General features: G+C 37.1%; 3 protein-coding genes and 1 long non-coding RNA gene across 6 annotated transcripts; 3 read left to right on the top strand and 1 right to left on the bottom strand.

Annotated features, from left to right (window-relative positions):
• The first annotated feature begins 2,091 nt into the window (after positions 1–2,091).
• On the top strand, positions 2,092–22,375 carry CASP8AP2 (caspase 8 associated protein 2). Of its 2 annotated transcripts, none has more exons than XM_026666566.2 (10): positions 2,092–2,285; positions 4,690–4,768; positions 5,605–5,682; positions 8,352–8,449; positions 8,891–8,965; positions 9,387–9,502; positions 10,803–12,952; positions 14,785–18,004; positions 20,003–20,102; positions 20,961–22,375. In XM_026666566.2, the coding sequence occupies exons 2-10, from the start codon at positions 4,717–4,719 to the stop codon at positions 21,015–21,017; spliced, it is 5,946 nt and encodes a 1,981-aa protein (XP_026522351.2). In that variant the 5' UTR covers positions 2,092–2,285; positions 4,690–4,716; the 3' UTR covers positions 21,018–22,375. The 2 variants fall into 2 exon arrangements, with proteins under 2 accessions (XP_026522351.2, XP_087799524.1); XM_087943398.1 differs by lacking the exon at positions 2,092–2,285 and adding an exon at positions 2,760–2,850.
• Positions 22,376–26,439: 4,064 nt separating this feature from the next.
• Positions 26,440–29,161, top strand: GJA10 (gap junction protein alpha 10). Of its 2 annotated transcripts, none has more exons than XM_026666497.2 (2): positions 26,440–26,538; positions 27,537–29,161. In XM_026666497.2, exon 2 carries the CDS (start codon positions 27,555–27,557, stop codon positions 29,157–29,159), a length of 1,605 nt encoding a protein of 534 aa, XP_026522282.2. In that variant the 5' UTR covers positions 26,440–26,538; positions 27,537–27,554; the 3' UTR covers positions 29,160–29,161. The 2 variants fall into 2 exon arrangements, with proteins under 2 accessions (XP_026522282.2, XP_087799597.1); XM_087943471.1 differs by lacking the exon at positions 26,440–26,538 and adding an exon at positions 26,736–26,752.
• Positions 29,162–46,082: 16,921 nt separating this feature from the next.
• On the bottom strand, positions 46,083–212,081 carry BACH2 (BACH transcriptional regulator 2). The gene is made up of 6 exons (XM_026666567.2): positions 211,359–212,081; positions 120,289–120,431; positions 84,161–84,415; positions 60,321–61,868; positions 47,538–47,744; positions 46,083–46,872 (listed from the first exon to the last, which is right to left on the bottom strand). The coding sequence occupies exons 3-6, from the start codon at positions 84,401–84,403 to the stop codon at positions 46,393–46,395; spliced, it is 2,478 nt and encodes an 825-aa protein (XP_026522352.2). The 5' UTR covers positions 84,404–84,415; positions 120,289–120,431; positions 211,359–212,081; the 3' UTR covers positions 46,083–46,392.
• Positions 212,082–232,105: 20,024 nt separating this feature from the next.
• LOC148132944 (uncharacterized) lies at positions 232,106–238,540 on the top strand. The gene is made up of 3 exons (XR_015745325.1): positions 232,106–232,242; positions 233,706–233,906; positions 238,479–238,540. It is a non-coding gene; the product is annotated as an uncharacterized LOC148132944 (long non-coding RNA).
• The last annotated feature ends 3,794 nt before the right edge of the window (positions 238,541–242,334 follow it).

Raw genomic sequence — 242,334 nt, 5'->3', positions numbered from 1 at the left:
TCTCAAAAATTGCCCTTGATGGGTTTTCCAAGAGACCATGAAGGATTATCATATAAAAGTAAATCCGTTGAAATCAATGGGAAATTCTGAGAAAATACGTATTAAATTGAGATGTTCAGTAAGAATGTTCCTGTTTCCACTTCAGATCTACAATATTTTTTCTGAACAATTCAAATGAATACTTTATAATTCACCTGCACAGAATTCCAACACATTTCTGAATTCTACAATCCTTTTGTTAGGAGCAAGTTCCATTTAATTAACTGAAGACTTCTAGAACTGCACTTTGATACATTTGCCTTCTATAAGTCAGAAACATATCTTAAATATATGGTAATCTTTAAGAACATTATTAAAATAGTTCTTTTGAACTATTCTGATATTATTTAGATCTCATTTGCTAATACTTGTAAAAGTTCCTGAATAAACTTACTGTGAAAATTAGCAACCAATAACGCAAACAATAGTTAAAAAAGTATATGAACTTGAAGTCCAGGATAGAATATAGTAAAGAACAAGTAGTTTAAGGTGTCAAACAAACTACAGCACTCTAAATACTAAACCCTAAAGCACTGTCTATAGATCATAATGGCAAATAAAATAAAACAAGAACATATTCAGTGCAGCATATAAATCAAAGTGGGCCATAAAAATGCTATAAAAATGTAGTCTATTGTTCACAAGATACTTTGTTGCATTTGCTACAGCAGAATATATAGGTGCCTTAAAACTACTGTATGAAATTTTAAGTGTATTCTCATTGCATTCCCAATATTATATACTGCAGATAGTACATTTCAAACATTACATTCAGTAACCAATGTTTAAAATATTTTGTGACTCCTTAATAATCCTGAAGTGTCTATTACAGATTGGCAGCACATTAATTATCCATTCCTTTGGAAATGTGACTTACAAACACTGTTGTTAAAATTAGGCAGAGTAGTTGCGGTCCTAGTTATCTTACTAAAATATTGTTATAAAAACCTTCAAAATCATAGGTTAGTAGTATAAACAAATACAAAGGACAAATAACTTTAACTAGTTCTGAATATTTTGTCAGGAAAGTTATATTCAGACAAATCAAGTAATTACATGATTTACTGTTACATTCATTTATTGGAAGAGTATGTTTACTTGAATAAGGCTTTCAGAATCAACCTTTTATTATTTGCTTCATTTCTAAAAATCACACAAAGCAAACTCCCTGACTGCACAATGGAGAAGATTCCATTTCATTTTTGATTGAAAAAGTAGAAGAAACTCAGGATGTCAGATAGGTAAATATTAGTTATAATTTATACAAAAATAATTCTAATTCTATTGGCACCCTACAAATAAGCAATTCAATTTACAATAACCATTTGTTTGAAATGTATTGGGTTTCCTGCTTGAGCAGTGGTTTGGACATGAAGACCTCCAAGATCCTTTTTTAACTCTTCTTATTCTGTTGTAACAGACTCCAGACAGAGTATACAATGGATTGATTCCCTAAGGTATATCATTCTATACAACACAAGCAACTCAGCAATACTGTAATACATATATTAGTAACTGGTGCTTTTAAAGTTTTGTTTTAATTCAGTGGTTTTGAGTCTCACATGTATGCGATTGTTGTCTTCATCTGGAATATTTTTCTTCATTTTTACAGTTTAACCTATAACCCTGACATTTCTTGATACACTCCAATCCAAGCGCTAACCAGGCCAGACCCTCTTCTAGCTTTTTAAGATCAGCCAAGATCTTACTAACAATATTATCTGTTCGTTACAAAACGCTGCTACTTCTCCCGATTTTGACTTTAGATTGCCCTTACAAAAGCCAATCTCTTCCCATTAGCAAAAAATAAAATACGCGAACAGTGCAAGCTTTTTAAAACAACCCCTTAGGAAAATGCTCCCGTACAATTTACATGGCTCGTTTCAACAATGCTCTCCAGCCCAAACGTACACACGTATACACGCCCACTCTCGCGTAAGGGCGGGCTTAACATGACAGTGATGCTTTTTGGCGCCAAATCTTTTCCTGGCGGAGGTGGGACCTAGTGACGTAACGCCAGAGTACGTGCTCCAGCGTCTTAAGAGATTGGTTACGCTTTTCTGGCCCCGCCTATTCCCCCCCCGCCGGTTTGGCCTGTTACGGGTGGGGAATTGAGGGGGGGGTAATCTTGCGAGAAAAGCGAGAAGATGAAGTCCCGGCGGGTTTGAGGGTGGTGGTGGTGGGGTCGTCTCCGCCACGCCCGTTGAGCCTCGGAAAAGAACGGCAGGACTCGCCGCTTCACTCCGGTTCGTGAGAGGGATAGAGACTTGATGGCGGGGTCTTTGGGGGGAGCTGTGGCGGGCTGGCAGGGCTTCTTCTAAACCCCCCTATCTGCTCGGAGCTTCCGCTTTCGCCTTCCCCAACCTGCTTGCCTGCCTGCTTTGGCTGATGTGCCGGCCTCAGAACACCCGTCAGTCCAGCCAGTCTTAGGCTACTACCGGCATCCGGAGGGCACCAGCTTCCGCAAGGCAGACGTACCAACCCCACGGTTCGCCCCGTTTTCCGTCCGTTTGGCCCGGTCAACCCTGGGCCTGGCCGAGGAAGGAGAGGGATTTCTGAAGTGACAAAATGGGGTTTAGCCTTCCTCAGACTTGAATGGGGGCCCTCTTGCGCGACGTAAACAAATATTCACGGTCCGTGAGGAAACTGACACTTGAGGAGATCGGGTCGGGCCCATCATCATCTCCCCATTTTCCCTTCTTCTGTTTTCCATATTAGCTCGGAGAACAATTTGACGATATAGCTGCCTCTGCTTCGCTTCCAAAAAACAACCAGCCTCTTAAGGCTCGGCTTTACTTCATTCTGTTTCTGGTGCGATTTATTTATTATTATTTTCAAATCTAATCCTAGTCCCAAAGGTGTTTCTCCCCCTCCCCCCCCCAAAGAGAGTTTGTTTTTCCTTGAAGACATTTCGCTTTCCAAGAAAAGCTTATTCGGTTCCACTCTGTTCAGAACTGAAGAGGCTTCTTGGATGAGAAGCCAGAAGATCTTCAAGGAAAAACAGTTGTCTTTTGAGAGGGGGGGGGGGAACACTTGGGATAATAACCATGACCTGGATGACTGAGAATATCATAAGCAAACCAAGTTCTAGGTTCACAAGCAACATGTACAGAGTGCTGTGCTATTTAGGGGGGGGGGGGACTTCACAGCTGTCAAACTGCAGCTTTTTGGAAAGTGCTTTTCTTGGCATCTCTGGCAAATTAAGTGTGATAGGTAGGTATTAGAAAGGATTTGGGGAGTGAGAAGCAGAATTTTCAAAATGCTTATTTTCTACTTGAAAACTTTAATGGTCTTATGACTGGGTTTCCTCCCCCACCCACATACACTGATGTATCAGAGTCTACTTACTGATCTAGCTAATATTATTTGGATATTAGATTTCTATCACTGTACATTTTTCATTCAGGAGCTCAAAGCCACACAGTGCTTTCTCCTATTTTTTTTAACACCAACATATGGTTGATAGAGACAGAATCAAAGTTGCCCAGTGAGCTTCTGTGACTAATGGTGGACTAGAATCTGAGCCTTAATGCTCCTAGTCCAACACTACAATTGATAAACTTTTATGAAAGGATCTGATTTTTAAAAAAGATATTTATATAGTTTTCAGATTTATGTCCCATCTTTTGTTCAGGAGTTCAATATAGCATACATATTGCTGTGTTCTTTTTTCTTCTATAGCAATCCTGTGAGAAGTAGACAGTGACTAGCCCGAAATCAAACCAGTGAACTTCTGTAGTGGCCTTTCGTATGAAAGGATGGACAGTTTGCAGGTAACATGTAGCCCCTAATCATATGATGAATATAAGCCAATAGTGTGATATGGCTATCAAAAAAGCAAAACTGGAAGTTTAAGGCAACAACAGTAGAAAAACAGTTCTGAATCACAGGAAGTGATTGTTTCCCTCTGTTTTTCATTGATTCTTGAATGCTGTGTTCAATTCTGGATGTCATGTCATAAAAAAATTCAGATAAATAGAACAGATGTAGGGATAGAAAACATATAATGGAGGGAAACTATCATATAAGGAGAGATTGAAAAAATTGGACATTTTAGTTTTGAGAAAAGATATCTATGGAAAATTATAGCACAAGTTAAATTTGAGTCACACAGAAAATGCTATGACATGATGTATTCTCTATCAACCATAGAATAATGGTTCCAAATTATAAGAAGTCAGAGTCCAGTTAAAAGTTAAGGAGAACTTCCTGATGGGAAAAACAGATATAGTTCCAATCGTGAAACAATTGCCCAGGAAGTGGTTTGCTCTCTTTCATTTAAATAGCTATCTGTTGGGGATAATTCATTTTTTGGTTTCCAGCACTGTACCTGACTTAGATACGATGGCAAAAGCAAGTTTTTATTCTGCAATTCTCTATTGGTTGAATTGCTAACAAATTATTCTTTCTAAATCTGGGAAAAAACATTAGACAGCTTGATGTTACCAAGTGGCATTATTTTCTGAAAAATCAAGATTCATGGAGAGAAGATGAAAGTCCTCCCCTCACACAGCTGTTATTTAAAGTGTGGGATGGAGTTATGTGCATGTGTACAGGCATTTTCTTTCATGCTGGGCCAGGCTATCTGATGTCTGATATAAAATGTGTATTGTTTAGGCTGATGTCCTAATTTTTTTCTGTCAAACTTAGATGGGGAATACTTAGGAAGTTATTATAATGGGAACAGAGGAGGATGAGGATGGAATGACATTTTCTAATCTACATGGCAGTAAGTAAATCTGATTATTTTACTTTTTGGGGACATTAGAAAAATGCTCTATGGTATTATCTAGAAAATAGAAAATGGTGGAAAAGTCATATAACAGACATGTTTCAAAAAGTTCTATTTAAGTAGATTCTTGTGTATGTCTGTGTCAGGAGCTATTCCTTCCAATCATAACTTGTCTTCATGCTCTTTTGAAAGAGGCCAAGGAAAAGGAGTTTGCTGATAAGTTCTACAATATGTTATTTTAATATTTTTTATTCAAAAGCAAAATTGTGCTAATGTTTTGATTAATGGATCTGTCAGACTCCTTCTGACTTTGCATGCTTCAAACCCCAGAAATTTCCCTGTTTGACAGTTATTTTTACTTTACAAGATAAAATATATAGATACGTCTTTCTTTGGGGTTAATAATCAGAAAAAATGCATAGGTTAAAGTCTAGAAAGCTTCTTTTTCTTATGTCATTTATATTCCCTTTTAAATTGGTGCCAATAACTGAATTGAACTGATTAGAGATTTAATTATTAATCATATTTATGACCCTTTTCTGATCAAACAAGCCATAGTGATTCACAGTAACAATCAAAACATCAGTAAAATTATAGTTACAAAAACATAAAGCCACATGCAATATGAAATCAATAAAGAGAGTGAAGCAAAGCAGTTTCTGTTTCAGTATGTTTGGATATAACCTCTCCAAACTGATGATAGATTGGATAAAATGTTTTTTATTGTGTTGTAGATTTATTCTTTGTAAAACAACCTTTATATCTTCTATATTACAATTATTATAATACATGAACAGCTAACATCTTTTGTGGGGTGTTCTTTCTATTTGCAGTTTCTTATGAAAGAGAAGATGGCGACGAGAGTTCTATGGATATTTATGATGGCTTAGACAACACTCCAGTTGTTTCTAGTACGTTATTTACCTTGCTGTGAAGTTTCTTTTTTATTTTATTCACTTGAATTAAATGATACAGATATTTTCTTTCCTCACATCCCAGACAAGCTTAGTAAAAATGATGAAAACCTGTTGAAACAAGGTTTTATAAGCTTGATATCAGCTCTAATTTAGTAGTTGACTTCTCCAGGCTGTTATTGCTAGGGAATTTTAAGCTTTCTTGGGTGTGTTTTAACTCATAATTCATTCCTGTCAAGACAACTTGACAGGGTCCTGCTCATGGAATGGAGATGGATGGGCAACAGTGAATCTGGTATTTTAAGTAAATGTTAAATGTGATCTGGTAAGGGAGACATTACCAGCAGGTCCTTGTACTAATGTATTACTTTTGCGTAACTGTGAGAATCATGTATTAAAGAGAGACTTAGATGGTCTACCCCTTATGTTTTATGAATCTCTCTGATTTTAAGAAGCTTGGGGAATTTCCCAGAGATTTATTGGGCAGTTTGATCAGGCCTCTGGCATACAGATGCAATAAAAGCAGTAGATAGAATTACCTCACCTGTTATTAATCCTTGGGTTTTCTTTGCTTTAGTAGTAAGCTCCAGAATATGAAACAAAGAGGCAAGATGGTAGTGAAAAACAAATCGCAAATATTATAAAATATGGATATGAGCCCAGATTAGGCTATGTACCATGACAGTACGATCAGTGGAACATTGTTAAATTTCTCATACTGCATCCATGAAATGTCATTTAGACAATACTGTCATTCAGTATTTAAAGTGACCAGAATCTTTGGTGGAATCTTAAAGTGGAAAAACTCTTAATAGATCATTGTGATAATTTGTTAAATATTCTTTAGATAAAATTGTACATATTCACTGAGAGTTAGATGCTGCCTAGGCAGAGATCAGTCACTGGCAATTTACCCAACTATAAAAAGAAGCAAGAAATGCAGCACATCTCATTAAAAGTAGTTTTAGCTTTCATCTAACAAGTGATTTCTTATCTGGTCTAGTGGGATTATAATATATGTTGAAGTTTCAAAATGCCTGTTACATATTGCCACCTAGGGCTGAATAGGAGATAAGGTGGAAACTTGACCTAGTCCAAATGGGGAGGAAAAAGCTAAGATTTAAAACCAGCAAGACACAGTGAATATTGATTCAGAACTTTCCATTCTCAGAACAATTTCATCTTTAACTCCAGATGGGATTGCTCCTTCAAAGAAGTCGGGGTTCCCCTGGAGCCTCTTCTTTTGTTAAATTATTGGTATAACCCTTTAGTAGGTGAATCTTTGCCAATTTAGCTAATGTGGCACTACCTTGGGTTGGATTGCAGTTTGCTCTGTATGGAGCTTTCCCTGAAGACCATTCAAAAATTAATGTTCAAAATGATACGAAATGCCTGTTAATGCAGTCATTGTAATACCTTTGCTATAGAGTTGAGTTGGCTACTAGTCCCTTTCCAGGTGTAATCAAAGTGCTTATCACTTATAAAGCCTTATAAAGTTTGACTCCTTGTTGTTGCCTTTGAGATTGTCTACATACAGAAGACAGGATAGGTTGAAAACTCCTTCTCTTTAGGAAATGGGTAAATTGGGGGCTTAGACATTTCTGTTATGGCCCCACCCACTTTAATATTCTCCTGCCTAAAGTAATGATTGCTACTTTCTTATTAATACTCAGAATGGCATTTAAAACACACCTCTTCCACAAAGCGTTTGGGGAACAAATGTCATATGTTGTATCCAAACCGTTTTGTTATGTTCTTGTTAAAACAGTTTTAAAAACTTTTTGTAAAAAAATATCATTTTGCTTATTATTTGATATACCTACTTTTTTAATGTACTGGTTGTAAGACATTTAGAATATTGCACTGAAGCAGAATACAACTTTTATTAAATAAATAAGTATTTCAGTAGAGATTTTAACTTAAATCTGACCGTAATGCATTGCATTAGAAGTGGTTTGCCATCCAAAGGTGTGTACATACTGGATATATTAATATTTATAAGATTTGGCTTTCATATGTAACAAAGAGTAAACAAAATATAAATAATAATATTTGGCTAAAATTAGGATTCTGAAACTATGCCACCTAGTTTCATGTACAAAATAGGTTTCGGAGGTGTGGGGTATTTTGTGTACTTCTTGCTTGCAGTGCTTCTTTGTCTCCACAATGAATCCCCTTTGAAACTGAGGAAATGTTCAAAACCACTTTAATGAATTGAATGAGTCTCTTTATGATGGTCTTTGCTCAGGACACAAAACTATAAAACAGGAGGAATTATATGAAAACTAAGCTATACCTAGAAAATAGAAAGAGAATAATTTATGAAAGTGAATAGAGGTAATAACTCTCTGTTAGGTATTATGATACTACGCAGTGTCAGTGAAGATGTATCACTGTCCTTTATATTTCTGAAGCTTTCATGGAACAACTACAACATTTGGAGTGTTGTGGATGATGTAGGAGCTCATTTTGTTGAGGTTGCAGTATAGGGCTGGGACTGAACAAGTGTGGAGCCACACAGTTGAAGACATGAAGCTTCTCATATGATTTCCAGAGTGCATTGGCTAACCATTGCTACCAGCTCAATAAAGTCTGGTAGTCTTCTTTTAAAAAAAACAAAGGATTCTTTTTTAAAAAAAAATTACTCTTCATTTCTCTTGTTTTAGGCAATTGTGCTTCAAAAGTGCCGATCAAAAGTAATTTAAACCTATTTGATGAAATTCTGATTGAAGAAGAAACAGCCAAGGAAGCCACTTTCAATGAAGTATGTACTTTACATTGATAACACATCAGGGAAATAAATTTCAGTTAGATAACTCTAATAACTAACATTTAATTATATTTGTGCTTATACTAATTGAAAGTATCAAATTTCAAAATTCTCTGATTTAAAATTTTACTTTATGCAATTAAAGGGAAGTTGAAGTTTGGATCCTAAGGAGAAGGAACTTGATTTGTCATTTATTAATAATAAAATTTAATGTTATCAAAAACTGAAGTATAATTAACCATTGTAACTGGAGTTTGATTTCTTTTGCTTTACAGATAGTTCCATTTGTCCATGTTGCAGTTAAAATATGTATGTGTTTAGTAGGGGGTGAAAATACTTCCTTATAACTCAGAAAATATTTGTATGATTTAGTAAAACTATTTGCTGTATCCAAAGTATGTGTCTTTATATAAGAAGAAATTTTTGTCTTGACAGTTGCAGGCTGAACATGAGAAATGTAAGCAACAACTTCAAGAGTTGACGGAGAAGCTTCAGGAAATCCAAGAAAAGGTGATAAAGCAATAAGTATTAGGATCCAAGACATACATACAGGTAGCAGAAAGAGCAAATGGGAAGATATTACTGCATAAAAGTGGCTGTATTTTTGAAAATAGTAATAATGTAATAGTTATTATAAAGCAGTTACACTTGAAAACTAACCTAATCCTATACATGCTAACATATTCTGGTCAGTGATATTCATTTTCAGGAAAGTATCAGTAAGATTAATGGCTAAATATGCAATCCTTTATGCACTTAACCACGAAGCATTACATTAAATATGTTTTGAAGATAACATTTTTTTAGCTTAATACAAGTGAAAATGTAATAAATTTAAATACCTATTTCTTAAATTTTATCATGTTTTTGTTCATATGTTCAATTCCTTGTTTATAATATGTTAAATGTCTATGTGTTCTTTCTTACTTAGAACTCTCTTCTACAAAGTGAAAATCTGTCCCTTAAAAAAAATATTTCAGCACTTATCAAAACAGCCAGAGTGGAAATTAACCGCAAGGATGAAGAAATCAGTAATCTGCGGCGAAGGTACTGAAAGTTAACCTACACATTGTTTTTGAAAGAGTTTAATGATGAAAAGAAAGAAAGAAAGAAAGGAAACCTTAAATTAAAATAGAAGTGTTCTTTCCATGCAAACATTTCCAATCTCAGGTGAAAGTTTGCTATCTTAAAGATGAATATATGCTATTAGCATTTATGTATTTATATTTCTTTAGATAATTTTTTAGGATAAAAAACTTAATTTTATGCAGAGAAAATCCATTGAAATAAATTAATTGCAAAAGTATAGTGTGACTTCTAGTGGCATACTGTTACAGTCTTGTCAGCAAAGCAGCAGTTTGCTATTGCTTCTTGGCATTTTTTTTTTATTGCTTCCCAGCTTAGCTTGTAACTCTCATACTCCTTGGTGATCCTTCATCTAAGTATTAAGCAGGCTGTGTTCTTAATTTCCAAAGTCAAACAAGAAGGTTAGTTGCTGCTACTTACTAAGACAATCTATTCATAACTAGCATCAGCTTTTTATTTCTTTATTTCTGCTTTAAATATATAATTAAGTTTGGGTTTCATTCATCATTATTTAAAATATCTGGATAATTTTTTGGGAGTGTTTATCTGCAACAATTAGCAATAGCACTTAGGCTTATATACTGCTTCACAGTGCTTTATAACCCTCTCTAAGTGGTTAACAATGTCAGCATATTGCCCCCAACAATCCTCATTTTACCAATCTCGGAAAGATGGAACACTGGGTCAACCTTGAGCCAATGAAGATCAAACTCCTGGCAGTCAGCAGACTTAGCCCTCAATACTGCATTCTAACCATTGTACTACCATGGCTCCTTAATTCATCAAATAATTGATTGCTCTCCTAGTTTTATGTTTACTACACATGTCCCTGGGTATTTAATCAAAATCCCAATTTTAATGCCGTTCCTTGGTTTGTGTCTCCAGTTGCGTGGAAGGAAGAGTTACTGAGATACATGTATTGGCCTACATGTTTACTCACTACGTAGTTCAGCATTTTTGACAATTCAAATATGGGTAATAACTGGTACTAACTATTGAATCTGATATATGGCCTTAATTGTTACAAAATGAAATCAAAATTAAATTCTCTATCAAAATTATGTCAATATCATTGATATAATGATATTAATAATATCAAAATTAAAATATTATTTTAAAATAATTCTATTTATAAACATTTTGTATTTTTATTGATTGTGCTTGAGACTACATTGCCTTTTTGCCAGTCTAATCTATTGTACTCAAATTTTGGATAGTTATTGTATAATGTAGCATATTAAAGTAGTGTTTTTGTTAACAGGTTAACAGAAGCTCCAGTTCATCACAATCCCTACAGTAAAATATATACAAGGAATGTTGAAGGATCCAAACAAAAAAATAAATCCAGTGATTTCTTCCCAGATAATAATTCAAAAACAGATCCTAAAAATAAACAGGACACTCCCAGAGATGTATCTCATAACAGTCCATCTTGGGATACAGGAAATAAGAAAGTTCATTTGGAAAAAAAAGATACTTCTTATATATCTCAATCTCATCCTGAGCAGTTTCACAACGACGGCGTTCCAACAAAGCTGTCAAAACTTGATAGCTCCTGTGATAAAGAAAAGGAGAAAAGGGAGATAAAAAATAACGAACATTATAGTAAGGATAATGATTGCAGACACAAAACAAAAACACAGAGAAATGTTGGAAGTGTTGTGGATTGCAAATTGGATACTCCTGGAAAGTCACAAGTTAACCCAGAAAAACTAGTCAGAAATGAAGAGTGGAATGATAGAAAGGATTTAAAGATCAAAAGCAGTTGGTGTGCAGGAAACAAAACTGATAATATCTCTTCTACTAAGGAAAAACAATCAGTTCCTAAGAATAAATTAATGCTTAAAACTGAACACATTAATGAAGATAGGCTTGAAAAATTACAAATCATAAACCAGAAGGACTTTAAAAAAGAGAACAAAGAGGAAAGCAGTAGTAGACAAAAAAACAGACAACCTGATAAATATGTAGAACAACAAAGAGCTGGTAAAACTAATACCCCTGAAAATAATACAGTTGTCAGAAATCTTAAAGAATTCAGTAAAGGTTATCTAGAAGACAAGATAAAACATAATGATTGTAGGAAAACTAAAGGAACAGGTGATCCTGGGCTCCAAGGTGGGAAATCATCACTGCCACACAGTTCTAATAGAGAGCGAAAACTTAGTAACTCAAATAAAGATACCAGGAAATGTGAACCTGAATGCACCCATTTCAAATCAGACAAATATCGAACGGAAGCAAAAAGGAAAAGTGGAAGAGACAAACATAGAGAAAGCAGAAATTCTCAAACTGAAAGACGAAGTTCAAAAGAAACTCCCCCAAAGACAGTAAAGGAACACATTAAACTAAAAGACAGTGCAAAGAGAGAGAAAAAGAAACTTTTTCTACCAAAAGAAATTGCCATGATAGTTGAGGCTGCAGATGAGCCTGTGCCCATTAAGGTGGAAGGGCACGAAGAGCAATCAAAAAAAAGCAAAGACTTAAAATTGAGCTTCATGCAGAAGCTAAATTTAACTCTCTCTCCCGCTAAGAAACAAACAGACAAATCCAAAATAGTAGCACAGGCTACTAACGAAGGTGAGATGGAAGTTCCAAGTCAGGAAATAATGTTAGTCCCAAAAGAACCAATTAATACCACTAGCGAGGCAAAAATGCCATTGGGACCATGCCATAATGGTCCCCTTCAAACTAAATCAGAAAAAACTATATCTGTTTCTGAGATTAAAGCAAATATGCAGAACAAGACTCCAGTAGAAATTTTGGATAGTAAGCCATGTAAAGCATTTCCACAAAATGCGACACTACAGCATGAAATTGTTGGTAATGAGAAATTCCTTCCACTGACTGAGACTGAGATGCAAGATTCTGAGGAAGTGTATGTGACACCTAGCCCAGCAAATCCCATGGATCCAGAGATACTGTTAAATCATTCTTTCCATGACCTGGAGACTGGGAGTTCTGTAGATTCTGATACATTTAGAGTAATAGATGAAGTTAATGGGACTGATTCAGACTCCTCCATGGCAAAAGAAGAATCCAGTAATTGTGCAGATAAAAATATCTTGGAGTACTCTGAAAATGAAAGTCTACCTCTTCCCAAGACTAGTACAGAAGATGATAAAATACTGTGTGTAAATAGTTCAATAACTGACCCCAAAGCTGCAGATTTGAATCCAAGCTCTCCCAAGCATGGAAGCCAAATGGAATCATGCAATAAAGGATTAAATGCTGTGTCTCAGACAGACTCAAATCCAATTTCAGTTGATGATGATAATTCAATACTGAGCATTGATCTAAATCACATGAGGTACATTCCAATAGCAATCAGCCCTCTTAACAGTCCAATACGACCCTTGGGTAAAATCTTCAGAATGGAAACCTCTTTCAAAGTGACAAATTATAACACAGGTATATTTATTATATTTTTGTTGTATTGTTACAAAAATGTCCTTTTCTGGATGGATTGTATGCTTTTGGAGGAAATATCTTTATGCCAAAAACAAAAAAGTTCATAGTAGATTACAAGGTACAGTAGAACCTCTGGTCATGACCGTAATTCGTTCAGTAATTTCGGTTGCAACCCGATTTGGTCATGACCGGAAACGAGACTGACTGAGCATGCGCTTACCAAAAAATGGCATGGAAGGGGAAATTGGCCACGGCCGTGTTTGATACTCGATTTTTGAATTGTGACCAGATTCAAAAATGTTGTGAATTTTTTGGTCAGAACCCAATTTGGTCATAGTCAGAAGTGTTCATGACCAGAGGTTCTACTGTACAGCAGTAGCAAACTCATTGTTCCTTTTCTTTACTTCCAGCTGGTTGGAAGTTTGGACATGGGCCATGAGTTTGAGTATTGTACTTCTTACTGTTTAATGTAATAATTCCTCATCCAGTCAAATCGCAGTTTATCCCAGACCTGCATAATATAATTTGGTCAAGCCTCCAATAGGTTACCAATTATAGTTTTACTCTGATTTGCAATACTGATTTTATAAGATTTGTTCAAAATCTATTTTGGTGATCCAGATGTGAAATAACTGACATGTTTGTATTAAGCTGTGAAGCACGTAGGAGAAAGTCATCACAAGGATAAATAATCCGGTTTCCAACTTTTCAAAAGCTTGGTCGGGAAATTAGAATAATTATTAATCATTCTCATACTAAAATATATATATATTGTACACTGACATTAGAAACATGGCTTTATTTTTAAGTCTTCAAAAGCTAATTACAGAGGTTTTTATAGATGCTTCTTATAAAAAAGCAGTTTAGCTGAAGTGGGGGAACGTTACATTGCCTTTAATATCTGTTCAATCACCTTGATCATAAATTATTCAGTTCATGCAACATTTTCCATTGAGGTTTGGTGGGGAGATGCTAGTTTCAAATGTTTTATCTCAGAAGCCTTAAAGGATGGCTATTAGCAAATACTGGATCTGAGAGTGAATAAATAGTGCACTAATTACAGTAACGTGTTGATCCTTAGCATATTATTTTAATTCTAAATCTGGTTTCCAGCAAAATTAAATTGCAGATACTTCAATATAGTTGGAATCTGATTCCAAGTTAGATGGCAGCCATTGTTGTACATTCTTATACAGTAACTTTATCATACAGTAGGACCTCTGGTCACAAACAGTTCTGACCACGACTAAATTGGGTTCCAGCCAAAACATTCGCAAAAAGTTTTTTTTTCTCCGCAGCCGATTTCCCATTCTGTGCCATATTTTTTTTGTAAGCACCAAATTTCCAAAATTAGGTTTGGGTCATGACTAAATCAGGTTGCAACCAAATTATGGTCGTGACCAGAGGTTCTACTGTATTTGCTCAGGAGAGTTTAGTTTATTTTCACCCAGCTCTTCCAAAAAACTAAGAATGCATCTGTAATCACCCTTGAAGTTTGTCATCCTAACAATTCTGTAAAATAGATGCAGCAAAGCGAAAATGTGTCTAGGAAAGTTACGCATTCAGCTTTATGGCTGAGTAGGAATCTGTACAGTATATGAATATTTTTTATAATCTATTATATTAATCATACCACATGTGTCGTGAAAGCTGCCTCTTTAAAATGTAAAACACAAAATTATTAGCAATTATAAGTGGAAATATTTAGTGGTGAAATAAACAGTAATTGAATGGTACTGTAAAAGAAGTTTGCTTTGACATTTCCTTTTTAGAAATGATATTTGCTTTTTAGAGTGATATTTTTCACTTACTAATTGTTTTGTTGGTTGTAGATTTTGCACCAGATAGTGCAGTGGATTATCTGGGGAGCAACCATTCAAGTGAACTCAACAAAGAAAATCAAAAGCCACTTTGCAGCGATCACAAAATTTTAGAAGAGTCTCAGCTAAACATATCTCCAGATGAATTAGAAGAAGGAGAAATTGTAAGTGATGCTGATAATGAACCCAAAATAGAAAAAAAATCTGAAAATAGTAAAAAGTTGAAAAGAAAAATGTCTCCTGAGAGGTCTAATACATCCAAGAATACGTACAATCACAAAGTCAAATCTGTATCTCCCAATGAAGGTCCTGGAAAATTGGCTTCTGGGAAAAAAAGTAAAGAAAAGCCTAAAGATGGAACAATATTCTCAAAGGAAATGAAGAAAAATAAAATTGTGAGCATTGACTGTCTTGAAAAAATTGTTCAAATTACTGCTGAGCCTTCTACTTTACATGAGTTTATGCAGATGCTGAAAGCTGTAAGAAAACAAGTACGAAAAGACTATATGAAATTTAAGATACAGTTTCCAATACAGCAGTTTCATAAAATGATAGATTCATCAGTTCTGAATTTTACATCTTTAATAAAATATATTGACTTCTCTAAAATGTGCAAATCAAACGAGGCCATAAAGGTAAATCTCTGTGAAGTTATTGAATCTGAACTTAATCAGATTAAAAAAGATACTGCAATAGAGTATCTATTCGAGAAACAACAATCAGATATGAAGAAAAAATTATGGAAGCTTGTGGATGAACAACTTGATTATCTATTTGATAAAATAAAAAAAATCCTTCTAAAGTTGTGCAATTTAATAAGTTTAGGAACTGCGTATGATGATGGTAAACGTAAAAGAAAGAAAGGAAGCTCAAAATGCCTCGACAATAAATTTGTTAGACAGAAATCGAAGAAACCAAGCTTAAGTGCTAAAGTGAAAAGGTCTGAAGATCATGTCCTTCCAAAACCAGTAGTAGGTCGCCAACTGTCTAAGACAGATCACCAGGAAATAAATAAATTAGCTCGCCACAAAAATACAGTTACAAATTATAAACAGTCCCATACAGATAGCACAAGACCGTATCTCCCTGAAGTTGCACATTTTAAGCAGAATTCCACAGAGGATACTGCTTTGAAAACTGGAAAATATGAAAAGGAGGGATTGGATATGATTGGAGATCCTCACAAATCTGATATTAGCTGTGGACCTCTCACAGAACAACAAATGTCTGGGCTAACATTCAATTTAGTTAATGATGCTCAAATGGGTGAAATGTTCAAAAGTTTATTACAGGGCTCTGGTCTTTCAGAGAAGAACATTGATTTCATTGATGAGAATCAGTGGGAATTCAGAACACCAGAAAAGCAAATGCCAGAAGGTCAGAACGGTAGAAATAATCCTGCATATGAGACTGAAGAAACGTCAAGGGATATCCAGGTAGAATCGACAGTACTTGATGGTATTAAATGGCCCATAGTTTCACCTGAAAGAGATTCAACATTTTTAGCTAGATTACAAATGCCCATTGATCCAAATATTCTCGATGAAAACTGTATGTTTGAAATTCCGACTAGTCCTACCTTGAAGAAAGGTGAGGTATATGTTTTGGAAAAACAAAAATCTCTGGTTTCTTCTATTCTTTTGGAAGACCTAGCAGTATCATTGACTATTCCCTCTCCTTTGAAGTCAGATGCTCATCTTAGCTTCTTGAAACCTGATGTATTGGGATCAGTTCCTGAAGATGTTCTAAATGCACACTTCAGTGAAGATGCTCATCTAGAAGAGGAGGATGGTTCTGAGCAAGACATCCACTTGGCTTTGGAATCTGATAATTCAAGCAGTAAATCAAGCTGTTCCTCATGGGCAAATATCCCTGTTACTCCTGGATTTCAGTATTGTCCAAGCCTTCCAATGCAAGCAGTAATAATGGAAAAATCAAATGATCACTTTATTGTTAAAATAAGGCGTGCTGCACCGTCTATGTCACCCACTGATCAAACAGTCATACCAGATGAACCATTAATCTCTGTTATTGAAAAAGGGAAAAATGAAATTATATATGAAGAAAATTTTGCTACTTTAACTTCCCAAAGTATCCCTTCAGGAGAGATAGAAATATCTAAAGAAATTATAAATACTACTGACTCTGGAAAAAAAATGGATAACCATATTATGAAAAAGCAGATTTCTCACTCATTGGAGCCTTTGAAAGAGACACCTGTCTGTCTAGCGATTGATTCAATTCCTGGTCTTTTTGAACCTCAACAAGACCTTCACCCTGATACTCCTGGTGATGTTATTAATACCATGGAGTCCCTGCTTCATAAAAACAGACAAGAGCAATCTTGTGACATCAGTCTTGAAGTTCAGAGGCCATTTTGTAATACAAGCCAAACTCAAAACCCTCATTTAGTTGTTTCAAATCGAGCATCGCCTAATGATGCTGCCTCAGAAAAGCCGCCTGACTTGCAAGACTCTCCTGAAGAACTAAGGATATCTAAAGTGCCTTTGGAAGAATCCTCAAATAAAATAAATCAAAATGCAGCTGCATCTGAAGTTTTTAAGCTTCCTCAGACAATCCCCATGAAAGCGTTCCAAGAAAAAGATGCACCTTCTGCAAAAATAAAAGATTTCCCAGTAAGGTCAATAGTAAATCCCCCTGTGGAACAGCTACCATCTCAAAATCATTTTGATACACATATTGACTTGACTGATGTGATTCCTATGGAAAATAAACTGAATTCAACAGATCCCATAGAACAGTCTGGTTTAAATTATAGAGTGAGAAGTTTATGTAAAGATCAAGAGAAACCTAAAGCAGATAGTCACTGTGAAGTAGCTGATATATCAAAGACTGAAGTTGAAGAAAATGTAAATTGGCCAGACATGTCTACAGGAGATAGCAGTTTTGAAAAAAATACTACCTTTAATATTGATGGTCAAAAATGTCCAATTAAACTTAGCAAAGAAAGCAAAAAAAGGAAAAAGGAAACAGAAGAAGCATCTAGTGCAAAAAAGCAACGAAAGGAAAATAATGAATTGGATTTAAAAAAAACAGGCAAAAATAGCAAAAGCACTAAAGAGAGAACTTCTGTAGCTTCAAGCTTATCTAATACAAAGCCAGCATCAACTAGAGACAAAGATCTATTATCCTCAACATCTATGTCACCATCAAATCTATATGCCAAAAATATCATTAAGAAGAAAGGTGAAGTTGTCATTTCTTGGACAAGGTAAGAATACTGAAAATGGGCTAGAGTTTTGAATACATTAAAAGTTCAATAGATTGAGATTATGCTTTGTTTTCTAACACACCACATCATGGGCATTAGAGCTGCTTACTTCTAATTAAAGGATTTTGGAATGCCGCATAAGAATGTAGCCCTGTTGTATATCTCATTAAACATTATGGCATTTCTTATTAGTGCCTCACGAACGTTAGCCGCAAGCTCAACTTCTTTAATCTTTGTTCTGGCAGAGGTAGAGTAAGTGTGCAGTCTTCCATGACTTGCTATAAAAATTATAGCATAAGCTGAGAGGAGAATTTAGAAGCCACTCTGAGCAGATGGTACAAAATTGTTGCCTCATCTGAATAATAGGGTTCTGTAGTTTGTGTCTTGCATTGTGTGTATCTATAATAGCTAGTTTTGTCTGGAAATGTCAGTAATTGAGCATGGTAAAACAAGTCATTATCAAAGGATTTTGCAACATTTATGGTTCCTGCTTCAAAATACATTCTTGAATCAAGCCACAATGAAAATGAATGCGAAGGTTGTTGTTTTTAAACCACCCAAATGAATAAATGAAAAAGCCTTTGTCCAACAAAAGTTAAAAACGGGTAAACCAAAGCATGGATCTTTGAGCTGAGGACTTTGTGAATCTTTTGGTCCCAGCCATTGGTTCTACATCTGAAAAGGCAAAGGCATTCCAAGAAAGGATTCCGCAAAATTAATTTAGATGTATGAGGAAATAAACAGTCTTAATCATGCATGACTTTCCCAGAAGGTGAGCTGTTAGAGATAGTCCTTGATTTACGACCATAATTGAGCCCACAGTTTCAGTCATAAGCTGTAATGGTCATGAAGTGGCCAGGATCAATTTTATGACATTTTTTGCAGTCATGGCATTGTGAAGCAAATACACCATGGTTGTGACATGAACACATTGTTCACTATGTGGTGGTTTTTGTTGGAAATTGGAAGTAAATGCCAGTTTCCAGCAAAAACATCATAAATGGCAGGCACAAGAGCCATAAATGTGGGGCAGTTGCACAAGTGCCCAAAATGTGGTCAGGTCTCTGCGGGGTGTTTTTTGTGGAGGGATGGCAGATGTCAGAACTTCAAAATCAGACCATCAGTCACATTTTGGGGTCCATCATAACTTCGAACAATTGCTAAGTGATTGGTCATAAATCAAGGATCAAGTATATCTGTGATTGCTTTCTTAAACAGATCCTACAAATTATTGTTCTATAAATGGGTGGTAGAAACTTCTGACAGTTCTCTTGATTGCAAAAGAAGTTATCAGTGATCACTTTAAGAATTGAAGTATTTTACCTATGTAGCCTGGACATTGTTGGATAGTAAATGGAAAATACTTGAATAGAGAAAGTGAAACAGAATGGGCACAGGGACATTAGTGAAATAAAGGAGCAAAAATTGATTGCTTAGGTATTATTTATTTATTAAGTACATTTATATAGCCACCCAATTCATATACAGTGACTCTTGATAGCATGAGACAGATATCGAATAATAATAGATAATCTGTAGAGATGTATTTTGTAAATATTGTGATTGAAAATGTTTTCCTCTTGGTTACAGCTTTTCTATTGTGTATATGATTAACTCAGATGTTCCTGAGATTCAAATCTGCTAGCCAGTTTCTGCTGAGAGACCATTTTCTTAACTCTTCGCTAAACTTATTTTTGAATTTGATTTTCCATAAATATCTAATCCTTTTACATTAAGAAACTTGAATTCATAAGCACTCATTTCACTTTATTAATTTAATGTAATACAGTAACATCATTCATCATGGTGATCACTGTTCTCAGTGGTTTGAGAATACATTATCTGATGAAAGGACCAAATTTTCTTTTCAGAACCAGTTTTTTATCTCTTGTTTTTATTTTAAATCCTTAACATGGATGAAATAATAGTAATTGATTTATTGTCAAATAAGTAGAAGATATTCGGTGACTAAAAATTCACTTTGTATGTTTGTTATAGAAATGATGACAGGGTGATCCTTTTGGAATGTCAGAAAAATGGACCTTCAGGAAAAACTTACACTTTTGTTGCTGAGCAGTTAAAGAAAACTCCAGCTCAAGTATGTCTTTGGATAAGAATCTGTATTTAGTTGGTTTCACGCTCCATTTGTGTATTTCCCTCAATGAATAGTGTATGCCATATTCACCTAAAAGAAATTTTTTTCAAAAATTAAGATAAATTCTACCCCACTCCAAAGATTAGTCAGAAAAGCGGTTATAAACACAGGCAAAAATTCTGCATACTGTTCAACTTCTCTAATTCAGCAATAGAACTACCAACTTCAGTTTAAACAAAAGTTAGTGCTGTGCCAGATATAGATCTGTGAAGCTAACTTATTTCATGTTAGGATTCTGGAAATTGGGGAAGAGATCCTTGAAGAACAGCTATAATTTCTGTTCGCAAAGAAAAAAGAAAGAAAATAGTATTTATTCTAGTCTTCAAAACAAATGGAAATATGCAGTATTTGGGGTTGTGCTTGACTTCTTAGTGGGACTATGTTATGTAATAATGGCTTAGTTAATGGGATGAATGGCTGGTGGAAGTTGGCTCTGAATGCTGTGGGTCTCCATTTGAACAGATCTCACTCTTCAGTCAAGGAGAATGAATAAATTACAGAAACATGGGAGTTTTTAATCACAATTTTCTTTCTCCATAACAAAATAAAATCCTGCTAAAGCAAGAACCAGTAAGGACATATAAATAACCTAGAAATCTTTGATGAGGCAAGTAGACATTTCTGAGTCTGGTGGCATTTTTTTCCTAATTTTCCCTAATAAACAGAATTCTTATAACTACCTGGTTGCATGTCCATACAAATGGGGAGGGGGAATGGCTTGAGATACTCATGAATTCCCTGGGAAGAAAACCTACTCTATAAATTGTTTTAAAATTTAAATTTTATGTTTTCTCTCCATAGGTTGAAGAAAGATTCAAGCAGTTAGTGAAGCTATTCAAGATGTCAACTGGCAGTTAATAGCTACTACAAATGAAGGAATCTATGCACATCTTTGCCCTGTGTGCATGTGAGAAAAGAGTGCTTGCTTTCCAAGTCCAAATAGCAATTTGTTCCATATCTTTTTTACTCATAATTTAAATGTTTCATTTATTCTCATAGATCTAATGGGAAGACCCTGTTTTTTATTACGTTAGTAACTAGTACTTGTTAAATACAGCAAACAAATTGTAAAACTCTACTGCACATTTTGGAATACAGAGGAAAAATGTAGTATGAGCTGCTATAAATTTTCTATGACTTCTACCCACTGCAGGTGCCAAAGATCATTTGCAAAATTTAGTATATAGAACAAGGTATTTTATTGCTTCTTCTTCCTCTGTGTTGTACTCAGAACCCTTATTTTCATTGAAACTTTGGGTTAACACAAGACCAGTTCTTAACACATGAGTCATTGTTCTGAGTTGAACAATCTGACTATAGTTTGTTGATCAGAAATAAAAGGAGTGTGCTAGCACAAAATAAGTCTCCAATAATTATGAGAAAACTTAAGGAGCATTGAGCATATACTTTCCTTTTTTCCCTCTTTTATTAAGTGCGAATATGAATTTTAAAGTTTGTGGTATATTTTCCAAATCCTCATATATGGTTTGCTAGTTAGAATTTGTGAGGAACTAGTGTATATTGTTTATTTTACAAATAAAACACCAATATTAAGAGTTTCCTCTGCTAAAAGTGCTGTATTATTTTACAGACTAATATAACATTGTTTTTCATATCAAACTTTCACTTTTAAAGCAGATTTGCCACAAGTTAACAAAATACTATTTCTCTTTTAAATTATATCTATCTGCAAAAATACTAAGTATTTTTAATGGAGTGTGCAATTTGCAATTTAATTCCATACTTTAATTAAGAGCTTAATTAAGATTCAAATTCATGATAATCCAGTTAAATTGATCCTTGTTCCTGTCCTGATAAGACCTTATTTTGAAGGGCAAAGATTTTATTTCAGCATGGAAATATATAAGAGGCAGCACCCACATAATACCTCATTTTTTCAAAAAAATTGTCAATATTAAAATTTGTCAATTAAAACTAATTAAATGCCATACAGGCTTGAAAGAGGGAGAGGGAGAGAGGAGAAGTATAAATATGTGCATGTGTGTAAATTGTAAGTTTTATATGTTACCTTCCTGTAAATAATAGACTGTACAGAATTCTATATTGTGTAAAATATTGTGTTCAAATACATTTTACCTGTAAATTTTTGATTACACAGAACAAATTTTATTTTGTATACTTTAAATACTGCATTCTGTAATATGAATCTCAATTCTTGTAAAATGAATTAAACGTTGGTTTGGAGTTTTTTAAAATATACCCTACTTTGTCATCTTTTTGAATTGCTTATGGTTAGCTAGCAGATAATAATTTGCTTTCCTGGTAGCAAACAATCTTGATACTAAAAGTGCAAGGCTCAATACTTCAAATATATTCCAGTGAAGTTGTGGAGGTTAGTACATCAAAATATCCTGATTTAACAAGGGATCTCCTTCAAGATTGCCTTCTCTTCTTGGACTTTCTCCAATGACTTTTGCCTTTATATTTAATATTTGCATGTGCTATTATTACTGGATTTTATTGATATTCGTGATTACCTAAAATTTAAATGTATTAACACAGTACAGTACAGATAGCAATTAGATTTATTGATATTGAACTATCATCCTATATTGAACTATTCATTCTTGTAGTCCAAAATAGTCTTAATAATTGCATCCAGCCTCCCGGTTCAGATGCATTAATTTGTCTTCATTTCAATTTTTCCAAAGTTCCAATTTTCACAGCTGTCTGTTATAAGTGGAAAACCATAGTGTTGACAGTTGTAGGAGAACTTTTGAGTTCATATAAACCAGAGATCAGCACAAATAGTTTTTTTTGAAGTGCGAATAGTTTATTGATTGGTTCTAGAGGTAAAGACAAGCCAACAGAGGGGAGGGGATAAACTCCCTCTTTGTAGACTGACACAAATTATGATGTACATTTAATTAGTGTGGCAAACAATTTGATTGAGTTTAAAACTTATTAAGTCAGGATAATGGGGTGAATGCAATGCCTTACTTGTGCTAACAAAGGGGATCTTTGAATATGTTTTGTTGAAATTTCCCTGAGTGTCCTTGCTTCTCAGCACTGCTACTTCCTGAATCAGCATTTCTTGTGTCTGAGTTTTATTGCTGAACAAGGACTCTAATTCCCTTTGGACAAGGGCATGTTAAGAGGGTATGAGGACCTTTGAAGTTGTATGTTATTTGCTTGCCCTACTATCGTTTTCTCCTTTGAATTAGTGTTCTTCGTGTCAAATTCTTGTATAGCTTAGCACTTTAGTTCCACTGAAAGATGTAGTTTTAAGTTTGATCCCCAAATTCTACGTCACAATACATTATCAATATCCATCCGTCCAACTTTATCTGTCCAGGGCATACTAAAAATCCTTATAGACCAATAATTTACTCTTATATCAGTGCCTACCAAAGAAAGATGAAGGTAGGTTTCCAAGATGAATGGTTGTTCTAATGAGTTGCAGAAAACCTAACTGTTGATATATTAACTATAGGAAGGGTTGATATATTAGGCTGTGGTGTATTACCTACTAAACAGTCATGTTTAACATGACGGGCATATGAACGTAATTATTGCTTGTTTAGCCAATTCTTTTTTTCCTCACGCATCAGTGATTTTAGTTTAATTTTCAATAAAAAAGGAGACTTAAATGTGAAATTCCTAAAGTAAAATTTATCAACAATTTGATTAGGGTTTAATTATAACTGGCTTTCTTTCTAGCTCAGTGGTTCTTCAACTGTTTGACCCAATTACCCTTTTCTCCAGTCTTGTATGGCGTTAACTCAATTAAAAACCCCACAAGTGCTTGCTAGCAGCAATCCCAAACTGGATCCTTAACTCACAAAATAATTTATTACAAATCACACATTGCCCCCAGGATATACCAAAACATCCCCTTGTTTAAGAATTACTCTTCTCTCTCATGGTTTAGAACAGGGGTCTCCAACCTTGGCAACTTTAAGACTTTGCTGGCTGAGGAATTCTGGGAGTTGAAGTCCACAAGTCTTAAAGTTGCCAAGGTTGGAGACCCCTGGTTTAGAAGATAGTGTTACTGTACATTGATGATCATTTTGTACACATACTTGGGCTTTCCTAGCAAATGTCTTCAAATTATGTCCAGAGGCAGAAATAAAGAAACGGCAAAAGAAAAGATGTAGAAACTCCAAGTAATTTTGAAGAAAAGCAAACCATACTTTAATTGGTAGCAAGACACGGCAATCTATGATAACTCCCAAGGCAACTTCTGATGAACTGAAGAGAAAACCAGGTACTTTAGCTGATAGCAGCTAACTGCCAAGGGTAGTGTATTTCTTTAATCCTGTTTCTATTTAGTGCAAACACGAAGTTCCACACTGAAAGATGATCTTAACTTCCTCTTTTTCCCCACCGTCTGTATTGTTGCTGCCATATAATCCTGAGGACTGTCCACTGACAAACCATACTATTAACACTTTAGGTAACAATGAATAGGTTAATCTTCCAAGCATCAGACAGGTTTTAGTTTCCATTATCATAAAGGCTTTCTTTGGGAACAGGTATTTGGGTGGTTCATGTTAGTAAAGTTTGGTTTTATGATTGGTTTTATTGACTTTCTAGCTGGTTATGATCTCTGTTTATAATTTACTGGTTTGTTACGTGCCCAGTATGATTAAGAAGTTGGATGGCCTCAAAATTAGTAAATAATTACACTCCATGGGCAAGGTGATATTATGAATATCAGTTTTGGTCTTCAGCCTACTTATATGTAATAATCCCATGGAAGTCAGCAGGGACCTTCTCAGAAGCAAGCTTTTACATAATTATAGCTTGATTATCCCTTTTCTGTGTGATTTCTTAATCCCTATTTTATAGCAGGTCCTCAAAATATTCTCATTGTTGCAGACAGGCTTAAAGCAAATGAAGGGTTAATGGGATTCTATAACCACCACAAGGCCCCACTGAAAAGTACCTCAGGCTATAGTTAACACAAACAATTCCCTAAACTGAAGATTTTAATATGCTTCCTATCTGCTTCTTACTCAGCAGCTAAACAATTAACACTGTTGGCTTTGAAGCTCCTGTTCTTCTCTTTTAATTGCTATCTTTCCAAGCAGCCCAGAAAAGGGAATATAATTTATACGTGTTTATTCCTTTTTATGAATGTTGTGTCCATCCCTTGAAGTAGGTAAGGGTCTTGCCTACCGTCCCTGTCCTATTGTTTCTCTTATTCTTTTATTTTTCTTATATGTACCCATTTCATGTATTCACAACTATGTATACACTTATACTTATTATCTTGTAAACAATTGGCAAATCAAATAAATAAATAATAAAATAAATAAATAACCAAAGCCAATGAAAAATATGGGAAATTGGATTTCTCCTTTCAAAACTTGTTCTAGTTTGAGCTGCTGTTTCATGTATTTTTCTACCCAAGAATTTTAATCTGACCCATTTATGCTGATGTGCAATAGACTATGAAATCGGGCATGACCGATTGATCTCTGAGCATTGATTACCACGAAAACGAACAGAATGTGAAGAAAACATCCAGAGCTGTGAAAAGAGACCATTCGTTTCACATTACAAAATGAATTGCTTTACTTAGCATTTTGGCAAGAAGAACTAATGAAATCCTAATGAAATAAGCAGTAGCATTGCAAGGCAATGAGGTGGACAGGAAGGCTGAAAAGATAACTTGGTTGGTCTCCATTGCATGATCATTCCAACTAGTGGCTCTGACCTATCTGTCAGCTCATCAAATTGTTCATATTCTTTGGACTTACTGATCCCAGCAGCAAACGAATTATGATTTACAATCATCACGTCAGGTGTAAAAATAGATTTAAGTTGTTCAGAGGAAGACGAAGCAATTAACAGCGCTGGAAAGCATGTGGTAATTTCAAGGGACAAGTTTGATGTATTCCAAGAGATCATGAGCATGGTAAGAGGAATAATATCTGAAGTTATTTTAAATGTACAAAGAGGAAAACGTTCTTATTTCCAAGTTCAGTTGTTAGCATGAGTCCTGCATTCTGATATAAATTGCTCACAGTTTAGTCATATTTTCAGTCTGTCCATTATTCAAATCTATAAAGGCACCTTGAATAATATAGGTTCTAAAGCAGTGGAAACAATATAGTGAAAATAGTTATTACACAGATATTAGGGTAAATTTTAATAATTTTAAAACATTACTCTTGATGGCATTTTTTCCCAAAAAGGGGGAAAAAAACCTCTCTCTTACCCTTCCTAAATTTTCTATCTAGGTAAACTGGGAAGTTGGAAAATATTCTGGAAGATGGCAGTGGCACACCACTTCTGTAGTGTTGCCAAGAAAACTGTACTAATGTCCATGAGAAGAAATCAATTCTGATTTGAGATCATTCTTCATTGGTTGTGCTGGTAATTGCAGCCTTGGACAGAAATCAAGGAAAAGGTAAGAAAACTTATATATGTATCTTTGTCTGTGTCTGTGTGGTTACACACGTATCCATATAAAAATAAATGTCTTTTTGCAGGGCAATCTGTTCCCATCACAAGGGGATTCTCTTCACACACCATGTTGTCAGCTTGTGGAGTTAAATGCCGCAAAATGATTTGATAGTAACTGAAATGAAACCAAATACATCAGAATCTAACCATTGTGACAGGTAATAGAACACGCTGCAATGGAGAGGCGATAATTTTCAGAAATAGGGCTATGTACAAATTTAAATTAAATTGTTAATTTTTTTATGATCTCTTTGTGAGCCTTCGAGAAAAAAATGAAAAGGAATACAAAGTTATGGTTTTAATAGGACTCTTAACAGATTTCTAGATGGATGTGTGGAAGTGTTCCTCAGTAATTGTGATTAAATATGTTACATTTTTAAACTATTAGACAGGATACTTGCTTTTTTTTTTTTTACAAAGTTAGAAACAGGATCTTGTCCAATTTTTCCTTTTTAAATATTTTTGCAAGGAATTTTTTTTGTTCACCAAAGCCACTGGTTTTCATAGAATTCCATAGAAGTTATAGAGTAGGACATGTTCTGAAATACAGATTTTTAGTGATTGGCCACACCCTCATGGCAATCATGTTTTCAGTGTGATTATTCAGAAGTTGCTCAACCAACATGCAAAATTTGCATTGAACTAAGGAAAACTTGCCCTATTTAGATGTTTTCTCGAGTTATTTATCATGGCCCAGCTCAAGCTCCACTTATCTGACCATCTTCATGATAGCAGTTCTTCCTCCTGACCTTTAACGCCATTCCTTATGTCCACTACACTGCTTTAGGTGATGCTTCCTTTTTATAACAGTGGGTCCCTATTGTTTGCTCACTTATTTTAATCCATGTCAAGTCAATGAAACAGAATTGCAGGCAATTTAAATTGGTACTTACACAAATATATAAATGACTCTCTTAGTGACGCACTGCTGTTTTATTTTAGAGGGATGATCTCATAACTATGGGGGACTGGAATTTGCTGGGCAGTATCTTAGAGGAAGTTCATCTCCATTCCACCATAGTGGGCAAAATCTGGCTCACCATGCTTTTCATCTTTCGCATGTTGGTTCTCGGTGTGGCTGCTGAAGAAGTCTGGGACGATGAGCAAGAGGAGTTTGTTTGCAACACCGAGCAGCCGGGTTGTAACAACATCTGCTATGACAGAGCTTTCCCCATCTCCCTGATCCGCTACTGGGTGCTCCAGGTCATCTTTGTCTCATCCCCTTCGCTTGTTTATATGGGCCATGCCATTTATAGACTGCAAGTCCTTGAGAAAGAGAGGCAGCAGAAGAAAGCCCACCTTAAAGAGCAGCTCAAAGAGATTGAACCTATTATAGAAAATCACCGGAGAATAGAGAGGCAGCTGAAGAAGCTGGAAGAACAAAAGAAAGCAAGCAAGCCTCCCTTGCAAGGGGCTTTGCTATGGACCTATATCTTTCATATCTTGACTCGATCAGCCATAGAAGTGGGCTTCATGGTGGGCCAGTATCTTTTGTATGGGTTTCAAATGAATCCACTGTATAAGTGCACCTTTCCACCTTGCCCTAACACTGTGGATTGCTTTGTGTCCAGACCAACAGAAAAAACAATTTTCATGATCTTCATGAATAGCATTGCAGCTGTTTCCCTCCTTTTGAATATCTTGGAGATTGTTTATTTGGGGATCAAGAAGATTAGAAACACCCTTTGCAGGAAGTCCAAGAAGAAGCTAATGACCGCAGAGGAGGAGGCTATCTTTAATTTCCCTAAGAAACATTCAATGATGCAGCAGATTTGCAACATGAGTGATTCATCCCACCGGGATAGTTACAAATATAGGTCAGAGGAGCAAGGGAGGCTACCCGTCTCCTTGAATCTTGAAGAAGGATATATGCTTACTGAACAAAACCAGCACCAGGGCAATGGGGAGCAACAGTGGCGCAGAAACTACAGAAGCTGGCCCAATCAGTATCCAGATAGACTGCATCCTTCTTATGGTCATCTCGGATACCCCAATGGGAATGGAGAACATCAACACAGGCCGTTCCCCAGGCATACAAACTACATAAGTCAATGCCATAATGATGAGCATCTGATTGCGCCCTGCAGCACCGACAACATCCCAATGGAAGCAGGGCAGGCTGTCGATCTCTACAGAAAGAATGAATCCAATGCTTCAGATGAGTCGAAGAACCTTCCACATGCTTCTAAAATTTCCATAGTATCCAACCCCAGGGAGAGCCCTCAAGCAACGTTTCGGAAGTATAGCTGGGAACTTAGCAGCAAGGACTTAGGAGATGATAATGGCAGCTCTCCAAACACCATGCCTTACCAGAACCACAACTCCAGCCTTTTACCCAGAATGCTGTCAAAGAGTCAGCTGGATATCGACTCAGTTACCTCAGACTCACAGAATGGTTCGGTCTTGGAAGCTAAATGGCAAGATGACAGCAGCCCTCCTGTCACACCCTCATTTCCTTCCACAAGGGGACACAGAATGTCAATGGCAAGTAAACCCAAGCAATCTTTCTGCTACACTGCTATATTCTGCTATAGTGTGAATTATTGCTCTTTAGTATCCTTTTAGCCTAGGCCTCGGGCTTAGGGGTTTGTCTGTAAAAACATTCAAACATGAGAGGTGGAAAGGTTCTTTCAAATCAAGGCAAATGTTTGAAAAATGTAATTGTTTCAGTAGAAAGGCATTATTTATATAATACTGAATAAAATCAGCTGAGTGTTATTTGAAAAAATGGGTGGCGGAGAGAAGTAAGGCAAGAATAATTTATTTTTTAAAATATTATGACAGTTAAGTTGTTGGACGAACCTCTGAAATGTAGGGTTTCTGTAATGTCCACGTTGTGTCTTAAAAGGTATATAATAATTTAATTTAAATACTTTTTAAAGGATTTTTTTCTAATGGAATTTTATTACAAGTTTGAAATAGGCATAAATTATATCAAAAAATTGGCAAGTTTGTTTGCACACATTTCTTGATAAGGCTTTTAAACAATTCACTGCACAAACCTTTATAAACTATATGCAGGTAAGAAGAATTAGTTTCTATTTTGCATTGCCGAAGAGATTTCGGCATGGGTACTTTTTAAACTCTTCTTAATTTAAATTTATATCTTTATTTTCTTCTAATCTGATATTTACTTAGTTTCATACAGTAGAACCTCAGGTGACGACCGTAATCCGTTCTGAGAATTCAGTCATCACCCGATTTGGTCCTCACCGGAAGCGCATGCGTGTAAAAAAAAAAAATGGCGCAGTGCGGAAGGGGAAATCGGTGCGGAGGAGCAAATTGCCGTGGCTGTGTTTGGTCGCCAACTGAGCACCCGTTCACGACCAGAGGTAAAAAAATGTTGGTCGTCATCCAAATTGGTTGTGAACGGAAGCGTTTACTGAAGAATGTATACTTGGTTTCTCCATTCTGCCCAGACAACTTTTGTCGGAACTGAAAACTGTTCTTTCAAGATTATGGTTTAATTTGGATGGTGAGGCTCAGAGCCCAAGTTTGTAATGATATTCAGGCTCTTGAGCAAATCATGGATATTTCACAGTTTGCTCGTCTGTTATATTCAGGTAGTCCTCAACTTATGACCACAACTGAGTCCAAAATTTCTGTTGCTAAGCAAGACAGTTAAGTGAATTTTGTCCCATTTTACATCCTTTCTTGTCACGATTATAAAATGAATCACTGCAATTGTTTAGTTAGTAAAATAATCATTAAGTGAATCTGACTTCCCTGTTGACTTTGCTTGTCCAGGTTGCAAAAGGTGATCACATGATCCCAGGACACTGCAATCGTCATAAATATGAATCAGTTGTCAAGTGTCTGAATTTTGATCATGAGGATGCTGCAAAAGACATACATGTGAAAAATGATCATGTCACTTTTTTCAGTGCCGTTGTAACTTTGAATGGTCACTAAATGAACTGTTGTAAGTCCAGGACTACCTGCATTTGTGATTTACTGCATGCCTGAGGCAACCATACTGTGATTGTGCATCTTCAATGCCTAAAACTTGTTACCCCCTAGAGGAAGAGAGTGGATGCAAGCAAAGACTTGTCTGAGTTCATCCCTATAGCAATGCACTCTGGTTTGGCTACGTAGCTGAATTAGGCCTTAAAAATCGAGGAAAATAAGCCTTTCTAGACTATATGTGCTGTGTTTCGTTGGGAGTGGATTGTGAGGGGGGCATTTCAGCTGTTTAGCCTTTCCCAGAATAATCATATATAAATGCATCAAATGACATTAGCAAGCCAATTTGGGGTTGTGGGAGCAGAAAACATGATTCAGTCCTAGTTGAGGACTTCCCTTTTAATAACACATTGATTTTAGTGGGAGCAGCATATGCATTTACCTAATGCTCCCATTGAACTCAGCAGAGATGTGGAAGCATCTAGCTATGGATGAATTGTGGCCTTTTAATAATAGCCAGGAGCTATTTAAGATGGCCTCAATATAGAAGGCACTACTGATAATCCTCTATTTGTAACCATAATGGAGCCTGTCCATTATGGCCATAAGTCATGATGGTTGTAAAGCAGGTCACTCACCTGACTGACCCGATTTTATGACCCTTTTTGCAATGATTATTAAGAAAATGCCATACGGTTATTAAGCAAAAAATTGTTCAATTTGGTCCAATTTTGCGGAAAACTGAAAGCAAATGGCGGTTAGAAAAAAACGTTATAAAATCCAGTCATGTGACTGTGGAGTGTAAAAGTGGCTGACTGCAAATGCCTAATTATGTGACTGTGAGGGGGCAGTCATAAAACTTGGAAATCAGGCCATTAAATACTCCCCGGAGCAATCTGTTGTAACTCTGCTCGCTAAGCAACCAGTCATAAGTTGAGTACCTGTAATACCTTGATTAGTGTCCATTACTGAGAGTCACTTTTCATGAGGTGGGTGGCTAAATTTAATTAATAAATAAATAAATAAATAAATACTAATAAGCAGAAGGTTCAGTTTGCTTTTGGGTTAGCTGAGCATGATAACAAGAATGCCAATTTGCTTTCAGGTCCTGTAGGTTTATCAGCTCAATTTACTGGACTTATTTGATCAGCCAGTGAGCAAACTATTGACTAGCAATATTGCAACACTGCTTGGAGACTGGACCAGTGCAAAACTACTCAGAAATTCACTTTTATTTTTAACTATCATTATATTAGTAGTCTTTCATCCTTTCCACATAAATGCTAGAACTCAGGTTCATCCAAATAAATTCAGCTGATACATGATTCAATATTGATGGAAGATTGTGTTATTTTAATAACTGTACTGTAACAGTTATACAGTACCGACAAGGTAGCAAACGGTCTTTAGGTAGCTTCCAAGGGGAAGAAATCCATCAACATTATGGATCAATTGTGACTCAGTGGTGTCCACCAGGGAACTGTCATACCCAGTTGGGTATGAGTCCTGATTGTTGGGAAGCAAAATGGGTATGAGTCCTGATTGTTGGGAAGCAAAGAGCAGGAGAGTGCCAATACCTGTGTCCGGACACTATGAGGAATGGGAAACTGAGCTAGAGTAAACTTGATTTGATCAAGAAGGTTGGTTCACCTTCTGAAGAAGAACAAAGAAAGTCCAGGTTTTTTCAAATGAGTAACTGACTAAAACAGGGGTGTCAAACTCGTGGCCTCCAGGCCAGATGCATCATGCACTGGCCATGCCCACCCCTGGTTTAGCGAAGGGGGGGGGAGTCATAATATGTCACGTGATGACAACATGATGCTGCGACTTTGACACCCCTGGACTAAAATAAATAGATCAAAGCTATTTAGCTTTAATCCCTGATTGCACTGGAGTTTGTGTTTGTCCTAGAAGCTGACTCAACGTCTCCCTGTTTTCTCTTTCAGAGTGTCCTCTTAGAGCTTTCTTCTGTCATGAAAAAGTAATACTAGTTTAACTGCAATGTAATGGAACAGCAAGAATCTCCCTTGTCATTAGCACACCATTGCCAATACGAAGCTGAATTATTTCCTTTTTCTCGTCCGATCTGATGAGAAAGCAACTGAAGGCAGTTACTTAAGAATTCTACAACTTCTGTTTTCTGGGCAGTCCATGCTGGTAGTTGAGAATGAACCATAACTGTCTCTTTCAAGTTGCACTGTCTTCTATTTTGCATAAGTAAGAGAAGCTTCAGTGGGCATAAAACAGCTTTTTTTCATCAATGAGGACCATGGAAGGGGGGGATAGTTGATTTGTAGCACTGCCACCTTCTTATCCAGCTCAACATGCAAGTTCAAGGCTCTGCTAAGATACAAAACTTCAATAAAGATGGGTGAAGGAAGAGGAGACTGCTTCCTTTCTTCCCCTTGCTGGACTTGATGAATAAAAAATGAAAGCTCCTCACTAGAACTTTCCACCACTACATTGCACGTCAACAAAGATGTTTAAATCCAACCTGGATATGTGCAGCTGTGTTTCTCTTCCCAGACCCTTCAATGTGCTAATCTTATATTTTTCAAAGGGCAGTGTTAGTATTATTTTGTTTCTTGGCGGTTTCCAAATGTATAAATAGATATGGGCTGAGCAGTTTTAATTTTTTTAAGAGGGAATACTCCTACTTCAGAGGAGAGGGGTGTTGTTTACTCCACTTACAAGATTTCCAAAGGAACAATTTACATTTTCCCCCTACTTTGGTGGCTCCCAGCATAAGCACTTTCATAGCCTTTTTTTTTTTTTTTTTTGCTGCTGCTGCTTCCTAGATAATTGGGGGTTTCCATGCACATAAGGATTGTTCTGGGTTTTTCAACCCAGAGCTATTCCTATCCCCAGTAATATATGGGAAAACAAGGCAGGGGAGGTGGGGGGTAGACTTGAATTAAAAATAAATTATCAATAATGCACCACAAGGGAAGAAAACAGTTGCCTGGGCAGAGGGCTTCCTTATACAGTAAGTAATAAAACTGCATTCCAGATGAACAGAATTAGACGAGAAAAAAATGCAAAGATCTGTTACTGTATATATATCCTTTCTTATTGAAAATTCTGAACATCGCCAGCTAGAGGTAAACAGGAAGGCTGTTCTTAATAAGCTCAAATTACCTGAGGAGCATAACTTGGAAAGGGCCTCTATTGCAAGAAAGAAAATATTCATTACAAGCAGTCCTCGACTTATGAGCACAACTGAGCCCAAAATTTCTGTGGTTAAGTGACTTTTCCTCCATTTTATGACCTTTCTTGCCACATTTGTTAAGGGAATAGCTGCAGTTAATAAGTTAGTAACCCGGTTGTTAAGTGAATCTGGCTTCCCCATCGACTTTGCTTGTCAGAAGGTCACTGTCAGACTGTGCTCCTCTAAATACCAAGAAAGAAATACTCAGACTCCATGGTATAGAGCAGGATTATTCTTTTACTGGAAATTAAAGTGGAAGCGACAGAGCCAATTCGAAACTTAAGAAATTGGCGGGTAGAACACATATACAAATGAATAGAAATGCTCCCACCCTGCAAAGTTCAAATGATTCTTCCAATTAAAACTTCTGAATATGATCATGTGGTCATCTCCAGGTGATGATGAGGCTATTGTCAGTTGACCTTGACATATTTTGATAAAAGTTCGCAGTTGCGCAAAAAGGGACAGAGGCTAGCAAAGAAATGGAAAGTTAAAGAAAAGAATCCCCCCTCCCCTTGCTAGCCCAGCAAAGGAATGCAAAACACCTCCTGCCTTCTTCCTCCAAGATTCCCCTCCCACCGTTTCATGACAGCCGAAAGAAGTAAATTAGCATAGCAGCAGATATGCAATAGTTAGAAGACAGAATATATTAATAGGAAGATATCTTGAGCCTGACAGTCACAAAAGAGGATCATGTGACCCTGGAACGCGCAGGATAGTGGGAAATGGAAGGATTTATATTCCTTGTAGACAGTTGGTCAACTCTAAGGCAGTGGTCCCCAACCTTTTTATGCCACGGCCCGGTACCGGCATCAGCTGGGCGCCGCCATCTTGTTTTGATGAAAAAGTGCTTCCGGTGAGCTTTACCTGTATGAGCTAGCCTTTTCCTTTATCTTTCTGACTTTCTTTTCTATGCATCTCTTCTCCTTTTTCTGAATTCTCTTTCTTAGCGTTTGCTCCATTGCACTCTTCTCACTTCCCTCGGTATCTCATCTTTTCCCCCAAAGGTGGTTTTTTTTTTTTTTTGGAGGCAACTGGACTTTCTTTCTTTTTCTTTGAAGATGTTTCACTTCTCACCCAGGAAGCTTCTTCAGCTCTGACAGGATAGTGGGAAATGGAAGGATTTATATGCCTTGTAGACAGTTGGTCAACTCTAAGCTAAGGGATGCAAATGACCAGCTGTCTGCAAGGCATATAAATCCTTTCATTCCCCACTATCCTGTCAGACCTGAAGAAGCTTCTTGGATGAGAAGCGAAACGTCTTCAAAGGAAAAAAACCAAGAAGTCCAGTTGCCTCTCCCCACCCAAAAAGCACCTTTGGGACAACCATGACCTGGATAACTGAGAATCTCTACAGAATCTTTTCCCTCAGTTCTTCTGTATAGCTGGCCCTCAACCTACAACCGCAGTTGGGACTGGGTGTAAATCATTATGGTTGTAAGTTGACCTGGCCTGCAACAGTTGTTAGGTGAATTTACCACGGCCATTTAGCGAAGGCCATAATTGTAGGCGCGAATCCATTCTTCCAAATGGAAGAAACCACAGGACATTGCAAGGTGAGCAGTTGCCAAGTACCAAAATGCAGTCATGGGACCATGGGGAAATGGGCAGCATAACCTTTTACAATGACCAGAAGTGCTTTACCGGCCATAAAGCACCGTGGTTCCATGGCCCTTGTAATTTCAAATAGTCATTATGCAACCAGTTGTGAGTGAAGAACTACCTGTATCGTTCCTTCAGTATCTCTTACATTCATTTTCAGCCCCTAGCTCCTGACTCTATATGAAGTCTGATGCCTACAAAACCACCAGGTAGAATGAATAGCCATGGCCCAGAAGACAGATGGAACCTGCTATTGGGCACTTCTGAATCTGAGACCCTCACAAATATCATGGGCCTTTCAACAGTGTTCAAATATGATCACGGATAGACGGGGAAAGGCAGCAAACTCAGAATTTCCCACAGGGTTGGAATCAGAGAAGCCCAGAATTGAGCAGTTACCCTTCTATGCCTTGGCTGAAGAAGCTGCCTTGAAGAAGACTAAAACTTGAAAGTATCCTCCCTCTTGTAAATATGTACTCCTGACGACAATCACGACAACAATGCAACTAATTCCAAAGTGCAGGTCTTCATGCTGGCAGTCATACCGACAATTGGAATTCACGGTCAGGTATCCAAATTATTTAGAGTATCTTCTTGTGTTGTTTGTACACCTATTAATTACACGAAAGGCAGCTATTTCTCCAATTTTGACACCTGCATTTTGTAACAGTATTTTTAACACTAAAAAAAAAATTATTTCCTCCTCACAATTAAGTTTACAGGATTGCAATTTTATGCCTTGTTACCTGGGATTAAAGCTGATTTCCTGTAAACGAGAGCCATGGTGCAACCTTCAGCTTTTAATTAGAACATGCAAAGAAGTGTTACTTGTGAACCGATAAGTAAAGTAGGACACATATCCTTCTGATTCCCCCCCCCCCCCATTCTTTAAATAATGTGCTTAATGGGAAAAGCTGAATGCCTGGTTATTCTTACATACAGTTGTCAGGCAATTATTGTACATGCCAGCAGATACTGAAAAACAGGCCATAGAATTCTCATCCATTATAGTATTGAGAGGAATACATTATTTAAAAACAAAAAACAAAATAGGAACTTGATTTATAAAATCAAGTTTGTTGAACCTTTTTTTTTAAAAAATCAAGCAACTGCAATTCAAAAACCACAGCAAAATGTACTGTGTGATCATCCACTATGGAGAGATCAAGAGTTAAATAAAAAGCAACAGAAGTCCATTTTTGTTCAAACAATTTAGAAAGCAATACAGTATGCAGCTTTGGTCCCATCAATATTTGCTTAAAAATAGGTCAGTGGGAATTAACTTCCAAATGAAGTGTGCATAGAATTGCAGAGTATTTGTTCTGTTTGCTAAATTACTATTAGAAAATAATATAATTCTGTAACATCTTTAAAAAAAATAAAGTTTCCTTGGAAATGAACTCAACTCCTGAGCATGGAATTTTCTTGGCATTAACTGAAGTCTTTCGCCACTGTCTTCTTTCTGACTTCCCAGTCTAGTTATTCAACTCTTATTTTCCCAGGAGTTCTTACATCCAAGCCCCTAATCAGGGCCAACCCTAATTAGCTTCTCTGGTTGACTAAGTACAGCCACCAATTGTAGCACAGAGCCTGTTCAAAATGAGTAAGGTTAGCCTAATCTTGATACATAGCTACAAGCAGCATCTTTGGAGAAACAGCAGCAAAGTGTGAAAGGAGAAAATTATTTTTGGGTCCATCTGCCCTACCAATGAGGTAACTTGCTGGGTCCAGTATGGATAAGGATTCAGCAGTGGGCCTTTGGTGAAGACGGATATAACTAGCACCTCCTGGAGTGCTTTAGACCTGAAGTTGTGCTTATGGTCCCTCACCTGTGGAGTACCTCAGGGTTCCCTGTTTTGCTCCTCCTGCTTAACTTCTACAGGTAGTCCTCAGGCTAAAACCAGAGTCATTCAGTGACTGTTCAAAGTTATGATGGTGCTGATTGAGGGGCACCTATGTTGGTTCCTGCCACTGAAGCATCCCGGTGGTCACATGATTGCAATCCAATCACATGGTCCCTGGGTCATGATTACAACATTGCAGCAAACCATGGACATGCAATTGTGTTTTCTGACATTCCCTGCCACGAGACAAGTCAATTAGAAAGCTGGCAAGAAGTCAGAAGTCACTCCCACTTAAGCTGCTTTTTCACCAACCCATGCCCCATAGCAACTGTCCATGGCACCTCCATTCCCATGCCATCTGTGCGCCCACTCATGCTCTGTAGTGCCTGCCTATGGTACCCTTTCCCAAGTCACTCATGTAAACACCTGCACTTTGGAGCACATGTCTGTGGCACTCTCCCACTCCCCCCTGTAATCCTCATTTACAGTACTGACTCCCCCACCCCAGTCTATTTGCCCAGGACTTCTGCCTTTTCTCACTTAATGACCCACATGGTCCTGTGGTTATGACAGCAACCAGGATTGTGGGATTGCTTTAGCTAAGTGATGCTGTAATCATATGACATTGTGTTTTATGACCACTTTGCATAGTGATAGAAATCCGAAGTCCCAATTGTCATCAATACCTGGAGGTTGCCTATACAGGAAAGACCACTGAGTGAGGTCATTGGTCAATTCTTGTGATAACAAGAGATTGAAGGTAAAACTACAAAATAAATGAATTATCAGAAAATGTTTAAAAGAATAAATGGAAATATCACTGGGAGAAAAAATGTTACCTGGTTTCTATATTTGCCTGTAGGTTCTATACTAGGGTGTGTATGTGTGAGTTATAAATAAAACAAAATGGCAACTATAATTGGTTTTTTTTTTAACCAACTCCCCTCTGCAGAGGTCCTACATGTCAGAACAGCTACAGCTATCAAAGATCAGAGCTGTGGTGGTGCAGTGGTTGGAATGCAGTACTGCAGACTACTTCTGCTGATCATTGGCTGCCAGCAGTTTGGCAGTTCGGGTCTCACCGGCTCAGGGTTGACTCAGCCTTCCCTCCTTCCGAGGTCAGTTAAATGAGGAGCCAGGTTGTTGGGGAAAATATGCTGACTCTGTAAACCACTTGGAGGGCTATAAAGCACTGTGAAGCAGATATAAATCTAAGTGCTATTGCTATAGGCAATGTTTTCATATTATGCTACTTCTGAGACGGTGTTTTTTTTTAAAGACTACTTTACTTGCTCATCACACCATGGTTTCTAGCTTAACATGAAAATCTACTCACGTGGGCAGTTACACAAGTAACTAACTGGAGAACATCTGAACCCTATCTTCAGAATGTCAGGCAAGGAAAAAAAACATTGTCTGTTTCAAGTAGTCCTTTAAGCCAATTTAATACTGTTAAGTCTCAGCAGATGTCAGTACCTTGAATGGATTAAGGATGTTTTGACTTCAGGTACTGGGATGAGAAACTGCAATGGATAAAATACAAAAACTAATCAGAGATATTACAGTAAAAAGTACAATAATAGCAAGTCATTTCCACATTACCGCCAACTATGACTGCATAGTTTTGTCTATATAGCTACCAGATGACCTTGACTTGAGGCTGTTTTTAATTTTTTTTCCTAACATTAAATTCAGACGCCAGAGACATTGCTACAATACATATTGGTATGTCTTTATTTCATCAACAGAAATGGTGTCTAGACAAAATTCAGTTAACACTATCAATTCAAATGAATGGAAAAAAACTTTTTTTTGCACAATACTGTATTTACAATGAGTAACTGAAGTCTTTAAATTTATTAGTTCATAGATAGCAATGCTGTTTTTTCCCCCAAAAAGGTAAAAATTCTTAGTAACAAGGAATAAGCATCAACAGCCATTTCATTTATACAATAAAAATCACAAGAAACCACAGTCACCTAGAAAAAATAATAGACAAGCTTAAGAACTAGTACAATAAAATGATGCATTGAATTAAGTTCCATTAATCACATAGAATCTGTGTAAAAAGTATATAGAAAAACACCTGATGCAACTTGTTACAGTCATTGACCAGTTATGAGAGGTACAGAAGATTATACAGGTAGATATGTGTGAGAACTGTCCATACTGTCTGACCTGGGGAGGAAGAGGAGAGGGGTTGCATCCCCTTGCATACACTGATAAAACCCTGTTTTGAATATGGCCTCTGAAGTTTGTAAGGCATAGATAGTAGAGGTGCACTTGTATCCCACTGGTTCTGGAACAAACTCTCGGGGGATTTCTTCACCCTTGTAATTAAAGATGAGCCTTGAAACGAATGGCAAAAATCAGCATCCAGAGAGCTCCAAAGTACTGAGTGGAATTTTTGCTGATCGGAGGAGTCCATATATATATATAAATGGTATTCAGCTTTGTTCGGGTATTTTCCCACGTCATTATAGTTGTGCTTTTAAAGTTTTAGCAACGTTTCAGCAGAATCTCATCTGCCATCATCAGGCTTAGATTCTGTTGATGAGATTCTGCCAAAACGTTGCTACAACTTTAAAAGCACAACTATAATGACGTGGGAAAATACCTAACAAAGTTGAATACCATATATAAATACCAGCGAAAACTTATATATATATATAAAATATCAGTTTTTGAAGAATGCCTTATCCTTTTCATAACTGTAATGCACAAGAACTCATACTCATTATCAACAAAGCACTGAACTCTTAAATGTGTGGATAACCCAGAAATTCAGTCTGGCTCCTCAAATGTGAATTCACCTGTTAAAACAGAAAACAGGGAACTGGGAAGTTTCTAATCCTGACTGCCTTCAAAATTAAATGGATCACTGATTTCAAAATCGCTTGAACCATTCCAAGTTTTGAGTGATGACAGAAATGGATTTTCATCAAACTCCTTAAAGTTTTTTAAAAAAATTATTATTAATTATAAGGCTGCAATCCTATGCACACTTATCCGGGTAGAAGCTCTATTGAACTCAGTGAGACTTACTTTCGAGTAAACATGCATAGGGTCAAGCTGAACAAACTTTCATATAATTTATTTTATTACACTGCATAGGTGTTTAAACATTATGTAAACTGGACCTATATATAAAAGAGCTGATATTAGTGAGGCATTGATAATAAAAAGTTATCTATTTTTTTCAGTTTGAAGAAATTTGAATAATTACTCCCCACTAGAAAAAGTGGCTTTCATCACAATGGTAGAACCACATGAGCATTATAATTTAAAAACAAATACATATCACTAGTTTTATTCTGATATCTCTCTATCTATCTATATATAATATTGGTGGAGTGTAGGAAAATACTGTAATTCTTTTACACGGCAAGCAATGACATTCTAACTTCCAGAGAAAGTTATAATAATTTATTAGTAGTCTACAATCCACCAAACTATAGATTTTTTTAATATACATAAAAATTGTTTGAATGGATTTAACATATGTACAACTGTATTCTGCAGCATTATTTGATGCCTGTGTCACAAAATAATTCAATTATAAATATACATAATATAAACAAGCAAAATTACACATACTGATTTTATATTGTAGATAGAAATTAGCTACCACATTTTTAGCAGAGCTTTCCTAAGGCTACATCAAGTAACATCCTTTCTTATCTGTCTTCACTAACTCAAACTTTTTAAATGTACACATTTAAAGAGATGGCAGTGAAATAAGCGATCAAACAAACACAAATCCTGATCTTTTGTGTGCGTGTGAAAACTGCCTCTTGGAGTCATTGGTCTGAGCTAGATTGTTGAGAATTTCATGCTTGCATAGGCTTCACAAAACTACTTACTAGCCTGCTGCTCAAAGGATACTGTTATCTGTGTAGGCTAAACCTGTTACAAATTATAGAGAATATTCGTAGCTCGGGGAGAGGCTAAACCTGCCTGTTGGTTTGTTTTGAAATAGGAACATACAAGATGTATAGGTCACCAATAAAAGAAAAAGACTAACAGGCTTCAGAATTAGATTAACCTATACTAAAGGTCATAAAGATTGACTGGCACACCAAAGATAAAAAAATAAATTTAACCAGTTGCTGTGAGGTTAGTTATGCTCTATTTAGGGAAGAAGAAAAAGAGAGCTAAAAATGAAAAAAAAAATCACCTGAAATTCCACCCATGCGGCTTTTCACATCACAGTGATGTATAAATGGGAATAACTACAATTACTGAATGCAGTATTTTTGAGCATTCAAAAACACTTTTCTTTAAAACTCCCTATAATATTCTTTAAATTTTTGTGATATTGCAATAAGCTGAATGTAATATTCAGCTGCTACAGTCAGCAGCTGAATTGACCTTATTAAGTTTAGATAGCTCCTATTGTCTTTTTTCAAGAGACAAAAATTGGAATACTGATCACAGTGGCTTCTGTATTCCATTTTTTTCCTCCAATTTTTACTTCCTTGGGAATAAAAATAGATGGATTAGATCCAAAAAAAGTGCATCTTTAAAAAAGCAGCATATATTTCTTAGAAACACTTCAAATAATTTAACTGTGTAATATATAATAGTTTTATACTACAGCATCAAACTCTGATGCTTGAGTCATCGTATATTAGGCCTAGGACATAAATATCAGAATATTTGGGGAATCTGACTGAATCTTTAAAAAAAGTCTAGCCTTTTTGTTCCAGAATCAGGTTTTAATGAACTTCAACTTTATTCAAGGCACCCCCTAGCAAACGTAAATATTTATGTATGTGTAAATACTCACCTGACAAAAAGAAGATGCCTAAATAAAATAAGTTTTCTGGCAATAGAAAGCACAGCAAAGGCAAATTAAAAGGAGAGTATGCAGACTGGATAGGGCCAAATATATATTCTTTGCATATTCCTTGCTCAGTGCAGAAGCAGCCGCTGACTAGCATGGGAACATAAAAACAAGCCCTCACATTCATTCATTCCTTCATCACTTAACAGCCAATACCGTTCTTTGCCCCTTTACAATGCATGCTTACTTTTATCTAAAAATAAAATTTTTGGTCAGTTCTGTCCCGCCCACCCTAATGCAGTTCAAATGTCTCAATTTGGGTCCAGTTCTGAAAGTAATTCTCCTAAGAAGTTAACCCAAGAGTCATACGTGATTCTGAAAAACCATAAAACGATAGGGAGTCCAATGAAGCTAATATATACACCAGTCACTTCTAAATGAAGAGGCAAACATAACGAAAGCAAAAAGGTTGAAACAACAGGGCAGTGGATTTTTAAAAAAAAATCAGAAGGGGAGGTGGAGGTAGAGAAGGAGAAGTAGGAGAAAAAGGCTCTGAATCAGTGAGTGAGCCAGGTCAATACAATAACTGTAGAACATGTTTTGTCCATTACATGTAAACCAATAAAATGAGGTCAAAAGTACCATTTGCACGTGAGTTGGTATTAATAGTAAATCTCTAGATCAAATGGTTAGAATCTAGTGTGAGATGCTGCCAGATGAGACTTTTATTTTGCAACTACTTAGCCCTACTTATGAAATTTTATTTGAAATGAGGGAATCTCTATGTACAATCATGTTTTCTGTTTCTTTTTTATTTTCTCTTCCTACCATTTATTTCATTGTTCAGAAGAAAAAGGTAAAAAATAGCCAAATAGCGATGGATAGTAAAAAGGAGTTCTCCATCTGGAACATCCTGAATTGTATACCCACAAGAAATACAACTTAGAGGTCACTTAACAGATATTAAAACAAAAAAGTATTGAACAATGCTGCCAATAGGATAAAAAATGAAGTATTCTCAATTGCTGTGAAAAATTCACATGTTGCTTGAATTCTTAGCTTCCATCACTGACTATATCACTGAAATTAAGTTCTCTGAAAAGCAACCAAGGGTTCTGCAACATCAACTGAATTACAAAGCCTACCCTTCATATCTACATAATTCCTCACCCCAAATATTTTATTTGAAATCTTCTAGTATAAAGTTATATTTTCAAAGTAAGTCCCTATCTAAAACATTACTCTACAGTTTGAACTAGTATCCATATGCCATAGATAAATATATGGAGAGTTAGTTATATATGGAGAGTTAGTTATTCGTTTTATGCAAATGCTGAATATTTAAATAATATATGCTAAACATATAGTATCTCCATATGACATAGGGATGCCCCCCACTCTTTTCAGTCAATAAATGTGGAATATGCAGTATATCTACTTCCTAGTTGGCAGGAAGAGTACAATGAATGTGGAGTCTATTTCAGAAACAGGATCGGCTGTTTGTGTACCCCACATTTGGAAAAAGATGTGGATTCCTCTGCTGGAAAAATAATGCAGCTTTGCTGAGTGAGGGACTGTCACTCAATGTAAACAGTATCTTTGAGGAATGTGTTGTCCACGGTATACAGAAAAGCTGTCTGCATCGACACTGTGTGCAGTGATTCAGGACTAATACACAATAAACAGTACCAAACAGTAAGTGATCAAATGCCACTTTAGTATACAGCCCAGTGAAAGTAAAATGTAATCTTTAAAAACAGAAGGACGGAATCAATCAAAAACAAATATTTGGCATAAATCTTGTTGGTATGCATTGAAATTACATAAATGCTCCTTTCAGATGATTTCTGAAGTGCCATGGTGGTGCAGTGATTAGAGTGCAGTACTGCAGGCTATTTCTGCTGACTGCCGGCTGCCATTGATCACCAGGCTCAAAGTTGATTCAGCCTTCCATTCCTTCTGGGGTTGGTAAAATGAGGACCCAGATTGTTGGGGGCAATATGCTGACTCTGTAAATCACTTAGAGAGGGCTGCAAAGCATTGTGAAATGGTATATAAGTCTAAGTGATATTGCTATTTCCACTTACAGGTACTCCTTGACTTACGACAGTTGAGTCCAGAATTAAATTGTTGCTGTCCTTAAGCAAGGCACCCACTCTTCTCTTGGCTCTTCTCACTGCAGGCATTATGCGGAGCATGGGGTGCCTCAGGAGGTGGGGGAGGACCTGGTTTGCTGAACAAATCGTTGTAAGTTGAGGATTACCTGTACAATACTCCAATAGGAAAAATGTTTTCATGAGTGTGAGTAGTTATGTTTGGAAGCATAGAGTTGAGTGATTTTTTTTAATACAGGTTGTTCTCAATTTACAACCACAACTGGGGCCAGAATTTCCATTGCTAAGCGAAATGGCTGTGAAGTGAATCACCTCAGATGTTAAGCTCATGATACGATCATTAAGCAAATCTGGCTTCCCCAATTGACTTTGCTTGTCAGAGGTGCCTTGGGAAGGTTGGAAATGGCAAGCCATGTGACCTCAAGACCCTGCAGCCACTGTTAATACATGCTGGTTACCATGTGCCCAAATTTTGTTTATGTGATCCCGGGGATGTTGCCATGGTTATATGAGGACCAGTTGTAAGTCAAGGATTACCTAGGTTTCAATATTTTTGCAGCTATTCCTTCACTCACGTTTCATGTCTTCTGTGTTGCTCAGTATTCGATTGTTGCCAATAGATGATATTTTTCAACCTTTTAAGATTCATGATTGCTCTAAATATGGTTCTCTGTACCCTGCCATTCTGGTGAATGGATACTGTATTTCATTTCTCAGAGCAACTGAATCAGCAGTGTTGAGCTGATGCCAGTAACAGGCCTGAATAATAAATCCTAATATATCACTGCAATCGGCATCTGTGTTAAGGCAGCGTTAAGGGGGATTATACAGCGAAGCCAGTAGAACCATTGGCGAAAAAAATAAACACTAGTAACACAAGTTAAGATCTGAAGTGGAGGCCTTGATTTAAGCTTTGCTGATCGACATGAAGCCACTGAATCTAAGCAATTTTGCCTTACACCATCTTTCCACAGCCTGGTATCCTTCAGTTGCACTGCACAACTTTCACTATTTCCAGTCACTATATCCAACATGGGGAAAGCTGCCTTAGTTCTCAGCATTGGTAATATACACTCAACCTTTTCTTCACCACACATACCTTTTAAATACCTTTTGTGGCCATAGACTATGACCACAGACCACCAAGACTTAACTCATGATTTAAATCAGAAGATTTAACTCATTCTTCAAGCCTTCATAACCCCCTGTAATGACACAGAAGGCCCGCAGCGGTCCACAGACCACAGGTTTGAGAATCACTGCACTCTACCATTTGGCTTAATTGGGGGGCGGGGGGGGGAGATAAATGAAGATAAATACAAAAAATGCCCAATTCACACTATTAAAGAGGAATTCCATATTTGGCAAGACTAATAATTCATTACATAATCAACTCCTGAGGTTTGTTTTTCTTAGTTTGCTGAATTAAAAATAATAATAAAAAAGCAATGTATAAAATATGTGAAATATACCGAAGTTACAACTTCATTTATGAAATGAGGTTTGATCCAAAACTCAGTGCAAGTGGCAAAATTGACCATTGCTATACAGTATCTGTGAGAAAGATAAGAAGAAAATCCACTTTGCTCGGGCACAAAAAGTTAGGGGTGCCACAAACACTGTCCCAGATTAAAAATTCAAAAAAGTTTCCAACAGTGAAACTTTATAAATAAAGTACAAACTAGATGATATTGCTGAACAGTGGAGTGGTGGGGGAAAATATTAAAACATATACAAGCTACTTCTAGCATAGACCAAGAAAGGAATGTTGGAACTTTGTATACAATAGAAATTTAAAATTCCAGTTGTTTTCATGAGGAAATTCTGAGCCATGCAGGGTTTTTTTTTTTTTTTTTTGCATATGGATATATATTTTTATATATACTATATATGTATATATGTACAGTTTAGCTATAAAACTTTGATGTGTAAAGAAGCTGTCTTCAATGAAAAATTGAACATTCAGAGGAAATTCCTGAGTTAGGGTTTTGTGACATGGGCCACTGAGAAAAAGCTGCGTTTGGGTCCTCAGAGGTGTTATGTCCATCCCTGTTGAATATTGAAATTAAAATACAGTAACAATAACAACAACAACAATAAAAAAGAATCAGACAGTGTTGCCACTGCTTTGTTCCCCTGCCTGAGCATGGGATAGCACCATAGTGAAGAAGTTAACTCCCGCTTTGTAGAGAGGATGGAATACTTAAAAAACAGTATTGCTGCTAAGACCACTGTAGTGTGCACCAAGTATGTTGTTCAATATAGACAACAAATGATCGTGGCCACTGACTGACTGACTGAAGAGACCTTGCTAGGTGTGATGTAAAAGGTATACCAAACACTAGGTGTACTCCTTCCTAGGCTGCTCATCTGTTGTACACTTATCTGTCATTTCCTGACAGAAATCCATGGTCACCGCTTGGTTGTTCTGCTCCAGAGGGAGCTCCTGCTCAGAATAAGTAACTTGGTCAGCTCCATCCAGTCCTCTTGCAGCACATTTGTCAGAAATGTTGTTGGGTAGCCAGTGGGCTCCCAGCTGCTGTACTGGGCTTTGTTCTGAACAGCACTGCAAGCCTTCTCCAATGCACTGGGATGTCACTACATTTTGCTCCACTCCACCTGATGAAGGGTTGATACTAGCTGCTGTTGGAAGATCCATAGGCCTGAGCACAGGGCAGTATCGGTGAAGGTCTTGGATCTGTTCGGAGCTTTGCATATCTCGGCATACTTCTTGAGAAAGGCAGGAGAAATTATCTAATAATTCTCCCATGCATGCTTTCAGCTGATTCCTTTCTGACAGAAGCTTCTCTTTCTCACAAACCTGTCAAATACAGAACAACGATTGTTTTTTAAAGAGAGGTTTGGCACATCAGGCTTAAATCAGATCTTAATTGATTGGCACGTTATCCAGAATGAGATGCTGGAAGTCTGAAGTGTATCACTAGATAGTGGAAAAGCAAAGGCAGGAAATAAGATAATAGACCTTCAAATTAATAGGAGAACTGCGGATTGGAAGAACTAATCTCGAACAAAATAAAGAGCCATTCTTCTCTTGAGGCAACATTCAGCAACCAAAAACACACATATAATATGAACAGATGATGGACTAGAAAAAAGGACTAGGCTCAGGGAAAGAGAAGAAGCCAAGTCAATAAATACATGTTTGTGAACAGATATGACAGAATTGTCTTTAGAAAAGCTATGAATTATTAGGGGAACATTCGATCCATACAATCTTAAGCAGTTGACCTGGACTCAATCAACTCTAAATATGATCAGAAGGTACTTGATGCATTTTGTTCAAGTTTAAGAGAATCTGGAGTGTATTAAATAGAAGACAGAACATATTTAATAAGTCTCAATATTTTGTATGAATTATAAAGACAAGGCAAAATAGATTAAATGGATTTTATTAAATTGGGTTAATGATCAGTATAAGGTGAGATATTTGATAAATAATGGTATTTAATATTTCTTTAGGCTTACCAATTTGCGAATTTCACATTCTAAATTCTGAATACAGTCCAGTTTTCTCTTGCGACAGCGCTGGGCAGCAATTCGGTTTTTACTGCGCCGCCGAACATCATGGATAAATTCCAATTGCTCTGAGGTTAATTTGTGCATCTTTATCATCATCTGGAAATCATTTCTTGGAAGATCTGTGATTTGATCTACAGGAAATGGAAGTTTCACCTGAGGTAAAACAAAGCAAAAGGCAGACTGCTTATTTAACAAAGAATTTAACAGGTTCCTTGGAATAATTCTCTTTTATTCAAATAACATAGTTGAATATAGTTCAAATATTAACTTCTGCATTGTAGGCAACTTTAAGAAATAGCCATTCTAACTATTATTGTTTACTATTATACAATAAAACCAGCAAGACTATTAAGTACAAACAGCTTGGTGCAGATAAATGAGATTTTTCATGTTCTCCTCAAAGTACAGGCTCCAATTCAAAGAACGGATGCTAATTAAAAGTATAAAGAATAATACTTTATATTGTATACTAAAGAATAATCCTAAAATAAAAACCATTTTTCCTTAACTGACCTTATATATCTTGTTATGCTAATTGTTGAATTTAGTTGTACTTCTTTCTACATCAATGAAACCATACATCATCTAATTCGACAGCCAGCAAATAAATCATCAGATTAAGATGTAAAGCATTCCATGGCAGATTCAGATGCTGATACAAATCCTGAATATTTATTTTGTTCAAGCATTCATGCTCTTCTATGTTATGATAAAATGTATTTATTCAATTATTAACAATATTTTTTCTACCACTATAATCAGATGATCCTGGGTGGTAAGGAAAGTCAAGGCAGTTTCTCTAATAAAAGAATGATTCATACAAAATTAAATACCAACTCTAATAAAATATTAACATATTACTTTATTGCTATCATTGTTTTTCATAAAGAAAACACTTTCTGTCATTAGTAATACATGCTTTCATAAAGGAACTATGCTGCTATTATTCTGAAACAGCCTTATTGAAACTGGGTACCCTGATGCTTTAAAAAGTCTGATTTAGAGGAAAATTGAAAGCATTCCAAAGCAAAAATCTAAATACATGAAGGACATTCAGAAGATGGCAGAATAACACAATGGATATTTTACATCCTCTTAGAGACTACTCTGGAAAAAAATGTTGGGAATATAGATAGAAAGTTCATTAAAAATGTCAGCTGAATCTGCAGTATTGATTAACAAGTAAATGAAATAATAGAAAATTCTGAAAATGAATATGTAGGTGGCATTATATTTGAAATTGGGTTGCTCTGTATCACAAAAATATGCGCAGGGAGGGAGAAAAATGTAGAAGAGTCCAACTAGTATGATCAACAAAAGACTACATTCATTGTGCTAGCTTATATACCAACCTGAGACATGCAAAGGTCTTAAAATAAAGAGGTGGATCACCCTACAATGTCTGATCAATATGTGAACTGACTGACTGAGAACAATCAACCAATGGAACAGCTTGCCTTTGGAAGTTGTGGGAGCGTCATCACTTGAGACTTTCAAGAAGAGATTGAACTGCCATTTGTCAGAAATGGTGTAGGGTCTCCCGCTTGGGCGTGGGCTTGGACTATATGACCTACAAGATCCCTTCCAACTCTAATTATCTGTTATGTGATAGCTGAGGGTATAATTAAGTTTTATTACCATGTCATATAGTGACAGGTTCTTGTTTATATACTTAGATATTTTTTAAACAAAATACAACTACACAAATTCATGGCTAGGTTTTTTTTAATGGTTATCAATCATAACCATTGGTTTTGAATACCTAACAGTAGAAAGTTATGGGTACCTAACAGTAGAAAGTTATCTTAAAGCTTTATTTTGAGATTTACAGAGAAATTTACTTTGCAAATGTTGTACAATGGATATTAAATTGGTATGACTTCAGTTTCAACCTCTGTGGCTGTTATTCTTGCCTTTGATCCTATCACAAAGAATCAATTAATTTTCAAAATCTCAGTATATCATAGATACATGTTGTCTACATTGATATGCCCAGTAGATGGCACCATGTGTTTTAAGATTTACAATGACAGAAGACTATATTCATGCCTTCTCTAATTCAGACTTCCCAGAAGAAAACTCCTTTGATATACGAGAATAGATTTTAATACCTTGGATACAAGTCTGCCCCTTACACAGGCATGAAAATTGGGATATAAGCAACCAATAGAAATCTTTCTGCCTGGTTTTGTTTGATAAATATTGCACAAGGCTGTGTAGTTTGGCATTCGTTCATTCACTTTTCCACAAAGAAGAATACCACCCCCGCAACACACGTATCATGAGCAAACAATTATATTAATTTAACTATTCTTGTTTGTAGAGAAATGAATGAATGAATGCCAAACTGGCCTTGTCTATGGAGATTCTCAGTCATCCCATGGTTGTCCTAAAAGTGCTTTTTCAAGAGGCAACTGGACTTTCTGATTTTTCTTTGAAGAAACATTTCACTTCTCATCTAAGAAGCTTCTTCAGCTGTGACTGGATGGTGGGGAATGGAAGGATTTATACACCTTGCAGACAGCTGGTCATTTGCACACTTCCAGCTGTTTGCAAGGAGTATAAATCCTTCCATTTCCCACCATCCAGTCATTGTCTGTCTGTGAACCTTCACCTTCTTGTCCCACCCGTGGAACTATATAAACACAAAGACATAGCACACAGGTCACATTACTATGACATGAGTCACCAGAAATGGCTCACTGCCCCACAATTAAACAATGTTCTGTTTAAATATACAAAAACTGACCTTAGATATGGTGATGTGGACCATTATGCTTACAGACTGCTTTCTCTGATAGGAAGAGTGCCTATTTTCTCTCTTCATACATTTTAGTCTAAAACATTTAGATTTTGCCTAATTACGTGCGTGTTCAACATATGTTCCCTCCTAATTCTATGGGAGGTTAGTTACAGTAAACATATGCCATTCCAACTTGGCTTCCTTCACAGGATCTCTGATATTTAGAAAAAACAGTAGATGGGACACTAATTATTTTAAAAATCTCAGGGAGGGGATTTCTACTGTAACACCTCGAATTCTACAGATGCAAGACTACTTTTACTGTTTACTGATTTTACTTTTACCATGGCTTCTGCCCTCTGCAACGTTGTGCCTTTGAGGCCGAGCTCGGTCCCCATGTTCTTGGCCTTCTGAAAAGGCCTCAAAACCTGGCTTGGCTAATTGGCCTGGGGCCCCAACCGGAGCTTTAAAGCTGGAGTTGGATTAGTGGGTTAAGACGACAACCCCACATCCACCTGGTTTGTATACTGGTTCTTAATTTACCTAATTTTTGTTCATTCTTAATGTTTGCACATTTTAAGGTTCTTGTAGTTTTGTTCTTGTGATGTTGTAAGCTGCCTAGAGTTGCTTGACAGTGAGATGGATAGTATATATATTTAATAAATAAATAAATAAATAATATACAGACGGAATATATTTCTAAGCACTGGTGATTACACACCTCAAAGCCTGTCATCTATGCACAGGAAGCCTTGCTTTTCAATAGTACAGAAAATGAAAAAGAACTCTCACCCTGTGCCACAAAAGTCAAACCCTTTGTCAGTGTTAACAGGCCTTAGCTAAGCACAAATTTCAAAGTTTATGCAGTTTCTTATTACATACCAGGAACAGCTATGCTTGGGGTTAATTTCTGAACAGACCAGCCACATAGTTCAGTCTGGTTGGTCAGTCATAATATGGTTTATTTTGGCCTTATACTGGAGCAGCTCAGTTACGATGGCTGGTAAGTCATGGAATACTGTTTAGCACATTGTTTACACACAGTCAGTTGGGATTTAATCAACAAATCAAGGTTGCCCAAACCATGCAATATGTAGACAAGTTCACTAACTAGTGCAGGATTGGACATGTGGTTTACCACAATGTTCTGGCATTTTTAAGAGAAATTAGAGCCTTAGGCTGAACTGATATTAAATAGTTTTGGGGTAGCCCAAAGCACATGGATGTATTTTTATTTCTATACTGAAGCTTAGTTTTAAAAAGCAGTATACAACAATGCAGTGTTATTATTTCCCTCTTGTATTCTTGAGCTGGGATGGAGTCTCTTCTGTGACAGAGTAGTTTTCAATGTCTCTGTAGTTGCTGGTCCTGACAGGGGCACAGCACTGGGTCTGAGTTTCATTCCTTGAAAGTATTTCCTTACATCTACAATAAATTTCAGTTTCTGTAACTTGCCCCCTCAATCGTCTTTCCATATCAAATCCAGAAATCAGCTGATTGCAGAAGATTCAAGCTGTATTAATAGCTGGTTGCTCTTTTGAATACCTGAACATTATATTCAGATTTGCATACAAGGTAAGAATCAAGTAAGAGCATATAGGCCTTTCTTTTATGTTTTTCCAGTCCTATGAGCTCTGATAACACACGTAATTACCTATACACCAAGGTGGTGGGGGTGGTTGGGAAGGGGGGAGAGCACACTACAATATATGGGAGTCTGCTTAAGAAATCAGTTTCAATTATCCAGGATAATGTTAAATAATGCAAAGTGAATAAGAGAGCCAATTTAATGTAGTGGTTAAGGCCCCAGGCTAGAAAATGGGAAAATTCTAATCCTGCTTTAGACTCAAAGCCAGCTGGGTCACCTTGGTCAGTCACTTTCTCGCAGCCTTAGGAAGCCATTTCTGGACATCTTTGCCAAGAAAACTGCAGGGCCTAGTCCAGTGACAGGATCCAGCAATGACTTAGAGGCACCAAATAAATGAATAGAAGTCAGTCCAAATCACAAAATTGCAATTAAAAAAAGGAATATTTATTCCAAAGTTTGCATCTTTATGAGATTCTCTTAAAAAAAGGTTTTGTGCTTAGCTCAATTATGCTTCCACTGTTATCTTTTGATTAGCAGTAGATCAATTCCTCCTGTTTGTACATGTTATTTACATAATCTGGCCTACTTTTGTATTTTAAAAAAAGATGTCAAACATTTGAAAGACCTTGAAGTCAGGTGCCTGTAAACTAAATAAAGAACATGTTTGAAAAATAAAAATAAACTTTGGTCAATTTGAGCAAGAGTTTTGTGATGTGTCCAGCTGGAAAATAGTGAGGGCTGAAAAAATTAACAGGTCTTCATGGCATTGTAAGTACCACCACCAAGTCAGAGAAAACAGTTTGTAAATGTTAATGTTTTATATTTAAGTGTCTTAAAGTGTCTAAAGAAGAGATTGGACTCTTGTCAGAAATGGTGTAGGATCTCCCGCTTGGGCAGGGGGTTGGACTAGATGACCTACAAGGTCCCTTCCAACTCTGATTATCTGTTATCTTTGTATTCTTTTTATAGAAGACACAAAAATATTTTTCCGATACATTATCTTTTCAAATGCTCAGCTGCACATAACCTTGGGAGAATTTCCTTAATAAATACTTCAAATCATGGAAGCTTTGTATTTTATCTACATGCTTCCTGTATCACAGCTATTCTCAGCAGGTTGCATAGTAGGTGAAATACTACAATGATGAACAGACAGCTAAATCTTTTCAATCAATAAATTAAAAATGAAACTGAATAGATAAGATGATCTAGGGGTTTCCTCTCTTGGGAGACTGCTACACAAGAGGCAGTCCAGAACTTCCTGAAATATACAAGCAGTGTTTCCAAATAGTAATGAACATCGAGCAGCCATCATAGGTTATGCAGGTGTTTTCCCTTACCTAAATCAGGTAAGCTTTTGGCGGCATCTTATTATTATCTGTCTCATCTCTGACAAAGCATTGCTCATGTTCGTTTAAGGATGTGTTTAGGGATACTTTATTTACACGGTTCAAAAGGTTTTAAAGTTAAGATTAACTCTGTATTTGGAGAGAAGTTTTAACAACGGGGTGGGGGGAAGCATTTTAACCATAAGTTCTTCAAGTTTTACAATCTGAAGTTCTGAGTTGCCCTCAAAGACTAGGATCCTGGCAGTGGTCTAATTTGAATGTTGTGAGGCATGGAAAATGAATGAAAATCACGCAAGGAATATACAGAATTGAGCTACCTTCTAATCGAGCACACTGTGCCCCAAAAGAAACTTGACTTATTGGTTAGCTCAATTTGCATCCAAGGACAGCCATGTTTAAAAAGGATCACCAGTTTAACTCCTTCATAGCAAGGGAAATCGCCCATCCTTTGAAAATAGCAGTAAATAGGTCAATCTCATTTATAGATTTCAAAGCCAAGATGGAGGAATGAATAATTAAACTACAGCACAACCCTCATTCTGAGAGGTCCTTGGTTCTTTCTGAGCTTGGTTGTTTTCTTGCAGACATTTCATTACCCAAACTAGGTAACACCATCAGTGCTACTGACTAGCACTGATGTTACCTACTTTGGAGAAAGAAACATCTCCAAGAAAAAAACCAAGTTCAGAGAGCACCAAAGACCCCTCATTTCAACTCTTAGCTACAAATATTCTCCTTTATTGAAAATTCACTCTTTTTTTAAACTTCCACTTCAGGGTGCATGTATGATATCCTAAACTTAACTGTAGTTTGGGAGTTCAAAAAAAGTAGTGTTGTATTTCTTAACCTCCTATGTAAAAAAATAATAATTTCAGAAATAAACCTCCCCTCCATGCAGGTAATGACCTTACACTCTGGCCTAGAGACACACACTAATGTAAACCAGCTCACTCTGACAGAGTTAATGTACCATGTTGTTTGGCCCTTATTCTCAAACAATGCTAACAGGCATCTAAAGGACAGATATTTCTAAGGGGCTAAGGAAGGATTTCTTTGTGGTCTCCTGTGGGAAACAGCTACCTTGATAGATATGGCTAGTCACAGAATGGATACAGGGCTGATCTGAGGGGACAAGTAATTTATCCAAGAGACTAAAGGCAAAGCTGAAGATGGTTCTGATCTTGAAAAGCAAAAGTATATATTTTCTCTTCTAGATCATTCCAACACACTTACATAAACCATCTATACATCTAACCCAGGGGTGTCAAACTCACATCGTCATGGTGGTGTCACGTGATGTATCGGGACTTTTTCCTCCTTCACTAAACTGGGCATGGCCTTGGCTAGTGCATGACGCATCTGGCCCGCGGGTCCAGAGTTTGACAGTCCTGATTTAACCACAGCCCACAGTTTTACACACACACATTCCTTTTCTCTTCCTCCAATCTGTTCAGCTCTTTTCTTACTGATTCTCTGCTTACATTTCAAAGCTTGGAAAATTTCAGGAAGAGTCTCTATTCACCCCCGGTTATCCTGCAAAATGCACTGTTTCTCCAACTGTCCATCATCTTCATGTTATCAGTGTTTCCAACTCCTATGGGGATTCCTGTAAGTCTAGAAGTATTCTGGTAAAATTAGATTGATGGACAGCAGGAATCATTCCTCTGTAATAGTCTCAGCCTGGAGCTCATTTTTTAAGTTGCAAATGCAAACAGAACAAGTAAGTCTCATGACAGCCAAAGGAGAGACTCCATAAGCACCACACTGCTCATAGAGGAGGGAGCCATATTCACAAAATAAAAAACAGTTTGTTTGGAGAGCATCAGCTGTAAGAGTGAAAGGCTGAAGCTGGTCAGAGAGGAATTAGGGTTTCCAAGCCAGAAATAGCCGGGAGATGTAAACATATCTCAGTGCATCCCAAGGTGCATAAACTGTGGTGAAATTCAGAGAGTGAAAATGAGGCAGTCCAAACCAGAAGTGGGGATCATGGAAATATTTTTTTTTTAAATTGATCCCACTTTCATAGCTTAGTTAACAGTTTTGGCTAGGAACTTGCTTTCATAGTTTTCATGAATATGGTTTCATCTTGACTAGCATCAGTGATGCATTTTTGAAATCGGTGTAGTTCTCGTTTAAGTATGCCAGCTATGGGAGTTTTGATAAAAAGGCATCAAGCAGCCTGTTAAATATCCATTAATTTGGAAGATGAATAAAATCATATATATTATGTACAACTTTAGTTTTGTGCAAGTCTGCTGATGACCCTTCAGCTATTCTGTAAATAAACACTTCTGCCTTCAAATATTACAATATGCCCTTGTTTAGCAACTGCTTTGAAATTGTTTGAAATTACAAAGGACTCCCTAAAAGGTATTTATGACATGATTTCAAAGTTCCAATGGATATATACCCGGCTCTGTGGTTATGTGACTGCATTTTGGGCGCTTGGAATTTGGCTTGCATTAATGGATGTCTGCAGCATCTTGTGGTCCTGTGGACACAATTTTTGTGGGTGTTGGCAGTTTCTGGTATATTCTTCCAGGAAAAAGAAGGAGGAGGGGGGGGGACGACGACGACGGGAAGGTGAGAAAAAAAAGCCCATTGAATTCACTCAACAACCACTGCAAAAAGGTCATAAAATTGGGTCTGGTCACATAGCGACCCTCTTAATGACCACAACAACATACTGGTACAACTGTAATTCTGGGCTCAATTATGGTTGTAAATTGAGGATTATGTGTGTAGAGGTAGCTAATTATAATTCTAGCTAACCCAAATGCCTTTGGATTGTCATTCAAGAGATCTTCTTTCTCACAGGCTAACTGAATCCTTTTGTAGTAGCTCTTTGGATCTCTCATATAAAAGAAATTACCAACCTTAGAGATGAGATTCACTTGAATATTAACAGTTTTTGGATGGCAATCTGCTAATGCTTTTTGCCATTTCTTAACGTTCTCCATAAAGTCTTTGCTTTTACTGTAAACTGTCTGAAGTTTAGACTTCACTTATAAAAATCTACAGGGAATTTCATAAAAATACCACCTCTTCTTGTAGTTGCTTTAAAGTTACAAAAAAAAGGTATAGAAGAATTTTTTTTAAAAGTGGGTCAGCAAGAAAAAATGAATTCCCACTTTGCATTAATTTGTAACTAAACTTTTGTCTTCAAAGTATAAATTATTTCTATTATAAAAATTGGTTGAAGTATGTAAGAAGTTGGATCACTGAATTTGAAGCTTAAAGGGTATTTCTTCTTTTCTTTTTAATCTTTTATTCCTGCTTTTATAGAAAGAAATGCTTAATTCAGATGATAAAAGTATGTGCAACCCCTTTCCAAAATCTCTTGCTCTCTGAAGTTGAGGTTCTTATTTGACAATTGCATATATAATTAACACATTGTTTTAATTGTTTATCTTTACTTGTGTCCAAATTTTGCTAGGTTGATCTGTTTTAGAGAATAGTTGAGTCTACTCATATATCATTCTTTTGCTGGAGTTGGAGGCAAACATGGACTATACAACAACTCCAATTATACCAACATTTACTCTACTGTCAATAAAAAGCTACGCAGAAAAATAGTATTTCCATTTTGCAAATTTGTTTTATAACACAAAAATGTTAAGAATTCCATTTCAGTCTTTTGATATAGTTAATATGCACCAATTTTAGAACATGTTTCTGTAGTGTTGGTTCAGCATAAACTATGAGCAAAATTGAAACCTTTCACCTATTTCACAATGTGCCAAATTACACAGCACCGCTGAATTCAGAAATGGACAATGTTTTACTGACTATTACTAATATCTGGGACTCAATAAAAAAGGTGTTTTTTTTTAAAAAAAAGAACTATATCTATTTTGCACTTGTGGGTGATAGCTCTATGAGTACTAATGTTTACTTTATGCTCTCTCCTCACCTGCTGTTTTGCCACATCATGGATGATAGGATTTTCAGATTGGGTGGCACTTAACATGCGACTGAAGAAGAGGATCTCTCAAGAGAACTAATGGTGTTTATAACATGGCTAGATTAAAATCTTCAGGACATCTAGTCACTGATGTTGCCATACAAGAAAACAAATCCAAAACTGCAAACACAGAATTATAGTAGAAACATGGCATGTAGGAAGCATGGACACAATAAAACTCAACACAGTGAAAGATGAAATGAAGCAATTATGAATTGAATGGACTGGGATCAGACACTTTCAGTCACGCTGGTTATTACGGCAGGAAAGGTAAAAACGGTAAAGGAGTCCCTGTGGATTTTACTATGCTAGTTGTTGCAGAGTATGAGGCAGTTTCAAGGCCGTTAAGGCAGTGCTGTCAGAAGATATTTCTGCGGTCATGTGGCCAGTATGATGTCATGGAGTGCTGTTATTTTTCCACCAAAATGGTACCTATTTATCTACTCACATTTGCATGCTTGTGAACTGATAGGTTGGCAGGAGCTGGGGTGAAGATGGGAGCTCACTGTCATGTGGTGCTCAGGTCTCAAACTAGGTCTGCTGGCTTTCCAGCCAACAAGCCAGCATCTTAACAAGCCAGTCATTGTGCTGCCCATTAGGGTATGAAAAATAAAGAAGAAATGATGTTGCTTTTATAATTATGAAGGACATAACAAGAACAGTACTTGACTACAATACAATCAATGATCAACTAATATTGACTGATTTTACGGACAACCATTTGATATAATGATCACTCAAATTTAGGCTGCAACCACTGATGGTCAGAGGAAGAGAAGGTGGATGACTTGATTAAGTTCAATTTGAGATTGAAAGAACATGTCAACAAGATGTACTGCTTGTGATTGGAGACTGGAATGTCTAAGTGGAAAAATGAAAGACAAAAATGTAGTTGGATTATATAGCTTCAGGAATTAAAAAGAAGTAGGAGTATGACTTTATCAATTTCCGCCACTCCAATGATTTCTTCATAGCTGTTCTTCAGACAACCAAAACCAGGTCTCTATACATGGACATTACCAGATGTAATACAGTATATAGAAATACATTTTACTGTGTTATTGCTAAAAGAAGGTAAAAGAACTCAATTACAGCATCAAAGATATGGCCAGGTGCTGATTGTGGAACAGATCATGAACTGCTCATGTGCAAACTCCAAGTTATGCTAAAGAAAAAGAAGAAAGCCAGTCTGTTTCCGCAAGGTGATCTTGAATGTATACTCTCATTTCCAAGGAGAACATCATGAATTGCTTTGTAGCCGTGAACCCCGAACCTCACTGAAAAAAACTCAGAGGAATTATGGAATGAATTTAAAGAAGTAGTTAAGGATTCATATGGAAAGTGACTGACAAATATGATGAAAGAGAAGAAAGCAAGATGTCAGAACAAACTGTGGAAATTGCCAAGAGGAGAAGCCAAAGTTAGGTCATGAAGCCACAGTATGGACAGAACATGGTAAAGCAAATGGGCAAAGGTTGGGCAAAAGACTGTGTCAAGGCTGCTGCATACTCTCCTTATTTATTGAACCTGTACTCTATATGTATATTAAGGGAAGCTGGATTGGAAAAAGATGCACGTGATTTTAAACTGGAGAAAGGAGCATATATAACCTGCCCTATGCTGATGTTACTATCCTGATAGCCAAAATGCAAAGGATCTGCAAGCTCTCAGACTAAAAGTCAAAGAACACAATGAAAAAATAGGACTAAAATTAAATATAAAGCACAGACTAAGTTAATGACAGGAGGTAAAACTATCAGCCTTAGAACTGACAATGAAGATATTGAAGTAGTGGGTAGATTCAGTCTTTTAGGATCAACCACAGAGTTTTGTACACTGTGATGAAAATAAGATGATGGACCAATAGCTGTTTCCTCAATTGAGCCTGCAAAGCAGATAATGGTACCTTCTGGTAAATGTGTTCCATCGTATCAGCAGCGTAAGTTTTAAAATTTGCAATAATTCAAGCTTACTTGAGGCAGAGTCAGTGTTTCACAATGAACAAGCAGTAACTGCACATTTATTCCTCAGTGAATTGACTGAAGGAATGGATTTCATGCTGATAAGTATAATAGCAGGCTGGCTAACACATCTGTGCAGATATTATCAGTTTTGTATATGTCCCTTATGGCTTCTCTTGCTCACTCAATTTCTCTCTGGTTGCTTTTCTCTCTGGTTGCTTATTAACCCTTTTAAGAGGTTTTTCGCTGGTTGCAGTTATCAAAGACATTACAGATGAAAAGCTTAACTGGGTACCTATTAGAGAGTCAAATCACTTTAGGAAACCATAGAGATCAAGGATATGACTTAAGGTATATGATCAATTCTCGTTTTCCTTTCTCTGAACATACTATACAACAAGGTACACATAAGTAAAACAAAGATAATGATCATGTTATACCCAAAGCAGAAGACTGCTCTCTCTCTTCCCTACCTTGTTTTGCATGGACATTCTCTTCTACTGAAATTTTAGAGTTCACTCTGATCAGGATTATTTTTGCTCCAAAAGTCTGCAAATTACATCTAGTACCCAATTAGCATACTGAATTGGTAGATAAGCTGGTATGAATTAAATATTGTTAACAAGAAACGGAGTGCAATTACTAATACCAATGATCACTGGTCCAAATCTTAAAGGGGCAAGGACACTTTTATTCCTCAAGTGGGATGAATTAAATATTATTAACAAAAAACCAGAGTGCAATGATTAATGCTAATGACAATTGGCCCCAAACTTAAAGAAACAGGGACATTTTTATGCCTTAAAATGGGGTGGGGGTGGGGGGGTGGATGAGGGCAGGGAGAGAAGCAAACCTGCTATGAGGTATTCCCTATCTCTACAGTTTCCACTATAATTAAGAGATCAAGCAGCTTTAAGCCTTTATGGGACCTTTTTATATGATGGCTTCTTACTCTCTCAGACATATTTCCAGTAATCAATGAGCTTGACTCCATCATCAATAGAATATTGGACAAAAGTGACTATTCTCTGTATTTTGTATACAAAGAAGGCCATTAGGTTAATAATGACTTTCTGAATGGGTCACAAGAAGTGTTAGCAGGTGTACTTATCACATATCCCTACCTCATGTCCTCTGTCTTGCACAGGACATGACTCACTGTCTGCTTCAGAGAACGATCCAGACTCATCGCTAGAGTTTGTTCCATAGGATGGCTCACATTTTATCTGGGGTCTGACTTGGCTGTATATTCCATCTCCCATCATGCTCGGCTCCTGATGCTCAGTGGCCAGGAATCGAGCTCCTTGAGAACAGGGGGAAGATGAAAACTCACACAGAGGCAGGCTACAGGGAGAACCACCGCTGCCATCCTCTGCATAAGAGTAGGAGGAACATGAACTGGAGGTCCTTGTTCTGGTTTCCAGAGGAGGAGACCGAGGACAAACTTTAATTGGCACTGGGCAGCTGGTGTTGGGCCGCATCCGTCCTGGGAAGTGGTCAGCTGTTTGTCCAATATGAGCATAGGTCTGGCAACTGGGAAGAGATTGGCTGCTTCCTGCCCACAGACCTTTTGGCACAGTCTCGGTGAGGTCTTTATCCAAGCTGCTCATGCCAGAATATGAATGCACCGAAGTGTTTACTTGGTCACAAACATTTGAAGAGAATATAACGGTCCTCCTGTCCACCTCACCTTCCTGCTTACAGAGACCTTCAACAAAGCCAGGACCTCTTAAAGGTGATCCCACTGTAAAATTGGAAGCATCCTTCTGAACAGCTTGGGAGAGCCCATAACTGCCCACAAAAGGGACATAATCAGCTTTATGGTCACCCTGAGTTGTCCCCTTGTCAAAAGGGCATGCTGGATTTCTGGCAAAGTGCTGTTGGGAAGTACTTGGGAAGCCATCTAAGTCTATAGTTTTTGTTCGGTTGAAGAAAGATCTTAGGCAGGAAGGAGAGGAACTATTTTTAGACCTGCCAGCTCCATTGGGACTTGGTTGCTTTCGGTCCATTTCAACATCCCCTTCTTTATCCCTGACACCAGTCTCATCTCCAGAGAGGCAAAGTGTGATGTTTTCTTCATCATTTTCCTCATTCCTAGGCTCACTTTTAATTTGCCCGACAGCAAGTTCTGGTTTGAGGTCATCACCTGAACCTTTTTCATTGAATGTGCTTGTGAAACCTGAGGTACTAACATGTGATGCGTTGTAGACATTCTTGGTACAAGCTAGCTGGTATTTCTTATACCTGGGGTACCGTGTTACTACTTCTTTATCCAAACTATCCTTGCCATCATCCAGTATTTCCGGGTCTGGCAGCATCCCTTCTTCCTTACTGGCTCCAGACATGGCGGGTTCAAAGTCAAAGGGCTCCGAGTGCATTCTCTCTCTTGAGCAAGATATCTTTGAAGTCTCTGACTCCATAGTTTCTTCCTTTTCTCCCTCTGAGTTTTCATCTTCATGCATCCGCTGATAGGTGAGATCCTTTTTGCACAGGAACAGGCCATCTTCATTGTTCAGCAGCTGGGTCTGAAGGAAGCTGAAGCAGGAATCCTCCAGGTTGTGCATACGTAGAAATTCGGCACAATGGATGACCTCTTGTATGTTCTCTCTGCTGAGTAATAGCTTAGCAGTGTAGGCAAACTGCAACAACGGACCAAATCCCTTGGCAGTGACCTGCAATGAAAAACAAAACAAAACAAAAAATAGGGAAATTGCCAGCATTACCTTCAACATTGCTATTTTTCTAAGCCCGTCTAGTATATTAGTCAGCACTGGAAAACACCTCTGCTAATTAATTATTTTGTCTTTATATTTTCATGTAACAGAATGATCTAAACAATACATTCAACAAATGATTCAAGGTCAATGAGATTTCTAGCACATGCCAAATAGTATTTTGTCTAGGAACATCCTGGATGTCAAATGTTTCACAAGTGCATAACTGTCAATTTTACAATGTTTATCTAAAGCAGACTTTGCAATTAGAATAAAGTACATCAGCCATTACTAAATTTATTCTTTGAAAAACTATACTTTTCAACAGAAATTTAAATTTATTTACAATATTTAATTTTCTTATTCAGTTTAGCTGGGTCAAATTCTCTATTGCTGGAAAAACTTTAATTAAGTGTGCCCTTCAAAAAAAGTCAGGATCCTTGGGAAGCATGTGGAATTTAATCTGAGTTAAGTAACAAGAATAATTCTCACTTTGCCTGTGACATTTAATCATGTGTTTAGAAAGATAATTTGGAGGTCAATTTCTCCATCAGCAATATGCCTAGGCTGCCACAACCATTACTAAATTACTCTGGTGATGCAACCATTTGGCAGACTGAGTCAAATCAGCCAAGTTTCTAATTTAACCCCCCCCCCACCGCTTCCACACACACCCCCAAATAATTTTTTTTTTGATTCACGTTCCTTGTGGAGTTTTATTCCCTCCTGCGAATACAAAACACAGCCTTGCACTTACAAAGCATACCCACTAGGTGGAAGAACTGCAAAAGAAGTAAGATGTCCTCTTAATGTATTTTTAAACAGCACTTTCTCTTGATGAGGTCTAGGCAAAACATTTCATTGACTCAGAACATTCCACAGTGCATTTTTCACTCAAGCTGAGTCAAAGCTTTCAGGCCCCTAAAACTGCAGCATTCCAGACATCTGCTCCTTGTGTTTTGCTCCAGAGGGTTTTGCATGCAATCTCTTTTGGAGGAATTGCCACACCATCGTCTCAGACACAGCTGCTTGCTTTTATACATGAGGCAAAAATCTGAAGGGAGGCGGGAGTAGGGAGCTACAATAGGCACTAGGTGTTATTGTTGTTATTTTGAAGCACTACAGTAGGAGAATTTACAGATTCAAGAGAAGCCTTTAGCAAGGATTGTTGGAAACAGCAGAGATCAGTGCTAGTGGTTCAAAGATGTAACTTCCATAATTAAAGACAAGCAAGGCTTCCTGGGAGCTACAAATGTTCAAAGCTTTGCGAAAACTGATTTGGCTCTCACCAACGTGCTTGTATTTAGAATGCTAGAACAAGAAAACAGATATTTGAGGATTATAAAGTGGTTACAAGGGGGAAGTTTAAAACGGTACATATTACCAGTATATGTTTATAATATTACAGCTATACACTGGGTTGTTGCAAAAAGATCTCTACCTTACCAAGATAAGTTATAAGCAAACTAAGTTTTAAGAAGCATAATTAAAAGTATGGACAGCATATAAAAATGGCCTACGGTATTATTCATGATGCAAATAAAATCTATGGATTTTAAAAAAAATTAAAACAATGCATTAAAACCAATACTTCAAAGGCACTGAACTGTTAGGTCTTTTATTAAATAATTCAGCTTTTGATGTCCACACAGATTGGATGGTTCTATAATGTAAATTAAATCAAAATATGATTGGATGATTTTGGTTTAGAATGTTGGACGAACCCTACCATTATGGTTGAGAAAAAGAATTAGCTGTGGCTTGATTCATGTAATTATGTGTAAACACGGACATTCTAACTTGGCATCTGAACCTTGAAAAGTGTACATTCAGGACCAATATGTCAAAAAGCCTCCTGTCACATCTTTTTACTGTTAATCTATGAATTCTAGGACACTACTTCTTATCTGAGAAAAAGAGTTCTAAGAACATTGGAATCTCCATGAACCTAATTTATATTAGCTATGGAGTCATAAATGTCTACATGGAACCCATACAGTTCTTCCATCTAGCTAGATGCTCTTTCCCTCACCAAGACACAGAAAAGTAGGAGATCAAAGTTAAAATTCTTATTCAATTCAGTCAAGAAAGGTTTTTGCTGTCCTGAACAAACTGCTCATTTTTTGCTTACTTGCAAGGCAGCTGAGATGATTAAAATGAACAAATGATATAATGACATCCTAACACTAGAAGAGCTATAGAAATGCATACTTCTTGAGCAAAGCAAGTCTGATAACTCAAAGGGGTCTTTCTGCCAGATGTTACTCTGATTCAGTGAAAATTCCTGTCTCTAACTCCTATCTCAATGGATGTTCCTCTTTTTCAAACATATAACTCTTCAAATTGCTTGAGTCATCTTTTGTTAATATTTACACAAAATGTGGCATTGAAGTACAAGTCGCTTTCTGGTGCAGATACTTCACACCTTACTTCATTTTTATGCCTGCATTAAGCCCCAACTTTTATTTTATAGGATAGATTTTGTACCAATGACCTGACAGGCATTATCACAAAACTGTAATTTATTTAATAAAAGAAAATTCTAGAAGTACCAGATTTAGTTAGAATTAACTCTGCTACTTTTCACACACTTCATACTTAAGACTTTGAATGTCACTTGCTTTAAAAATTCTTTCTCTTCTTTATTAAAAGAACAAAATGTTGGTGTAAGCTTGACATATATACAAATATGCATATATCTTTGTATTTTGTATTCTTAGTTTTTGAAGTTGCCATGTACATTATCAGCTCTCTAGTAAAAAGTGACAGACAGATGTGTCTGGCACTTCCAAATGCAGAGCTGCTTAGATGCAAACTTTATCACATAATTTTTGCAGATTGCAGTTAAATTGTTTGTTTTTAACAAATACAGGACATTTGTATCCAGAGGGAAAGAATACATAAACTTTATGAGGATGAACAAGCTATTTAAAAAACAAAAACAAATATTCATTAGGCTAGAACAGTTTATGGTGACTTTTAAATTATGCATCTCAAACTAAATTACCATCAGTTCCAGTATCCTTTGGCAAAAGCAAAGTGTATGATCATACTTTTTGTATAGATATAGATCACTTTCCTGAACCCATGTTCAGGAAAGACATGTTGGAATTGCAATTCCCAGAATTCTCAGCAGCACTGGGCATGATGATTGCAAATTCTGAGTGTTGCAATGCCAATACTTCTGAACTAGGTTGGGCAAAGCAAATATATGGAAAATAATGAAGGAAAGCTTGTCAATACTACCAAATCAACAGCACTTCTTTCTCCTAAATTCAGAGGGTAGGGTAGTTAGGAAAGTCAGTAAGTCTTGATGCATCTCAAGGGCTTATATTTTGGAATAAACCAATAGTACTGTTTTTTCAACTTTTAAAGCCTAAACAGCAGGAGGTGTGCTGTCCAGACCGTATATAGTTAATGGGGAATTGGTATAGTTAGTTAGGAATTGGGAGCTGTCTCTTTAAGGGAATGCATCATGGTAAATGTAGTTAAGGTATCCTGGGAAATGTAGTCCATGTCATGTGGCCACATCTATAATCCTGATTGGTCAGTGAATTGACCCTTGGTGGGTTGGGGGAGGTTCCTTCATTCTTGCCTGAACCCAGCATCATGCCGCTGCTTCACCCCCTTGCTCCATCATTATTGGAATGAAAGGAAAACTATCCTTTTACAGCAGAAAGTCAGCTATGCAAAGAGTTGGACATTGAGATGAATCTCGAGGTAACCATGAGTTATCTTGAGGATGCCTGATGAACCAATAAAAAGACTTTGTATGGATGCTTTGTGGAGTGATCTGTCTGCTTTAAAATCAGTTTATGGTTGTAAGGTCCAGAACAGGAGGCTGTTTATCAGAGAAAACACATAATTTAACAAGAACCTTTCGGGATATTAATGATCTAAAATAACAGCCTCTTGGTTGGGGGACCAGTAGGAAGCCTTCTCCCCTGCTACCTTCAAGTGTCATCCCTTTTGAGCCCCATGCTTGCCTTTTTTCAGAAACCAAGGTCAAGACCTTCTTCAGCTATTGGTAATATATCCTGATGTCCTTATTGGATTTTAATGGTCTACATTTTAAATAGCCACATTACACTCTCAATAAGTAAAATGAAGGACAAAAAAAACCTGAAAGGCTAAATAAGTAAACAAATTATGGATTCTGCAGATTAATTTCTCATAATGTACTCCTGCTTCTCAAGTTTACTTCTTTTACTTTTCCTCCCACTTAATTTAAATCCTGAAGACAGGAGCCCTTCTGTAGTACAATCTAAATAATCTTCAAAGAAGCTAGTAATATTATATAGTTGGGGTAAGAATCAAAATAGGGGCCATAACGTGTATCATCTGCGGAGCTACAAAGGAATATCCAAAATAGGTAGTCCTTGACTTACAACCATTCATTTAGTGCTGTTAAAATTGGTTTTGTGTTTTATCAGCAAAGTTCATCTGAATTGTTTATGTAAATTATTTGACACTACATTGAAAAATGCTATTTTTTGTGAAATTAGGTCTTCCAATAAAGAGTTGTCTAATCAGAGTCTGCTGGTAAACGTTGCTTGAATAGTCAGGAAGATATAGATTTTTGTGCTGAGTTTTAGGGGAAAAATTACTCTTGTATCATCTCCATCATAATAAGCATATTAAGCTGGGAGGTAAAAGCTCAGTAATACAGAGATGATTAGGAAATATGCACCTATAAAAATACCATTGAGGATTTTAAAATAAGTGTATTCTTTTGAACTTGAGAATGTTATCAATCTCGATTTTAACATTTTAAACAGGGGCAATCATGCCCTGCTATTGTACTGCAACACACGGAAAATTGTTAAATAGCTTATAGCAGGGATCCCCAACCTTTTCGACGCGCGGCCGGTTCCGACATCAGCTGGGCGCGCGCCCGGTGGGCGTCAACTGGGCGCCGCCATCTTTTATGAGCGAAAGGCGCTTCCGGTGGCGTCACGGGCGCTGTTTCGTCATAAAAGATAAGCGGCGCCAGCTTTCTGGTGAGCTTTCGGGTAGAAATGGCTTTCTCCGGAAAAGCTCACGGGCTGGCGCCGCCATCTTTTATGTCGAAACAGCGCTTCCGGTGAGCTCTACCCGGAAAAGCTCACCAGAAGCGCTTTTTACCAAAAAAGATGGCGGCGCCCAGCAACCAGCGGCCCGGTAAGGCTTGTTCCGCGGCCCCGGTGCGGTCCGCGGACCGGCGGTTGGGACCCCTGGCTTATAGAACATAGCAACATTCCGAGCCTGAGAAAATCATCTGGACTACAGAATTAAGATATTGTCAGAAAACATTTCAATGTTTCACTTCAACAGATAACAAAAGTGTTCAAAATAATTACTTGGCTGCAGCCTTATATAAAAGTTCTGCCTTCCTTCAGATCCTTCTATCATCTAAAGCAGAAATTGTCAATAATTTCCAAATTCTATTTGGGTAAATGTGGAAAAAAATCAGATTTCTTAGCTAAAAATCCTCACTAGCCATGAATTGTACTGCCATGTACTGCCTTTTGTTCTTAGCTGTATTCATATTGTTAGCTGCATACACATTGCAGAGACAAACAGAAATACAACATCTGATTTTGATTTGATTGACTCTGACTTTGGAAGCGTTCAGGAAGGATATTTCCCCAGGCCAGAATGTTAGGTGAATTCATCCTGTGATGTTTTACATACTTGCAGTCCTAATTTATAAATAAAAATAAAATATAAAACATAATTATCACAATTGGGAGCAGTAACTCAGTTGTCAAGTGAAGCGGTGGCTAAGTGAAACCATAACTGTGCTTAGGATCTTACTGCTGCATTTCTTTCCTTTTCAGATCTTCATAAATGCAAGAACTTGAAGCAAAGTTATTTTTTCATCATCACCATAATGCAAATAGTCACTGTATGAGGCAATCGCTAAATGAGGACTACCTGTATTGTACTGTGGGATTTGGTTTTGTTGTAATATTGTGATTTGTTTTTATGGTCGTGTGCTGCCTTTATGAGTTGGATAGCTATATAAAACTTTATATAAATAAGTGTTCCTTGGAAAATCATTCGCCTTTCATCTTGCATGTCAGTGTAATTTTTTAATCTAATATTCATTAATCCTGACCTACTAGAAGGTGAACGGCCCAAAATAATAAAAATTACACAAACAAATAAAACCAAATCTAATGGCATTGCTACTAGATTTATCTCTTGCATGGAAATGTTCAGGAAGCTGAAGATCTCATATATTTATTTTATTTATATCCTCCCTCATCTCATTCGGAGAAGTGACTCTGGAATTCGAAGGTTGGTTAATACAACATGATAATTTTGTTCTGTATAATTCCATGATTGAATATTATGTACAGGATTAGCTAATTACTACTGGAAAGGGCATCATTTTAGCTGAGTTTGCTCAACCGAGTGAGACTATTGTTCGGATAAAGGACAGCAAGTGTAGATGACTGTAGATGTGTGCAAGGTCAGGTTTCATCTGCTTTGTGAAGATTGTGCTCACTCTGAATTTATACTTACAGTAGATTATTGCCATAGTACAGTGAATCTCAAACAACAGTTCTGGCAGCTAGTATCATTACAGCTGCTCATCTTATTAACAGCATAAACAAACTTTTTGAAACACTCAAGGAAAATAACTGCAATTAGTGCTGACTGAATGAAATATGAACAACAAAATGTTATTCTATTCATTTACTTCCATATGATGAAAAACATAACCTTTGGCACAACGAATCATCTAATGTTTAATAATTAGAAAATTAATATAATTTAGTACCTCTTAACTAAGAGAGATTCTCATTTGGCAAATTTAGTAGCTTCATAATTTACTTTCAAATACCCTTTATTTTCCAATATAAGAAGAGGACTATTCACCGAGTTATATGTACTGTGACACAGCAGGTGATGTCATGAAAGATGTTAAGTCATTTTCAGAAGTAAATTACTGCAAATCCAGTGAAAAAATATCACATCCATGTATATTTAGCTACATCTGCAAACTAGTTTAACCAGGCTACAAACACAGGGGAGCTAGGGAGAGAGAGAGAAAGATTCAAGTCCAACTATTTAGTTCTAATTCATATAGAGTACAGGCATTTTACTTGCTGAGTATCCTTCTCTATTTTCTATAATCAAAGCTTTTTTGGTTAATTTTCCCTGCTTTTTTGGCAGATAGCTAGCTCCTCTCTGAAGTGAGCATCTTTTTCCTACACAGCTCCAGGAAAAATTGGCTCTTGTTTTTATGAACATAATTTATTATATTGCTATTTATGTCTGAGAAAGCTTTATTCTTCTTGTTTCTGCCATTCAGAGATGAAAAAGAATCAGGAAAGGACTAAAAATTGAACACATGTGTTTTCAAGCAATCATTCTAAAGTAGCGCATGGAATCTGAACATATAAGCTGGAATAAATGTTAGGATAAGTTAATTTCATTTTTAAATACTTCGGAGGATTCTAGCAAGCCACACAAAACTCAGTAATTAGTTAAATTAAAAAGACAATACAAGGCGCTACAGAACAAAAGTTCTCTGTATCAGCAGGACTATTTGATCTGCACACTATTGAAAGCAGAAAATGTATGCGGAGCTGACTTAGTATTTTTCTTCTAGTTTCTTTTCTACCATTTGCTCTATTGTTTTCTCAGTTCCTTCAATTTCCTCTTATTTAAGCCAGTAAATTCTCCACTGCTCTATTTTTTTTTTGCCATTGTTTCTTTTTCTACAGTTTTTGTACCTTCCTGTCTAATCTCACTGCATGCTAATAAAAGATCATGACAAACATGATACAGTCTGAAATAAAACCAAAATAGACAGTTTCCTTTATCCAGGCTGATTATACAAATATTTTACTATGAATTAGGATGCAAGTCAACTTCTTCTAAAACCTCACTGCTGCATTTTCTGCACAGAAAACCACTGAATCTTCTACATTCTGTGTGGCTTTCTTTCTTTCTTTTTACTCCCCTTACTTCAATCTCTTTGACAGCATAAGTAAGTAGGTCAAATATAGCTCATTCTGAACAGTCATTGTTCCAGAGTCATACTGTACTTGGGTTCAGCTCCAGCTCCGTGGCTTGCAGTTTTATTCCATTTGGGAAGTAACTATGTCACCACTGTAGATATTTCTAATTTTAGAATGCTAAAGTGCATTGAAAGTATACTTCTATTTAGAAAAGCAATGTATTTTTTAATGCAAATACAGAAGAACTCTGAAATTATATATTTTTTCTAGCACAGTAATTTCACACGAGATCTGCTTGTGAAGTAGAAGCTTAGAATTTCCTTTAAAGCTAGGGAAATCTTTTTTTTTTTTTAAGGCCAAAATAGGCATAATTTTAGAAATAGCAAACATTTATTTCTATCATTCTTTCCTATATTTTTTGGCCTGTGATTTCATTATAACTTTTATCATTATGTGAAAGATGATACTATAACACCAAAATTTAAATATTTAAGAGTTCAGTGATAATTCTGTGTTCCAGTAAGGGCTGGTGTACCAATCTACATATTGCTCCTACATGTTTGAAAGCTACGCAAGCTACTTTTAATGGGATCTCCCACTCAATGGAATTGGGAAGGCCCAAGTGCACAAGGATAACCTCCCAGCAGAAGAAATACTTTTAGAAGTACTGCAAAAGAATTGCTTTCAATGGGAGCACATTGGTGGCAATTTAGTTTAGGTAATCCAATCTCAGCAAAACAGATCTATCAGAACTACCGAAGTTCCCAAGTTCAAGCAAAAATGTTTACATTTTCAGCAAGCCAGATCTAAGCATGTAACTCCCATTTCCCTGAAAGAAACAGTGTGTCCAGTTACTTTTAAAAGTATAACACATATTTACTCATAATCTCACCTGTACTGTATGCATTATCAAGGCAATGGAAGCAGTTAACACCACCACTTTCTAGTGTGCGGTGGAAAAAAATCCTATACATGAAAAAAGAAAAACAACGTGTACTTCCCTTCATGATTAAATAAGATGAGATGGGAAGTAGTCCAGCAGTTATTTCAAAAATTTAAAAGAGGGACAAGAGCAGGATGAAGGGGCGGGGAGAAAGAAATGGACGTGGCTATGGCACTGTACATTTCATCATAGCAATTAACATTCAGAGATTCTATATATGGAAAGCATTAATATACAAGATGAGACGTGGAGACACAGTGGTTAGAATGCAGTATTGCATGCTAATTCAGCTCACTGCTAGGAGTTCAATCCTGACCGGCTCAAGGTTGACTTAACCTTTCATTCTTCTGAGGTTGCCAAAATGAGGACCCAGATTGTTGGGGGCAATATGCTGACTCTGCAAACCACTTAAGAGAGGGCTATAAAGCACTATGGAGCACAATATAGTGCTATTGCTATCTGTAGATACCACCACAAAAAGCGATACTAGCAAGATCCTTATTTAAGAAAGGCTCTAGCCAACTTACTGCTACAGGAAAGTTGTTTACAAGGAAGGAAAGAAGACATGAATGCAGGCTTGGGCCAGATCATTTGATCAGGATAGTATTATAACTGTGCTAGTTGAAGCCACTCTTTTGGTACAAAACAAGAGCAATTAAAAAACACACACACACACATATACACACACACACACATCAGTAAATAGAGCAAAGTCACTGCTCTGAAAAAAAAAAATCTTACTAAATCCGAATCCAGGCTAACAACAAGACTGTTACTAATAAATAAAGACCTTTGGGAAGAGTGCTGAGTGTATACCAGATCTATTTTCAGCCTGCATCAGCAGCTGCTACCCCTGGATCACATCTTTATTCAACGCTATACGTAATCACTGGAGTGCTGAAACCAGTAAGATAATGGAAGAGCCCAGCATAAATCTGTTCTTGAGTGGAATGCTAAATGAGAAAAATAATACAAAAAGGGGAGGGGGAAATAAACCACATTTTCAAGTCATTAAGAAGAAAGACTTTGACATATGAAGTGTTGCAGCCATTAATAGCACTTATCATATAGAGTGGAGACAAAGAGACAGATTAATCAAACTGACAGAACCGGGACATTTTATGCTAATGTGGTCTCTTGGGTTTTCGTTTGTATTCCTCTGTGCCTGAAAAACTGATACTATTACAGGGGAAGAAACTGGAAAAACAACATGCAACAGATCATAAAAATTCATATGACACATAACTACACTAAAAATATTGAAAAAGCAAGTGTGGGACCAGGGCTGAGGAACTGTTTGTGATAAGGACACAAAGTCACAAACCTGTTTAGGAATGCTTTCTATTCATATCTAACAACAGTTTCTCTTATTCCATATATGAATCACTGAAATGACAAAGGAAGGCAAGGGATCTGTTGGTCAAAAAGACGTACTGGGGGGGAAAGCATAAGGGATAAGGCAGTTTTGCTTATATCAAATTATATCATATTCTATAATAAAGGAAAGTTGTTAAAGAGTTTTGCTATTGGTGAGTTTTGAGAGCTGAAGGAGGCCGTAAGTGAGAGATAATGTAACTGCTTTGCATATAAGTGCCAGGTTCCAGTCCCACTGTCTAGGAAACTAGTAAAGACTTCTGCCCATATATTTTTTTAAAAGTAGTGGTCAGAAAGAACCAGCAACACTGAACTAGTTGAATCAATCATTTAATTTTGCATAAAGCAGCACTCTCTATAATTTGTACTTCAAAAAGCAAGAAAGGAAGTGAAAGGCAGAGCCAATAACGATCTGATATCACAAAGTGATAGTATCTGGATTTGCTGTCTTCTAAAGCAGGGGTCCCAACCCCTGGGCCATTATTGGGCAGTGGCCTATTTAGAACCGGTCCGTGTGAGCTGTGTTGTTCGCACGTGTGTGTGTGTATGCATTGGCCTGCCGCTTGTGCAAGTTGAGCTGCACACACTGGCCTGCTGCTCACGTGGCCCAGCTCCCCTGTCTTCCCCCCACCTGAGGCTGCTAAGCCACAAAGGTTGGGTACTGCTGCTCAAAAGGTTTCGGACTGTGATACCCATAATCCCTTGTTATTGTCCAAGTTGCTGGAGAGGGGCACTGGGAATTAAATTCTAAAATATCTCAGGAGGAATAGATTGTGCCCAATTGATCACATGCGTGGGATTTCAGACCATTTAATCCATTTATTTTTGGGGTGTGTTTTTTTTTTTAAAAAAAGCTAAAGTTGAACTTTTTTGTGCAGCAAAATCCACAGTATTGTCAGTCATGAGCCCCTACTGATTTTCATTGTATGTCATACTTATTCAATCTTTGAACAAAACAAAATATACACATTCAGACAGGTGAGCTTTATTGCTTTCACTTTAAGTATTGATGGAGGCAAACTGCCATTCTCTAAAAGCAAAGGGAGAAGGCAAGTAAAAGTAAGAATGAGCACCTGTCAAGTTAGTAGTGGGTTAAACAAATGGTGAAGACCTCAGTGAGCAATTGCTGCAGGCGCATGTTGTATTATGTTACGTCTGTAATATCAGCATCTAGCTGTAGCTAGTAACTACAGTATACTATGAACAGTGGCCTCATGACTCATGTGGCTTTTGGCTCTCTGGAAATATCAAGTGTATTTGTTCTTCTGATCACTACTAGTAAAAATTGATGATACTATTCCCCACCACTGAGAGATGAAAAGCATACGAGATTTGTCCTATAAATCCTGTAATAATTTAACATACTTAAAAATAACCCCTCCCTAAACCAATTTCACTTTGCATCATGGCCCTCATATAGGTGTTTGGGAAAACATAGTTTGCAGTATTTATATTCTCAATCATGGTTTGCATGTTCAGGATTCAAGGCTGGAGTTAAAAAGATTTTAAAGAATACAGATGAATGAGACTCAAGAAAGTCACTGCAAATCAGAGTACATAATACTCTCCATGGAGAAAGAGAACGAGGTCCTTATAGCCTATTTAGCTCTACTCTGTGTGTGTGTGTGTGTGTGTGTGTGTGTGTGTGTGTGTGTGTGTGTTTGTTGTATGTAAGACTTCCTAATTTATATTTAGCCTTCTGCCTTCCCCTGCTTCCCAACACTTCCAGTCTTCCAGTGTATTTGTAATATCTTGAAATTAGGATTCGTAGCTGCCCTATGAACAATTACTGTGCTTTAATTCAATTAGCAGCTGAATTAAAGCAGCTTAAGTTGAACTGGCAGCTTAAGTGTAGTTTTTCCTATGACTGCATTCTCACATCAACAACATTTTTACCTAAGGACCACTAATATGTGTAACAGAAATTGAGCTGTTATTTCTCTTTCCCAAATATGTTACATCCCTGCCTTGGATCTATATTGTGCTTCCCTATGTATATATCACGAGGGGTCTTGCTGAAGCATGGAAAGAAAAGTGGATATGAGTGGACAGATTAGGCTTGTTAGTACTATTCAGCATCAATATATTAATTTTAAGGTTTGATGCTTAAAACTGTGGCAGAGAATACAATTTCCCAGACTGTAGAAATTAATAGGACAGGAAAACCTGAACCTGCTCTTTTTATTGCTGTCCAATGTTTGACACTAAGAAACATGCCTTGTAATTTATAATGAAACAGTTAGTTTGTGGAGAAAATATCTTTTTCTATCCTGAATCAACTGCAATTAATTTCACACAATAAATATGAGCCTGGTGATGAAAGAGATTAGAGGGAGTGAATGTTGTGATTCAGAGCTAGATGTCAGCAAAGAGTTTGGCAGAATTGCCTCACATCACTATTTAAAGATCAAGCTGGAAAAAGATGGGACATTCCCCTTAGCATCATTAAATGCGAAGTTTAATATTAGTGAATTGCACTCAAACCATTGAATACTCAGACTCAAGCAGCTTTCTCCAACTTGGGGCCGCTTTAGATGTATGGACTTCGTCTCTCAGGATTGTCAGTAATGGCCCTGCTGAATGGCTGAGAAATTCTGTGCTACATTATGATATTTTTTCCAATCTCATGCATGATAGTAAACTTGTACACTATCATAACCTTAAAATTGTGTTATTTTCTAAATCAAACGGTTTTGGCAATAAAAGAAGTCTAGCACTGTGATTATTATTGATAAAGCACTATTTTAATATACTGTATTTTGTGCTTCATATGTTGAATTCCTAGCTTTTGGGAAGCTGAACTTTCTTAAGTTCAGAATGGAACTATGAAACTATACATGGCAATTGTGTTTAAAATAATGTCTCACAGAAACACTAGTACATTTTACCTTTTATTTTTGTCCTGTATATTCTGCCCATTTATGAAATATACCACCTTTGTTTGATAGCAATCCCTCCCATCATGCGTGTTCCACCTATTGGTTTCCACTAAAAAACTAACTTCCTGCCACGTCTTCTTTCATCATGTAGACCGGGGATGTCAAAGTCAAGGCCACGAGCTGGGCTGGATCCGGCCCATGGGGTGCTTAGATCTGGCCTGCAGGGTCACCGTGGAAACAGTGAAGGACCGGCCCACAATGCCTCTGCCAAGGAGAATGGAGCTCGGGAGGGCTCCGTGCAGTCCTTGCGGGCTCTATTTTAGCTGGCAGAGGGCTGCAGGAGGCTGTTGGAGCCAAAAACGGAGAACTCCCGCCACAGGCGCCCCGACATGAGTGACGTTGAGCTGGCCGCGCCAAACCCGGCCATGCTCCCTGGCCCTCCAAGGTCAAACACAACCCTGATGTGGCCCTCAATGAAATTTGAATTTGACACTTCTGATGTAGCCTGAAACATTCCTGGTTATTCTCTATTTGATATGGCCTGTAAACGTATTAATTCTTAAGCAAAAAGGATTCCTATATAAGCTTCTCACCAAATTTGTATCCATTTCTAGTGGTTTGAAAAAGGCTTTCTCCTGCATGTAATAAAAACCTTGCAAGCTTTTAAAGGAGAAATATAGCCTTATAGATGTCACAGCAGGTAACATCACTAAGCTAACTTTGGCTGATCTTGAAAAAGTTAAACAGAGTCAGACATGGATATTATTTGGAAGAAAGACTACGGCTGTAGAGTATTTTATGCTAGAGTTGGAAAATCCCTGAAAGAAGATAATGGCAAATATTGTCTATCATTTCTGTATTGTTGCCAAGAAAAAAAAATTAAATCGACTGATTATATACATGAAGATACAATCACCTTTTATATGGATTTTAGGTAACAATGGCCCAGAATGTTGCTAAAGTGGTTAAGTAGTCTATGGTGTATTTACTCTATAATTAAGCATCAGTATGGAAGACAAATATATTAGGAACAATACAATAAAATCTTGTAACAGTCAGATAACTAGTACTTTTCCTAATAGCATATTCTATGACAGAATTTCTAAACTATATTTTGCTGAATGAGTGTCCCCCAGACCAGGGATCCCCGTGGCCCATTACTGGGCCATGAGCCATTCGGAACTGGACCGCGGAAGTGACAGGTGAGCCTACTTGAGTGAGCATCAACGGCCAAGTGCACTAAATTTGCGCGAGCAGCAGGGACAGTTGCCAGCTGCTGGTGCAAATGGAGCTGCGTGCATGAGTACTTGCCCATCACTCACACAAAATCATCTTTTTTCCCTCCCGACCCACTGCTCTTCAAAGCTGGAAAAGTTGGGGAACTTTGCCCAGACAACAGAAGTTCTTCTGCAAACTGATCCCAAGACCTTAGAAAGGGATTATGGATCCATCCAGTTATTTAACCAATAATTATCCTGTCACAGAATGAAAAAGAGATGTTAGCTCTTTTTTTTGACTGCTACATTAAAGTAGATAAAAAGATCACTAAAAGACTTTTGGATGACAGTTCACAGAGAAAAAGAAACTTTAATTGAAAAGGCACAGGAAGTCTCAACAGCTTTTTTTCAGCATATTTTAGTGAAAGTTGATTTTCAGCTCCCACAAACAAGACTAAATATCAACCCTGACCGAATAATATACACTGATTCTTAAGACTTGCTTTAAAAATGTCAGTCCATACATTGTTGAAATATAACATACTGTGCAATTAATTCATCCCACTGATTTATAATTAATATGTTAAAAGGGATAATAAAACTTATTGACATGCAGACTTGTTTATTGACTGCCTTCTTTAATGACTGTTCAAAATTATGGATGTTAAAAAAAAAGCTTTGCGACGAATTGTTACATTTACCATTGTCTCATCCCTAGTCACATGGTCATCATTGGGCATACTGCAACGGGTACATATTTATTATTGTTCCAATGTCTCATAGGTACATGATCACTATTTGTGTGCTTCACAACCAGCTTTTGACAAGTAGGGTTAAGAAGAATGTGGAAATAAAGTCACATGTTTTGCTTAATTCCCAAAGGGGAAATGAAATCATAAGCCTGTCATGGTTATGTGATTTTCTGCTTAGAGATCACAGCACTTAGTGGTGGAGTTGCCAGTCTCATTTGTGATCACCTAAGCTAGGACTACATGCAGATACAATCCAAGTGCACAACGATGCATGGAACAAAGGCACCGTATGCGACTTGATAGGAATATATTCAATTGGGCATGGTATTGAATGTACGAATGTAAGTTTTTCTTTGTCTCTCATAATGTTAAAAACCAGGGTCAATCATTAAACTAAACTTGGAATGGTTCAGGTTTGATTAAACAATAGGTAAATTATGGAACTCAGTGTAATTAGATGCAATGAATAGCAATTTATACTTTTTCAAAAGGCAATTGGAAAAAATTAGTCTATGAAAAGCTATTTGTTTTTACTGGTTTTTAAATATCTTTGGGGTCAAAAGCAACATATTTTAACTGCTAGGTAACAATGACTTCTAGCTCTCCTGTCCATGTTTGTAAATTCCAAATGGATCTGGTTGATCACTATGGAACAGACATGCTATAGTATATACATTGCTGATATGATCCAACAGAGATTCATGTTTATAATTCTATTTATGCAGCAGGTTTATATAAAAATATTGATGTTTTATTTTCATTTTCCCTAAAGATACTCAGCACAAAAGTTTATTATTATTTTTACCTCAAATGCATTCTGATTCAATTAGCATTTTTGAATTTATTTATTAATGTCCCAAGGTGAGGATGTATCACTGTCTGCTCAGCCTCACAACATATATCTCTAAATAGAATGTTTTGTCCCAATTTTTCTTACTTTACATGTCATTTTTCTTCTTGCTTCTTCCTAAAGTTTAAAATAATGTCCAACTCATTCAACTTTCCTACAGAGTCTGTGATTATCCAGGTCTCTCATTCATCTGTGTCATGGACTGCTGGGTAATTGAGCTGCTTGATATCCTTCTCAAATTGCAGCAACTGTAACTGGATGTAATGTGGTAGGCAGGTCTGACTAAGGGAGATTCAACGGGAATTATCACCATCTTTAGGCACTATAAAGATATGACCTTGTTTGCATTTGGGGGAGAAGGAATAGAACAGATAACTTGTTCTACTGGAATGCTGCTTTGATTGACAAAGGCACTTCAAGCTATAATGATGGAAAATCAAGGTAGTTAATTTCATGAAAAGCCTTCGTGGATTAAGTTTTCAACTGCAGACAGTTTGGAAATGCAAAAACGTAGTGGTTAGTGCTTATTGTAAATAACACTACAATTTTTATTTCTCATTATCTCGACTCTTTATGTCTGTTGACACACTCTAAAGCTGCATTAGCAGATGTTTACTAAACCTCCTAAAACTTTTTTCTCATTTACTGTAGTCAAGCCAGGTGTCATTCATCCTGTATTAATGTGATTGAGTTTCCTTCATAAAAGCATTTCTAGCTGATAGGATTTATCTTATTTAATTTGGGCATTTCTCCATATTGTCAAGTTTATTTTGAATCTGGCTTTTATTAGGCATGGGAACTTTCACCGCACACTGTTTGCACGCCTTAATCTCTTACAATATACTCAGAAAGTGATTTGTTATCATCTTCACTTTTGTAGAACTGAAAGCACCAGAGCAAAGAATACCAAAAGCCAATTAAGGTTTCCTCTATCTGCCTAGCAGGGAGAGCACAAAGGATGCTATTTAATCAGTTTTCCTGCTCCAAATGACTGCAGATCCTACAATAATAAAAATTCTCTCAACCTCCAGCTCAATACAAAAAGAAAGCAAATTTTATTTTATAGTGCTTTATCTATAGTATGTGTTTGGCACACATTTAATGCATTTATCAGGGGATTTGCAAAACAAAACAAAAACCCCTGATTGAACACCAGGAGGGGAAACAAAACTGCTGGTATGCAATTATTTCACCATTACAGCTTGCAAGAAATTTTAAATTCAGGAGAAGGAATTATAGTGACATGCCAGCAGTTTTGCAACCAGATGCTTCTCCCAATACATATAATCCTGATTATGTATTGTGCAATGATTGAAGCAGGCTAGGGAATAGATATATCGTAAACAATGCTTATAGACTGGCACTAGGAGCAGCGAAGTCCTGCATCGAGAGGGAGAAATAATAGCAGTTTTCTTGAGTCTAGGAGCAAAATGGACTTTAGCAAACTTTATGTTTACAGAAAATAGCATCCTGGTTTTGATTTGAAATAAACTTCAGCAGAGCCCCACCACCCCAAAAAAACTTCAGCTCCCAACTCAGCTGATAGTTTGCTATTATATACAGCAAGTTGAGAGTTGGTATAAAGCAGAGATGAATAATAGAAGGGAATACTTACAGCTTTTCTATAGCCCACTTCTGACATGTTTAGACTACTACCCTTATTGTTCTTGAAGAGCCACAAAACATAGCTCTTCGAGAGGGCATCTGGAGACAGATGATCATAATATCCTGAATAGGTTGGTTGTAATTAGCTGTTACTTAATTGTTAGGAAGTTGTATACTACTCAGTCAGTTGACTGGAGCAGCATATACATCTAAATATATATAAATACAGGTAGTCCTCGACTTAAGAGCACAACTGAACCTAACATTTCTGATGCTAAGTGGGTTTTGCCTCATTTTACCACCTTTCTTGCTACAGTTGTTAAAGTGAATCCCTGCAGTTGTTAAGTTAGTAACACAGTTTTTAAGTGAATCTGGTTTCCCCATTGACTTTACCTGTCAGAAGGACACCAAATGTGATCACATGACCCTAGGACAATGCAACCATCATAAATAGGATTCAGTTGCCAAGCAACTGAATTCTGATGATATGACCATGGGGAGACTGCAACAGCTGCGAGTGTGAAAAACGGTCGTAAGTCACTTTTTCAGTGTTGCTGAACTTCAAAACAGCTGCTAAATGAACTGTTGTTAAGTCGAGGATTACCTGTAAATGCACATGAAAAAGTCCCTAAAACTTCAGGAATATCCCTTCAATTCCTCTACATAAGCTTTTTTATAAAAAATGCTGGACAACAATGAAAACCGAGCCAAAGCCCTGACCCATCTGTCACTTGGTCTATAGATTATTAGTTAGTTCTTAATAGCAGCACTGACACTTAACAGCAGTTTTAATTCATCAACAAGGTCAAGCTTTATTATGTGATCCCCTATTTGACTTGCTTATTGTCCTACACCTACCTTAAATGCAGTCTGGACCTTCTCCCTCAACACCCGGCCAACCTTACCATCTATGTCTCTAATCTGCATTCTTTTGCAATAACATTCACATGGGAGATAAGTATAAAATAGTGTTTTGTCTTGACACACAGGCAAATTGGGAGAGAAAGAGATTGTCAAGCAGCTGGTCTTTTGGGTTGCCATGTTACAGGCAGGGGTGTGAGATGGGTGTAACTTTTGAAACAGACATGAGGAAGAGTTCCCCAGCATGTGGTAGACTACAATATAAAGCATGAAGAGGAGTCGTGGTAGCGCAGTGGTTAGAATGCAGTATTGCAGGCTAATCCTGCCAACTGCCAGGAGTTCGATTCTGACTGGCTCAAGGTTGATTCATCCTTCCAATGGATGGATGGTACAATGAGAACCCAGATTGTTGGGGGCAATACGCTGACTCTGTAAACCGCTTAGAGAGGGCTGCAAAGCACTATGAAGCAGTATAGAAGTCTAAGTGCTATTGCTATTTTATATAAACAAATTGCAAAATCTTGGGATGACTTATGTCATTTTGTTCTTAGGCAGTGATGTTTTCTTTCCCAAATTCTCATAGAGCAACTGCTTCAAAATTCCCTTCTAGAACTGTGCTTGGTAGCCATAGCCCTCTGGTTAATTAGCAGGTTGTTTCTTCTTCACCTTCTGAAGAAGAGAAGGCCTGCCTTCTTTCAGCCTGAGAGCACTTCATTTCTGCTCCTTTGCTAATGAACCACTTTTATGTGGACGGTGGTTTATTAGCTTGTACCTGAATGACCCAAGACTATTACTTGCAATGGAGCTAATTCCTGTTGTCTGACTCTGTCAAGAGCAGGGGGAAAATGAACCCAGTGTTATCTCCTTCCACTCAGCTTTCAGCTCACTATGACTAATGCAGCTTTGCTTTAATTGGCAAAGGGAAGGCAATCCAATGACTCAGACACCACTATAAACAGTACTGACTATTTCTAAAATAAAAGTACCATGGCACCACAAATGACTCAATCATTTCCTAAGAATTATTACTTATAGTGATGAAGTCATGTTAATTAGATAATGGCTGGCTGCCAACTAATATTGGCATGACCTACTATATCCTTGGCTCCCAGCCATGCATGTCTTTCTATCACATTTTCCCCCCTCTCTGGTAATCTAGATGGGAAGTGGGAAATATTCCCAATTGCTACTTTAATTCTTATCATGAATGAAAAGATTAATTAGAATGTCTTGTCAAAAGGAATGGGTTCCACACGTAAATAAAGAAAAATGAAAAGGAACAGAGATCAAACCAAGGCTATAATTTTAATCTCTTTCTTAGAAAATGACTGACTAGAATTTAATAGGGCCCAATTTCAGCACGCATTTAGAAAAGGATGCCTCCTTTTCAGTGTGCACAAGGGTGTTGTAAAATCATGAATCCACTTTTTTAAGGAGAAAGAAATAGACCAAGGTACATACCATGTATTTTTAATATACAAGATTAGGGTTTTATAAGAGACTTAGATTGCAATCTTATCCACCATGTAACTCCCATAGAATTAAACAGGGCTCAATAGAATAATTGCATTTTATATGCCTAATTGGGTTTGCATCCAACTCGCAAGACTAGCATAAAATATTAATTTATTGCACATCCTTAAGGTTTAATGCATTTAATATTTCTTATCCCTTTTGTATTACAATAATCTTATGACCTTCAGTTTTATTCTGCAGCTAAGACAATAAATCTTGTCAAGAAATGGCAAGGAGTTAACTCTGACTGAGATCACCTTTATCAACTTGAAGGAGACACAACTTTGCTAGTAGTAGTGATACTTCTGATGAGCACTTTGTGATTTGTTTAAGGTGACAATTCATATCTGAACTGGGATACGAAAAGGTACAAATCTCACTAATTCAGTTTCACTGACTAAGATTGAAAGGAGCTCTGGTCAAAATATTCTGAAGTCACCAAAAAATTAAAAGAGCTTCCTACCCATAATCGTCATAAAAGGCCAAGTAACAGAGGAATTATTAGCTGAATAACAAAAAGGAATAAGCAAGGTCATTTTATAAAAAAAAAACCTAAAAAGACCAACAAAATCTATACCTGCTCCAGACCAAATTCACTGGAAGCCTTGCTGAATGCCTTCTCCTCTTTTCTAGGTCTTCTAGAGAGAAATGCCTACTGATAGCAAATACAGAGAGTTTATAACCTTCTTATTCCAAGTCATATTGCCAAAATCCAGAATATGTCATTATGGAAACTGGAGTGAGAATCTTTCACCCGGGTTTATTTTTTTTTGTTGGTATGACATAACATGTTGAACTTTGATTCTAGCATTAGAGAGGATCTTTTTGACTTTGGGCAACAGATTGGAGAAGAAGTTATGGTCTTTATGACCCCATATTATCTTCCTGCAGTAGTAACATAATAGCTATTGCAGGTAGATAACTAAGCCAGAGGCAGGATGCACAACTAGAAAAACTACAAAATACTATGGCAAATGCATGAATGAGGGTAGAAAGGAGTTATGGTAGGAGAATCTTCAGGTGGTTTTGGTGGGAAGAAATCCTGCTGTTATTTTCAGACCTTTGTTATCAATTGACTGTGCCGACACAAATTGTGCAATATATTTTTCCACATATAGTAAATTCTTGGATAAAAATGAACCAATGCACAATAGTAAATTTACATAATTTACATATATGGTGACACTCTATGAAGATTGCAATTTTAAAAATCAGGTGCAATGTATTTCATTGTCATAAAAATATTTTTATTTAATTGGGGAGTTTGATAACATGCTGATCTTTAGTGTGTCTGGTCTATTCAATTATCGAATCTGTCAACACATTAAGCCTATTGGGACGAATATAAAAGATATATTATGTACTTTTCAAGCAAAGAAGCTTAAGCAAGCATTCTTTCAAATATTTTCAAGTATTATGCAATTACGTATAGGCAAGCACAAGTGTCCCAGTGACCCTCTCTTAACCTGACAAATCTGGGCTTGCAAACTCTTTTCCTTGACAGACCACTGAACTTGGAAAAAGATTTGCTGAGTGCACTGTTCTCTTTGATGTTTTTTATTAAATGTTTCCCCCCAATTCCTCTTGTCCAATCTGCGAAGTTATTTTTCAAGGCAGGATTTACAAAGCACTGGGCAAATTACACCTGCACAATAGTCAATTTCAACCCCAAATCTTAGCAAGCCACCTTCTTTCCTTTAGCAATGCACCCAGGTACAAAAACTTCCCAAAGGATCCCAGCACTTGGGTAGGGTAAAAATGGAGAATCTTTTGTGTGTTTAAGTCTCACGGAGGTCTTTCAAAGGAAATCTGAACTAGTGAAGCAGAATTAATCATCCTGCTTCTGGTTTAGCTTTGAGATGCTTTCTTCCCTAACGTGCACAGCAATTTGGCTTAGGGTGGTCATGTTTTTACATATTCTTTTTAAAGCACTGGACGAAGGATTCACTCTGTCCATTGTGCTGCTTGGACCTCTTCCTGCTTTCCCTCTTCCTTCCTTCTCGTTTGATGTTTCCTTGCTCCTGGCAGGCTGTTTCCTTGGCTTTTGCTCTCTAACCCTGCAGACCCGAGGGTGCTTGTTTCAGCATAGCATCCCACTCTCCTTCTCAGGATTAACACACTCTCCAGCAGAGTCTGATTTGAGCAACATGCAGAGAGCTTTGGGGATTATATTTCAAAACCGTCAGGTTTCTCTGATTCCTAAGCAGTTGGGCACAAAAGAGAGGAGCTTGTTTTCTCTCCTAGCTACCCAGTTTGAAAGGCTCTTTTAAAGTGACTGATAAACAATGGCATACTATACCTCTTCTGGCAGACTGACAACCAGGTCATTTTCTGTTTGCCCGACTAACGCCTGCAAGAAGTATTCGCTGCATGCAGCCAGCACAGCCCGATGGGCTCGGAATTCTTTGCCCTCCACAATCAAAGTCACGTCACAGAGAATATCCTGCTTCCGTTGGTCATTGAGGCATAGGAGGATATTGGTACAATGGACTGTTGACTCATACACATACATGGGGGATTCAGTCTTCTCATCCACAGACATTCCGTTCACACCCTAAAATAGAAGCAACAAACAATAAGAGAGAGATAGAAGGCCAAAGTGAGTTATTACAGTGCTTGCAATTTTTTTAAAAAAACCAAAAAGGAAGATTACATCATGATTTCTGCACACTGCATAGTTGAGCCAGCTCTCTGCAGAACTGCTGATCAGCATTTTAATTCTTAGCTACAACAAAGAATTCAAGAAATCTCTCTCTCTCTCTGGAAAGACAATTGCATTATAGGGTTTTTACTCAGTTGGCTTTTTCTTCTCCACAATGCTGAATGAGAGGGCTGGATTTTAAGAAATATTGAAAGCTATTATTAAACACTGTTTCAATAGTATAAGCTGCCTGGAGAAAAGGGGGATAGGATAAAATATCTGAGACAATCTTTGTAAAACAACAGTATTCAACCTATCGTTTTCTAGTGTTTTAGAATTACTGGCGCTTAGTGGCATTACAGGAAACTGTGGTTGAAATTCTCAACATTACTGTAGGTCTCCAGTTTTAAGGACAACTTGGTTGTGGATTTTTACATTCAAAGCACATATTCGACCCCTTAAAAATGACACATGAGCAGCTCACATCTTATTATACTGGTTCAGATAGCAAAAGCCAACAGAATTATGATACAACTATGCTTAAAAACCTAAAATAGAGCTTGCGAAGTTTATCTCAGTTATCTTATATAAAATCTGAAAAGTGGAGCTGCAATTACTCAGTGCGGCTAATGGAGGAGGCCTGAGGGTTAATGGTTTGCCCAACTACATCTTGAGAGTTTGTAGGAGATGAAACTTGAATTAGGAACTTCCTGGCCCAGAACAAATGCATCTAGGCACTGCACTAAAACACATACTTACAGAAATAAGCATCTCTGGAATTCTATGATATTTAGGCTGAAGTAGACCTGAAATGTACTTCTAATAGAAATAAATACAGGTAGTCCTTGACTTATGACCACAATTGAGCCCAGAATTTATGTTCCTAGGTGAGAAATCTGTTAAGTAAGTTTTGCCCCATTTTATGATTTTTCTTGCTACATTTGTTAAGTGAATCACTGCAGTTGTTAAATTAATAACATAGTTCTTAAGTGAACTTGGCTTTCCCATTGACTTTGCTTGTTGGCAGGTCACAAAAGGGAATTACATTGCCCTAGGACAGAAATATGAACCAGCCGTCAAGCATTCAAATGTAAACCACGTGACCATGGGGATGCTGCTATGGTCATAACTGTGAAAAAATGGTCATAGGTCACTTTTTTCTGTGCCGTTGTAACTTCAAACAGTCACTAAAATGAACTGTTGTAAGTCAAAGACTTATTTGTACTTCAAAAGAAATAAATACCAGTCACTTGATATAAACTTATAAGCAAGTCTGTGATACTGACAAGAGAACAAAATAATAGGAGACAGATCTTAAGAAGACTGTAGCGTGGCAAAATATATAACATTTAAAAGCTTTACTAAAGAAATATAGCATGAGAATGATTCAAGAACATGTATTAGGAAACACCTAATGTAATAACATGCTACTTTTTTAAAATGGGCATTTTTTAAACAGGCTTCTGCCAGGGGAGTGAATGAATATGTATTGCAATGCCATGATACAATCTCCCCCCTTTTAATACTTGTTTTGTGATACTTCACTCACACATACATACAAGAAGCTTTTGCCACATCATTTCGTACAATGAAATCTCAGTTTGCTGTGGACACCCGTGAAGCACAATTGTGTTCTTGATTGTATTACCGTACTTCGTCTACATAAACTAATATAAGAAGGCTAGATGATTTTCCTCTCAAAAAAATTAGGCAGATAAATGAAACAGATCATTAATTATTTGGAAAGGTCTTTATGAAACTGAAACAAGCTAGGTCAAAGATATTAGCCTAATTGAAACTTAGGGAAACTACCATTTGCTTAAATTAAAATATATATATATATATATATATAAATTGACATAGCCTGGAAAAAACAGGCTTATATGTTTTACAGTCATAGCTCTACTGCCTTATTTTACAATAGTATTAAAATAGATTCTATTTTTTAAAATGGAGCAAGACTATTTAAAGACTATTTAAAACTATTGCATCATCCTTGTGACTGTTTTCTTTTCTGCACCCTGGCAAAATGACTGAAAATGATTGATACAGGGAAGCTTCCCTATTTGCAAGATGACTACCATAAAAGGCATAATCAGTTACAAATACTGCCTTAACAAAATGCAACTGATACTTCTTCTAATTGTCTTTCTTCCTTTAAAAAAACCTCCAAACTCCCTGCTTAGGTTTGTCTTTTTCCTGGGAAATTGGAAAGCATCAGGCTGCAGCTATTCATCATTTTTATTTCCAAAGAAATTATGTAGGGCCAAGCCCATTCATGGAACTAAAGGTAATGCTGTAAGGCTAGCAACATGGGAGGAGGAGGAGGAGGAGGATGATTTGATAAAGAAGTGTAAGGAATGCTTTTCAAATTTGCAGATATTAAACTGGGTGGAGTAGCAAACAGAAAACAGAAAATAACATTCAAAACTACCTTATTAGGTTAGAAAAATACACTGAAAGTATCTGAGTGAAATTTAGATAAGTCAGACAGACACTTGTGAAATGAAAGACAAATGTGTGAAACAGGAATTAGGCTTGGTAGTAAGCAAAGTCTTCTACTTGTAGCCATAGCACTTAGACTTATATACCGCTTCTCAGTGCTTTTACAGCCCTCTCTAAGCAATTTACAGAGTCAGCATATTGTCCCCAACAATCTGAGTCCTCATTTTACCAACCTCGGAAGGATGGAAGGCTGAGTCAACCTTGAGCCTGGTGAGATCCGAATTGCCAAACTGCAGTCAGCCGGCAGTCAGCAGAAATACTATTCTAACACTATGTCACCTTGGTAGTTGATTGCAAATTCAGTATGAAACAATCAAGTGATAATTTTAGATCTCAATCAACAGAGGTGTAATTTTCCACTTTATTCTAGTTTGGTCAAACTCCATGCTGAGAATTGCATTTAGCAATTGGTATGGTTTCAGAGAAAGTAATAGGAGATTTAGGGTCTAGATTCTAGAACCTGGGTCCTATGAAGATGGAGTAGGGTTTTAGCCTTGAGAAAATAGTTACCGATGGTGGATATGACAGCATTCTGCAAACTTTTGAAATGAGCTCACTCTTTTTAAATTCTCTTTGTTCTTAAGATAGGAAGATAGAAGAATGGATTTTAGAAGATAGGATAAAGAAGAATAGATAACAGTATGTTATCTTCCAAAAATAAGAGGAGTATGAGAATGAATCTGTTTAAAAGAAAGTATATTTAGATATACTCAAGAGGAGAATAGGCTGCCATTCCTACACTGGTCAAATAGTTGGATTAAGTGGCAAAATGACTTCTTCCAGCCCACTAACTTTATAACACCAACAGGAAGACAACTAAAATGCATCTTTGCATTTATTCATGCTTTTCAAGCCATGTAAAATTAGCTATATAACTAAAATGTGTAACTGAAAAAAAGGAAATAAAAGTTATTACACATTGGCAGGACAAAGACCCAAAAGAAACCCAAAAAAGAAAGCATTAATAAGATGTGACATCCTTCTATAACTAACAGACTGGAACTAATTTAATGAAAACTTTTTTCTTCTTTGAAAGTAAGTAGTACTAAACTATAATTAGGGAGCCTCGGTGGTGCAGTGGTTAGAGTGCAGTACTGCAAGCTACTCCTACTGCAATTTGACAGATCAAATCCCACCAGGCTCAAGGTTGACTCAGCCTTCCATCCTTCCGAGGTGGGTAAAATGAGGACCCAGATTGTTGGGGGCAATATGCTAACTCTGTAAACCGCTTTGAGAGGGCTGGAAAGTACTATAAAGCGGTATATAAGTTTAAGTGCTATTGCTATAAGGGTTGAAATCAAGGACTCAGAATATGTAGTCACAGCAGCAAAGATTTCTATTCCTCAAGTCATTTTCTAATACCATATCCAATTTCACCTCTTGTTAAGTAGTGTTATTGTGGCTGTTTCCAAAATATCCAGAGAATTCAAACTGGGAACAGTTCAGAGTAACAATGAAGGCTTCCAGAAGGTAGCACATTGAACAAAAGACACCTCCACATTTCTGGCTGTCACCAAGACTGAAATGCTGATATCAGGCAACATCATAGTGAGGTTGCCCTAAGAACTTTTAAATTCAATCAGAAAAGAGAAATCTACCATTCTCTGTGTTAATGACAGTGGGTTCCGGGTAGATGAGGGGAAACAGCAACCACATATAAATTTTTGATTAGCAATGTAAGCCAAAATCCATGGATAAAAGGGATTGTGGGAAATTAAAGCGCAGCTTCCTTCCCATGGGAAGGCATAAGTAAAGGAATATGCTGAAACATTGACAAGCTGGTTGAGAAGGTCAAGTGCGAATATTGACTGAACCAGAGCACCTATCACAATTTATTAGCTAGCAGGCCCTTTGGTTTGAAGTTCCAGCATATATCAGCATCAGAATGACTTTGGCTATATCAAAAAAGCTCTTCAGGGTTGGATCTGGTTAGCACTTGGATGGAGGAACCCAGGAAACCTAGGTTGTCACAAAATAACACAGAAAGCAGCTGTGGCAAATTACTTATGTACCTTCCACAAAACTGGCCAGTAATGTCCAGGTAATTGGCAGGAGTATTTGAGAGACTCACTCACTTCACTTACACATCTGGCACAGGAGAGTCAACATATAATGGCATATAACTGGAGCGAATGAATGAAGGGATCTTTATTTATGGCAGTTGTAGAAAGACTTTTCATACAAAATACTTGGAGGTTGAATAACATGTTAGAGAAATGTCATACATGGTATCTTGAATTAAGCAAATAGTACCCTATCTGAAATATTTCTGTCACAGTTACACACGCTTATATAGGCTATTTTTAAAGGAAATTGTCGTATTTTGAAATAATACTCCTAACACGTGAGTTCTCTGCACACAAACTGCTTTATTTTTCTTAACTCCTCCCTTCCAGTTTCTTCATACTGTGTCACCTCAAAATATGTCCCTGACTACTCTCTGTCTAACATTGGTTCCTCTTCACAGTTAAACATCAACAGGTTCCATTTACCCTACACCACATCTCCCTTTTCTAGAGAACAAAGGGTAGACTACCTTTGTCTCACCAGACCTTAGAGGATTATTCTGCCTCTTTTGTTGAAGGTCTGTTCCTATCTAAATCCTGTTGGGAAGAAAATGTCATCATATAACTATTTACTAATCCAATACACCTAACGGTGTTTAAACTATTCTGCATCTTAGATTTCTTACTGAACTACACATCAACATTAACTCTTTATCACTTTCTCAGGTTTAACTATAGCTCTCCCAGACCTTGTCCTTGGGGTAGCTGTCACACTAGGAAAGTTTTTAAGTATTTTCCCAGGTGATGTAGAAACTTGTTCGCTGTTTGTCTCTGGCAACTCCTGCTGCTCCACCGCTTCTCCTTCACTTGCATGTGTATGTAAGGGTATCAAGTGCTGATGATTGCGTCTCACCACACCTTTAGGTACATCCACCAGATATGACCTTGGACTCATGTGATTCTGCAGCATAGTCCCAGATTCTTTTGTATCAGTGACCCATACATGCTCTCCTGGTACCAAATCACTAAGAGGTTTTGCACGATGTCTCCTGTTGTAGTATTCAGTATTCAATTTCCTCTTCTCTCTCTCTTTACGAGCAAAATGATCAACATCTGGCAATGCTGTGTCTAGCTGAGAGGGAAGAGTCGGCACAGTGGTACGAAGACGTCGCCCCATAAGCAGCTGAGCCGGACTGAACCCACTCTGGAGAGGGGTAGCTCTGTAGGCAAGCAGGGCCAGATAAGGGTCGCTAGCCTTTTTCAATAGACTTTTCACTGTCTGCACTGCACATTCAGCTTCTCCGTTACTTTGTGGAAACTTTGGACTGCTGGTAACGTGTTTGAACCCATACGTGGATGCAAAATGAGAGAAATCTTGGCCAGAAAACTGTGGTCCATTGTCTGACATCAACTCCTCTGCCGGGCAAAGATTGACTTCAGATGGACAATGACATCAGTTGACTTAGTGTTCGATAGCAGTGCAATCTCGACATATCTGGAGAAATAGTCTATCACAACTAAGTATGTTTTCCTTCCAAGTCCAAACATGTCAGTCCCTAACTTTTGCCATGGTCTTTCAGGGCACTCAGATGTCATGAGTGGCTCTTTAGTATTCTGACGCTCTTGAATACATGTCCTGCATTTGAGCACCATTTTACTGACCTGCTAACTGAGTCTTGGCCACCACACAGACTGACGAGCACGTTCTTTGCATTTCACCACCCCTTGGTGTCCTTCATGCAGCCTCTCCAACACCTCATTCGTCAGAGTGGATGGGATCACAAGCCTAGTGTCTTTCAGTAGTAATCCATCTCATACAGTGAGTGTAGCTCGTTCTGGCCAGTATCCTCTCAGTGCAGGTTCCTGTTTTGCATGCACTGGCCATCCATCTGCACACAATTTCATGACCCGAGAGCAAATACTATCAGCTTGCAACTGCTCTTTTATGATTTCCATATATGTGTGGCTAACAGGCAAGGTGTCTACTACACAGTCCACATATATGTTAGTGCTTTCCATTAGCTCCAGTTCTGCTTTGGACATGTGAGAGTCCACAGGTGAACGTGACAATGTGTCTGCTGTCCAAAGTGACTTTCCAGGCACATGCACAATGTAGTAAGAATAACGCATGAGCCTCATCCTGAATTGCTGAATTCTCAAGGGTAGAAGATCTAGTGCTTGGTCTCCAAACAAACTGACAAGTGATTTGTGATCAGTCTCCAGGCAGAAATGCTTTCCTAGGAGGAAATCCCAAAATCTTTCACATGCCCAGGTTAGAGCCAGGCCTTCTTTTTCTACCTGTGCATAGCGTTGTTCAGTTGGAGTGAGTGAACGTGATGCGTAAGCCACAGGCTTCCATTTATCTCCCCACTCTTGAAGAAGAACAGCCCCAAGCCATATGACGATGCATCCGCTGACACTTTCATTACTTTGTTCGGATCATACATGGCCAGCACCGGAGGGGAAGACAAAGCATCTTTCAATGTCTTAAATGCCCTGACCTGTTCCACATCCCAAACCCAACAGTTTTTCTTAGAAAGGAGATCATGCAGTGGCTTGTCTTTTTCTGCCAACTGAGGGATGAACTTCCCCAGCTGGTTTACCATGCCAAGAAAACTCCTCAGTTCATTCACACTAGAGGGCTCCTTAATAGCTCTGACAGCCTCTGTTTTCCTTGGGTCAGGTCGTATCCCTGCATCAGAGATGATGTGACCCAAAAAGACCACCTCACTCCTGGAGAGTTCACACTTATCCATGTTCAGAGTGATTCCCACCTTTTCCAGTTTTTTTTAGCACTGCATGGAGTCGATTGTCATGTTCTTCTTGGTCCCGTCCCCACACCAGTAGATCATCAATATGGCAAACTATACCTTCCAGCCCCTGTGTAACTTCCGCCATCATACATTGGAAATGTTCGGGTGCTGAGGCAATGCTAAATGGAAGATGGTTAAAGTGGAACTGCCTGAAGGGTGTAATGAATGTGGTATACTTTGCTGAATCCTCGGTGAGGGGTATCTGCCAAAACCCCATGTTGGCGTCTAATTTACTGAACATTTTAGCACCAGCCAGCATTCCAAGACTCTGTTCTACTGATGGTAAAATGAATTTTTCACGACAAACATACTTGTTCAAGCCAGTCAGGTCCACACACAAACGCACCTTTTTGCTGTCTTTCTTGGGCACCACTACCATGCCTACGCACCAGTCTGTAGGCTCTTCCACACGAGTGATTACTCCCAAGTTTTCCATGCGTTGAAGCTCATCTTTGACTTTCCCCATCAATGGTAGGGGAATCCTCCTTGGGGTTTTCAAAGAGAAAGGCACAGCCTCGGGTTTGAGCTTAATACAATAAGGTTGTCAAACCTCCCCTAGGCCGCTGCATAACTTAGGGTAGCTTGACTTCAGGTTTTCCATGTCAATAGTGTCCACACGAACCAACAGACCAAGAGCTACAATAGCTGGCAGTCCCAGCAAAGGCATACTCAGGTTTTTGACCACATACACCTTCTCTGTAATTTGTTTTGCTCCTTTCTTTAGCTGTAGTTTGGCAAACCCCATCACTTCCAGTGGAATTCTCCCTGGACCCAGTAGAGGTCTCTCTGCTTTTTGCAGCACCGGCACCTGTGTGTTGTGAAAAATGTTGGCGAAATTCTTCTGTGAAACAACAGTGACATCTGCTCCGGTATCCAACTTGAACGTGATGTTTTTATCTATCATTCTGATTTCCACAGTCCATGGATCAGCATGTGATGTTACAGAACCGAGAAAGAAGCTTCTCTCCTCTTCCTCAATGCCATGCACCGCCTTGCTTGCAAAACATACACTTTGATAGTGACCCTTTTTCCCACATGTATGGCATTTAGCATCCTTAGCAGGACATTCCTGTCTAGGGTGACGCATCCCACCACATTTGTGACACTGGGGGTCTTTAGTGTTTTTGTTCTGCCTGCTTTGAGGCTTTGCTCCATCATTCTTTGATCTGCTGAATTTTTGCTTTTCTTTCTGATGCCTGCCTTTAAACAGTCTGTCCAAAGAGTTCACATCCTTTAGGTTTACAGTACTAGCATCACTTCTCAATGTGGTTTGCTGTTTTTTAATCTCCTCTGATTGTCTTGCCATATTAATAGCGTTATCCAGGTCTAGGTCTTTTTCCATTTGCATGCGTTCTGATAGCCATGTATCGACCAAACCTACTACAATCCTGTCTCTGATGAGCTCATCATGTAGTGCTCCATAGTTACAGTGTTCTGCTAATGCATACAGCGCTGTGACAAATGCATCAACTGTCTCATTTGCTTCTTGTTTGCGCATATTAAATCTTGCACGCTCATACACAATGTTCTTTTTTACTACAAAGAATGACTGAAAGCCGTCTCTTACTTTAGTATACTGACGCTGATCAGCTTCACTGAGTTTCAGGCCACGCAGAACATCATCTGCTTCGTCTCCCTACAGTAAATCAAAGTGTTCACCTGATTTTCTTCGGAGCTTATTGCGAGGTTGCTTGCTTGCCTAAATCTCTCAAATCGCCGTATCCATTTTGTCCACTCATTTGGTTTGGAAAAATCAAAGGGCTCTCCAGTGGTTGGATGTTAAAAGTAGTGCTGGGTGTGCTAGCCATTCTGCTAACTCCTTCCTCATTCTGCTCATCCCCACTGCCACTCATTTTTCTCTTTTGGGTAGACCTCGTTGTTCCGTTACCGTGTTACAAAACTTCTGACATCATGTCGTATTTTGTAATAATACTCCTAACACATGAGTTCTCTGCACACAAACTGCTTTATTTTTCTTAACTCCTCCCTTCCAGTTCCTTCATACTGTGTCACCTCAAAATATGTCCCTGACTACTCTCTGTCTAACATTGGTTCCTCTTCACAGTTAAACATCAACAGGTTCCATTTACCCTACACCACAGAAATATGAAGCCTATACAATAGATTTTGAAAAAATAAGGAAGATCTATCTAACGTGCAAAGAAACTTTTTTTTTTTAATTTCATAATTTAACTTTGCAGCTCTGTTAACATCTTTAAGGCAGAAATGGAACGGTAGAAATAACCAAAGATAAAGCAAACTCTAATTGGATCCATTCATTTACAGTATATTGCTGCCCCACAACATACTGAAAACCTGTAAATTATCAAATTGAAAGAAAAAGTTCCCACAAAACAGGTATTCACACACTGCAGGTCAGTATATTCATCTGTTTCAAAATTCTAAATTACAAGCAGACTCCACTGCAAAATTCAATACAGCGTTTACTTCTCAAACATAAATGGAATTAAGAATCACTAAAGTATATTACATAGCTAATTAATTAGGAGGAACCACAGAGTTCCTCCTCTCAAAGTTGGAAAGTCTCATATGTAAAATATACTAATGTATTTATCTATTCATTAATTTCATGTATACAGTGCTTTCCTGTATATAAGTAAATCTGCACATCATTTCAACTATTACTGTAATAGAGAGTTTTAAAAATCTTTTGTCCTAGACAGCTACATGCAAATGGTGATGGTGGGAAGGCATGGGGAGATCAAGGCAAAGCAAGCTATAGTTTTAATCATAACAAGAGTATCAGTATTGTACTTCCTGGCAAATCTCAGTCATATACCAAAATGCTTACATTGAGCAATATCATTCCTATCTTCAGAAAAGGAAAATTTAAATTTAAAAATGATCTTTCCTTGTGTTGCATTTTAAAAATCAATATTTCCTGTGGGGCAGCAGTACTCATCTGATTTCAAGAATGTGAGTTGGAGCTACAATTGTTCAGATGTAGTAAGATTATGCTCTGTATCAGCCTTCTCCAGCTACAGATGTGTTGGGGTTGAAAATTAGGATTCTGGGGCTGTTCAGAAGCTTTGGAAAGTGAGGAGTCCTTGGTGCCCTCTGAACTTGACTGTTTTCTTGCAGACGTTTTATTACTTAAACTAGGTAACATCATCACTTAGTCTAGCACTGATGATATTATCTAGTTTGGGTAATGAAACATCTGCAGAAAAACCAACCAAGCTCAGAAAACACCAAGAACCCTTTATTTCAATGTTGAGCTACAAATATTCTCCTTTACTGTATTTGGAAAATCTTAGGTTAGAAAAGGCTGATCCAGTTAATTCATCCTGTAGTATGTGACTGGAGTCTTCTTTTCTTCAGACGTTTCTCACCTCATTTATTGTGTGGTACTGTCTTGAAATTCATTACAAACTAAGTAACATGAAGAGTAAGCAGAGCATTAAGAATCACTAAATGTTGAACCACAATGTAATTTATAACCATGTGAATATTTGGGCGTACTAAAAACAAAAACAAAATGAATTACTGATTACAACATCCAAAAACACAAATGGCAGAAATAATGAAATGTAATCATATATTATTATGATTCCTTAGCTGTTGCAAATATAAAAGAATGATCTAGATTAATAATTCATTCAGCAATAAAGTATCAGAAAGAGATAATTATACAGTGCTGCAATTCTCACGCTGATTTCTGTAATTACAGATTACAATAGTATTAGCAATTTTAAAAAAGGTTAGGGAGTGGCAGTAATTTGCCATGTCATCCTCAGCTGCATAAATCACTTTGTCTAGAGAACCAGGGATAACTGGAAATGCAATAATTGGCCAAGAAGGACTGTATGGCCTTCATTTTATGTTTACTGGCAAATGCGTGCAGAAATATATTAGCAGCCACTAGTCATAATACATTCAAGATGTTTACCTAACTTTTATAGGCTCTATCAATGATAAGCATCAATAGGACTAAAGACAAAGAAAATAAGAGCTAGCTCAGAAGGACAATGGGACCTGATAGCTTATCCCTGAAACTTGGTGTAATGATACTTATGATTAGCATATCCCACTGAATGGCTACAATCAAAACAGACTCAACAGATAGTTGTCCAGAACAGACTCAACACAAACAGTGGAGATGTTGCATTGTAAATACATACAGAGAAAAAAAAAAGATAAGTGGACAAAAATAGAATTAAAACATGGAAATCTTATTCACAGTATCAAACAGAAGAAAAGGGCATCACTGTATGAGCTTATTACAGACCTGTTGGAAAGATGCAGAATAGGCTTTTCACTGTTAGATGACCAATCTTTCAGAGAGGCATGCGAAAGGATTAATGGGAAATTCCAATTGTTTTGACAGCTGCCTAGAATCAAAGACCCATTGTTGTCTTCTCTTGCTGACAAGTTTTGTCAGAAGGCCAAATTTAAGAGTAAGCTATCCGAAACTTACCAACAAGGGAGGAGTAAATTGAAGAAGCCAGGGAAACTAACATATTGGAGAGAAAAGAGATCATGTTAATCCTTGAATTCATAATACCCAGAAGAAGAAAAATGGGGGGAGGGAGACCTGCATGCTAGATTTCAGAAGAGTGGATTGTGAATGAACTCTGAGGGAAGATAGTAGGACTGACGGCCTGAAATCTTGAAGAAGAAAAGTGTGTTAGCGAAGGAAATAGAATAGCAAATGATTCCTATGAGAAAGAGAACATGGGGAAATATTTGAAAAAAAACAGAATAAATACATAAAGATTCTCTAAAGTGCTGATTAGCATGATGCAATATATAAAAAATGCAATGAAAGTCTCCCAATCACAGAATGCAAGGTAATCTCCAGAAACTCCATCAAATGTGCCAGAAAATCTAAAGCTCAAATTGAGCTGAGGCTTGCAAGAGATATCAAAAACAATAACAAAAAGGTTATTTGGGTACAGCAGAATCAAAACAAAAGCCAAAGAGGGTGGATAAAGCAGTAAACAGATAATGGATGAGGGAAAAGGTAAATCTTTTTACTGCCTATTCTGTGTCTGTTTTGTCTCAGGAGGGAGAAGTTAGCCAATTTAAATGAATTCAAGTTTCCAGGATGAGATGGATTACATCCTAAATGCTATTTACTTTGCTAAACAATAGGAAGGATTATACAACTACTCTTGGCTGTATTTGAAACTCTGGGTTGACTAGTGATGTCCCAAAAGACTAGAGGAATGCAAATACCACTCTTGTCTTCAAAAAAGGGGATGTGGAAGATTTGGGAAATTACAGATCTTGACATACCGGTATTTAATTTTGAAACTTAAGTAACATGTTTGTGAGTGCATCTAAGAAGAGCTACCATGGGTTTATCGTGCCAGATCATGCCAAGCTAACCTTATCTTCCTTGACAGCATTTTAAAGTTTGTGATTGAGGGGGATGGCACATATGTAGTATACTATCCCAGCAATGCCTCCAACAAAATAGCTCATGAAATTTTCATGAATCAAAGGTAAAATAAAGGCTAGAGAATATTACTGCTAGACTGACCTTCAATTCTGCCCAAGATTGTGCTTCAGTTTAGAGCATAGGTGTCAAACTTAAGGCCCGGGGTGCTTAGATCTGACCTGTGGGGCTGCCCTGGAAACAGTGAAGGACCGGCCTGTGGTACTTCTGCCAATGAAAATGGAGCTCAGGAGTGCCATGTGCGGCCCGCCCAAGCTATGTTTTCACTGGCAGAGGTTGCAGGAGGCCTTGTCAGTGAAAATGCAGCTCAGGAGCCTATTTTCACTGGTAGAGCGCTCAGGCCACAACAGTGATGTCATGCTGGCCACTCCCATCCTGGCCACACCCACCCCAGCCCCCCCGAGGTCAAGCACAATCCCGATGTGGCCCTCAATGAAATTGAGTTTGATACCCCTGGTTTAGATGGAAGTGTCAAGTAGAATGTCATGGAGCAAGTTTAAATCACTCCAAAGAATAATTCCAACTCTGTGATTCTTTAATAGCTAAAAAATAATGATTTAAATGCAGAGATAAAATGCAGAGATGTTTCTATTTGTTTAATTATTCTGATTGAAACCTAGGCCTAATTCTTCACTGAAATCAGAAAGATTTAGTTCCCTCTTGCTTTGCACTCTGTTCTCAATGCCTTTTCTTGTATGCTAAAGCATTAGTGTGCAGAGCACAAGGTGGGAGTAAAACAAATACACAAAGAGACCTAATATTACACAGTGGAAATATAACTAGGGAGTTGCTAATTGCACAAACCCAGCATAGTTTTTAACCAAACAATTGTAGGTAGTTTTTAAACAACACAGAATCAACATGTTCAGTTCACAAGGCAAATCTAGCTTAAGAAATCCCCTGAAAAATGGAAAATCAAAGGCTGGTCAGCGCAAATGGAAGAGATAGTCTTCCAGTTTCTGTACCCTACACCAGCAAGCATGATTTTTTTAAATTGTAATTTTATTAAAATTACATTAAACAATACAGAATAAAGAAGGTGGACAAAAGAAATAAAAGAAAAAGAAAAAACAAGTCTACAATAAAAAAAGAAAAAGGGCTTCCCCACATATAACAAACATTCTGTTCTTTCCATAGCCCATCTCCTATCTATAAGCAAATCTACAAAACCTCATCATTTCAGTCTTAATTCAGCAAAAAGAGAAAAAAATAAAGCTAGTTTAACCTTGATCAAATAAACCAACTTTATATTCCTTTCATTTACTTCTAGCAATCTTGATCTTTAGTCCCTCAAAGTCATCTTCTAGAACTTGGTTTTTTTCATTCTTTCTTCCTTTTCACAAAATTCTTAAAACCTTTGACAAGCCTCTTTTGTAAATGCAATATGGCAAAATTATCCAAATAACTTTTTTGGTTTGTTATTTGAACATCCCTTTTAATTACTAAGACATCAGACAGTTTCTTTTGTATGTCCAATGTAACATCTTTTTCTAAGTCATTCTTTTGGCCTGTAAATTCATTTTTGATACCATTGGTATCTTGTTGGATAAAATTTGTTCTACATATCGGAGGTGGTATTCAGCAGGTTCTGACTAGTTCTGGAGAACCGGCAGTGGAAATTTTGATTAGTTCAGAGAACCAGCAAATACCACCTGACTGGAGATTTGACAGTATCCTCCCCCTGCCACGCCCACCAAGCCACGCCCACAAACTGGTAGTAAAAAAATTTGAATTCCACCTCTGCTACATATGTCATATCTTAAATAAGTTCGTACTTTCAGACTCAGAAGACTTGTAACAAAGCCTTAAAATAAAGTAAAAATTAGCTCATCTGGTTGTACTGCCTGTCTCGCTTACCCAAGATGACTGACATTAGTCTTGCAAATGTAACAGGACAAACTTCTCACTGCCACTTTTAACCACCTGAACAATCTGAAGTTTCTTCCTCTCACTAATCAACTGGGAGCTGCTGACTCTGTTGCTTCCTAGGCAGCATCTCTTCCCCTCCTCCTCCCTCAAGGTCATCCACAAATTCTATTAAACCAGTTCTCAACATCCTTGACCATTGGCTAATATGGTCTTGGATCTAATTGGAGTAAAGAGTCCAACAATAACTATATACTCCTGTAAGATATACTCTTGAAAATAAGATATAAAATCTATATAACATGCCTTGCTCTGTAACGTGAGATACTTGACGTAACTTTTCTAAAAGACCTGTTTCAAGGCTTTAGATAGCTCCATTATATTTAAAGAAAGCAAGAAAAAAAATTTCACTCATGGAATAGAAATAAACCTACTGTTTAAATTTTCATTCTGAAAAAAGGTGCAATAATCATCTTCCCATAAAAGCAACTTTTCAAGGAAAAAAAAATGTAACTGGCTATAAAGACATGAGCAAGCTATTACCATTCTTACTATTGCCTTATTAGGATGACATCCAGCTCTAAAAATGACTGCCTCATGAACATTGCTAATTATTTAATACTTCATAAACTCAAGTTGCTTGACAAAACAATAGATATCTCTGTTAAACATAACTCATGAACTGTACATATTTTTATTAACATTCTTTGATAGTAAGATGTGCAATTAATCACCTGCCTTTTTCACTACCTTTTAACTCGACAGCTGGAAAATGTGTATTTGGGCTTCTGTGCAGCTATTTTCAATTACTATTTAGTGTTTTGGAAATTTGAAGCAGACAGCACAAAATGCTTTCTAGCTAGAATGAGGCACTGTACCAAATTATCAGACAGAATACAGAATGCTACTACTACGGTTAATATGACAAGATTTATTCATGAGGGAAGCAAGTTAATAGAGCTGCTTTAAAAGGTATTGATCTCTGCTATTGAGCAGCTGTTTTTTTTTTTTTTTTTAAAGAATAAGGTTCACCAATCCATGCTCATGATGGCAATGCTAAAGGTGAGCGGATGTTTGTTTTTCAGTAAGCGGGACTACATTTCCCATGTTCCTGCTTTTGGAGAACCATGTTTTCCCTTTTGAACAAAATAGGTTAGAAGACTTTGGACGACAGCGATGGAAAACCTTAATAACCACATTACAATATTTTTTAATTTAATTTATTTATATCTTTTATTTATTATTTTTATCAGTAACTTAAGACAGTAACCTATCTAATAAACCTTTATCTTCCTGGTTTTCCCACAACAACATCCCTGTGAGGGGGATAAGCTGAGAGTGAGTGACTGGCCCAAAGTCACCCAGCTGGCTTTCATGGCTAAGGCAGTAGTAGAACTCACACTCTCCTAATTTCTAGCCCGGTGCCTTAACCACTAGATTGAATTGGCTCTCTAAGAGAAGATAACAAAATACAAAATGCAAATAGAAACAGAATGACTGCGGCAAAAGAAAGTAATGTTAATACCAATAGCAATAGGTGCCTTGGATACAATCCCGAAACAACCCAGCATCACTTGAACACCATTGGCCATTGTTAAAATCACAATCAGTCAATTGCAAAAGGCAGTTTTAATTGGAACAGTTTACATTCTGTGATTATATCTGTAACACCATCAAACATTCATGTCTGCCTATCCCAGGTCCTTGAGAAGGACTTGATAGGTGAACAAAAATGCCAAATCCAGTCTGAACATCTGGCTGCCTGTGCAACAAACCATATAGTAATTATATAATTATGTAACATAATTATATATAATAATATAATTATACTGTAATAATAGAACTACTTGTTTACCAAACCTGCCAGCTGCACTCGCTAGGTTCTATGCCATTTACAGGTGTATCTTTTTTCTTTTATTTGGATATGCCCAAAACCTTGCCCAACTCCTTTCACAACTATTTTCCCATGGGGTTTAAGCTTGTTTGGATGAACTTCCTTTGTTTACGCTCACTCTTTGAATACAATCCTTTCTCTCTATGCCCAACACCCATTGGTGTTCCTCTTTGCTGCTGCCTGGTTTCTAATGTAGTACATATTATTTTAAACAGTCCCTATTGGTTCCAGATTGTCTCTTGGTGTTGTAAGGTGGTAGTGCAACTCAGGTAGTTTCAGTGAACTGTGTATGAGTCAATAAGTACATGTCTGCAAGTACATGTCATTAGGAGAAAGGGAAACGCAGTTTCCTTCTTTAAACCTTGTTCCTATCTTTCTGGTAGAAAGAGAAGAAAGAAAGTGATGGAAGTGAGGACCGGTGAAAGTAATTATTGCTGCATTCTGCCTGAGTGGAATAGAGTGGTGAGATAAATTACAGCCTCCTTACAAAGGTTTTTAATTTAGCTCACAAGAAACCATTTAAAATCCAATAATAACAAATACAAGAACTCCTCAGTTACCAACAATAATTGGAATTGGGAATTCTGTCATATACTGTAATATCACATGACTGTAATACCACATGACTATACAACAGCAATTCCAGTAGTTCCAGATTATTTATCAAATTTAGAGATGGCCCAGCTCATTCACAAAGCAACTCTGTTGCAGTTGTTAGGCAAATCCCACGTGATTTCAGCATCTTGTAGTCACGTGATCGCCATTTGTAACCCTCTGCCATTGATTTTGCTTGTTGGAAGTTAGTTGTGAAGTTTGCAAATGGCAATCATGTGGGTGCAGGGCACTTTGATGCTGAAATTGTGAGCTAGTTGTCAAGTATCTGAACAGCAATCACATACCTGAGGGAATGTCACAATAGCCACAACTACAAGGACTCATTGTAAATCCCTCTTGTTCTTTGAATGGTTGCTGAACAAGTGAACATTAAATGAGAACTACCTGTATATATTAACTGCTAGCTTCCAGGGAATTAAGATACTGTTTTAAAAAACAGGAATGCTCTTAGTTTTTAAAAGCAGTTGATGGCTTCTGACTAGGGTTAGAAAACCAAGCGCCTTCCTTCATGACAATCAATTGCTTTGGACAATGGCCAAAATCTGTATAGGATCAAATTTTTAAAACTAGCACCAGCTTTCCTGTTTTTAGCTCTAAGGAGGAATGTCCTTGTAATACTGTTGCACTATCATAATTCTAAAAACTGTATGCAAACATCTGGCAGAACAAGTTTTCTGATGCAGTCATTAATATGTAAAATGTTTTCATATATTCTGCCCTCAAAAGCAAACTTAAGGACATCTTCTGACATTATCTGGGGCTGGGAAATTTGTGGTCCTTCAGACTTTTCTGAACTCCAATTCCCAAGGGACATGGCAAGCTGCTGTTCAATATTTGGGGATTTACATGTTCTTCATCCTTACATTATGCCACTCCGACTTAGGCATTTCTCAAAATGAATGCCAGAAAGCCGTGAGAAAATAAATAACTTGGTAATGCTAGGATGATTGCATGGTCGTGTAAAATAAGGGGAACATCTGTGAGGCTAACATGGTGCTCCATGTTGTGGGATTAAAGATATTAAATCTGATCATGCTCATAGGCACATCTTATTGAAGAGAAATATAAAGAATATAGATTGTCCAGATAGAATTCTGCTGCAGCAAATGTAGAAAAAATAGGATTTAAAATAAATTATTTAATAAGTTTTTGTTTGACTTCCAGACAGTACCCAACATTTTGGCTGTCCTGACTGATAATTTTTATCAGGAAAGAGATAAGAGAGTAGCATGAGGTTGATTCTCCTGGATCTCTAGTGGCTTTCGACAGCATAGATCATGCAACATGGCTGAGATGGCCCAATGACTGAGGCCTTGAACTACAAGAGTTTCATTCCACTAGACAGCATGGCTAGTCTAGTGAAGAGAACGATGAGGGGAGACGTAACAGCAGTGTTCCAATATTTGAGGGGTTGCCACAGAGAGGAGGGGGTCCTGGCACCTGAAGGCCAGACAAGGAATAATCTATGGAAACAGAACAAGGAGAGATTCAACATGGAAATAAAGAGAAATTTTTTCTGACAATGAGAACAATCAATCAGTGGAACAGTTTGCTTTCATCGCTAGAGGCTTTCAAGAAGAGATTGGGCTCCCATTTGTCAGAAATGGTATAGGGTCTCCTGCTTGGGTGAGGGGTTGGACTAGATGACCTACAAGGTTCCTTCCAACTCTGTTAATCTAATCTTCCATTCCTATTATCTGTTACTGGACAGTGCAATGAGAGATTTTAACTCATCTCCACAGTTTTTTCATTGTGGGGGCTTACTGGATTTTATTCCTTCTTCTCAACTGCTGAATATCTACACCAAGCTGGTAGAGCTATGTGGAATCTGCTTCATTAATTCTCTCCTTTTCACAAGGATCAGGAGATCTTGCAGAGTTGCCTGGAAGAAATGAGGGGGTGGATGATGATTGATAAACTGAGGCGAGTCCACAAAAGATGAGGTGTTTTGGGAAGGTGTTCTCAGGCCTAAGAACTAGGAAGGTGGTCTGTACCACACCTGTGTGAAGCATCTTTGGTTGGCTTTAATGAAGTGACACCATTTGCCTTGAGGTGACATCCTGCATTGCCTCACTGCCTCCTAGCAACCGTGGCCAGTCCTGACACAAGCTTGTAGATGTTTCTGCATGAGATGAAGTGAAGCCTTATAGGCAATGGAAGTATAGGATGAAGTGAAGTCACACTGCTTCTGAAAGTAAGCTTAATGAGGTACTGTACTCAATATTTCACTGGAGCAAAACACCCTCTCAGTGATTTGCATTGCTCTTTACTATATTGTATGAGATCACATTTCCTTTGATATTATTTTATTAATAAGGTTCAGCAAGGCTACGGACAGGAGTAGTTGTTTTTGTAGTAATAATAGTAATGTTAGTTACCATACACTAATAACAGACATAGGATAAAAGAACAACTAATACAATGACATACTACAATCAATTATAACATCATAATCTAAATTAAAAGATCTGCCGATGTGAATCTCATTCCCTAGAAGCAATTCTGGTATCACTCTGGAAAGTGAAGTCTTGCTTCAGTGATCCGTGCTGCAATAACTTCATTATTAGATTACTGCCATGTGAACTTTGAGTGCTCTTTGAAGACTGTGTGGAAGCTGCAATTGGTGCTTGACTGAACACAAGGACTTGATGCTAATTCTGAAGTCAATGCCAGCGAATTGGATCTAATTCACGATGTTGACTTTAGTCTTTAAAAACTAAAATGGTTTATGACCAAAATATTTAAAATATCACCATTTTCAGTCTAGGTATTCAGATCAGCAAGGAGACGCTCTCTAAATGGCCCCAACTTTGGGTTTTGCTCTATGTGGTAATCAGGACTACAGATTTAATAAGTGGTGTCATGATGATGGGACTCTTTTCAAGTATAGCCGGATTCAATTTTCAAACAAAATAAAATGTATTTGTTCAACCACGTACCAGGCTAGAAACCAGGAGACTATGAGTTCTAGTCCTGTCTTACACACAAAGCCAGCTGGACTGCAGTTGAGTCACCCTCTCTGCCCTAGGAAACAGGCAATGGCAAACCACTTCTGGCAAACTTTGCCAATGGACTTGTTCAAGGACTAACTTCAGAGCAAATTATAAAATATAGTTTCTTATGAACTGAGAGATATGCTAAATTATAAGGTTAAGTCTTCACTAAGTAGCTAACAATACATCACCTTCAAGAATAAAAATATGTAGCCAACGCAGTCACAGGTTCAGCAATTTCAATCTCTCATTTGAACTGGTGTAAAGGAATGAGAGAACAAATCTATTAAAGTAATTTAGCATTTTCCTGTGAGTATTAAATTCATGAAGAACAAGATTAAGAATACCAGAAAATCTGGGATAAATGCCTCCAAGCAGAATAACAATACATTTTTTAGCCGCATAAAGCAATTTACTTGGACACTATTCCCATTTTCTGTTGCAAGCAATTCTGAATCAACTCATAAACTTGATTTAATTATAATTTCATTTCTAGAAACTGGGAATTTGAGCCTGAGACAACAGCAAATTGCTTGGGGCAGCTTATAATAACCATGGCGCCCCAGTCTGAAATTACAGGTTATCTCACAGATGGATCAAAGACTTTTTTACAGGTTACTTGGAGATTTTGTGCTCTTACTTCCCATTCCTATTTAACATATCCTTCTTGTAAAGCTTGACAAGGGAAAAAAGGGACAGTTCCTAATTGCAGTCATGTTAAGTCTTATTAAGAAAATAAAACTGAAGTGGTTCGATCATTAAATGGCAGCTGTAGCAGTTTCCTGTTACCTTAGCTTCCATGAAATTTCATTGCAAAGAAACTGAAAAAGAAAACACTTTTCCCATGATGGTTTGAACTTTTCAAGGTTAAGAATGGTTGAGTATGTTTTTTGGAATGCTGTTTGACAAGAGCTGTGTCCTGAGACTTCATCTAAAATACAGCATGCCTCCCTCCCTTACTGAAGGGAATTGGCACTGGCAGATGATTTGAATGTTTTTCTACTGTAGATTTGAGAGGAAATCACTTGTCAACTATGGCTACCCTCCCATCAAAAAACCAAAGAGCATTTCTTTATGTACTTTTAATTTTTCCATAGCAAGACCGTCTCAGTTTACCTGAGAATAACCAAATCTTACTGGTAAACAGGGTAGCTGAGGAAAAATTAAATTTATAAAGGGCTTTAGGATTTTCTTTGAAGATCCTTCGAAACCACAACTATCCATAGATCAGTCACTGCATTATATCTTACAACACCTTGAATCCCCAAGGGTCCTTTTTGTAGACTTCAGCTCAACATTGACTACCATCATTCCAGAAATTATTCTCTCTAAACCAGGGGTCCCCACTCACCCGGTCCAGAAACTAGTCCATGCAAGCAAGCAAAGCCCCATCTGCAGGATGCAGGCAGCATGCGAAACCACACCCCCTCCGGTCCACAGAAAAACCTCTCTCCAGGGAACCAGTCCCTGGTGCCCAAAAGGTTGAGGGCCACTGATTTAAACTAACTCAGCTAGCTGTGCCTGACCGTAGGTGAATTATAAGCTTTCTAACAGATAGAAAGCAGGTGAAGCTAGATAAAATCACATCAAATACCCATTCAATTGGCACAGATGCCCCCCAGGGCTGTGTGCTCTCTTCATTACTCTTTTCTCTCTATATCAATGATGGAAGAATCCCTTGTTAAAGTACTGAAGATTGCAAATGATACAACAGTCATTGGTCTCATTTGAGACAGTGATGAGTCTGCATAAAGATGGCAGGTTGAACAAGTGGCTCTGTGGTGCAGCTGGAACGATCTGGAGCTGAACACACTTAAAACTGTAGTGATGATAGTAGATTTTAGAAAGGCCCTTCTACTATTCCACTTCTTACAGCAATTCCAACCAGCCTGCCTTCCACTGAAGATCCATATACTGTATGGTCAAAAAGGGCTGAGAAATTACCTACATACCCCTCACATCCTGGACATAACTTGCTTCAATTCCTCCCCTCAGGCCAAAACAACTAGACACAAAAGCAGTCATTCCCTACCCCACACAATCACTCTGCTGAACACTTAATTCCCACAGCACTGTCTTATATCTAAAGACATTTTCCCATATAATAAGACTGTATTGCTATTATCGTTCTCATCTTTCCTATTACCTTCTCCTACTGGTATCTTATGATTACATTACTTTGTTGTTTGTATGTACACTGAGAGCTTACGCACCGGAGACAAATTCCTTTTAGCACTATTTTGTTTAAATCTTCAAAAAATTCTTTCCCTAATCTGATTGGAATTGTCTGGAATAAGTATAAGATTCTAGGCAATACATTCATCTTAATTGTAGATATTCTCCCAATCAGTGATAATTGTAAATTTTCCCATTTTATCAAATCTGTCGCAATCTGTTGTTTAAGTTTGAGATAAGTGTCCTCCTTAAGTGTGCTACATCTTGGTGTTATATGTATCCCTAAATACTTAACCTTGTTTGTGACCTGGATCCCCAAAACTTCCTCCAATTCTTTCTTTCGTCTTACTAACATGTTCTTTGCTAAAATCTTTGTTTTATCCTTATTTATTTTCAAACCTGCTACTTTCCCATACTCTTCTATCTTTTCTATCAGTTTAGGTGCAGACTCCAATGGATCCTATAATATAAATACCAGGTCATCTGCAAAAGCTTGTAATTTATACTCTTCTTTTTTAATTTTCATTCCTTTTATTTCTTTTTCTTCTCTGATGTTCCCATTCAGCACTTCCAGTGTTAACACAAACAACAGAGGCGACAGTGGACAGCCTTATCTGGTTCCTTTTCTTATATCTATAAAGTCTGTTAACTCTCCATTTATCATAACCTTTGCAGTTTGTTTATGATATATCGTTTCTATGGCTTGAGTAAATTTTTTACCAAAGCCCATTTGGTCCAATTGTAACAGCATAAAATGCCAATTCACATTATCAAAGGCTTTTTGTGCATCTATAATCATCAGAGCCATTTGTTTTTCAGGATGTGCCTCATAGTATTCCAGTGTATCTAAAATTATTCTCATATTATCTTTATTCTGTCCCTTCAGCAGAAATCCATTTTGATCAGGATGAATAAAATTGTTTAAGTATCTTTTCAGTCTTTCTGCCAGAATTGAAGCAAAAATTTTATAATCTGAATTTAATAGTGATATAGGTCTGTAATTTTTAACTTGCTGTGGGTCTGTGTCCTCCTTCGGTACAAGTGTGATATTTGCTTCTGACCATGTTTCGGGTATTCTCTTCTTTGTCATAACTTCATTCATAATTTCTAATAAGTGAAGATTCAATGTTTCCTGGAATGTCTTATAAAATTCCACAAAAAGGAAAAAGATATTTGGGGAAATTGTATTTCAGCCATGTAATGCTGCTAAGGATTTTTTTTACAATCTGTGAGTATGCTAAGTTCAAAAACTGATATATTGCAATGGCTGCAGAAAATAATGTTGTAAAACAGAAAGTCCCTGTTTCAGTCTTATGTTTGCAATGTTCTCCCCTTAAGGAAATGTCAAATACAGGACTTTGAATGAGGAAAAACCTCACTCACTCATGCCCGAAATATAGGTCCCAACAAATGAATCTTCCTTATGATTAAAACAAGGAGACATAGCAGACACTGATCACAAACAGCATCCTTCCTTTTTAAAATTTGGCTTTACCCAAATGGTATGCACTGGCACCTCTACTACAGGTGAAAATAAGTGTTTGTAATTGAAATAACTAAATGGAAAAGGACACATGCAAATTCCACCCATCAAAAAATCCTGTATGGCATTCCCTGAAAACTGTTAACGTGGTTCGCCTTAGCAATGCATGAAATTCTGAACCCTGCAGCCAGTTCTGAAATAATTTCTGTTTTATGCTGACCAACTCTTTTTTCCCCTGTCCGCTCATTCACACACAATATCTTCAGGTCTGCCTAAGTAATGTAATTCAGTGGAGTGGAATTCCCTTGATAGTTGCTTTACTCAGTGACAATATCATTTATACTCTACACTGTCATGCCGTGACACTGATACATTGGCTTTCATCCTTCATTTGTGAAGAATGTGCAGTTTCACCTTCCACTGTGCCCTTCTGCAGCACATGTGTACACATTTACTCCATTCACCCCCAATTACAGAGCTCTGTTGAAATGCCCTTGTTCCATTTATATTCCACATTCCAAATGTCAGCCTTATTTGAGAATTCCAATTATGCATAAGATGCATCCCTAAGCACTAAGTGCTACACAGCATTCCTCAAATGAACACCCGATGAGAAATACACAGCAAAATGCATTGTTACACATGTAGGGCTAGGGCTAAATGCTGTATATTGCTCAGCTTGAGTTACAATGATTGTCTTGAGCTACAAACATCAAGTGTTATTCTGAGATTAGGTCATCTCCTATAAGTAGGCAGCATTTGTGAGTGTGTCTGGTTCTGCATACTGATGTGTGAAATGAGCACAAATGTAATATAATCTTTGGCTGTCTCTTTCTGTTATCATCCTTCATAGACTCTAAGCTGACATATATTTTATGCATATTGCCTAGAATAATTTAAGAGATAAAGCAGAAAGGTAGAGCAGAGGTTTCTTCAATTAAATAAGAGTCATAAACATATATATGCTGTTATTTCCTTTCTGTTTCTCTGTCTCATTGGGTTCTTGGCATAAAATTGTACTAATCTAGACCCCAGTGATACCTTTCTAAATTGTCTTTGTATAAATAAACAGAGGGACCTAGTATTGCAGTAACCAAGCAAGAAAACTTAAGGTCCCATACCTTAGGTAGAAAAAAGATGCAGATAGAAGCAACGAAGCCAAGGCAATCTTGGGTTGTGTCAATAGAAGTGTGGTGTGGAGATTGTGGGTAACTGTGGTACCTGCTTTCTGTAACATTATAACTTCAGAGATCCATATGGCTGCCACCCTGATGATGTTCTGAAAGGCAGTGAGACTTTGGCTATTCTCCTAGCCCTGTAAGATTTTGTATGGTTCTGATTTTTCTTTCTCCTCTCTCTGGATACATATACAGATGAAACTCGAAAAATTAGAATATCATGCAAAAGTTCATTTATTTCAGTAATGCAACTTAAAAGGTGAACCTAATATATGAGATAGACTCATTACATGCAAAGCAAGATAGTTCAAGCTGTGATTTGTCATAATTGAGATGATTATGGCTTACAGCTCATGAAAACCCCAAATCCACACTCTCAGAAAATGAGAATATTACATGCAATCAATAAAACAAGGATTGTACATAGAACAATATTGGACCTCTGAAAAGTATAAGCATGCAGATGTACTCAGTACTTGGTTTGGGCCCCTTTTGTAGCGATTACTGCCTCAATGCGGCATGGCATGGAAGCTATCAGCCTGTGGCATTGCTGAGGTGTTATGGAAGACCAGGACACTTCAATAGCAGCCTTCAGCTCTTCTGCATTGTTTGGTCTCATGTCTCTCATCTTTCTCTTGGCAATGCCACATAGATTCTCTATGGAGTTCAGGTCAGGTGAGTTTGCTGGACAATCAAGCACAGTAATCCCAGTTATTGAACCAGGTTTTGGTGCTTTTGACAGTGTGGGCAGGTGCCAAGTCCTCCTGGAAAATGAAATCAGCATCCCCATAAACCTCGTCTGCGGAAGTAAGCATGAAGTGCTCCAAAATCTCCTGGTAGACAGCTGCGTTGACTCTGGACTTAATGAAGCACAGTGGACCAACAGCAGCAGATGACATGGCTCCCCAAATCAACACAAACTGTGGAAACTTCACACTGGACTTCAAGCATCTTGCAGTGTGTGCCTCCAGACTCTGGGTCCTTGGTTTCCAAATGAGATGCAAAAGTTGCTCTCATCAGAAAAGAGGACTTTGGACCACTGAGCAACAGACCAGTTCTGTTTTTCTTTAGCCCAGGTAAGACGCTTCTGACGTTGTTTGTTGTTCAGGAGCGGCTTGACAAGAGGAATACGACATTTGAAGCTCATGTCCAGGATCCGTCTGTGTCTGGTGGCTCTTGATGCACTGACTCCAGCCTCAGTCCACTCCTTCTGAAAGTCCCCAACACTTTTGAATGGCCTTTTCCTGACAATCCTCTCCAGGCTGCGGTCATCCCTGCTGCTTGTGCACCCTTTTCTTCCACCCTTTCCCCTTCCACATAACTTTCTATTAATGTGCTTTGATTCAACACTTTGGGAACATCCAACTTCTTGTGCAATTATCTTTTGAGGCTTTCCCTCCTTATGGAGGGTGTCAATGATAGTTTTCTGCACAACTGTCAGGTCAGCAGTCTTTCCCATGATTGTGATTCCTACTGAACCAGACTGAGAGACCATTTAAAGGCTCAGGAACCCTTTGCAGGTGTTATGGCTTAATTAGCTGATTAGAGTAGGACACTTTGAGCCTAGAGTATTGAACCTTTTCACAATATTCTAATTTTCTGAGATTGTGGATTTTGGGGTTTCATGAGCTGTAAGCCATAATCATCTCAATTATGACACATCACAGCTTGAACTATCTTGCTTTGCATGTAATGCAAATCTCATATATTAGGTTCACCTTTTAAGCTGAATTACTGAAATAAATGAACTTTTGCATGATATTCTAATTTTTTGAGTTTCACCTGTAATCTCCCTCTCTATTTTATTGTCTGGAATCATGTATTTAAATTTATGTAAATAAATACAAAACACACATTCAGTCTTATCCTGCACTGATAACACTGTGCCCCCAATACGATGTTCAATTCTGATCACTCACTACACTACACACAAAAAAGTTGCAGAAGAACTGGAAACAACGCAGAAATGAATGAGAAAGAGGGTAAGGGGCTTTGAGGCTAAATCCTATGAAGAATAATTGAAATAGGTGGATATGTTTAGTTTAAAGAAGAGAGGGCTAAGAGGAAGACATTGTAGCAGTTTGGATTTATTTTCCATTTTGCCCCTCCAATTCTTTGAGACTATGATACTTAGGGAAAATCTGATACAAGAAAGTATGTCAATCCAATATTAGTTTAATCCAATTCAAAGAGGAAAAAAATTCTTGACTACATCCATATTAATTCCAAATAAATGGTACAACATTCAGTTACATCTGTATCCAGAAATAAAATATATAATAGAGGAACATAGATGACAAACAGCAAGAGTGATGGATTCAGTTACAATGAAGATGAATGCACCATTGGAAGATGTGAAAGACCAGGTTAGGGACAGATTGTCATGGAGAAACCAATAAAGAATTATTATTTGTAGCTCAGGACTGAAATGAGGGGTCCATGGTGCTTTCTGAGCTTGGTTGTTTTGTTGCAGACATTTTATTACCCATATTAGGTAATACCATCATTACTAGTAAGTTTTATACTTATTCATACTGAGGTTTTGTACTTACTAACACTGATGATTGCACTTAGTTTGGGTAATAAAATGTCTGCAAGAAAACAACCAAACTCAGAAAGCACCAAGGACCCCTCATGTCACACAGAATATCGATGTATGTGGCTGTTAAGAGTCAACACTAACCTGATGGGGCATAATTATTATCAATCATCATGTATATATGTAATAGCCAGAATTATGGTGTGGCCACTCAAACAAAATTAGAATTTGTAAGACAATAAACCAATACGCAGCACTTTCAGGGAACATTTGCCTTAGATATGAGTGCAACTGCTATGCAAGAACAAGGATGGGATTAAATCACCATTATTGCTACTGAGAAATGTCAAGATCTTCAAAATAGCTTGTTTACACAACCATACTGTGACATATTAGCCAAAACATATATAATCTATTATACCTGATTCTGTGTTGTGTCTAAAATTGGTTTCTTTTAATAACTATTAATGAGATTTCCTGGATGTCTCGATCAGTCAAGGAGATAAGTACAGGAATGAAACAAAAACCAACCAAGTTCAATGAGCACTAAGGATCCTTCATTTCTATCCTGCTATAAATATTCTTCCTTATCAGAAAAAAACAGACATTAGAAAAAAAACATACACAATTCATCAATGCCAAACAAACTAAAACAAACAACTTAAGATATATTTGAACTGACAATTTTCTATTTTAACAGACTGTCCATTTCACATAAGTGAAAGTTTATCACAGGTCCTCTTCTTTTTAGGCAATTCATGCTTGTATCTTTACAATTTATATTGTTTTATTTAGTTTCCTAGTATCATTTGATTGCTTATTTAATATCCTATGACTATGACTATCACTAAGTGTTGTATCTTATGATTCTTGATGAATGTATTTTTATGTACACTGAGAGCTTGTGCACCAAGGACAAATTGTGCACTTGGCCAATAAAAAATTCTATTCTATTCTATTCAAAATTTTCTGTCACCCAACAAAATTCTTCAAATCCCTTTCACCTATTGTGAAAGTTTCTCTTATCCTCTACCTCATCTCTTTGGCAATGATGTCCCCCCCATGACCCATTCCTTCCATTCTCTCTCTTCCTCTCCTAGTCTTGGCTTCCCCTTCTTTTGTAAGTTCTGCTTCTTCTCTCTCTCTCTTTCTTCAGTCCCACAAAACACTTGAAAGGCTCAGCTTTTATAATTGATCTATCCTAGGGCCAAATCAATTAACAAGAGCAGACTGAGCATATGCACTAAAGACTTAGTGCATGCATAGGTAGGTTTAGCATACATAAATTATTGTGGAAAAAATGCAACATTCCTAGACAGCTTTCTCTCATAAGAAAGATCTTAACTCCCTTTTGCCAACAGAAATTCATACTGTACTGCACTGAAGAAGACTACAATGATCAAGTCTGCTTCAAATATGACTGTAAGAAACAAGTAAGCTCTGGTCAAAAAATAAGCCTTTCTCCTAAAAAAAATCCTCTGATATGTGAACATCTGAAACAAAATTCAGAATACAGAACTTCTGAAACAATCTTTTTTAAGGTAGAGGGGATGTTGAAAAGTTGCAGTTCTCTCCAAATCCATGTTTCAGCATAACAATACTCTGAAGTAACAGATTTTTTAAACTAATTTTAAGCCAGACCTCCCGACCCCCCATAACTGTAAATTGTTAACAAGCCATTTAAAATGAATACCGTTGGTTCCCCCCCCCCCCCCATTTTCAACAAGTTCCAATCCAGCATTTTGTCTTATGCAGAATTATTCATTTGACTTTTTTACCATTTCTTTTTAAAATTTACAATAGGTTTCATATCCCAAACAAATCTTACCAAGCCAACGAAAGACAGAGAGCTTTTGAAAACTGGCTGTGCTTCGTCTGTAGTCCTAGATTGTATGAGTATTATTTTTCAGTTGTATAAGAAAGGGCAATAGATGGAAAGTCTTATTAACACCTCTATTTTTTTTTCTTGTACGCCTACACTTCCAACATCTACAAATGCAAAAGTTACAGACAGCAACACACACAAAAAATCCCAGAATGAGGGCTCATTCTAACCCAAGCCTTGTCCTCGCTTGCTATCTTCATCAAAGTTTTGTTTATTTTTCGAGGAATGACATTCAGAGCTCAGATCCATTGGAATTCCATAGAGCCTTGAAATTAAACTGACAAGAGATAGGTAGGAGTGAAGGAAGGCAGCATCTACTGATTCCTGGGCTTCATCTCTTTGGAATTTCTCTTTTTTTCTCCTATCTGCAGTAGCAAAACAAGAAGGAATCTAACTGAATTCTGCATTTTTCACTTGGACATTTCTTTTGTTTCATAAATTCGACCTATACAGTCCTCCCGTAATGCTTTGGTCAATTCTGATGAAATCAGTCTGATCTGCACCTTTTATGTGAATCAGAATGTGGTTAACATTTTGGATTTCACTGTTCTAGCTTTACTGTGCTGGTCCTTTTAAAGTAATGATATATAAAAATATTTAACAGTAAATGCCTGAGTCTCAAATCACTCAAGATGCCAATTTTATCACAGATTAATACAACAGAAGGATGGAACAAATACACATAAATCTAATACAGAAAAGAAATTTCTACTGGTTAGCTGAGAAAGTCTTTCAGCCCTAATATGCTTAGACTCACAGTAAGTACAATATTATCAAGCCAAATCTATGCAAAATTAAACAGAGAATCATCAAAATTAAGTGTAATGAACATCAGTGGCTGCAATTTAAGCATACACTTAATGCTACCATTAAAACAAACAGGATGTCAAAGTGCCTATTTGTGGCTCTATTGTGCAGAGATTAAGTAATTAATGAAGGAATTGAAGATGTTGCTGGCTGGAATTAATTGTGGGAAATTGTATGAACATTCTGTCCAGAAGACGGCGGAGAAAAAGTGCCTTATACATCTAGGCAGGCTGATTCTCCATCTAAGCAGATGCATAAAAGCTCTACAGGGTTTCAGACAAATATACTTCCCATTATCTACTACCTAATCCTCTTTCTCTGAAATTGAACCTTCAGACTTCTATAAATAAAATGGGTGCTACACCACGAGCAGACACCCCTCCCATGAAGTTGGCTATAATGAGAAGAAAATTCCAGCAGTCATAATCACTTCATAAGATACTGAAACAGTGTACAACCAAGCATGATATAAGGATTTAACATTGCATTTCAGAAATTGCTTGGCAAATTAGCCTGATATTCTTATACAGCCACACATGACATGCATGACTTTCCCCACACACTGGGCTCATGCATACCTAATTTTTTTTCTATTTCCATAAAACCATACATACATTTTAGAGCAGTGGTGTCTTAATTTGCACATGACTACATCCACCTTGTGATTAATGATTAGAAAGCCCTCTTCCTTTTTTCATTAAAGCTATTTTTGACATCCCTGTAAGTTAGATTATTAAAAGGACATGACATCCCATGTAAATTCAGCATAAAAGTGCTTAGCAAGAAGAATGAGGTTTGGAAATGAGGGAGAGAGGGACTGAAGTTTTATCAGGCATTCATAGAGTATAGCATTGAATACTTCAATAGGCGTCTTCCTGAGTGTTTTTCCTTCAATACTTATTTTTGTAATGAGATAAAGAATATTATTTCCCTTCCACATTCTGCCTTTTGTTAGTGCTTTGGCTCTACGGCAAGGATCTGCAACCTTAAACACTCAAAGAGCCATTTGCACCCACTTCCCACAGAAAAGAGAACACCAGGAACCAATAATTTAACAACCAGTGTGACTGGGTGGTCATGGCCAACTCTATGTCACTCGCTTCCACCCAGTCACTTCCTGCTCTGGAATATGGAGCGAGTCTCCATGCCCGCCAGGCAAGGAGTGACGGAGAGAGGAGGGGCCAGCCAGTGGTGGGATCAGCCAACAGGGAGCCGGAGCAGAGGGCTGAAAGAGCCGCATGTGGCTCCAGAGCCACAGGTTGCAGACCCCTACTCTAGGGGGTACCTGCTTTATCCTAGCAAGTTAAGCTGTTGCAATGCCATGGCTTCTTAAGAATCTAGATAAGATATTATAATTCTATTATGTCTCTTCTTTCCTTTAAGATAAAGTCTTCTTCAAGCTGAGGTTGACCCTTGGCAAATTTTTGGCAACAATACAGAAGCAATTTTTCAATTGCTTTTTTTTTTTAACTGCCCAGCTTGCAGTCCTTGTATTTCCAGTTGATTTCTTATTCACATACAGTACTTTTCAGGTCTTAATCCTCTTAGTTAGACCTTCTTTGCATTAGGACCAAAGTATCTAAAAACTGAGATAAAAGGGACAAATGGAGAAAAACAAACCTCATAGACTTCTAATATAGCCAGTTTTGAGTCACAGAAGGAAAAGTAGTGTCTCACCCACTATTAGGAGGACTTTCAGAAGCATTGTTTCTCCTTAAGTTTTCCATAATACTTTTGTCCATTTCTTGGACTCTGTTGTCCAGATTTTATTTATTGATGGTATGCATACCCTGTTACAAGCCAAATTATCTCTCAGCAGTCAACCTTGAACATCTTGAGTTTTTCCATCAGAATTCTAGAGTTGGATGAGTCACTGAACTAACACATATGAATTAATGCATTTCCAACAAATGTGTCTCTAGCCCAGGGGTGTCAAACTCGCAGTGTCACACTGGTGTCATATGACATATTATGAGTTTCCCCCTATTTGCCAAATCGGGCGTGGGTGTGGCCAGCACATCATGCATTCAGCCCATGGGCCGCAAGTTTGACAGCCTTGCTCTAGCCATTGTCTGAACATTATCCACTGAGGGGAAGATAATTGTTTTAACTATATGCCTATCTTTCGGGTAGGAAGAGTTTTAAAAAACATTAATTTTAAATCTTGTTTTCTCTTACACAAAGTCATTTTGCTGTATTTTACATTTCAGGAATGATGGAGAATAAGTCTTAATTTTCTTGACCCCCTCCCGCCAATTTTTATCCACCCACCATGTTTAGATAGACAGAAAGTAGAGAGAGCATATCTTCTCTCTCTCTCTCTCTCTCTCTCTCTCTCTCTCTCCCTCCCTCCCTCCCTCCCTCCCTCCCTCCCTAAAATATCTTCTCATTATAGGGAGTCTGCTGAAAGGTAAAATGAGGGGAAAAACAAAACTATTATTGTGAAAGTCCTTAAAAATAAAAACATTTTAAAAAAAAGATGATTTGCAAACATTCTACATTATTTGGCCTTTGAACGTTGTAAAAAAAGCTGCTATGAAATATGGGACATATACTAACTCAGCTGAAACCACAATGCCCTCAGATCAGTTACTGAATGACTGTACCTTAGAGGCGATTACAGACAAAAGTACTGAAACTGAAGTAAAATTAAAACTTATGTGGTGAGAAGAATTTTAGTTTCACTGGCTAAGGTTAGGGAAAGTGGATTTCACTAATACTGTCATTTGAGTAATCTGACTTTGGTATCTCGAAATAAATGACTAGCACATTGCACATTGCACATGAAATATTCTATTGGAAACTTTATGGTCTGTAAAAATGGTGACTGACTTAGAGGGAAATATATGTTATCAGGACCTAACTTCCCTTTATGAGATCTATTTAGGCACAAAACAAGCCAGCTCAATGACATGATTAAAAAAAATTTTTTTTTGCTGTGGCATTTTATCCTTGACAAAAAGTTAAGGTTTTACTATAACTTTTGGCTCCTTCTTCTCCCTTTATGCTTTCTCTGCATGCGTCTTCCCAATGATGAAAAATGAAATGACTCCTGTTAGCTGCCCCTTAATTTTGAGGAATATAAAATAGTTTCTGAACCTGCATTCAAAAGTGGCAAAAGTGACTGTATCTAGAGTTAGCTTTGAGCAAAAGGTGTTAGTTGCTCTACCAGTTAATGCTGTAAAAGACATGTGGATCTGAATATAACTGACCATTAAACAACATTCAATTAGAAGCTGAGCATGATGTGGAAAAAGCACATTCCCTCTAAATTTAAACAGACACAGACTCTTAAGTATTCAGACCTTTTAATCAACATTACCTCGTTTTTATATATATTACATCCAGATTTTGCATCTGCAACAACTTCAAACTGCTTTAAAATAATAAATGACAGGTTATAGCACCCTTAATGTGCCTTTTCTTTTAAAAACAGAAAGAAATTGCAAAATGATAAGGATAAAGTTGATAATGATATTGATAAATGATAATCTTTGATGTGTTTCCACTAAATGGAAAACGACCAGGTTTTTTTTTAAAAGAAAATTTATTAAATTGTCAAAGTATTTGAAGATGATAAAAATTCAAATGTAAAAGTAAGGTTGCAATATTAAAATGTTCTGAATAGACTGAATTTAGAAGGTTGTAATATTAAAACGTCTCTGAAAATAGAAATAGAACACTTTGCAATTTTTTGGTATTTGTGTGTATGTAGTTATAAGGTATATATGTTATGTATATACACATGTGCATGTGCTTATATTTTATATGAGCACACACATATAAAATGTACATATAGACGGTAAGACAAGTTACCCATTAAACATTTCCTGGCACAGGGAAAAATGGAGAATTTTAAAGTTCTCAGGTCCCATTCTTAGAACATTTACATTTTTTTAAAAAAATCAGCTAATGCTTTGAAGGATCAGCTTTTCATCTGCAAGCATTATCAACTATGTTACACTCCTACTATACAGCACAACAACCTAGCTAAAGCCTTCTTTTCAGTATTTTAGTGACTTGATGTGCTATAAAGCAGATTCAACATATTCTTTGTTTAGAAATTACTCCTGGCATCTAAGGCCTATAATTTGGGGATAAACAGAGACACATTATTATCTAATCTGACTATAAAAGCTTTAAAAATCCTAATTATATTAAGAGAGTTGAGTTAGATGAAATTTCTATAATTCTATACCCTGAAGAAAAATAAAAAGTGCTTGTACAGATCAGTTGCAAGCAATGAAACTGTCACTAGAGGAAGGTTTTTTCCATTTCCCCCCGTTTCCTCCCCTCATCTGTTTCCTATGCAGTTGGGAACATTTTTATTTTAGAACCATGGATGACATATCTGATGTCTCTGTCATTTAAGCTTCACATCTTTGGGAGGGACAGAAGGCCAGCTAGATTAAGAATTTTCTCAATTTCAAATTCCAAATGACGATACTATAATAGATAAGATTTTTCAATGAGCTGAACTAGATAGTTTAACACTAGAATTGAAAGACCAAGATAAATTAGAATATTATAAACTATTGAACAAACTCTACACATGGAGGGACATGAAAGGAAGTTCATAAAATTGAAATTAGAATTTAAAGCGAAATAGAAATGAGATATAAGAATAAGATCTAAAATGGTGCAAAGTTTAATTGTATAGATGTATATATGTATATAAATGTTATTTTCTTTTCACCTTTTTAATGTAAAATGTAAAGACTGAAAGGTATGTCAAAGAAAGTCTACCACGTTCAATATTTTTAATGTTTATTTTCAATAAAAAAAATCTGAATAAAAAAAAAAGAATTTTCTCAATTCCTCAATTGAGAGGTTCAGATCCTCCTGTGATATTCCAAAAAATAATGGAGAGGGATACAAATCTAAAAATGAATCTTAATTTATGGGTGTGGGGAGGAGGGAGGCTCCCACTTGAATTTTAGAATGAGGTTACTTCTCCAAATGTATTAAGGGTGCAACCCATTTACAGAGTTTTTAATTTTTAAAACACATATGATTTCATGTTTTCAAAACACAAGAATGTCTACTATAATCAAAACTGTCATCTAGTAAATTCTCAGTTACCATGCTTCTGCAAAATTCAAAACTGATTTCCTTAAAATGACAATGACTTAAGGATTCCACTGTTGATGAAAGGAATGAATGGATAAATGGATAAACTGTAAAAAGTATGGTTCTTTGAATCAACCAATTTTATAACCTAATATGGAAAAGTTTATAAGGAAATATATTGGACCAGAGTTCCATATCTAACTATGCCTCATTAAAAAATTTCCACAGTAATTTCACATATTAAAAAAACCTGAAGGCTTAATAACATTCCTGCTTCTAAGCTTTGCTGTCAGAGAAAAAAGTACTCAAGAATCTTACAAAATGACAAAATTACTCCATTTAGTTTTAAAGAGGCAGTAACAGTACTTCAGATTTAATTTATTCAAAGCTTAATGCTAACTGATAAATTACATTTTAAAATGCTTTCACAGGAACTACACAGATTATTGAGTTCCCTTTCCCTCCCCTTTAGGAAAAAGCTTCTTTCTATAACCCTTTTCTTTTTAATAAAACAGAAATCAAAAGTAGGACTTACATGTAATTTTCCCAGAATCTGTGCTGGCTAATACTCTCACGAAACAGGGAAGTGGATATACGGAGAAATTAATCGATTACAGAAATCCATGAAGATATGAACACTGAAAGATTCACAGGATGATCTTCTGGCTGTTCAGCAATCTAAAGTACAACAACACATTATTGAGAAAAATGAGTTTTCTCTGCCTTTACTTTCCCATATTAGTTTTTAACATCAAATTAATATGACATACAGGTAATGCATTAAACCTACATTTTGTTATCTATGCTTATAGTTTCATTAAAGAGATTACTCAGTGAATTTACATTTACAGGATATGTTAATGGTAGCAATGCTAGTCTTTTCAATAAAATGCTCAAGAATTACAAACTTATCTTCAATAAAAAAAAATACAGCTTTCCTGTTATCCATTTGTGATCTGCAAAAGCTGAGTCTGTAGTTTAGCAGTAGTAAGTTCTAAAATGCCGCTCTGTACAGGCACAGAATATAGAGATAGAAACAGAGAGAGAGACCATCAAAAAGAATGAACTAGCCAGGCTGCCTTTTAATATCCTGCCTAAGCATCTCAAAATGATATTAGCAAGTAGATAAAAACAGAAATTTTAATATATTTTGAAGCGTATTTCAATAACCTCATGGAAAGATGGGAAGCAAACAAATTTAATAATTAATAAACTTTAATAATACATTAAAGGTATTAATAGCTAATAATATTTCAACATAATTCATACAAACACTTTTTCACATCACCATTAGTCATCTAACTGGAAAATTCATGATGCACTGTTGTAGCATATCTTATCCATATTATGATTTCTCATTATGTGATGTTTACAAATGAATTGTGTGGATTGAAGTCTATTGAAAGACTTAATGGTTAAGGTGAAATTGATACTTTCTCTGTTACAGCTGATTCAGGCATAACACTCTGTTACTTGTAGCCACAGAACCATTTCCTTGAACCATACAGCATTCAGAGTTTTAGGTAAAATTTGATATAAAAATATTCTGGTAGAGGATTGCTGTGAATCTATATGGGAAGAAAAGAAACTTTGGCTCCAGTTTGATATTTTAAAATCAAATAATCACATTTGAGCTGAAATTACTTGGCATTTTCCAGAAAATATTTATGAACAGTAACTGTCTTTTTCTCATTTTTTTTATCCATTCAGAAATGGAGCATTAGGGTGGGGTTGGATTTAAGGGAAGAAAAAGATACATTTGTGATAATGCAAATGAACAATCCTTATGTTTGTGTCAAATGCTTCGATGCAAATATTGTATTGTTTGCATGATGATAACTGGTATGTCTGTAGTCATTCTGACATCACTTTGGCTTGTTGAGCAATTGAACTGAACAAAAAGAAAAAAAAAAACATGACTGAGAGAAGAACAATTCCACAGCAGCAAAACCATTATGTTTCTCTAGATAATTAATACTGGAAAATATTAAATAGAATCATTTCTACGAAAAGCACAGTTTGGTTTTGTCCTTCTTAGAATGAATGCCCGTTTAATTCACAAATAAAGTATAGGAAAAGAAGCTGAACTAGAAAATGGAAATTCTGCCTTAAGACGAATGGGATAGGGATAATAAAAATAAAAGCTGCTTTGAAAAGAATTCTCTCTTGTATTGCTGTTCTCAGAATGGTAAAAACAATACATCTGCAAAATATTAAGTATCTTGTTAAAAAGAAAAGACAACTAAAGTGTTTAGTTCAGGGCTTAAAAGAGGACTAGGAGATTTTGAACACAGCTCTGCTTGCTTTCAAGAATTTGCAATTGTTCCAAAATATTGAAAGAACGAAAGAGAAGTAAATAGGAAGAGATAAACATCTATAGTACAACGTTGGGCTAAAACTTCCAGCCAGTGCAGGGCATACTGACTGTAAATTCTGGAAGTTTCTTTCCACACATCTGGAACACATCAGGTCAGGAAAGTCTTGTCCACCACATAGTAGTCATAAATATGGTGAGTCTGCATCCTAGCTATACATATATAGCCAAGTTCATATAACAGACATACTGTTTAGTAGTTTGAGGCCATGTAATTTTTCCCCTCTACAAATCAAGCCATACATTGGTGTTTTGATTGCAATGTAGTTAGAAAATGAAAATAATCGTAACAATCCATCTTCTATTAACTGTGTTCAATTAAGAGTAACACATACCTATATAAACCACCAGGAGGCACTAAAAATACCTCACAGGATATACTGTATATTGTGTAAAAACTGTCCCCTTTCCCTCCAAGAAGGGTGCAAATCATATAAAACCTCACATATAGGGACGGATATGTTACATCCCAGCTCTCTCTCTGAGAGCTTAAGGGTGGGGACAAGTTTGCACTATTCTGATGTAGCAGACCTGTGGTTACCAGTTCAAAAGACTTAAGATGTAAGTTATATTTATTTTATTTTGTTTTGTTTATACATCAAATTTAGAAACTGCCCATCTAACTCACAGAATACAATTAAAGACAAAAAAATATCCAAAACCATTTAATTATTATGGTTTATGTTATGCAGACTTTAAATACCACGGAAAGACAGATTTCAGCCATTCTTCTCTCTATCCTCTTTTAAAAACAGGAGACTATTTTATGAGACGGGTAATATGATGCAGGAGGTTTACAACCTGAGAACTAACCCTGCAATGTTCTTGGAAGGATGACAGATGTTCACTGGTGTAAAAGCCTGGGATTGAATCCCAAACAGTGCACTCCCTTATTGCAAATGTTTCACTCTCCATTTCTCTCCCTGTGTCCCCTAGATATCTCTGCACTGCATTGAGCAAGCCAATACATATCAAATTTAACACATGATCAATAAAATGAAAGCTGGAATTCTCTGCTCAAGAGGTCATGCTAGGCTAAATTGTAACTTAACCAAGTCCCAAGGCATGGTGTCTCCTCTAAGCTGATTCCGTGTTTCTATTTTATACAGCCATACTGAAATATAAGAATAGCTGACAGAAATCACTTTTTTTCATGGTAAAAATAAATTACCAACCATGAGGTTATAGTTGCAGTATAGCCAGAAATATTATTTCACTAGTAATACAAGTGAAAAACACGATTTTTCATAGAAAACAGTTTCTTACTTCACAATTCAAGAGACAGACTACAGGAGAATAATTGGACAGCTTCCTTCAAAAGTCTACATCCTTAAAATCAGCAGTTCCCAGTCAGGTGCCCCACAGATATATTTATTACAACGTTCATCAACTCAACGCATATCTATCAACTGTTCTGGCTAGAGATGATGGATATTGATAGAAATTGTAGTTTAACACAAATAATCAAAAACCACCATGTGGAAAAAACTTTGCACTGAAAAAATTACTTTAGATAGACACACTACAGGTAGTCCTTGACATGTCCACAATTGAGCTCAAAATTTCTGTTGCTAAGTGAGACATATGTTAAGTGAAGTTTGCCCCATTTTATAACCTTTCTTACCACAGTTGTTAAGTGAATCACTGCAGTTGTTCAGTTAGGAACACTGTTGTTAAATAAATGTGGCTTCCCCATTGACTTTGCTTGTCAGAAGGTTGCAAAAGGTGATCAAGTGACCCCAGGACACTACAACCATCATAAATATGAGTCAGTTGCTAAATGGCTGAATTTTGATAATGTGACCATGGGGATGCCACATGGTCAAAAACAGGAAAAACAGTCATAAGTCATTTTTTTCAGTACTGTTGTAACTTTGAATGGTCACTAAATGAACTGCTGTAAGTCACAGACTAGTCTACATTAGCTTTCCTCAGAGCTTTATACAATGCTTTCATTAGTGAGTCTCCCTGCCTATCCTATTTGTAATAAAAGACATATAAATTAATAATTTAAAATTTACATTTTAGATTAAAGCTGAAATATGTCATTCCACACCCTCTGGCACTTACATACCAATAGTCATTGCCTTGCTGCCTGCCAATTTCCCAATTTCATCCGGATCTCCAAGATCACTTAACAAACAAAATGGATGAATGTTATTTTTTTACTCTAATCAATACCCTACTTAAGGAACTACTACTAAGAAGAAAGCCAAGTGGCCACCAACAGTGGCAGGTCGAGTTACTGTATATAAACAGAGAACAAACTCCACATTCACAAGCATTGATGATGTTACCCATTGGGTAATGAAATGTCTATAAGCAAACAACAAACCTCAAAAAGCACCCAGGACTCAATCATTTCATGAGTTTCACTGAACAAGTTTAAGCATTGAAAAATATTTTTCCCACCAAGACTTTTAAGCTTTTCCCCTATAGAAATTAGCTATTAATACTAGCCTACAGAACTAGTCCTACAGTTCCCAAAGTTCTTCAAAACTTTAAGAACAAATTTTAGGTGGCTGTGTTTAAACTATAGTAGATGCTCATGCTTAGATGAGCAGCAAAGTTCAATTTATTATACAATTGCTAACTATTGATCATCTCATACCAATCATACTAATTCCAACAGAACAAAGTGAAGGAAATATTCCCCTGTTCTGTTCCTTTTAGAGTTTAATAGAGAAATTTCTCTCTGAAATAACTTTCTCTGCATAATTCAGTTCAGCAAGTCACAGGGGTTTTACTATTCTATTTAATTTTGAGAGCAGTGGATAAAGGCATGTTTACAGCAAAGCATTATGTATCTCCACATTTATTTAAAGGAATTCTCACACAGGCTTTCTAAAGAAGAAAAAATGATTTAGTAACAGAATATAGTTTACAGGAACTTGCTAAAAACTAATAATTTAGTTTCAGTTTTATGGCAACAACTCTATGACTGGTACATAGTATTTCTTTGTTCAATGCCACCTGACAAACGAGTGTTAAATCTTGCAAAAACAAAAACAAAAACAGAATGAATAACTTACCAGTCATATATTGTAAAGAGGTTCAAAAACTGTAGTTTAAGCATAGCTATGCTATTGTAATTTTGTGGAATCCTGCCATTTTTAACCGGAAATATATTCTGAGAATTAACCTGAATGTCAATAGAAATAGATTACCCTTTTATATTTCATCACCTGAACATTTAAGTTACCCTTTCAAAGAACTGTAACTATACCTGTTGAATCCAGTTTAAACCCAAATAACATATGATAATCCGTTTAAGGTACTTAAAAGAGAATGGTTTACTTCATTCATAAAAATATGAAGTTGCTTCAGAAATAACAGGATTAGCTGTTAAGTAATGATTCACAAAAATATCATAGTGTACCTGTAATATCCTGTTCTACACGTGACATACTGGTTATCAACAGATTTGTATTAACAAACAAAGATGTTTTTAATGCTCTTCAGTTTCCTAACATTTCTACTTCGATATTAATGCAGTAAATTTTTCCCCACTGTTTGGCAATGGATTTATATACAGTATTTTGGTATACAGTAGTGGCTCAATGAGAACAATATAATTATTGTTCTAATTGAAAACATTAAATGGTTTGTGTTCATTAATTCATACAGACCTCCCTCTCTTCCACTCTTACCACTATATAATAAAACCTTCACAATGCAAATTTTAAGCAGGAGAATATAAAATGTTAATAAGCAGAACAAGATTACATTAATATGTTGTGTTTTTGTGTAACTTCTCACAGGAGAACCATACAATATTGAAAACAAGTAATCCATCTGATAAATAGAAAAGTTCCTTTTCTGAAACAAAAGAGTAACAAAAGTTGTATAACTTGACAGATTGGTGCAAGCAGGCCATGAACATCTAGATCAGGGCTGTTAAACTGGCAGCCTGTGGGCCAGATGCGTCATGTGCTGGCCACGTCCATGCCCGGTTTAGCAACGGGAGGAAAGTCGCTATACATCACATGATGCCATGACAACATGAGTTGGACACCCCTGGTCTAGATGGATCTCATGGAATTACCATTCCTGGTCCTAAAATCTTTTAGCTGATGTAGAAGGTTTCTTGGTTAATGGCTTTCAAAGTATATTCATAGGACATTGGTTGTCTTTACTGCATTCTCATATGATATAATCTGATTTCTTTGCAACTTCTATAAGGAAGCATTATTTATTGCTATGAAGAGTATCTTGATGACAAAATCCAGTTCTTAAATTCTAGAACTATTAAATATCATCTGTATGTTCCATTTTAGAAACTCTTTTTAGGATAGTTTTCACATATTTTAAACAGGGGTGGGATCCAACTGGTGTAACTACCAGTTTGGTGATTTACAATTTGCGCGTGCATGTGTAAATCATCGTCAGCTTGCTGCCTGGACATATGAGCAGCACTGCGCACGGGTGAAAAAGCACTTTTTCCCTCCTTTTTCAACTGCAGCTGTGCCGCGCAAAGCAGCTGTGGGTGAAAAACCAGAAAATAAAGGTCAAGTAAGAGCCCGGGCGGGCAGGTGGTCCAAAACAGCAGCAGACATAGAACCGGTTCTATGTCTGCTGCTCTTCAGAGCTACCGGTTCTACAGAACCGGTAGAATCCCACCCCTGATTTTAAGGGACTTGGCTTAAGAAAATACTTATGCTCTACAAATATCTTCTTTGTTTCTATTTTTCTTTAAAATGAGCACATTTAAAAATGTAATGATTCAAAACTTTAAAGTGGCCAGATCTGTTTTTTCCGCTTTTGTGTGAAAGCTACTTTAAACAGTAGCAGAGAGATGCTGCACTTGTGAGAGACCCACAACACTTCTTCAGAATCATTTTCAAAGCATATATTTAGGCCTAATGTTTAGTTGTTATGGATGACATCAACTTTTTTCACAGATGTGCTACTTTGGTTATGCAAATACTATTCCTGCTAGTAGCTCTGCATGATTTTGAAATGGTTCCAGTGCTGATGAAGCAGACTTCCTGCAGCTAAATATACTGTAAATCAAATTCAGAATTTAAGCAGAAAATTCTCAGTAGCAGAGGTAAACTACTGTACTGAAGTTTCCAAAAATATTGGGGGGGGGGGGTTTGCTGTACCTAAATAAGGAACGTTCAAAAGACTCTTCATGTAGTTGGTGAAAATATAAATAACAACAGAAATGAAGTTTCAATCATCTTTACAGTTCTATGAAAATGAAACCTAGGGTGTGTATCAACTTGATGTTTTGGAGGTTTGGTGATGAAACTAGCCCAACCAATAATGGAAGAAGGGGCACATGCCTTATCAATCCCTTCCTGAAGTTTACAGCATAACTGAAGAAGGTTTCTGCCAACGTTTGGCTTGACTCTCAGTCACTGACTTCAGTAAAATGAATACAAAACATATTTTTGAAAACAAACACAGTATTAAGTGTAGCAATATCTGGCCTTTGGTAACATTTTCAACAAATTCCATCAAATGCCATGACTGAATTACTATCACCATACACTACAAAATCATTCATTAGGAATTATTTCCCCCAAAAAAAAAAAATTAGAGGAACAAGACATTGACAACTTACTTTAAATGTCGTTGATAAATAGAATGATTTCTCTCCCAAACAATTTTGAGGTCCCAGATGTGTTTTAGACTATTAATTAAATAAAATTACCTGTAATTTTGTTTTTCTGTGTGATTCAGCAAAGTATTTTGTATTTTGAGTTGACTTACCAATTTTATATATATCCTGAATGGAATAATTAAGATACGGAAGTGGTAAATTTCTGACTCATATGTTTCCTTTGTAGTGTAACAGAGAAATGCAAATTTTATTTTTTTCAGTTTAACTATAAAGGGAAAGACACATGCTTAATAGCGATGTCCTTTTGTTAGACTAATTATAATAGCAAACTCTGACAGGTTTATGGCTAAGCTACTGGTGCTCTTTTGACGGAACAAAATAAATTTAACTTTATCAAATAAAAACTATTCCTAAAAAGAAGCTAATATGAAACTGAAATACAAAAGCTGCGACAGCATTAAGCATCTGAGTCATCAAATACTTTTTCCAACTAATAATTATCAGTGAATCAGTCAGTTGAATCATCTAGTGATTTTATTTACACTTCTTCTTTTGCTGCTGTTTTAAAAACCTATATGTAAATATTTTTTTGTAATTTTGAAGATATTTCCAAGTCTGCTTGACTAAAAAGAATGTACCCTATGGATAGAATTCCTTGGTTACTCTAACACAGTGAATTATAATGTATAAACATACATAAAATCTTTTATAAATAAATATTTATAAATATTTTATAAATAAAACAATATAGTTAAATAAAAAAATGAAATGCCTAGACACTAGTTCTAGAAACTAAGACTTACTTCCAAAGAAAAGTCAACCAATATCCCACTCATACTCATACTACTATCTGTCTTTCTGAAATTTTCTTAACAAAGGGAACCTTGATATCTACCAATCTCCATGAAAAGCTGTGAATGGTTTAAGTATCTATCTGTACAAAATGTGATCAGTCTAGTCATGATTTAAAAGTAAAATAAGGTAGGGTTATTTTTTGCTTTGAATTTCTCTCTCTCTCTCCCCCTATAATCTGCTACTGAGGTCTTATGCTCAGAAATGGGCAGCTGCAAGGATAATTTGCTGCACATCTTCAATGCACATCTTCAATGCACACTCAGAAAAATAAAGGCATGCAAGTCTGACATATACTCCAAAGATTTATTCTAGAATTATTTCATAAAATATTCTGCATTATGCAGGATAAAAGTCAATGCATTATATCTTGATGGAAAAGCTCCCCAGAGGTAGAAAATTGGAAACCTACTGTGTTGGATGCATGCATTTAATCAATTTTTAAATACCAATACAGAAAGCAGCCTTATGTTCTGTACAGTAAAATTGAGTTATTTATCAGGGCATAAGAGTTAAGTAGCAGGCCAATGTAAAGGCAGATATGTACCCTTACAGGTTTCTTCATGGGGCAGTCTATGTTCATGTTATAATGGAATATCTTAAGTAGTTAAAATGATGGGGGTGGGTGGGTGGGAGAGAGGCAGGGAGGAGAACAGTAGATCAACTAGAAAGAGAAATGTGGCTTCATCTGGTTGCAACTGGAAGAAAGTAATCCAGAAAAGCTTTGCAGAAGGAGTGCATGAGATTAGACCCGAAGCCAAGGTACTCAGTTGGAAAGATGGCTGAAGAAAAGTAGTTTTCATTTCAGCTTTCTGTTTTCACATAAATGGAAAGGAAGTAGCGTCCTGAGTAGAATCTGCACATCTCTTAAGGATTTAATTAACTAAAATAAAATAATGGGTTAATATTGTCCATAATTAATTTTAAAGCTGTAAAAGTGCAGTATTTGCTAAAAATTGGATATCAGTGTCACATTTAATTAACTCCTCTGACTGATGGAATCACTTCTCAGGAGAATAGGGAGGAAGCAATTTTACCCTTTTCTGTAGCCTTTCACACATGCTCACAACTTGAGCTATACTTTGGGAAGACAGGTTAGAAAAAAGGTTTAGTTGTACAAGTTCAAATCTTTCACTGGATTTTATAGTGGAAAACTATAATGCAATGTAATTATCATGAATGGGGTTCATACGCCTTCCATACAAGAGGCAACTACACTGAACCCTCACAAGAAAAACCATGATTGTAAGAAACTTTTGAATGTTACCTAAGAGGCTAAATTGATATTTAGCAACCTTAAAAAAATTCTGCATTATTTACACAGAAACATAATAAAAGTAGAACTAATATACACATTAATTTAATTTAAAAAAACAGCAACATCCCCTCAATCAAAATATACCCTTCCTTAAAGGAATTTGTCATTGTCTGGTAACTTAGATATATAACATGTATGATGATATCACTTGAACTAGATGACCTACAAGGTCCCTTCCAACTCTGTTAATCTGAATACAGATTGACTACATAACTTCTAAAATTTACAGAATCTCATTGAAAATCTGAAACCTGCCATTTTAAACAACCAGAAGCTGAGAAAACTTAACACCGTGCACAATGTTGTTTTGTGGACAGTAATGTTTGCTCCACTGTTGGTGCATGTTACACTCCTGCTCTGTAAACTGCATTAGTTGCCAGTTTGCTTTAGGGTGCCATTCAACGTGCTGGTAATGACTTACAAGGCCCCTTTGGCGGATTGGGTTTTTTGAAGGACCACTTGGTCCCAATAGGTCCAACAGGAGGGGCATGCTCCAGATCCTGTCAGCCAAGGAGTGTATTGTTTTGTTGGGCCCAGGAAGACAGCCTTTTCTGTTGTGGTCCTTGCCAAATGGAACATCGTCCTCCCTCCATCAATGATCAGGTTGATCCCAATCCTGCTGGTCTTTTGCAAGGCTCTGAAAATGTCACCAATAGGCATGGTGACCCAGGAGTGTGACAGATGCTGTATCCTAAACAGCTTTGATGGTTATTAATAGATGTGACCAGAGGTAGGAGAAGAAGCAGAACCCAGAGGCAGACTCAAGAGAGGAATCAGCTAGAGTCGTTATAAATGATCCAAGCCCAACTCCTCTTGAATTCTGTTGATTCTCTTACTTAGCGTCAATTTAGTGCTGAACATTTGTTGACTAGGTGAGGAATAAATCTTAACTGGAAATTTAATGTGTGACACTATCCAACTTATTAATTTTGTAAGTTTTAATATTTTATATTGTTTTTATTGTTTTAAATTATATGGCTTTGCTGTTTTATATTGTTTGTAACTGGGAACCACTCAGACTCAAATATATGAGATTGGTGGTTATACAAATAAAAAAACAAGCAAACAAATAAATGTAAAAGTAAATGAAAACATTTAATCCCTGCCAATAACAATCTATTGTTACAGGCAAGCCATTTCCTTTTTTTTTCTTATGAAAGGAAGAAAAACTGCAGCACCCAATGAGTCATCCTCTATGAGTCATTAGGCTGACAGAATATCACCAACAACTAATGGAGCATCCTCAGGCCAACTAAAAACAAGTAAATGAAAGCAATACAAACATTAATTCTTGACTTAATACCAAGTAAGAGTTTGATTGGTGGTGGCCTTCCAGGGTTTTGGGAAAACATTTTCTCTTGGCAACTGCGTATGGAATTTTAGCATATGTGCTGGTCCCTTTACATTACATTATGTCCTCTGTTTTCTCTGTGCTGTAATTTATTGCTTGCAAGTTATGTTCCCATTAGGAAGAGTTACAGTTCAATGGTAGAGGTCAGAGCTTAAATCCTTACAATTATACCAATTAAGATGGAAGCAAGCCATATGATATATCTAGAACTGGGATTCATGAAAGCCGACACCAAGCTCAGCAGACAAGACAGGCATTCCCTGGGTTACTTTAAGACTGACTTTATGCAAAATGTTTCTGAAAGTCATCTCAAATATTTTCAAAGATAGCCAGCATCTTTTGCAAAGTGTTTTTCTACCCCTTGACATTCCCTATCAAAATGGTCTCTTTAGATACTGCTAATATCTATACAAGTTTATGAGGCAGTTTCACCAATTGTGACTAAAACAAATTTTTGGTTATATCAGCTTTTTCTACAAAGGTTGGTGAGAACCTGTAGTGTATGCATGTGAATATGTCAAAATAAGGACAAATACTTATCTGTGTCTTTATATACTACTCTATTTGTTATTTTTTGTATTTATTGTAATATCATTTTTCTTGATTGCTGAAGATTTTTAAAATACCTACGTGCTAATTTTTACCCACACAGAATTTGTCATTGGGGGAGGGGGGAAGTACTGAGTTGCTTAAAGAACAATTATCACTTCCCTGAAGTTTTCCCTATTGAACCTAAATATAAATATTCTAAACATGTTATCGTAATTTAGAAAATATTTTACTACTCTAAAATATTGCATACAATCATTCCCAACCTGGAGTTCTCTAGACATGTTGAGGAATAGTTACTTGCAAAACTTCCAACAACCTTAGGCATGATTAGTTGCCTCATATTTTGTTTTCCTAACAACCATTTAAATTGACTTAGGCTGACACAGTAAACGGCACAAACTAACCCAAAGAGACTCACCCAGAAGAGGTTATCAGAATCAGGCCTGAACAACATATGACACCACTATTCCTATGGAAACTCACTAAACTTTATTTATCTTAATGACACATGGATGACATCTATACTCATTTTCTGATAACTCTACAACAGAAAGATTGGGAAAACAGATATATATCACATGTATCTTAGATGGAAAAACATACTTTGTACTCTTTGTTCTATCTAGTTGGGAATACGAGGTGCCCATGCATCAACTATCAAATGTACCACACTAGAATGCAATAGAATCTCTGTGCTAGAAGAAAAATCTTGAAAAGTAGCTGGAGCTATAATATAATCAGGGTTACACTATTAATGGAACAGGGCCTTCTTTTCCTAGATTTTTGCACATTCTCTTCTTTTTTTAACAGTAGAAATGCAGGGTGAAAGTTTTTTCAAACCACACAGCTACATTGTTCTATTGCTGAAATTCAAAAACATAGTCAGAACCGCTGTGGTTGGAGGGAGCAATTTAAGGTCAAAACTGGCAGTTACAATGATAAGAGCTGCAGTTTATTGCATGAAGGAGATGGCACTTTTTTTGAGGGTCAGAGTTATTCTCAGTCTGCAATCTAGATACAATACAGCATTCAGTTTACACCTTTCTCTGGTTATTCGTAGTATCAGTTTTTAAATAACCCAACTTCTGACTTTGATTCAAGCTGAAGGAACTAAAAAAAACGTTCTCAGAAGGATACAAAATAATCTGCTGTAAGTTCTTTTTACCATTTTTAATTATCTGAAAGAGAATGATAAAATCAAGACAGTTTCTATGAGTTTCTCAAGTGTGAACAACTGTTACAGATTATTTTAATAACACAAACCACATTTCTGCATGTTGATCAATAATTAAATGCAAATACATGTTTATAATTGTGCGAATCACACCAATTGGACAAATGCCCAATACTCACAATTGGTTTCTATTCTCTTGCACAAGTGCATAAAATCAGAAATATGAGCTTCTGACTGCTCCATATCATATAAAACAGACACTGGAATTTAATTCAAACATTCTACAATTATCCCAAAAAGTTGCTCTAATTGAATTATTTTGAAACAGACATTATAACCAACAAAAGCCCTGCCAGGTACACACAGGTATCCTAACAACAAATTAAGAAAATGTTGCAAACCATTTCCTTCTGGGGACATGAAAGAACAAGGAAAGAGGACTTCATTCTGACAGTTTGTTGTTTCTGCTGTGGCAATTGGGGGGGGAAAAGTCAGTCAGGAAAATGCAGGATATACTGTGTTTACACTTGTCATGACAAGTTTCCTGGAGATTGTGAGGTTTACTGGTGCTGAGCTGTCAGTTGTTACTTTTAAATTGCTGCCTCATTCAATTGCAAGGTCATTGGCTGACCTATATTTCTGAGAGCAGATTCACTGTAAGTTCTATAAATGCTCACTTTTAAAGGGCCATTTTGATGCAAGCCCATTCATCTGAACCATGTGAAGCTTTTACTAATCTTTCCAGTGTTTTGGTCTTATGTTCTTCATGTAACTTTTAAAGGATTTAGGGAAACTGTATGTAGTGTAAATATGTGTTCCCACTTCTGCCATTGGACAGAAGTCTACCAGTACTGCTTTCATTGCTATTGTACCACAGGAAAAAAGTTCCTTTCCTGGGATCTTTCCAACATCAAACAAAATTCTGAGTCTCTCTCACCATCCAAAAGCATCCCACCACAATTTATATGATGGTATGGATATTTAATTAATACAAATAAACTTATGATATACCTTTCCACTGACAACATACTAAAGTCAGCATCTAAAAATAAGGTTAGGTGACAATCTAAAACTCCTGTATTTCTTTCTGCTACCCAACACACACATTTTCCAAAGAGAGAGCTGCAAAAAGCACAAAGGAACAAGCTTCTGATTAATTTTGTTGTTTGATACCCAGAGTCGCTTACTTGTGAGAATAGCAGCTATTTAAATTAGATGAGTACATTTTTAAAAGAATGATTCTGAGTGGTTTTTTTTTTCTCCAATTTTTTTGCAATGCTCTACAAAAGAAAATATTTCCCTGATAAGAAACTGAAATATTCATTAAGGTACACCACAGAGCTTCCCAGACAAGTTGGACTGCCCCTACAGGAAGCATCAACTCTCATGCAACGTCATTCATTCTGCATGTGAAAAGCCAGAAAAATTTTCACTGACATCTTAACTCTTCAAGACTAACATGATGTTAGTAGCAAAACATTCCCCACAAGCTCAACTGCCCTCATTACTGAGCTCATCTGTCTCGATTTGCAAAATTTCTACAGAACTTCCGTGGAGCTTTTTTCACTTTTGTTTATACCACAGCTGCAATCTTAACTTTTTAACTGGCCACTCTTTTCCCCCCAATTTCATGATGAGCAGACAAATCATCTTAAGAAAGTTTCTCACCACAATGTTATTTACAAAGTTGTGGTAAGAATTCATGCATCTTGAGGTTGTTGGGTTTTTACACCCATTTTAATATTTATACATACTGCATAATTCCAGTAATCACCAGTACTTTTTCAGGCTGATTTACCCAGGAAAATGAACTATGAAAACCAGAGAATTATTGCTTGTCATGATACATGGCTCAAATTAATTTTACATTCTTTGTTTGAATGCAGCTAGTAGTTTTCTAAAATAATGTAAACAGCAGTGGGGGGAAGCCAAAGAAGTAACAGGAGGTTCAGAAGTCAGGGAGAAACGGGTTACCATTAACAGACTCTCCCCGCTCCCTGGCCCTTATTATTCTGATGAGTACAGTCTCCCTTTCAGTATTTATATCAGGTGGGAATGTGGCTAAAAGAATTACTATCCCTCTTACTTAATAATAGAACCTACAAGTGTTCTTGGAAATCATGTGATCCAACCTATCGAGCTAAGGTAAGATTTGATGAGATATTTGAGAGATATGCATCCAGTCTCTGTTTGAGGATCTTGCATATGTAGGACCAACAGGCAGAAAATTACTAGAGCGCATCCATAAACACCAATTAACAGTCAGAAGATATGACAAAAACACATGGACACTTATTTTCAACTGGGAAACTGTGCCCATCCTAGACCAAGACAAGTCCAAAAATGCTAGACAATTCCTGAAAGTCTAGAACTGTGACAAATTCATTATCCACAAGCACATAAACATAAACAACACCTACATACCACTCAAAAGAGACAATCAACATGCCCAAAAAGGGAACAAAAAAAGACTAGAACATCTCATCAGCAATCAACACCCGGATGAGCAGAGATTAACACCAAGATTAACACTAGATTAACAAACAAGCAAACAATATTCCAATCAATCCCAATCAAGGAAACTAACAGTAAAGTGCCCAAAGAACTACCAAGACCACTCCCACCAACATGGATGCAGCAAACCACTACAATATAAAATAAGACCAAACCCTATTCTCTACTAGCACTGATGACGTTACCTACTGTGGTAATGAAACATCTGAAAGAAAACAACCAAGCCAAGAAACCACCAAGGACCTCTGATCTTGCATGAAGAACTACCCACTATGCATGGCAGTTTATACATTGTACATTGTAATCTTAGACTACGAGGTCAAATTAAACTTATTATCTGTTGTAAAAGAAAGTTAGAACTAATTTCTTTGTATTTTTTAAATGTACTTTTGGCCTTGTCTTTCTTATAAGGCTACATTAGAAGAATCTTGCAAGTCTGAAAGTATAAATCTCCTGCCATCTCCTTTACAGTTTGATAAACTAGGGAAGGTCCCTTCTGAACCTCCTACTTTATGCACTATCCAGCTATGGGTTATGTCCTATTTTATCAGACTAAGCAACCTAGTCTTTACCCTGTTTCCAAGCTTTTTCCCTCATACCATTACAAATGATTAGGGAAATTCTTTCCATGTTGAAAATTAGCACATCAGAAAATGTTACCAGTAGAACTCTTTCAACTGTGATAATTGGAATTGAAATTTCTGTCACTAAGTGATGCAGTTATAAGTATGACATCATGTGACTGCATCACTTAGCAACAGCAAGCCTGGTACTCCCTGCTGCTACTGTTAAGTGATGATCGTGGGTGGTTAAGGGAGTCCCAGATGGCTTGCAAGCAGACCAGCAGGCAGGTGGCTTGTTTCTTCATACTATCAGCCTTTGAGAAAAATCAAAGTGCAAGCTAAAATCAGCACTAGATGTGACAGTCATTTGCATGTCTGCAACTCATTCCCATGGGTAGTTAAAAGCAGGTTCATGACTTAGATCAGTGAGATAAAAGCACTGAATGGAAAGGCTTAAAATTTGCCTGATGAAGAAATTCGGAGATTAGGTTGAAATCTAACATCCTATTTTGAAACTTCGAATTAGTCTAACAAAATTCCATAACACGATTCAGCAAAGACCTATTGACATGCTTGTCTTTGTGTTTGTGTTTTTTCTAAATGTACCCATTGTTTTTTAATGGGTTATCACTCTGAACATTAAGTGAGTTAAATATAAGGGGGGAGTTGATTTCTGATAAATCCTAAGCTCTGTGTTCACCTAAGTTCAAAGAGATATTCTTATATGCCAATATTCAGTAAGAAACTCCAACTAAACTAAAATTCTCTAATCTTGACTGCTATTTTCCACAAATAGTATGATATATCAAATAACTCAGGAGATTTTTGAAGAATAGAGTCAGAAAACAACAGCTACAATATCAGCAACAATGCCTGCATTTGTAGTGTGGGTAGATTATTTTTTTCAAAAGATGTTAAAGAAGAAATGTGAAAGAGACTGCTTAGGAAGATCTACAGGATAAAGAGCAAAAACAAATCTCATGATGTATAAAGAAATAGTTGAAATGGATTTTTTTTTTTAAAAAAAGTAAATAGTAAAACAGAGATGACAGTTAAATGGAAATACAAATGATAATCCAGGAGAACAACCCGGATAATCACTCCTTACTGGGTTTACCAAAAAGGTTTGCTAAAATCTCGAAAATGCCTTTGAGATGGGAAAAAGACAATTTGAAGAAAGATAAAATCCTATGACAATATCTGAATAAATTACAGACCAAAGAAAGAAGCAAACAAAAAGGGAGTACAAAGTTGGTTTGCTTGACCAAGATTAAAACAAGATGTTTCTATAAAGCTCTGGGAAATCTTTATGGACTTTTTGTTCACACCAGGACTGAAATGTTAATGATTTACAGATTTGCACATGTATAAGTAATACATTATGGGAAGAAGAAACACTTGAATGTAACCTTATAGGAAGTGAAAAATTACTTGTTTCCACATCTTGTGGTGAATATTGGAAGTCACTTCTTTAAATATTTCTTTTCTCATTTTCTTATTTCTTCTTTGCACTGTTATTAAAATTTTCAATAAAAAATATTTTAAAAAATTGCAAATGAGTAATTAGTCTAACCCGATACCTGACCTAGCAAAGATCACCAAAGGATTTATTTGTAAGCACCTTAAGAATAATATCACAATTATTAACAATTAATATGGATTTGTAAAGAACAAATCTCTAATTTTATCTCATGTTTTGATAGGTAACCATTTTAATATATTGTGGAAATGGTGTAGATATAATATAGCTTGACTTGAGCAAAGCACTTAACAAGTACCGCATAATATACTGATTACCAGACTGGATAGCATGATAATTAAATGGATAAATCACTGACTTGAAAATCATATTCAAAGAGTACTGATGAATGGTTCCTCATTAAGCTGAAAATAGAATCAAGATCAGAATCCACATCATAATCATTCTAGATTTTCTGCTTTTCGGTATTTGTATTAAATGACTTGGAAGAAAAGTGTAAAGGAATGTAATAAATTTACAGATGACATTAAGTTTGATGAGATAGTTAATACCGTGGAAGCCAGAAATATAGTTTAAAATGATATTGTAAGTTAAAGAAATGGGTTGAAAATAATGAATGAAACTTAACAATGTCAAGTGCAAAGCTCTTCACTAAGGAAATGAAAATCATTGCACTGATATAGTTTTGGAGATTCTTCCCTTGGAGTACCTGCATAAAAGTACTTGGAACTATAGTAGACTACCAACTATTATAATGAAATGAACCACCAGGATGATTTGGGTGCAAAAAATGCAGCAAATGCAGTTTTAAGTTGCAAGTACAGTGGTACAATATCCTAAATCATTAGGAATCATTCTAAAGTACATTCTACTTTATTTTGCTTTGGTCAGACTTCAGTTTAAGTTCTGTTTCCATTTCTGGACTCCAAACTTTAAGAAAGCTTCAGAGACACTGGAGCAAGTTTAGAAAAGGGCAAAGATCATGGAATTAGAAACCAAGTCCTAATAAATAGACTGAAGGGGATGTGTATGTTCAACCTTGAGAAAAGGAAATGGGGGGGGTTATGCTAGCATTTCTCAAATGCCAGTAACAAATTAAATGGTAAAATGCTTAATAATAAACAGTTCAATAGTAGAACCAATTGCTCAATAGATTAATGGCACAAATGTTCCCTGTACTAAAAATATTTATTTATTATTACTATGATCACATACTGCTCAAGTACAAAAAAGGCTGTTAGTAATAATATGTTAATACAATCTGATTCATAAAAATGAAACAGCCCAGAGTATTTGAGATGAGAGACAACTTTAATTATAATATCTATTTCAGCTAAAGCCTAAATAATCCCTGTATCACTGAAGCATGCTTCTTTTATCCCATGCCCAGATCAATTCAATGGCAAAATCAAAGTTAACATATAACATAACATAACATATATTATGGTATCAGACTCTTGGAAGTAAATTTAACTAATAGCAAGCAGGTGTACGTAAACAAAGAGATCAGTATCCAAAGGCACCCCAACATTACCATTTATTTTAGCACATTTCTCTTCCCATGGAGAAATACTTGTCTGTTTGGAAGTCCTACATAATTTGAGAAATTCATTTAAACAATAAAATGTTTAATTTGTAGACCTTTGCCTGTCCACCAGCATTGTATTACGTTCCTTAAGTGGCAGATCCATATTTAATTTACATATTTTTCCTTCAGTTCAATATTTTGATCTTTGCTTGCCATTTTTCTATCCAACCTATATTATTCTAAACAAAAATAAATGAAAAGTATCGGTGATAGGATTGTTTCAATGTGATTGTTAACATATGCATAAAATGAGTGAATAGCCAGAATAAAAGTATCAGTAATTTGCACTGGATTTAGTTATTTAGAAGATTTATCATTTCTGCTTCTAACAGAAGGATGCTTTTATGGGGAATTACTTAAATGAAACCATATAAAAGATGAACAAATTGCTGAGCACACAATTTGTATCTCAAATAATTAAGCAATTAACGACATTTCTTCCAAAGCACTTTCCTTCTGCAAAAGTTGAAACTCTGAGAAACCGCTTGATCAGCTTGGAATTAATGCACAATAAATCTCTTTCCTTTGTACAGATTCAGTTTTTTCTGATGAAAACACAAAAGGTAGTCTTGCAGTCTTTCTCTACCAATGCACAATTTTTTCCCCATGCAAAACAGTAAATTTATTTCTGTGCATAACATACATGGACTAGCAATATATATTGACATTCCACCTAGATTAGTAAAATACATTTATGCTTTATTGTGCTTTTTATTAAGCTAGGTGAAATGTTAATATATATTGCTAGTCCATGTATGACATGCCAGATGCTGAACAAATAAATTTCCATGTGGATAGACAACGAAATCTTGAATACCTTTAAACTACTTAAACACTGTTCAATTTATTAAGGTTTGAGATAACTTAGAGATGTGCAGGATGGCAGTGTGTCTCTTGCTGTCTTCCTTTATTGTTTCTTTAAATGTTCTCCGCATTGTCCTGGAACACTCCACTTAGTAGATAAAGGTTCAGCAGTATATGGTCTGAAAACAATGTAGCATTTAAAATTTTTAAAAATGTCGTCGCTTACAAGTAGATCCTTTCCAGCTCTGTTATTCCAGGGTACAAAATTTCAGTTGGGAGAAGCATGCTTACCATATTTACAACACACGTGACAAATACACCCTTCTTGCTCAGGTTTTGTACATTGTCAGTGAACCATCTGTTGTGTTAATTACAATGCTTCTCAAAGCAGGTCACTGATGTGCTGCTGCCTTTGCATCAATCATGAAGCTCCTATCTCTACTCCGTAGCAGGTTTGAAACCAAGAAAAAGGAGAGTTAATATAAGCAATGCATTATATTATCTAGTTTATTCTGTGATTCAAGCTCATTTGTTACTGATAATCATGTATTTAGTCATTTATTAATTTTTTTGGCTATATATTATAAATGTATGTTTTTTGTTTAAGTTTTAACTCCATGTCATCTTTTTTTTTAAAATCAGAATTAGGGTGCTTGGCAATTGGCATGTATTTATGACAGCTGTCCTGTCCTGGGGTCATGTGATCACCGTTTTAAACTTCTCAGGCAACTTCTGACAAGCAAAGTCAGTAGGGGAAGTCAGATTTGCTTAATGACTGTATGATTCACTTAACAATTGCTGTGATTCACTTAACAGCTCTGGCACAAAAGTTTATGAAATGGGGCGAAACTCACTTAAGAAGCCGCTGGCACAGTGGTTAGAATGCAGTACTGCAGGCTACTTCTGCTGCCTGCCGGCTGCCTGTAATTTGACAGATCGAATCTCAACTGGCTCAAGGTTGACTTAGCCTTCCATCCTTCCGAGGTGGGTAAAATGAAGACCCAGATTGTTGGGGGTGATATGTTGACGGTGTAAACCACTTAGAGAGGATCCATTTTATTATACCAAACTATACAGTAAAAGCACTATAAAGCAGTATATAAGTTTAAGTGCTATTGCTATTAACAACTGCCTTGTTTAACACCGAAAATTTTGGATTCAATTTGTGGTCATAGTTTAAGGGCCACCTATAGTTTGTTACGTATTTGTGTTCTTCTTTTACAAGGTAGGCAGCGTGGACTCTTCTGAGATGTTTGTTAGGACTCCAAATCCTATGATTTCTAGTTTGTGTGGTTAATGAACAAGGTCACTTTGAGTTTAATATGAAGTGCTTTTTATCATCTGCCATATAGATAATAAGATTGGTACAGACTTCTCAATATACTAAACCGTGGTTTGTGGGAAACATGGCAGTCTATCACCAAAATTTGCAAAGGATAAACAAAACAAAGGAAAAGGTATTCAGGTAATCCCTGACTTATGACCATAATTGGGAACATAATTTCTATTGTTAAACAAGGCAGTTGTCCAATTTTATGACCTTTTTTGCCAACACAGCTAGTAAGTGAATCATACTATTGTTAAGCGAATACAGCTTCCCCCATTGAGTTCTGTCAAAAGCTGACTGGGAAGCAGTGGCGGTATTCTATCAGTTTGTCCCGGCGGTTCAGGTGAACCGGCATTTCTTTTTTTCTCCCGACAGACTATCAGCTGTTCTGGTGATCGATCAGCTGTGACGGGATCCTCCTCTTTGACTTACTGCTTCGCCCAGAAGTCTTCCCTCAGCCTGAGGAGGCAAAAAAAAAAAAAAAAATGGAGTACAAGGGGTGCTGCGTGGCAAAAACGGCCTCCCATGAGGCTTCCCTGAGGCCCAGGAAGCAAAAAAATGGAGCATGGAGGGGGAGTGCTGCAAAAAGAAGCCACACCCACCTAGCCATTCCCACAGACCTGGTAGTAAAAATATTTGCATCCACCTCTGCTGGGAAGGTTACATATGGCATGGCCCCAAGGCACTGCAACCTTAATAATACCATAGAGGTGCTGTACCATAGAGGTACTAGCAATAGCACTTAAACTTATATACCGTTTCACAGTGCTTTACAGCCCTCTCTATGCGGTTTACAAAATCAGCATATTGCCCCCTAACAATCTAGGTCCTCATTTTACTGATCTTGCTAGACAAGTGGTTCTAAGACAAGAACTATTTATACTCAATCAGTTAGGGCTGTAAAACATTTAACTAGTTATTTGTAAAAATCAATCATTTCTCACTATCCCTAGTGCTAGAAAAGATAGCAAATGGGAATACTACTTAACCAACGTCTATGTTCTTCTCTTTTAGGATATATATAACTACTGCTTTTCTGTGCTATTTTTGATGCATACATATTAAAATGGGGTTAAAATGCTGTAAACAAAATGCATATAAAGCCATCATTGCTCTCTTTTACTCCTTGTCCTAAATATTAATGATCCTTGGTTGGCATTTATCTTTCTGCAAGCAGTTGAGTTTTCTTCCCAGTGCTTTGTAATTTTCTTTGGCAAAACTTTTTTTTGTTCTTTCCTTTTTAATAAGATCATTAAATTCTCACTCCATTGGTGACTCATTAAAAATACTAGTTCGGTTTTCATTATTGTCCCAAGATATTGCTTCCACAGCATAATTTCCTTTCCTTCTGACAGTTTTGTCTTATTTTCCCTTTCACACAGTTTGTCTACTCAGCTATATTATTGTGGGGTTTCATTAAATATTTCTGATCAGGAAGAATTAACACTTTTTTTATTACAGTCATCATGTTCATGAATGTTATTAACAGCTCCAAGCTTAATACATAAAGTTTACTTCTAGTGGTCTCTAAGTGAAATCAGGAGAACTTATTCCTAATTTTAAAAAGTTACACAAAATTGGACTGTTAAAAATACTTCAGAGTCAGACCATAATGGTCTACTTGCTCCAGGTCTTCTATGCAATTATAATGATTTATAAAACAACCCCGTGAGGCAGGTTAATCCTGCTATTTCATATGGAAGGTTGCACTTGACATCATTCAAGACTACCTAGGAAACTAATGGACACTTTGGGATTTAAGTTAAGGAATATGCGGTTCATGCTTCATGCTCCTAACCTATCTATTAAAACAGTTTTCAATATAGATCTTATTCTGACCATTGCAAGTGTCTGGAAGATGTTGTAGCATGAATATCAATAAACGGCAATTATGTATGTATTCCAGAGGTGGTATTCAGCAGGTTCTGACCAGTTCTGGAGAACCGGTAGCGGAAATTTTGAGTAGTTCAGAGAACTGGCAAATACCACCTCTGACTGGAGATTTTACAGTATCCTTCTCTTGCTACGCCCACCAAACCACGCCCATAGAACTGGTAGTAAACTTTTTAAATCCCACCACTGATTTATTCCAGTACATAATGTATGGACAAGCAAAGCAAGCAATTGATAATAACTTGTACTGATATTTTAGCTACTGATAAAATAATCTCACAGAAAGTCTATCGTCTCTGTTTGCTCTTCTAAGAACTTTATATTTGGCATAGAGATACTAGAGATTAGGAAGGAAACAGTCACAGAGGAACAGTTTGGTAAGAGATTTTTGAAATATCTATTCCATTCTCCCACCAAAGTTAGCTCTGGAAAGGAGAGGTAGAATTTACAATTCAAAAATGTTACAGTATTAAAAAGCCTAAAGTATTCAAAACATTTGTCACAAGTGAAACATTACTGTAAAATTCTAGATACACTATTGAGCATCCAAGTAAAAGCAAAATAAAAATCTCAGAAACACTGGTAAGATTTAAATTCTGGAAATCCTCAGGAGCTCACAGATTTGTAGTGCAACCTTTTTGTATTTTGTTTTTTAAATGCTTTATAAGACTTAAAATATGCAAACTTCAAAATTAACACAAGGAAAGTGCCTAACCATTCATGGTTCCAAAGCATAATTAACATATAAGAGAGGGAATTAAAAATCTGCTAAAATCAACTGAAAGCTCTATTTTAAAACTACTTTAAACATGGTCTATCTTGATTCTAATAACAAATGAGAGTTTGGTGAACATTCTGGGAAGCCAATTCCATAAAACTAGGTCTCAGTAGAGAGGGGCAAAGACAAATATAAGAAGCAGAAGAAAGCAACCATTTGTTACTAGAATTAATATTACCTTATTTCTATTGTGCTTCTTTCCTTTTCTTTCTTTTTAGTATTAGGTGCAAGGGGAGCCCCATTGTGAAATAGGTGGCAAATAAAATTAACAAACAAACAATACAATTCTCTTTCTTGAGCATTCCTCCCCTTCTATTAATGAAAAAAAAAAAACCCTCACTGTTATACAGTGTACACTGTTCCCAACTTACGATGTATTGAAGCCCAGAATTTCTGTTGTGTTTATGACAATTGTTAAGTTGAAGCACCCACATGACTGACCCAAGTTTACAATATGTTCGCAGTGGTCATAAAGCGAACATGACTATAAAGTGAACATGTTTGCCAACACCACAATCATTAAGCAAACCCATTGCCTAAAATGGACACTTTTGCTAGAAATCAGAAATAAACGTCGGTTTCAAGCAAAAAATCTTTTAAATCACAGTCACATGACCAGTTGGCCAGTTGCCAAGCACCCAAAAAGCAATTGTGTGACACTGGGTGTGTGTGTGTGTGTGTGTGTCAGACGCCAGAACTTCGAATTCAGATCATAAGTATCTTTTTGAGGGTCCACTGTAGTTTCAAGTGACTGGTTGTAAGTCAAGGACTACCTGTAAGGTATTTTCCATGAAAATTATTATTAAACGGATGAGATAGGGTACATGAACTAAAATGCACAAATGAACTGGTAGTGGATAGCTATTTGATCTCAATACAAGTTCTTCTTTAACTTCCCTGTGTGTGTTGAGGTAGTAAATTGCATATTATGTACCGGTGTCATACACAAGGTTCTAATTTGTTACCTATTTCTCTATTGCCTGCATTCATACCCTTTTCCTATGGTTGATTTAGATGTGTAGGAAATGTTTTTGGAAAGATTACCCCATTACCAAGAGATCTGCCATTCTGGCATGTATGCTGAAAATGCTTTTGTCTGAATTCCTCTATGGCTACAGAATGCACTTCTCAGTTGGGTTTGATTCCCTCAGCCCACACATTTAAAATACTGTATTTGTAAAGTTGTATCCCCTTCACCAAATCTCAAATTAATTAACTAATTTTTTAAAAAAAAAAGTTGTTAGGTCCTTTGAATACTCATTAGAATCGGAAGATAGAAGACAAATGGCATAAAAAAACACCAGATCTCTTGGGTCTATAACAGGGGTCCCCAAACTTGGCAACTTTAAGACTTGTGGACTTTAACTCCCAGAATTCTGGGAGTTGGAAGTCCACAAGTCTTAAAGTTGCCAAATTTGGAGACCTCTAGTCTACACATCTACCTTGTCCAGTGAGAAAATCCATTTCACTTACCTTCATTCTATATCACTGCTTTTTAAAAATTTCTATCTCTATCTTAAAATTTCTATCTTAAGCTCACAAAAACTTAAGCAATTTTTTCCAATGTCCTGATTCTGTACAGCAATGACACTAGAAGGCCTCAGAACACACTATCGAAACTGTAAGTCAGTTCCTTTCCACAGTTTGCAAAATGTAGGAATTGTTCAGCAACACACAATGGAGAATCATCAGCAACAACACAGAGTATTGAATAATTTCCCATTAATTTTTCTCTCTCTCTTTATAGAAGGCAAAATAATAACTTTCTGCAAATTAAATTATCATAAAATATAAGGAACACAATGAGTCAAAAAGTGTCACTTCTATAAATAGATTTATCATGAAGTCATTGTGGTTTCTATGGTAGAGGTGACCTATTTATGTCTTTATTTATTCATCTGGGTAACAAGCTATTTAATATTTAGCAACTGCTGTGAGATTTAATTTAATTAGTATTTATGAAGTATTTAATGGTATAGACAGTTATGTAAAAAAACCAACTGTTTGCTTATATTGACAAGAATGTTAAAGCTGAAATTGTTTTTTTCTACAAGAGAAAAAAAAAGCTTTAGAAAAACTTAGGTGCAGTAATTTTGCTAATTTCCGCCATCTACATAGCAATAGCAATAGTTATGTTTTCCCCATTAACAGCTTTTACTGCTGTTACTTAGAAGTCTTTTTCAGTCTCTGCAGCTGCCGCCAAAACGGCTATTTAAGTGTCTTAGGAAATACATAACCACACATGGACAAAATAACTTTAGGAGTATTTGCTATACAAACAATATATGATTGAAACCAGGATTCTAGTTTAAATATTTTGCTGTAATGGGATGCATACTAGCATGCTATAATATTTGCAATTTTCTCTAAATAAAACAGAAATACTCAGATTGATATTCTAATTTCATATATCTACAAAAATCCCAGTCAAATTAAATGCCTTATTTAAGGCTGCAAAATAGGGTAATAACTAGAAGTTGCAACCACAAATTTCCCATATTCAGATTAGGTTTGAAAATAGTTTAAACAAAATAAAACTTAACACTGATCTGATCAGATCAGATGCCTAAGCTTACACAGAATAAAATTTAACTGCATTTATGCATCATATTGTGGTAGGATATTTTCCAGTGTGGGAGACAATCAAATTTCTACAAGCATAAGCTGCAGATAAATTTAAAACAATTACAAAAAAAAGACACACATATTTAGCCTGACCTTAACTAAACTGTGTTTAAATTGTTGTGCATCCCAAATATCTTTTTTTCAGGGGGAGGGGTGTGTCTCTCAACTGTTTGACCAAAAACTGCTTTGTTTTTCCTAAGTATATATTCTTATTTTCTTGGTTTACTTCTGATTTAGAGATTTCTATTCCTTAAACTAGATTTCCCCAACACAATTTTCTCGTAAAGTAATATTCTTGTAAAGTTTTTCTGCTGGATATTTGAACACAATAGTAAATAGTAAAATAGTAAATAGTAAAAAGAATATTCACACATTGCACTTATATAGAAGAGGTAAAGTAGCAATGTATCAATTAACACACTTCAGTTACTGTATGCTCTTACTTTTGAAGTAGGAAAGCCCAGTATCATGGTGAAGGATGGTATATCCAAAAGTTTACAATAAGACTGCTAGATGTCTTCCAGGAAAAAAAACCTCCTCACCCTCCTCTATCTGAGTACTAAGGATCCAGATACAGCCTAGTCAGTCAGGTACTTAAGCTGTGCCAAGGTATCCAATGCCATAGTCTGGATCAGCTATAGTTTCCAAATAATCAAGCCCCATTTACAGCAAAATGCAACAGTTCAGACATGTTATAACTAAGTTCATGAACTATCCCATACCTTCGGGTCCAGAAAAGGTCACAGCTGGCATACAAGATTGGTTGTAGACTCTACCTGCTGTTTAAGCAAAACCCAAACCTCCAGTTGGCAAAGTATGCAAGTGAGTTCCACCCAAAGAAAGCGATGGATTTTCTCTGGAATCAGTTTTCAAAGCTACAGCAATTCCATCTTGCTAGTGTTCACTCTTCGGTCTCCCAACTAGGCCCTAGGAACCATCAGACCTGGGAGAGAACTTCTGCCGCATCACTTCCTTGCTCCAGGGATGCTGCTCTCTAACAGGGTATCAGCATATTGTATAGTTGGTTATTGGCATTCTATACTGGCAGATGGGCTTCCTCAGTGGCTTGAAGTCAACGTTAAGTAGTAGAAGAGGTGAACTGATCCCTAGAGCAGCTCATAATAGAGCAGGGGTGTCAAACTCATATGTCGTCACGGTGGTGTCACATGATGTATCAGGATTTTCCCCCCTCGCTAAACCGAGTGTGACGCATCCGGCCCATGGGCCGGGAGTTTGACAGCCATGCGACAAAGCATCTGAAATCTCAATCTTTCTTCTCCAATCATCATTGCCTACCAATCAGGAAGGAGAAACCCCACAGAATAGTGTCCCCTACTTCCAAGCCTCACAGTTGATCTAGATCAGGGATTCCAAAACGTGTTGCTATTATACATGCCTTTACTGTAATCTTATATATCTTCCCTGGGCTCTGCATCTCCTCAAGAGAGATTCACCTCACAATTTGGCAAAACCTGACCTAGATGGATACCAACCATGTTATCAAAGGCAGCTGATCAAAGGCAACACCGCTCATCCACAAAAGCATCCATATGAATTCAAATTCTTTTCTGAATGCAAATGATAAAGGGTTAGGATCATTCACTCTGGATTTTGAATTCTTAGAAGACAAGTCCAGGAATGGAGTCATACTAAACGAGGGTGTTTTTTTATTGTAATAAAAGCAACAAAATGAGTAACAGGAGAATAATATAACTGAATCAAGTTATAGGAAAGCTAGAGGTATATAAAAGAACTAATAATCACTTATCAAGGAACTGGCTAACAAAGAAAGAGAGGTATGAAAACACAAGCAAAACTATGCAATGGAGCAAAGCAGTTCAAAAATATAGGTGATCCTTGCTAAACAACCACAATTGGGACCAGCAACTTCATCGCTAAATGACACAGTTATTAAGTGAAACATCACACGATCCCACAGGATCACTTGTGCTATGGTCAATCACATGCTGTCATTAACCAAGACATCATGTGACTGCAGCTTGTGAGGTTGCGGCCAGCTTCTTCGTTGGTTCCGCTTGTCTGAAGCCAGCTGAGAAGTGCACAGGTGGCGATCATCAGACAGTAAGTAGGCTGTCTGATCATAAACATCCACCTGTTGGACGTGTGTTTCGATCATGTGGCTGCAGAAACCCTGCAAAGGTTATAAATGCGAGGACCAGTTGTAAAGTTACAGCAGTTACTTTACTGCTGTAACTTTAAAAAAGTCACTAAATAGTGCATTTGTTAAGCAAGGACTATTTATAAACAGTACTTCCTCATGCTTCTGCCTATATTTTCCATAAGAAATTTATCCTACTGGTTTGGATTTGGGAGAAGAAGGGAGTAAGATAAATAGCTCCTATGATCTTTGCCTACCTGAGGACTTGCAGTACTGACTGGCAATAAAGTAAATTCTATCTTCCTCTCTGAGTCTGAATCCCAACCTCATTGAAAGAGGACAGAGCTATCAAATATCTAAAAGTGCTGGGTAGCCCAAAGGCCTCTTAAACCGGGGGTTGCCAACCTTTTGGACCTCACGGACCACCAACTCATAATTTTAAATCCCGCGAACCACTATATAAATTTTGACTGATGGCTTGCTGACATTTTCCCAGAGTCTCTGCAGAAAGCAGCAGAGACCCTGGGAAAATCCCCCCAAAAATCTGCAGGAAAATTCTCCACCCTGTTTTCCTACCGATCGATCATTCTTTATTTGGGACCGCAGGATACTGTCTCCAGCTCCGTTCTCAGGGGGAGGGAGAATTTTGGCTTCATGCAAGGAAAGCAGCAGAAGTAACAGAAGTCTTTCTTTCTCTCCTACAAACTCCGCCAGAAATGAATCTTTGTGAGATTTGTCATGCTGGCACAGCCTCTTGGAGCAGGATGCCTTGCAGGGTCCCAAAGACTCATTTCTGGCAGAGTTTGGGGGAGAGAAAGAAAGACTTTTGCTGCTTTCCTTGCATGCAGCCAAAAGAAGAAGAAAGAAGTGGAAAAAAGCAGCCCGGTGGCCAGGTGAAGCATGTGGGGTGAGTGGGGCAAGTCCCCTCCTCCGCCCTTTCCACCCTCCACTCACTACCTCATGTTGTTCGCAATGCAAGTGACGCAACCTTGTGTTCCCGTGGACCACGTGGGCAGCACAGCTTTGTGTTCCCGCACAGCCTGGATTAATTGCTTTGGGGATGTCATTTCTCTGGGACTACCAAAATTTTCTCGTGGACCACTAGTGGTCCCTGGCCCACTGGTTGGTGACCACTGTCTTAAACAACTACATGGAAAAAAGAAAATGAAGTAGAACACCAAAGATATGAGAATTACTGCACCCCACCGTAGTGCCTTGCCCATGGCAACTGGTAGCAATGAAAGGTGAAGTTTTAAGCTTTTGTATCAATAATACTTCACTTCTCTAGACACAGTAATGGTTGCTAATCTTTTATACATTGCATTTCTCTGAAAGGATGACGAGCCTGAATTTAAATCAACTCCCACTCTTGAAAGGAAGATAAGACAGAAAAAAAACCCACTATTATTTGCCTCCTTTACCATATTCTCAGCAAATTTAAGATAATGTAAAGGTAAATTATTTGAGGGAAAATTATCTCCTGTTCAAGTAAATGCAGTATTGGAAAATAAAAGGATGAAGAAGAGGACATCACTGAAATGTGGGATTATTACTTTCAACCCGTCTTATTCTTTACTTATTTAGGTCTTTCCGAGTTTTTTTTTTTAGTACACTTGTGTATGTAAACTAAGATGTTAGTTTTGGATAAAAAGTGTAATGTCTAAGCTTTGAATATTCATGGATTTAGAAAATCAAATGGTTTGCAATGACAAATCATGGACCAATTAATAAAAATCAGAGAAAATCTGATTACAATGGATTGTAGCCTTTATGCACACAGATACAATAGAAAAACAGGAAGGAATGATATGAATAATACAATTTTCAGGTCAAGAATTCCAAGAGCGTTTAAAAATTCTGTGGCCTATATTTTGATGATTGATTAGGATACTGGCATATTAAGGGTAAAGGGAAGATATAATCATATTTCCAAATTAAAGGCAGACTCTACATAGTTACTTATTATTTCATAATTATTTTGAATACAATGAATTTCTTTCAACCTATTTCTCTCAAAAAATTGTTAACAGCTTTGGGAGATGCTTTGATAGTTATGTTCTGTTGCTGTGTTTAAGCAATGCCTAGTTATGAAAAACTCCAGGGCTTTTTTTCCAGGCCTAGGAGAATAATCTATTAAGCTAAACAGTCATTCTTACTTGACTGTATTTAAATGGTAAATCTATGCCAACTTACATATCCAGTATTTACCAGCTCTTTTCCAATATGTGTGTAAAGAACCCAAATAGCATCTTGTCCATCTTGCAACAGTATGGCATAGAAGACAATTATTTTTTCAGCAAGTGAGAAGATGATGGAGGGAAGAAGAGGAAAATCTTGTCCCCTGTGGCCCCAACCACCTTGGTCCAGACTGTTGCTTGTCTGCTACTAATTCTATGCCATCTGCATAAAATCCCCAGAATCTGATTTTGCCGATGCAAGAAATTTGAAAGAAAATAAAACAAGAACATGTTGTTGTTTTTACAAAATTCCTATATTAATGAAAATGAATGAGAAAGAGCAAACCTGGTGCTCTTGAAAATTTACCCCTTTCTTCACTATTGCATATAACGTATTAACAGTAAAACAGGGCAGCCACAAGTGCTGATGAAGTGTAATTATTCTAGATGCCAGACTTTAGGGGAAAACCCTATATTCAAGAATACCCACACACTGCTTTTTAAAAAATCCTGTGGAAAAAAAGATTCTGAGGTATTAGTAACCTTTCAGAGAGAGAGAGAGAGAAAAGCTGTATTACCAAAGTCTCACATCATGATTTTCCGTTTAGAAAGGAAAAATTTATGAATATATTTATATATATAATATATTTTGTCTACTTCTTTCCCCCACTCAGAAAAAGGTTTAAAAAAGTAAAGGTTACCCCGTCAGTCATGTCCAGTTTTAGGGTATGTTGCTCATCACCATTTTTTGACTGAGGGAGCCAGCCTTGTTCAAAGACATTTTCAGTGGTCATATGGCCAGCATGGCTCTAGGCCAAAGGAGCATGGAATGCTGTTACCTTCCCACCGAAGTGGTACCTGCTAAACTACTTTCATTTGCATGCTTTCAAACTGCAGGAGCTGAGGCAAGTAACAGGAGTTTACCTCATTATATGGAGCTTGGGTCTTGAACCTGGGCTTCCAGCTCTCTTACTGACAAGTTTGGTGTCTTTAACTGCTGAGTCATTGCGCCTCTTTAGAAAAAGATACCATGCAGCAATTAAAAAACATTTAGATAGTTGGTGCTTCTCTTATCAGTGGTGGGATTCAAAAATTGTTACTACCGGTTCTGTTGGCGTGGCTTGGTGGGCGTGGCAGGGAAAGGATACTGTAAAATCCCCATTCTCTCCCTACCTTGCTTTCCAGCTCTGTTCTCCTGTGCAGGGCAACAAAAGAAGACCCAGCTGATCAGCTGGTACTTGGGAGGCAGAGAATAGATGGGGCCGGGGCCAGTCAGAGATGGTATTCCAAACTACTCAAACTTTCTGCTCCAGTTCTCCAGAACTGGTCAGAACCTGCTGAATACCACCTCTGCAGCTTATCCCTTATAGTATCTTCTCTCTTGCATCATGGCTACTTGTGACTGAATATAGGGGGAGTTGTTGTCATTACCACAATATTCTAAAAATAAGCACATGAAGCACAGACAAAACAAGTTTCAGCCAACTTAAAAGTTGAACCTAGGTCATTGTACAGCTTCTTTCACAATCTTGCTTTATTATTTTTAATCTAATGGGGTATTATAATTCTTGCCTCCAACCCACCCACCCATCCTCCTGAAGTAAATGACAACTGAAGATGTGAATGACAGTCCAAGCTAAAACCTGTGATTCGGCATATTCTAATTGCTTGGCTTGGCCCAAGTAGGAAGGAGAGATAGAAGCAGTCCATTATCTCTATTGATTTGCACTACTTTGTCAGCACTAATGATGTTATCTTATTAAAAGAGAGAACTGCCTTTCAGTGCTAGCAATGCACTGGCTCATAAGACCCTCTGGTGAGGCGACTATTATAAATACAGCTCAAACTAAAATCCAAAGCAAACGTTTAGAAGTTAGTTGCTCTCTGCTTCCCCCTCCCCTCTTTTTAATTGGGTTACACTTTTCCTTAATGTTATCTCAGCTAAAGACATTGTGTGGGCAGAATACAGTAGAGCAGGAAACGTGAGGGAGGAATGAGAAGCTTAAAGAAACAATTAAAAGAGAAATTTTGCAAATAAAAAACGATGTCATTGGCAATTTCAGAACAGTGTTATTAACTAACTCTTGAATGCAAAGTAAACTATATGGTAGCATTTATCATTGGAATATGTGACATTTTAAATAGCAACAATTATTCAGCTGTTTCCTATGCAGCAAGACTAGTACATGCATGGAAAATGATGTTTCTACTTGTTTAGTAATAAAAAATAGTAATTTACCATAATGAACGTTTTATACATAATTTCTTTCAGTGTGGACTCTTTGAAATACCCACTATTTAACAACTCTATTTACTAGCATCACTAATGCTCCCCTAGACAAACCTCTACATTAAAAAAAAGAACCACAAGTCTTTAGTGGTTTACTATTTGCCACCCTTTTCCCACGTAGGTGATAGATGTGACTGTTCCAAATCCTGTAACAACCATTTGATTACAGAAATAGGATTTTGCAAATAGTATGCAATTTGGCAGAGGGGGAAATATAGCCAAATTCTCAGTATGATACACGTAAAGCCTCCAATAAAATGCAATTCAGGTCTGTACTCAGAAGCCTGTTGATGCAAAGATCCTTTATGGTATAGAACATGTATAGAGATGGTGAACCTATGACACATGTGTAAAAGATGACATGCCGTGATGTTCTGGGTGACACACCAGCATTCACCAACACCTGACAACTCTTCTCGAAAGCATGCCCTGTTCTTTCCTGACTTTTAGAAGCTGCGGACTCTCGTACAGCATCGAGATCCTCCCAAAATGAATTTGTTTTACTTTTTTTGTGTAATTATTTGATGTTTCTTTAAGTAATACATAGCAACACAATCAAGCATTTTCCGAATTTTTGACATGCCACGCCTAAAAGATTCTCTCTATCACTGTGGTAGTCTGGATCAGAGAGTATATTCTAGCTGTGCAGAAGTGTTATCTTGATCGTAATTTAAAAATGGTTAATAAGTATAAAATAGCAATATTATGTTGTACAGTAGTACATTCAGTTTGTCAAATCAGCCCATAGATTATGAATAATTAAAACACATATTCTAGACTATTTTGATCTAGTGTAGTCCATAATGTATACAGTTATCCCAAATAAGACATTTAAGTGTTTCTATCCACAAAACATTGAAACCACTAAAAGCACATCTTGGCTGGCTCAGGCTTCGATCCTTCTGAGGTTAGTAAAACGAGGGCCCAGATTATTAAGGGCAATATGCTGACTCCATAAACCACCTAGAGAGGGCTGTAAAGCACTGTGAAGCGGTATATATTGTAAGTCTAAGTGTTATTGCTATCTTCATATCTCAACACAAGGTTCTCCTCAGAATACATTAAGTGTTCATATATGTATACACCCAATGCATTTCTGAGGAGAAACATGGCTTCCTGTCAGTTGTTTTATATCTATTAAGGATGAACCACAATCTTCTCCTGAACCACAGTATGAAATAGTGTATCAATACAATATTGTACAGCATCTTTACGTAATTCAGAATTATGAAAATGTTAAATATGAAGTTGCAAATTAAAGTTGACATTAGGACTGTGCAAGGCAGTTGAGAAAAATACTTTGCAATCTATTGCAAAGCACAACTTGAAGCATGAAAGCAGCCACAACCTTTAAAGCCTTACATGGGTGTTTCAAAGCTGCCTTTCATCATTTATGTACGCATATGCACAAAGACTACTTCCATTCAGAAAGCCAGAGAAACAGATGACATATACAACTAGAAAAATGAACTTTCCTAATTAATAAACTTGTTTTATATTATCTTTCCAATCATAAGAATGCCTTATGGTCATTAATAGTTAGTTTCCAAGCTAAAAAAGAATCATATTGACTAGTAAGTCCTACTATATATTCTGGAAATTGCTGCATGATCAAACTACTGAGGATTGATATTTTGTCATACAGTACCAATTTTGTCTCTACAGCTTCTGATGTCCAATATAATTTCATAAATTTATGTTTCAAAAGTTTCCAAAATGAGCATAAAAGAGTATACAAAAGGTAATGAATTAAATATATTGATTAATCTGATGTAAATTCATTCACCTGCTATAAAGACAAATATATGTTTGCATATATGTTCAAAAAGGATGTTTTACGTTAATCCCATATTCCTATGTACTGTATGTGCTAGAATACAATCCAAGACACCAAATTCCAGATTCTATAATCTTCACTTTAATAAAATGAAATATATAGAAACTTTCCCCCTAGCATTGCAGATTAAATCTTAAAATACAGAATGCAATTGATTTAAAGACACAGAATAATGCAATTGTTCATAACTTAGAATGACACATATCTTTTTTTAATGAATTCATTGGAATAAATTTGACATTGTAATCAGTACTATACTTACACATACTAACAAATGATAAAATGTGTTTAACTTAATTTGTGACTTACAACCAAAATTGAGCCCAAAATTTCTGTTGCTAAGTGAGACAGTTGTTAAGTGAGTTTTGCCCCATTTAATGACCTTTCCTGCCACAGCTGTTAAGTGAATTGCTGCAATTGTAAACACAGTGTTAAAGTGAATCTGGCTTCCTCACTGACTTTGTTTTTCAGAAGGTCGCAAGAGGGGAGCAACCATCATAAATATGAACTAGTTGTCAAGTGTCCGTCTTTTGATCACATGACCATACAGATGCTGCAATAATAGTAAGTGTGAAAAATGGTCATAAGTCACTTTTTTCAGTGCCATTGTAACTCCAAAAGGTTTGTAAATGAAAAGCCGTAAATTGAGGACTACCTTTATATGGTCACTAGGAGTCAAGAACAACCTGATGGTTTATAATTAGTCTAATCTAATCTAACTGTCAGTGTTTCAAGTAATGCACTGTCAACCCTGAAGTGAGCCTGGCTGAGGCCATCTTGGAGGCTTCAGGGTTTCATCTAATCTAATCTAATCTAATCTAATCTAATCTAATCTAATCTAATCTAATCTAATCTAATCTAATCTAATCTGAAACACAGTCATCCATTCATAACTACCATTACATCAAAATGATGGATAAAATGGGCATTGCTGTTTCATGATGCAAACTTGCCTTTTTGTATTTTTGTATGCCAATAAGAGGTAGAACTTGTCTCACAATATTGTGATGCACATTCTATTACTTGCTCCCTTGCCATCTGCAACACAGACTAATTATTTGAGGTCCTGGGCTAGTACAGAATGATCAAAACAATCCCACTGGGCACCTAGAGCCAGGGATTATCCACAGTTAATAAATGCTTTGCTTATTTCTTTAAGAGGAAGATGGCTACTTATGATAAAATGTGTTCTTGCAAAATGTTCTTCTCCTAGCATGAACGGAATATGGAGGCGTGTGAATCAGGATGATTTACATGAAGGCAAAAGCATTATGGAATTTAATGGAAAGAAAAGTGGTTTAGGAATATGCAAAAGATTAGATAAATATGTACCATATCTTTCTCTCCATTTCAATTTCCCTGCTAAAGCAATTTTTCCCTTTGACTATGTTTCTCCCACCTACCTTCTCTTTCTCTCTCCCTCTCTCCCTCTCCCTCTCTCTCTCTCTCTCTCTCTCACACACACACACACACTGTAGGGCTTTCAAACTTTTTCAGCCAAGGACCTGAATACTGTAACCACTGATCAAGAGGCAAAGCTGTAGTGATAGAAAATTGGTTAAATTAGAGTGAGCTTTTTCCCCCTTGATGTCTCATGAGATTCTATTAAATTCATGTGGAATCCAGTAGTTCTGCAGAGCAGTTTGAAAAACCTGCTATAGAGTTTCCGCATATGTAGGTTAATGTATTTATATTTCAGTGTGATTTCTGATTAGGATTTTAGAAAGATACAATTATTTTTATAAAGTTCTGATAGGACTGAGGACTTTCTCACAGCGGTGTACTAGTTTGGTATAGTGGTTAAGGTGCTGGGCCATAGAAACCAGGAGACTGAGAGTTCTAGTCCCACCTTAGGTATGAGACTCAGCTGGGTGACTTCGGGCCAGCTAGTCTCTTTCAGCCCAACCCACCTCACAGGGTTGTTATGGGAAACACACAAGGAGGAAGGAGTATTATGCATGTTTGCTGTCTTGAGCTACTTGTAAAATAATAAATGCGGGGTAAAAATATAATAAATAAAAATAAATAAAATGTAAGAGAGAACTAGGATCTCACATATTGTAATACTTCCCTTTACAAAAACCTATGTATTCTCCTGGGATGGCTGTTTTCTGCGTGAAAGGATGTGCAAAATTTTAAAAGATCAATAAAAGTTCAAAGAAGGTAGAAAGCAGGCTTAAAAAACACCAGCAGAACGTATTTCAAAGTACTTATTTAAACAAGTCAGCATATTTCAGTTTTGCATTTAAGAACATCTCTAGATCTCTAGATACAGCTTGATCTCCTATTTTATGCCTTTTCTCTTGCAATATGTTTTCATTCTCCCAATTTTTATTTATTTTATTTTATTTATTTATTTATTGTTTTTGATAACAAAAAAAAAAAAAAAAAAAAAAAAATAAATAATGAACATGAAATGTTGCATATAAGAAAAACCCTAAAAAATAGGAGAAACAGGAACGGCACGGTGCGCTTAGCACCCCCACGACCTCTTAAAGGGTGAGGTAAATAGACATCTTAAATTTTAAAATCGGAAAAACATTAAAAAACATTTCCCCCTAAAAAAAAAAAACCCCACTTGGCATCCTCCAGACTGAAACTCTTAAGAGAGAGTTGTAGGAAGGCAAACACAGAACAGAAAACTGATCTAAAGCTGTAACTACCTCATGCACATGTTAACACACACATCCACACTATTCTTTGCTGCAATGAAAAATTCTAACTCCCTTCCCTCCCCCAATTTTGTTTCCTTACTTGCAACAACAAACAAATCCACATCCACCATCAAACGCAGCTGCCTATATGTCTGCATGCGACTACAAAATCAAATCTTTCACTTTCCATTGTGCCATCCATGATCATTCTTGTCTGAATGTGGTGGACTAACACCGCAACTGCTTCCTCAGTCCTAGATGCCCCTTTAAATATGTAGAAAGCTTATAACACCCCCACCACACACACACACACACACCACGCTCACGTTTGCATTCCAGCCTTTTCTACTACCCCCATCCCCCATATACCAAGCATGCTGGCGTCAAGACAAAGCAAACTCCTTTTTGCATCTCCACACTGGTTTTCTCCCCCTCCCTTGAACGCGAGGGATATTTCTGGTTTAAAAATACACAGTCCTGCCCAATAGTTTGACTCCATTGCCCATTTGTCAAGTGAGCCGCAACCCCCCTCCCTCAGAGGCGCACGCTGTGGCTTTTATTGTAAGTGAATAATCTGTTTTCAAGTGTTCCCTCTGCCATGGCTCCACCCTCCACTGTAAACTAGACATTACCTTAAAGAAGGCTGCATTCCTGTCTAGCTGCTTCACAGAATATTTTTTCTACACCCGCCAGCAGAGTCAACAGCGTTGCACGCTCCCTCCCTCCCTCACCCACCCACCCACCCATTCCCTCACTTACTTCTCCTCCTCATTGAACTCCCCCCTTCCCCACACTTCTCCCCTCCCCCCTGTTCACTGCCTCACTGTGTTTTTGTGTAAATGATCTCACATGACTCAACAAATCCATCTGCCTCAAGCAGGCCACGTTTGGAGGCTTCCCAGGAGGGAGGCAGGGAAGAATCGCTTTGTGGAAGAGACCTGGAGCTTTGCCCTTTCTCTGGCTCAAATTACCCGCCTGTCAGGCTTGACGGATCTGGCTAAAAATAAAAGGAAACGGGCCATGAAAAGCAGATGAATGAGCACAGCAATTCCTTAGATAACATGGGGCCAACGGTTGCCCTCAGCCACCAAAACAGGAACTTCTAATGGCGAATTTGTAAGGGCAAGTCTACCATCCAGGTAACCCTTTGGTAGGTTAGTAAATGATCCTGAAAGGAAACGGACTGAGCCAAGTCAGACACGCAGGGAAAACACAAGATGCTGCGTCTCAGCATGTACAATAGCCAAGCTATACCTTGTTGCAGGAAGGGGGAGGGGGGCAAAGTGGCATTTTTAAAGCTGCCTATGACATCAGTTTTGTGATTTGTGCCAGCAAAGAGCTGAAAGTCGTTTGTGCAAGAGTATTCTCGGAGCCCGCAGTGGGTATTAAGCACTTAGCTTGGCAATGTAATGACACACTGTAACAATCTGTAATGTGAAGCAGTCAGCAAAGCTCTGGCCCCAAAAGCTATTTCTCCTAACTATTAACCATATGTTTGGCTCCTTAGCTATCTGAGTGGGTGTCCCAGCCTACCATCTGCTTCCCATCCACACAAGCAACTGTGAAGCACAAAGAATTTCCCTCTGAAGCTGCATGCATCTTTTGGAATCTGGTTTAAAAAAAAAACCACTTTAAGCAAGAATTGCTTCCCATTCACTGATCTAGGAACACAAAGATTGCTGCTGTATTATGACGAGGCAAAGACAGGCACCCCCTGCTTGTACATGGGATCACAAGCATCTGCATCCCTTGATATTTGCACACTTGCTTGTGGACAGAAATTCGAACTGGCAACTTGAGACAACAATGTTAAAAACGGGGCATTCTCAAAACACTCAGATTTCTTAGAAATAAGTTTATTTACACCTACACACAAGATACACAATGGAGAGCAGTATTCTGGTAATTTGTAGGTTGAGTAGAGGAGCAATACTTAAAATTGGTGAATGACGAACATCTGAGGTAGGTAATCTAGACACGACAAGCACAGGTTTAAAATTTAAAATTATGTCTCCTAGTTTATTGTCTGCATTTTAAAGCAATATTACCCTCTCCTTTTAGGATGAAAATTCAATTCAGAATGAAGCAAATTTAGGACAAGCAGTAAAAGTGCCTTCAGTTTGTGCAGCGTAATCTCTTGCCTTATCATTTACTGTACTGATGCAAACGGCTGCCTCTTGGGTTACGACAAGTAATGCAATCTAAGACTGAGATTCACAAACTGCAGACTATGATTGCGGTGGAGGAGTTGTAAACAAATAAAGGAGGCACAATTATTTTTTAAAAAAACTAAACGGGAGTGCATAGTCTATTGAAAGTTAATCTGGACCCCACTTTTTCTACACAAACTTGCTAAGTTTGAGAACTCCTGTGATCCAAATACTAACTTTTATTTAGTCATCAAATTTTCCTCTGGGTGGTAAACAACAGTATGCAAGAAAGAACAGTATAACAAAGTTGTTTTAGCTGTGGAAAGATTATACCTATTTTTCTACTCCTAGCATAATGGCTTATGGTAATGGCATTGATATGAAGTCTGGGAATAATGCCTCTGAAACTAGTTTTAGAGTGTTAATAGGTTCATATATCATGAGATAGGGGTGGGGGGGTGGGCCACAAGCTGCTATTTGTTTCACCATGTTTGGTATTAATACAGATAATAAATTTCTGGAAAATGGTCCTTGAATAGGAGGAACATTTTGCTGGAAAGTTAGGCTAAAATGTTTACTTTGTAAACAAAATTAATATAAATCACATATATGCAAACATAAATTCTGCTTCTTTGTCTAGTGCCACCTACATTTGAAATCCCATATCAATCATGAATATATTTACACTGTTGCTGCAAACAATAACCTTTTTCATCTGATACATTCATTTGAGGAAACAGAATGAGTTATGAGAAAATTAGCTGAAACATAATACTCGACGACAGGTGGAATTTTTAGTTAAACATTGCACAAAACTAGAGAACCTAAAAATTTTTTGTTACTAATCACTGTGTGCATGCATGTTTCTGTATGTGTTTAAAATGACAATCTTGTTCTGAAAGAGGCACAAAAAAAAACCAAAAGACTCAGGAAACGGATGTTTCTGTAGAAATTAAATATTCTAGAGATGCAACCTTTCCCCACAAACTAATGTGTCAAGGATAAAAATTCACCTTCACAAGGTTCCTTAACAGACCCCATAGGAGATTTACCATGGTTGAAAAATCCAATACTAAGAGGAGAGAACTGACATCAATTCTTATCATGACAGGCAGATGTATGAATGACTGCAATTGAAAAGGTGACTGATTCTCATCCCACTACTGAAATGGAACATATGAAGCTGTTTTATACTGAAACAATTGTTGAGTGATCTAGTTCTGCACCGTTTCTGCTAACCTGCAGTGACTTTCAAAGCAGAGGTCTTTTCCAGCCTCTGCTACCAGGAATCCTTTTAGGAGGAGACAGAAATCAAGATTTCTGGGCATGCCAAGGACTGAGCTCTCCAAAATGAACATCTTTATGAAAGTCAGTATTAGCAATTCTGAAGGAGATGAAGGCGCACAGGTCAAGTAATGGGAGAGAAAAATCAAACCTCAAATGTAGAACAATGCAAATTTTGGTGTCTGACGTGCCTTTTGCCCAGAAGCATGTCTGGAAGGAAGGACAAAAGATGGTCATGGTTTCTGATGCCAACATTGTAGAGGTTCTATAAAACACACACTTTTTAAAAGGATGCCTTTCACATTTTTAGTGACATACTGGACCGCATAGTAAATGCATGAACTTTCTGTAACTTCTGCAAGTGATTGGATATAGCAACAGCAATAGCACTTAAGACTCAAATAGTGCTTTACAGCATCCTCTGAGCTGTTTACAGTGCCAACATATTGCCCCTGACAATCTGGGTCCTCATTTTACTGACCTTGGAAGGCTAAAAGGCTGAGTCAATCTCTAGCCTGTTGGGATCAAACTCCAGCCTGTTGGCAGAGTTAGCCAACAGGGCAGGTATAATATTTGCTTTCTCTTCCTAAACTCTTTCATCTCATCACTATGCTGTATATGATTTTCCTATATTTTGCATCCTGGGGGATACTGAAAATGAGATTTAGGCCATGACACTGTGGACTTGGAATCATGATGACTTGGGACAAGTTATAAAGATGACCACACAGTCGATTAGTCTTTTTCTCAAAGAAATTAGGAGACCATCTGAAAATGAAGGACATTAAGATCTATCCATTGTCATGGTTTGTTCATAAACTGTCTCCCTCATAGTTGCAAAGCCATAACCCTCTATTAAGGGTTGGGGTGCATTTATTAAGATGGTCTGACTGAAGCATTTACAGATCCAGTTGGTTTCTAATGGGCATCCTAAGAGTTTTCCTGACAACTGTCACCTGACAAATATCTTGATATGGTTCTTTAATTATGCTATGGGATAGAATTATTCCTGAATTGTTTACCTGGATCTGCTGGAACTTTGCTAAGGAGCTCTGGGAGATGAATCTTCTTAGGAGATTCCTGGAGTGATCCTAGTAAAAAACCAAGGATAAACAGATGGAGGTTTGACCTCAAATTCAAGGGCATGGTAGCAAGGGCAGTGAAACATTAGTTTATGGTATTTTATGGTATTTTTTAGGAGGATGTCCTCCCTCTGGGGAAGATAATCTCTCACATTCATTCAGATGTGTGAAGTCTTATAAATGGCCAAAAAAATTTACAATTTCATGCAGCCTGTAGCACTTGAGGAAATGGACAAAGATCTCTGTAGAATGAGTTCCAACAGTTTGGATATAGTTTCAGGCATGGATGGAATCTATTGGTCACTCATCTAGTGACTTGTAGTAGGAATTGGATGACGGTAACAGACTCTTCCTGATGCTCTTGGATCTCTCAGCAGGATTCTATGTTCTTGTTTTGGACTGCCTGAAAATGTGGAGCCTTGTTTTGTAGTGATTTTGCTCTTTCTTAAGTGGACAGTTCCAACTGGCAATAGTGAGAAAGGGGGGCGGGATCAAGATCTTAGAAATACTAGTATGGAGTATCTCAGGGCTTGGTTCTCTTCCTGATTCTTAACATTTACATGTAGCTAACCAGCAGGGGAGATCATCTATTGGTGTGTGATACACTGATGATATCGAGCTTTATATATGTGATGGATACAGAGATGACCTTGAAGAAGATAAAAGTAAAGTTTTCCCCTGTCCAGACATGTCTGACTCTAGTGGGCGGTGCTGATCTCTGTTTCTTAGCCGAGGGGAACCTGCATTGTCCAAAGACTCTTCTGTCCTCATGTGGCCAGCATGACTATATGCTGAGATGCACAGAATGCTGTTACCTTCCCACCAAAGTGGTACCTATTTATCTGCTCACGTTTGCCTGATTTTGCACTGCTAGGTTGGCAGGAGTTAGAACTCAACCTATCATGGGGTGCTTGGGTTTCAAACCTGGGTGTTACTTTTCCAGTTGACAAGCTTTCCAGTTGCTGAGCCATCATACTCCCTTGAAGAATATATTCAATAGTTACTACAAAAATATCAGCTTGTTCTGGGAATGCAAGAGTATGAAAGAAACTCAAGATTGCCCACGCTCAATTCTCTTTAGTATTGTGGGCAAGGGAGTGAAGAAAGAGCATCTTTGTCAGACTTTCAAGATTCTTTATTATAAGAGTAGAAATTCAGTAGTGCCAGTGGAGTTTATTTCTTAACTTGGCCTATCTCAAAAGGACTGACAATGTCACCTCTGGATATTATAATTGTACTTATAGATTGTAGGGCCTGGATGGGGTAGAACAGACTCAAGAATGAGTTTCAGTAAGTAGCTGCTGAGACACAGGCCTTATGGCTCCATGACTGGCTTACCTAGTGCACTTAATGGGATGGCACTTCTGTTGAAGGAGCAGGTACATAATCCAAGCACTCATAGTTCCTGCTAAAGAGGCAGGTGAAGGATGTGGCTAGAAGAACCTTTGCCCACTTGTCTCTGAAGTGCAAATTTTCTGAACTGAAGTTGCTGAAGACGGTGACTCAGGCTCTAGTCATCTTGTACTTGAACTTTTACAATTTGCTCTGCAAGGTTGCTTTTTAATACAACCTGAAACAAAGCTCCAGCTGGCACAAAATGTGACTGCCACCTACTGACTGGTACTAACTGGTTGAATGGTTGGTATTTTGTGCGAACTACGCTGGTTGCCACTGGCTTCTAGATACAATTCAATGTGCTGGTGGTCACCTGTAAAACCTATATGAGTTGGATCCTTGTTAATTGCAGGATCATCTGCTTCAAATGGAATCTCCACCTAGTCAGGATGGAGCACTACAGCTATCTAGCCCACTACGCTCCAAGGGGCAAATGTCCCTAAGATGGTCTTCTCAGCAGTCTGCTTATTGGGAAATACCCCTCCCTTTTTTGGGGGGGGGGTCATTTAGAAAGCTGGTGAAAACAATATTTTTTTTGCAGGGCCTTTGGAATGCAGTGTCCTTAGTAGCTGGCAACAATGAAAGATGTGGTTTTTGTCTTTTTTTAACTGCATGTACTTTACTGTATTTTCATACTTTTAATCTGGTACATTGCCCAGAATCCAGTCAGTACACAGCATACAAAAACAATACAAATTATTTTTTAATAATAGAGTAGAAATTGGACACTCAATTTAAAACTGGAGTTGCTTTTCTTCTTTTGCTTTCTCTGACATTGCTCTTCTAGATAGTCTGGACTAGTTGGAACAAACTTCAACCTGGTTTTCACAGACATTAAAGGAAGATCTGGAAAACAGAGCTGCAATTTCTCTTGATGAAATATGCATGTTTAGGATTATTTTTAAATTAGCGTATCTCAGAAATGTTCAATACCCTGCAGATCATCATATGTCATTGAGAATTGGCTCTTGACATCATGATTAAATGAACTGATGATTACCAGGAAGAGAATATTCTCTGTAACACCCTCCAATAGGTTGAATATTCCTAACGGTAAACGCATAACAGTCTATCTGCAGCTCTAATCCCTATATTCTAATTTTGAGTAATTTTACTGTGCTGCGTGTACTTCAATAGTTTAATCTGTTGCTGCTACTTACATATTAATTTATTGTTTAATATTTAATATTTTAAACATTAAACAATATTTTAAAGTTTTTGAAATCATGAAATTGCTTGTCTTTATTATGTCTTGTAAAAACCAAAACAGAATCTATTTCCAATGAGAAGCTGTTCTTCTTTATAATTAATTTCAAAATCTTATTGTATGTATCATTGCTCCAATTTTATCAGAACCCATAGTTCTTTTATAATTTTCTAAGATCAAATCTTTTTAGAATTTTATTATTTCGGATTTGTTAAATTCTTAAGCTTATCATTAAAACTTTCTTTTACTCAGGATTAAAGACAGACCCACCCAGTGTTCTCAAATTTGTTCTTCTAAAAGTAGTAATGAGCAATTTCCAAAGGTGATTAGCAGGGGTGGGCTTCAAAATTTTTAGCAATGGGTACTCTGCCTGGTTGCTGGGTGGGTGTGGCCTAGTTGGCATCCTGCACCATGGCAGGGGGTGTGTTTTTGCCTTCCCTGGGCTCCAGAGACTTTCCTTGACCCTTCGGGGGGGTAAAAATGGCCTCCCCAGCTCCAGAGGCCATTTCTGGCCTTCCTGAACTTCCGGGAGGCCCGTTTTTCTGCCTCCCGGAGCCTCCACACGTGCCCTGCACTTACCTGCTTCCAAAACGGGCTGCGCGGGGACTCCTGGGAGGGGTGAGGTGGGCCAGCCAGGAGTGGGATTTGGGGGTTCTCCAAACTGCACAGAATCTTAGCTAGGGGCTCTCCCAAACCCTGCAAATCTCCAGCAACCCACCCCTGGTGATTGGAAGCTCAAGAATTGTGAGCTTAGTGTCTTTTAAAAGTCTCTGAATTGCAAACAGGATGGCTAATTCTATTGTCTCTCAGCACTCAAATCTGTGGAAAACTGCTATCCTGTGGTCTCCTCTAAAGGAGTAGCCACCCAGAACGTATTATATTATCTCCACTTACCTGGAAAGGTTCCAAGGAACAGGTCTACTCACTGGTTCCTTGGTCTTTACTGTGGTTGTCGGCTCTGCTTTCATAGAGCTGCCTTCAGTTTATCATCTCTCTCTCCCAGAAGTCCCATTATACTCATGATTACTAAATCGGCAGAATCCTAATTTATTTTATCACTCTGTCCCAGCAACTATTCTGTTTAAAGACCTTTAGCTAAGAAGTCCCACTGGAAATTTACACATCTTATTCCACTACTAGTTCTGTCTGGTGCAAATACCATTTTTTGTCATTTTCTTTTTGACAAATTCTTTATCTTTAGCTTACCTACTTTATTTTTATAGCAGTCTTGGAAAATGAAAATGTAACAAGATTAGAAAGACAATGGTAACATCTGCCTGGAATGCAGGTTAACAAATCTGGATCAATCGATGGAGAATATTAGTTTTGGAGATAATAGGAGTTATTCTCCACCAACATGTAGGGGTCCAGTGTCAGTACTACTGATCTAGAAATATTTGAAAGCACAATTTTGGGCTTGGAGTGTGATTTGAGTGTGTTAAATTTTCAATAAAGATTTTTACCCTTTCTTCATCATCAGACAACTTTTTTTAACTATTGGTAAATTTTGTAAGGATACAGCAAAGAAAAGTAGAAAGGGAAAGTAATGGTAACAATCTCAGGGATCTTGTCTAGAAATAGAATAAAGGAGGAAAGTTTGTATTAGGGACAGAGGTGGTATTCAGTAGGTTCTGACCAGTTCTGGAGAACCGGTAGCAGAAATTTTGAGTAGTTCAAAGAACCGGCAAATACCACCTCTGACTGGAGCTTTTACAGTATCCTTCCCCTGCCACGCCCACTAAGCCACGCCTACAGAACCGGTAGTAAAATTTTTTGAATCCCATCACTGGTATGTATGTGTAGATGTAGATACATACATACATACATACATACATACATACATACACACACACACACACACACACACACACACACTTACATGTGAATGTGTGTGTGTATAATACACACACACACACACACACACACATATACACAGTAGTATGACTTTCCTCACCAATCCATTTAGTAGCTGCTCAGTTTTTCGCTTAGTATAGTGTGTAAGACAATCCCAAGTGAAATTCCCTCCCACAATGGTTCATAAGCCCAGTGCATCAGTTGGCACAACAAAGTAAACCAAAACCAAGCCAATTTGTGGCTTACTGCTGTGTTTAAATTACGCTACAAGAGAATAGAATATTTGTAACTCAGGAATGAACTTTAGAGTCCTTGGTGCTCTCTGTCCTCAGAGAGCACCAAGAACTTCACAATGCCACAAATATGAATTTTTATTTATCTGGAATGCTCCCCAGAAAATGACCTGAGTTACACTTTCTGCACAATTCTACAACATACTGGGAAAATTTGTGGTACAGAACTGAGTTATGAGGATTGCCTCCAAAACAGCTGGGTTTACACCTCACCAATATAAGGGTTTTGGACCACAGCTTTGAGGTAAACCACAAGTTTCAACTAACTCTTAAAGTGTGACACACTCAAGCCAACAGCATGTGGAAGGGCAACTGTTTTTGTGATGTCCTCAAGAAAACTTTGTAGGTATCATTGTATATTCTAATAATTGAAGTAAATCATTCTCAGCCATTTGATAAAAAACATATCAATGGTATTTCTTAATCCATTTCCTATCCAATCACCTATTATCTCTTTCTCCTAAACAAAACATTTGTTAAAGCTTAAAATATGAATTATGTTTAGCACCCACAAAAATAAGAAATTAAAAAAATTAACACAAAATTCAAAAAATCAGTGTTGGCTAGACATGCTACAGTATTTGTTACCATAGAAACTAGACAGCAGAATTAGGTTTTGTTATCCAAAGCTATAAAATATTAAAACTTCTTAAATATCTTTGCATGTGCATATTACAACAAGCCATTCTCTAGGATAGCTAAAATGGTCCAGCGTTTTAAATAGAATCTGACTGAAATTCTTCATTTTCTTTCTACCTTAAATATAATTTAAAATTATATAGAAATTTGTGATGACAAATATTAAGGGCACACTTATAAGTGGGAAAAATAAAGCAGTATTCCCATAACATTTATGTATGGGTATAAGAATTAGATTTAAATGTCTGAATTTCTAATCTACTTTAGACTCAAGAATTTGAAGCCACCTTGTTAAAATAATGTAATTAGTGGGATTCCTTTGTTAGCAGGGATATATTATTTTTCCAAACTTTTTGTTAAAATATGTTTTTGTAAACAGAAAGCAGTTCATTTTATCTAAAATGTGGAGTAGCAACACAAATAATCTCTTCTTTATTCAATAAATTAGAAAATATACTGATTTTCCATGAGGAAGAGAAATGTTGACTTTGGGGATTTTGAGCATAAAAACAGGGAAAAATAATAAAGGGTCTCTTCTTTCACCTTCTCCCACCAATGTTTGCATTTCAGCTGTAATAAATATTCATTTATTTAACCAACTTCTATAGCCATACATCCTGTCCAAGTAATTCTGGGCAACTCTAAAAACACATAAAAGCCATAAGGCAATGCCCAATTAAAAATAATTACAGCATCTCATGTAATTGTTTAATAGCATAAGAGCAAAACACATATTAGGTTCTACTAACATCCTGGCCCCCTAGCCTCTAAGGCAGGGGTGTCAAACTCGCAGCATCACACTGTCGTCATGTGATGTATTGTGCCTTTTTTCCTCTTTGGTAAAACAGGGGTGGACATGGCCAGTGCGTGACACATCTGGCCCGCGGGCCACAAGTTTGACACCCCTGCTCTAAGGCAAAAGCCAATAGGGTCAAGATCATTCAGTTCTTACAAAGAGGCTGTTCCACATGGTAGATACCACAACAGAGAAAAGCACAACTCCTGGCCCCAATAAAATAATACTGTACCACAGAGAAGACCTGGAGCACATCCACACTGCCACATTTGGTAAAAAGGGTAGACACTACCAGAACTATGTGGTCCTATGAATAATCTAGTCCTGTGCCATGAAGGGAACCAGTACAGCTCACATGGCAACAATATTATGTGGGATATTGTGGTGTACCCAGAACTGCATGTGCTGCTACATTCTGGACACATTCTAAATGCCTTTCATGGGAAGCCCCACATATAATGTTTTACAATAAACCAACAGGAAGTGACTAAGATACGAATGAGCAGGACCTCCCAATCCAGAAATGGGGACGACTAATGCACAATATAAATTTGTACAAAGGCTATTTTGACTAATACTACTACTTGATGCTTGAGCAGGAACCGTGAGTCCAGGAGGATTCCAATTGCTCACCAATTCTGTGTCGATGACTAACCTAACCTAGAAACTTTGTGAAATCCTAAATAGGAATGGGTAAGAGTGGGGAGAAAATTGGGTCTACAAAATAGGGTCTCTCTCCATGCCAACTGGCTACCTTGATGGTGGCATTGAAAGCCCCTCTGAGAGATCAACCTGAACACTAGACAGAGTTCCAAGATTAACAAGGAGTAATACGTCTATAACAAAGTACTAATGACCATATCTCTCATTTCCAGATCATATTGTGACTACCATAAAAAACAGGTCTAACATCAATAATCTAGATCAAGTCCATGGTTGTTATGAACTTCTGAACTGTCTTCAAGTTCAAGTCCAGATAAGGTAAGTCTAGACAGCACTACTGCCAACTCAGCCACAGAATAGCAATTAAGCACAGCAGCAGCAATCCCATCTGATCTTAAAGCTAAACTTCACCACAGGGTCTACAAAACAGTGCCCATCAGTGGTATATTAACCATTAAGCAGACTAAGCACGTGCTTAGGGCACCAGGCCCAAAGGGGGCACCACAAAGTTGAGAATATGGCTTTGTTTGTACAGTATGTACAAAGGAGGGAGGCACCAAGATTTATCCGCCACTGGTGCCCATGACAGCCATATCTCAAGTCCTATAAGACAGAGCAAATCAGGAAAGTAACTCCACAGGAAGATTTAGAGAATGGCTATAATAACAGATCCTTTTTATCAGCCCTCCCTCATGAATCAGGTAGAAAGAAGCCTGCCCAAATCTCTTCTTAATATTATCTTGCAAGGAGCAAGAAAGGAATGTTTCAGCCTTCTTTGTTTAGGTACTACTTTTTGCCTATTTCTCTCAATGTTATCTCCCTGATACTATACCACTAGACAATATACCCCCACACATACTTATTATCAGAACTACACTATATCGTTTAAGCTTGAAAAGTATACATGAAATAGCAGCTCTTTCATGGTGTGGCACTGAATGAACTGTTAATCATTTCAGTAAATTAGCTCAAATGCCTGCAAATTTAATTGTGACATAGTCATAGCATAAAGAATACAAGAACTGTTTTCCTAACTATGGCTACTGCCTTTTGTACATAAGAAACATTTGATATAAAGCTGACACTATATTCTGTCCAGAAAGCATCCTTCCTGCATTATTCACAGTTGGATGAAAGAAGTAAAAATTCACAGCAGGCGCTAAAATTAGATACTGGTTAAAACAAGGATACTATGTCTAAATTCTTCCTCTGTATACAAGCTACTCAAATTCTAAAAGGAAAATGCAAATTTGGCAGTGTTGACAATATAATCAGATCTGATAAACTTTATTTAAACTAATTTTCTTCAATAGCAGAATTAAAATACTTTTTCTATCCTAATAATGATGTGTGAGGCAATAATTGTAGAAAAAAACAAAAATTCCAAAGCTGACAATTTGTTTGATTTACAGATTTTGCAAACATACCAAATTCACAATTCCTAAATGTACAAACCAAAACAATTTTTGTTCACTATGCATGCTAAAACAATGTGGAGATTTGGATTCTTTGCTCTCAAAAAAATGCTCAAAGAAAACATATTTATAAAAGGAAGCTGAGTAAAATGTGTTTGTGAAAATAGCATATACAATTACATAAAATGAAAACTGCTTGGAAATATATGTAGATTAGGGAATGTGCTTAATAAAATGTGTAAAATGGTTAGGTAGACTTTAAGAAAATAAAACTGCAAAAATGAGGAATTAAAATTAATTTACTTAAATGTATAGATCAGTAGTGAGGGGATATAAAGGAAAGAGAAATCTATTCCTTATCTTCAACAAAGAGCCTTTGAAACACCTTCAAGGAAAGTCTATACATTTTGTAGTTTAGCTTCTCTCAAAACATTTGTGACTGGTATTAAAAGGATGTTAGGAAAGAACATTTCTGAAAGCATCCAAAAAACAAAAAACTCATTATAAATTTCTAAAACTTTTGCATATTAGATTTATATAGCTGAACACAATAAAATGTTTAATTTGGTAACACATTTAATTCCATTTCACCAAATAGCTTGCTGATTCCATCTTTATTATTTGTTTGCATTTTTCTCCCTCAGTCATTCTAGAATCCTTATATTTATCATATATTTTTGACAAAATATAAATGGTAGCAAATGGGTAAGCTCTCCCATTACATTTGCTATCTGCCAGCTTCTCAGATGAGACACCAAGAGACTGGCTCAGACATAGCCAATACTGTACAGAACCTCATTAGATTCAGGAATAGCTTAGACACCCAGGCAAAAAGAGATTTCCCCCAGCCCTTCTGTTCTGATTAAAATGTCATTTTGGGGGAATGGGAGGCAAATCCCTTGAGAAAATGAGAAGAGTAACAAGCTGGAATAAAGAAAAGGAACTAAGGGGGAACCACCACCCCAGCTCCAGAGTCTCTAATTAAAAGTGGCAACTAGAAAGGACTCTAGAGAAAAAAAGATGATTCCATTGTTTCAGAAATACCAGCTATTCCTAAAGTACAGGTGAACATTTTAGCTAAGAATTTGCAATCGGGTCTCTGATTTACTGTGTATGTTGTTGGTAGTATTTCTCTCTAATAACTTCTCTCTTATTATTGTGGGTTCTTTACAAGTACAGTTCCTGTACATTTGATGCAATCTGGCATTTTTTTCACCTCAGTGTTTTCAAAAAGAAGCAAATAGGCACCATTTTAGCATTTGCTCAGAGTCTTAGATTGTTATGTATAGTTTTTGTATAGGATATCATTTTTTAAAAAGTTACCACCTGTGGTTTTGGAACAGCTCTCTAATTTTACACACTGAGGTTTTTTGCATGGAACTACCTAAAATCAAAACAGAAACTTTTCATTTAAAAGTAATAAATAAGAAAATGTACTTAATTTTACATTATAATCTTTGTTATAACCACACTCCCCACAAGCAGGGGAGATACTTTTTGTAGCTCCATGTATCAAAGCTACAATAATCAGAAATTGCATATGTTTCACTTCTCACCTTTCTCCCTTTTTACTCACAAGACTGTGGTGTTCCATCTCTCTAACATACCATGGCTGTTTGAAAGGGTGCAATGTAATGGCATCACCAAAGAAATAGGAAGTGGCAGTAGTAACTACTAGGCAATTATGTCAAGTCAAGAAGATCTTATGTCCAGATCTTGAAACAGTGAAACAGTATTATTTTATTTGGGTCCAGAAGTTATGTTTTCTGTATTGTGGTATCTACCATGTGGAACAGCCTCTTTGCAAGAACTGGATGATCTTGATTCTGTTAGTTTTGCCTTAGAGCAGGAGTGTTGAATTATGGCCCTTTTATGACTTGTGGACTTCAACTCCCAGAATTCCTGAGCCAGCCACCTACAAACATGGCCAGTTCAGGAATTATGGGAGTTGAAGTCCACAAGTCATAAAAAGGCCATAGTTCCCCACCTCTGCCTTAGAGGCTAGAGCCTCAGGGAAAATACTATAGGAATGTGTATGGGGGGAAAGTAAAGAAATAAAAAAAATAGGCAAGATATTATTTACAATGATAAAGTCTGAAAGTCATTCCAAATTGTATTCATGTATTGTGATCAGGGCATTCAGGAACAATATATACAAAGCAACAATTTTTTTTTACTACTGGTGAAGTACTCAGATTCCAAGTACCAGCAATGCAATCAGGAAATCCAGAAACTAATTTCTGGTGTTCTATTACAAAGATAAGTCAATTAGCTCAAACTATGTAATATTATCCAGTATTTGCGGAGGCTGAACCCTTAATAAGTACACTTAGTATGTTTTCAGATTATTAAAAACAAAATCTAATTGTATTACTCTGTCTTCAAAATTCTAACCGAACAGCCTCTTCTCAATGGAAATGTGCTATTCCAGAAATAATTGCACCTAGAAGTTGATCAAGGACATCAAATCTCTTCAGTTTGATATTAAACTGAATTAAATAACTATTATTTTCTCTCATTACATAATGTTTTAGAATAGAATAGAATAGAATTCTTTATAGGCTAAGTGTGATTGGACACACAAGGAATTTGTCTTGGTGCAAATACTCTCAGTATACATAGAAGAAAAGATACATTCATCAAGAGTCAAGAATCATAAGATACAACACTTAATGATAGATTTTAAATTGTGGGGGGAAAAAGCTGCTGCATGCAACAATTCACATACAATCAACTAAGCATAACTTTTGGGTTATTTCTTGATTAGGAAGTAGCACCTGGAACAACTCACGGGTAGCAAACATAAATGACAATTTCCCTTCAAATTATAACCAACAAAAATATTTGTTGAATTTCCTCCGTAACAAAATTTATTTTGTCTAGCTCAAGAACAATATAAAATAATCAGCAAAATTTCAGTTCTTTATTTGCTTATGACCTATATACAGACGTTTTGAATGCAACACTGGAAGTTTTAAAGAAGAGATTGGATAACCATTTGTCTGAATAATATACGGCAGGGGTGTCAAACTCATGTCATTACCACTTGATGTATCAGGACTTTTCCCCCCTTCGCTAAATCAGGAGCGGGCATGGACCATCCATGACGCATCTGGCCTATGAGCCGGGAGTTTGACAGCCTGATATTGGGTTTCCTGCCTAGGCAGGGGGACTAGAAGGCCTCCAATGTCCCTTCCAAGCAGAGGTGCTGTTCAGCAGGTCCTGACCAGTTCTGGAGAACCGGTAGAGGAAATTTTGAGTAGTTTGGAGAACCGGCAAATCCCACCTCTGACTGGAGATTTTACAGTATCCTTCCCAAGCCACGGCCACAGAACCGGTAGTAACATTTTTTGAATCCCACCACTGCTTCCATGTCTGTTATTCTATTCTTGCCACACTAAGCCTATTCTACTTTAACCTAATGCATATATTGCCTGGGAGATTCTAGGGAATGACTATCCTAAATCTCTCCCCCTTCTCATGATCCAGGCCTGGATTATGCTATATTTTATCTTAATCCTGTCCTTCCTGGGAACCTGCTGCTTTATTGTAATCCTGTGGTTCTCAACCTATGGTCCGCAGACCCCTGGGGGGCCATGATGTCATCACAGGAGGTCCACAAAACCTTGAATAAATGTTATGATTTAAATCTTGAGTTAAGTTTTAGCCATAGTCTGTTGCCACAAAAGGTTTTTAAAGGGAGTCCGGGATAAAGAAAAAACTGAGAACCACTGCTGTAATTCATTATATTTTATCTGGTTAATGGAAAACAACTGATTCAAGAATATTAAATTCTACCTTATAAAAGTTATCATTTTAAATTCTTTCTGTAATTATTGCAAAATTTGTGTAATGTTGCAATTCCATTCTTACCACTTAAGTATTTAAGAGATGGGATTAGACCCAACTGAAGATTTTGTCTTGTTTAAATAAATCATTAAAGTATGCTAACAGAAAACATGATGGTTGCATAAGGGAAACTATATACTGTACATACTTTCCTTAAAAATTGTAGTACAGATACAATGAATTTTAACCACAGAGTAAATTATGCTGTCTTTACTGTTTTCTGTTGCTGTCTCTTTACTTGCTTTTATGCCTTTTATTGCTTTACTTCCAATCTTAGGTTCAAAAAATAATCACAGACTCGCTGACATCCTTGGTCTAATTTATAAGGCACTCTATGAGGTTTCTGAGCTATGCATAAGGAAAGGAAGGGGGGGAATGAAGTAAAAAATCATCTTAACCACAGAAACCTAGGGGTAAAAAATAAAGGCTTTATATGTATTCCTGTGAATTCTCAAACAAATGCATGATAATTTGCATGCATTATTTCAGGATCCAATGCTATGCTTCCTGAAAAAATACCTCAGGAATTGTATATAATTTAATGAAAATTATTTAATAGAGTTGAATTGTATCAATTATGATTAACCATATAAACAAGATCTGTCCATATTTTATTCTGATCAATTAAATTCAAATTGCCTGTTTATTTAAAACTGAAAACGAATGCCAGAATAATTTCCAAATTATTAAAATGTTGTAATAATTGTAAATTATTAACAAACCAATAGAACTAGAATATTGAACTAGCTTGACTTAATTCAATCTCAACAAAGACAAATGATATTAGATGAATTGCAAAGCATAAGGTAACTGATGAAATAGGAAATGAGACTGTTTCAAACTCTTCCGCTAATAAAAACATGTGCAACTTGAACCTATTTTTATTTTTCTAAATAAATTGTTCATTTTCTTAGCTCTGAAAGAGGAACTTCCATAGAATCCAATCAAGCTAAAATACATTGCTTATTATTGAATCTACTTCCCAAATTTCCATTTATTCTAACAGTCAAGGTGGGTCACAGAAATTAAAAGAGTATAGTATATAACAAAACAAATGCAACTTGATAAGCTGAGCAACTTGATAACTGGACTGAGAAGAAACATAATTTATGAAGACCAATTTGAGCAAAGCAGATAGATTTTACAATTATATTTCAAATTATTTAAGACCATAAGTGTTCTTAGAATAGGAGGAGAGGAAGAGCACTACCTTAATCCATCCCAAAACATGCAAGATATTAGCCTAACATAAATACCATTATATACATCCTATTAATGTGATGTCTAAATTGCTACATCATCTATCATTTTAAGACTGTGTATTAAACAAAATAAATATAAACATTATGAGTAATGTTCACAAAAATACACACATTTAATGTGATTCCTCCCCTCTTCAACTAATATAGAAATTGTACCAATCAAGATTTGTATTAGAAAAATTGATAAATTGATTCTTAGGAAAACATCCTGAAAATTTTTATACGCCTATCCTAGCGCAGAGTTCCCCAATTTTTTCAGCTTTGCAGACTGGCCTGGGGTGGGGGTGGGGAGACAAAAAGGGGAAGGTTCCATGCATGCGGTGGGCAAGCGCATGTGTGCAATTCCATTTGCGTGAGCGCCAGGGCACACATGCCCACTTGCATAAATGAAGTGCATGTGCACATGCTTGCCTGCTGCTCATGTGAGTGAGAGTGCACACACAAGTGCTCGCCTGCCACTTCCACGGCCCGGTTCTGAAAGGCTCAAGGCCTGGTAGTGGATTGCAGCCTAGAAGTTGGGGACCCCTGTCCTAGAGCCATTGTTTAAGTTATAATTAATGTAAACTGGACATTTGCGGATAAGTTCAAAAACAGAATCTTAAAACTTCTGTTTATTTTAATGTCTTTCAAACTTTAACAAATAATGATAAAATACATTAACAAACCAAAAATAGAATGAACAAGTCTAAATAGTCGTTCTCAGTCTAACCTATCTGTTGGATTATTGTTGTGCAGAAAGAATAGTTTCTTTTTCGTTTGCAAAAGAAAAAAATAGTTTTCATAAAGTGGTAGCTGAATTCACCTACTGCAGCAAAATCCAACAGTTATGTGCCATCTTAATACACAGATATCCTATTGTAATATGCATTTTCAGGGTTTGGATTTCATTTTACCAGATGCACGGAATAATTTACCTCTTGCACCAATGCAAGGGGGGGGAGGAGATGCTAATTTTAATTGGTGCTGTGACAATTCAAGCAGAGCTTACATATATGCAAAGTAAGCTTCTGCGCAGCAGTGTATTAGTGATAACACAAACATCTTTGCGTTACTCAGCAAATTAACACATGTATCATATTAAACTATTAACTCTATAATGACTGAATTTAACAAAACTGAATATGGACATCTATAAAATTTACATGCCTATAAAGCTCACTCCATCAGTAGAGTAACAATTAATTTTCAAAAGCAAAAGGCGAAATGATCAAACAATTCATGGAATGGACAGAGGTCTACTAAAAGATAAGGGCATTTTGAGCTTGTTCTTTATTACAACATTTTTGCAATGCTTCCCATATGGTTTCAGAAAGTCTCCCAACCTTTCCAAGCACTTTCTCAGGAGGCTCTAGAGAGCTGATCAGTGAAAGTTTCTGCTCGTGCTTACGTATTAAAAGAGAATTTTTCCTTCTGTAAAAATAGTACAGTGCATTTCAAAACTAGCTATTCATTGGCAAAATTTGAGACAATTCTTAAAAAAAGATGACAGTGTGTTGTAATCACTCTCTTCTCAACAACTGGCAGTAAGACAGAGAAGGACAGTCTTACTTGCAGAAAGTCCTCACTTAATGACCCTAGAAAGGTAGTCATTGGGCGAAACATCACATGACCAGCTTAACAATGGCAGTTTGGTAGTCCAGGTTGTGGTTGTTATTCCTGTGGTTGAAACAACCTTGCACATCTCCTCACTGGGGTGGCCATGCTTGCCTCTGCTTCAATTTCCACCACCCAGCTATCTCCCCGCCCCCATCTCTGTCCTTTTGGTCGCCCTGAATTCTGCTACCTGCACTTCCCCCTCGTCCTCATTCTCCTGCCCCACATTCTGCTGTTCCTGCCATGTCCAGCTCACCATTTTTTTCTTCATCCTGCTGAGGAGGAGGGGCAGCCTGGCCCTCTGTGAGGCACTGGCCGGCCATGAACCTTGTCAGCAGGTGCTTTGCTAGCAGCATGAGCAAGACTGTGAAGGTCAGCTGGGAGCAGCAGTGTTGGCATAATGCAAGGAGTAGAGGAGTGGGGCAGAGAGCAGGAGAGTGAAGGCAGCAAAATGCAGGGCAGTAGGTGGGGCAGAGTATAGCGAGTGGAGGAGACCAGAATACAGCGTAGGACAGCAAGTGTGTTGAGGATGGTGGAACACAGGGCAACCAAAAAGGCAGAGCAAGAGTAGGTGGAGGGGCAATTAAAGTGCCCCTTACAGTCATAATGGTGGACAAGTTGCCAAGCACCTGAATTTTAAGTCATGTGAGCATTCAGGTGTTGCAATGATCCTTAGTTTGAGGACTGAGCATCAGTACCATTTATTCAGTGTTGTCATAACTCTGAATCATTGCTGAACGAATGGTTGTGAAACAATGACTACCTATATGTGATTACGCTTATTCTTCCGATATGTATTATTTAATCATGTATTATTTAATCTAAAAGAAATTCAATTTATAATACACATCTTTGAGGGTGTGTGTGTTCCTAATGCTGAATTTTAGTTCTCTTAATCCCATTCTATAATATTTCTATTTCTTGGTACATCACAGAAACTTATTTAGTAGTTAAACAAAGGATACTTAAATGTGACGTTCCCAGATAACCTCTAAATTTGCTTCCATCTTTATTTGACCAAATAAATATTAATGCCAGTGGGCATTTTTCAGGTGCAGTCTGGTTCCAAGAAAATCTTTACTAAGATGCTGTAACTCCGTGCATAAATTGCACACAAAATACTTTCAACTGACATATATGCTTTTGCTACAAATAAGATAGTACCACTAAGTAAGAAAATTGCTATATTGAATCCTAGCCAATAATGTTGCTTTACTAATTTGCTTCATCACAATACTAAATTACATTACCCCAACACAGTTTAATGCAGAAGTTCAGTTAGCAATTCAAATTGTGGGTTATAAAGATACCAGTTTTCTTCAACTATTAATATACTCTGCATCTATGAACAACTGATTTAATGCAATTAGCCCCACAGTAATCATAAGCAGGCAATCATGCAAATGTGTAGCTTATTGCTTTAAAGTATAAGGTTAAATAAGCAAGAGAAATTAAATAAAAATGACTCAATACTAGAACATATTCACTGTAATACAGGAATATTCTCAATGCAACATAATCTCATTTAAGTTTTATAAATATTTAGATACTGTACATTAATCTTGTTAAAAGGTTTCTCAGAATTTCATTCTATACATAACAAGATCCACTGTGAGGATTTCTCTTTCAGGACCAAAGTATCTTAAAAATGGATTTATTTCAAATCATAATCCAGAAATAAAACAACAACAACAACATGTTTGTGTTCTAAAGCTGCCAAGAGAGATTGACATGTTTCAACATTACCCATTTTTCAGGTCTAATAGCCATTCTGAAAACCCTTCTTCATGCTTTTCTCTTTCTCTTTAATTTTCTTAAGTATATAACTGTACAATAGAAGATGAAGCTGGTGTAAAACAGAGATTTAAGAATATTTCTATCCTCAAAAGGTTCTCAACTGAATTATGAACTGACCTAGTAATCTTTTTTCAAGATATTGGAATCATGCAGAACAAATTAATAAATGACCAGCATCTATCTTTAAATTTGGTGTATCTCCTGAATCTTCCTAGTGGCATTTTAAAACCATATAGCTTCTATGTATTTCAATAAATCCAAGAAGAAAAGGAAATGTTTGTAGTGTACTTGGCATTGTACCATACAAAAGTAATGAATGATACAATCATTAGACTGCCCCCATCTCCACACCAAATTTAAGCACTTAATTTATTAATTTATTCACTTAAATTATACACACACACACACACACACCACACACACACACCACAAACACCTTGGAAGCTTTCTTCTCGACAAGAAAATTCATTGAACTGCAGGATTTACAAATATTTGACTGATACCTTTTTAACCCCCTTTTCCAATAAATAAGTCTATCCCTGATCCTACCATAGTCAACATAACATATTCTGGCAAACCACTCTATTAAAAGAGGGGATGAGAGGCAGGCAAGGAATCCATAAATCTCATGAGGCTGGTAATAAGAAACCAAATACATTAGCTGTTAGATCATACCACTGAGCCTATTAAATATCAAACCACATTTGGAGAGAATTTCACAGGCCTGTTAAAACCATTCACTGTCATGTTTTCAGAAGCTTAAATTTCTAGAGAACATTGCTTGAAATATTAATATATAAATACACACATACATGGTACAAGCAACAGAAGTAAGAATGCTAGGACTCACAAACGCCAGCTTCAAGATAGCAGCATTTCAGTTCTTTCTACAAAAAAACTTGGAATCATGGGAGAGTCCAAAAGCTTATGAGCTGAGTTGCTGAGCTATTTTGAGAGAAGTAAACTAGAGGAATTCCCAATTTAGCTACACACAGATTTCCTAGCCAATAACACTCTAGCGCCTGGCATGGGATGGAGCACTATCACCAGTTTTAGAATTAAAGTATGGCCTGGCTGGCATCTGAGATGATGTTTAGAAGTCAGAGACATGTATATTACCAAATAAGTCTATTTGAACAGGGCCAATTTCTTAGAGTACAGGTTTCATTTTTTAAAAAGAAAAATAGAGAAACACTTATTTCTTAATTTATAAAGCTATCTCCTGAAATGCAATGTAATGCAATGTGGACCAGCAAAAATGTATCTATACAGAAGACAATGGAAAAGACTGTAATGAAAATTCTTCCTAAGACAACAAAGAAAAAATAACAAATAGATATACAGTAAAAGAGTTGTTCTTCCTTTTTCTTTTGGCAAAGGTTTATGATTTGTGAGTGCAAAAATAAAAAATGAAGGGCAGTTTGAAAATAAATAAATTAATACTGCTATTATAGAAGATATAAGATAGGAATTAAAATCCAAAAATAAATCATTTTTATGGCTTTTACTAAAATAATTGGTCATCAATTTTTTTTTAATCTTGTGAAAAATTATTTCCTTATTTGAACATTTTATACACAATCCTTTTATCCTTGAGTTAATAACTAAGCCATGACTGGACAATACCTTCTATATGTGGCTAACAATCTACTTCATTTATATGATTTATTTTTCAGTACATTTCTCATTTTATTTTTGTGTAATTAGCACTGCCTATACCATACTATCTGTTGGACACAAGCATTTAGGATATTCAAGTGAGAAAATGATGAGACATTATTTGTCATTTAATTCCCACAAAACAATAGGAAATCATGAAATTATAAATTAAATCACACTGCTTTTGAAAACTCCAGTGTAATTTTAAAGGTATTCCTGAGCTAGCCTTCCTTTTTAATGTCCAAAATGGCAGTTCTGACTAGGAATAGCTTTATTTTGTTTTGGTAATTCTTGGAAAACCAATCAACCCAGGAGCATGTTCACACCTACATTACATTCACTGAGGCCAGTGGCAAAGAAGAATTAGTTGCCTCATTTCATCTTATGGGGAATTGGGGAGCATACAACTTTAATAAATTATGGTTCGTCACACAGTCAGCCAGATGTTCAGACCAGATTTGACACTTTTGTCCACCTGTCAAGTAGTTCCAAGTAAAGCTGTGTTTTGCAATTGGCTGATGATGGTGAATATGTCAATGTCAATGCACGTGTGGTTCAACTGTTTCGGGTTGGCATCCAAAGTGCCTATTGCTACCTTTGATTTCTTTTGTTACAGTCGTTCTATTTCTATTTGCAGGTCTTTGCATTTTGCGTTTTTCTCCAGTTATTTTTCTTCTATTCTGCTGTCTCCAGGTAATGCCAATGTCTACTATCCACACTTTTTTGTCTTTCTTATCAATAATTGTTAACTTGTTATGTGGCAGGCTAGCTGCTGCAAGAAGATGACATAGACTGACTACAAATAGCATGACAAAACAGCAACAATTGTGCATTGGAAGTTCTGCAAGAAATACCATTTGCCTGCAACAAGGGACCATAAAGTAGAGAAAGTAGCAGAAAATGAAGAAGCCAAAGTACTCTGGGACTTTAGAATTCAAACTGACAGACACCTGCCACATAATAAATTATTACTGTTGTTATTAATTATGACAAGAGCTTATTGGTAGTCCTTGAAAGTTACTCAGGAAAGTTGCTTTCTTTTGGAACAAAATGCAACTTATAAAACTTAGACTAGAACTAACAGGCCATTGCAACAACATAGTGCTGCCAATTGGTTTATTAGCATAATTCAAAGTGCTAGTCATAGAACATTCTTAAATTGTTTGGGGGAAAAAACTATTGACCATCTCTTCCCATATGACTTATTTTATAGAAATCCCCTTATACCTTACTTATGGGATGCACATAATTACATAATCTGTATAGTAATAACCATATACAAATTTAAATCATTTCTACGTCTCAATTTTGAGGACTCCTAGATATTTTTAGTACGGCTATTTTGAGATACATAATACCTTTTATTTGAAGTTCATTTAATCAAAGTATCACTTTGAATAACTCCTATGAATTCTAGTATATATACTGGAGTGTGGCTAAAGTAGGATTTCAACCAACGTACTTCAGTTTCAAGCTCTGCTCAGCAAATTCTATGCTATTCAATAACATTCTGACTAAGTAAAAGTACAGTGAAAACAAATACTGTAGCTACTCACCAATCCTGATGCACTAAATCAGGGGTCTTCAAACTTGACAGCTTTAAGACTTGTAGACTTCAACTTCCAGAATTCCTCCTCCAGTCATGTTAGCTCAGGAATTCTGGAAGTTGAAGTCCACAAGTCTTAAGCTTGCCAAGTTTGAAGACCCTTGCACTAAATAGTAAGCAGAAATGAAAATGACATACAAGTGTTGGGTGTTACTTTTTTAGTATTATTAGCTTGATTCTCTGAACTTTGATATTTAGCTAAGTAGTAAAAGTCTTCCTCCTAAGTAGATTGTTAGATATAGACTTTTAAATTAAATATAATTCTTCTTTCTTTATACATAGGTGACTGCTAAATATTTCCAAAAAAAATAATCTGGACAATAAAAAATTAAACTGCAGGTTAATAACCAAGCAAAGAATGAAAGAGTGCAAGGGAGTTTTTTTTTTTGAGGCCAACACAAATGTTATACAGAAAGAAGTGCAATGAAAGGCAAGCAACTGAACAGACTGAAAATATCAAGTTTTCAATGTCCATATGGTATGATATTGCTGAAATAAACATTTTGGAAGATGGGACGATCATTTAAGTCTAAAATATGCCTCAAGCAAGCACAGTCAGAAAACCTATTAAAGGAGAGAGATAAATATGCCCCATAATGCATTGTTTCAGCCTGAAAGCCTTATATAATGACATAAAAACACTTTTTCAACACAACACTAATAACAACTGATGTTATTGTAGAGTAAATTGCATTTTTCTCTATTTTATGAGCTTTTAAAGAAGTTTTTCAACAAAAATAGATCTAACCACAAGAAATATTTGTATTCCAGGCTACTAAGAAATTGGTTATATACTGTAGAAAGAGAGAGAAAGATTGGGCCCATTTTGTGAAACAAAATTTACAGAAATGTAAAAATGTATTGCAAAATATTAAGACCCAACAAGATTTTCCAAGAAAATTTTAAAAGGTAAAAAAGGCTCTCTGATCATAGCAATGAGAAAAGGGGCTGTAATCTTTACACACACACACACACACACACACACACACACACACACACACAAGGCATATTATTCAGGTTCATTACACCTCTGAATAGCAAACTCAAGTTTTCTGGCTTGAAGCAAAGTTGCTAACTATTGAAGGATAAATCAGATGTTTTCACACATTTTCCTTTGTATGAGAAAGACTGAAGACCATAAATGAATAAAGTTCTGGCAAGTACTAATAACCTATCAATATTTAGACCCAACAATCAGTTTATAAAGAAACTAAGTCACACTATGTGTGAGTCCACCAGTTTTAAAACACAGACTGCAAAGGTATAAAACAAAGAAGGACTGCAGAGGGCAGGAGCTGATGTAGTTGAGTGATAAAAGTCCTTACAACTTAAGAGTAAGGTTAGAAGCTGAAGGAAGCTGTCAACTAGAAGCTTCATGGTATGAATTCCATGAAAGATAATTTTCTTTGTACTATAAAAATAGGATTCTTTAGTGTCCAAAATGGCATCATCCCTGTCTACTGCACAACTGCAAAAGTGTTAACACGATTTGGAACTGACAGCTCAATGTTAAACAAAGGCTTAATTATGATTTCTATTCCTTTCCACTGCTGTCATCAATAAGCTTATGGTGAACAGCAATATAGGGTTGCACATATTCCTGCAACAAGAAAAGCACAATGGAATGAATAAGTATTTTCTTTTTGAGAATTTGTAAAATTTTTGAGCAGGAAGGCTTGCAACAAATTTGCATGTGCAAGATACCTAAAAAGAAAGAAGAAAAACAGCTAAAATTTCTATAAAACTATGGCTGGCATTACCTCAAGCAACAGGTTTTGGATGTTATGAAATAACAATGATAATAATTATAATGACAGTGGTGGGGATGATGATTATGATAATAATATAGTTGTACTGTTTTTCCCTATGTGCCAAAATGACTTTATTGGCCTTGGATCTGGGCCAGTTACTCATTCTCAGGTTGTTGTGATTAAGAAAAAGTAGAGGGAGTGCTAGGAATGCTACTCTGAATTCCTTGGCTTGGTTTCTTTCCACACCCATCTTCAGATTCTAATATTGTCAGCTTGGAAGTACATCCTGGAACTTTTTGGGATGACCTTAAAAAAAATTAAAGGCTTCTTTCTGTATTTCTTCTATCAAGGGATTATGTAGGTTTCTTTTTTCCAGGAACCCCTTTACTACTATTTGTTGTTCTACTACCCAAGTAGCATAACAACTTGAGCGCAATACTCTGCTAAGGCTTTGGAGTTTCTCATCCTCAGGGAACTACAAAACACGTTTTTGTTTTGTTTTGTTTAAAGCATATTTGTGAACTCCTAAATAATGTGTCAGTCTGATATTTACACTGAGTACAAAGAAAAAAATGCCATCCACTTACTTATATGTAATTTCTTCCTTTAAAAAACCCTAAACCCTGCTGATATGGTCTATCAATATGCATTATTTCACACTACAATTAATCATGCATTCGACAACAATTTAAGTCCTAATGGATCTTAATTAGTCTTGCTCCAACAGCTGAAATTTAAAAATGAAGAATAGAAGGTCTCACAATATACACCGTCATCATCTATCAACATTCGGAACCATCCCCAAACCCCACAGAAAGATCACTCTCTGTGAAAACCTGAAAATGCATATTTATATCCTATTTTTCAAATTAGTAGTCCAAGGCCACACACATGGTTTATTCCCAATTTATCTGACCAATCTTCTGAGGTTATTTAAGACTGGCATTAAACTATAATAGATCTTAATTCTCCAGAAGAGCTCGATCTCTGTTAACTTTACAAACAGCAATAATTTTGGTGTTCTGAGCATAGCCAAGACAACTACCCTTCTAATTTTCCATGGCACAGCATATTCTATGGAGCTGTAGAATATCCAAATACTGGGGAAACTGTTTAGAAAGCTACTTGAGAACATCTAAGCTACTTGAAAACATCTAAGGACCTATTGTCTCCAATGCAGAGACAATCCTGATCTTGCAAAGTAGATGAAAGTTATGAATGAAAATAAAAGAGAATTTCAATGAAAGGATTTATATTAAAAGGAGATCACCACATACATGTTGACACCTTTTTCCCTTGAACTTTTTGTAGTCTTACAAAATTCATGCTGTCCAGGACCCCTTCAGGGTTGAAGAATATGATACAAAGGGTTACAAACTTAGCAGGAATCAGGTCCAATTTTGTTCAATTAGAACTGAATATCTTCTTTTTCAAATACAGTAAGCATTAAATCCTTTCTGTATTTGAATTCCAAGTACCATAACTTCATAACTGTTTCACTAACTTAAAAGAGGGGGTACAGTATTCTCAAACCAAACCTCAGGTATAACCAAAATAGTGAATAGTGAAAGCAAAGCACAGATCAAAGTTGCTGTAGCACAAAACACATCGCAGTAAACAGTAGCAATTCTTACAATATATACCAAAGGATGTGGGTGTTGTACCTCTCCCACAGCTTCTCCCCCTTCACTCCACCCACATCTGGCCACCTGTAACTGTCTCAGAGGAAGTCAACTGTCTCCTACGTAATTTCCAGCTGCACTGCAACAACCACAGAATAAGCACACAACTAGGTGCTTATAAAAAATAAATGTAGATATGGAGTCTATCAAAAGAGTAAATCAATGTCCAGTATTATTTTGCTATTGTGTTTTAAGTCTATTCTACTTTAACTTCATTTTAATTTAAAATGAAGTTAAAGTAGAACAGATCCGATCTCTCTAAGCACTAGTAGGGCATTAGTCACAAATGAAAATTAAACATTCAACATATACAACCACAGGAAAGAAATATTGCTATTCTGACAAGTCTTTTCCACTTTTGAATAAACCACATTAAGCTGGATTATGATGAGAAACAACTTCCTTTTGACCTTCTGATATCACTATGATTCACAATATTTTTCCCTCTATAAATCAGGGTAGTCCTATGCATCTCACAAAATCATTTACATAACAAAATTCCACAGGATAACAATAGAGCTTTTTTCTACTTTTTCTTTATATAAAGTTTCCTTGTGTTAAGTAACACCTTTACATGAATAAATTCAAATTTAATCATTAGAATAAATTCAAAGTTACAATCAACTGCATATCACATAAACTTTTTAAAAATGTCTTGTTTATGAAATATTTCCCTTCTTAAGTGAGACTAACCCTAGTTTTCCAGTAATGTAGACTTTATATATATATCATAAGCAGATACCTAGAGGTACAAATAAACCAATCAGTGAGAAAACAGCCTGGTTGTTGATAAATCAAACATTGTTTGCTCTATCCATTATCAATAATTGAGGATAAAAAGAAAAGCTCATAAATTGACTTTCATTAGTGATAAAAATTTATATCACCAGGATTTTGTTTCTACAACATTCCACTTTTCTATGTAAAATGTCCAAAAGACAATTATTGTAACATATATCCCCAATGTTAAATACAGGTAGTCCTTGACTTGAACGTTTCATGTAATGACTGTTAGAAGTTACATTGGTACTGAAAAAAATGACTTATGATCATTTTTTACACTTATCATCTTTGTAGCATCCCCATGATCATGTGATTTACATTCAGATGCTTGACAACTTACTCACATTTATGATGGTTGCAGTGTCCTGGAGTCACGTGATCCCCTTTTGCGCCCTTGTGATATGCAAAGTCAATGGGAAAGCCAGATTTACTTAATAACCGTGTTACTAACTCAACAACTGCATGATTCACTTAAAAAATGTGGCAAAAAAAGTCGTAAAATGGGTAAAACTCACTTAACAAATTTCTCACTTAATATAAATTTTGGGCTCGATTGTAATTGGAACTTGAAGACTACCTGTATTTTTCTATAACTGTTACATTGGTGCCTCACTTTTCTTCCAAGGATCCTGGAGAAACATCTCAACTATAAAATTATGCAAGTAGTCTTTGACTTATACACGGTCGCTTAGCGACCAAAGTTATGACAGACCTTGCTGGTGGGTAGTTATGACTTGGATTTCAAATTCTGCTGGCTGCTCCTGATCACATTAGATGCTCAACAACCAGCCCACATATATGGCCATTTGCAGCATACTGCAGTCATGTAACCCATATTTTATGGCAGTTTTGCTGTGTTTGCTTAATGACTGCCTCAAAAAAATCATAAAATCAGGTTGGTCACATGGATGACTTGATTTATAAACATCACAATTTATGACCGTAATATGCAGACTCTATTATGCTATTACAGTTGTAACTCAAGGACTACTTGTAATTTGAACTAGACTGATTTGACCAATAGTGATTGCTTAAGAAATATGAAGTCTAATACCAAAAAAAATCTCCCTAAAACCATGAATCTGAATTTTCATGGTTTAAGCACATTTTAGCTACAATAGAAACATGAAAAATAATTCTCAAGGTGCTACTTCTGGGATATAAACTTAACTATTCATTGAACATAATGGTATAGGAATGAAATAACATAAAAAAGATTGAGATGATCCCGATTCCTACTATACTTTCCAGATTGCAACCATGATTCTTGAGATAAAAATAAAATCAAGCCATGATTTGAAGACCTATAAAGAGGCAACTCAGTCATTAAATAAAGTGACTGTTATGTGAAACTCCAACTATGCTTATGATCTTATTTCAGTTTTCCTTTGCAAAGGTCGTAAATGCAAAGATTGGTCCTAAAGTTACGTTTTCATCACTGTTGTAACTAAAGAAGTCACGATACATGGTCAGTAAATAAGTCAGCTGCTAAATAAGGTATTCTTATAAAACCAAAGCCTAAATTCAAGTCACCTTTCCACTAAACACAATGATCAATAAGGCTAGTATCATAGAGATAAAAATTACAAAAAATAATTTAGATGTTAATTCTTAATTAACAGTGCCTGCAGAAAGATTTTGTTAAATCAAACCACATAAATTATGATTTAGGCAAACTGAAATATAGAGTGTTTACACAATCTATGTCTAACAGTACACCTAAAAAGGCCCTCTCTTTTTCAAAGCCCCAATCTGCTTCTTTCTTTTTCCCTCCCCACCCTTCCTAGTGTAAGTGACTGACACTAAAGAAGGAGAAAGAGATGGCGAGTTAAAAAAAAAAAAAAAAAGGAAAGCAAACATTTCAATGCCATTTTTAACTTCAATGCTTCATTTGAATGATTATTTAAAGTGGTGGTTTACTTAACTGAATTGAAACGCACCTGCATAGTGAATCACTGACAAGGCTGCCAAAAAGGATTTTCATCTGAATGCCTCATACAATGGATTCAGCTACAATTTAGATTTTAAAACACACACACACATACACACACACACACACACACACACAGAGGCATTCACGTGTGTGTTAGGTTCCTATTCCATTAGGAACACTTCCAAACTTTCCAAGCTTAGATCCAAGTGAAATGAAAGAGGCTTTAGCCAAGAAATTGCCTCTTTATAGGGTTTCATTGCAACACTATATCAAACATTGCGGATGTAATTTGGAAAGCATACTAGCAATCAGTGGATGACCTCAATCTTTTTAACATTATTTCATTTCTAAAAGTGCTTGTTACCATTATATTCAATGAGCTCCATTTTGTAGTTTATTGTCTTGATGCACAGAAATTGTAGGTACTAACTATGCAGTCCAGGGATGTTAAGTCCTAAAATGCTTTTGATAAATAAGAAAGTTGTTTTTCATACATATTAGCCTATCTTGGAGGGACACTGGGTAAGATCCAATCCAAAACAAACCCTCACAGACCTCAAGAACCAAGAACCATTCATTCAACAATTCCTAGAATAACTGTTCATTTTGTACCATAAATGGGGAACTGGTAGCTCTGCTGGCAATGCCCAATCTTTCACGATTGGTCAGACTGACTGAGCTAATAGGAGATGGAATACAATATTTGAAAGTTTATTCTTTCTAAATAGGAAGGCTGTATATTACTGCCTTCAAAATTAAGAACAATACACTATAGCCTTGATGGTGAACTTATGGCAGGCATGCTGGAAGTGGCACGCAGAGTCATTTATGCCGGCATGCGAGCTGTCGCCCGGAATAGATCCACTGCGCATGCGCACACATCCACCAGCTGATTGTTGGGTATCTGCCACGCATGCACCAGGGAGACATGCACGCATGCACAGAGGCACACAGTGCGTGCATGGGGGCCGCATGTGCAGGGAGGCAGAGGAGGTTGCGTGCCCATTGCATTATGGTTGCAGGCATGCATATGTGCGTGGGCATGCACTTTCGGCACGTGACGACAAAAAGGTTAGCCATCACTGCACTATAGGTAAGAAGCTATGCAGCAAGTTTCTCTTTGAATCAAAAACTCAGGAAAGTTCCCAGTGGCTTAACAGAAAGAAAGAAACTCAAAAAGAACCTGCCATAATGGATCAAGCAGTTAAAAATGGTGGTGGGTAGTTTGTACTTTCAGGGTTACAAGATTGATGTTAGCTCTCTCCAGTAAACCAGACAGGAAACACTACTAGTTGTACTTTATTGTATGGTTATATTAGCAGAATCCTGCAAATCTGAAAGCACAAACGTGCCATTTTGAACTGCTTGATCCATTAGACTGTTCCTGTCTCTCTTATGTGATTGCTTTGTAAAGCAGCATCTCTTCCCCTTACTCCCCGAGAGCATCCATACATTCCATTAGAGCAAGGGAGGGAAGAAGAAGGGAGAAGGAAGGAAGGAAGGAAGGAAGGAAGGAAGGAAGGAAGGAAGGAAGGAAGGAAGGAAGGAAGGAAGGAGCAGGGAAGAAGGAACAGGGAGGGAAGGAGGGAGGGAGGGAAGGAAGATTTCTGATATTCACTGTCAACTTCCCACAAGGAAATCAATGGGAAAGCTGACAGGAAGTTGGAAATCACTCCTGCTCCCATTGATTTTTTTGTCCACTTGTGTTTCATTAAGAAAATATCTCTGAAAAGATGCCTGAATTCTGAAATGTATAAACATTTTAAAATTTGCATTGTAAAAGAAGAAGTTTGCTGAATTACAGTAAGACAGGAGTCAATCAGGTACACTGTAAGTCTCCTTAAGATATTTCTGGCTCCTAATGTTCTTGAAGAAAATGCAGAGTGAATAGAGAAGGATAAAAAGTGTAGAGAATTTTGCAAAAGAAAACAAAAAAAATCTAATAACTTCATTGTTATTTAATTGTAATGCATTAAACAAACTATGCATGGTTCAATTCCCACAACATATTAAGTAAAATATAAACAAATCACATTAACATGCTTAGAATACAGTATGTGTGCCTGGCCTGTATTTGCTGGTCATATGTTTATTCTTTCTTTTCTAGAAGATAACTGTTCTTGTTCCTTCACTGCTCACACCACCAATAATACTTAGTTGGCAAATGGCAGTCACCCCAAAATATCCAAACAGTTCTGATATATGTTTGAGCCTAATATCACCTATGGTTTGGTCCATTTTCTTTCAAAGAAACTTCAAAATTCTCAGCTCTTTCATTTAAATTATCAAAATAAGAAAATCAATGTGTGAGTAATTTTCATTATCAAATAGCCAGCTGATGGCATTTTTGGAAATATTGCACTTTACTCATTTTATGTTTATGGGTTGAAAGATCTGATTCCCCTTTTGGGCTGTTCAAATTATTTTTAACTGCAATACTAATAGCAATGTATAACACTGATATGTTGCAAGCTATATTAGTTTCAGGGGTGGGATTCAAATTTTTTTAACAATTGGTTCTGTGGGCATGACTAGGTGGGTATAGCTAGGTGGGCATGGCCATGTGACTGGGTGGGCATGGCTTCTTTTTTTTTGCAGCACTCCCCCATGCTCCATTTTGAGGCCTTCTGGGTCTCAGGGAAGCCTCCTGGGGGTCATTTTTGCTCCCAGAAGGCTTCCATGGGGCTCAGGAAGAAAAAAAAATGGAACCGGGAGGTGGGCAGCACCCGTCCCACTGAGTTTTGAGGCCTTCTGGGCCTCAGGGAAGCCTCCTGGGGGTCATTTTTGCTCCCAGAAGGCTTCCATGGGGCTCAGGAAGAAAAAGTGGAGCCTGGAGGGGGCACACAGCCCTCAATGCTCCATTTTGGGCCCTTCTGGTCCCCAGGGAAGCTTCCTGGGGGGCATTTTGGAGCATGGGGGATGCTGCTGCTGCGCCCCCCTCCATTTTTTGCCTTCCTGGGCCTCAGGGAAGCCTCCTGGGCGAAGCAATAAGATAGCAGGGGAATCCTGGCACAGCTGATCAAAGGAACTGCTGATCGTCAGGATAAAAAAAACCTGGGCAGGGACGAACGCAGTCAGCGATGTTGGGCATGCACATGTTGTTGTGCATACACGATAAGGGGGGGTGGGGAGGGGTGGATGGAGAGGGGCGGGGCCAGCCAGGAACACAATTTGCCAGTTCTCAGAACTGCACAGAATCATAACAACCAATTCTATAGAACCGGTCCGAACCGGTTCTATAGAATTCCCACCCCTGATTAGATTCCTATAGGCTTTCAGGTACAAAATAAGTGTGGACTGCTGCCTATAAAGTCCTTTTTTCATGGATGGGACCTGAAGCATACTCACACTGTCAGATCTTGTGGAATGGGTGGGCACAGAGATAGGTGAATTTCTGTGTGGGCATGCTTCAAATCTCATCCATGAAAAAAAATGCTATCTAATGCTATCTAAAGAGTTGGCTGTTCTTTGGGAAAACATCTTACTCCACTGAAATTCTAATGGCTTTAATTTAGCTGGTTTTTTAGAAGGCGGATCACATTTTTTTAAAGTTGGGAAGCCATACAAATTCTTTAAATAATAAATAAAGCAATTCATCAAATGTATTCAAGTGGCCCTTCTTCCTTCACTTGCAGCTTTCTTCCTTGAAGGAGCTGATGAACCTGCCATCCTGCAATTAACCAGACCCCAACATACTTCAACATAATTGCTGCAGAACAAGCTTTGTTCATAATTAGCTACTGAAAATATATTCTTTTTTCCCCAGGCAGCGAAGAATACTGTAAGAGATGAGGAGCCTATGCCTGTACCTTCACTCTTCAACTGCTTCCGTGCCTCTTTAAAAATGGTTTCTTTCTGCAACAGCCTATTTGATGGTTGCCGAGTAGACAGAGGCAGAAAGAGAATTCATTGGAACTTTGGAAAGATATGTATCCTTGTTGAGGGAAACAATATATTATATTTAAAAGGGGAAACTTTATTATTAAAAAGCTAATTCCAACAGATTCCCAGAACCTCAAGCAATGGGCAAGTTTTATGTATCATTTTTTTCCCATAAAGAATAAAACCAGCTTCTAGTCTAGGGCCTAGGGCAACTATCATTTTGCATTCACATTCTATAGACTATGGAATCTCTATAAAAATGGGGATGACGACTACAGCTGACAAGCTTAATGTTACGATGTAAGGATTCCACTTTCTAAGGCCTTTTTGTAGGCTGGATTTAGCAAGTGAAATTTAAAAAACTGAATATATAGGCTCATAGGAATAACTGACTGGTAAATCTACTTCTTTTGAGGAATCAACTAAAAGAGGAGATGTACAAGGAAAAAACAGAAATATTGAAAGTGAAAAAGTATTAGTTAGAAAGCAAGCTATTTTCTGATCTCCAAATATCCGATAGTCAATTTTTTCAATCTTTTTTTGTTTCCATTTTTGTTTCCTGTACATTTTGTTTTTGTTATTTGTTTTTACTAAATTCTGCTTTTTAGAATTTATAATATTCTTCAATGCACTGTAGCTTTTAGGCCATTTTATTAATATGATTAGCACCAGAGTGCTTTAACTTAAAGAAAAATATACATAATAACGGCAAACAAAATTGTTGGAGGGGAAAAGTACAAGTTAAAGGAAGATGATAAATATACATGATAAAGACTGCATAAACTTCCATACACTGGCAGATATTTCATCTATTGTCTTAATCATCAGTTTTAAAGACGGAATTATACTATAACTCAACTTTCAAATGTGCCAGTTTTACAACCATAAACTGGAATAACTGAATATTGTTTGTTTTCTTCATACTTCTATCTCTCCACTTAAGAGCTTTGTGGTTAAATTTAAGTATTAGTCATTAGATTCCACCAGGTAGAAGAAACCTCAATTGGCAGATAAACAATTATATGAGAAAGACAAATTAATGTTTCACACATCCTACTTGAATTCAACCTACAAAATAGAGAACTGGGAGAGGCAGAAGAAAAATAAAGAAAGACAGAACTGTGATTCTCTCAATCTGCTACAGCTTGGCACCCTTCCAGAGATGCATGGATCTAGCTGCCTGGAAATACTAGGAGTTGTAGTTCAATACATCTGAAGCATGCTAAATTAGACAAGGAGGGGAAATGCAAAATAATTATTCTTTGTCTGATTTTTGTGTTCATTTATTGCGATACAAGGATATATAAACATAAGGAATCTGATGACCGATCCCAGTCATCTAGAGCGCACCAACCCCGTCCCCCCCCCCCCCTGTCCATTTTTCCCCTATTCTTTTTTTTCTTTATGTACCATTTCATGTATCACACATAACTTATCCTTATTATCTTTAAACAACAAAAAAAAAACATCTGTTGAAAATTTCTCTCCCCTTTCTGATGAAGTGAGGTAACAGTCATTCTCAATATTATCCCTCTCCCCAGGGGACACAGTGCCCACCCCTTCGTTGACATTCTGAAAACAGCTTAAGCTTATATGACTTCACTAAGACTTAGCCCATTTGATTGGCTGAGGGTAACGCTATGGTTATCTTGTCTTTTTTCTTTTGATTTTATGGGGAGTTACTGTGATGTTGGCAGTAATCCGCCCTCTTCTATGTATATTTTGTACATCACCCAGAAACTTTCAGGATTGGGTTGTGTTAAAAGTACTTTCAATTAAATAAAGAAACAAATATTCTGAACTGCACCTTCAGTGAACAAAGTGAAAAGAAAGCAGAATACTCTGCTGTAGGGTAACTTGTGAAACGCAGACACATCATTTCTTGTGCGTGAAGCCTCTTAATTAAAAATTTAGACTTCAGTGCATCTCCATAACAGGCTTATGACATTCCAAATTAATGCTATAAACTCAAGCTATGCTCTTCCAGAAAAGAGTGGAAGAACCACGTTTCCTTTAGTTCCTCTAATTGTTAGCTTACTTGTGTATAACACAGATAATCCTTGCTTAGTGACCACAACTAGGACCAGCACCTTGATCATTAAATGAAGTTGTCACTAAGTGAAACATCACAGTTTTACAAAATAAAGCTGATATAACCTGAGAAGATTGAAAATGTGAGGATTAGTAGTAATGTTTTCATTACCATAATTGCGAGGGGTTGCTGAATGAGGACTACCTGTACATCAGGCATCTGTATTACAGATAAATAAATCCATTCCTTTTCCTCCAATAAAACGCTTTGACCTTCATCACATCTGCTTCCACATTGAGTCTGAGTTATACTGTGTGTCATCTCACCCTGTCACATCTCACTCACTTACAGGTAAATATGAACATACACCAGTTGAGGACCATTATAACAAAATGTATACATGTATGTGTAAATGATATTTATATACCACTGACTTCACAAGAACTGTGGGAAATTTACAAAATTCAAATAAATGTATAAGATACATAACAAAAAATCTGGGTATACAACCATTATTCTATCCCAGAACTTGTAATGTTATTGCATCCTAAATGTCAAAAGCTCCATAAGTAAACAGGCTCTACTTAATTACCCTCCTAAAGACTATAAATGCCATTCAAATTTTGAGGAGGACTCACAAACATCATATCCTGGCCTCTCAATTCATGAATGCTGGGATGGCTTCATCTTTTAATTCAGGAGCATCAAACAATTAAGATATTTAAAATAATACATATCTTTCATCTCCACTAAGATTAATACTTAGTTCTAACTTCTACACCATGTTTATTTTTAAACTTAGACAACTCATGACACTAACATCTCATCTTATGTGCAGACTTACTGATTACTCCTAGATTTGCTTCTTTGAAAATATGGACCAAATCTGACCTAAATTCCTGTCCTAAATCTTGTTATCTACTAGGAGACAATTAAAGATCACCAACTTATTTTGCTGCCCTACCTGATTTGATTATATAAATGTAAAAAAGTATATTGCATGAAGTTCAATGTCAGAAAGTTAGTCCATTGATCTGAATAATATATACCCTGTTTAAAAATGGTTTTAGAATTTAACTTAGATTGCACAGTAATCTAAACTTTTACTCTTCTGGATCAGCCATTATATTCCTACTAATATTTTAATACGAATTTATAACTTTGTCAGAGGTGTGTGTGTCTGTTTGTTTGTTTGTGTGTGTGTGTGAGAGAGAGAGAGAGAGAGGGAGGGAGGGAGGGAGGGAGGGAGGGAGGGAGAGTAAATTCTCTCAACTTTGTTATTTTTAAAAATCAGTTATTGATGACATATTGACAGTGATGTTGGAAGGTGTTTTTTTTTTACTATTGTTTATGTCTAGTTTCTATCACTAGCAGCTTTCCAGTAATTAACTCAACAAATCAAGTAAAGTCAACAAATCAATTTTGTTGATGTCAGCAATTTTTTAATGTTAGGGTATGTCTTTTTCAAACAAATTCCTTTATCTTATTTCAGCAAGTTTATCATAATATTGAGATTTAAGAAAACACACATTCTTGAATATAATTATTTTCATAGTTAATGTAACAGTTGAAACAAGAAGCGCTAGTGGTTTGTTGCAGCAGTGTTTAGAAAATAAAACAACAAAATGAAGCGTGCATTTGGACAATTATATCACCTATTTGGAGAAAAATAAAATAACTTTATTCTGAAACATTGCCCTAAAGCAAATCAAAGCATTCATAAAAATTCTACTATTCTTTGTTTTAAAATATTACAATTAAATAAGCATGGCTACTGCTCAGTGTACTCTATTACAGGGGTCCCCAACCGCCGGTCCGCGGACCGGTACCGGGCCGGAACAAGCCTTACCGGGCCGCTGGTTGCTGGGCGCCGCCATCTTTTTGGAAAGCTCACGGAGCGCTGTTTCGTCATAAAAGATGGCGGGCGCAGCGCTCGGTGAGCTTTTCCGGGTAGAAAGCCATTTCACCGAAAAAGCTCACCAGAGCGCTGGCGCCGCCATCTTTTTATGGCGAACAGCGCTCCGGTGGCGTCACCGGAAGCGCCTTTTCGTCATAAAAGATGGCGGCGCCCAGTTGCGCTGGTACCGGCGCGGCGCCCAGCTGATGTCGGAACCGGGCGCGGCGTCGAAAAGGTTGGGGATCCCTGCTCTATTACACCTAGAATTGTATCCAGACCTTCCCATACTTAAGGCACACAGAAATCCGGAGCTTTTATTCCTAAATAATAGCCGTGGCTGCATTTTACCCATTTAATAACTTTACATATTTTATTTATATCCTATTTGCCTCCACAAGATCAAAATAGCATATACAGTTCTCGACTTCTCATTTTTATTCCAGTAACCAATTTGTGATGCAAATTAGGCTAAGATAAATGAGCTTCATTACTAGAGTAAGAACTTGAATCTGGGTCTCACCAATCTAAATCAAGATTCTGTTTATTATCCCATATTGGCTTTCCCTTAAAGGATACAATATCTAAACATGCTAAAAAAAATGTGGCTGAACACACAGAATAATTTTGAAAATACACTGCATGACCAATTTAAAAGCATCAAAAATATAATGAAACAAAATTATGTTAAATTAAGCAATTTTATCTTGCTCATATTCATTTTGGTTGATACTCCCCATTTTTATTTTATTTTTATTCATTAATTAAATTTATATGCGATCCACATAAAGAAGAAATCATAATGAATTAAGGCAACAAGAACTTCAACTTCAGTAGTGCAATATGTAGCTATTTAAATAAACCAATATATCAAAATACCATAATAAAAAGTATTTTCCAATCATAACTGATCCTAAAGTGTGTCTTATTTACATTGTGCTTTAACAGACTACAGGTAGTCCTTGACTTACAGTTGGTCACTTAGCAACCATTCAAAATTACAATGGATCCTAAAAAGCTACATGACCCAGTTTCAAAATTATGGCCGCTGCAACACCTCATGGTCATTCAACCTTATAACTAACCACAGAAACACTACAACACCCTCCCGCCTATCTCCTCCCATCCTGCCCTTGGGCCCTTTTACTCCACTACAACTGGATCCTTGCAGGACTTGCACAAAAGATACAAAGCACACTGGAAGTTAAAGTAATAATAATGCACTACAGGCAAAATATTCAATTTCAATCCAATCAAAAATGTTTCTACCAATCCATCAAAGGAGAGACTGTAGTGAATCAATCAACATTTGACATGGAAAAAACAGTGCAGTTTTGGGTGCAGCTATGGGACAACCCAAAGAAATGCAACAAGAATGCAGCTTGGATAAAGGAGGTGGATAAGTATATAAAAGAAATTGAAATGAAAGTACTCGTAATAACAGCAAAATGGAGGAGAAAATGACAAGGAAGATCAAGAGTTGGTCAGTACTAGATGAAGATGAACTGCATGATTTTTGGTTGAAACAACTGACAGGCCTACACTCACAACAACATATATTTAACATTATAATGCAAGGACGTGAAACTGAAGATTGGTTAACATCTGGTAAAACCTATCTGATAATGAAAAATCCAACAAAAGGGGAAGGACCAGGCAACTATAGATCAATGTTCTGCTTACCAGCAATTTTCAAATTGCTAACTGATGTTATACTTGATGCAGCCAAACAGCATCTAGTTAAAAACAAGCTGTTTCTATCCAAATAGAAAGGAAAGGACTCAAAGGCATTCACACACAAAGACATGTGCAAAGTATGGGGGATATTCAATGAGTCAAATGTGCCTCTCTAGTGCCTTGAAAATATTTTGGCTGATTTCTTTCCTGTCCCCAAACAGTATACACTATTTTCTCCAGCCACCATTTATAACAAACAAAAAAAGAGATCTAAGAAAAAGAGATTTAAAGCAGTGAATGGAGAAAGTGATATATTATTTAAATGCCATGGAAGAAACATATTTACCTACACAATGTAGAAGTTACTGAATGCTTTGTTTTAAATAAAATGTTTTTATCAGGTTTTCCAACCTTCTCTATGAGTTTTTACCACAGATTATGAAAATTTTGCATGGATTTATTTTTAGAAGTAGAAAAACCTTCTGAAACCAATCAGTCATATGTATCAGCAGAAACCAAGAATTCCTTTTCTTCCACAATTCTCAATACTTATATTTCCCTTCCATTCATTAATAAAGTGTATCAAAACAGACTAGTAACAAGAAATATTCCCTCTGCTTCTTTGGATCAAGCAATTTTGTTGACTAAACCATAAAATAATGCTTACCCCAAAGATAAAGGCTGGGTAGAGATCTGGATTTGAAGGGCAAATGTGATTTGGAACATATTGTCACATAATGAGCACCTATTGAGAACATCTTAAAGTCATATTCCACCTGATGTGTAAAACTTCTATTTATTATATATTGTGTTTACAGACAATAAACAAAATACATTTTCAGTTTCCAGCCGGCTGTTTGGTAGACACAATGAATCCAATGTACAATCCTATCTAACTAATTCTATTTTAAGCAACAAAGAAACAGGATACTTATAAATCAGAAAAAATAGTAAAATTGATGAAACTAGTAATTACGCTATTAGATTCCATTTTCAGTCATTGCTGAAACAAAATCTATAGAACAAATACATTGTTACTTTGGTTCTCCTCAGTTATGAATGCATGCAAAGATAACATGGTAACAACACCACAAACATTTTGCAATTATTTGTATGCATATCATAAAAATTACATATAGTAAGATATACTATATGTCTCAGTTACATAAATACGGCACACATCATGTTTAATGAGAAAAGATAATATGAAATTGAAACAGAACAGACAAAAGTATAAATATAATGATTTGAATTGAGGTGAGATAATCGAAATAAAATTGAGAAAATTAAAAGAGGGGAAAAACTATATAGAAAATGTAAAATAGTATAAGATATGGAATAGAATACAAAAAAGAGCATGAAATTGAGTTTTGTGTCTGTATAAAGAAGTTCAACCCGGGACCATGCTATTTTAAAAAAAGATGTTTTACTTGTATTTTGTGTGTGAAAACCCAAATAAAACTTTATTTTTTTAAAAAAATCTACTATTCTTTGTTTTAAAATATTACATCATGCTAGTTCATTTGAAAACAAAATAAAACCCAAGATCTTGGTGATTTACAGCTTTATAACTAAGAGTAAGCAGTGCAAATTCTTCATATGATTATGTGAAAAAGACTGCTAAATAACTACTGAAGGTGACGCCACATGAGTGTAAGGGTACTTAGTTTTAATCTATTGCAGTCAGTTAGAATTAGACCTATAGTTCCAATTGCTGCCTAGGCCCACTAAAAGCAGAAAAACATTCTAGTGCAGTGGTCCACAACTTTTATGGCTTGGTGGCCCAGTGTGGGGGAGGAGAACAGGCCTGCACAAGCAACCTCCATGCTGGCCTGCTGCTCATATAAGTCAAGCGGTGCACGGATATGTCGCCCTGCTCACACGACCCAATTTTGAACAGAGCACGACCCGGTAATGGGCCACTGCCTCGGGGTTGGGCACCCCTGTTCTAGTGCCTCTGTTTCCTGCAGGCCATATTTTATTATTATTTTTTATTTCAACATTTTGTATTGTAGGCTGTCTTGAAAAGTGTTTTCTCACATGCACACAAATCTAATGGCTCATTCTTGTGGAAAACATGGGCTAGGAAAAAGCCCCAGGAGTTTTCAAGCATGTGAACAGATGAATGCTAGGAATAAAAACCTTCTAAGTGTCCTAAAATTACATTCAGATGTGCAATTCTTCATTTAGAAGTCTAAGTGTCAGAACCCATTATGGTAACAAATGAAGAAAACATACTAGGATCAAAAGGGGGAGATAAGGCCAAAGAAAAAGAGCAGTAACAATTCATAATTATCTTGTAGTTATAGCGCTTGTGAGCTAAATAAAGACTGTTGTGCAAATCCATCAACTCTATTCCTTGCTATACAATGTTCCCCCCTGAAAGTGTGTTATGTATGTGCATCCTTAAGTATAAATACAAAATTTCTTGCACTTTATTAGTTTAGCATAACAGAACATCTACCTCTAACACATCTACAATTCTGAAGTGTGAATAGGATAAATAGATTTGAAAGAGGTCCACTCTGAAAGATAATACTCACTTTAGACCTCTGTCAATTGTGTATTCCTAGTCAAATTCAGGACAGCTGTCACCAATTGCCCACAGTACAAACAAATTTAAGCCCCATTACATGAAACTTGACTGTAAGTGACATTCCAGAAGGGGCACAGCAGATTTTTGCTCCAAACGCACAGCCCAACAGCAACCTTGTTGAGGGGAAAAAAGAAGGGGGGGGGAAACTACACTATAAAATGTAGGGCATTATTCAATGAGGAAGGAAGCTACGGCAGCATAAAGAATTTCTTTCAGCAACAAAGCGCTTCTCTCACAATAATCTTCAGGTGGGTACTCTCCTACTGCAGATGACTTAAATTAAGGTAGGCTGTGCTGCAGTCGAGTGTGAGTCAGCAAGAGCTGCTTGTAGGAAACTGCTGACATTTTTAGAAGGCTCACAAACAAAAGTGTGTGTGCGCGCGCCTGTATGCTCATACAGACAAATGGGTTTCTTCTCAGGAAGTGTGGGCACACATACCATTAACATGTAGAAAACCAGGAGCGCACAATTCCTCACTTCCATGTCCAATTCAAAGAACTCACCCTGAATGTTAGCTATAATTAGAAGCTACTTTAAGTCCTTCAGAATCAATTTGTTTAAGCATATAAAACAGATCAAACAAAAGTGTTTGAGTAACTTCTCTTTTTGAAAAGTGAAAATCTGTCCTGCATGAAAGCAATGTGCCCTTTTTATTTTTAATGAGTTGGGGAACTTACTTTGAATTAGAACACTTAAAAGTATTTAATACTTCAGCTGGGAGATTATTTTATAAGCAGAGGTGTAAGGTTAATTTCTAGAAAGATTGATGCTGGGACACAATCTCTCTTTATAACAAAATCTTGTGACCTAAAAGACCCTTGTCTAATGAAAAATGGAAAGAAGGTCACACTGACTCATTAATAGAGAAGATGCAATCTGTACTTGCAGATTATTACAATGTCACTCAAAGTCTTCCGATTTGAGATTTGCCAAAAAGGCAAGTGAGAACAGGAATATTGCAAAATATAGCTCTCTAAGATCTCTAAGAGCTTTGCTTTAGAACACAATTTCAATATACTCCACAATATACAGGGTCACAATATTCAGGGTATGCTGCACAGTATACAGGGTATTCTTTGAAAAAACAACATGCATTTATGAAAGATGTACAGGTACTGAAAAGAGCACTCTACCATCTGTAGGAGAATTGGTATAGCATAATGGATATCCAAGAGATGGAATAGAGAAGTTTTTCAGAAAAATATTTCCACAATCCTTTTTTAAACTAAAAATGCACTGTTGATGAGACTAATAATGTAACAATGAATTACTACATCTGTTCAAGTTCAGCTATTTCAGTAGTGCAAATAAACCTGCCTCCGGGAAAAACATCGAATTTACATATATAAGTTCATAAACATCTAATATCAGCCCCCAATCAGAAAAGACCACTGGGATTTTTTTCCCTGATTAATATTTTTCTGGAAATGTTTGTTCTGGTGGATAGAGCGTCCACAAAATATAAATGTAATCCACATCAAAACATATTAGATAATCTTGGACAAGCAGTTGTCTTTCTCAGTTATCTTAAATTTAAAATACCTGGAGTAGTCATTCTTTGAACAGAGTTATGGAAACCAATAGGGCAACTTTATAATAAATTACTATATTTTAGTGGCTCTACTCTATGTGTGAGGTAAGATCAGATCCAACCACACAATTGTATATTATTCTCCACCTTAATAGACAGGCATTCAAATACTCTTGAGCTCCACACAGAAAGCCAGGATTGAAGTGGAACAAATAATCATGAGACATCTTACAATGTTGATCTACAAAAGCATAATGAGATAATGAATATTGCTACCCTAAACACATATTTAATACAGCAGAACTTATTTTAGAGAAAATAAGGTTGTATTATAATTTGAAAAGCATTTCTTCTCATTACTGATCACAACAAAATATACACATTCCTCTGCTTCTTTGCTTGCTTGTTTGCAAATGATAATTTCTGTTCCAGAACAGGCAGGCTAAGTTTTGATGCTTTTCAACACACCACAAAAATGCTTTAGTCTAACTCAGTGGTAGTCAACCTGGTCCCTACCGCCCACTAGTGGGCGTTCCAGCTTTCATGGTGGGCGGTAGGGATTTTGTCCCCTACTTTATAAATCACCATTACTGTGGAACCGGTGGGCAGTTAGAAAATTTTACTACTAACAGAGATACAAAAGTGAGCAGTAGGTATAAAAAGGTTGGCTACCCCTGGTCTAACTAGAAAACAGAATGAGTATGCTGCAACTCAGCTGGCTAAACTCATTAATTTTATATTTTCTTGAAGCAAGCTTCAATATGGATATTTAGTTCATGCAGCTGCCAAGGGAGGAGGAAGAGCAGATATTCAGTGTACATGAAACAATGGGCATGTTTTGCAACTGCTGAGTAAACATTATTATTACAAACTTGTGGCAAACTTTAATCAGATTTCAGAATGGAAAGATGGGAAATTTAAATAATCCAGAATAATCTAATAGGAAAAATATCAATATTGCTAGCATATTAATTTTAACTATTGAAACATCCTATAGGGCTCAGTCATCCAGGTCATGGTTATTTCAAAGGTGCTTTTTAAGAGGCAACTGGACTTCCTGGATAAAGCACCTCTGGAACAATATTGAAACACCCATATCAGTTTCCTAGCAAAACTCATGGTGCTAATTATTATTGCAGGCTACTTCCAGATTAGTCATTATATTTGAAGTCTTATATTTAAGACTTAGCTGATCAGAAGGCATAACAACAGATTCATAAGGGATACGAAACATTACATGTTGCAACATTATCTTCAAACATTACTTAGTATGAGACAGCAAAAAAAAAAATAATGAAATTTTTCAATAATGCGAAGCAAGCTGATGCCATGCTTCAAATTAAATCAAAGTCTGCCTGGAATTCTGGTGGGAACAAACGAGAGCATTTTGATCCTACGAGGATTTTGAGCAGAATAAATTTGGGCTAGCATCTGTCATCTGAACAATTAAAAAAATGATGCAAGGACAGGTTTTGACTTACATGGTAAAGTTTTTAAAAATGTCTTCTTTTCTGTGTTTTTTTAATGCTCCATATTTCTAAGAAAAGAAGACCATCCACTTAAGGCAGTCAGGCACCAGTTATTGGTAAATGAAGGCTTTATTATTATTATTATTTAAATAAAAGGGCAAGGAACCTCTCAGTTACCACTTAAACCTTTTAAATAAGTCAACTGCTCCAGGTTCTGACCCACGGAGTTTCTGAAAGTGGAAGACTAAAGAGTGGGTTTACCTCAACCCTTCTTAATCCCTTTATTTACATTTAGCAGGCGATCCAAAATTCTTAATGTTATTTGAAGCTTTAAAATTGGGGGGACATTGTGGGTGTGGGTGAGAAATCACACATCTGTCTACTAGAAGAAATTGGGAAAAGTAACCAATCTCATATTTAACTCACATCGCAGGAAATTCTATTTTTCCCTGGAGCATTTGTATTATAGATCTCATGATGCATAATTTGTTCAGTTTTTGACCTTTTTCTGGGACTTTGCATCATTTTAATATTATCAACATTAGATATTATAGTTACTCTACTCAACAACGTGTGCAGTGATATCACATTCGGACTCATTCCACAATCAGGTGTAATGTTCAACAAAAATATTCCTCTTAGGAACACTGGTGTTGCCCTGCTGGGAGACAGCTATCTGAAAATTATATTAAGGCTGTGTTACCCATAGAGAACTCCTGGGTGCAATCAATCAGGAACATTCCTCCAAGACAATATATAGAAAACAGTTTAAAAATTTATATTTATATTTATTTATAATTTTTTAATCTGACAACATTTCAATTGAAAAATAAAATAAAATGTTTGATTCATGAGATACTATATCTTCCCTTATCCTGGAATCTTAACCCTTCCCATCCTTTATTATTAACCTTAGCATTAAGAAATATTAACATATAAACCTCCCCAACTGAGATGGGGAAATGTACTTCCCATGCAGACATTTGCCAAATTGTAATCATATTTCCATACCATTCATAATCTATAGAAAGCAGTTGTTGCATTAGTTCTAACAACTCCTGTACTTCGAACATAGCGTCTAAACAAATGCTCTAAATACACATACCTTCCCACTCACATTTTTATTCATATTAATCTACAATGACCAGCAAATTTCCTACTAAAGAACCAAACATTTGAAAAAATTCTCATGTGAAAATAAACCAATAATGTGATGCATCTGAGAATCTAATACTATATCTAGTCAGTGATCTGCATTATTTTTGTGAAGCTATGATGCTGCTCTGTATATTGGGGTATAAGGACAAACAAGGACCAAATATAGAGGAACAAAATGATAATAAATTTAACACTAGAAGATTCATAAAGGCCCTCTCTTCTAGCATTCCATAGCTAGTTAAAACAATTGTTCCACAATGCTTTCTGCCAGAGCTACTTCGTAAAGCACATTTCTCTTTGGGAGGGAGGAGGAATTGGATTTTTCTTTTAAAATATATTTTAGTCTATTTCCCCCTTAGAATATATTTTTAATATACTACCTAATGTCTTTTGGGATTTAATTTAATTAATTATACAAACAAACCAGAGGTAGGTATTCAGCAGGTTCTGACCAGTTCTGGAGAACTGATAGTGGAAATTTTGAGTAGTTCGGAGAACCGGCAAATACCACCTCTGACTGGAGATTTTACAGCATCCTTCCCCTGCCATGCCCACCAAGCCATGCCCACAGAACCGGTAGTAAAAAAAAAAAATTGAATCCCACCACTGAAACAAACTCACAAATAATTATGAGAGTGACCACTGCTCAGGCTCACATAAGTGAGATTGCTGTTAGCTATATTCTTGAAGTGCTCACTAGCAATATAACAATACCTGAAACTTAGTGTTCAGTTTCCAAAGGCTAGTTGTAAAAACCTAGCAGGTTCAAAAAACGTCGATAAAGTTCTTGATCCTGGTACCAAAATCTTCAGGAATCAAGTTCCTGAGGCTTCAGAATTCTTGTGACTCTGAAGTCTGGAAAACTAAATTTTTTTGAGCTAATTTTTTTTTTTTTTTGATAGTTATGCTCAAAGAATTTGGTTGTACAATTCCAAAATGGGAAAGTTCAGCTCTAATCCCTGTTGCCTAATTTGAGCAATCTAAAGTGAGAAATACCAGTCCAGGCAAAGGGAAAATATCAAAGATATATTTTAGGCGCACAGAAGTTCAGAATGCTTTTTTCTAAATACTAAAGTTCATGCAAACTCACATAGCCATATCAGTAACATTTTTAAAAACTTTTTACCCCTCAGTTTAATTTTTTTTTTTTTTTTTTTTTTGCTATGACATACTGGATAGGCAACAGTATTTTAAAAAGGCACTCCAACCTCAACTTTGGACATGTGAAAATAAAGGTAGGATTTTCAGCAATATTTAAAATACAATACATAGTTACATTTATTTCTGACATCATATACACTGTTTCAATATACAGCAAATTTAAATCTGAAACACTTGAGAACTCTTACAGAAACAGGTGCTGTAACTTCACTTGACACCATAAAGCATCAAACATTCTATTTGCACTCATTATTCCACCATAAGAAAAAGTTTCATTAACATATATTCCTATTTTAGATTGCTATGATTTTATAACACCTTGTTGGAAGTGAGTAAGCATGCACTGGATTGCACTGTAAAATTTCCCACGCATCTATCTAGTGACAAGCAGCAGCATGGAGTCATTCTTCCAGTCCTCAACCCGTCTCTCCCGCCTATACTTTCCAAACATTAATTAGAGCTAGATTTTTATCGCAAATGTTGTTTGCATTTCTGTACTGTAGCTCATCAATGGGACTCAACTGAAAACACCCAACATCTCCACACCATTGCTGAAGGCACTATTTGTGCAGCTTGAGAAAAGGAAGCATGTCACAAAACAAGTTATCCTCAAAACTCAGGATACAATCAATCCAAACTCTTATTCCCACGCTTATAATGCAGTGAGGTTTTTAAAAACACCCTTCTGTTTAACAGTGTTGATATTAAGTATACAAAATTTCCAGTGCAAAACCTGATTTCTGGTTGTATGTACTAAGAGAAGTTTGTAAATGTGAGGCAGATGCGATGCCTTCTAGTAATGTCAGCATTCTTTGAGAAAAAAAAAATCTGTGTTGCCATACTTGATTTCACTGCTGTAAAATAGCCTCACATTTTATGATAAACATTTTCTTAAAATCCACACATGGATTTATGCAGGTGAATGCAACTATCCAAAATGTTATAGTATCAATTCTCATACAAATCAAATTACATTCTCATATCAAAAAGATACATGAATGACTTTCAAAAGGGTGAAACAATTTCAAATGTTTTAAAACTAATCAAGTAAATTGTTAAAACAGTGGATTTAACAAGAGATTCATGTCAAGGAATTCAAAGTATTTTTTTAAAAAATTGTAAACTATAATTTATGTTTAAATTCAGGGTGTAGATTTTAAGGGTCACTTGCCTAGGACCATGGACAAATACCCTGTCTCCCCAAAATAACACCTATCTGAAAATAAGCCCTAGCATGTTTTCAAATATGTGACTAATATAAACCCTACCCCCAAAATAAGCGCGCGACCTAAGAGCCGACCCAGGAGCGGCCGCCCCCCTCCCCTCCGGGTCCCTTGACCCATCCCCCCCGCTCACCCTACCAGGCAAGAGGAGACTAAACCCACCCCAAACCCACCTAAGCCTGCCCAGCCGTCCACTCCATGTGGTTGCTTGTGCCACAAGGCAAGGTGGGGGATGGAGCTGCCCCCCACTCCCTGCACCAGCTTACCTCAGGTCTCCTGCAGCCAGGTCATCCAAGTCCCAAGACTTGTCTTGCTGCAGCAGCACCAGCAGCCATATGAAGCAGGAGTCCACATGTCTGTCGGCCCATTTCTGCTTGATCACAGCCGCAACAGAGCAGGAGGCCGAGTGGTGTGCCGCGAGGCAGACATCGGGATATGGGTGGCCTGGCTGCGAGGGCCCTGAGGTAAACCAGTATGGGGTGTGTGGGGTAGCTCCACTCCCCTGCCTCACGGTGGCACTAGCGCACCATGCTGCCTCCTGCCCCAGCACAAGCATGCAGAAGAAGTGGGCTTCCTGTACATGGGAAAAAAATAAGACACCCCCCCCAATAAGCCCTGGTGCTTATTTTGGGACCCCCCCAAAAAATAAGACCCGTTCTTATTTTTGAGGAAATACCAGTACTGATTCATTCATACACATTTGCATACAAAGTTGAGAATGCTAGGCAGATAAACTTTCTCTTCTTACTTACTCCTCTCAGCCTGCTCCTTACCTATAAATTTCGCAGCTGCTTTCGGTTGTCATGCCTTCAAAAGATTTTTTCAAATCCCACCTGGGAATTGCAAAATTTTGCCCCAAATTTAAATTATGGTTTTCAAATTAAGCAAGGCTGGTTCTGGCTTGTTTAAAGTTTTAACTTCAATTAAATAACATCCTGATTTTTAAATACACTACAGAGAACACTTCTGCTTTAAAATGGAACCATCTTCCCTTGAGAACACAGTTCTTGGTTAACATCCATTCATTCAGCAACCAAAGTTACGCTGAATGAGGAGACTTATGTTGCAGCCATTACAGTGTCCTGCAGTCACATGATCACCATTCTTAATCTTCAACGATAAGCCTAGTTAATGGGAAGGTGGTCACAAATGGCAATCACTTGACATCACACTTAATAACTACGTGGGATTTGCCTAACATGCTTAACAACAGCATTGCTTAGTGATAGAGTATGTTCCCCTGTGTCCAGTTCTTGTTAACTGAGGGACAAATGACTACCACGATTAGGGAGAAGATATATGCATTATATTCAGCTAACTCATTGATGTAATGCTAATCAAACTTTAGTATAATTCTGGAAGATCCCATGACTACTTAGGAACAAAACATCTACCTAATCAGTATCTTGGTATACACACAGGACTGTAGATTCAGCACAGTAAAAACCATTGCATGGGGAAGGCAAAAAGTAGATAATGCGGTGGCTTATTCGTCACAGTGTGCATAGACACCTCACTTAACACCCACGAATCTTACAATAAAGAGGTGGCATGATGTAAAATAAAATCTCAGCTTCTGACACTACATTTAGTTGTAAGAATGCACCTGCACTTTACACAAATCTACAGACACATGAACAACATTCAGACTCTGGGCAACTGTAGCCAGGGATTTTGTTCGCAAGGAAATCCACCAAGTCAAAGTTGGTGGTAGCAGAGAGTATCATTGGAGCACAAAGAGGATGGTAAAGAAAAGTTACTCTAGTACAATTTGTTTTGATTTGTGTGTGTGTGTGTGTGTCTTCTGTGACTGTGCAAGTATAAGAGATGGTGCCCATGGAGGAGGAGCTGGTGTGATGGACTATAGTGAATCAGCAGTTTCACAGGAAGGAGGGAGCACATTCCGGAAAGGGACAACAAGCAGCCCAGCCCAGAACTGGATAGAGACAGAGGAAGAGAGTTAGGATAACCACTGCCTAGAATCTCCCATACGCATATGTCCCTTAGGGTGAGAGTAGTAAGGGTTCAATCTGGCAAGATTCTGCCTCTTGGGTGTAAGAAAATAAAGAACTGAATTGTTCTTCGCCATCCTTGAGCTTAGCCTTACAACAAGCCTTGTCATAGCAGCAATTCTGCAAGAGGTTCCACAAAATTCCAAATGTATCTTTATGGCTGTACAATAATTCCTGAGATCCAATGGATATCACTACACCAAGCTTGTCAAGAATTGAGTTTTTGAATATTTGTGTCATCAACCCTATAATCCAGCTGCCCTGTGCTCTTTTTCAACCGCCTTTGATTTTTGAACATTTCAGCATCTCTTCCAATGATTCTTACTTTCACATTATGTGCCCCAAACACTGAGATTAATGTTAATTATTAATGATTCCACTTTAGCTTCTAGTTTTATTTGTCTCCTAGTAAAATCAATCCAGATATCTACTAGTACAAAAATATTCCTTAAATTGGGGGTATTAATGTACTAGACTCCAGGGGCCCTCTAAGTAAATTTGCATGCTGTCCAATGTATGGACTTTAGCCTGTCTTTAAATGCTATAACATGTTAGCTTGCAAATACTACAGCTCACAATTACTTTTCAATATAATTTTTGTAAAATTGTGTTTCCAGCTGTTGCCTCCGTTGAAAAGTTTATTCCAGATCTGTGTGGATTTCCACCACTGAAAGCCTGATGAATTCTTTCAAACTTTACTTAAAAGCGTTTAAAAAAAGACAGCCACCTTATCACAAAAATAATCTGTTCCACAAAAAGAGAAGCATTTAGCTTACTTCATAAGAGGCACTGCAGTTAGCTATGTGGTTTATATGTTACATTTGTAATAATCTGGGAAAATCATTGCAGTTAACATCTCTCACCTTATACCTGAGTCAGTGAGGGAAACGCAGAGTCTTTCATTAGGCATTATCTTCTTCAAACATCCCATGAGGCAAGGAAGATATTGCAGTGGGAAGTAATTACCCTTTGCAGAGCAACTCAACAGATTAAAGTTATAGAGAAGCCACAATTAAAAACTAAAGACTGCCTATTGTAAGACAAGAAGTACCCACCTATTCTCTTCACAAAGATGCTTCCTCTAATTAAAATCACTTTGTAGCTCAGTTGGTATAACTAATCAATACATCAAAAACTTAGCAAGCAGTGGCCATGTCAAAGAGGCATACACACCCACACCCAATTGCACTTGCTAAGGGAAGGAAGGAATAGGAGGAGAATAATAAACAAGCTCCAAAAAACAAGCTGTCTTTATAAACACACTGGAAGGTGTTGAGCAATTGTAACTTCACCTCCCCGTGAAGTGGTATGTGTGTGTGTGTGTATGTGTCTGAAGGAACCAGCGCTGACCAGACTGATATCACAATGCATCTCAGAATGTGAATCGGAAAATCTAATGGGAGAACTGGGATCGAAGCCCCAGGAATAATGAAGCTGGCTTTATGTGCCTTTGCCTGTACAGGATAGCTTGAATGGCTTATCTGGCAGGAAGCATTTAGCCATCCTGACTGAATAAACCAAACAACACCCTCACCCATCCTTCCTTCTCCCCTAGCCCGTCCCTATTATTCTAGCCAACGCCAAAAGGAATCTGAGCAGTTCCCTTACAAACCAGCCCCCTTTCTTTATTGCAACTTGTGTCTTAAGGCACGGGTGAGCTTTTCCCACCACGCCGTTACCGAAGTCCTCTAGATCGAAGGACCAAACTACAAGGCGTGAGCGTAAAACGATCAGTCCCCATTTGCTTGCAATGGTAGCTGGCGTCTCTTCCCTTCCTCCTTCCCGGCTGGATAAAAGGACTTCGCAACCTGACAGCTGCTGGGGGGAGGGGGGGGAAGGGAACGGTCTCTCTGACCCCCCCCCAATCATTCCTTCTGATGCCAGATTTACTATTCTGAGCTCCTCCTTCTGCAGCTCCTTCAAAACAGCCACCCCTCTCTCGCCTCGGCTTCCACTACTCTCACTCATCACTTTTACTCCAGCGCGACGGGATAGAGGCTCGAATGCAATTAAAACTGACCCGCCGTAATCCGTTCTCCCCCTGCCCCTCTCCCCCCCCCATACACACACATATCCCATCACTGTGCTCCTCCCCAATCCCCTATATAAAAGCTACCCTTCGGCAGCTTCGCTAGTAAAAACTACATCGGTGTCCGTCGCGCCGTCCGCAGCAGGGTTGGCGAACGCGCCGCACCACTCAAAGCGTGGCAGCATTTTCCAAGCCACGTCCGGCAATGCAAGCTTGCTCCTCTCTTTGACCCAGGCGCACCTCCCGACAAGCCAAAACCGCGCGCGCGTGTGTGTTGCGTGTGTTGTGTGTGTGTTTTTGTTCCCGTCCCTCCCCCCCCCCCAAAAAAAGCGAAATCGGGGACAAACTTCACCTCTCGCCTTCGGACGGGAAGAAACCGGGAAACGGGGCGGGGGGAAGGGGGCTCACCTCTTAAGCACCGTAACTTTCGCTGGCTCCGCGCGTTTCCCGCCAGTGTTTTCGAAAGGGGCGAAGAGAGCCGGGGTGGCGAAAGCGCGACCCCAATCTTCTTTTTGAGGGGGCTCCGGTTGCTGAGGTGGTTCTAGCGAAAATGTGCATCGAAAGAGTCACAAGCCGATTGCTTTGCAACAAACCAGCAGCAGCAGCAGGAGCAGCAGCGACCAAAAACAAACCCAGCTGCCTGCTTCCCGAGGCAAAGTCTTGCAGAGAAAAAAAAAGCGGGGGGGAAAGTAACACATATGCATATAAAAAGGGAGGGGGCGGGGAGGTGGAAGAGGGAAACTAGAGGAGAAAGGAGGAGGCGGAGGCTGCAGCAAGAAGGGTGAGGGGAGAGAGAGCGAGAGGATGGGTGGGAAGGGGAGCCGGGCAGAAATTGCTCTGTCGCGGGAGCCCTTCGGGCACCGTCTCTGCGCAAGGCGGCGGCTCGTCGCTGCTCCTGCAGCCCCCGTTCTGTCTGCTGCGCGGACTCTCCCTGTGGCTCGCGCTCTTCCCAAAGGAACGCCGCCTCCTCGCCTCAATCGCTACATTGTTGACATTCGCGGGCTGACATCATCCTCCTCCCGCCGCTGCCGCCACCACTACCGCCACACACACACACACGCGCGCGCGCGCACAAACACACACACATACACAAACATAGGCAAGAGTTGGAGCACCCCGCCTTTCCCCTTCATTCACAACAACGGTGCGGAAATCGCGTAGCGCCTGCTCCTCATGGTGAGGGAACGGGCCAAAGACGGGCGTAAGCCTTCTTTGAGAATCGGGGTTCCTGCGTGGACAGTTCTCTCCGACGGTTCTTGTCGCATGCGCACTCCCTCTCCAGTTTCTCCGGCGCGACGCTTCATCGTTCTCGGGCTCCCTCCTCCTTTTGTGTCGGTGCAACTTTTGAGAGGCATACTGGGAATTGTAGTCCTTCTCCCCCCCCTCCACCCCTCCACCCCGCCCGTGCTGCATGCAGTTAGAAAGAAGCTCAGTTGTGATGCTCTGGCAAACAGTACCCGAAAAATCGTTGTTAATGCCTCCTTGGTATTAGTTTTCTTGGATTCTTTGATGTAGGGATAGGCAGCGTTGCGATCGTGGCCACTAATACTCCTCAGAGAGCTCCTTTGTTGCTTGGAAGGCTCTTTGTCCCGACTGACATTTTATTATTATTTTAATTGAAAACTTAAAGAGAAACCTGGTGGTATACTATAAAATATAGCCCAACCTTGTAGTAGGTTTATTCGCAGAAATATTTTTGGGCTTCACAAAGAACACACTGGATATGATCATTCTCAGCCTTTGATCAAATTCACCTTCTGGTAATTTGTGTGTGTGTGTGTGTGTGTTTATGACCAGCCATAACTACAATAGCAATAATTGTGTGAGTGTGCCAACAGCATGGTCTCAACATTTGTGCACTGGGCCCTAAATGACAGCTTCCCTCTGGATAATAAAAAAAGCATGACTTAATAGTTTTCAGCATCAATTAAACACTTAATAAAATGACTCAGCTTAAAATAAAACATAAAGTAATAAATGTTACCATAACGGATATGTCTTGATTAATAAAAGCCAGTATAAATTGAGAAGGCTTAGGACAATAAACACCAATGGCATGAATATATATTCTTCCTGACCATTTTGGAATATTTAGAATAAGGACTTATTCTAAATGGTTGGATAAAAAACCCTCCCCCCACAAAAAACAGATTAAATAATTTGTATTATTAACGACAGTAACAAAAAGGGGGGGCTAAGCCAAAACTAAGGTAGAAGGCTCCAAATAATGTTGAACTCCAACTGTTGCCCCATTAACTAGAAAAAGTAGGCTTAGAATCTGGAGTTTTAGACTTATTTATTTTATTATTTATTTATTTGATTTTCCAATTGTTTACAAGATAATAAGTATAAATGTATACATAGTTGTGAATACATGAAATGGTTACATATAAGAAAAATAAAAGAATAGGAGAAACAATAGGACAGGGACGGTAGGCACGTTGGTATAAAGTTCTTTAATTTTGCTATAAAGTTATTTATAAAGTTGCTATAAAGTTCTTTAATTTATAAATTAGATGTCTTTTGTATAGATTATAAATGTTTCTTTAAAAATGGGGAAAATATTTGTTTGTTTAGTCCTCACCACTCAATATCAGAAGTTTGTTTTTAAAATATTAACATCATGGCTAGTAGGCATTCCTTCACTTGGAAGAGATCATCTCATTGCATCATCATACAATGCCAGCAGATGGCAGGCATCATCTTAAAAGAGGCATTCCTATCCTGCCCATATAAATCCTTTTATTTTAGAACCTGCTTTTTTGTGATGACACAATAATTTATATCCTTTATTGTACCATTAGTTTTCTGTAGCTAGTATTTCATCATTGAGAGTGTGCTTCTAAAACTTACGACATATAGAACTTGTGGTAATATATTATATATATATTATATATATATATATATATATATATATATATATATATATATATATATATATATATATATATATATATATATATATATATATATAATAAATGCAAACAGCAAAGCCAAGAATTATGATAAACAAAGTCCAATAACTTTGGAAGGATCAGATATGACCAATTTGCAACAGTCATGAAGACTGACCACAGACGTTAAATTAGTTTAGCATAGAGCCAAGAAGATATTGACCAAGTTTTCAGATTATAATAAACCACAATTTATTCAATGTTCATTACTTGGGTTCATAGATTGTGAAAGCCAAAACCCATCAAACTTCCTTTGGATGTAGTGCAAAGGGTGAACCCAGTCAGACCCACCAGTTATTGCTATTTTAATTAGCCCACAGTTTTTACACTGAACTTTGCATAGAAATGCTGCATAGCTTTATGTGAACCAGGACAGGGAGACTGTCTGGTTGGCTGTAAAAAGAGTGTCCTTCCAGAGTTAGAGGTCAAAAGCCATAAAGTAGCAATCAATGAGTGTGGGCATTGGAAGATTTGGAGTATTGGTGGACACCCAACCTCCTATGGAAAGGCTTGATGAATCAAATAAATAAAATAAATAAATAAATAAAGACCTGCCTTACTGCATTTAGCACTTCTGAGAAGAAGTGAAGTGGGATAATATGTCATTTTGGAAATGCTGCAGCATGGAAACCAGGGTTTATCTGAAATGCTGTTACTTTCATGGCACTCAGACTAACATGCTTCATTTTTGCTAAATTCACATGCATGAAGAAGGATGGTTTACATGTACATTAGGATGAAATTTATGACCAAAAAGCTTGTTTATTACCCTTTGTACTAAAAGTGATTATAGACAAGAGATTTCAGCTGTGCTCAGAAACTTCACCCCAAAATATTTAAAGGAAATATGTAATAAGGCTAACAACATTTGAGTGGAATTAGGGCAGAAACCATATATGCATCTATTTGTGTGTCTTTTCTGTTGGAGACACTGAAAACGTCTGAGCACATCTGAGTACAGGTAGTCCTCAGCTTACAACAGTTCATTAGTGACCGTTCAAAGTTCCAATGGTACTGAAAAAGTGACTTATGACCATTTTTCACACTTATGATCTTTGCAGCACCCACATGGCCACATGATTTACATTCAGATATTTGACAACTGGTTCATATTTATCACAGTTGCAATATCCTGGGGTCAGGTGATCACATTTTGCAACCTTCTGACAAGCAAAGTCAATGGGGAATCCAGGTTCACTTAACAACCTTGTTACTAACTTAACAACTGCAGTGATTCCCTTAACAACTGTGGTGAGAAAAGTTGTATAATGGGGCAAAACTCACTTAACAAATGTCTCACTTAACAACAGAAATTTTGGCTCAATTGCGGTCATAAGTTGACTGTATAGAATGTCTTAAAATTGTAGTCTTTGGCATTTTCAGGGAATTTTCAGTTCAAAATTATTTTTTTCTGCATTTTAATTCATCAAAGCTTTTGCATTCAATTTGTTCTTCCTGCAATTTCACAGAAGAGCAGACATTTTGCTAAACTTTAATATGAACAAGTTTGGACTTCCTTCCTTCCTTCCTTCCTTCCATCCATCCATCCATCCATCCATCCATTGTTATAACTATAGCAGATGGGAAAAAACTATTTGCAAAGATATGTAGATGCTAAAGAGGCTAAGGCAAAAGATTGCAATAATAAGACTGAGTGAGTAAAAAACAAGAACTGGTGTAGATCAATGAAAAGAGGAAATTGGTCAATGATAATATGGCTTTATTTATGCTGGCAAAATCAGAAGGGAGGGACTAAGATAACGGTAGCTATGATGCAAATATTTGCATTTTTAGAATGATTCAGAAAGGGGGAGCATTTTACTCTCTATGCTTTGGCATCCTTGGCTAATGCATATTTAGTCCAAGCTGGCCCTAATAGTAAGTCTAAAAACATTCTCTTTTTTCTCCTATTAGTTACAGTTAATCCACAGACTGAACAAAAGTGAGATTTTAGCAATAGAAAAAAGGCCTTCAATGTAGGAACGCTTTTTTGCTGCCTTTTACAGTGCTTTTATGAATACATAATAGCTCTTAAGGTATATGAATATGATGTAAATAATTTTTTACAAATTAGAAAAGCATATATATACTGTATAAACATTCTCTCTCTCTCTCTCTCTCTCTCTCTCTCTCTCTCTCTCTCTCTCTCTCTCCTCACACACACACACACACACACACACACACAGAATGGTGCACTGTGATCTTACTATATATAATCCCCCTGGTAACCATGGATGTGTTTCTATCCCTGAAAAAATACTTCATACATCTGCTGAAATGGTGTATATTCCATGAATGCTTAATGCCTTAATAATGTGGCTAGTCTTTAAAGTATTGTAATAGACTTCACTGATATTTAGGTGTACATGATTGGACTGTTATGTGTGGTTTTTCAGTAGATTTTGCTCGCTTGTTTTCTCTGTATCTGTATGTAAATAAGTGTGTGATAGCAGACAAGTGTGTCTGTGATTTGATGATAATTTTCAGACAACTGTAAGATTCAAACATATCTAACTCAAATCTCCTTCTTTCTCATACATAAAAGTCCATGTACATGTCATTCTTTCACATTAAACATTGTCTTCTACATATATTATATGTGGGTGGGGGAAAACTTTTCATCCCATCATGGGTGCCAACTGCTAATGGATCAAGTTGACAAGCCACATGGATACAGTACATACATGATGCATAACTTCTTGTAGACTGTTGGAAAGTCTACTACTTGTGGATTGGCCCACACCATGTTTATTTATTTTATCAAATTTATTTGCCTCCCAACTTGTAGTTCAAGGTGATATTGTCTTGAGCTGGAATAAATAAACCTGAACATTCTCAGTGTAGATATGATAACTGAATGGAAGAAAATCTGAAAGTCAGCAGAAGATGTATGAAGAAAGTAACAGGGGCCAAAATAATGAATTTTAATCTCACTAGACTAGAGTAATGAGTTAAAACAGTTCCACACAACTGAGAACATCCGATGAGATAGAAAACATATCACTATTATGTGGTTATATATTAATTTTAATCTTAGATCTTTTGGGGATCTGTAAACTGTTCAAGAGTCAAACATAATTGGAGTAGCAGTTATTAAGTGTATTTCATTTTCTTTTATAAATTTCTCATGTCTCTCATCAACTCCATTCAATTCCAGATGTCTTATTTTCCCTTTCCTTTTGACATGTTTACTCTTTCTTCATAGATATGTTTTGTGATTTGGTCCTCAGTCATTCTCCTTATGGACAAGAACATCTCTATATACTTCTTGTGCCGTAAATAAACTTTTTTATTCTACCCACATTCATTCAATACCAATTCCCTATTTACCCTCTCTCTTCTTGTCCTCTCTCTTCCTGTCCTCTCTCTTCTTGTCCTCTCTCTTCTTGTTCCTCTCTTCTTGTGGTTACATAAATTTCTTAAGTACCTCATTTCCACTATATTCATTTTATTTTGAAGTTTCTCCCAATATATTAATTTCCATATAACTGGTAAGAGGCAGATCTTTATACACATACATTTTTGTTTTATGTGTTTGTTTATTAGATTTACTGTATATCTCACTTTTTCTTCAGGAGCTCAAAGCAGTGTTGCCACACTCTCTTTTCTCATTTTTCTCTATAACTGCCCCAAAGTAACTCAGGCTATCTCCATGGTTGAAGGTGAACTAAAACCTGAATCTCCTCAGTGTTAGCTCTTTCCCTTAACCACTTGACCACACTGGCTCTCTGACAAACACCCATACTACCTATTTCCTTTCTATTGGCACTGGCACATTTAAAACATTTTCCATATAGTTTCCCATCCGTAGTACACAGTGTACAAAAATACACAAATTAATCTATCTGCTCTAGTTTTGTTTTAACCATTTATACGTAACTTTCAATTGTTAATTTTCAACTGCTCTAACATAACATAGACTAAGATAGCACATTCATGTTTAGAATCTTTAGATCCATGTTCTTGTTGCATCATATACAGTCTAGCATTAATTATGGATCATTTGAGTTCTCAGCCAAACAGTGTTCGGCTCATAGAAAAGTACTTGTACATACATGCTCCCAAACAATACTCCTAACTCTAACCCTCAACTCTGTGGGTTGGGTTGGGTTGGGCTAAGAGAGAGTGACTGGCCCAAAGTCACCCAGCTGGCTTTTTTTGCCTAAGGAACTAGAACTCAATCTCCTAGTTTCTAGCTAGACCAAACATACATTTAGCATATTGCATAGTCATTCCATTAGAAAACCACATTCATTCTTATTTTAGTATTTCTTAAATTGCGTCATTTGTATCTGACAATTTTTAAAACATCTTCACAGCATTTGTGTCTTCTTTCAATTCCACTTTTGACATAGCATGTCATTCCCATTCCAAATCTCCAAAGTACATCTTACACTATAGCATTTCTTCCTTCATTTCAGTTTCATATCAAATAATTTCAACACTTTTACTTTTAATTTCATTTACTCTACTGAAGTTTTTCACTGATCCATCTTCACCTTTTATAACATCTCAGCTTTATCTTAATTGAAACTGCATTTTCTGTGCCTCTTAACTCCTTGCCTTCTTAGGGTATCCTTTTGCAATTATTTTTTTCTATATCTATTATGCAATATATTTTCTGATCCTCATTTTTGGTGACAACCATTCTCTTATATATCTTATATATCTTTTTTCATGCAGCATCTCTTTTACTTCAACATTCTGCCAAGCACACTTTTTGATATAATTCCCATTAACATACCCATCAAATGTCTGTAGCAACCTGTAGCTTAATTCTTTTCACTGTATTCCAAAGTAGCTTGCACGTCCTCTCTCCTTATATTCATTTTTCTCCATCCGGTTGAAAGATCAATCTGTTGTCTAATTTTTTTTTACTGCTTTTCCCCCATGGAGAAATTGTACTTCTCTTCCTGCAATCATTCTGTTTTCACTTATTCATCCCTGGTTAGAACTAAAAAAAAAGATGCTTCGAACAGAGAAAAAAAATAACAGACAAACATAATTAGGAATAATGAAATTAAACAGTACTTGGAAGCTAGAAATCTTGATTCTATAACCTGCAGTTTTCCTTCAAATAATATGATTAAGCTTGTAGAACACTTTATTCTCTTAACCAAGAAGAATATTTTTTGGTAACAGCTTCAGTGATTAATCTAAACACAATACACAAGATTAATGCCTTTTTGTGGGTTTATACTGGGCTAACACAATTACAGCAACCTTACATTATACGAAACTCGCCTTGTTGTTATGTTGTTTCTGCTTTTATTATTGTCAGACTCTTATTACTCAAGAAAAAATGGTCAAAATATATTCCATATTTCAAATTGAGAATTTGCCTAGCACAGCAACTTTTTTCAGTCAATATTTCAGTATTATAAATGAAGCAGATTTTATTGCACACATTTTTCCAGATAATCATATTTACTATTGTAATTTGCTATTCCTTCCTTCCTTCCTTCCTTCCTTCCTTCCTTCCTTCCTTCCTTCTTTCCTTCCTTCCTTCCTTCCTTCCTTCCTTCCTTCCTTCCTTCCTTCCTTCCTTCCTTCCTTCCTTCCTTCCTTCCTTCCTTGCAAACAAAAAGAAGAAGGAAGCAAATTTGATGGGATATATATTTTCTTAGGATTTTAATCTTTGGGAAAAAAATGGATAGTAACAGAAAAAAAGAAGTGTAAAATCTGGTTGGAAAGGAAATAGATGGGATGAGAAGAGATACTTGTCCCTAAATGCCTACTTGCAGTATACAAACAATGTGACACAGTTACTGCATTTGCATTTCCCCATGCAAGACTTAATGCATAGTGTGGGGTCCTCACAGTTGTTGCTTGAAAGGCAACTAGAAGTTATCTGTGGTCAAGAGGACTTTTGTACAGGTGCACCAGCTGCACCTGTTCCTGGACTGAGAGCCTCTTCAGAGAGTCTTTAAAGTCTCTCAAGTGGACTATTGTAAAGCACTCTAGCAGAGTGGCCCTTAAAGATCACTTGGAAGCTACAGTTAATCCAGAATAGAGTAGCATGGCAGTAATGCCGTGTAATGATATGCACACATGTCTTTCCTCCTTTGTGAACTTCATTGGCTACCAGTTGGTTTGTGGTCCATTTCAAGGTATATAAAGACATATGGCCTGCCTGCTTGTGATATTACTCCAAATTTTTCTGCCTAACTGGTGAGGTCAACTAGAGTAGATGCACTCCAGGCCCCATAAGCTAAGCAGTGTCATCTTGAAAGACCCAGGAAATGTGCTTTCTCAGTTATGATTTCTGCCCTATAGAATGACAATGTTCCCACAATTTTTATTTTTGGTTAAAGAGCTGGTTGTTCTCCCAGGGTTTGGATCAAGATGGAATGTGATTTCTCCAATCACCCACCCCTTTAAAACCTGTTTTCTGGTCAGCTATATATTTTTTCTTTAATACATGTTGTTTTCTTTTTTAATTTTTAATTATTTTTTAAAAATTTTTGTAATTTTAAGACACCAGTGTCATTGTGTCAAGTAGCCTTGAACTTGAAATAATAAACACTTTATATGCCTTTGTAGATTCAAGGCAGCCTAGGACCTGATATATTAGTTCCATGCCAGCATCACTTAGCTTTTTATTTACTATAGCTCAGCCTGCTGGAGGCTTTCTGGTCAATCCCAAGCATTACTAGTTTAAAAACAGGCTAGATAAGAATATATATTCCAGCTGTTAGAAGAGCAGTGCCAATCAGCATAGTAAATACTATATTAGATGATTATATTTGATCTATATAAAGCCCTGTAATGTAAGAGACAGTTTCTGACATTACTAAAATTAAATTTAGTAATTTACAAAATTACATTTACACCCTTGCTATCCAGCTGGTCTAAAGATAAAACTGTCTCTCTCAATCCAGTGCCTTCCAGATTTATTGAGGCTAGAACTCCTTAAAATAAATTCAGTCTACTCTGGGTGAAATATTAAGAAAGCATTTCCTAATCAAGGTGACCAATCAATTATGGTTATTGCCATCCTTCAAGCCAACCAATCAATACTTTCCTTTCCAGTGTTCTATGGGTACTTATCCCATAGCAGACGAACATTCATTGATTCTGAAACTGGTGACCAAACTCATTCATGTTCCTCTCTCAACCAAGGAAAGAAAACGAAAAGACATGCTAGTAATTTTATTCTCCTTTCTTTCTATTTGCCAACCTCCTTTGTCCTGTTACATTGCAAATAAAACACAAGAATGTTGGAAAGCATCCAGATGCTTTAAAGCTGCCATCCAAACAAGATGAAGGCAGAAAAGATCAACTAATTGAGTCCATTAACTATAATAGCAGCCCACTGGAACTCTGACAATAAATAAATAAACATTTTGATAAGACAAGTTCATGAACTGTAAATGGAACCTCTTGAAAATGTACACATAGTCTAGATAGAATTCATGGAGGATAGAAATCACAGAGCAGAGGCATAGTGAACCTGAAAAAGGAAGAAGCTGAGGGGAAAACACTCCTTCAGAAGAAATCAACCATGGAGAAATTGCTCCCAGGGGTTGGGAAAAAAATTATATCATGTAGGCAGTGAGCTAGGTTTCCAAGGAACAATTTCCCTCGTGCAGTGAGAAAAGGCGTAGGAAAAGGATCTGCAAATATTTGATTGCTTCTTGTGTCAACAGGATAATCAATACATTCTTTATAAAGAAAGCATTTGCTTGGCTCAATAAAGTGATTGTTCAGATGACCTCATTGTCTGCCCTAATTATGTATAATCTAATAATATATAAAGAAGCAGGCAGTGAAGAGAAGAAGTTAGAATGGAAAAAAAATATTTAAAGAAGTAAAATGGCAGTACTAGTAGAAATAATAGTAGCTTGATCAACCAATTATGTGTAAATGATAAGTTCTTTATTTAGTGATCTTTGTATGTCATCTTATATGCCAAGATCCAGCATTGTGACCTCAAAATCATAAACAATTAGCAAGTGTTTCAGTTTAGTTGGTAGACTGTTTGCCATTGCTTCAGCTTTACAAACTAGAGTTCTTGGCCATGGAAGAGGGAACATCCTACCACATGATACATAAGTGTAAACCAAATGTGAAATTAAACCTTTTCTCACAGGAAATAATTTTACTTGATTAATCTTGTTACAGATAAAAAGATGCAAACAGGGCAAAAATTATTATAAAGCAAATTCTGAAGCGATTGAATGAAACTTTTGAATCGGCCTATGAACTCATGTTTTAACAACCTTTCCAGCACTGATAAGAACTAAGCTTGTTATAAAAGGAGAGAAGGAAAGGCATTATTAAAGCAGGCCTTTGATTAGTGCTGGATGCAGGAAGACCGTGTCACCGTGTAAAAGGCCAAGTAAAATAAGTTGCTGTCTTTGAGGGGAGGAAAATATTTATTGAAATGATCTCTTTTCTTACATCCTGATAAAATGCCGTTATGATGGCACTCAGAAAGGGCTGAATGAAAGCCAGAGGAATTTCAGAGATGAGCATTTGTGCACTGGAAAGTTCAGTGTTATAATGAAATGTGCTAGCACCAAACAACTCTTTGATGGATGTGACATACGGTAGTATTTCATATACACATACCCTGTTTCCCTGAAAATACAACTTACCCTGAAAGTAAGTCCTAGCTTGATCTTTACACTTGCACTCAATATTAGCCCTACTCTCCAAATAAGCCCCAATTAAGATCCCATCCATTCCAGAGTGTATGGCTAAAAATTTAGCTAGGGTGGGGATGGTGGGTGGTGGAGCTGCCCTACTACTTACCTTTGGACAGTTGTAGCCAGGCCTCGAACACCCCAACACCTGCCTTGCCAGCCCATTTCTTCTGCAGCTGGCAAAGCTTTCCTAAAGGCCTCTGTAGCTGATAACAAAGCTCCGGATCGGCCTTCAGGAAAGCCTGGCCAGCCGCAGAAGAAGTTCCTGAAGGCCTCTGACGGCAAAAAGGAGGCCGGGGGCAAGTGAGATTATCAGTGGATGACATTCCCCTCCCTGAAAATAAGACCTGGTGCTTTTTCGGTGGCAAAAAAATATAAGACAGGGACTTATTCTCTGGAAAACATGGCATATACCGATGTACATATGTCTATGGATTCCATTCAACAAGCATCCTGAACAGACATGCTTCAGTTTAGCAGCAAATGGAAGATAAGCTAGATCAAGAGGATCTAGTCCCATCTTTTTCATTAACAAAGAAGTTTAATAAAGCAATAGACTTTGAGCCTATAATAAACATTAGAAAGTATTCAAGGAATTGATAGGATATTAGGAAGATTCTCTGACTTCCATTTCTATGGAATTCAGACATTCCAGAATTAGGCACATAGAAAAACAAGGTACAGAGAAGTTTTTCTTCTTTTTTCATGATATTATGGTAGAACTTGGTATACTTAATTAAAGCTAACAAATTCAGGGCTGAGAAAAGAAAGCACTTTCTTACCTATTATCTACTATCAGTGATAATAGCACAAGCCAATGTGTTTATTAGGTGTCTGTTAATATGAGGCAGCATGTCCCCAATACTGGTTGCTATTTGGTCTTTGTCTTTGGATTTTGAACTTCCTGGATACTAGATATTTCTGTGATTTGGTTCAGCAGGCACCCTTTCCAATCTGAACCATCTCTGCCCATTGCAATCATACTTACCATAGTTACATTTACCCTAAATGTGAATGGCTGTCCCTTGCTTGTATGGGAGATGGAGTGAGATGGGAAGAAAGACAGTTTTTAAGGACAACAGCTTTGGGGAATGATGCTAAATTATGGTACAGGGGAGCCTTGGGTTGTGACCATAAGTTGTTCCAGGATTTCGGCCACAACCCGATTTGGTCGTGACAGAAAGCACGACCGTTTGCGCATACGCGGGCAAAAGAACTCCACCAAAAAATGGCGCCAAAGGGGAAATCGGCACGGAAAGGGAATCTTTCCACACCGATTTTGTTCGCCACCCGATTTTTGATTTGTGACCCAATTCAAAAATCGAGTGGATTTTTTGTTCGCCACCTGATTTGGTCGTGAACAGGAGCGTTCGTGACCCGAGGTTCCACTGTACTTGCTAATAGTGGCACTGTCATTTGTTTGAGATGTGTGCTAGGTGGGAATAACACCCCCGCCCAAATAACAACAAAAATGGGCTGAGCAATTGCATTTATCCCCTTTGCCACCCCACTTTTCATGTTCTCTATAGTGTTAAAATGCCAGCTTGAAAAATTTATTGAATAGACCTTGTCCTTTATTGTTATTCTGCACTGTACCAGCTGGAGATTTAATGACAAGATTAGAAAGTGTTAGTTAGTACATAAGTTAAAACCATTCTTTTTTTTTTTTAATGCTTTCCGTAAGAGGAAGCAGATTGTTGATTGTTTGCAATGTTGATGATATATTTTGCTCTGTCTATTGTTACAAGGCCACATCATCACCTATATGATTGGTTCCATCTGCTTTCATGGTATGTGTATGCGAGTGAGCGAAGGATTGAGATAGAATACTTGCTATCGGATTGAAGCTTCTGGCAGGAATTTAAAATAGCGAAGAAGAAAAGGAAGGGAAGGAGCAGAGACATTTTGCTCCCCAAAGTGAATAACAAGATGTCTCTCATCCTTGCTTTGCTTGCAGCATCTGAACAGACTGTCACACATTGCTTCAGTGCCCAGTAGCTTGCCACTCTTTCTTACTTGCTGATGCCAGAGAGGACTGCTGATGCCAGAGAGGACTGCTGATGCCAGAGAGGACTGCCTACCTCTGCCAGTGCTAAGAGGGAGAAATAGGATTACTACATACGTAGGAAACACCCAGCTAAATCTCAAAGGTGTTAAAGGGTGGAGAACACAGGGAAGAAATCAATCTGCCAGAATCTGCATATTAAGCCTCCTTGTGGTAAAAGCATTAGTTGGAAGTACAGCTACCTTCAGGGAGTTTTATGACCATGTGTGACAGTGGTAGGATTCAATTTTTTTTACTACTGGTTCTGTGGGCATGGCTTGGTGGGCGTGGCAGGGAAAGGATACTGCAATATCCCATTCCCTCCCCACCCCACTAACCTGCTTTCCAGCTCCATTTTCCTGTCCAGGTCAACAAAAGAAGACCCAGCCGATCAGCTGGGACTCGGGAGGCAGAGAAGAGAGGGGGGCAGGGGCAGTCAGAGGCGGTATTTGCCGGTTCTCTGAACTACTCAAAATTTCCGCTACCGGTTCTCCAGAACTGGTCAGAACCTGCTGAATATCACCTCTGGTGTGTAATGTTGCTGCCACTTAAGTGAAATATGTGAAATGTCATAGACATCAGTTATTTGCACTGAAAGACAGATCCAGGTAGTCCCCAACTTAGGACTGTTTGTTTAACAATGGTTCGAAGGTGTGACAGCCTCAGAAAAAGTGACTTACAACCCATCCTGCAGTTGTCATCTCACCCTAGGTCACATGAGTGCAATTCAGATGGCTGCCTATTGGCTTACCTTTACAACAATTGCAGCACCTTGAGATAATGGGACTGAGATAAGTGACCTTCCCAGCTGACTTCTGATAAGCAAAGTGAAGTAGGGAAACTGGATTTGCTTAACCATGACTTTAACCTCATGAGTCATTTAACAATCGAGTGATTTGTTTAACAGCCATGGTGATTTGCTTAATGATCTGGTAAAAAGGGTGCTACAATTCGGGTGATTATATGATGACTCACTTCTTGACCATATCGCTTTGCGAAAATTCTGGTTCCAGTTGTAACTGTAAATTGAGAACGACCTGTATTACTATTCCCAACCATTCCCCATATATTCTGCTAGGTTGTGCCTTAAATGTCGAAAGAGCTTGTGCAAAAGAGGGCTGTATAAATCCTTCCAAAGAGGCACTTCCGAATGCATGATTGGGAATCTGGTAATGAATTCTTGAATCTCTAAAGCAGGAATGTCAAACTCAATTTCATTGAGGGCAGTATCAGGGTTGTGTTTGACCTCAGGGGCTGGGTGGGCGTGGCCAGGATGGGCATGGCCAGATTGACATCACTTGTGTCGGGGGTGCCTGTGGCGGTCTGAACACTCTGCTAGCAAAAATGGTCTCCTGAGCTCCATTTTTGGCTTCCACAGCCTCCTGCAATTCTCTGCCAGCAAAAACGGAGCACGGGAGGGCCACTCACGCCCCTCCCAAGCTCTGTTTTTACTGGAAGAGGCAATGCAGGCTGGTCCTTTGCTGTTTTGAGGGCGGCCCCACGGGCCAGATCTAAGCACCCCATGGGCCGGATCTGGTCCCCGGACCTTGAGTTTGACACCCCTGCTCTAAAGCAACCTTGTCTTTATCTGCTTTCAGAGCTGTTCATGGCAGTTTTCTGCAAGACGATGAATTGTGTCCAGTGATGTTACCCAAGAGGGCAGAAGGTTGGAAGCATTATCGCATCCTTATGATGCAAGTCTCTCCCCCTTGTATGTATTTTCATATAAGGATAAAAGAGGGAAAGCTTGTAGCATGTGGCTGTTTTCATGGTTTTAATGAAAGTAGTGAATTCCCCTGATAGCATATATATCCATACTTGCTTGCTTTGCTGGACAGAGAGCAGGTGGAGACAACCACAACAGCACCCATACAAGCCCAGAAGAAGATTGCTTTAATTAATTGCACAGAGAAGCGCATGTTTGTATTCCTGAATGTTATGAAATACCCTTTTCCAAAGCTGTGCAACATTACAAAGATCCACACCAATAGGGCGGCATTAATACATTTAAAGGCCCTCACCGCAGCAATAATCTGGTGGCTTAGGCCTGGCCCTGTAATCTTCAGCAAGTCATGGTAATTCTATGCAAAATAAAGTACCAATAATATGCTACATTTATTCATTTAATTTTAGAACACATGGATTTTTGTTTTCCTGTGACATTAACTTTTATTATAAACTTTTAAAAGGGATTGGATTTTCATTGTTTCCTTGGCTTTAGGTACTGCTAATGTGCCTAATGCCATGATGGCGAACCTATGGCACGCATGCCAGAGGTGGCACGCAGAGCTCTCTCTGTGGGCATGCAAGCCATCACCCCAGCTTGGCTCTGCTGCGCATTCGTGCATGCCTCCCACCGGCCAGCTGATCTTTGGGTCTCTGCCATGCGTGGGGGGGGGGCCCACGTGCGCAGAGGACGAGTGTGCACGTGTCGGGTGGGGCGCATGCGGCATGCACGAGGTCCGCATGTGCATTACATTTTGGGGATGCCAAGGTTGTAACTGTGAAAACGGTCCCCAGTCACATTTTTCAGTGCTTGGAAACAAATGTTAAATCGAGAACTACCTGTACTTCATCTTGAAAAAAGAAAGCGATGAGAAGAAATTTCCTAATACATATACAGCATTTTCAAAAAATAATAACGGTAACGATGCAATAATGTTGGGTGAAGGAAGACATTAACATCCAGCTTCTAGTAAGAAAGAAAGTTGGCTGATTGCCTCTTTAATACTATGAACAAAGCACTCCAATATATTGTGTTCTACTCTAGTATATAAATCACAACACAAAGTGCAAGGCAGAGAAGATGTCAGCTCTTTCTATTGTTCCAGCCCCCTCAGTGCTATTCAGTGCTGATGAGTATTGGCTTTGTCTGTGTGTGTGTGTGTGTGTGTGTGTGTGTGAAAAGCTATAGGCAGCTCTTTATTTATTTAATAAAGCTTGTATACCACTCCAGCCATAAAAACAATTCTTAATACTAGGAACTGAAAATGACAATTTGCGAATTTTGGGAAATGGCTCAAGTGTAATTTCACTTTCTGTTCACTTCTGAATATATTTCAGTTTGCAAAGTGTAAAAGAATAACATTTCTGTTCTAGGAAGTGGACAGTTCCCTATTGTTAAGGTTTAAAATGTGTTGGAAAATAAAAAAAAAATATTTAAAAAATATTTTCAATAGGATTTGCTTAAAGTGAAGAGTATGTTTATTGTTACTTTGATTATTAGAAAGAATACTGCATTTAAAGTCATTTTTAATTTATATATTGATGGCATTTTATTTTAAAGAGCTTTTAAAATAAAATCAGGTTTCTCCGTAATTTGTTTTAAAGAAGCACTTGTTGATGGTAGCCAAGATATTTCTTTGTTCGAGAAAATCAGCTAAAGTTAGCTTGGGGCAAATTTAGAAAATGCTGCAGACTTATTGGTTGGGAGTGGGGGAGAAGTAATTTAAGCATTAATAGTACTCCCCCCTCTATTTTGTAGAAGTAAAAAGCCCCAAACCCTAATGCAAGAGATTTGGGAAGTCTTTCCCCCATCTTTTCTTTCCCTTTTTGTAATAACATAATTTATATATTTCTCATATGTGATACAATGCCAATACATTTTAAAAAACAACAACAAAGATGGCCATTCCCTAAATTATACAATTATACAATACAGCTTTTATTTCGTTTAGAGATGACAGACAGAGGCTCATTCTTTTAACTTGTTAATTCTGTTCCCTCCTCCACAACCCAGGCTCACATGTGGTTGAACAATATTTGAAGGCTGATGTGTAGAATTTCCTGAAGAAATTTCATGCTTCATTACCTCCTTTTATGAAAGCAGCAAAGTAAATTGCTGTAATGTCAGCTAATGTGATGAAATGTATTCACATTTTTAAGAAAGAAAAACCATGCTCTAATTTGCCAAACTCTTTCAATTTTTTTTTTTTTTTGGCAATCACCTGTCAGCCTACCTTCTTGAAGAAAATATGAAGGTGTTACAGGTAGTTCTCAGCTTATGGCCAAACTGAGCCCAAAATTTCCACTGCTAAGCAAGGCAGCTGTTAAGTGAGTTTTGCCCATTTTATGACCTTTTTTGCCACAGTTGTTAAGTGACTCATGAAGTCGTTAAGCGAATCTTGCTTTCTCCATTGACTTAGCTTGTCAGAAGTTGACTGGGAAGGTTACAAATGGTGATTGTGTGTCCCTGGCATAGTACAATTGTCATAAACACATGCCAGTTGCCAAGTGCCCAAATTTTGATCATATGACCACGGGAGGATATTGCAGTGGTTATAAGTGCATAAAAGATCATAGATCTTTTTTTTTTCAGTGCTTCAAATGGCCATTAAATGAATGGTTGTAAGTTGAGGCTTACCTTTCCAACATGACATCTTAAGAAGAAATGTCTTTGGAGCAACCACGCTCCTTGCAGATATCTGCTCAGTAGTAGAATGTGGTTAAGCTACACAGTAGAAGCTTCAAAAAAATCAAGATAGCAATTACAATCACTTGATCAATGTCCCACTGCCTTTTTTTTTTTTTTTGTATATGTGACACAAAAAAAGGGGGGCAGGACTTTGATCATGCATGTATGGTTGCCATCTTTATTTTTTAAAAAATTCCCTCCCTCTCAGATTACATGATTGCTTAGCCAGTGTGCCTCCAAGGTGGTCCTCTGGTCTTGGAGGTAGGGAATCAGTTGAGCTCAACTTCAAAATATCAATGGACTTTCAAGCCTAACACCCATGTGATTTTCATTTCTGTGACCAGCTACACACATTGGTCCAAGTCAGGGGTTCAAACTGGCAGCTTGTGGGCAAGCAACACCCACCCCAGCTCCGCAGAAGCAAAAAAATGTCATGATACATCGCGATACGTCATGTGGCACGATCGAGTTTGACACCCGTGGTCTAAGTCATAATGTGGGTGCCAAGTTGGTGCTTAGCCTGGTGTGGCTTTTAAACCATGATTTGTGTCTTAATGAGGTGGTATAATTAATACATTTTCAATCTATTTACTGAGGAGGGGGGTAATCTTTTTTCAGGCTGAATAACTGATTAGTTATCAAATCAAATTTTCTGAAACTTCTAAAAACAAGAGACAAGACTCTGGTGGTGGGGATTTGGTTGCATTTGAAAGTGGCCTTTAAGCCTTTTGGGGGTTCTTTACTTTTTCATGGGGCCCAAGTTCCCATGGGACACAGCTAAGAAACCCTCCACTAAAAAAATTCTGGTTAATAAAACTAATATAGTGCAATATGTATGTCACAGAAGGTAACTATATCACTTCCTTGAGTCTTTTTCAAGTACATTTCAGGCTTTAATCCTGGCAGGTTAGATTCTAGAATTTGGTTTAATTGCTGTAATAGTTATATTACTAAGTAAATATAATGAAGTAGGGTAAAAAGGTTGGTATTATTCAGATTTTATGCCCACCAGGTGGCAGCACTGACCTTGGCTGGTTTTAAAAATCAAGCTTGTTTGGACTGTTAATACTTGGATGGGAGACTATCAGGAAATCCTAGGGCTATATGCTAGAATGAGAGGTTAAATATTAGAAATAGTCAATGCCAAATTACTTGTTGCCAAGAACATTGATAGCCAAACTATTTCCCATTAGCTGAGTTTTACTTAAGGGAGCCTCTTCCTTATTAAGGACATCACTAAATGAATATAAAGGCATATAGGGCTTCAGAAGTCGTTGAACAATTCCTTGGCACCTGCTGTGACATACATATTGCACTAAATTAGTTTTGTTAACCAGAGTTTCTTAGTGGAGGGTTTCTCAGCTGTGTCCCAATGGAACCCCAAGGTGCCATGAGAACTTGGGCCCCATGAAAAAGCAAAGAACCCTCAAAAGGCACCTTTTCCGACCTACAAATTTTATTAAAAGGCATAAACTGGAAAGTTTAGTTTGGAAAGTGTAATTAGGAAAGATGCCACCAGTCCCCTGATTTTCTGGATAATGTGATTCTACTTGCAGCTGAAGCTCCAGATTCTATTGGTAAAGCTGAACACTACTTATTTTTATTCATTTATAAAACAGTCAACCTGCATATAAGAAGTGATATTTAATTGGCTGATTTTTATTTATATATATCATTGTGTATAATATATAATATGTTGGACCTTTACCAGAGAGGATTTCTTTAAATTGACACTGAGTCATAAAGATTATACATTATTGTGTAATCTTACTCTGAGGATAAAAATAAGGCAGGTGTGTATCCTGTATCCTTTATTAAGAATTTTTAATAAATGTTTTCTGTCTTGCTACACTTTTATGTGTATATAATAACCACACTCACAACCAGAGATGTAGTTAACTCATAGTGGAAACACTGCAGAGTACATAAGAATAGATTAATCATGTCACTATGAGGACTTGCAAACCATTCAGAAAATGCTTCTAGTAGTTGCACAGTCCTTGTAATAAACCCCATCTTATCTTATCAGTGAATACAATTTCTGATGTAGCTTGTAATGGCATAATTTTTAAACTTAATAGTTAAATTGGGGTATATCCAGAAAATTATCTTGATGAAGCTCAGTAAATTGTGGTGCAGCAGATTTATTTATTATTACTATTTGTTTGATTTATATGGCTGCCCATCTCAGTAAATGGGTGGCTTACAGTTCAAAACATATATTACTATTAAAAATACAAAAACTTTTTAAAACAGTAAAAACAGTAAAAATCATTGAAACTGTAGAGAACATTAAAACATCTAATCCATGTGTGAACTAGAAGTGCACATATATGTGAATCCACCGAGATGTATAATATGGAAATCTAATTGAATATCAAACAGGTTTCCACACTGTGCATTATGAGAGCTAGGGTTCCTCCTCTTAGGAAGTTGTCTAATTGGGGAATGCGGTCAAATGTGATCATATGAGTTGTCCCTATGGCAGGGTTGTCAAACTCCTGGCCCGCAGGCTGTATGCGCTGCCCATGCCCACACATGGTTTAGTGAAGGGGGGGAAAAGTCCTGATACATCATGTGACACCACCATGACGATGTGAGTTTGACACCCCTGCCCTATGGTCTTCTTCCCTGAACCTACATTGCCAAGCCCACTTCCCCAACTACTCAGGAGGGCTTTTGAAAGGGAAGCATTGAACTTCATAATGACACATGGTTTTAGTTACCACATATACTGCACACCATTATAATACATCTTTGCATTTCTTGTGTGTGTGTGTGTGTATGTGTGTGTGTGTGTGTACTTTGTTGCTTAGTATCAATTCAACAATATTGAGAAATCTGCACAAAGTGCCAATGAATCGGCTGGAAATTTGATAGCCAGCATAAAAAGAGCACACTGAAATTATTGCAAGTAATATCATGAACGCCAATAAAACTCAATTTGAAGCATGCATAGCTTATAGCTTTGTAATTTTAAAAATGATTGCAAGCCTTGGAATTTGATTGCTATGCAAGTGAAGACAGGTTTATACCTCCTCACACAACATCAAACTAGGTAATTTTTTCCTCCACAGGAACTGTTAGACTTAAAAAAGCTTGGAGATTTAAGAGAAGAAAATTATAAAAAGATTTATTTGCTGTGTGGATTTCAAGAAGGTCTTTATGCGAATGTGTTCAGGTAAAATTCAGAGGCAAGGTCTAAGAAGTGGAAGTAAATCTAACTCTGAAGGTATGATTGTCTAATGATGCAAAGAGTATTAAGCCTATATTGTATATATACAAATGGCCAAGAAAGGATTTCTAGTTCCAGGCAAAGCAGCATTTATTGGCTGGTTAGGTGTTTAGGAAGTGCACATTCCATTTGGCAGGTGATTCTCTGCAGGGACTGTAGACCTGCAAAGAAGTAAACATATCTATTCCAGGAACATCATAATAAACTTAGACAGAGTACCTACTCAAGTCTGTTTTATATTAAATGTGAAATTAGATAACTTGGCTGCTGGGCTGACCAGGCAACAAAGATCAAAACTCCACCCAGAAATATCCATGGTACTTAAGTGTTTGGCATAACCTATAGCTTTTCTTTGGCTTTTTTTTCAGCACTGTTTGGAGAATGTTTCTTTAGCAACTGCTTTGATTATTTAACACTTCCTAGAAACATAACCAATTGGTTGCCCTTTGAGTCAAAGGGCAGGTTGTCATCTTGAAAGTCCTGAATGGCGCAGCACTGGGTTGGTATGAAACCAATAACTCTCAGTGGCACCTGCCTGTCCAATAAATTCTAGAAAGAAGAAATCTAGAAAGAAATTCTGGATCTCAACTGCAATGTAATGCTATTATCATAGACCGGGGTGACCCTTCTCTGGCTTCCTCAAGGTGCTTTTCCAAAAACCAATGGGACTTTCTTGGTTTTTTTCTTTGAAAATGTTTTCTTTGGTTCCAAACCTTCTTGGATGAGAAGCAAAATGTTTTAACAAAACATTTAAAAACAAAAAACAAAACCCAAGAAAGTTCAGTTGCCTTTTGGACAAGTATCTTTGGGACAACCATGATCTGGATGATTGAGACTTTCCACAGATGCGTGGCTTCCTCACTTTGAAGGAAAGCTATTCCCTCTGAGTTCATATTGACCCCAAGCCTGTTAGGCATTAGGAAAGCCATTGAGTCTGGCTGTTCCAGAAGATCCATATGAATGGAGATGACTCCTTAGATGGGGTTGTGTATTTTGACAGTTGTGTTTTTCAGCTGTTGCTCTTTGGTACAATATGTCTTTATGTGTATGGATGTATTTTTACATTTATTATTTTTTAATCTTTGTTAAAAGACTAAATTGCAAGCATGAACCAGTAGACTTCGTAATGCAGCATACCTTTTAACATTATTTCCTTTGTTTGGATCATCTATATTCAATTTTAAAAAAAATCAAGAATCATCATAACATAAAAACTCAATAATTGGAATAATCAAAGCAACATTAAAAATATAGAGAGAAGAAAAACACATATAGCATTCATATAGGAAAGGCCTGAATAAGAGATTTTGTGGATTCAGGAATGGCATAGAAAAATTCTCTTTATCTCTAGTGGTAAAAGCAATTTCTAAGAAGCAGCAACATTAATGCCTTAAGTGCCTCTCTCTTATTCTAATGCAACTGTGATATCATGTCTCATGTTATCTCTTAATCATGTTCAGGTACTCCATATACCATTAAATATTTCATATGAATAATTAACCACTTACTGGCTGTCAGAGCCAGATTCAAATGGATGGATGGAAGAGAAAATGGATCACCTTCCTTAGCACTGGGAAATGTAATGATTGCCAACTTTTCCATCATGGCTGAAAAATGACATTGGATCAGAGTGAAGGATGAGGGGATTGTGTTTTGCCTTGGTTGGTATCATTCATTTTTTTAGATATTCAGTTTTAGTTATGTGTTTATAATTCAGCCTAATGACAAAAGATATACATGAAGAGCTTTGTCATATTGTCTTTCACCATGCCACTTGTCACCAACAATTTACTAGTTTCAAAATGGGAACTTTACCAATGATCCCCCTCAAGTGCTCATTGTAGTCGGTGCTATGCAACAAGAGAAAACAAATGAATCTCAGGATTTCAGGAGAAAACAACAATAGGGAAGACATTTACTGCAAATCCAGAAGAGTATCATGAGTATTATCATCCTCATTCAACAAAGGAGATTGTGCAAGTCGAGAATGTAAATGAATTATCTTAATGTGGGATCCTAACATGCAACAAATTAGTATTCACTTGTTGGGCTCTCCTTCACCTACATATTCCAATTATTCCATCTGATTTGATCTTAGGAGTCGGGCTTCTACAATCCAATTCAGAATCTCTTTCTTTGTGCATCATTTTGTGCTATTCTCCAAAGCACCTGAGGGCAGGACAAGAAGCAATGGGTGGAAACTAATCAAGGAGAGAAGCAACGTAGAACAAAGAAGAAATTTCCTGACAATTAGAACAATTAATTGGTTGAACAACTTGCCTCCAGAAGTTGTGAATGCTCCAACACTGGAAGTTTTTAAAAAGATGTTGGATAACCATTTGTCTGAAGTGGTGTAGGGTTTCCTGCCTAAGCAGGGGGTTGGACTAGAAGACCTCCAAGGTCCCTTCCCTTCCCTTCCCTTCCCTTCCCTTCCATTCCATTCCATTCCATTCCATTCCATTGCATTCCATTCCATTCCATTCCATTCCATTCTATTCTATTCCATTCTATTCCATTCTATTCTATTCTTTACTTGGCATATCTGACCAGCCAAAATAAACTATAGAGTTCTTAATATGGAGCTTTTTTGCCATCAAGAAATCCTCTCAGCATTGATGCCATCTCTTCACAAGTACTCTGGAGATGTTCAGATGGACCATGAGAATATGGACTATGTAAAAACTTCTCACAAGCGTATTCAGTGCTTGGTCATGTGAGTTCTTCTATAATATTATCTTTTAACTCTCTTATATTCCGCCTTGCTGTACAAACAGGCTGAATATTCATAATTAAACACAGAGTATTTCTCACCTTTTGAATATCCTTCAGCCTTCATTTCCGGAATATTTTAGTTCCTTTCTTCCAACACTTAGTCTTCCTGATAAGATTTCCTTGTCCCTTCTCTTTCTATCACTTTAAGATGGAAAAGGCCAAGAAACAGGTGCAGCAGGAATTCAGACAATGTTATAATTGTAATAAAGAAAGGTAACAATCCTGAAAGCTTGTTAAAGTTTCCCTTTGTCTTATCTCTTACAAAATTAAGTCAGGGCAGGGTTATTTTTATTTTCTCATACTTCTCAGAACAGTATAAATTTTTCTGCACTGTTTGCTTATTTGTTTCCTGTCCTATAGTTTTCCTATACAGAACATTCCTTTACATTTGCAGGTTTGGCCTTGATGGCCATGTCCAAAGCTTCATAATGTGTTGTGGACAGCTTGCTCAACACATGCACACAAATATGTACTAGAAACACGTGTCTGAGTTCTTCAGCTTAACAATTTAGCAAACACTTTTTTATTTATCTTTTTAAAAAAGGAAAAAAGGAAAAGGGGAAAATGAAGGGAAGGTGAGAATTTGTTTATGAGAGGAGCATCCGTTCTTGCTACTCTATGGAAAGGCCTCTATTATAACTGGCCATTCCAAAAGAAATTAAATTTCTAGAATATCCTTACAAATGTTACCACAGATCCCAGTTGGTGTAGAACAGGGGTGTCAAACTCAATTTCATTGAGGGCTGCATCAGGACTGTGTTTGACCTTGGGGAGCCAGGGTGGGGGTGGCCAGGGTGGCCAGGAGAGATGCCCGCGGCCCTTGCATGCTCTGTTTTTGGTTGCGATGGTCTTCTGCAACCCGCTGCCAGTGAAAATGTAGCTCTGGAGGGCTGCCCATAGCCCCCCCAAGCTCCGTTTTCACTGGCAGAAGCACTGTGAATGGGTCCTTTGCTGTTTCCAGGGCAGCCCCATGGGCCAGATCTAAGCACCCCATGGGCCGGATCTGGGCCCCCAGCCTTGAGTTTGACACTCCTGGTATAGAATCTAAAATGTTAGGTGAGATGAACTTCTACACTTTGATGACTGCAATTGCAGAAATGGGATTTTTCAAAGGTATCTGCCACACAGGTGTTTTTCAAAGGTATCTGGCAGTGACTACACTTACAGAAGAGAAGGCAAGTTGGGACAGAGGACAAGCTGCACCAAAGACTCTGAAGCTCTTTACGTAGTCTAGGAACCACGGATTCTTCAACATTCCTAGGATCAATTGTATGTTGAGCTCACTTTGAAAATATATCAAGAGCTACTGCCAGATGGTGCTGAATGCTTTGGTTACGTGAAACCATTCTCTGTTCATTTTCAAAGAATTGGTTGCACATTAGTCTCTGAGCCCATGTCAGGATGATGGTGTTTATTTTTCAAGGTTTAAATGACTGAGAATTAAATTATTTTGGTGGGCCAGTTTTCAAGTATGGTCAACCAATTAGGTAGAGTATTACATATGTCTAAAGAAAATAACTTTTTTTTTGTAATGGAACCCCAGTTCTATACTGTATAAGTTCCCTGAGGAAACATGACTGGCACCACTAACACAATATAATATGCCATGTGAAGTAAAGGTAAAGGTAACGATAAAGGTTCCCCTCGCACATACGTGCTAGTTGTTTCCGGCTCTAGGGGGCGGTGCTCATCTCTGTTACAAAGCCAAAGAGCCATCACTGTCTGAAGACGTCTCTGTGGTCATGTGGCTGGCATGACTAAACGCCAAAGGTGCACGGAACACTGTTACCTTCCCACCAAAGTGGTCCCTATTTTTCTACTTGCATTTTTACATGCTTTCGAACTGCTAGGTTGGCCGTTGGGACAAGTAATGGGAGCTCAATCCATTATGCGGTGCTGGCAAACTGTCGACCTTTCTGATCAACAAGCTCAGCGTCTTAGCCACTGAGCCACCGTGTCCCTCCAATATAATACAATATAATGTGCCATGTGACGTACTGTGGACTTTACTACTCCTTCATTACATGTGTTACCTGCCACAATCAATAGACTTCCTTGTGTCTGTTTTTTCATAGACTTATTTCCCGCTTCATGTTTATTTATAACCTCATTTATATTCTCCCCAAATAATATTTAAAATAGATAAAATATAAAATCGTAATTAACATGTGAAAATAAATCAAAGGAACATCTAAAAAAAGAAATTTACTCTCACTGAAGGAATTTTCACTAATTATTTTATTCTGTTACTTTAATTGCACACCATTCCTAGACTATGTCAAAATGAAGGGCAAGTTAGGAAAACTGAAAAGCAATAAAATAAGCCTGCAAGCTGAAATAATATGCCCTAGTGAATCTCTTTCATTTGTGTTCTCATTGAGGACAAGTTGAAAATCCAGAGCATAGAGTTATGCAGCACGTTTTTTCTCTCCCACACACATGCCTAAGTGGCCTAATGGAGAATCTTACAAATACAGGCTTATACACAAGGTATTTATACAGACAAAAATATATTGGAGAATTATCCAGCGATAGCAATTAAACTCAATGTTTTTTTTGTGATCTTGGCAAAAAAACCCAAAAAGAACTTGCTAGACAAATGATCGTTTTCCCTCAAGCTCTCTCTGCCTTAATTAAGCATTCTTGGTATAAATCAATTTGCTCTGCGTAGAACTAGATGGGTTATGTCTAAACACAGTTTTGGTGTATAAATCAAAATATATAGTTCTAAGGGAAGAGAGAATACATTTGGCAGTTGAATTCCCTCTTGCAGTTTTATTTCTTTTAACAACTTAGCAAAAGTAAGAAAGGGAAAGTAAGCAAGAGTTGAACCTCCATGTATAGTTGAACCTCTATGTGGTCTCTTTTGCTTGTTTAATTTATTCCAGCTTTAAATAAAATGGATAAATGCTAAGAATGCAAATGTGATGAGTGCTGTAATGACTTACAATGTGCTTAGAGAACTTCCAAATTGTGCTATCCTTTGTATTTGAAATGATGACAGGCATCTTGAGAAGGGTCTGTGACAATTTGCTGCAGTCGACTCACCATGGTCAACACTCCACAGCCAACTCGCTGTGGGAGAACTCACCACAGCCAACTTGCCATAGGACAACTCACTATGGAACAAGAGTTACACTAATATCAGAGAAATGGTAGAATAGAATCATTAAAGAAAGGATCCAATAGGAGGGACATAATGAAACGTTAATGGAAAAAAATTAAATATTTTTTATTTATTTTAAATAATTAAATAGAATTGTTAAATTGTCCCAAAGCGAGTTATCCTGTAGTGAATTGGCCATGGTGAGTTGTCCAACGGCAAGTTGGCCATGGTGAATAGCCCATGGCAAGTTGACTGTGGTGAGTTGGCTGAGAAAAGTTGTCCCATTCCATCTTGAGCATGCCTACAAATAAAAAGGCTAAACTTTAAACAAATTCATCTCTGTCACATTTTGCAGATGGTTTTCATCTTGTACAGAAGGATTGAACATTAAAACCATACCAAGACTTTATAGAGACCTCACATTATTATTGAAGAAATTATTCTGCCTTTTTCTTAACAATAAGATCAGTTTATGATAATAAATATACAAAATGTAAACTCAAATAACCTTAATGCAATTGAAATCAAAATTCAAACTAAACATAGTATTAAAGAAACAGTTAGAAGCTTAACAGATGAGTTGTGTGTTTACCATCTTCCTGAATGCTGGAAGAATAGGACTCACCCATTGTGCTGTCTGGGAATTACAAAAGAGAAGACTTTTTCCTGTGTACCAGAAAGGACCCTGAGGGATTCCGTGTACCAGAAAGGACCTTGAAGAGCTTCTGGTGGCTTATCTAAGTAACTGGACAGGTACTTGAAAAGAGTTTGTTCACCCAGCTTAACCTGAAAAAGAATACAAAAGAATACCCCAAAAGCCATTCAGGCAAGATACTGGTTTTCTAATTTGCTGGTTTCTTTTATTTGAATTTGAGGCAAATTCTGAATCCAGAGTGGATCACTGAAAATCTGAGGGAGTTTGTTTTAATTAAATCTCCCCATCCCAGTTCAAAATTCTCAGTAAGATTCGTCTTCCAGTACGTACTTTGGAAAATCTACCACACCCAATCATAAAAGGGGAAAATAAAAATATTCTAGTTATGTTTAAGTTAAAATTCCTCTGCAGCAAAGGACAATATTAGATTTAATGACCAATAGGTCTGTTTCTTAACTCTTGAGCTTTTTTGGTATCATATCATCATTTTGTATCATATCATCATTTTGTATCATATCACCATCATGAAGTTTGTCTATTCTCTCATTTTCTTTAATATTGCAACTTTTTGCTAATTTGAAAATAACAATAGCAATAGCACTTAGACTTATATACCGCTTTACCATGCTTTCCAGCCCTCTCTAAGAGGTTTAGAAAGTCCACCTATTGCCCCCAACAATTTGAGTCCTCATTTTACCCACCTCGGAAGGATGGAAGGCTGAGTCAACCTTGAGCCTGGTGAGATTTGAACTGCCAAATTTAGACAACCGGCAGTCAGCAGAAGTAGCCTGCAGTACTGCATTCTAACCATACACCACCGTGGCTCAAAATGACATTTGACAGGAATTGTTATTCCTTGCTGGTTTTAAGGTATCCCGTTTGTTTCATCCTGCTCTGCATGTTATCAAAAAGCAACAGAATAATGTGTGTATGATCTTTTACTCCAGGTCTTTACTGAGGATATTTTCAAGTAAGTTGTCTTTTGTGAAAAATCCTCTCTCAAATCCTTTCTCTCAAAGCACACCTTTTACATTACATTTCTTCTGCCATGTCCTGAAATGAATTTGGTGAAAGTTAATTAGCTAACCTATTTTTTTGCATCTTGAAAGAAGTCAACAAGTTAATCCTATAGTAGCTAAGAACAATTACTTTATTTTGTGGTTTCCAACAATTAAAAACCACAAAAATGAAAGTGAAATGCCACAAAGCATAATTTATGCATTCATCATTGTTGAGTTCACAATGCACTTTATTTCTGAGATGCAGAAGAATGCAAAGCTGTGAAAATTACATAGAATATGACTAATATGATTTAAACCAGGGGTCCCCAACCACGGTCCGTGGACCGGCACCGTCCGCGGAACAGGTCCTACCGGGCCGCTGGCTTGTTGGCCGCCGTCATCTTTTTGATGAAAAGTGCTTCCGGTGAGCTTTTCGGTAGAAAGCTCACCGGAAGCACGCTTTTCATCAAAAAAGATGGCGCTTTTTCATCAAAAAAAGATGGTGGCGCCCAGCTGATGCCGGTACCGGTCGCGGCGCCCAGCTGATGCCGGTACTGGGTCGCGGCGCCAGCTGATGCCGGCACCGGGCCGCAGCGTAAAAGGTTGGGGATCACTGATTTAAACTAAACCTAAACTAAATTGTAGAGGAGTAGCCTCTATAACAGAGATCTTCAAACTTGACAGCTTTAAGACTTGTGGACTTCAACTCCCAGAATTCCTCCTCCAGTCACATAGCTCAGGAATTCTGGGAGCTGAAGTCCACAAGTCTTTTTTAAAAAAAATAAAAGTTTTTTTATTTTTATCACAACAACAAAAACAAACATAAAACCTTCTTTCTGTTCCACAGTGTGTCAGTTGAGTACATATTTCTTCGTGCACAAAATAATATCATACATATTTCACTTATATATATTTATAATTGTTCTTATCAATATTTTATATCACATTTGTCATTTATTCTATTATCCTTGACTTTTAAGTCCTTAACTTTCAATAATATATTTCAAGTTCATTTTCTTACTCTATCTAACTCATCTATTTATCAGTAACAATATGTTATACTATACTTATATAATTCAATTCTTTACTCTTCTATCCAACCATTCATAAAATAGATTCCAAATTTTATAATAGTCTTTTTCTTCTTGTTCTCTAATCGCCATTGTTAATCTACTCATTTCTGCACATTCCATTATTTTCTTGATTATTTCCTCTTCTGTTGGAATTTTTTCATTTTTCCAATTTTGTGCAAATACAATCCTAGCTGCTGTTAAAATATTCATAATCAAATACGTTATTTCTTTGTTATAACCCTCAGGCAAAATTCCCAATTAAAATGTCTCTGGTTTTAAGTCTATAGGTTGTTTTTATCATCTTCTCCAGCCACATGTGCATTTTAGCCCAATACTTTTTAGTCTCTGTGCATGTCCACAAGTCTTAAACTTGCCAAGTTTGAAGACCCTTGCTCTATAAGTTCAATGGATCAGTATTCACAGAGTTGAGCACACTGTAACTCTGCTGCTACAAGGACCAGGGATACTTCATTGAAAGCTTTTTGGCGTTCCTATTGAAAGCTGTGATGGCATTAAGACAATTTTGAATATCTTACTTTATGATTATACTTTATGTAGTTAGTACAATCTTATGCCTCTCAGACTTCGAACATGTTGAGACTGATAAGGAGGACAGTTGTTTTGGATGCGGTTCAGGTTGTTTGTCAAAAGGCACATTACTGAAATATTTTATTATTGAACACAAGGCACAAAAATGTATTATGGGGGGAAAATTGCTCCACCCTAATGCATAATTCTTTTTGAAAACCTGCATAGAGAAATACTTATACTAGGAAAAATGTGACTAGAAACAAATATGAACTTTATTACTAATTAAATAAAAAGGCAAACGGATGTACAGTCGAAATGAAATGAGATTAAGTACATTTTGCATAATGAGAGATTTTGGAGAGGTTAGACAATGCTTAGTCTTTGTTCAGCTGTTGCCAAGACATTATAAAATCTAGGGAATAAATTAGGACCCATTTTTCCAGCTACAAGATCACCACCACTCTGTTGTGACACATGGGAATGCTTTGGTGCACACCCCATGAGTTTACCCTAACCTAGACTTCCCTAATTCCAGATGCATCTTGGAGAACTTCTAATTCTCCATGTAAGGATCCCCTTCTCCTGACACTTTGAATTTTTGCAAAGTGAAGGAAGCAAGCCGACACTGGTCTAGAAATTAGATAACCCAAAGCAATGATTCATCCAGCAGCTATGTAACATTTGTGGTTCAAGAGCCCTTGCCAGAAGATGACTAAAATATCTTGGCAGACATTTTAAATGAATCATGACTGGGCCTAAACAAGAGTCTGCATAAGCGAGTTCTCTATTTAATTGAAGGAAAATTAGGAACGGGAAAAAAATAATTCTATTTACCTCGATTGCTGCAGCACTGATGCTGCCTTGGGGGCCTTTCCAACCACTTTCAATGGGGCCAAGTTCTGACTAAAATTCCCTTGTTCAGGCTTGGCCCTGCGATTTTACTTAGAAGGC

Source organism: Notechis scutatus, chromosome 1 (genome assembly GCF_049901735.1).
Source record: "Notechis scutatus isolate UNSWTSFEM ecotype Mainland chromosome 1, rNotScu1.2, whole genome shotgun sequence".
NCBI lineage: Eukaryota > Metazoa > Chordata > Lepidosauria > Squamata > Elapidae > Notechis > Notechis scutatus.
The sequence above is the reverse complement of the archived record's forward strand: the minus strand, read 5'-3'. Positions and strand labels throughout refer to the sequence as shown.

Excerpts from the sequence above, each read along its gene's own strand:
- CASP8AP2 (XM_026666566.2), top strand. The coding sequence starts at position 4,717 with ATGGGAACAGAGGAGGATGAGGATGGAATGACATTTTCTAATCTACAT. Across the intron at positions 4,769-5,604 it reads ATTTTCTAATCTACATGGCA|TTTCTTATGAAAGAGAAGAT; the intron begins GTAAGTAAATCT and ends TTCTATTTGCAG. Across the intron at positions 9,503-10,802 it reads ATCAGTAATCTGCGGCGAAG|GTTAACAGAAGCTCCAGTTC; the intron begins GTACTGAAAGTT and ends TTTTGTTAACAG.
- GJA10 (XM_026666497.2), top strand. The coding sequence starts at position 27,555 with ATGGGGGACTGGAATTTGCTGGGCAGTATCTTAGAGGAAGTTCATCTC.
- BACH2 (XM_026666567.2), bottom strand. The coding sequence starts at position 84,403 with ATGTCTGTGGATGAGAAGACTGAATCCCCCATGTATGTGTATGAGTCA. Across the intron at positions 61,869-84,160 it reads TTGTCAGTCTGCCAGAAGAG|GTCACTGCCAAGGGATTTGG; the intron begins GTATAGTATGCC and ends TTTTCATTGCAG. Across the intron at positions 46,873-47,537 it reads AATGTGAAATTCGCAAATTG|GTTTGTGAGAAAGAGAAGCT; the intron begins GTAAGCCTAAAG and ends TGTATTTGACAG.